Below are 288,358 nucleotides of genomic sequence, written 5' to 3'. Positions count from 1 at the left end.
CAAGTGTCAGAGCAGCCTTTTTTAAAGGAACACGTTGATCATCTCTTGGATGAGGTGTAGAAAGGTGTAGAAAAGGTACTGAAAAATTGTCTGCTTTATCTAATCCAACCTTGGCTTGCTTACTGGAGCAGGTAGGGATCCTACCCTGCGTTCACAGAAAAATGTACACAATTTTTTGCAAAGAGGATTCCAGTCACTGTTGGCATGTGGAATGTACACACACTTATGGACAATATGAAATCCAGTAGACCTGAAAGATAGTTCTGGTTTTGAGAGAACTCAGAATGTATCTCACCAAAGAGCAGAGAAGTATAGTCACTTGTCCTCTGGTCTGCTCCATGGTCTTTATGTAAGAAATACCTCTGCTCCCCTGCAGCCACACAAGCTAGTGGTTCTTTCTGCCCTAGAACTATGATTGGGTACCTTGCTTTCCTTCATCCATAAGTGTAAGTGTCCTCTCTGCCTTAGAACTGCAAATGGGACCCTGACTCCCTTGTGACTGTCCCATAAGCGCCTCTCTACTATGGAACTGCAATCCAGAACTGTAAGTGGGCAACAGAGATATCCGTTAGCACCAGTTACACCCAGTGCCAGCAATAAATGCCCTATAATCTCTTTCTGACCATCTCCTTGTCATCTCTGGGCGGAGAGCTCCCTACACTTTTACTAGTGCTGTCTCCTCCAAGGACTACCATTGGTGCTGCCACCACATGTGCTTTAGACAGGCCTCCAACAGAATCCTCTTGCTAATCCCACAAATTTTTTTTAAGCTGGAAAAAGTCTTACTTAGACCCTTTGTTGCTTCTGCTGCTCTAAAATTCCATTTGAGGCATTATTTGAAAGTTCTTTGCAGAAGAATCTTAAGACAATTAGGAGGGGTTACTACATCTAGTTTGACATCATGGCTCTCTCACCATCATACTTTAAATACCCCAATCGCCACCTCTCAACTGAATTTGTCCCAGGAGCCAATCCTTGCCTAATTATGAGCTATGAAACAAAGAACAGTCAGAGGTGAAAAATTCTGAATGACAAAACACTATATAGACAGAACAAGAAAGTCTAAGAGGCTTTACGTTCCAAGAAATAGACAGTAGATGGCACCATTGGCTTCCATATTGTGGTCTTGCTCAAACCAGATGGATTATTACATACAAGTTCAGTCTGGTTTATTCAAAAGCATCTAGAATAATACTAGGTAATTAATCAGTAGGGCATATATGAAGGAGTAAATTTTTTCATATCAAAAATAATTACTTTCATTTCTCTATTGCACACTATAGGTGCAATAGGAGGGGGCTGGTAGGAATTTGAAGACTGTGGAATCTCAAAATAGTTCATCAGAAAAAAGAGGACTTAATTCTCGATACCTGAAAGATAGACACTTAAACTTAAGATCTGAAGAATGTATAAACACTATCCACGTAGACTCTGTATTGAAGGGAGGGTGGGATTCTCTGTTGGAGCAGTTTAGAAGTGAGATGAGGAATAAGGGAATCTTTGTTAAAACTTTAGCTGAGGAGAGGGGCAGGGGGCAGTACAAAATGTTAACTTCAACCATGGAACACCTGATTTATTTCTTAGCATGGTTTATTAACTAAATTAGATAAGAATTCTCTTAGGGAATCACAGACCACAGGATGCTGACTCTTCTATAAAACCATGGTGATTTATTATCTAGATCATAATCTGTTAACAAGGAAATTATGTAATAGTGATAGCAGGATTGATTTTTTCTTAAACTCACAGGAAATGTCTCTAATACGTATTCTCTTTGCCATATGTTCAATAACTAGGAAATCTGTGGGTTTGTCACCTTTTCATCCTACTAAAATTCCATCATAATCATCCTGTAGAATTAATGGTTATTTTGGAAAGAGGTGCAATACAGATGTTCATACAATACAGTAATTTTATGAGACCTCTAGAAAACTCACTTGACCAGGAAAATTCAACATTAGGTGAATGGATGTGGTGGCACAGACCTGAAATTCCTGGAACTAGAGTAGGCAAAAGTTGGTTGATCACCTAAACTCAGGAGTTCTGAGCTATAAGAGGGCATAAAACAGCTTATGTCCACAATAAGTCTAGTACTAATATGGAGAGTCCCTGTGCCTAAGGAGCAGTGAACCAGCAGAATTTTGAAATGGAAGAGGTCAAACAGAGCTTATGTATCAATAAGCAGTGGGGTCAAACTATTAGTAGTCACTGCATTTCCAGCTTGGGTGAAATAGGGAGAGAAGGAAGGAAGGAAGGAAGGAAGGAAGGAAGGAAGGAAGGAAGGAAGGAAGGAAGGAAGGAAGGAAGGAAGGAAGGAAGGAAGGAAGGAAGGAAGGAAGGGGAGAAGAAGAGGAAGAGGAAAGAGGAGGAGGAGAAGAAAAGAAAACCCCTTGGAATATTCCTTTTAAATTCATTTCTCTTCCTCCTTTCCATTCCTCTCTTTCTTCCTTTCTTCCTTCTTTCCTCCCCCCCCACTCTTACTCTTGCTCTCTCTCTCTCTCTCTCTCTCTCTCTCTCTCTCTCTCTCTCTCTCTCTCTCTCTCTCTCTCTCTCTCTCTCTCTCTCTCTCTCTCTCTTTCTTTTTTTTTTTTCTCTCTCTCTCTTTCAGACTTTGATAAGGTTGAAAAAAACTTCTAATGGAAGAATTTTTAGAAGAGCAAATTTTATTGCCAAGGATTGTCTTTTCGTATTTTTAGAAAAGTCGTTTTATTTAGTCTCTAAACAGTTAGACTTATGCATTAAGGCTCTGAAACATGCAGCTGTAGTATTAATTACCATTACAGATGCCAATTCAACTGAAGCAGGACAGATATTGGATCACAAGATGTATATTAAGTGAATAACATGGGAAAGCAATTTATAAATAGTAAGAATATCCACTATCTGCCAAGAAACAAAAAATTCCATTTGTGACCACACAGGATGGAGGATGCATCCAATAAAATTTTTTGATGTGCTGGGTGAATCTTCATATAGTAATCATCAGGAAAAATATTGTACTCTATTAATTCACATTGTGGGACTATCTCTATTCTCAAAAGGACCATTGTTTCCAAGCTGTAAGGAACCCTAGAAATCATCTAGTCAAACTTTTTCATTTTATAGATAAGGAAATGAGGGCCAAGAGTGTTTTAGTGATTTCTCTAAAACCACACACATAGTAAGGGGAAGAATTAGGACTAAATACAGGGTTCTCTTCATCTTTTCATTAGATGACTTTCTCTAAGAGATGGAAAATCTTGGGAAAATCTTAGGTACCATCTGATCATATGTGAGTGTGATCAATTTACTGCGACTTACATCCTTAGTTAGATCCTTTTTCTAAAAGCAAATGTACTTGGAAATGGCAATATGGTTGACTGGTCATTTTCATTTGCAAGGGGGAGTTGTCATTTGAATCAGAATCCCCCATGTACCAAGGACCATTCATTTTCTTCTTGTTCTAGAGATGCAGGAGAGTAGCTGGAAAAAATTTCTTCTCCACATTCAGGTAGAAAGGCCAGCCTGATCTCATTCTATTTCCCCATCACATATAATCTTTGCAAACTCCATTTTTTCCATATTCAATTCATCCTTTAACATTTTAAAAACACACTCATGGTGAAGTGAAACAAATTTATACAATGGCCCCATCCAAAATTTAGCCTCATTCTGCATCTTGAGTCTATCTCCTATTTGTCAAGAGGTAAGCAGCATGCTCTGGAATCATGGTTGGTCATTGTTGATCAGAGTTCTTAATCTTTCAAATTTGTCTTTCCAATGTTGTTATTGTATAAATTGTTCTCTTTTTATTAGTTCTGCTCATTTTACTCCCTACACAAGTTTTCCCAGGTTTTTCTGAAACTTTTCCTTTTGTCATTTCCTATAGCAGAACAGTTTCACCTTATATTTATGAATCATCATTTATTCAACTGCATAACATCTAGGTGGTATAGTGGATAAAGAGCTGGTCCTGGAATCAGGGAGACTTGAATTCAAATCCAGTCTTAGATACATAAATGCTAGATGATTATAGACAGTTCACAACTTCTGTCTGTAAGGATAAAATGAGATAATATTTATAAAGTACTTTGGAAAACTTAAAGTGATATATAAATAAGTATAACTGTTATTATGCCCCTGTTGTAGGGACTTCCTTTAGTTTTCAGTTCTTTGCCACTATAAAAAAAAAAGCTTCATTTCCTTATTTCTTTGATTGCTTTGGGAGACTTAGGCCCAGTAGTGGGATTACTGAGTCAAAGGATATATGTGTATACAATTTAGTAATGTTGGGAACATAGTTCTAAATTGTCTGCACCAATTCACAGCTCCATTCACAGTGCTTAAAGTATGTCCATTCCCAACATTTGTTATTTCCTTTTTTGGTCAACTATGCCAATTTGACACCATTGTTTTACACTATAGACATATTCATGTACTAGTAATTGCCTGTGGCTGGTGACCTTTCGCCAAAATGATAAAGGCACAGTGGGTGCTTAATATTTATATTTTTAAATCCATATTAATTTCCTGTACTTACCCATATACTTCAGTGGATTTAAGACCTCACTGATATGAGTGTTTCAGACACTAGCATGGATCATAATCCATCACTGCCTCCATAGTATATGATTCTTAACCATGCTCTCCTATAGATATTCTAAATAAGGTCTAACCAATGGGTTTCTTCTGTTTTTTTTTTTAATTTTAATCTCATTTGGATTCACAATTCAAGCACTTGAAGTTCCCACCTGTGATCCTCACCTTTTCTAACCATACATTTTCTTCTTCCTTTAATATTTTATTTTTCCAAATACATGTAATAACAATTTTCCACGTACATTTTTTTGGAATTGTAAGATCCTATTATCTCCTTCCTTTCCTTTCCTCCCCTATCTTGGAGATAGTAAACAATATGACTTGGGTTATCCATTTATTATCATGCAGCACTTAGTTTCATATTGGTCATTATTGTAAGAAAATACTCACAAAACCCCCAAACCCCCAAATAAAAACACAAATAAACTAAAGTGAAAATAGCATGCTTTAATCTGCATTCTGACTCCAACAGTTCTTCCTCTGGAGGTGGAGAGCATTCTTTGTCATAAGTCCCTCAGAATTGCTCCCTACCCCTGTATTACTGAGAGTAACCAAGTCTTTCACAGTTGATCATTATAACAGGCGTCCAGCGACTGTTATAAAAAGAATTTTCCTTTGTGGGTTGGGGCTCGAGAAGGAGCAAGGAGTCTGAGAAAATGGGTGAGAATAAGGGACACAGACAAGTCAATATCTAGCAAGGGAAGGCGTGAATCCCTGAGGACATTTTCCTTGGAAAGATAATTAAAGGAAAATGTGAGAAATAATGCAGACACGTGGAAGTAAGGATTTGGAGATAGAAAGCATATGGCCAAGAGTGGCCTTAGTAAAGAGAAAGACAGTAGTGAGAACTTCAAGGTTGCAGGAAACAAGAGTTCCTAGATAGAAAATAGGATGAGAGTATCAAGTGTGAGAATGCAAAGTTCAAGAGAGAAAATCATGGGACCGCCTCCCAAATTTATTTCAGTGTGGCTTGGGAGGTGCTCAATAACAAAGCATAGATAATTCAGATTGGATGGGATGGCAATGATGACACCTTTTGGGCATGTTGACTTCATGCTTTTACAAAGGAATTTGACTCCAGGCAAAATGTTAATGAGTTTGCCTTGAACAAAGGCAGAATGGCTAGGTCAAGAGTCCACCCACAAATATCAGAGTTTAACCCTGTGTCTGAAGACACAATATCCATACATCATTTATATTTCTTAGATGTGAATATGCTTGGAATGCTACAATCATTGTACAATATTGCTGTTACTATGTACAATGTTCTCCTGGTTCTGCTTATTTCACTCTTCAGCAGTTCAATTAGGTCTTTCCAGTTTTTTTTTTTTTCTGAAATCATCCTGCTTAACATTTCTTATAGTATTCCATCACCAACATATGCCACAATTTGTTCAGTTATTCCCGAATTGATGGACATCCCTTCAATTTCCAATTCTTTGCTGCCACAAAAAGGATGCTATACATATTTTTGTATAAGTAGGTCATTCCCCCCTTTTAAAATCTCTTTGACATACAGACCTAGTAGTAGTATATCAGGATCCAAATTTCCCTCTAGAATGATTGGATCAGTTCACAACTCTACCAAAAATGCATTAGTGTCCCAATTTTGCCACATCCCCTCCAACATTTATCATTTTCCTTTATTGTCACATTGGCCAGCCTGATAGGTGTGAGATGGGGCCCAAGAGTTGTTTTAATTTTCATTTCTCTAATCAAGAGTGATTTAAAACATTTTTTCATATAATTGTTGATAGCTTTTATTTCTTCATCTGAAAACTGCTTGTTTATATCCTTTGAACTATTTGTCAACTGGAAAAATTTGACTTAGTTCTCTCTATATTTGGGAAATAAAACCTTTATCAGAGAAATCTGTTGCAAAATATTTCCCCAGTTTATTGTTTCCCTTCTCTTGGTTATATTGGTTTTATTTGTACAAAAATTTTAAAATTTAATATAATCAAAATGTTCCATTTTTTATCTCATAATGCTCTCTATTACTTTTTTGTTCATAACTTCTTTCCTTGTCCATAGATCTGACAGGTAAACTATTCTATGCCTCCCTAATTCCCTTATGGTAGCATCCTTTATTTCTAAATCATGTACTCATTTGGACCTTATCTTGGTATAGGACATGAGATATTGGTCTATACCTAGTTTCTGCCATACTATTTTCCAGTTTTCCCAGAAGTTTTTGCCAAATAGTGAGTTCTTATCCCCAAAGCTAGGATTTTTGCTTTTATTAAACACTAAATTACTAATGGTATTTACCCCTAAATATTATCTAACCACATATTTTCTTAATGAGATACCTTATGGTCTTCAAGTTATCATTAGATATACACTGCAGCTTACATGTTTCTACTATATCTCTAGTGATCCTTTGGGTGGAGCATAACTTTAATTCTATGACGATTGTGACATTCTGAGCATACGTTCTCCAAACTAGTGTTTCCCTGTTCCTTACTTCCCACAAAACCTCTTTTTGACACATAGATTCTTCCGAAAGTAATGTTGAATAGGGGTGAATCTTGAATGCTACAGGCTGGCTACACCTAGGCTCCCTGGTGATGCATATCTTGCTTTTAACATCACTTTGGTCATCTCACTTAGTATTTGGTTTAATGTGGAAATTTTGGAACCAAGGGTACCTCCAGTATGGTCTCCACTATAACCCAAGTATTTTGGAACTAAGAGTTCCTCCACTTTATGTGCCCCACCATGGTTCTCTCTTTAGTATGAGGTTGGGAACAGCAAAATTAGGTTTAGATTTTCAGTTATCACTGTGCTAACAGAATTACCTAAATTAATTGCATCATAGAATTATTAAAAGCATGTCATTGGAACAGAAAACATATTAAAAAATATTCTGAGTATGCATTCTTCAGATTTTTACTTTCTTCTTCCCCAACACAACCTGAAAAGTAAACATTCTTTTATCCAGGCTCCGTCTTTAGACTCTTTCTTCTTCCTGTGCAAAATGAATAAAGAAATTGGAGAATAATATACACAAAACTACAACAATGTAAATAGCAAGAAAAAAAATGACAACCAAATAAAGAAAGCAATGCTTTGAAATCATAGTGAACAAGATTTTCTTCAAAGAAGATATAGGATGATACACCTCCCTTCTAACTTTGAAGATTCTTGTGGGGGGGCAGTGAGGAGCACTGAAGATGGCAGATATTTTCAATGTATTAGCTAGTTTTGTTGAACTACTTGTATTCTTTGTTATAACGAATGGTACTTTGGGAGGGAGATACAGTGAGGAATGTGCGTGACAGAAAGACAAAAGATATAAAATATTTACTTAAATATTTTAAAGGAAAGTTATGTTATATAAAAGGTTATAGGATTGTACTGTGTAACTGTCATTTTTCAAAGTGGAGAAAGAATAGTCTGAAAACTAAAGGACAGTGAACTTGACTTAATTTTCTAGAAAAAAATAAGAATGTATTATTAAAGGTATGGTTAATGAATACTAAGAAAAGTAATTTAATCATTATTACCTCTGATGTGTTAATCTTCTGACTTCTCAGACTAAATTATCCCTCCCATAGCCACCATTCTCCTAAATACATTGTTTTCTCCTATTAGAACTAAACTCTTTGAAGTAACAAAAAGATAAAAAGCAGACAATATTTCCTATTGTTTATTTTCTTTCTGTTGATTCCTATATGCACCTGATTTACATAGATTTTAAGAAAAAGCATTTACAAAAACATTATTTAATTTTTCTACTATATTAGGGGCAAAAGTTTATTTTATAAAAGATGACATTCAAAACTGTATACATGAAGTTTTAATTTAAATAACATTTCTTCTTTCTCAGAATATAAACTAATTTAGTGTAGAGACTATATTGTTCCTTTTCTTTGTAGTAGGTAAATTGTTGAATTAATGAAATTCAATTTCTAAAAAAAATTTCTTTAGGGAGGGAAAAAAAGAATTCATGGACTCCTAGTGTGGTCAAAAGTTCCAAAACACTCATTTTCAGGTTCGTTGTAAATGAATGCATCTTCAGAAGACTGACAGAAGTTGTCAAACAATTTGATAAATCTAAAATCAATCTGAGTTTCTTTACAATACCATTTTCAAGTTAATTTGAGCATTACTGCCTATACATGCTATTTTGTTTCTCGGGGAATTCAAAAACTCTTTTTAAACACCTTCCTTGAAATATCTTAGTAGAAAAACAAACAATAAAATAAGCTCCTTGAAAACAAGGACTTAGTTCTGTTTTAGGGGAGCCTTTACTATAATGAGAAGGCATAGGCTCTCTCTTTTTTTATATCTTTAGCTTATATTTTCATCTGAGAACCCTGAGGAAAATTTGTTTAAAGCTTAGGTTTTCTCAATGTCTAGAGTTGTGTTGGTGAACCTATGGCATGCAAAGCAGAGGAGGCTTCTTCCCTTCCCTTCTTCACTATGCCTGTCTTTCTCTCATCACCTGCCCCTCTGCCCAGCAACCCAATGGGAATGTTTCTTTCCTCCCCTGTCTGGAGTAAGGGGGCAGCTCACATACGGTATAAGGATTGCATTTTGGGCACTCAGTCTGTAAAAGATTCACCATCATTGCTTGAGCGTATTCCTACAGTAAGGAGCAGAAAGGCACTCAGTATAAAATATGACTCAGGTATGAAACAGGTATTTCTTTCCTACATTCAAAACAAATATCAAGCACAAAAAAGCAAATATTGAGAGAAGAACTTAAAATAAGACTCAGTTATCTTAAATTATAACAACTATTATAATTTGTGGCATTGTGTTTTATTTCACCACAGCTCTAGACTGGCCTCTCAAAAATCCATGTCTAATGGCCAACCAGACCAGGACTGGAGCTCCTCTTCTAAGTCAGTGGTCTTCTCCTATGCAGAACTATCCCTTGAGGATATGATTGGGGATATAGACTCTAAATGATCACCCTAGTGCAAATATTAATAATAAGGAAATAGGTCTTGATCAATGACACTTGTAAAACCCAGTGGAATTGCACATTAGCTACGGGAGGGAATTGGGGGATGGGAGGGGAAAGAACAAGAGTCTTGTAATCATGGAAGAATATTCTTTTTTTTTTAAACATTATTTTATTTGGTCATTTCCAAACATTATTCACTGGAAACAAAGATCATTTTCTTTTCCTTCCCGCCCCCCCTCCCACCACCTTTCCCTCTCCCATAGCCGAAGCACAATTCCACTGGTTATCACATGTATTCTTGACTCAAACCCATTTCCCTGTTGTTGGTATTTGCATTAGAATGTTCATTTAGAGTCTCTCCTCAGTCATATCCCCTCAACCCCTGTAGTCAAGCAGTTGCTTTTCATCAGTGTTTTTACTCCCACAGTTTGCCCTCTGCTTGTGGATAGTGTTTTTTAGATCCCTGCAGATTGTTCAGGGACACTGCATTGCCACTAATGGAGAAGTCCATCACCTTCAATTGTACCACAATGTATCAGTCTCTGTGTACAATGTTTTCCTGGTTCTGCTTCTTTCGCTCTGCATCACTTCCTGGAGGTTGTTCCAGTCTCCATGGAATTCCTCTACTTTATTATTCCTTTTAGCACAATAGTATTCCATCACCAACATATACCACAATTTGTTCAGCCATTCCCCAATTAATGGGCATCCCCTCGTTTTCCAATTTTTGGCCACCACAAAGAGTGCAGCTATGAATATTCTTGTACAAGACTTTTTCCTTATTGTCTCTTTGGGGTACAAACCCAGCAGTGCTATAGCTGGATCAAAGGGCAGTCTTTTATCACCCTTTGGGCATAGTTCCAAATTGCCCTCCAGAATGGCTGGATCAGTTCACAACTCCACCAGCAATGAATTAGTGTCCCCACTTTGCCACATCCTCTCCAGCATTCATTACTTTCCATAGCTGTCATGTTAGCCAATCTGTTAGGTGTGAGGTGATACCTCAGAGTTGTTTTGATTTGCATCTCTCTGATTATAAGAGATGTAGAGCATTTTTTCATGTGCTTATTAATAGTTTTGATTTCTTTGGCTGAGAACTGCCTGTTCATATCCCTTGCCCATTTATCAATTGGAGAATGGCTTGATTTTTTGTACAATTGATTTAGTTCTTTGTAAATCTGAGTAATTAAACCTTTGTCAGAGGTTTTTATGAAGGTTGTTTCCCAATTTGTTGCTACCCTTCTGATTTTGGTTACATTGGTTTTGTTTGTACAAAAACTTTTTAATTTGATGTGTTCCAGATTATTTATTTTGCATTTTGTAACTCTTTCTAATTCTTGCTTGGTTTTGAAGTCTTTCCCTTCCCAAAGATCTGACATGTATGCTATTCTGTGTTCACCTAATTTTCTTATAGTTTCCTTCTTTATGTTCAAGTCGTTCACCCATTTTGAACTTATCTTGAGGTAGGGTGTGAGGTGTTGATCTAAACCTAATCTCTCCCACACTGTCTTCCAATTTTCCCAGCAGTTTTTATGAAATAGTGGATTTTTGTCCCAAAAGCTGGAATCTTTGGGTTCGTCATACATTGTCTTGCTGAGGTCACTTGCCCCAAGTCTATTCCACTGATCCTCCTTTCTGTCTCTTAGCCAGTACCAAATTGTTTTGATGACTGCTGCTTTGTAATATAGTTTGAGATCTGGGACTGCAAGGCCCCCTTCCTTTGTATTTTTTTTCATTATTTCCCTGGATATCCTTGATCCTTTGTTATTCCAAATGAACTTTGTTATGTTTTTTTTTAAATCAGTAAAGAAATTTTTTGGAAGTTCTATGGGTATGGCACTAAATAGATAGATGAGTTTGGGTAGCATGGTCATTTTTACTATATTGGCTTGTCCTACCCATGAGCAGTTAATGTTTTTCCAATTGCTCAAGTCTAGTTTTAGTTGTGTGGAGAGTGTTTTGTAGATGTGTTCATATAGTTCTTGTATTTGTCTCGGGAGATAGATTCCTAGGTATTTTATTTTGTTTAAGGTAATTTTGAATGGGATTTCTCTTTCTAGTTCTTGCTGCTGAACTGTGTTGGAATTATGTAGAAATGCTGATGACTTATGTGGGTTTATTTTGTATCCTGCAACTTTGCTAAAGTTGTTGATTATTTCGATTAGCTTTTTGGTTGAATCTCTAGGATTCTTTAAGTAGACCATCATGTCATCTGCAAAGAGTGATAATTTGGTCTCCTCCTTGCCTATTTTAATGCCTTCAATTTCTTTTTCTTCTCTAATTGCTACTGCTAGTGTTTCTAATACAATGTCAAATAATAGAGGTGATAATGGGCATCCTTGTTTCACTCCTGATCTTAATGGGAATGGATTTAGTTTATCCCCATTGCAGATGATATTAGTTGATGGTTTTATATATATACTGTTTATTATTTTTAGGAACGACCCTTCTATTCCTATGCTTTCTAGTGTTTTTAGTAGGAATGGGTGTTGTCTGCATCTATTGAGATAATCATGTGGTTCTTGTTGATTTGCTTGTTGATGTGGTCGATTATGTGGATGGTTTTCCTAATATTGAACCAGCCCTGCATCCCTGGTATAAATTCTACTTGATCATGGTGGATGACCCTTCTGATCACTTGCTGGAGTCTTTTTGCTAGTGTCCTATTTAAGATTTTTTCATCTATATTCATTAGGGAGATTGGTCTATAATTTTCTTTCTCTGTTTTTGGCCTGCCTGACTTTGGAATTAGTACCATGTTTGTGTCATAAAAGGAGTTTGGTAGAATTCTCTCTTTGCTTATTATGTCAAATAGTTTTATAGTATTGGAGTTAGCTGTTCTTTGAATGTTTGATAGAATTCACTGGTGAATCCGTCAGGCCCTGGGGATTTTTTCTTAGGAAGTTCTTTGATGGCCTGTTGGATTTCTTTTTCTGATATGGGATTATTTAAGAAATCTATTTCTTCTTCTGTTAGTCTAGACAATTTATATTTTTGTAAATATTCATCCATATCACCTAGGTTGGTATATTTATTGCCATATAGTTGGGCAAAGTAGTTTTTAATGATTGCTTTAATTTCCTCTTCATTGGAGGTGAGATCCCCCTTTTCATCCTTGATGCTGTTAATTTGCCTTTCTTCTTTCCTTTTTTTAATTAGATTGACCAGTACTTTGTCTATTTTGTCTGTTTTTTCAAAGTACCAGCTTCTAGTCTTGTTTATTAGCTCAATAGTTCTGTCACTTTCGATTTTATTAATTTCTCCCTTAATTTTTAGGATCTCTAGTTTGGTTTTCTTCTGGGGGCTTTTAATTTGTTTGTTCTCAAGTTTTTTGATTTGCATTTCCAATTCCTTGATCTCTGTCCTCCCTAATTTGTTAATATATGCACTCAGGGATATGAATTTTCCTCTAAGTACTGCCTTGGCTGCATCCCATAAGGTTTGAAAGGATGTCTCGCCATTGTCATTTTCTTCAACGAAATTATTAATTGTTTCTATGATTTCTTCTCTAATTATCCGATTTTGGAGTATCATATTATTTAATTTCCAATTAATTTTTGATTTGGCTCTCCATGTACCCTTACCAATCAATATTTTATTGCCTTGTGATCTGAAAAGGCTGCATTTATTATTTCTGCTTTTCTGCATTTGAGTGCCATGTTTCTGTGACCTAGTATATGATCTATTTTTGTGAATGTGCCATGTGGTGCTGAAAAGAAGGTGTATTCCTTTTTGTCCCTTTTAATTTTTCTCCATATGTCTATTAACTCTAATTTTTCTAAGATTTCATTCACATCTTTTACCTCTTTCTTGTTTGTTTTTTGGTTTGATTTATCTAAATTTGATAGTGGTTGGTTCAAGTCTCCCACTAATATGGTTTTACTGTCTATTTCTTCCTTCAATTCTCCTAGTTTCTCTATTAAAAATTTGGATGCTATACCATTTGGTGCATACATGTTGATTAGTGATATTTCCTCATTGTCTATACTCCCTTTTAACAGAATATATTTACCTTCCCTATCTCTTTTGATCAGGTCTATTTGTGCTTTGGCTTTGTCAGATATCATGATTGCAACCCCTGCCTTCTTTCTATCAGTTGAGGCCCAAAAGGTCTTACTCTAACCTTTAATTCTAACCTTGTGAGTGTCAACCCGCCTCATATGTGTTTCTTGAAGACAACAAATGGTAGGGTTTTGGGTTCTAATCCAATCTGCTATTTGTCTACGTTTTATGGGTGAGTTCATCCCATTCATGTTCAAAATTATGATTGTCATTTGTGTATTCGCTGGCATTTTGATATCTTCCCCTAGTTCTGACCTTTCTTCTTTTAGTTTGTAATTGGTAAGGAAGGGTTTTCAGAGGTCTGAACTTTTGCTGCCTCTACACCGCCATCTTGACTCCAACTCCTATTTGTCTCCTTTTTCGGAAAAATATTCTAAATTAACTAATTAAATAAAAATTTCAAAAAGAAAAAAAGAAAAGAAATTTCCCTTGATACTAGTTATAACCAATGGATCTAGGACCTCTAGACTTCTCAAATTCACAAGGTAATTCCCAAGCCTGGACATGTATATCTTGAGAATGATTTAGGAAAGAAAACACAAAGCAGAGAAGGTAGCCAAGTGCCCAGACCCAATTGAGTCCCCCATGTTCTATTGACCATTTGGGAGTGAAGGCCATGGGTATTAAGGTAGGGAAAAGGATATCTCTTCTTCTTTACTGTCCTTGTCAAGAAGGCATGTCCAGTGAAAAAGAGCTTTCTCTCCCTGTTCAATAGCTACAAAAGGATGATTTCTTGATCCCCAAAGCACCATGCCTTGAGTTGGTACACCCACAGAAGAAGTCCTAGTTAAGTAACTACATGCTTAGAAAAGGATGCTTACCCTCATAAAAGGACATCCCTCTTCCATGCCTTAATTATTTAAGGCCAGCCTGGGCATAGATGCTTTTAGATCTTTTGCCCCTATTTGAACCTGATTTTGAGTCCTAAGCAATGTTGACATTGCCACTTTATGTATATATTCAGATGTTAATCTGAACTGGCAAGTTTGGAACTCAAATGAGAAAGCAGATCCTTGCCCCATCCTCATAGCAACTTGGTAGGCAGGCCACAAGATTTAAAATGGCATCTCTGCCCCGCATCTATCCAAAAACCATAGCTGCAGCCCACAGTTCATGGTCAGCTTCCACATAGCACAATAAGTGGGCCACAAAAAAATCCTGGGCTGACGACAGATACCGTTACTTACCACCCAAGGAAATCTCAGCCACGGTGCCAAGCTGGTGGCCAGGACCTGGAATTAATAGTAAAATCCTTTGACCTATAAAATCATTTCTCTTATAAACAAAAGATAAATCAAAGAGAGAAAAACAACTTCCTTCACAAAGACATCAATGAAATGTGGGTCAGCTACCCTGGTGGCCCATCTCTTTCCAAGCGCTGTGTTCACAGCGAGGAGTCACTGAGCAGTCACCCTTCATTTAAGAAAGAAGCAGGGGGAAAAATTCTGCACGGCTTCGAAAGCTGCCTGGAGCAGAGTTTTCACAGAGGAATCCATGCAAACGTAGCCCGTCATGTTGAGAGCATTGTTTTTAAAGCCACATCGAAGGTCTGACATTTGCTGTCACTCCATAGCTCAGTCCCTGTAAAAGTTCTCCTCGCCCTTAGGTGTCATTCCTGTTTAACATGAAAGAACAAGGGGCTGGGACTCTGCTCTCACTCTATCTCCCCAGGGGCTTCCTCTGCTCCCCACCCAGCTACATCCTCTGGAATGTTTTAGGTACTGTGGAAGCCTGGCTTCTAATGAGAGGGGAGATGTGTTTGCAGTTCTCACATGTTGGGGCTCATTAAACCCCCCTCCTGTCACGTGGGTATATATTATTTAAAGCTAAGGTTCTGGCTCATGTCTATGTCTCCCCCAAACCAGGGAGAGTAGAAAGGTGATTGATATAAATTATTAATCAGGTTTTGTTGTTCAATTGTTTCCAATTCTTCATGACCCCATGTGGGGTGTTCTTGGCAAAGATACTGGAATGGTTTGCCATTTCCTTTTCCTGCTCGTTTTACAGATGAAGAAACCAAGGCAAATGAGGTTAAGTGACTTGCCTAGAGTCACAGTGTCTGAGGTCAGATTTGAATTCAGGTCTTCCTGGCTCCAGGCCCAGTGCTCCCTAGCTGCCCTTTTTAATCATCTATGGGAAATTATTTCTTTTTTGCACACAAAAGTAATGCTAACAGACACAAAAGACTCATGGCTTACATTGGCAGAGTAACTTGAAAAAAGAATCAGGAACATAAATATAGTCTCTCAAGAAGCTATGGAACTGTCAAAAGGTATGGCAAATTTCACTTAGCATCTGCACTGTCCAGAGAAGTGCTCGATATCTTCTTGCTGGTGGTCTCCTTCTCTAATGAAAAAACTCCCCTGGCCACCAGTTAAACTTTATGAAAAAATTAAAATAAAATAAAAAATAAGTTTCATGGATATGATTGAGCTCCAGACCTCTCATACCCATAAGGGTTACTTCCAAGCTTGAATATCTTCACCTCCAGGATGATGTTTGGTCAAAAAAGGAAATAGAAAATAGAAAAGGCAGCCATGAACCCAGGCAGAAGCAAGCTTTCCTGAGGTCCCTGATCTAGCTACCATGTGGGCATGGTCACCACATGGCCAGGATGGAGAAATATTAGTTCTCTACCCCCAGAAAAATGATGCCACGAGGGTTTTTAGTGAGAGCAGCTCCTTTGGCTCAGAATCCAAGGAGGGACTTAATTGTCACTTCAAAGTACCCAGGTCTTTCAGTCCTAAGACTCCACATGGCCAAAAGCAGAAAGCTTAATTTTACTCATGTTAGGGTAGACCTCACTAACTCTGGAACTGAGGTAAGCTGTCAGAAAATGGATTCCATAGTTCCATAGTTAGGACTTCATGCTTAGAAGAATTGGCTTTCTAAAATTGTAGTGAATGTTGAGTATGTCTCCAACGAACCATATTTTATTGGATTTGGAAGGGGCATTATGGCACAGGGTGTAGAGTCAGGAAATAATTGAATATGAATCTTGCCTCTGATCCTTCAATTATTAGCAATTCTGACCTTACAATATGAATGTGTGTTTGGTAGATAAACTAATTGGGTCTATGATATACCAAATGCTTATGACACAATATTTTATTGCTACAGTGCTTATAACATTCAAATATTCAATCTGGCCTATGAGGAAATTCCATCCAAACAAAACAAGCTCTAGTTCTTGATTGCCCAAGGTCTACTATCAGGAGTTATCACTTAAAGATCTATTGACTGAATAAAGATATTCTACAAATAGGATGAGTTCCAGTTTTTAAGGGGGGAAAATGGAAGAGAACAAATTCTGCAAACTGTAAGCCAGTGAGCTTGACTTTGAATCCTAAGAAGTCTCTAGAAAGGATCCTTAAAGATATTGTTGGTGAATATCTATAAAGGAAAGCAGTGATTTCAAAAAGCAAATTTGGTTTCATCAAGAACAGTTTGTGTCATATTAATCTCATTTCCATTTTTTTTGGCCAGGATTACTAAACTAATACATGAGGAGATCACTGTGAATATAGTGGACCTAGACTTTAGCAAAGCATTTTGATAAAGTATTTTATATTATTATTTTGGAAAATATGGAGAGGTTGGACTGGATGATAATACAAATCGTAGAGATAAAGAACTGGTTGGCTGTCTGAACTCAAAAGAGTTATTGGTAATAGTTCCATGTCAACATAATAGGAAGTTTCCAGTAGAGTATCCCAGTAATCTGTGATTAATTCCACACCTTTTAACATGTCTCTCAGTGATTTAAATGAAGTCCTAGGTGGTCTGCTTATTGTATATATAGAAGATCCAAAGCTAGGGATCAGTAACAGTGGATAAGAGAGTCAAGATGCAAACATTTATGAACTGAACTTTATTGTGGGCTTCTAGTTTGACATCTCTGGAGAGTGTAGAACTGGATCTATGATGATGAACTGCAGTAGAGACACATGTGAAGTCTTTCCCTTGGGTACAAAAATACCCAATATAATAAATATAAGATGAGGGGGGCACAGAGAGATAGCAGTTGTTCTGAAAAGGATCCAAAAGATCTATAGAAGATAAGCAAACTCAACATGAGTCAGCAGGGTCATGGGATAGGCAAAGAAGTTGATGCAATTTGGGGGAATATGAGGAAAGATACTTTTTAAGAATAGAGAGGTGATAATCTCACTGTAGTCTGACCTTGTCAAATTTCATTGGAATATTTTGTTCAGTTCTAGGCACCAAGATTTAAAAAGGATATAGATAGGGGCACTTAGGGGAGAGAGAGAGAGACAGACAGACAGACAGACAGACAGACAGACAGAGAAAGAGGGGTGGGGGAGAGGGAGAGAGAACACTGATAAGGAAGATTGTGGGCCTTGAGTTCATGACATATGAGGATCAGTTGAAAGAACTGAAGAAAAAAGATTCAAGGGGACATAATGACTATAATAAAGAAAAGGGATTAAACTAGTTCTACTTGGCTCTAGAGTATAGCCTCAAAAGCACTGAGTAGAAGGTGAAAAGAATCAAATTTAGGTTTGATATTAAGGAAAAACTTCCTAACAATTAAAGCTATCCAAAAGTGGAAGGCCAGGTGACCTCTTGGTGGGTGTCTTATAGTGGGGATTCCTTTCATGTGTGAGTTGAACTAGCTGGCTGCCAAAGTTTCCTTCTAACCAAAGGGGTGCTAGATGCAGAATAAACCCATTAGCAAGAGCCAATTGTTAAATTTATAGTAGTATTTATACCATTTAGAACTACAAACCAGGGCTTAATTTATTGTTCTGTCAACTGTCTAGGCTTAAAAAAGTGATGGAGAAAATATTAACAGTGCAAATTAAGCTTAAATTTATGTCATATGTGCTTTTTTTTCCACAGAGACCCAATCGTTAAATATTTACCAGCATACCCCCATCCATTCTTAGAAAAGGTCCATCAAGGAGCTCACTTTCACAATTATGCTAAATACTCCTATAACTGCTTTCTCTGATGCTCACAAATGGTCTTGGTCATCTTCCTTGTATGTCCTACCAGTCTCCTGAGAACTTTTGTTTCTTTTCCCTTCAACATTGAAAAGTGAAGCAAGAAAACTTGTTTCCCATATGAGTGTCCTTTTCTAATTAAATTCTTATTTTTCTCTATCTTCAATATATTTTTCATTTGTAAAATGGTTATCCCATTGGTGTATTTTATATATACCAAAATGCTCCAAAGCACTTTCACACCAATTTTCACAACCTTGAGAGCCAATCATGACAGCTATTTCCACTTTTCAGAGAATAAAAATGAGAAGTTGAGGGACTTCTTAAGAGTCATTAGATTTGGAAAAGGCCTTAGAGATTGTTCTCATCATTATATAAATTAAGAAACTGAATCTGAGAGAGGTGAGAAAAATGACTCAAAATCACCTAATTAGTAACAAAACTGGAATAGGAAACCAAGTCTCCTGATTTTCTTAGCCAGGATCCTGGTTAGTACACCATGGAGCTGACACTACAGTTTAATTTTTCTAATTTTTCACTCTTTTCCTTGATTCCTTGCTCTTCAGAGCCACAGGTTGTTGTTGGGCCTAGATTTAAAAACAATGCTCATGTTTATTCATTAACCTCTGAAGCTGTAATGAGAGTCTGACACCTAAAAGAGGCTGATCAGCTCACATGTTCATCTTAATCTCAATACATAGAATACAAGGTTTTTGAAACAGAGATAGAAATTTATATATCCACAGAATATGTGATTAAAAATGGTCTAAAGCATTCTTGGTTCCCACAAAGTCTTGCCATACCTGGCTCAGAATCCTAAAGCTCTGTGATCTATAACCAGGTATGGCAAGTCAGGAAAAATGTGACTAAAATATTAATCTATTAAAATATGTTTTGCTATTTTTTTAAAACTTGGTTTAACACTGTAATGCAGTGGCTCAAAGGGCTAGTTCTAAATCCAATCTATTTCAAGACTCCATATTAATGCCTTTGTTTTAAACAAACAAAACTGAATGTTGCAAAATTATAAAGACCAAGCATCCTGAAGAAGAGATGTGATCCTTTGTAGAGGTGAAGAAAGGAAAAGAAGCAATCACAGAGTGTGAAACATATTATATAATATTAAGCTTTTGATATGTATTCATTGGTATTGCTGAGTGATACACACTTTTCAGTTTTATCCATCAATAATTCAAAAGTTTTTGTTAAAACGTAGCTCCTAAATTTTTATCTTCATTGGGGCCAAATAGTTGTTCTTGAAATCAAAAGGCATTGTATTTTTATATTTTTAATCAATGGCTATAAAACCACTAAAACAATTTGTTGGAAAGTTTTTTGTTTTTTAAAATTATTTATTTTTGCAATATTAATTTTGTTGATTAAGAAAATTTTTCCATGGTTCCATGATTCATGTTCTTTCCCTCCCCTCCTCCTGTCCCCCTTCCATAGCCAATGCAGAATTCCACTGGGTTTTACATGTGTCACTGATCAAGACCTATTTCCATATTATTGATATTTGCACTAGGGAAATCATTTAGAGTCTACATCCCCACTCATATCCCCAATCAACTCATGTGATCAATCAGTTGTTTTCTTCTGTGTTTCTGCTTTATTGGGAAATTTTTAAAAGAGATTAGGAAAATCCTGTTTCTAACAGTAGACAGCCACCAATAGGGCAATGACTAAAAAAAAAGTTCATAAATGGAATGGAATATTATTTAGTTTTAAGAAATTCTTAAAAATGTGGTGAATACAGGGAAGCAAGGAAAGGCGTGTTAAATGAGTAATGCAAAATGAGGTGAACAGAATCAGGAAAACAATAGGCATAAAGACTAAAACATTACAAACACTGTAAAATAGAAATGATAGCATTTACACAGCAAGATTGTTGTGAGAATCCAATGAGATAATATTTGTAACATGCATGGCATATCAGTGCTACAGAAATACTTATTCTCTTCCCTTTCCTACTTATTTATAAAACAGCTATAGATGCTTCTGTATTAATTATTATGTATATTATAAAACATGTTAAAATTAAAAAGATTTAGATAAAATGAAATAGTCTTTAATCCTGGTATCAACAGGAAGCCACTGGAGTTTACTGAATAGTGGAGTGACATAGTCAAATCTGCCTTGAAAGTAAATAAAAGGAAAAGCTGTTAAAAGCAAGAAGCAATTGCATATAAAAACACAACAATATTCAAAAATAAGTACCATTGGAATATATATATATATATATATATATATATAACCCAATGGGCATCTTTTATATTATGAAAGTTGATTCTATAAGAAATGTTATAAAATAATTCTAAACCTGTATTTGTAGATTGATTGTACTATTGAAGAAAATACCATTATTTTTAAGTTGACTGACAAATCACATTGAACACATTGAACACATCTCTGACTGCTGTTTTTCCCCCCTTTGTAAGTCACTACCTAGTAATGCTGCTGCTTGTGAATATTTCTTGTGTCTTTGATCATTTTTATTAACTTCTAGTTTTTCATTATATTTCTCTTTCTTTTCAGTATAATTCAGATTTTCTCATTTTCTTGTATCTTTTAAAAGTTAATTACATGTGTTATCTTTTTGATAAGCATAATTATTTATGGTAAAATATACACATATGTATATTTGAATTTTTATTTTATCCCACAATAATCAGTTTGTCAAAAATATTGTTTTTAATTCAGCTATTGTGAAGATCTGAACAGAAGGGAGAGCAATTAATCAAAGTGGAAGAACTGGCCAACAGTATCTCCTAAAGCAGATGTAGATTTAAAATAATTGTTAGGATGTTAGGGAAAAATTCGGATTTAAAAATGTTAAAGGATAAGGTTTTTCTCTCTACCCTCTCTCCCACCACTCCCAAAGAATTTAGAACAAAAAAATTCAAACATTTTGTTCAAAAATTGTCCTTGTAGGCAGCAGCAGGTAGCTCAGTGGATTGAGAACCAGGACTGGAGATAAGAGGTCCTGGGTTCAAATCTGACCTCAGATACTGCCTACCTGTATGACCCTGGGCAAGTCACTTAACCCCCATTGCCTAGCCCTTACTACTCTTCTACCTTAGAACCAATACATAGTATTGATTCTAAGATGGAAGATAAGGATTATTTTTAAAAATTTTTCTTGTATTAGTTTTGGGGAAAAAAAGGCATTTTCCCATAGTATTTGCAACAAAATTCAAATCATTTGCTTAAAAAGGCAGTCTCTGGGAGGAAAAGGTATTTTTTGTCTTTTATAATTGTCATTAAAAAGTCTGTCAAACTTAAAAAGGGTTCTATATACAGAGGATATGGGGAGAATCATTTCTTAATCTCCTCCTCCTTGGACAAGGTCTTGGTGATCTTCTTAGCCTGTAGGTTCTCTTCCTGACCCCTGATCCTTTCTTGCTTCCTTTATCTTGGATCAGCTACCGTCAGCCTGGTCAGCCAGGAGCTTCTTTCCAGGCCTGGTCTGCCTTCAGTTTATTAATGCGCTCCATCAGGATCTGCTTGTTCTTGAACATATTTTCCTTCACCTTCAAATACGGGCTGCAGTACAAATGTCAGTCAATCTTCTTGGATTCACAATATTTTCGAAGAAGATAACACAGAATCTTCATTCTTCTTATCCAAGTGGATAATTTTCCCAGTGGTGGTATCTACAGCTGATATTGTGAATTCCTGGAAATAACTGAGGTAATAGGTTATAACTGCCTGGAGGGGCGAAGGTCTGGCTCAGAGAGGGAAAGGTTGAGAGCTCTCACAATGGAGGGAGAGGACAGTGAGGAGAAGTGTTGGGAAATAAGGAAGGGTTGCTGTGGGTATGTCAGAGACAAGCTCCATGATGGGCTACCAATGGGAGACTAAGATGCAATCCATCTTCCAACCCTCTGATGGATTGCATACACCTTCAAGTCAAGCCACAGCCACACCTGAGAGAACATTATTCTAACAGACCCTGAAACTAACTCTATACTCAGTGCTGATTTCCTAGGATAGCCCTCAGGTTTCCCAAAGTTATCAGAATCGTAATGTCGAGGGGCAGCCAAAGAATTGATGCTAAATTTGGCCAAGGGGACCCGAGTTCCATATGTACTAACTATGGGTTCACAGAGTGTTGCAGAAAGCTTATAGGACTTAACAGTTCCTCGTGGATATGTTGGGATAATTCTGTTTTACTCTTAAAGAGCATAAGATTGTAGGAGAAGGCATTTGAGGCAGTAGAGATTCCAAAGCCCCCAGTACATTACTGATATTCCCAGAACCAATCCAGAAACCAATCTAGTCAAACAACACATACATGTTCTGACTTGCTGTTATGCCACTGATATATATTTTTAAAAACAACACACCACACAGAGATCCACTGTTATTTATTTTTAGCTTTGATGAATTTGTTTTTCTAATAATAGGACAATAAACAGGACAATAGGAATAGAAATGTTCTGGGGATATGCCAAATAATTAGAAACATCATTTCTAGTAGAATGATAGAAGTAGTATAAGAATTGTTGGTATTTGAACTACAAATGACCACTGTGTAAGATCATTGATTTAGAGTTGAAATGGACCTTAATTAAACTCCCTCATTTTACAGATGGAGAAAATGAGACCCAGAGAAGTAGAAGTGAGAGGAAAAGAAGTCTCAAAGATCTGAAAGGGTTCAAAGCCAAAGGAATGAGGAATAAGCTAAATTCCCCATGCCACAGACAAGGAAGCTTTTGGTGCTGGGAGAGAGGTAATGCTCTTGGGGGGCTCTAGGTATTGATAAAGAATCTGTGAGTTTAGAAATAGAAGGCAAGAAGTTGTAATTAGGAACAGCTTAGAGGAGCAGATCTCAGGGCAAAATCCTAGGGCTGGGTAGTCTTTGGAGAGGGTACAGCAATAGGGTCTTAGAATCCTGAGTGTCTTGTGGTTGAGAAGAAGGATTTAGAAATGGGGGTGGGAGAACATCAAAAACATACTTCACCTAATTACAAAATTGTGCCTAGAGCCCCAGCCCTATTTTCACACATTTATGATTTAAATAGTCTTTGGTGAGTTAACCTAGGAACATAACTGCCTCATAAAATATTAGTTCTAGGGGAAAACTTGTCCCAGAAAAACTTTTGGAATATAGTCTGTTCATAAATTTAGAAACTACCTCAGTCTCCTGAGGCATAAAGTCTCAATTAGGGTAGTGTTTATGAGACTGTCCTCACTGCTAGGCACAGGGAATGAACTATTATTTTCCTCAATTTCTCTCTAACCACCAGAGGGAGAGTATGAGCAAAGACCAACAGTCCTCCAGATGCAAACTCCTTGATGGCATCCCAAATGCAGATTTGCTTAAGTTGGCACGCTTGATTGGAACTCCAGCTTCAAACGTGCAAGAAGTCACTACCCTTCACCCTTGGGTGTCATCTTCAGGCAGCAGCACCCCTAAAGAGGTCTCAGGATAAAAGTGACACTTTCCCCCACCATACATGTTAAATATAAACCTTCCTTTTTATATTTAGGATGTGATATAGAACTAATCCCACTGGAAGGGTTTTTAAAAGTTACAAATTCTCTCTTCAGTCCACTGCAACTCCCTATCAGCTTAATGACAACTTCCTGCTCTTTTTAGGGTTTTGACTCTGATTCCCCCTCGCTCTCCTTTCATTTAAAAACCATTTGTGGCACCTCCTCTGAGGATACCATTCCAATTCACATTCCCGTCATAGATGAAATAATCAGGGGACAATTCCCATATTCAAGGTGCTCTGTGGGTCCAAGCTCCTAAAACTATGGCTCATAAGTCTCCAGTGGGGTCTTGACTTTGAATAGTCAGTCAGCAGACATAATTAACTCAAAACTAAGGCATTTATTAACAGGACCCTAAATGAATAGCAATAATAAAACGTTTTCCCCACAAGTCTAGGGTGCTCTTATCCACAAATACACACTGTAACGTCAGTGGAGAAAATGCTCTTGCATATAGAATTCAAAGGTAAGGAGGACCCCCAGAGAAAGAACTGTTGGAGTTCTTTCCCATCAGTGTATCTTTGGTTTTATTTTTGGATTTTGGTTATGTATGAGTGTGCTTGTACAACAATGACCAACATGGAAGTGTGTTTTGCATGACAATAAAAAGTAAAAAAAAAAAGAAAAAAGACAAATGTAAGGAGGAATAAGCATAGGAAACATGTATGGTCAAGGTGGCTCATTTATATGGTTCTGCAAGTCCCCAATGTCCTTTCTCCCATCATGCTCCTGTTTACTGAATCCAGCAATATCTGGCCTGGGATCCTACTCAGCTGGGATTTCTGCAATTCAGCTTCTGACTGTCAGTGCTAGTGTAGCTTCCTGTCTCTGTTTCTCTCTCCTTTGCTTCTGGACTCTATATATGGAGTATTTTTTAAAAAATCATTATCTTTTGTCTTAGAATCCAAACCGAGTACCAGTTCCAAGGTAGAAGAACAGTAAAATCTTGGGGGTAAGTGGGGGTCACACAGCTAGGAAGGGTCAGAGGTCAGATTTGAAGGCAGAACCTCTAGACATGGTGCTCTATACACTGGACTATAGAGTATTCTAATTCTCCTGGTGCTGTGTGGTCTATGAGACAATTATCAATATTGGAAGGGATGAGGGAGGGAGAGATATCTCCTCTCCTCTTCTCCACTGCCAGAGCTCATATTCTTCAAAGTTTTTCCTGTCTTAACTGACTCCTAGGCTCTCAGTTGCACACTAGAGGCATGACTGATCCTTTGGTCAGCCAATGGCTATTTGATCAATAATGCCATCAAATTGATTGACACTTATTCACACTTCTCAATGGAATAAAATGTAAATACGTCTTATTAGTCAATAAATATTTACTAATTACCTATTATATGTAAGGCATTGTGCTAGGCACTAGGGTTACAAGGATACTGAATTGGGGCAGCTAGGCAGTTCAGCTGGATTTGGAGTCAAGAAGAGTTGAATTTAAATCTGGCCTTATATACTTACAAGCTGTTTGATCCTGGGCAAGTCACTTCACCCAGTTTGGCTTGGTTTGCTCATCTGTCAAATGAGTTGGACAAGGAAATGGCAAACCACTCCACTATATCTGTCAAGAAAATCCTAGAAGAGGTCACAAAGAGTTGAACACGACTGAAAAACGATTAAACAAAAACACAGCTTTCTCTGTTAGCAGCCATTTAAATCCTATAATTGCATCATTTGAGCCAAAGAGAAATCAGTTGATGTGTCTTTTGAATACACTCTTTCCTTTTATTCCACTCCCAACCAATGCACTATGCAAACAGTTAGGGTTGGTGGCCATTAAGTTTTTATAGCATCGACATGAAAGTAAATACAAAAATAAAACCAACCCCCATACCAATTGCTTTGTATAATAGCTAAGGAAGAGCAGGAAAAATAATGTGAAAAAGATTGATTTTCAGATTAAATAAACATGCTTTCTCCATGGATGTAGAGGGGGAGAGGAAAAATGATGCTCCTCATCAGCCCCAGAGCCTAAAAGTCATCATTTTTGCTTCTCAAGAGCTACAGTGGCCTGTGAACTGGTGCAGTAGCCTTGTGAGTGAAGAGAATGGGATGGACATAAGAGATCTGGAGAAAAAAATCAACAAGATTTGGCGATTGATTGACTCTGAGGTTTGGGGGAGAGTATTAGGATAATCTATGATTGTAAAGGTGGGTTGCTGAAAAGGTAGAGATGCCTTGATAGAAAAGAAAAGAAGTCAGAAAGATGAATGTGCTTTAAGGAAGTAGTAGCTTATATTTATAGTATTTTAAGGTCTGTGAAGCAACTTACATGTATATTCATGTTTTAGCATTTATTCCTCATAACAACTTTATGAAATAGGTACTATTATCCCCCTTTCATAGATGAGGAAACAGTCTGAGAGACCTTAAATGATTTGTCTTGAGTTACACAAGTAGTAAGGATTTGAGGATTAACCCAAATCTTCTCACTTCATTATGCCTATAGAACATCTTGTTTAGCAGAGGCAGTAATGTGAAAATATAAAGTGAAAGATGAGGGATATATATATATATGTATATATATACATATGTTTGGGAGTCATTTGTATAGGAGTGATAAATGAACCCATTGGAGATGATTAAATCAAAGGAGAAGAAGACCTTGGTCAGACATCCCTAGGGCAGAAGTTAGACATGGATCATGGATAATGATCCAACAAAAGATATTGAGAAGGCTAAGTTAAATAGACAAAAGGAGAAATAAGAGAAAGCAAAATCCGGAAGGTCAAAAATGGTTTTAAAAACTGAGAAAAGGCCACTGGGTTTAGCAATTAAGAGATCACTAGAGAGCAGTTTCAGATGAAGAGAGGGATTGGAAGCTAGATTGTAAGGATGGAAAGGTGAAAAGGTAGTGGAATGTGAGAAGAGGAAACAGTTTTAAAAAATTGTTTTGTGATAGCTGAAAAAAGACTGTGAAAGAAGAGAAAAAAGAACTAAGATAACATTTCTTTAAAGAAATGAATTTAAACCTCATCTTGTAAAGAAATATGAGAATTCTTTTTTCTTTCAAAGATATTTTATTTTCACTATTACATGTGATAACAATTTTCAATGTACATTTTCCAAAATTATAAAATACAAATTGTTTCCCTTCTTCCCTTCCCTCCCCCCTCACAGAGATGGTAAGTAATTTGATCTCAATTATACATGCATTAACATGTAAAACATACTTCCATATTGATTGTTGTTGTAAAATAATACTCATAAAATCAAAACTCCAAAATAAAACCATAAACGAATGTGGAAGATAGTATACTTTTATCTGCATCTGACTCTTAACAGTTCTTTCTCTGGAAGTGGACAGCATTCCCCATCATAAATCCATCAGAATTGTCCCAGATCATTGAGTAGCTGAGAGTAACTAATCTTACACAGTTGATCATTGTATAATATTGCTGTTACTATGTACATTGTTCTCTAGGTTCTGCTTATTTTGCTCTGCATCAGTTCATGTAGATCTTCCATTTTTTTCTGAAATCATCTTGCTTATCATTTCTTATAACACAATAGTATTCCATCACCAACACATACCATAATTTGTTCAGCCATTCCCCAATTGATGAACATTCCCTCAATTTCCAATTATTTGCCTCCAAAAAAAGCTGCTATGAATATTTTTTGTACAAGTAGGTCATTTCCCCTCTTTATTATTTCTTTGGAATACAGATCCAGTAGTGGCATTACAGGATCAAAGGGTATGCACAGTTTTATAACCTTTGGGTATAGTTCCAAATTATCTTATACCACAGTTATAATTTTTATTTTGTTTATTTGCTTTAGAACCTGGGAGCTAAGTATGCTAAGTTCTGTTCTAGGAGCTCACTGGATTGAAAGCCAGGTCTACAGATTCTGGCTTCAAATCTGATTTCAGACACTTTTTGGCTTTGTGACTTTGAGTAAGTCATTTAACCCCTATTGCCTACCTTGGAATAAATACACAGCATTGATTCTAAGATGGAAGGTAAAGGTTTAAAAAGAGGAGTTATGTTTTGAAAGTTCCATATTAATTACTAAAATTGCAATTATTTCATTAAATAATTAACTCTGAACATCTGACTCAATTTATTAAATATTTATTTTATGTACTTAAGGGTTTACTTCTCTCTCTCTCATGTGCACACATACACACACATACAAAAACTGGTGGCACAATTGGTTGTTGTAAGTTGTGAGTATGGAATTTAGATAATGTCTTCAAGGAGCTTGACTACAGCTTTATTTTCTAGAAAATTAGAACAAATTCTATGATTCTCCAATAGTAATAGAAGAGGTAGTAGTATGACTGCCCGTTCATAACATTATATAATATGCTCTCTTCACAATCATAGGGGATGCATTTAAAAGATGAGGAAGCTGACTCAAAGAGGTTAAGTAACTTTCCTTTTGTCTCCTAGTTGTAGCAAACTTGAACTGATGTGTCAAGTACTATTTCCAGTACCAGGATATTATAATAATGACTAAATACAAGTGAGTTTTGAACCATACTTTTGAGTTTTCTGGCTACTATGGAGTATAGAAATATATAACACATCAGATGCTTGAGAAAGAGAAAAAAACTAGGGGATGGACTATGAAGCAAAAAGTGCTGACAATGGGGTGACATCCTCACTCATAAGCACTTTATAGGAAATAACAAAATAGGAAAGAAGATTTTTTTCATAGGCAGACTTTTGAGGTGTCCTGGGGTGACCAGAATATAGCTGTCTGAGAGGAAAACATTCCTGTCCCTTCATTGACTGAACACATTTCCTTCCTGACAAGATGTGGATTTGTAAACTTTGCCCTTCCTTCCCAGAGATGAATGTCACTATTAGAAAGTCCATTAACAGCCAACTTAGAATTCACTTTGCAGTTTAACTTCATCTGCCCCCTAAATAAAGTCAATGAAGATTTATGAAGCATCTGCTACTTTCTCATTGACACCAAAGCATGAGAAATGGACCCTCCATCCTTAATGGATCCCACAACCTAGTTGGGGAGATATGAGTCACATAAGTGGAAAAAATAAGGTATAATTTCTGTGTCCTACTTGTCCTCCATAGAATCCAAGATAAGAGGAATAAGGACAGCAAATAATTAAATATCAGATATTGTGAAATGAAAAGCTAAAATCTCCCTAAAGTCTGTTTTCTGCCAAGTTGGCAAGGCCCCTTCTTCCATCAGAAGAGCATTTTCACTATGAATCCTATCTGCACCCCAGGGAATAGTGTCTGAATGTGTCACTTGGCCATATATAGGGGAATAAGCAATTTGCTGAAGTCATTTATGATGCAGGATATCCTGTGTTTACTGTCAAGGAAATACTCCATAAAAGTTTTGGATTCTTCCCTTTTTAATATTATTTCAAATTGAGATTTGTCAGCTAAATCAATGTTAATAATCAGAATGTCGCAAGAAAAGACAGGATAGTTATAGCATCTTTTAAATTGCGTGAAACAATTCCTTTTTCAGAGAGACAAATAATCACAGATTCCTTCAAAGGATTCCAGTCTTAAATACTATTTTTCTGCCCTATGAATATCTAACGGGACATGGTTGACAAAAACCAGAGAAACATATAGTCTCTTTTTCCTTGCGAGTTCAGGGCTGACCAATAAACAACTCCCTCCACCATCCCTTTCTCCAAGAGGGAGATAGGTTCCACTAGGCATCTAGGAATGAGAAAGAGGCTTTCTCACCAAGAAGATGAAAATCTAATAGAGGTCTCTGCTAGGGCTCATGACAACAAAGAAATCATAACCTGGGTGAGTGGCAGCATAAAGTCCATGTAACCTGGGAGTGTTCATTATTACTTTAGGCAAGGAGCTCCATTAGGAACCAGTCACTCAAGGACAAAGGGAAAAAACAAAGCAAAACAGCAGACATTATTGGTGGGAGTATTTTGAAAAGAGGCACCAAAGCTATCTGCCTTAAACATTTTATTGTTCAACACTTCTCCTTGCTTAGCACTGTTAGTATGTAGAACAAATTAGTAAGGAGGACCCAAATTATAGAAGAACCCAGTTTTCTGAATTGGGGGAAAGTGGGCCAGAGTGGGGGGTAAATCACCACTAAAAATTCCCATGAGCTGAACCAGAATACATGAAGGTCCATAGAGGGTGAAAACATAATAAACCATTGTTTATACTAATTTGGAAAGATACTGGGCCAAGTTGAGGAACTTGGAAGAGAATAATAGGAACTCAACCACTATAATCTAAAAGAATAAAGCTCATTAATATTCCATGGGATGTTAATCCCTAATAAAATACCACATTGAAAAATAGTCAAAATAAAAAATCTCATGCACTGCCATGCATGTAGTAGACAACGAATAAATCTTTTTTGAATTGCATATACTCCAAAGATAATTTCTAAAGTGCAAGATGAAAGCCAGAAGACTTTGGATCATAGATTTAGAGTTGGAAGGCAGTCCTTAAGTCCTTAAGCTGGGATTTCATAAATTTGTCTCATAAGTATATCTATACATATCTGTATTTCAATAGAATTGGCTTCCTTTACAACCCTCTATATTTTATTTCTACACTTAAAAATGTTAGCTACAGAAGGTATTCATAGGCTTCACTAGACTCACCAAAAGTTTCTGTGATGCACAAAAAAAGATTAACAGTCCCTAATCTTGTCTAATTCCTTATCCTATAGAAGGGGAAACTGAGTCAAAGAAGCTAAGTGACTTGTCAAAGGTCACCCAAGGAGCAAGTGGCAGGTCTAGGATTGGAACCCATTACCTTAGGATGGTCAATAGTACCAAGTCTCTTCAATGAGAAATATGAAATTATATATATTATATTATATGCCTACAATTCTGCAATGGTGACTTGTGAACAAGTCCCATAGGTGGGGTAGCAGAGTAACATTATAGGTTTAAAAAAATGTACCTGCATGAAAACATGTAACCCTGAGAGAGCAAGTATCTGAATAAGGAAAAAGAGAGACAGGAGTGATGATATTGTGAGTACACAGGACAGCCTCTCTGGCTAGACTGAGGATATAGATGACTCAAAAGGAGTGAAATTTTGATAACACCATTGTAAGTTCATAGGATCAGTTACTCAACAGCAAGCACTGATTCAGTTCCAAGGTGAGTACTAGAACTACAAAAACAGAAACAAAGGACTATCTACCCTCTCAGCTCTACTTTAAATGTGGCTTAGAAAAGTAGGTCAGGCTGTAAAGGACTTTAGCTGCCAAAGAGAGGGATTTTGCCTTTTATCCTACAGGGTAGAGGGATTCTCTGAGGCTTTCAGAGCAAGGAAGTGATGTATTCAGACTATCAACATTAGCAATTGTCAGTGGTGCAGTGGATAGAGTGCCAGGCCTGGAGTCAGGAAGACTCATTTTCCTGAGTTCAATCTGGTCCCAGACAATTCCTAGCTGTTTGACCCTGGGCAAGTCACTTAACCCTGATAGCCTCAGTTCCCTCATCTGTGGAATGAGTAGGAGAAGGAAATGTCAAATATTCTAGCATTTTTGCCAAGAAAACTCCAAATGGGGTCACTAAGGGCTATGCATAACTGAAAAACAATTAGCCTACAAATAGGAAAGAATGGAGAGGGGAGAGACTAGAGAAAGGGGGGGGGGTTCCATAGTCATCCAGCCAAAGCCTGAACAAGAGTGGTTGGTACCAAGATTTGGCAAATTATTAATTAAATAAAATTTTTCAATCAAAAAAATTAATTAATAATCTTTCGTTGAAAAAAAAATTGGCAATTTGTTAGAAATATCTATGAAGGAGTATAAAGAGTGGAGGATGATTCCAAGGTGGCAAACTATATTATTGGAAGAACGGCAGTGATCCAGACACAGAGAGAGGAGTTGGAAAGAAGGATGGGTTCTTGGAAAAGATGAGTTCTGTTTTAGACACAGTGGGTTTCAGATGCCTTCGATGGGAAATGACCCCTCAGATACTATCTTTTTCAAAGATACCATACCTTTTGGATATCCCTTCATAGAGAAAACAGAAATCTAGAAATTAAAATGTTTGGCAGAAGATCAAATTCTGTCCTTTTCCAACTTTGTTACACATTATTTCCCTTGTGCCTATCAGTTAGGGCAGTGCCAGGGAACCTTGTAGAACTTTCGAGGGACCTTGTGCCATGCCTGCCCATCCCCCAGACTGTGTGCTGCTTCAGAAGTCTAATAGGATCAAGGAAGGTGGGGGAAGGCACGGGTTGGGGGGGTAGGTGGCTCAGAGATGGAATGCCCCACTGGGCCCCACTGGCAGCTGGTGGGGAAGAAAGGAAGAAAGTGGAGATCTTTTAGGGGGTGGGGTTGGGCTGGGTGGTGGAAGACCTACCCTCCCAACCCCCCTGCAAACTCTAGTCTCAAATAGGGGTGGGAGAAAGGGAGGGGAGTGGCCTGAGTGATCGGCTCAGGGGAGGGAGTAAGTGCTAGGGGTGAGGGGGAATGGTTCTCAGAGGTAAGGGAACAACTCTACCAGCCCTGTGTGCATGCCCATAGAGAGGTCTCTGTGTGCTGTTTTTGGCATGTGTGCTATAGGTTTACCATAATGGAGTTAGGGGATGGCTGACCAAAGTATGGGATATAAATGTGATAGAATGCTATTGTGCTGTAAGAAATGATAAAGGGGGGGTAGTTTCAGGAAATAAACATTTTTAAAGCATTTACTCTTTCATTGGGCACTGTGCTAAGTGTTGAGGATAGAAGAAAGACAGCTAGGTGAGACAGTGGTGAACCTAGAATTAGGAAAACCTGAGTTCAAATGTGACCTCAGACACTTACTGGCTGTGTGATCTTGGGCAATTTACTTAACTGCTATCAACTTCAGTTTCCTCATCCTCAAAATGGGAACCTCCTAGGTTATTGTAAAGATCAAATTAAAAATCATAAAGTACTTAGCTGAGTTACTGGCACATAGTAGCCCTTTAAAAATGATTCCTTCCTCCCTTGCTTCCTTCCTTCCTCCTTCCCTCCCTCCCTCCCTTCCTTCCCTCTCTCCTTATGGTTCCAGTTACCATTCCTGCCACTTTCTAAACCAAAACACCTTTCCCTGGCCATGACTATCTTATGTGCTTATCCCTATTAGAACATAAATTCCTTGAGTGCAGGAGCTTTCTTGCTTTTGTATTTATATCCCCAGTACTTAGTGATTCATAAATAACTTAATTCTATTTGCTTATTTTAGTCTTTTCCATGTCTATGTTTTTATAAATAGCTATATCAAAAACAAAAAGAATAAAGCTTCACATGCCAATCAATCAGTAAACATTTATTAATCACTGACTATGTGGCAGGTACTTTGCTAGGTACTGGAGATATAAATATTTTTCTAAAATTGAGCAATTCCTACTCTCAAGGAACTTAGTATTCTAAGTCGAGACAAGGTACCTCCATTAGCAAATGCAAAACTACTCAGAATAAGGAAATTCCTGCTCCAGAACAATTAATACTGCCATATTAACATTTTCTCCAATCCAGTAACATCAACCTTTACCAGTGGCATCTGGGACAGCTCTTTAAGCTTAAAATAGTATTTACTTCAAGGATAGAAATATTTTCCTTATCTTGGGGAAAAGAGAAAGGAATGAGGAACTACATAGCTAATCCTCGGTTACTAAAGTTCTCCCTTTCTCCTGATCTCTATATAATTGTATTTCTGACAGCACAGGGCCTGACACATAGTAGGTGCTTAATAAATATTAGCAGAGTGCCAGACTTGAAGTTGGAAGGACCTGGGTTCAAATCGGACCTCAGACAATTCTTAGGTATGTGACCCTGGGCAAGTCACTTAACCCCAGTCACTTAGCCTTTGCTTCTCTTCTTTCTAATAACTGACACTAAGTCAGAAGTCAAGAGTTTATTTTAAAAAAAATTAATAATTAATACATAAAAATTAAATTAAATTAAAATAGTAGTAGACAACCAACTAATCCAGAAGTTCACGTGATGAGGATCCATAAGGTACAGTAACACAATTTCCAGATCTTCTGGCAGGACTAGGGGTGGGGTTGGATGTGTATGTGTGTGTTGGGGTGGGAGGGTGAGGTGCTTCCTTTACTGAGGCATTTTCAATCACATGACTGTAGAACTGGCATTGTTCTTATAAGCAAACAGGGATTCAACCGCTGATTCCTTATCTGGCTATCACTTCAGAGATAAGCACACCAGATAGCGTGCAGAATGAGTCTTAATAAGCAGCTTAGCCTTCAGACTGCCCCGCATCCACATGTGCTCCTTGAAACCTTGAGTTTTACTTCATGCCTTGCACAACAGAATTGAAACACACACTCTAAGAATGCTCTCAAAGCCTTTCCTAGGAAGGAGTAAGTATTCTCCAAAATCTGTTCGTATGGACAAAATCTAATATTAAAGTCGTCCCAGGTAACTAAGGCTTCCAACCTTCACTAATTAGTACCATGGATGTCCCAGAAAACTCCAAAGAACACAGAACATCTGTCTCAGAAAACTAAGTCTCTGGGGTGGGGTGGGGGGAGCGGAAGAACTTAAGGTCATGATGGAAAACTCATCCGATATGTTCTCACAGCTGCTCCTGAGGTCATCGGGAAGGGTTGCAGGAAAAAAGGAGTCATCCATGCTGTCAGTGAGACACATCCCAATCCCTTTGTGTTAATGGTATAACAGATGGTACCATATGGTGGTTCAGTTCAGTTCAACAAACATTTGGCAAATGCCTGTATAAAAGACGCTGTGCAAGGTAGCATATAAAGGCCAAAGCAAAAAACAAAACAACTCAGTCCCTGCCTTCAACAGGTTTATGTGTTTACAACATGGAAATAGATAATGAAACATAAAGTCATTGGGAAAAGGAGAAAGCACTAACCACTTGCCATAGTTTCCCTTGGAGGAAACTAAGAATTCTAAGAAAGAGTGAGTGCATTCCAGGAATGAGGAATAACTTGTACAAATGTACAGAGTCAGAAGATGGAATGTTGAATTTGGGGAATAGCTTCTACTCAAGTTTTACTGTGACTTAGAGTGTGTGAGATATGGGATATAAGGTTGAAAACATTCTATGGGAAGCTTTAAATGCCAGGATGAGATTGCGTATTATGCTGGAGGCAATAGGGAGCCAGGGAAACTTCTCAAGTAGGAATTACACAAATGAACCTTGGGAAGATTAGTTTAGCTGTGTGGAAAAGGAACTTCCTAAAAAAACAAAATTAAATAAAATAAAAATTAAAAAGAATTTCCTGTTTCAGGAAGCTAATTGCAATAGTCCAAGTGAGAGAAGTGATGAGAATCTGAATGAACATGTCAGCACTATGAGTACAGAAAAGGAGGTAGACCTGAGATGGGCTGTCAAGGTAGAATAGGTCAAAACTTGACAACAGATTGGAAATAAAGGTTGAGAGTGAAGAAAATAAGGATATTCCTGAGATTGCAAACATGTGTGACTTTCAGAATGGTGGCACTCTGAAAAAAACATAGGGAAGTTGGGAAGAGGAGATGAATTTCATGGAAAGAAAATGAGTTTGCTGAGTTTCAAATGCTGAGGAAACACTAAGGGGGAAATGTCCATCAGATCATTTGTTGGGGCAGGACTGGAGCTCGGGAGAAATACTAAGGCTCTGCATATAGATTTGAGAATTATCTGGTGAGATTACCAAGAGAGAAAGAGAATAAAGTGAAAAGAGGGCCCAATGAGGGGTACCCATTGTTAAGGTGTAAGAAATGGATGGTGAACCAGCAGATGAGGTTAAAAAGAAATGGTTAGATTGGCAGAAGAAGAACCAGAAGAAAATGGCCTGTGTCAAGGAAGCCAAGAGAAAAAAAATGTAGCTAGGACAGAGTAGTCAAGAGCTACAGACTTTAACTGATATGAAAGGCTGAGAAAAGACACTCAGATTTAATAATTTAGAAATTGTTGGGAACTCTGGAGTAACTTCTACTAAGTGGTGAGGTTTCTATATCTCCCTTGCTTGTCAGTCAGTCAACAATCATCTGGCTGATGGATAAATATAATATAGAATGAGAGTGAAGGGATGGTGGAGCCAAATGAAGATTTAATATGTATGGGGGAGATTGGGCATGTCTGTAGGCAGTGGAGGAGACAGACTGACTATAAGAATCAAGTTCTTAGAGCATAAAGGATGGGATGAGACCATGGATGGAAAGAGAAGTTATTCTTTATAAAGATGAAGACCACAGAGATTTAAGTAAAGGAGGAAGGCTAGGTGAGGACAGTTTATCTCTGTAAAGTAGGAAGTGAGGGTATCTGCTGAGACAGAAAAGGTAAGAAAGGAATAGAGTCTTTGAAGAAAAAAGAGGTCTAGCCAATTGGGGAAAAAGAAAAAGACTGCCATGAAACTTGCCTCTCAACCTGAGTCCCTGGAAACCAGGGCCTCTAAGGCCTTTGGTTCCTTTAGGCTCAGAATCTCTGATGGTTTTGAAAACCATTCTAACCAGATAACTTCCTTTAAAAGGCATAATACAATGTCATGAAAAGGAGGGCAAGTGAAACAGGGACATGGACCTATTGTCAATATATATCATAAAGAATTGAAATCTTAGCTATCAATTAGGATTTGTTTTGCAATGTATACTCACATATATAGAATGACCACAGAGAGCCTGGGTTGTGAAGTGGGACACAGGTTGTCATTTTTTAAATTTTTATTTATTTTTAAAACCCTTGTCTTTCATCTTAAATTCAATACTGTGTATTGCTTCCAAGGAAGAAGAGTGGTAAGGGCTAGCCAATGGAAGAGGGGGAGCGGTAAATGATTTGCCCAGGGTTATGCAGCTAGGAAGTATCTTGGGTAATATTTGAACCCAGGACCTCCCATCTTTAGGCTTGATACTCTATCCAATGAGCCATCTTGCTGCTCCCTTGTCATCCTTTTAAGCCTTTTTTTAAAAGCCCAATCCTTATCTCTGACAAAAAAAAAAAAGACAAATGTAAAGCATAGATCTGACAGTGTCATTTTCCTGTTAAAGAAGCTACAGTTGCTTCTTCTTGTCTCTTGGAGAAAATACAAATTTCTATAGCTGGTTTAAAAAAACAACAACCTTTACCTTCTGTCTTAGAACCAATAAGAGAGACAGGCTAGGCTGTGGGGTTAATTGGCTTACATGCATGGTGCAAATATGGGACCTTTCCATTTGACTTAGAGTGAGGACCTTCCATATAGGTTGTCTCCTTTTGAATTTGAGCTACTTGACAGCAGAATTAGTCTTGTTTTTCTGTATGTATTCTTAGCACAGTGTTTTGCACATAGCACTTAATTTTTTTTTATTCATTCATTCACGCACTATATATTCTAATCAGAACGGACATCACTCAAGTGGTGAAATTCTTAGACACTTCCTAGGGGAGTGACCTTGGGCAGTCTGGATTTTGCTCATGCTAAGCATTACAACTCTTCTCTGTCTTTGCCCAAACTGTCTCATGCCTGGAGTGCACTCCTTCATCTCTGCTCTTTTCTTCAAAGTTTAGTTCAAACACCACTTCCTACAGAAAGTCTGTCCTGATCCTACCAGTTGCTAGTGTCCTCCTTGTGGGGAAAATTACTTCATCAAAATTTTGCATTTAACTTTTTATGCTTGCTATTCCAATGGAATGTGAGCTCCATGTGGACAGGTATTGATTCCTTTTAGTCCATTAATCAAATCTGTAATTTCAGGAGACCTGGTAACTCACAGGACATATAAACATTCCTTTTCTTTTCAAATGTGTAGCTTACATCTTAGAGTCAATACAAATATGAATTCCAAGGCAGAAGAGCTAGTGTTACAAGTGAGAATTAATATATCTATTATTATTATTATATTATATATATTATATATTATATATATTATATTATATATTATATATATAATATATTATATATTATAATAATTAATATATTATTAATTTTATAAAGTTTATTAATAGAAAAGGTAGAGCAGCATAGTTTAAAATCTCTTTCTTACTCTAAGTCCTCTAACCGTATTTTCCCTATTCTCCATTAATCTTTCTCTCCCTCACCTGTCTCTTTAGCCCCGTGTCTGGTCAAGAAGCCCAGGTATGCCCCACCTACTTTCTTTTATTGACATTAGATCCTTCACTGATGCAATCTCTGATAAGTGGGGAATGTTGAGAAACTAGGCTGGTCCTCCAGGACAGGGAGGGGATAAGATCCCCTGGACATATTAGGTAACTGGGGTTCAGTGACTTGCTTCAGCCAGGTTCAAGTCTGGCCTCAGACACTTCCCAGCTGTGTGACCCTGGGCAACTCACTTAAACCTCATTGCCTAGCCCTTACCATTCTTCTGCCTTGGAGCCAATATACAATATTGATTCCAAGATGGAAGGTAAGGATTGAAAAAGAAGGGCTTTTTAATCACTATTTTTATTTGTAGGCAGTTAGCCCTACTGTAGGGCCTCAAGTCCAAAAGGCATGAGTCCAAATATAGCCTCAGACCCATAACAGCTTTGAGACCCTGGGCAAATAATTTAACCTATTTCCTCAACTGTAAAATTGGGAAAATAGTACCTACCTGTTGCTGTGAAGATCAAAGGACATAATAATTACAAAGCCCTTAGCACAGTAATTAGCCTATAATAAGAAAGAACTACTTAAATGCTAGCTATTATTATTTATCCTATGGGATAGGCTGGAATTGCTTTCAGTGACAAGCATTTATTATGTGCCAGCCACTGTGCTAAGTGCAATAGAGATACACATAAGAGCAGAAACAGCCCCTATCCTCGAGGAACTCCCATTCTAATGAAGAACACAACTTTGTACCTACCAGATATACCCAAGTGGAGATGGAGGTGATTTTAGAGGGAAGGCATTAGCAGTAAGCATGTACAGAGTGAGAGAAGAACCAAAAAGGTGGAGAAACAGAAGAACCTTATAAGCTTCTTGCAGAAGGTAGAATTTCAGTCTTCCTCCTTCAGACAGCTGGAGTTTATTCAAACTTAAGAGCAGAGTCCACAAATCCTCCACTCCCCATCCTGGCTCCTTCCCTTTTGGAAAGCACTAAGAAAAACGTCCTTATGTCTATATTTTACTAAAGCTCTGCTTGGAACAGACCCTGAACTCACTCAGATTGCTCTTAGCCCTAAAAATCAGGAAGTCTCTATTTAAAAGAAGAATGGAAATCAATGGGAGAAAGCCCATGACCTGAACGAACACACCAGATACATCACAGGCATGGACTGGATTCCCAAGAGCTATCGGATTGTAATTTATGGTGCAGACCATAATACTTGTGTCTGGAGTCAAAAAAGATGATATCTGGAAATCAACCCTTGGTGAGTCTGAAGATTAACCTTTGTGAAATGGTTTCCTCTGGAGAATAAATTTGTTAAGGGTAATAGAGCTCAGCTGGTTTCTGTGAGTTACTTTGAGTCTGGTGGTAAACACTTTAAAAAGCCAATTTATTGTACTTCCTTAGTTTGACCTGACACCCCAACAATGTCTTTCTAGCTGCTGGATCTTATGATTTCAAGGGCAAAGTTTTTTCTGCCTGTATTAAAGAAGTTGATGAAAAATCAGCCAGCACTCCTTGGGGGGAACCAAATTGCCTTTGAGCCAAATGATACCAGAGTTTGGTAGTATTGGAAGTGGTGGTTGGATCCACAGGGTCAGTTTCTCTGCCATTGGAATGATTATGGTCAGCCATGATAGTGTTCTATCAGTTGCTGATGCCTTCAAAATCAAGATGGTTTCAAAGCTGAAAAGAGAACTCCTCCCACTTTTTGTTTGTTTCTGAAAATAGCACGGTGGCTGTTGGCCATGACTGCTGCCCAATTCTGTTTAATTCTAACAATTGTGGCTCCAAATTAGACATTTCTGAACAGAGTATTAAAACAGAGGGCAACATCTTTGCCATGAAACACTACTGTGCCACAAATAAGAGGACAACTGAGGATCACAACACTGCTACATACTCTATTGAAATAGTATCTATTTCTGAAGCAGAAAAACAAGACTGTCACCAATTTTGCACCACTGGAATTGATGGAGCAATAAGAATTTGGAATTTCAACACTTCAGAGTCTTTCTTCAGTGCAAGAGATCATGTGAAGCTGCATTTCCATTCTCTGGCATGGTAGACACTTGACAAAATGCAGCTCCAGTATTTGCATGAAGGTGGGAAAGACCTTACCACAAGTCAGCACTGAGAAAATACTCCTTATGAACAGCAAGTGGATAGAGCACCAGACCTTGAGATGGGAGATCCTGTGTTCGAATTTGGCCTTAGTCACTTCCTTGTTGTGAGACCCATAGCAAGTCACTTAACTCCAATTGCCTAGCCCTTACCAATCTTCTATCTTAAAAGAGGGGTAAGGGCTAGGCAATTCTAAGACAGAAGGAAGGGGTTGTTTCTTTGTTTTTAAAGAAAGAAATAAAATAGCCCTTGCAGATTAAAAAAAAAAAACTACCATAATTAGTGAATGTGTTGGTTTTTAAAAAACCAGCAATGATTTCTTTTGAATCAGCTAATTTATTCTGTAATTGACCAAAGTGGCTCTTTATGTAGGTTCTTACGGGAAGTTATCACACAAAATTAAAGCTGGATTTCATGTAAATTGTTTGCTAGAAAAAAAAATTTAATACAGAAAAAGTCTGAATGCAGATTGAAATATGCCATTCCTCACTTTATTTTCTCCATGAACTTTTCATTAGTGTAAGTGATTTGTGTTTTCTTTTACAACATGAACAGGAAAATATACTTTATATGATAATTTATATACAACATATATCATATTACCTACCTTCTTGGGAAGAGGTAAAGGGTGGGAGGGAAGAGGGGGAAAAGAAACAATTTTGGACATAGTTAATGTGAGAAATTGTTTCTCTTGTGTTAAGTATATTTATTATAATTTATTACATATTTATAACAAATCATGTGTATTGTATATATTATGGTTATATATTACATATATATTTAAAATGATAACAAAAAAGAAAAAGGAAAAAAGAGCTTTCCAACCATATATGTGCATATATAATTGAAATATTACACAAAATAAATAAAAGTATAATGCCTCACAAAATAAAATACAGGGGAAAAAAGGTGAGAATTTAGCTAAATCTTGAAGGAAGCCAAGATAGTTAGGAGGTGGAGGTAAAGAGTAAATTTATGAATGAGCAAGTTAAAGTAGATTAAAGATTGGCTAGAGAGTGCACCATATGCAATATGGTGACCAAGACAGAATTAGAACTCATTGTCTTTGGAATCTTTGAGTTTTGCTGAGAAATTGGCTTGTAGGAATTGAACAGGCAGCTTGTAAAACAGAAAACAGCTTTCTAGCTCAAGCTGTTGGGGCTCATTTTATACTTCATTTCTTCTACTCAGCTTTACTTTTAAGAGGATGAACAGAGCAGGCAGAGAGGGGGATAAAAGCCAAAGAGACATAGAGCACATAGTCTGAGGTTCTTTATAAATCAAATTTACTCACAGACAATATGTTGTACAAAGACTGACCTTTACAAGATTTGGTGTCAGGTCATAAGTGATTGTTGCATTTGGGGGTTAAGCATCTGGTTTCAAAGCACCCCCCCCCCCAAATGTGGCTTACATCAAGATAGAAGCAACTTAATATAAGTATATGGAGAGACGATCTTGAAGCCTGGAAGGCTTGAATTCAAATCCTGTCTTTGGCACATATTGGCTGTGTGACTCTGCACATGTCCCTTAACCTCTTGCTGTTTTAGGCAATTCTCTAAGACTACTTTGCTCAGAAGGTTCCAGTTTGCAATGGTTGAGAAAGTTTTCTCACCCAGAAATTCCCTGTTACAACAAAATCAGTGGTCCAGTTTCCTCAAGATATGTATATATATATATACATATATATATATACACACACACACATAATATACACACACATATATGTAATTTTTAAAATTTTAATTTAAAAATTTTTTCCATGGTTTCATGATTCATGCTTTCTCCCCTTCCTTATCCATCCCCCTCTTGGAGTTAACAAGCAACTCCACTGGGTTATACATATATATATATGTACATATATATTATTAACATATAGTTTTTAAAGTTCATTTTAGAAATAAAAATCTTTCAAAATCAACCTAATTATGTAAATTCTAAGGAGAAAAAAAGGTTCTTTTTATGATAGAATAAAACTCTGCCCTTGTCATGCTCTTGTATGAACAATTCAGTAACTTTTGAGGTATAGTTATAAATGGCTTTCCAGAATGGTCATACCAATTCTGGAAATACCAAAAATGTGTTTATGTGTCTTTTTTCCCCAAAAGCCTTCCAACATTTGTCACTTTCCATGTTTTCCAACTTTGTCAGTCTGAGAGATGTCAAGTGGAACCTCAGAGTTGCCTTAATATGCTTTCCTCTAATTGTTAGTGATTTGGAACATCTTCTTATGTCTACTGATAGCTTAGGTTTCTTCCTTCCTTTACTCACCTCCTGACAGAGAGAAAGTTGACGATGGCGCAGAATGAGACAGAATTTTTGGTAATGGCCAATGTGGGAATATTCTTTATTTGACTATGCATATTTATTACAAGAGGTTCCCCCCCCCCCAAAAAAAAAAACCAACTTCTTGGCGATGGGGAAATGGGGAGACAAAATAGATTGTTGTCCATTTAAAGAAAACTATGTCTGCCTTTGTATTTTTTCAAGTAGAAAATTGAAATTCTCAAAGCTCTGTAACTTGAGTTGTTATGGTGTGATGGCCTGATTAACAGCCCCTTCCCTCTTTCTCTTCTACTTTCAAGAAACAAGAGCCAAGGATTGGGCCTGTCATGGAGACATTTGAAAATGTTTTCTCATGCTTCTTGCACATAACCACCTCTGTATCAAAGATAGCATGTTATAAGTTCTGGAGTGTTCCTTATGACACTGTTAGGAAGACTGAAATTGCCTTAGACACTAAGCCATTTGATTTTGGAAAAGTCACTTAAATTCTCTTAGCCTCAGTTTCAATATCTGTAAAATGGGGGTAATAATTGCACCTACATTGCACAACATTGTTGTAAGGGTCAAATGCCTAAGTGTGGGTAAAGTAAATCTTAACACTCCATACAAATGTGAGTGGCTGTCATTAGTGTCTTCAGCCAAGACTGTTTATATCTGAACTGTTTTGGAAAAGGGAATGAAAATATCAATAAAATGAAGTCAAAACCTGAATGACTAACATCTAGGACAGTAAGAAGGAGGAACAAAAGACAAGACCAAGGGTTTCATTTGGCAGGACAGGGGTACCTCACAGGCAGATCAAACCTTGGGACTTTTAAAAAATCTTCTTCCTTTTATTTATAATTTGGAGGAGTATCTCGTTCCAGTTGTTTGCTGGTGTCCTAGCAACACAGGGTTCAGGGTGACCCTCTTGCTTTGCTCTTTCCTAAGGAGGTCTCTGCACATAAGAGCTATATTGCATCAGGATTTGCTCACAAGTGATAAAGGCATGAATCCCTTCCATCCAGAGATATTAATGATCATAGCAAAAGCAGGGGGAAAGTGACCAGAGAGTAACATCATGAAGTTCTATTATGTAGATGTCATCAAGATTGCAGAAGGAAAAATTTTATTCTTCCAATTAGAATATAGTGAGAAATTATATGATAGTATGATAGAGATAATATAAAAGAAACTGGACAGCTAGAAGAAATAAAATGATCATTCTTCGAAAATGATATGATGGTATTCTTAGAGAATCCTAGACAACCATCTACAGAATTAGTTGAAATAGGATACAGGATATAATATAATACAGGATATAAAAATAAACCTACATAAATTATTAGCATTACAAAGCCCAGAAGAAAGAGATAGAAAAAGTAATTACATTTAAATTAATGGTAGATAAAATAAAAAGTTTGGGAGCCTACCTGATAAGACAAATCAAGGAACTCTATGAACCCAATTACAAAACACTTTTCATACAAATAAAATCAGATCTAAACAATTGGAAAAATATTAATTGCTCATGGGTAGGCTGAGTAAATATAATAAAAATGACAACACTATCTAACCTATTTATTCAATGCCATACCAAATTGTTCAAAAAGTTATTTTGTAGATTAGAAAAGAAACAAAATTCACCTGAAAGAACAAAAGGTCAAGAATATTAAGAGAATCAATGAAAAAAAATGTGATGGAAGGTGGTATAGGAGCACCAGATTTCAAACAAAGTAGTAATCATCAAAACAATCTGGTACTGGCTAAGAAACAGAGTGGTGGACAAGTGGAACAGATTTCACAAAATCTAGTAACAAATGCTCATAGTAATTTAGTATTTGATAAGTCAAAAGATCTGAGTTTTTGGGATAAGACACACTATTTCACAAAGACAATTGGGAAAATTGAAAATGCTATAGTAGAGCCTGGGAGTAGATCAACATCTCATACCTTATACTAAGACAAGGTCAACATGGGCACACGATCTAAACATAAAGGGTGGTACCATAAGCAGAGGAGTATGGAATAATTTACTTATCAGGTCTATGAATAAGGAATGAATTTATGACCAAAGAATTATAAAGTATAAAATGGATAATTTTGGTTATATTAATCTAAAAAGATTTTATACAAACAAAACCAATGCAACCAAGATTAGAAGGAAAGCAGAAAGCTGGGGGAAAGTTTTAGAGCAAATATTTCTGATATTTCTCAAATATATAGAGAATTGTCAAATTTATAAAAATATGTCATTCTCCAATTCTCTTGCTCCTCACCCATCCCTAAGACAGTAAGAAATCTGATATAGATTTTATGTACATAGTCATATATACATATATATATATATATATATAATTTTTCCATATTAGTCACTTTGTGGAAGATACCTAAAAAAAGGAGAAAGTGAAACAAAGTATGTTTCAGTCTGCATTCAGATTCTATCAGTTCTTTCTCTGAAGGGAGATGGCATTTTTCATCATGAGTCTTTGGAATTTTCTTGGATCACCATATTGCTGAGAATAACTAGGTCATTCACAGTTGTTCATCAAGAGTATTGCTGTCAGTGTCCAGTGTTCTCTTGCTTTTGCTCACATCACTTTGCATCAGTTCATGTAAATCTTTCCAGATTTCTCTGAAACCATCTTGCTTGTCATTATTTCTTATAGCACAATAACATTGTATTGCAAACATATGACACACCTCGTTCAGCAATTCAACCTCTCAATTTCCAGTTTTTTGCTATTACAAAAAGTTCTGCCACAAATATTTTCATCTAAACAGATCCTTTTCCCTTAAAAAAAGAATGTTGCTTTTATATGTAATTAGGGAAAAATAAAATATTATTAAGAAAAGAAACTGAAATTGAATGAGGATAAACAGAAAAGATGCAGAAAACCAACTTCACAAATGCTTATTTGTCAGGAAAAAATAAGAGGGCTTAAGTTGACTGTAAGCTCAATGGATCAGCTGTGTGATGTGGAAGGCAGCAATAGGAAGAACAAATGGAATGCTTCTTTAGACTGCACTGAATGGCACAGCTTCATGGAATTAAAAGATAGGATCCCCACTTTGCTCCAGTCAGATCACATTTGAAATATGGTGTTTACTTATGGGTTCCACATGTGAAGGAGGGCATGAACAAACTTGGAGCAGATACAAAGAAGTACAATCAAAATGGTGCAGTTTGAATGTAAACCATATGAAGGTTAGTTGAAAGAATTCATGTTTAATCTGAAGAAGAGAAAACTGAGGGGAGAAGGGAGGATACAAGAGCTATCTCTTTTTCAGAGTTCAGAATATATATATATTTTTTGCCAATTTCATGTAATAAATTTCCATACAAGTTTCATAGTTTTAAGTATTTGAAGAACTTAAAAGTAGGATTATATTTTCCCATTTGTATTTGGAAGACAGACCCAAGAAGCAGTGGGTGAAAATTACAAAGAAGCATATTTAGTCTTGATGTCCAGAAAAAAATTTTTAGACAGAGGTATCTCTAAGTGAAAAGGTTGAATCAGAAGGGAGTGGGCATTAGACGTTTCTAAGCATCAGCTAGACGATCACTGGTCAGTTTGTTACTTTGAGAGATTTCTTTGGGCACAGGTTGGATTAGATGGCCTTTGGGGCACGTTTCAACTCTGAAATTCTAAATTTTGTGCACTGGAGCAATGAAAACAAGGAACTCTTTTATTTTTTAAATCTTTACCTTTTGTCTTGGAATCAATACTGTGTATTGGTTCCAAGGCAGAAGAGTGGTAAGGGCTAGGCAATGGGGGTTAAGTGACTTGCCCAGGGTCATACAGCTAGGAAGTGTCTGAGACCAGATTTGACCCTAGGACCTCCCATCTCTAAAGGAGCTCTCTTTTAAAGGAGAATTCTATGAAGCAACAGGCCATTCTGGTCAGAGAGGACTTCAAAGCCAGGAAGAACCAACTAGCTTCAAGATTGACTTCTGCTATCTACTGTCAGTATGACGGACAAATCATGGAACCTGAGTAATCTAGGCAAGGGCCTAAGACAATAAATTGCAGATAAGAGGACGAACTGCACTGGGTAAGTGAGTTTCCTCATTCAGAAGTGTCCTATGCCATTGAAATCACAACTTTAAGTCCCTACACACACATACACACACACAAAGGTCCCAAAATCACTTCATAGGAAGCCACTCTTTTCCGTTATAATATAACCCTCTTTTATAATCATCTTGACAAACATCAAAAGTTTATTTCCATATACAAAGAAAAAAGAAGAGTGCATATGAAATTAAACAAAAATACAAATATGTACACAAATATATAATAGTGAACACTTATATAGCATTTACTTGTGCCGGGCAGTGTGCTGGGTGGTTTACAATTATGATCTCATTTCATCTTCACGACAACCCTGAAGGGTAGGTGCTATTATTGTCATTTTGCAGTTGAGGAAACTGAGGTAAAGAAGTTAAGTGACTTATCCAGGCTCACACAGCTAATAAATCTTCCTGATTCCAGGCTCTGTGCCACCTAGCTGCCCCTATACACACATATGCATATGTATATACATAGCAAATATAATAACTAATACTTTTAAAATATAATTTCATTTTATTTGTTTAAATTTCCATTGTTATAGATTTATGTTCTTTCCCTCCTCTCTTTCCTCCTTCCTCCCAGAGCTGATAAGCAATTCCACTGGATTATACATGTATTATCACTCAAAACCCATTTCCATATTATTCATTTTTGTAATAATGTAATAATTAACACCAAAATCCCAAATTATGTACCCACATAAACAAGTGATAGGTCCTATTTTTCTTCTGCATTTCTACTCCCACAGTTCTTTCTCTCGATGTGGATAACATTCTTTCTCTAAATCCTTTGGAATTGTCCTGGATCATTATTAGGAGCAAAGTCTATCACATTTAATCATCCCACAATGTTTTAATAGCTAGTATTTATATGCATAACAACTATAGCAGATAGAATTTAATATTGCTTGTAGCGTTTCTTCTTTGAATCAGGAGCTCTGGATTTGGCTGTTTTCAATTTGGGTAGAGACTTCCAAATTCAGGTGAACAGTGGATTTTTGCCTTCTGCTTCTAAGAGATCTGGGCAGCTTTTATTGATGATTTCTTGAAATACAGCACGTCATTTGGTCATTGTTTTCAGGTAGTCCAGTGATTCATATATGATCCTTCCTTGACCTATTTTTCCAATCTTTAGGATAGTAGATATCTATTTTTCTCCCAGTATTTTTACTTTGTTCTTATCTCCTGTATCACTGAACTATTTACTTATTTGTACTTTTCAGTCTGTAAATTGGGTGAAGTTTTCCACCATTTTCCCAAGCTATTTATTCTACTCTTGTTTTTTTTTTCTTTTAGAGGTCTTATTCATTTTTTTCCCCTCCAAGACTCTTGTTTGTAGTTATTGTGATTATTACCTTCTTCTGACTTTACCCCTTAGGCATCAGCATCGTCTGTTTCCAGAAGATGTTGTTGTCTTCATCCTTAATTTCTTGGTTGTGATTTTGGGTACTGGGTCTTCCTGCACTCTCAGATAGGGTAGGGAGGACCTGTTTGGTTTTATCCTCAGTTGCTGGTGCTCCTGTCATTGGCTTCTACTTTTACTGGCTTAACTGTGCTCAGAGTACTGGCAGACCTCAAAACATTTTGTTTTCTTCCCCCAATCCAGTATTCCTGCTACAGATTTCAGATCCTCCCCCCACCCCTTATTTTTACCCTTTAGCATTGTAGGGGTCAGATATACCTGGAATATTCCTGGTCAGAACACTGACAAGTTTCAAGGCTCTTTACTTGAGCTGGTATTGGCTTTGCTGGCAGAATTCTTCTCTCAGAGCCCACAGGCTTCTGGCTTTTGGGGCCATAGTGAGTTGGGTAGACCTTGTTCTTTTTCCTTTGGACCCCTTTAAACATTATTTGGTCAGATGCCCCTTTTTTAGTTTTGCTGCGAGATTTGAGCTTCTTCATCACCTTTCATGTTGCCCTTTAAACTAGAAGTCATGCTTCATTTCATTAATAAATACAAATCATATATTTAGCAAAGATAAAAATCCCATTTGAGAATAACCTTGCACATTCCTTATTTATGTGCATTTGCAATTTGATGACGACCACAATAACATAATTATGTGGCATACAACACACATTAGCAAAGAAACTAAAGAGAAATGGGGGATAAGAAATTCCAATTGGTTTCTGTAGTTTGAAACACTGGATTGCATCTAAAAAATACATTTGAAACCACTGGCTCTATATTGTGCAGGGCTGTTGTATAATAAAACTATTCCCCAAAAGGAAAAATTAGAAAGAATAAAAATAATTCATACTAGCTAATTTGATCCATTTCAGTAGGATTCTCTACTTTTAATAGGACTTGAGATTTAGAAAAAAATGATTTCTGACAGATTCTAAGATTCTGACAGTTTTTTCATAGGCAAAAAAAAAATGTAGTGAAAATATATGAGAAGAAATGAGATTCCATATAGTCCCAAGACAGGGCAATTTTCCATGCCCTGACCAATAGATATCAAATTAAAGAATTGCTATGTGCCAGGCACTGTGAAAACAAAGACAAAAATGAAATTCTAGTCTTCAGAAACCTACATAAGTATGTTAAAACAAACAAACAAAACACATTTTTCAGGGGAGGCAGGAGTGAGAGGAATCAGAAAATTCACCGAGGTTGTGTTTAAGTTATTTTAATGAAAAAGGGACTTCTATGAAGTAGAGATAAAGAGTAAATGCATTCTAGGTATGAGGAGCAGCCTATACATAGTAGAAGTAGGAGATGAAGTATTATATGTGAGGTATAGCAAAAGAGCCAGTCTGGTTGGACATTATAGTACATGAAGGAGAGTTATGCATAAGAAGGCTAGAAGGATGGATAGATAGTTTGGGGCCAGAGTGTGAAAGGCTCTAAAATGTGAAATATGCCTACAGGCAATAGGGAGCCATCTGAGATCACTGAGTAGGGGAATGATATGGTTAGACCTGTTCTTTAGTAAAATCACTTTGGGAGCTATGTGGAGGGTAGAGTAGAGAGGAAGGAAATTGAGGGCAAGGAGACCAAACAGGATTTGATAGTCCAGAAAAGAGGTGGTAAGGGCCTAAACCAGGCTGCTTGTTGTGTATGTTGAGAGTAGAAAACAAATATGAGAGATGTTATACAGCCACATTGGTGAACCTATGGCACATGTGCTGGAGGGGGTTGCTCCCTTCCGCCTCTCATTTGTGCCTGAGGACATTTCTCCCATCACCTTCCCCTTTGTCCAGCAGCCCGATGGGAGCACTTCCTCCCTCCCTTTCTGGGAGAAGGGGGAGGCTCACAGGCAGCGTAAGGGTTGTAGTTTGGGCACTTGGTCTCTAATTCTTATATCATTTACCAAGATACGATCAAAAGGGATACATGATCTAGGCATAAAGGGAGATATTGTAAGCAAATGAGAACAGTAGACATAGTACCTATCAGATTTATTGGAGAATTTTATGAATAAACAAGAGAAAGCATTATAAGATATAAAATGGGTAATTTTGAATACGTTAAATTTAAAAGGTTTTGTCCAAAGAAAGCTAATATAGCCAAGTTGAGAAGAAATCAAAAATAATCAATAATCACATGAAAAAATGTTCTAATCTCTTCTGATTAGAGAAATGCCAATTAAAAAAAAAAGATAGTCCTTTAAAGTAAACTATAGCTAAGTAACATTCTCCATCAAATCATTACCTTGTTGTGGTGGATCAAAGAAATCATGAGGTATGTGGTTCAGGGTTACCCAAGATGGATAGGTCATAATGGAGAATTATGACAAAAGGTGATCCACTGGAGGAGGAAATGGCAAACCACTCCAGCATCTTTGCCAAAAAAACCCCATGAACAGTGTTAAGTTTGGACAGGCTTCAGGAGATACTGAAAGACTGAAGGCCCTGGGGTCATGAAGAGTTGGGCATGACTTCACAACTGAAAAACAACCAACATTAAGTTCTAAAATTGGAGAAAAATATCCTTGAATCTGGGCCAACTCTGCCCTATTATCTTCTCTGCCCCTCACCCTCTAGTCTTTTCTCAGCTGCTCTTGTTGTTGTTTTAAACAATGTTTAGCTCTCAGTACAACTTGTAGGATTGCTTTACTTCCCAACATCTGATATAGGAACCCAGAAATCTGCTTACATTCCTACACTTCAATTCAACACATTGCTTTTTTAATTCATAATACAGTTTTATGACAGTCAATTTATTCATTTAAAAAAATTATCAAGCTATTTACCCCCTCCATCCCACTGGGTAAAAAAAGAGAAAGAAAAGCCCTTGTAACAAGCATTTATCTAGTCAAGAAAAATAAATTCTGATATTGGTCATATCCAAAAACTTATTCTACCAATTTTTCCAGAATCCGCCTCCTACTTTTCAATTAAGCACTAGCAATTCTAATCATTCATTTACTGGAATCATGATTCATTGAATTAATCAGACAAATCTTTAAAAACTTGTTTCTTCTCCCCCCCTCCAAATGTTGATACTATAGGAATTATTTTCCTGGTTCTGCTCACTTCCCTGTATCAGTTTGTACAAAATCTTCTCTCTGAAACCATTTCATCATTTCTTATAGCTCAAGAGCATTTCATTATAGTCATATCCCTTACTTTATTCATTTTCTTATTGATAGGCATCCCTCTTATCCCTCAAGTTCTTTGTCAATATAAAATGAGATGCTCTATTTTTGGACATGTCTTTTCTTCTTTGATTCCTTTGTTTAGAGGTTTAGTAGTAGAATTATAGGATCAAAGGGTATGCCCAATTTAGTCACTTTTAGGGTAAAGGTCCAAATTACTTTACAAAATGTCTGTACCAATTCACAGTTCTGCCAACAGTTCACCAATGTGCCTGAATTATTTTTGGAAGGGAAGAAATAGGACTAAATAAAACCATCAAATACAGTGTGTTACGTTTCCCTGAAGGAGGGATGTTTTAAAAAAAGCATATTCTAAAAATAATTGATTTTCTGCCAGTTTTTAAACTTTATCCTTCCAATGTCCTATATTAAGAAAAAGCTTCATTTGGAGATTTAAAAGAGAGACCATTAGATCATTCAGAAAAGATTATATTTGCTTGTATTTTGATGACCTGCAGTCTCGCCCATAGGGGTATTCCCTCCTCTGGTACAGTCTGGAGCTTATTCATGTTTTATTTTGTGCAATTCTTGCTCACACTCTCCCACAAATGCTCTAGAAATTCTTTATTCAGTACAATTTTTCTAAGCTTTATTTCATAGATCTCTATTAACCTACCATATATTTCAGAAAAATATTTTCATACATAGCACCATCAGGATTCATAAATACAATAATGGCTTCTAAAGTGAGTCTATAGAAGTAAGCTGAATATTCTACCATCATAGAAGGATGACTCCATGTCTTCAAGCCAAAAATTTGAGGGATCAAAGTATGAGTATGCCTAGATTTGATATCCTTGGCAATAAAGCTTTGTTGACATTGATGAAAGCAAACCAGACCCACGCTTTAACTTCTGTCGTAACAGTTTATCAACATGACATTTCTTCTCCATTATCAAGGTTGTTTAAATAGGCACAAATACAGATATGAAGGGTGTGAAATCAATCAGGATGCATATGAGAACTTGAAAATGCAAAAAAAGATTTTAAAAATTGCACTAAGGGGTAGCTGGGTGGCAGTGGGGGGATTGAGAGCCAGGCCTAGAGACAGTAGGTCCTGGGTTCAAATCTGACCCCAGACACTTCCTAGCTGTGTGACCCTGGGCAAGTCACTTAATTCCCATTGCCTAGCCTTTACCACTCTTCTGCCTTAGTATTGATTCCAAGATGGAAGGTAAGGATTTAAAAATAAAACTGCTTTATAACTAGGTTTCTTAGGACCACTGATGACTACCAATACCAGACACATAATTCATAGGATGCCAAGAAATATTTGTTTTGCAAACACTGGAATCCATAAGAACATTGCTTTACTATTATTTGTTGAAGAAAAGGTCCAGGAACAAAAAAGACTAGGAAAAGTGATTTTATTGCAGGGAGCTTCTTAAGTCATTTTCTTATTTCTATCAGATTATTTCCATCTTCCTTTCATCTTTGAATAGACTTTGAGAGAAGGTGGAAATGGTGTTACTTCTGTAATATATGTGTTTAAGAGAGAAGAGAAAAAATATATATCCACAACATACATCATTACACAACCTATCTGTGACAAATGGAAAACCAATTGTAAACTCTTATCCCTATATTTTTAAATGTATCTTCTTGAAGATCATTTGATCAAATTCATCAGCAGCTCACTTTATTTTTTTAAACCCTTACAAAAAAAACAAACAAACCCTTTCCTTTCATCTTAGAATCAATACTGTGTATTAGTTCCAAAGCAGAAAAGTGGTAAGAGCTAGGCAATGGAGTTAAGTGACTTGCCCAGGGTCACACAGCTAGGAAGTGTCTGAGGCCAAATTTGAACCCAATACTTCTCTCTGGATCTGGCTCTTAATCCAGTCTCCTAGCTGCCCTCTCCTTTACCTCCTCCCACGAGCAGCTTACTTTAAAAAGAAACCCTTTCCTGAGTCTTTCTGATCAGCAACAAAGTACCCCCCTCCCTTCAATGTATCAATTTCTTAAACTCAGTTTCTAAAGAGGAGAAGAGGAGCATACACAATTGGCTCACAATAGGAGAAGCACTGTATGGGGCATTGCAGTGAACAAACACCTTAATTGTTCTGCTTCTTAAGCATTTGCTCTCTGTTACCACTTTTCCCCTTTCCCTACTTCAGCAGCCAGGGCAAGATCTGTGCCTCAGCTACCACGAAGATAATTGTTTTTAGCTTGGCTATGAGCTAGGGAGGCTAGCAGATAATGGAAGCAAAGACTTACTGGGGAACTTCAGAATTTTCAGGGAAAATTGATCCAATTTATGTCTATTTAGAAATTCCATCAGGGTGAAATTCTACTTGCTGTAATACATTGCTTAAACAATTTTAATATTAGGATTCTCCCTTCCCCCCGCCCCCAAATTAAAAATCTATTTAAGTTTCCCAGATTATAGCAAAAAAAAATTCTTTTCTAAGTCTCAAGCAAATCATTTACTCTGGGAGAACACTTTATAAGATGAAAGGAAATGATAAATCTACTAGCATCTTAAAACAAAATATTACTGAATGCCGCCACAACTGAATACTGTGAACCATTGGGTTCTTTCTGTATGAATTAAAATGACCATACTTGGCTGCAAAATTGAGTTAGTAATGAGTTTGCAAGCATTAAAATCTGAGGTTCACAGTGACAGCAGGTTGGTATTTTAAAAAAATAACTCATGAAAAGCATATATGTAAAACCAATGGAAGTCATTTCTTTATTGTATTTTGCCATTTAAAAAAATGTACAATCTCATAACATATCCATCATTTGTTGCTTGCTGCACTAACAACAGCCTTGCACCTATGACAATTGTTCCGACTACTAAGCTTAAAAGACTAATGACATTTCAGTTTACAAATTATTACATTCTTTATTTTTTGGCATTAATTAAAAATCTTTAATACACACACAATGACATATACTTAAGTTTACAAATTATGCTCTTCCTTTTTTGGCATTAATAAAATCTTTAAAGTACTTACTTGAGAAAGAAAAGTGGCTACTTTCACCAGCACCAATCTAAAGGGAGCCTTTCTACAATGGCACAAGAAATTACCTGCACACAGACTTCTGGGGAAGAAACCATAAGAGAAATGGCAAATTCTGCCCAACAAGATGGTCACCCTAAAAAGAGAATGCTCTAAATGGCAAGAGGAACAAAGTACCACCAAACCCGCTCCTTTCAACATTATTTATACACATTTCCCCAACTTGATTCTATCGACACGTATCTATTTCTTAAGCTGTTAATTCATACACAGGCCATTTTAAAATGCTAGTTTCCTCAAACTGGTCAGACCAAATTGCTTCTGTCATAAATAAAAAATATAAATAGAGGCACTTTAGTTAAAGAAAAGACAAAACCATCTAAAAATGCATGCCCTCCCAATCCCCAACCTTCTGCCCCCCAAATCTTTAAGCAAAGTTTTTGAGTTGCACCTTTAAATAAGTATGTTTGCAGACTTTTGGAAACTAGGGATGTGGGTATGCTCAGTCTCTGCTTGGTATTTATTACTGTTTTATACCCTAGTCTGAGTTTTACTTACAGTGTGTAGAAAATTGCTAAGTTGCAATAAGGAAAACATGTATAAACCACAGCTCTTGATACCTCTCAAATTTTCACAGCTTTCACACAGCACAGATACCTCACTGTCTATGCGAATTATTTTTAAACAGCACGTTTGCTATACAGTACATGTGAGAAAATTTAGGAACCAAGAAAATTTAGTGCAACAGGACAAATTACTCTCTCCACAGGAAAACCAACCATAGCAGTACTGATGGAAAAACAACAAAATTTAACCACCGCCCCGCCCCAGACAAATAAATAAAACAAAAAAGTAGTAACAGTCCTCATATAATGCATAACTTAAGGATATTAAGGGTTGCTACATTAATGGTGAGCATCCATTTTTTTTTATTTTCCAATTTTCTTTGTTTTTATTCATTTCTCCCTGAGAGGTTTACTTTTTTGGACTGAAATTGTACAGGTAGCTTTACTTACAAAGAATTCAAAATGACAACATAAAACAGCAAACCACTTCAAATGAACACAGAGACAAATAGGTCTTGGCATCTCGGTCAGCAATGTTGACATTTTGTGCATTGGTTAAACAGGTCTTTCAGTTCTGACCTACATTTACAGAGGATGCAGTTCATCCCCTGAATATAACATGGAATATACAACAAAGCAAAAGAAAGCAACTTTAGGATCTCTGTCCCTTCAGAGAATTCCTCTTTTCCGGTCTCGGGTAGAAAATTTCTGTTTGGGGGTAGGAAACGTTTAAATGTATTTATGTGTCGTTGTAGCAATAAGCATGTTTTGGTGACCTCATTCTTCAACAAGAGCATAGGCTGCAGTTAGAGAAAATTAATTGTTTTCAAAAACAATTTAAAGGAATCATCACGTTGTAGAACTCAAAGGAACCAGCACAGGGGCATAGATGATGATATTCAAGTTTTGAATATTAAAAAAACAAAAACAAAAACGTTTTCCACTTGACGGTCTACACGATTCAGTTGTGTGCAAGGCATTCCTAACAAACCTTATTGTTCCTAACAAAGAGACTGTATCCCCACACAGACTCTGTCTGGATGCAGAAGACTGGTCCTCGCAGTCACCTGGGAAGATGTCCCAGCATCAAATTGTCCAAAACCCTTTTAAATCTAGATTCTTCAGCACTAGTTATACTAGTGTGAAGACTTTCAAAGAATATCAAATGTGGAAACTACAAAATGATTCTTAATACTTTTCTTTCTTTTTAAACTATAAGGAATGTCTCTGTCATTTTTCTCAGTAGACAATGTTGTGCTTCTGAACAGTCACCAGCATTTGAGAAAGAAAAGAAAGCTACACTCGATGTGAATGTACTTAAAGTACACAGGCCACACACATACTTGCCTCCAGCCATACCCACGATGAAGACGACTTTGTACATTTTATACATCATACATACATATATTACATACATACATACTTTCATTCAGATGGGGAAAAAAGGACAGCCAACATTGGATTACAAGGCAGTGTAATGAAAAGTTCTAGCCACTTCAAAAGACTGCTAATGAGCTTTCCAAAAAACGTAAAAGGAAAATTAGAAATTGAGCTTTGTGACTGGTCTCTCACGGCTGCTGTCCGTCACCGGGTTGGTAATGCGCTTGCGATTTCGTTTCAGTTTAGAAAGGTCTTTGTCAAAAACTTCGCCTGAGCGGAGAGCTGAAACAAGGTCATCAAACTCTCCTCCTTCTTCACAGTTCTCTTTTGTCTTTCTAGCTTTGCGTTCTTTTTCACGCTGTTCTTTGAGCTGTGAAAAGGAAGAAAATAAGTATTTATTAAGCACCTAATGTGGGCCAGGCACTGCATTGAACACTTTATAAATATTGATTTGCCCACAGTGAAACAATTAATAAAATATTTGAGGCTGAAGTAGAACTTGGATCTTCTTGACTCTAGGATCAGCACTATGCCACCTAATTACCCTCTAAAAAAAAATAGTATTTCAAAGGGTATGATTAAATAAATTATGTTTTCTGATTTCTTGTCTTTTTTTCTTAACTCTTATCTTCTTGTCTCAGACAGAAGAACAGCAAGGGCTAGACAAACAGGTTTAAGTGACTTGACCAGGGTCACACAGCTAGGAAATGTCTTGAGGTCAAATTTGAGTCCAAGTCCTCCTCCAATCTAGGTATGTTGTTTTAACCACTGTGCTGTGCAGCTAATGTTTTCTGTTTTTAATGGAGACGAGAATAAACAAAATCTTTCGAGGTATTAGATGCATCAGCTGTGGACAGCCATTGCTGCTAACTGTGTCTAGGCTAGGAAAAAGGAGTTAGTGATACACACAAGGACTTATGAGAAGTCTAGTAAATTCCTTCCCATTCTATGTGTGAGTTGGGTCTCATCAATAGGATTTAAGGAAAACCTTTTAGTACTCCTCTAAGCCTCAGAGAACTGTCTCAGAACAGAAGTAATTTTTAAAAATTACTAATTGGACAAAACCCAGTAACCTTTTTTTCTTTTAAGATGAAAGGTTGAGTCATATATGGACATCAAATGCTACCCAATGAAGTAGCTTTTTCAAAGCAAAGATCTTGGAATCCTCCCTGCATATTTTCCATTAGCTTTTTCCAGGTTATAGCACTGTTTTGTTTTAAGGTCTCCAAGGCCATACCGTAAGGTGATCTGGTGTAAGTGATGAAGGAGAGGGAGACAGAACAGAAAACTCCTCTTACCTGTGCTTCCATACGAGCTCGGCGCTCTTCTTCCTCCTTCCTTTTCCTCATATTTTCATTCTCTTGTTTTGCTTCTGAGACAGCTTGAAGAAACTGGTCAAAGATCCCAAAGAACTCATCGGGCTGTATTTTGCCTGCTTCTTCCCCAAAGTGCTTCACTGCCTTTGTAAACTGCAGGGAGGGAGGATTAAAGCATTAGGGAAGGTGGCAAGATAAACCAAACAACAATACCCCAGGGAGGAATGAACTTAAGGAGAGTCTTCACAAGCCTTTCCGCCCAATCAATCTGATGAATGAAGGGACTACAATTTCAAACTTCTGAAAAATGTGTTGGTCATAACTCTAACATTTAGACTCTCACTCATGTTCTGTCATTTCTGTACATTTTACTCCTGTTCTTGGTTTGTATTTGGAGGAGTGGTGGAGTACGCCCTTTTTCATCATTCAAACTCCAAGCTTCTAGCATTAGTAGCCTTCTTCATGGAATCTGACTCTGGAGTGGCTTGCTATTTCCTTCTCCAGTATGCCCTTACTTTTTATACACAAAAAACTGAGGCAAATAGGGGTTAATTAACTTTACTAGGGTCCTATAGCTTGTATGACTCAATCTACTGCACTATCTAGCCCCCTCCCCCAATTGGTAGCTTAGTAAGGACTTAATAGACATTTGTTAATTTCTGGCTAACATTTTTTAGACCGTTTTTATCTCTTTTTTTTCATTTTCAATTTTATTTATTTGTTTGTTTTTATGAAAATCCTTACCTTCTGTCCCAGAATCAATACTATGTATTGGCTCCAAGGCAGAAGAGTGGTAAGGGCTAGGCAATGGGGGTTAAGTGACTTGCCCAGGGTCACACAGCTGGGAAATGTCTGAGGTCATATTTGAACCCAGGACTTCCTGTCTCTAGGCCTGGCTCTCAATCCACTGAGCCACCCAGCTACCCCTTATATCTCTATTTCAGTTGAATATTGATTATTCAATTCAATGATGTTTAACTTAATTGGTTAACTCATTGGGTTATTATCTAAATATAAAATAAGGAAGCAAAATAGGGTGGGACAGAACACTAATGTATCATAAACAAATAGGAAAGGGAATAAGAGTTTATATAGTCTATCCTATGCTAACCACAGTGCTAAAAACTTTTTTTTCCCCAAAAACCAAACAACAAACAAATATCTCATTTGATCTTAGCAACAACTCTGAAAGACGGGTGCTATTATGAACCCCATTTTATAATTGAGAAAACTGAGGTAAACAGAGTAAGTGAATTACTCAGGGTCTGAGGCCATATTTGAACTCAGATATTCCTGACTCCAGACTCAGTGCTCTATCCACTATGCCACCTAGATGGCCATAGCAAAAACAGCAAAGGTCAGTGAAATTCTTAGAAGGAGTTTGTAATATTATTTGCTATCATTATATGGCTCAATATGGGAAACTAAGGAAACTCAGTTCTCTTTAGTTTTTTTCCCTAATCACAAAATGATAGTCTTATAGTTAATGCATTTGTTGGACCTATTCAAATGAGAAAAAAAAGAGAGAATTGGTTACAGTATCATTCATCTACTAGAATAGTTGCAGTTTAGAAAAACTTCCATTCTAGACTTTTGCAGTGTCAATACCAGTGACAACCTCTGACTATAACTGGGAAGTTGGAAAGGCTAAATAATGTTCCTGGAGGAGAGAAAAGAAGTTTTGCCGGAGATGTCTGTGAGACATTTGAAAATGTCTAACAGGCAATCTTTGATGATAACTGTATTAAAGGAAAGAAACTAAGATCAGTTCTACAGATCGGTGAATATATATGGAGATGAAAATTGAACCAATGGGGACCAATGAGATCAAGTAATAGAATATATAGAGAAAAGAGAAGATGGCCCAGGACAAAGTCTTGGGGGACCACCACAGTTAGTGGGCACAACTGACTGAAGATCCAATAAGAAACTGAGAAAGAGCAATTAGTCAAATAGGAGGGAAACCAAGGGAGAAAAGTGTCATGAAAATCTGAGGACAGAATAGTCAAGAGCAGAAAGTGTTCAGCATTAAATGCTATAGAAGAGTCATTTAATTAGAAAACAGAAACTTGGCCTTTGAAAAAAGTTGAGTTAATGTATCTTCCTCTGTTGCAGAAGATAGAGAATAAGAATAATTATATATGCTGTCAGCTACTTTTTTTCGTTCTTTCTTAAAATTTTTTCATCTTATGAAGGATGATGCCCTGGGAAGGGAGTCAGTCATCTATATATATCATATTTGGAAATGAATTAAATTTAAAAATAAAGACATGAGGAAAGTAATGAATGCTGGAGGGGATGTAGCAAAGTTAGGACATTAATGCACTGCTAATGGAGTTGTGAATTGATCCAACCATTCTGGAGGGCAATTTGGAACTATGCCCAAAGGGCAATAAACGACTGTCTGCCCTTTGATCCAGCCATAGCACTGCTGGGCTTGTACCCCAAAGACAAGAATGTTCATGGCTGTGCTCTTTGTGGTGGCCAAAAATTGGAAAATGAGGGGATGCCCTTCAATTGGGGAATGGCTGAACAAATTGTGTTATATGTTGGTGATTGAATACTATTGTGCTCAAAGGAATAATGAACTGGGTAATTCCATGTGAACTGGAACAACCTCCAGGAATTTATGCAGAGTGAAAGGAGCAGAGCCAGGAGAACATTGTACACAGAGACTGATACACTGTGGTACAATCGAAGGTAATGGACTTCTCCATTAGTGGCAATGCAGTGATCCTGAACCCGGAGGGATCTACAAGAAAGAATACTATCCACATTCAGGGGAAAAACTGTGGGAGCAGAAACACTGAAGAAAAACAACTGCTTGATTACATGGGTTGAAGGGGATATGATTGGTGATATAGACTAAATGATCATCCCAGTGCAAACATCAACAGCATGGAAATAGGTTCTGATCAAGGACACATGTAAAATCCAGTGGAATTGCGCATTGGCTATGGGAAGGGGTGGGGGAGGGGAGGGAGGGAAAGAATATGATTCTTGTAACCAAGGAATAATGTTCTAAATTGACTAAATAATTTTTAAAAAAAAATTAAGAAATGAATTCTATTTTTAAAACCATCACCAGAATAAAAAAAGAAAGAAAAAAACCCCCAGAGAGAAATGCCTTTGCTCACACATGAAACCCAGATTTCTACTTCCTAAAGTTCAAATAAGGACCAGGATTTGCAACAGGCAATCTATGACAATCATTACAGTATTAGGAACTTCTGATGGTCCTAAATAACCTCTTAATCCCACTTTTGGCAAATATATGTATGTTTCAGATACAGAATATTGAGGAAAATTGGGTCCAAACCCAAACTCACACACCCATTGTATTCAAAAGCTGGTCCTGTGGATTTGGTGTTATTTCTTTAAAGATTAACTATACCATTGCCTCCAGTATAGTTGCTTTTTTATTGTACTCCAAAGCAAGCAAGAATCAGTTGGACATGCTAAGTTGGCATTGGTACACACAGCCCTTGTGGGGGATATACAATAGAACTCGAAGCTGCAAGCATGGATGCTGACATCAGGTAATTTCAAACTGCATTGGAGGGGTCAATAGATGATATTTAGCCAGCTGGTGTCCACAGCAGTCATGTGATAAGAGTATAGTGTTGGGGTTTAGGACTGGACTTAATCTGAAGACCTAGATTCCAGTCCCTGCTCTGCCATTACCACTGGGGCAATTCTCTTTACTCTTTGGGTCTTTGTGTCTTTCTTCCAGGTCTAAAACCTTTGACTCTTTGAATTGTTAGTATTTTCGTATCTTATTAAAATTATGATGAATTATCATGAATATTAACCATAGATAACCGTACTCTAGTTCACCAGGCCCTAATATGAGTATTATCTTCCTTCTCTATTAATATCTACTCTGATTCCACATCATGGTATGAAGACAACTCTGGATCTGCCCACGGCGATAAAGTTCTGGAAGGTTCTACACCAATCTGAAAAAGCTTTAAGAATGAACCCAATGGAGGGAGTTGGGAGGAGGAAGAGAAAGAAAATGAATCATGTAACCATGGAAAATTTTCCTTAATTAATCAATAAAATGAAAAAAAAAAGAAAAAAGAATGAATCCAATGATAGTTGAGACCTTGTACAACTGACATAATTCAATAAGAAGTGATTATTATCACATATACCTTCACATTCCTCTCCAGGATGTGTTCTAGGTTTTCCCTATCATTCTCCAGCTCTTCAAAACTAAAATCCACACATCAGAAGTATCCTTGGTCTCTGTGGTTTCTCTTTATCTGACTGGATGGCTCTTTCTAGACCCTACTCTTAAGGAGAATGCTCAGGCCAGGTGCAGCTTGTTCCTATCCAGATGGCACTCTAGACTTCCATTACTATCCTGGTCTGCCAACCCACCCCATACTCCCATCTCCTGCCCAGGTACCTTTAAATCTTTTTTTTCAGCTTCCTTTTCTGTGTCTTCTTCCCTGATTAGAATACAAACTTCTTGTCTTTCTTTCTGCTATCTGGAAAGTCTTCCTAAAATTTTTTAGCCCTCCCTTCCTACCAGAGAAGAAGTCTGAATTTTTTCTTTTCTTTTATGGGGTGTTTGAAGCACCTTAAAGTACAGTTTGGGTTAAGTAATTGGTCAAAACCTATATGTAGGTCAATGTGAACATTTTTAGCCTTTGTATATAATCTACTGGTTTTCACATTCTTTTTGCAAATTTTAACTTTTTACTTATTTTAATTCAAAAAAATAAGTTATGCATATTTATGATAAGAAAAGATAAAATATATTATTTTATAATATTACCCATATATTTTATTCATTAAAAAAAAACTTACCTTTCGTCTTGGAATCAATACTGTGTGTTGGTTCCAAAGAAAAAGAGCAGAAAGGGCTAGGCAATGGGGGTTAAGTGACTTGCCAAGAGTCACACAGCTAGGAAGTGGCTAAGGACAGATTTGACCCTAGAATCTCCCATCTCTAGGCCTAGTATTCTATCCCCTGAGCCACTTGTTTCCCCTCATTTCATGTATTTCTGAGTTTCTAGATGTTGTCTACTGGCTTTTGTGAGCTGTCTGTGGCTGCTGAAACCTCCCCCCCTCACCCCTTTTCCCATTTTATTTCTTATGCTCACCCTCGATACTTTGAAACCATGATATAGAAAGTCGAGATGTAGAAAGAATCCCTGTGCTTGTACTTCTACCCTAAGCAGTTCTTGGGAAATAGTAAACCATAATAGATGCTAATTGACTGATGTGAGTTAAAGACTTTCCCTCCCTCTTCTCCCCAGTTTGGGAGGGTTTCCTGGAGTTTGGCTAAGGAAAGGAGAAGAGATTACTCTAGGGGATTCAAGGGGATGGCAGATTTTTTTAAGAATAGGAAGTTTCTCCATGCTTGAAAACAGCAGAGAGAGAATCATTAGATAGAGATTCAAAATTAGTTTCAATGGAGTCTTTTTTATTTTTTCTCTTCAAATTGATGAAGATTCAGTGAGGACAATTTGCTAGAGAAGATAGGAGAGGATGGGACTGACTATACTGATGGAGGGCTTGGCCTTTCAAGAAGAGTTATCTCTTTATCAGAATCAGGAGTATGTGAAAAAGGAATGGAGGATGATGCCAAACAGTTTTGAAATGTAGAAAAAGGTAAAAGAGAGCCTATGGTGAGAAGTCTGTATTTTCTCAGCAAAGTATAAGGCTAGATTCTTAGCTGAAAGGGTGAGAGAAGAGCATGGTATGGGAAGCTTGAGTAGAAAAAAGAGAAGACAATAGGGAGTGAGAAAGAGAATTAGTTAGAAAGGAGTACAATAATTGCCTAGTATTGAGGGTTCAGTTGAGATTAAATATTATAAATTCATACCATTATGAGTTTTTGTAATTTCCCCTAGTTCCTTTCAACAAAATGTGAGTAAAAGTAGGGAGAGAATATGGTTGGAATGACCCAGATTTGGGATTTGGCAAGATGTGAGCATAAGAAGGACAAAGGATCAAAGGATTTGAGAATAGAAGACAGAGAGGAGTTGAACGGGTTAACTATAAGGTCAAGATTGGGAAGGGAGAGAAGCTGTGTCAGCAGGGATGATGACTTAGGAGTATTGAGGGGTGGATATCTTAGATGTCATTGATTTTTTTTCTCTTTTAACTTTCTATTGGCTTCTTTAAGTTGTCTCCTAAGCTCCTCAACTAAATCACTTCTCTCTTCAGTTTTCTTATCTTTGTCTGCATCAAAATCATAACAGCTAAGATGAATGAGGTGAGGCTGAGATAATCTTGGTAGAAGTCAACAGGGGGCCCTTTGGGGATCTGAGGATTCTCATTGAGATTCATTTAAAGTGCTTTGGAGGAAAAGTTCTATAGAAATCAATTACATAAATGAAAATTAATCAGGATTGTTCAGCTATTTCTCAAGTTATTTCATTATTTATTTCAAACTAAACAAAATAATTCAAAACACTTCTGTGAATTATGAAACAAAATGCTATGTAAACATGAGCAATATTGGAGTTAGGAAGATCTAAGTCCAAAACCTGTTTCAGACATTTATTTTATTTATTTTGCTTTAGTTTTTTTCTTCTGTAAAATGGGGATAATAATAGTGGTACCAATTTCTTGGAATTGTTGTGAGGATCAAACAAGATAATATTTATAAAGCTCTTTCAAATTTAAACTGATAAATTTCATACACACATGCATATATACATGTATGTATATATATTTTTTCCATTAGTATTGTTAACAATTATATTGAAATATAGTTATGAAGATATAAAAAAAAAAACAAGTTTAGAGACCTCTGGTTAAAAGCACCTGCTCTAAAGTAACTGAGGGAGAAATGGTCAAAGCATTAAGGCTGTTTTAAGTGACTTAGAGCTTTCAATGTGCACACTTTTTTTTTTATGTCAGCGAAGTTCTTTCCTCTAATTCCTGACTTCATGTCTGAAAATGAAACCAATCAATGTTGTATAAATCTACTGAATTAGGGAAAAGAGTCAATTGGTACTTTCCTTCCTGCCTCAGGGTGTTTGGATCATATTCTTGTTCCCTGCTTAGATATTTGTCAACAGAATCAAGGTTGAGAATCTCTTCACATCTCATTACAGAAAAGGAGATCATGCTGGGTGGGACTTACCAGTTCTTTAGCTTCAGTTAGAAGGTCTTCAACATCAGAAAAACTGAAGCTGGCTACAGCGATGAACTGGCTGACGACAGAGACGAACTTGTCTCCAGGCTGAGACAGCTGAGATTTCTGGTACTCCAATTCCTTAAATACATATAAGTTTGTTCTCAATGTTAGTCTTCAAAGACACATAACTCTTTTATAGCCCAAATTTAAGGAAGCCTGTCCATGACCATTTATTCACTCTCACACTCTTCCCCACCTTCTCAAACCCAGATACTTTTATATTCTGCTCCTAATACTTTCATAGGTATTGCTGTGTCTTCTCCCTACTAAAAACCTTTAGTGCTTTCTTGCTGCTTAGAAGATACAATACAAACTGTTTGGCCTGGCATTTAAGGCTTTCTGCAGTCAAGCTACAAAGCATCTCTGTAGCTTTATTTCATACTATTTCCCCTTAATGTAATCTCTACATTCTAATCATCTTAGATGATTGTTCCCTTAATTTCATCTCTCTTTTTAATTAAACACTTCATTATTTTCAACAGGACTTTCTTTTTTAAATGTTTAGTTCTAAGTTCCTTCCCTTCCATTCTCCCCTTTACCCCTGAGGCAAAAAATATAGCAATTATATTTCTATATTAGCCATATTTTTTTAAAGTGAGAAAATTAGATTTCAATTTGTATGCAGTTCCTTGGCTCTCTCTCTAGAGGTGGATAGCAATTTTTCCATCATGAATCTTTTTTATTGTCTTGGATCATTGTATTGATCAGAGTAGCCAAGTCTTTCATGATTGATAATTACAATATTGCTTTACAGTGAACAATGACCTTCCTGTTCTTCTCATTTTAGTTCATATAGGTGTTGCCACAGCATATTTTCCCCTACACCCACCCTTACTTATAACAAAAAGAATTCCATCTTACTATTACAAAAGGAGTCCATCACAATTATAGGCTATTATTCATCCCCCTCCTATTCTCCTTCACTCAAGTCAGTTTGCTCAGGAAGTGATGCAAAACAATAGGATTATATCTTTAAGACTTGGCAAATGAATTGTTAAACTTTTGGTGACTAGTTGCCTGTTCTTAGCAATCATGTTGTTCAGTTGTGTCTGACTTGTCATGATCCCATTTTGAGGGTTTCTTGGCAAAAACCAAACCAAACACCAACAATAACCCAAAATGAGCAATGGTGGTTTCCTTCTGTCTCATTTTATAGATAAAGAACTTTAGTTTTAACAGGGGCTAAGTGACTTTTCCAGAGTTACACAGGTAATATGTATCTAAAACTAGATTTGAATTCAGATCCTCCTGACTCCAAGCTGGCCACTCTATTTATTAAATTGTGCCATCTAGCTACCCTCTAGGAATCCTAGACTCCTTACTCACTTTTCTATAGGTACTAAATTTCCCCCCATTTTTTAATAAATATATTCTATACATCTTTTTGAATAGTTAACTCTTAATTATGAGAGAGAAAGGGGGGGGGAGAGAGGGAGAGAGAGAGAGAGAGAGAGAGAGAGAGAGAGAGAGAGAGAGAGAGAGAGAGAGAGAGAGAGAGAGAGAGAGAGAGAACGAACACTAAGCAGGAATCTTTTTTTTTTCCCTACATCGATAATTTTTCACAACTACTCTTCACCTCCCATTTTTAGAGTTGTCTGAGAGGTTAAGTAAACTGCCCAAAGTCATAAAGTCAATTATGTGTCAGAAGATTCAAATCTAAGACTTCCTGACTTTGAGGCCAGTCATCTATCCACTAAATCATCCTCTTTCTCTCTGGGGCTAAGGGCAGAAGACAAATGAACAAAAATTCATTGATAATCCTAATTCTGGCCATTTATTTCAGCCCCATCTACCAAATATTTTAGCAAAGCAGAAAAGTTGGTACTGGGGTAGCTAGGTAACACAGTAAATAAGAGTGGCAGCCCTAGAGTTAAAGTAATATTTCCATTTTATAAAAGGGGGAAGGGGAGAAAACTATGGTAAAGAGGCATGTCTGTGGTCTTGTAGTTAGTAATTATTAGATGCCTCCTGATGCTGAGTTTGGGACTCTACATTTTAAGCCACATTGCATTATGACAAGCTAGAAGAGTCCCAGGGGACAAAAAATGGTTCTAATTAGATTTCATCATTAGAGTTTGGATAAGGAATTTATTTCATCAAAACTTCTTTCATCTCCTTTATAGGCCACATTGAATCAGCAGCTCAGATGCAAAGGACAGAATGTACTGTTCTTACACAGACTTTAGGGTTTTAGTTTACTTCAGTACTATTCCCATGAAAGCCTTTCACTAAAACAGAGATGAAATTGCAACAGAACAGGGCCATAAAAGCAAGATGATCTCCAAACTGACCCTTCTACAGAATGACCTAGAAGAAATTACAGAAATGCCTTATGTGCTCATTCCATGATGCCTGTGGCTACTGGGGCCAAAAGAAAAATATTTCACCAAATGAGATCATCACCTTTTGTTACTTAATTGAACAAAAAATAAAGATAATTTGGGGGTTATCCATACAATCTCCCCTTTCTCCTTTCAACACATTCCCCTAATGTTATAAGAAAATAAACAAAAAGTTTATTGTGGCATTTTATTTATAATTAGATGATAGGGAGAAGGACTGGTGCTGTGATTTAATCAGTGTGGGGAGCTCCCCAACAGGAACTTCCTTTACCAATGTAGGTCAACTTTTTTTTTTTTTGGCATGTTCTGGAGTATTACCTAGATCCCTGAGAAGTTAAACAATTTATCCAAGGTCACAAAATCAGTCTGTATCAGAAGTGAGACTTGGATCCAGGTCCTCTTGGTTCTGAGGTCAGTTCTTTATCCATGATACCACATGCTGTCTTTCTTAATTAGATAAGCATCTTCAAAAAGCTAACCTATTTTAAATAGCATGGTTTTATCCTTTCCTAAGATCTCCAGACTGAAGTGATTTCTTTTGCCTTCTAATTCCTATATTTTTAATTTTTATTTTAAAAATATATTTAGTGGGTTTTTTCCAACTACATACAAAAACAAATTTTAACATTTGTATTTTAAGTAATAGGAATTGAAGAGAAATCCAATTAGATCTCAGGCCACAGTTTCGTTCCAGATTTCTTTCCACAATTCCACACTGCTTTGCAAAAAGCTTGCTCTGACTCACCCTCCAGTCCTTCTATATAAATGTACTCTTTAAAAAAAAATCCATACTTTCTATCTTAGAATGGGTACTAAGTATGGGTTCCAAGGCAGAAAAGTGGTTAGGGCTAAACAATCTGGGGTTAAGTGACTTGCTCAGGGTCCCACAAATAGGAAGTATCTGAGGTCACATTTCTTTCTCCCATCTCTAGGTCTGGCTCTCAGCCACCACCTGCCCTTAAACATATACCCTTTATTTCATTGCCAGATAAAAAGGAATAGAACCCCAAATAGAAAATGGCTTAGGAATCTAACCAAGAAATACTCACGGCTTCCACAGCTTTCAAACCACTCCTCAAGGTGTTTATTTCTTTGTCCAGCTCAGTCAGGCTGTTTTAAATAGCAATACTTTAGTATGGAATACATTCATAAACAATAACATTCAATGTTCAGCCTTTTCAGTTTACTTTTCTTAATTTCCTTCTGTTTTAAGATTTATTTTTTCAGAAAAACCACTGGCAATCAAATAAAGTCTGGAAGTAACTCAATATTTGCTCTTCTTAAACCATTTTTGATATATATATATATATTTTAACAACCAGCAGGAATACTTTTGGATTAAAAAATCATGTATTAGACATAATCCCTATCCATATTATATCTAAAAGGGAGGCAAAAGACTAATTTATGCAAGCCACTCCATACTTAATGACAACCATGACCACATCTGGTCCTCTTCACATATCTAGGCAAAATGGGTCATTTATATTCTGTACCCCCAAAGCTTGAATATTGCTACTGTTCAAGAATTATAAATGCTACTATTTTAAATCACAACTAAAGTGAAATCCACAGAATTTTCATAAGTTTTGTATATAAACCAATTTTTTTGGACCTCTTGCCTACTGTTTTTGAGTCACCAGGATTAGAGTTTTTAGTATATTACATACTAAATAATTTATCCACAAGTTTGCTTTTTTCATGTCTCTATTCCATTTTTTGCTGTTTTACATTTAAAAACATTACCTGATAATAATTACTTGATAAATAGAAACACAAAATACAGCTTTTATATACTTTATTTTGTGAATTGATGCCTTTTTTAGCATGGGGGAGATAGGGAAGGAGAGAGATACCTGGGGATTTTAATGTAACAAAAAAAAATAAACTACAATAAAAACATTACTTAACAGAGAGCCAGTCTTGAAGCCAAATTCTGTTACAAATATTGACTATAAAACTCTACAAAAGTTGAAACTTCTGTATGCTCCCCCAGGTGACTCTCTATGACTACAAGTTATAGAAAAGGTATATAGACTGGCTTTGGTAAAGAATTTCCTTGCTTAGGAGTTCTCTACATCAATGATATCAAAGATTTAGACAACCCCCCCAAAAACATTTTATTTCTTGTTCTATCATTTTTCAGTCACATGCTACTCTGTTTCCTGGTTAGAGTTTTCTTGGCAGAGATATTGGAGTGGTTTGCTTTCTCCAGCTAATTTTACAGATGAAGAAATTGAGGTAAGCAGAGTTAAGTAACTTGCCTGGGGAGTGGGGGTTTGGGGTCACACTGCTAATAAATGTCTAAGACCAGATTTAAATTTGGGTAGAGCCCAATGCTCTATCCACTTCATCACCAAGCTGCCCAAATATTACACACTCAGAGAAGAAAATTATTTTACTCAGTATGTCAAAAATTATAGCTCACTTGTAAAGGAGATAAACACATGGTGACAATTTAATATAGAAGTATAATAAATTATAGCTATATTATATACAGAAGTAAATAAAAAAGCCCTAAAGCAAAAGATGAAGGTTTCAAGGAAGAAAATAAAGAATAGCCAATTCTGTGAATTTTCTGAAACTCTTTGCTATAAAAGTTGTTTTTCTTCAGTGTATATGCCCTTCTATCTTTTCTTTTTTCAGTTTTATTGCTACTTATCTCTAGAGTTTGTGTTGGTTTACAGGGAGGCATGGATGGTCATAAAAAACTAACCTTAAACATAGACCCTCTATTTACTTAACCTCTGATGCACTTCTGTAGGAGGATGCATAGGTCTGCTTTATTTTTCCATAATGTCCTATCTCCTCTGAGGCATGTCTTGACCTCCTTTTCCATGCAGCAGACTTAGCAGCTACACGGTGCCAAACAGAGTAATTTGTGCTACATTGTATGAGTGCCAAATATAAAAGTCTCAAAACCATCAAGCCTATTTGAGCAGAAGGGGCACAGCTTAGTCAATGTTTACAAAATGGCCTCAGGAAAGCAAATAGGAGGGACTTCAATAGGCAAAGCCAGTGATTGCTGAGAGTGTAAATATTTTACAAGTGGTGTGCAAAACTAGAGAAAAACAGTCATACCACTCCTGCTGAATGAGCCTGGCACTTACTTCACTTTTGCTGCTTGTGGAATATCACGTAATTCCTCATTCAGATTGAGTACCTTGGGATATTTCTTTTCCACAATAGTTATGAGATAGTGCAATAGGGTAATGTTCCTAGAATTAGAACAAGGAGAAAGTGTTAGGAATGATCGATAAGCACCTTTGACTTCACATAATTTAACTATCTTTAATAGATCACATATGAACATAATATTCTATATATTTCATATTTTGTGTAAATACAATATATATATTTATTTTATATATAACATAAATACATACTAAAAAACCACTTTAGATGGGGTGTCACAAAAGTCATGCGCAGTTTTAAGCTTTTAGAGGTTTTAAGAACTCTATAAATTCCACTCATTTTTTATTTTTTGAATTGAAAAATTTTATTTAATTCTACTGTTTTATAATGTGCACAATTATGCTTCTCTATCCAATAAACTTCTTGTGTTGTCTGAGCAGGGTTGATGAGAAAGGCAGGATGTCACAAAGGGAGCTCTGGTTATAACACTGTATATGTAATGTCATGGAAACTCTGTGACGTGGTTCAAATAATTCCTGAACTCGTTTTTCAGCTCCAAGACATTTCAATTGGATATGTAAGCATCTTCCATACTAACAGCTTGAGAAGTAACACAGCCTAGTGGATAGGTTACTGGATTGTGTGTTCAAATCCCACCTCAGACACTTACTAGGGGTGTGATGCTGGGCAAGTCACTTAACCCTGTTTGCCTCAGTTGCCTCATCTATATGATGATGGAGTTAGATTGAGTAGCCTCTGGGGTGTCTGCTGACTTTAAATCCATGATTCTATAAAGCTTATGCATATTAAAAAGATGATATGCTAGGTCAGGCACTTTATAGTGCTGTAAGAATTTAACTATACATTAAATTTCACTTTAGTTGTAATTCATCTGTGCGCCTGTTTGAATGACAACTAGCACCAGTCAGTTAGTTGCACAATGGTAGTGGTGGGCAGATGTTTAGATACTACTGGGTGATCATGAGCAAATCTTGACATCTCTAAGCTTCAGTTTTCTTAACTGTATAATGGGATAATATTCACAGTCTATCACGGTGTTTTGAGGTCTAAATGAGATGTAAAATGAAAATTTTACACTGAAAATTGAAGTGCTAAATAAATGCCAATGACTTTATTATTATAAGGGTTCTCTCTCTCTCTCTCTCTCTCTCTCTCTCTCTCTCTCTCTCTCTCTCTCTCTCCTCCCTCCCTCTCTCCTTTTTATAACAACCAGCTCAGATGGAATGTATTCTGATTTATGCTAGAAGCCAGAGTGTGATTATATGATGACTGCTTGATCCTGTAATTCTGACTGCCCCAGCCTTTCTTCACTCCACTTTTTTTGGGAGGAGTCCCAATAATCAGAGCAAAACAGATCAGCAAAGGATAATTAATATGTATGAGACACTTGGCTCCCCTGGCCAGATAGGCACCTAGTAAAGCACTTTGGATTTAATTTGAATTTTCTTATTTCAAAGCCCAAACACATTTGCTAATAACAAAAAGGAATGGAGTAAATAGTTACTTTACATATTTTCATCACAATTTTTGATGAAGGAGGGGTATATGTCTATAAACCTTGATTACATAAAATGTGGCCTACTTATTCACTTCAATTTCTATACAAATATAGGCTCATCCATCTAAACATTGATTCTTGAAGACTGGCAACAGAAGAAAAGTGAACAACAGATTGCCATAAATGTACAAAGAACGGAATAAGGGCATGCTTTAGTTAAGTTGCCTGGTAACCTGATTCTTTTCAAAGCTTTCTTTCACACAGCACAGTGACTATATCCACTGAGTACTGACTCCTACCTCTATCATAAACTTTAGGAGGCCACAAAAAGAGCAAAACATAAAGATTTGTTTTAACAGAATATTTTAAGCAAGCAAATACTACATAAATCTTGCTTTAGTCTCACCTTGACATCTCACAGCACCATATTTCATCTTTCTGCTATGTGCATATCATACTATATATTACAATCACTGGTACATATGTATTAATTTGCCCTCCCAGACTGCTACTTCACTGAGGGGAGAGAGAAAACCCATCTAATTTTCCTTTTCATTTTCCTCAAAACTTCCATCTCTCCAGACTGCCTATTCTTCACACCCTGTTATCCTACTTTATAAGTAGAAGATCCTTATTACAAATTTATGGAATAAAGGAATGGGCCCCCTAAACTAAGGAAAGATAGCATGGAATGGATGCCACTGCATAAAAGTGAGTTATCAGCAATATTGGACAATGGCCAACTGTGAAAACTTGGCTACTCTCAGCAATGCAGTGATCTGGGATGATCCTGAGATGGTTACTAAGATATATAGCAACTGTCTCTTCTGGAAAGATTTCCAGCTACTGGAGTTGACGGTCGTATACTCCATGCCATTAGAGCACATGGAGAAGAGTGCAAATATCTTAAAACCAAGTCTAATTTGGAAGAGAGACTGTGTTTCTCACAAGTCTGTTTAATTCAATAAGCACTTGGCATCCACTAGCTCAGGCCACTTAGGTGTCAAGAAAATGCATCCTCCTGGGTTCAAATCTGACCTCAGACACTTACTAGTTCTGTGACCCAGGACGAGTCACTCACACGTATTTGCCTCCGCTGTAAATGAGCTGGAGAAGAAAAATGGCAAACAACTCCAGTATCTTTGCCTAGAAAGTTCCAAATGGGGTCAAAAAGAGTTGGACATGATTGAAAAGACTGAATGATGACAAAAATCTATTAGGTACAAGACACTAGAAATACAAAGCATAATATATCCTTGTCACCAAAGAATTACAAAGTCACAGTTACAAAGGCAGAGATATGACCATCAAAAGTGCGTTAAGAGTAAGTCTATGTGGAACTCATTATTTTTAAAAACAAAAATGAACTTTTTAATTAAATGTAGATGCTACTATACTGATTTTGACAAACTAAAAATCACCTTGAAGTTTGGGGGTATCAAAGAACAATTCTAGCTCAGGGGATCTAGAATCAGTCAAATGACCATTACCTGTTAGACATTAAAAACATTCTTCAAATCCTGGTGTATGTAATAGGAGCCTGCTTGTCTGAAGTATAATGCTATTCATTCTACATTATGACTTAAAATACAAGGGACTTGGGATAATAAACTGCATACTAATTTGTAAAATGCATTATATATCAGTTATTTCAGAGATTTGCTAACCCCAAAATTGAAAAGAACCTTTTCTTTTCTGTAGAAAAGCCACTGGAGCCAACATACCCATGTTAATTTTTCTGTTTCTTTCCATTGAAATACCACATGGTACCCTTTCCTTATAGATTCTTTTAAGGCCCACAATAAAGAATGATGGCATTTATAGCAATCAGCTCATAGAAAGTAGCTGTTCAGGTTTTTAGAAAAAATAATTTAAAAATCCTTTATTAGTAAAGAATCAATGATTCAGAAAATTTTATAATGAATTGTTGGATATAGTCTATTCTAATAAACACTTATTTACCATATTCAAGGAACTTCACTAGGATTTGGGGAAACAAAGACAAAACACCAAATCTTAATCCCTATTCTTAAGGTCACTTACAACTATACAATTCTATTGAGATATGATATATATTATATATATATGTATATATATTTTTATCTGCAGATAAATATATACACAATAATTTAAAAAGGAAGAAAGTACCAACAACTAGGGGCATGTGGAAGGTAGCCCTACTTTTGTAGATGAGCCTTTCAGGAAGCTAGGGCTTATGATAGGCAGAAGTGAAGAGGTAGTGCATTTCAGGCACAGAGAATAGTTTGTTCAAAGGACTGGAGGTGGCAGATGGATCACTGAGCTGGAAGGGCTCTGGAAGCAATTTCTTTCAACTTCATTTTTCAGATGAGGAAACTGAGGCCTACAGAGGTTAAATGACTCATCAAAAGACATAGAGGTTGAGTAGCAGAGTTGGGCTTAGAACTCAGAGGTCTTTGTATTCCAAACTCAGTGCTCCTTCCACTGTACTATGTAGAAAATGAAATCTCCTATAATAGTATACTGTAAATATAGTATATAGATATCCTACCAATAAGTATTTATCAAGAACACAACCACCAGGAAAGGACTTTTCACATGTTTTCTGTTACTCCTGATGGTATCATGAAAAGATTATGTAATAAAATATTTGAATATTGTTTAAAATTTTTTTAAATCCCAGGAGTTAGCAGTATATTAGTTTCCTATTCAATCCTAGAGGTCAACCTCTCAAGATTCTAAAAACAAGCTTCTCCATCATATGATAGAAGAATTAAACTATCAGCTCCAAATGGGAACTATTAGGGACTTTGTATGATAGTAGGAAGTGATCAATTTTATTTTTAAGAAATGTCTGTCCTTCATATATATTCACATGTACATATATGGCTTCAAAAGAATAATCACCAGCTGCTGCCTTTATGACTAGATATAAGCAAAAGGAGTTCATCAAATGTAGGTTAAAAGACTAGTCAAATGTCCCAGTTCCATTATCATAATTATTAACATCCATCATGCCACAGAGAGACTCATTAATTGATGTCAATGAGATTGCCAAATATTTTTATGAGAATAGTTGGTTACTAACTCCATGAGGGGAGAGATAAATGAATGTGCTTCACTGAAGTTCCTGCACTTGGGCAAGACTCCTAAACCAAAATTTATAGATTGTCAAAAGAGTGCCGAGTATCATTAGAGTCCTATGGCAGAAGGAAGAGGAAGGGAGATATAAGAAAGGTGAAGCCATGGACCCAGTCCTAAAGCATCTCACAAACCCAGTTGAGGTTAAATAACATGCTCATTGGGGGCAGAGGGGGAGAATTTCTACACAATAATTAAAGTAATATAGTATAGGCATTGTTCATAAGGGCTGAGAGGATGCCAAGAGCATGGTCAAGTGAAAATGAAGTTTTCCTGAGGGAAGTGAGTTTTGAGTCAGGGTTTGCAACCAGGGAAGGAATGATGAGTGATATTCTGGACTGGGGAAAACTCAAACTCATTATGGGTCTGTGGCAGTCGTAAGCAGATTCTGAAGACACAGTGAATGTGTCAGAAGGATGTGTGAGTTAGTGTTAAGCCTGAAACACCAGGGAGAATTTGTTTTGGAGAAATTAGGCAACAGAGAGTGACTGAAGATCTTTGAGAACAAGAAAATAAAATAATGAAAAGAGTATTTCAGGAGAGAATATTCTACATAAAACAGGAAGAATAGAGAATTAAGAGCCAGAAGGCAAGGATTCTTTGTAGAAACTCATACACAATGTCAAGAAAATCTATATCAATGTGGTAACCATAAACAAGTTGTAAAACTGAAAGCAATGTGTTTAATTTAGTGGTAAACTGGGGGTAAAAGGTAGGGAGAGATTAAGCATAGGAAGGAGTCAAGGGCTTTGCTCCTGGAAAAAAAAAAGGAATCGTGTAAAATTAGGAACTGGGAATTGTTGAGAGGTGGTAGTAGTAAGGGGGACACATTTAGGTGGGAAGCTCAGTTTCTGTCACATAGAGTTTAAAAATGTCTCTGTAGAACTGACTCAGAGCTAGTGATATTGAACTAAATATAAGATGAGAGATGTCATGGCTATAGATTGAGAGTTGGGAATCATCTGCTTGTAAGTGGTAATTAAAACCATATGAACAGATGAGTTTAGAGAAAGTAGTAAGCTTGGAAAATAACAATTAGGTTAAAGGGTGAAGAAAAGCCAGACGGAAAAAAATGTTGGTGATAAAAGGAAAAGAATATAGGATCATGGAGGAGGAGGATGACCAAAAAAGGGTATGATGGTAAAAAACCTTGAACAAAATGTCAGAAAGTACTTACTTGTCAATGCTAGATTTTGTATCAGCGATCTTATTGAGGCTGGAGAGCTTGAATCCAAATGCATTGCCTCTCTGGCCTTTATTCATGTAATTTCCAAATGCCAGGACTACTTCTAACAATTGCCGCAAAGCCGTGCTTTTCAGCACCTCCTCTGAACCAATTCGAATAGCTTAAAAACAAAATACAAACTATGTAGTTTCAGTGCTCTCTCATTGTCCATATAAACAACCAAAGGTTGTTTTTTGTTTTGTTTTCAATCTAGACTATTATTGACTATTTTGGGGCATTTTTAAAAGCCAGTAGCAAAATGTGATGGGAGTAAAGGAAAGGAGATGACTGAAATCCTCTGTCAGTGCTGTTAAAGACAACACTGGAAATGCTCCAAAATTTCACATGGGTCTCCTACCCTAAACACTTAAAAATATGTATATTTTTAAAATTTCCCCCTTATTATATGTAAAAGCAATTTTTAAACTTTTTTTACCCTAAATTCTGAAAAATAAATGGAAGAATAACACTTACAGAGGTGGAGTCTTCTTTTTTGAAATTTATTAATAGTTTTCCCATCCTTCTGAATCAAATAATATTATCCCCATCCTAATGATGAAACTGGAAGCTTTGTCTCACATGACACTACTAGGTGTCAGGACTGAGAATGTCCAGAAGATTTTCAATTTCAAGCTTCCCTTTTACAGCTACACTATACGCAGGTGTCTTACACATATTTTATTTAAATTTTTATATAAAACTTATTTTTAAAATTATGCATAGATTTTCTTTGTCCACTAGCATTATGGAGACCACAATACCGTCCCTTAGATAAAACACAGGAACAGAATCCTGCTGACATAGCTCATTCCATAGTTTCATACATATGGTGGATCAAATCATGTCTTTTATGGCTTTCCCCCAAGCTCTCCAAAAAGCATACAAAGAGGCTACAACACTGTTGATTCATAGGGTGGATGCTAGTTCTGTCTCCTAGTGCCATCACAAAAAATCTTCTATTGTCTTTGCAAATAAGTCTATACGTGGTAGAAAAAGTCACAAGGTTTGTATCACTTTTACTGTTAATCAGTGAGTTCATGTTGAGTATTCACACTTAAAATGTGACACAAAATACCTGATTGCTAGGAAACTGATAATCACCATTGTTTGTTGCTAGGTCAGGCCCATTCATTTACCTTCAACTTTAGGTTTAACTTCAGCTACACGCTCTGCAAACTTCTTTTTGAAGTATAAGGATTGTAACCTTTGTTGATAATGATTTATTCTGTAAAAGCAAACACAGGCTAATTAACATTCATCTGATACGGGTGCAAGAATGTGGACAGGGAGAAAGCAGGGAAGGGTTGCCACCAGATGTCTACAATGGCTCTCAAGCACAGGTGCCAAAAGCAATTTGCCAAGTTTGCTTTGGGAGGATGTTTTTGGGGCTGGGGGAAATGGTACGCAAATCCCTCTGACCCAACATGACCGAGAACAGTAAATGGTCTTTGGAAGATATGTTGGCCATTGTCAACAAAGTCATTCTTACAAGAGGTTAGAAAGTGTTTGACATTTCTTTTACACACAGAGGGAACAAAAATGAATAATGCACTTTTGTAGTAAGATGGAAAAAAATTTAGAAATTTGTGAAAATAATCTGTTGTTTAATGCCACATAGGGTTTAGGTCTTGGCAAAACCATTTAGTGTCTTTAATAAACTCTCATTACATCTGCTTCTCCACACTTAGAATTCCATTAGCTGGGGTTATGTCTTAAATATACAGGGCTTCTCATTCTCTCTTCCCCCTTTGTAAAAATATGGTTGAAAAATTAATCTGTGCTAATGAGGTATCCTGGAAAGCCATTCAACACAATAATTTGTGTCCAGAGGGCTCCCATAGAAAACTTTGGTTGTCTATATTAGAGAACATTTAATGGGATTGATTTCAGGCCTAAGAGGAGCACAACATATCCTAAATCGTATTGTATATATGGCTATTGATTTTCCATAACTATTCATAGGGTTTTGACCTTTGTTGTACCATCTCTGAATTATTTGTCTTAACATAAAGTGGGATTCTATATTCTCTCATTCCCTTCAACAGCCTAAATCCAATACGAATATATAGACTATCACCATGGTGGTAAGGAATTTGAATGGGGACAAAATGAGAATTAAAGTTTCAGTTCTGCATTCTCCTTAGGTCTTTATGAGAAGAGTTTATTTTTAATCTAATCCAAATATTTAGCTACATGTGGTCCACTGGATTGACTTACTCTGATGTAGACTATTTCTCAAGCTGGAGTAGCCTTCTGGGGACCTCTGGGTTATCATGGACCTGAGTGAGTCTAGGGTCTACCTCCTGCTTGGTCTGAAAAATAAAATAACCTTCCAGGTCATCAACACTGTAAAATATAATCCCACATATTCGTGAAGGGCAGAGAGAGGAAAAACTATTTACATTAGCAAATGGGGGAGATTATTGGAACTGATTGACATGGGGGAAATTTTTTCAAATTCATCTCTAGCATGTAAGGAAGAGAAGAATTTATATGGCTTAAGAAAATAAGATCAATTGCAAATAATTCTGAATGAAGAAGATATAGAACAGTGGCAGGTTTTCAAATGGAAATTTCCCACTTAAATAGTCCTTTGGGCTATTCTCATAAAGACCTAAGGAGAGTGCAGAACTGAATCTAATTCTCATTTTTTCCCCATTCAAATTCCTTACTGCCATGGCTCAGTTATATATAACATAAATAGTTTTCTTCTGATTTGAACTTGTAAGATGATCTAGATCTGGCTACACAAATATGTCCCTGAACTAAAAGCAATTAATTATTCCTTTGTGACAACATCATACCCAGGGAGATAAATTGCAACTGAACTACTTGTAAGTATGCTCCAACATACCGGCTCATCTCAAAAAGGAACCTATCGGCTTTGGCCATCCGATCTAGTTCATGCTTGTGCTCTTCCAGTAGGTCAATATCACTTTTTTCAGGAACAAATTTCAGGAGCTAAAAGAAATATGTCAAAAGACATGTTTATCAATAGTGAATCTCCCCCTGCCTCCCACCCAACCATACTTTGCATTGTTTCATTTCTCATTTCCCTGAATTTCTGAGATTCTTATCCTCTGTTTATGGCAATAATAATAGCTAGCATTTATATAGGACTCAGATACTCACTGGATATGTGACCCTGGGCAAGTCATTTAACCCTATTTGTCTCAGCTTTTCATCTGTAAAACGGGCTAAAGAATTAAATTGCAAACCTCTCCAGAATCTTTACCAAAAAAACAAAACAAAAAACCCTAAATAGAATCACAAGGAGTCAGAAATGACTGAAACAACTTAACAACATATACTGTTTTAAAGTCTACAAAACACTTGACATGGTACTTCATTTGATACTCACAATAATTCTGTGAGATGGGTATTACTGAATGATTTATTTTATAGATGAAGAAACTGAAGCTAATGGAGTAATAGTTAATAGAGTTGGCCAGGGTCACACAAAGCTAATAAGTTTCTGAAAGATTTGAACTCAGGTCCTTCTGACTCGAAATCCAACACCATTTTTATCTACTGGCCCATTCATATATTTTCTTCTCAAGTTTCTGGAAGACAAGGACTAGATTTTTTCCTCTTTAATTTGACATGGTTCTAGGCCATTTATCAATGAAAATTATTTGATTCCTTGGAAAAACCAACAGTAAATTAAAAAAAGATCTCATTCATGGTAATCTCTAGTCATCTAACTCTGATTCTATGATTCTGAATAAACCTTTTGAGATATTACAAGTAAAAATGGGTATTCCCTCTCTGGGGCCATCTGCTTTGGAAAGAATTTCTAAGTAATTATCCATAAGTTTATATATCTATACAAAGTCTCTTTGGTAGGCAATCTAAAGAAAAAGAACAAGTTCTTCTGACATTTCTAGCTTTGGGAAACTATCATCATTCTAGGTCTAATGCCTACTACATGACAAGATAATGTCTTAGATTTTAGAAAAATAAAGATGAAAAACAATCCTAGTCCCATCACTCAAGAATCTAAAAGTCCAATCAAGGTAATATGGCATGTATAAAAACAAATATGATACATGGCAATATAAGGCAGGTGTGGAAGTTAAAGCACTCTAAGAAAACTTGAGGGAGAAAGATCACTTCTAGTTTTGGGAAAGGGAAGGTCACAGAAAGTTTCATGGAGCAAGGCCTTGAAGGAAAGAATTCAGTAAGCAGATTATGAAGAAGGAGCACTTTCTGGATACGAAGGTCTGTGCAAATGCTTTTGTCAGTAATTATAGATGAGGTAAAGGAATGAAAGCAGTATGAATTAAGTAAGGCTGGAAAGGTAAATTGGAGCCATACTGAAGAAGGCATAAAAGGCCATCATAGGAAGAAGCTCTTATATCACCATTCAACTGGAAATCTTCCTAGGAGTATTCTCTCTTTCACAAATAAAGGAAACATTAACATCCTCTAAAAGGGAGAATAAGTTGAGATCCTTTGCCACCACTCTTATTGCAGAGCGGCAGTGTTGGTTTCATACTACAAGTCCCATGGGCAGATTCACTGTCCTTTTCCTGTCTTATTATTCAAGGTTAAGTAAACTGCTGGTCTTTCTCCAACATTTCATACCTGATGCTTTCAGAAGAGCATTTGGCTGCTTCTCACATTCAACCCAAACATAAAACTAGCAAATCACTCTAGCAATCTTGATTTTTTTTTCTAGTTTTCTCTCTGTTGTGGTTGTTTAAACTGATTACCATTGTGTTAAATTTAATATACAGTAAAAAAACCTATTATAAAAGCTCCATTTCATAAAAAAATCCTTTATTCTTTGTGTGTTGAAATGTTCATGTTTGCTAAGTTTATGATAAAAAATTGTAATTTAAAATTTTAATTTTTAAAGGTTGTGAATTTTTATATATTCAATGAACTTGTACCACTAAACTCATTGAGAAAATAAATGGCCATGCATTAGGGCAATCTTATCTATTATAAGAAAGGTCTTGAGCCAGATTTGTCCCCCATCTTAGCAACGTTAAAGTTGAGATCTGTATAAGCGATATGGTAGTTGACTTCGTGATTCAAAGAAATTACTAGCTCAGAAGGCATCAGAGCAGCTAGGTGATGCAGTAGAAAGAGTACTGGGCTTGGAGTCAGGAAGTCTCATCTCCCTATTTGCTGTGTAGCTTTGGTCAAGTCACTTAACCCTGTTGGCTTCAGTTTCCTCATCAGTAAAAAAAAGCAGCTGGAGAAGTAAATTAATAAACAACTCCAGTATCTTTGCCAAGAAAGTCCCAAATGGGGTAACAGAGATGGACACAATTGTAACTGCTAAACAAACAAAAGGCATAGGAGTTTGGGAGATGCTAAAAATGAATTTTTTAATTATCTACGTGGCCTTGAGTCAGGAAGACCTGAGTTCAAATCCAGCCTTAAGATGCTAGTAGCTGTGTGATTCTGGGCAAGTCACTTAAGCTCTATTTACCTTAGTTTCTCCAACTGTAAAATAGGCTAATAGGGGCAACCTATCTCCCAGGGTTGTTGGATGGATTATATAGGATATTTGTAAAAGCATTTCTGACACATTCTAAATTCTTAGGAAATGCTCATTTCCTTCTTTTTTGGACCAATAATGATTACATGATTTCCAGGAAACGTGAATTTCCATGGCTCTTCATTTGCAAATTTCTTCACCATTAGAATGTGATAGGTGAAAGTGACTAGAAATCATTTTGCTCAACTCACTCATTTTACAGATGATGCATCTGAGGCTCAACAAAGAAGTGAATTCGTTTTACTCAAGGTCACATAGCTAATTAGTAGCAGGACAGTATCTGACCATAACTGCTTCTCAGCCTAGAGCTCTTCTCAGTAGATAACAGTGCAGTGATTTTATATGTGGGCATTCTACTGGGATTATCTGTTCTCTCTGCCTTCCCTTCCCATCTTTTTTGTGTTTTCCATACAGAGTTGACTACTACAGTCATAGTTGGACTTCAGATCCTCTAATCTACTTTTCCTTCTAAAGCAAAGCATGGGCTAGGAAAAGTAAAATAAATGGTGGCACCTTTGGGACTGAGACCCACCTATAAATAATCACTAGAAACCAAAAGCAGTTAAACCCTTAAGAGTTATGCTGGATCTCTCTTTATTACAAAAACTAAGTAGATAATGATTTTTGCTTTTTTTAGTGATGAATTTAACGATTTTTTGTGCCAATGGACCCAGGCTTCCAACGCCAAGAGAGTGGGATTGTCCCTGTGCATCGACTTTTCCACTTAAATCTCCTTCACGCACAAGTGTTTTTGTGCACACTCTTGTACATCACAGATGAAAGCGCACAAAGACAATCTTCATCCTCAGTTACTGAGAGACTACTACTAGTGATGAATTTATCCTTTGAAAAATGATGGGCAGATAAGTGTCTCAGTGGTTTGAGAGGCAAGCCTTGAGACTGGAGATCCTGGGTTTAAATCTGAACTCAGACACTTCCTAGCTGTGTGACTCTGGGCAAGTCATTTAACTCCCTATCTCTAGCCCTTACCACTCTTCTACCTTGGAACTAATACTTAGTATTGATTCTAAGATGGAAAGGGAGGGAGGGATGAAAAAAAGAAAGAGAGGAAAGAGATAAAGAGGAGAGAGAAAGAGAGGGGTGGGGAGATATGGATGCTGGGGACTCCAAGAAGATGAGAAGTAATAAAACATAGACAGAAGGTAGGAAGTCTTACAATTGGTAAGTAGGTAGTAGTAAGTAGCAAGAGTCATAGATAAATAACTAGCTCGGAAAGTTAGATTCGAGCCAGATTAAGAAGGGCTTTAAATGCCCAACAGAGGAATTTATATTTCATCATAGAGTGAGCACGTAGCCTTTGAAGCAGTGATATGGTCTGAACCATAAGAAAAGCAAAGGCAGCTGGGCGAAGGATGCATTAATATAGAAGATGCTGGAGAATAGGAGATCAATTAACCAATAACAACAGTCTGGGAGTTGTAGTATGTGTAGAAGAAGGAGAGAATATAAGAGATGGCATAAAGGTAGAATTGGTATTGGTTATGGAGGGTGAATGAAAACAAAAAGATGACTTGAAAAACTCCTTTCATCTCTCTAGACTTCAATTTCCTTATTTGTAAAATGTACTAAATGATCCATAAGTCTCTTCCAGCTCTAAGATGTTTTGAATGATACTAGAAGGAAGGGGATATGAGGTTGGGTTCTGCAAAGGAAAATGTACTGGAAAAGGTCATGAGAACCAGAAATAAATAATACATATTAATAATAGCCCACCACCAGAGAAAGACCTGACGAAATGTGAATGCAGATTAAAGCAGGTTATTTTTTGCTTTATTTTCTCCATTTTTTTTTTCATCAGGTTCTTCTGCAACGTGACCAATATGGAAACATGTTTTGTATGATCCCACATGAATAGCCTATATCGAATTGCTTATCATCAGAGGGAAGGAGAGGATGTGGAATTCAAAATTTAACAAAACTAATGTTAGAAACTGATTTTTACATGCAATTGGAAAAAATTAAATATTGAATGATTCTTTAAAAATTGCTATTTCAGCAAACATTCATATAATGCATCCTAAGTGCCAGGCACCAATTAAACATTTTACAATTATCTCATTCAGTCCTCATGACAACCTTAGGAGTTAGGTGCTATTATGCTTCTCCTTTGATAGATGAAGATGAGGACCAGAAATAATAATAATTATAACAATGGCTAACATTTATATAGTTCATACTATGTGCCAAGCATTATGCTAAGCACTTCACAATTATTAATTTATTTAGATCTCATAATAACCCTAGAGGTAGGTGCTATTATGGTCCCCATTTGATAGGTGAGAAAGAAGACCAAAAATTAATGATGATGATGATGATGATAGCAATTAATGCTTCTATAGCACATACTATGTGTCAGGTACAGTGAAAAGCACTTTGCAATTATTAATTACCTCATTTGGTCCTTACAAGAGCTCTTGGAGATAGACATTATTATACTCTCCATTTAATAGATGAAAAAGATGAGACAGACAGGTTCAATGACTTGATCATTCACAAAACTAGGAAGTAACTGAGGCCACATTTGAACCCAAGTCCTCTCAACTCTAGACCTGTTGCTCTATTCATTGTACTACCCAGCTGCCCCTGTTGCTTACTTTGAATAAGACTGATAAATAGATGACAAGAACTAAGGAGAATTAACTATATATCATATTTTTTGGGTATATGATACTTAACTGGCAGATAAGCAGAGTGAAAAGAAAAAGATGAGTTATGCCCTGAATACACAACCCAAGTAGACCTATGAGAAATCCTACTCTAGAAAGCAGGGGGTAAGAAAATCAGATACATGAGTAAGAATGGAAGCAGACACAGGTAAAAGAGAAGGAAAGAGTCAGGGAGATGACAGAACAAAGATAGAGAAAGATAATTCTTACCACAAATTATCACAAGGGAAGGCGTATAAATGTGTCACTTGGGTAGATTATATTTCGCTATATCGATATCCCGACAAGTGCCTTTTTGATGTGCATTCTATTTGCATTTTATGCTCTATTGGCAGAGTTTTGAAATACTTTCACTCAAGGAGGAATTTTGCTGGATGCAGTTTCACTGTAAATGGATCTTGTGGAATTTTAAATGGACTACCTTGTTCACAGTGACTAGAAGTCTTAGGACGAAAAGAGCTTTGTGCATGGTCATTTTCCCAGGATAAGTAGCTTTTGATCAAGGGACCAGAATATAGTGCCCTCTATAAAAGGAGGGTAGCCTCTTAAATCTATTTTTATTTGAAAAGATCAATTCATGTCTATCATGTCACAGCTCTATCTTTTGATTGGCACAGTTTGAAACCTACTTAGAATAAAAAACCATTTCAGATTCAGAAATATACTTTACCAGCAATTCACAAAAAGTCCAGTGAACTTGCAATTACTTTTAATCATTTGGCTAACCAACAAATAAGACTTGAAGTTGGAAGAGATCCTCAAGATTTAGTCTAATTCTGCCATTTTTTAAGTAAGAAAACCAGAGATGAGGTGACTAAGCTAGGGTCCCAAACTAATCTCTCCACCCCTCCCTTTTACTAAACCATTGTGCATGTTAAAATTTACCCAACTGATGGTTGTCAGAACTTTTCTTTCAGGTAATTTCAGCCAAGGTAAATGCAGGGAGTGGTGGTACGCTGAGACTCAATGGGACAGTGATACCCATCATTAAAGAATAGGTTAACTTTAGGTGTGGCGACTCCACACCTCATTACCTTTCCCTGCAGTCTTTTATGAAACATTTTATGATGCACAATGAAAAGAATATGGCATTTAAGCACGTATACACACATATATACATTCACATATGCATGCACCAGTCAATAAGGCCAATCCACTTTATTCAAATATTCCAAGTTTAGTATTAAGTAGCATAAAACTGTTTTAAGCTAAAAATATCTAAGGTGATAAACGTAAAGTGCTAATGAGCCAAGCATGACAGCCTTGACAAAAGTCTCACACATGTCAATATTCAGGACTGGGACAGGATAAGAGAACATAGTCAGAGAGGTCAAAATATCACCAGCTTATCACCCACTTCTGCTCCCCCATGCAAAATAACTAAAGATGGCAGCCCTATGACAACAAATCAACAGTTTCTGTTGCTACAACAACAATAACAAAAGATAATTTTCCCCTAAGGATTAAGTAATACATAAATCTGCTTATATAATGCAAATTTATTCCACTAATATTTTACTCTCGTGCATTAGACAGCATGGAAGAGACTCCAGGTTCTGAAATGCCACAACAGTGTCTTGAGCAATGGTATCCACAACAATCTGGAAGGTCTCAAATACAGGCTCAGTGATATTGTGTTTGAGAATCAGCCTAAGTTCCAAGAGGTTTGTTACCAAGAAGGTTGGCCACAAGATGATTTTTTTTTAAGGTATAACAATTCACAAAGACTGGCCCAATAAGGCATGGAAGGTTTGTGATCAGCATCAGGAATGAGAGAGCCTCATACCAATGAAATCATAGATCTTTTGAACCACATAGTTCAAGAGAACAAGACATGAGATACTTCTGTGAAACAGCAACATTCTTCCACTCAGTCAACACCTTCCACTCAGGTGTTAGGTGACCAGCGAAGGCTCCAGAGACTCTATGACAGCTTTAGGAATCCTTAGAAGTTCTGATTTGCAAATTGATTTTTACAAACTAATAAATTTCATAGGATCATAGATTTAGCATTAGAAGGAACCCCAGACATCTTCTAAATAACCTTTCCTTTTAATGAGAAAACTAAAGTCAAGAAGAGTGCAGGGACTTGACCCTGATGTCTTATAAAAGTACCGAATTAGCCCAAATATAATATGACCCCCAATATAGTGTGATTCCAAGTATTTTGAAGTGTAACTCAAAAAGAGGAAACACCCATTTTATTTTCTCCTTTTTCCCCCTCCTTTTAAATTACACTTAATTTACAACTTTCTCTTAACTCGTGAATAGTGCAGGCACTCTATATTCAAAGTTTTTTCAAGGTTCTGAAAACAAGTTAAGGAAGTTTTAATGCCAACATGTTTATTAAATATGTTTTGCTTTTATAGATATTTGTGAGAAACCACCTTTCAATATTTAATCATTGTTCTCCTTCCTCTTCTATTTCCTCATCTCCCCATGTGGAAACATCATTCGAGTCATCGCCATCACCCTCTTCGTCCCACAAAACACCATCTACACTCCCACCCATACTGTTTGATAGATGACATTTTAAAAATCCAATGGACTCATGGAGATTTTGCCCCAAGCGGTTTTGATCTAGTTCCCTAATACAGTGACTGATGGTTTATTTTTCCCAAAGGAGTAAATTCATGGTTTCTGGCCAACATCCACTCATTATATTATTTCCTCAAATGATCTTTGAATGACTTGTTAATGACTACATCTAACACTTGTAATTGTGACATCATTCCTCCCAGAATAACAACTATCTAGATCCTTGCATACTTCAGCAATTTTCTTCTTTACATTTCACTGTTGAATGTGTCAAGTATGGGCATTCCTCTCTGACTCAGTAATGCACCCAGATGCCGAGCTCAGACCACATTCAACCAATCTAACACAGGTTCTTCATTCATCCATTCTGTTTCCTGCACACGAAAGATTACTCCTGATGGTCACTTTTCCTTAGGGAATGTTTTACACATTAAAATTACGTAGGGAGTTGATTTTAGCCCATCATCTGTGACTGCATCATGGTCATTCTAGCTTTCTCATTTGCAGTAGTTTTGATCAACACTGATATGGCGCCTTTAGTATTAATGGTGACATTTGATGGAATATCAAAACAAACAGGCATTTGGTTGGCATTTCCCATCTGCTCCAGGAGATAGCTGTGCTTTTTACTATGCTGAGGTGCGCCATACACAACTTATAGTTTCAAAGCTGAAAGTGCTCAAATATAGTGCGAATGCAACTTTCAAAAGTACGTATTGGGAGAAAAATGTCACACTATATTTGGGGTAATATGGTACTAACAGGATTTGAAACCAAATCCATTGTCTTCAATTCCAGGACTTTTCTACTGAACCACATAATGTCTCTTTTTATAATTGTGAAGTTGATTTTTGAAACCAAGGGTAATTTAATGTTATATTATTTGGCCCAAAGTTTAGCCAGCTGGTGTCCTTTTGGAACATCAGTTTTTCCTTCTAGTTTTATGAAACCTGCAAATTGGATAAATATGCTATTCTAAGCTTTTTTAATTATACAGGTAATACTACTAGGGAGAAGAAAGGAAAATTTTATCCTTTTAAGAGATAAAATAGATTGAATTCCTTACCACCCATCATTTAAGAAATGATAATGAATATAATAACTAGCATTTCTAGAACACTGAGATTTGTAAAGTAACTTGCATGTTTTCTTTTGATTGTCAGAACTGGAGGATGTCAGTGCTATTACTATCCTCATTTTACAAATAGGGAAACTGAGGTACAGAATACTTACTTGACTTGCTCAGGGTCACATAGCTAGTGAATATCTGAAGCAAGATTTGAATTCAGATCTTCCTAACTCTAGGCCCAGCATTGTATATATTATGACAGCCAGCTGCCTCATCTAGTTTTGGATAATATAAAAAAAAATCATTTTTTCACATATCTGTACATCTTATACCTAATGAGGTGGAAATTCCTTTGAGTTACTAAGGGAACCATCATATTATCTTAACTATTGACTGTATTACCTAACAGTGCAATGAATATGCCAATGAAGTCTTTTATAAAAATTGGAATGCACATTGGTCCAAACTACTCATTTTAGAGATCAATCTTTTACTAGGAAAGGTCAAACTTTCTTTATTTCCCAGTCTCTGTTGGAAAGTCAGATTGGAACTGGTATTATGAACTGTCTATCTGTAACTCACTTGTTCTAGCATGTCCTTTGGTAGGTCCTCCTGTTCATCCATTGTTAAAATTGCCCGTTTGATTTCATCGTTGGATAATTTCAGCCTATGGAAGGAAGATTATAGATTTTTAAAACCACAAGAAAACTGATTTGACTATAAAAATATAATGAAAAAATATTTACTCTTGTGTTTGGCTACTGATTTTCAAGTAATGTTTTTCCTTAATAAATTCAGGTATTCTTGTACAAGGACATCTCCTGAAAATATTACATTTAAGATGGCAATTTGAAGTTGTTTTAATTTCATTTTAGGGCTTTGTCTTAGAATTCTGCCAATGAAGACCAAACTTTTATGTTCCATCCATTAAGCATACAGGACTCTTAATGTGTCCAATGAACTTAAAAAAATCTTTATAACCAGTGCAATACAATTGATTCCCTTTGTAACTCTTACATATTTTATTTTGTACATTCTGAGAATGGCTCCATAGACCTTTTGTGGACTAAAAAAAGATGTTTATTATACAACAACAAAAATAAGCAGTCAGGAGTCTCCTTGTTAGGCTTACCTATTAGATTTGAAGGTTTAAAAATACACACACACACACACACACACACACACACACAGACTTATTGTCCAAATTTACCAATTTGAGATTAGAATTAGAACAATATAATATTAGAATAGGGATTTGAATACTTACTAAAATGAGATTAGAATATCATTTCTACATATATACTTTTCATGAATCTGGTAATTTTTACTTGTTTTCATTTTGGGGAATATTTAAAATCTCCTAAAATGTCAAATACTATGAAAGGATTTTTTTTTTAAAGGCTATATCATCTTGTTAAAGACTGAGCATTGGCGAATCTTCCAAACAGGGAATAATACATGAATATAGCTTCTGTTTGCCTATTTCTGAATCATAAAGTTCTATTTTCATAGCTTGACTTAATCAAGGTGTTATGCTTCCATTACCAGGGAAGGAATATGAAAAAACTACCTGGTTAGGCACATGCTATGAAATGAAAAGTTCAAACATTTATGGAAATTAAAAAACACTTAAGTAGGACATCTCAGATGATTAGTTTCAACAATGCAAGCATTTACAGAATTCTTAAAGTTGTTAGCTGTTCTGCCCTGTTATAGACAAGGTAATATGACCTATTAAGTTATTGCAGTGGACTTGAAAAAAATAATCATCTATACCAAGAATCAAAGATTTGTCCTGCCACAGACTGCCACCCAAAAGATCATAATGAGAATTGGTTTTTATGAGAGAAAAGAAAGCAGAAATACAGAAACTCTAATAAGTCTGAGAGTCAAACAAAAAAAATTTTTCCCTCTTAAGAGAGGGGGAAAATCCTGTTATTTGCAATATTATCAAGGACAGTATATATACACATCCAGTTATATATCCATATATCCAGTCCATATATCCAAGTTGTCTGATACTGCCTCCATCAGTTAACAAAAAAAATCATTACTCTTTAGTTTAATAATTAGCACTAGTATAATTTATATTTTTCATTTTTTCAAAGCATTATTCCATTTGTTACCTCTTTACAAAATATTGTGATTTGCTCTAAAGGAACCACAAGTTTTTTTTTCCCCAGTCTTTCCCTCATTTCCTTATAAGCCATCAAATCAGTAATGAAATCCTAATCCTCATGATTCCACAAAGTATTTGACACTTGTCCTTTTATATAATGTAGCTGTCTGTGCATGCATACAGTACTGCCCTACAAATCAGTAAAAAGCTCCTTGAGATCAGACACTGTTTTTTGTTGGACTTTTTTTTTTGGGGGGGGGGTCTTTGTAGTCCTATCACTTAGCATAGTGCCTGGCATATGTTATTTAATTAAGTGCTTAATAAACACTAACTACCTCATCTAAACCTACTACTACACCATGCTCTATATGCTCTCTATATATTGTTGAGTCATTTCAGTCATGTCTAACTCTTCATGACCTCATTTGGGTTTTTTTTGTGTGAGAATTAAAATTAAGATACAATAACTCAAGTATTATATTTATAAGCTTTATTAAAATAAAAAAAAAACTAGAGTTAAAAGGAAGCTAACTTAAGCTGTGGTCTTGATGAAGGAGAGAGGGAGGAGTTTCAGAAAACTTATAACCAATCACATAACCAAGCAAAGGTGAGGATGCAGGGAAAGGGATGCTGGGAGATACAGAAGGAATTCTGGGAAACATAGTCCTGAGGTTCAAGATTTTCCAACTATACACTTGGCAAAAACATCAGAGTGGTTCATCATTTCCTTCTCCAGCTCATTTTACATATGAGGAAAACCAAGGCAAATAGGGTTAAGTGACTTGCCCATGGACATGCAATTAGTACATATATGAATCTGGATTTGAATTCAAGTCTTCCTGGGGCTCTTTCCACTTGGCCACTCAGATGTTCTAATAATATTTTTGTTATTATTCAATTGTTTTCATTCATATCCTAATTTTTTGCAACCCATTTGGTGTTTTCCTGGCAAAGATCCTGGGGTGACTTGCCATTTCCTTCTGTAGCTCATTTAACAGATGAGGAAACTGAGACAGAGTTAAATGACTTGCTCAGGGTCACATAGTAACTGTGTAAGGCTACTTTTTTTTTTAACCCTCATCTTCTGTCTTAGAATCAATACTAAATATTGGTTCCAAGGTAGAAGACTGGAAAGGAGGGCTAGGCAAATGGGGTTAAATGACTTGCCCAGTGTCTCACAGCTAAGAAATGTCTGAAGCCAGATTTGAACCCAGGAACTCATTTCCAGACTTGGCTCTCTATCCATTGAGCCACCTATTTGCCCCCAATATACTACATCTTATTGTAGTAATTGTTTTAACAAAAAAGGTGGCAATGACAAGTTCATAGTTCTGGACCAGGACCAAGTCCTCTGCTTAAAGTTTTCTAGAAATTCTTACCTCATCAACATGTTCATCAGATCATCATGCTAGAAAACCTTTAAACTAATTATTTTATTTTAAATTTAGTTATTTAAATAATTTAATAAATTTAATAAAACAATTTAAATGAATTATTTAAATGATTTGATTAAATTAATTTAAATTGAACTGCTGAAATTGAGCAGATTTGGTTTTGGCAAGGCATGACAGGAAAACAAACTAATATATGTCACTGAACCAGAGGGGCAAACCAAACCAAAACACTTTAGAGTTATACTGTTGTGTAGTACTAGCTAATAGTGCTAATCAAGTCAATGAACATTTATTTAGTGCTTAATTGATGCCTGGAACTTTTCTCATGTGGACAGAAAGCAAAAAGAAATATAATCACTTTTGAAGGGAGGTAGAAAAAGTGTGCTGGGTTTGTAGTGGGGGGGAGGGACTCCCTCTTTCTTTGTTTAAATCTAGCCTCAGATACTTACACTCAGACAGGTGTGTGACCCTGAGCAAGTCACTTAACTTCGTTTGCCTCAGTTTCCTCACCTGTAAAACGAGCTATAGAAGGAAATGACCAACAACTCTAGTATCTTTGCCAAGAAAACACCAAATAAAATCACAAAGTTGGACATGACTGAAACAACTGAACAATAGAAAAAGGAAAGAAATAGGAAATAATTACTTAAGGAGGATTTAATCTATCATTAAGGAGAATCAACTGCATATGGAAATATCTATAAATATTTTTCAGAAGTTTTTGCTTATAAGAAAATAAATGGATAGTTCTGCATCCATTTCACACAGAATTGGAGAAACCCTTTTATGGGTTAGCCCTGGAGAGATCTTCTGTTTTGCATTTAAAAGAAATGGAGTTAAAAATCAGAGTGAGAACAATAAAGTACCAAATTTGCATTTCATTCGTTCTCCATATGGACCACAGAATTTTTGCTTTTGAAATTGTATATATTTGACCTCCAGAGACTGTGTCTGGACTGAACTAAACCTGAGGAACAGGAACAGAAAACAATTTGAGCTTCTCTGAAAATGTGATATATAGAAACATAAGACCTCTGGAAAAGTGACCTGACTAGTTAGACTTATCACCACCCCCAAAGCCTGCTGAATGAATGTAAAGAAGCCAACTGGACAAGGAATGTCAAGTTGACATTACTCTGAATTACTCAGTTCAAAATATTAGAGAAGGAATTTGTGGGTGACAGCTTAAAACTTTTAAGTACCACTCTTTTCACTTCTTAATACATGGCAGAATTTTGAGAAGGTGGAAGATTATAACTTTGAAAGAGTCTTTCCCATTCCCCCTTCATGTATTATTTCTTTGATTCTATCCATCCACTGTACCATCTTGATGCTCCAATAATATTTTTGTCCTTGTTATGCTGTTGTTTAAAGTCACATCCAATTCTTTGTGAGCCCACTTGGGATTGGTTTTCTTGGCTAAGATACTAGAGTCCTTTGCCATTGTCTTCTCTAGCTCATTTTACAGATGAGGAAACTGAGGCAAACAGGGTTAAGTGACTTGTTTCAGACTTGTTAGTCTGAGAGATATGAACTCAGGAAGAAGAGTTCTAGCCTTGATATTCTATCTGTCTAGCTGCCTCTATCTGTGTGTATGTAAATAATACAGCTGCAAACAACTATATAGATAAGCTATATATAGATGCATATATGCACATACATGCATGTGTGTATATATAAATAATATTACCACAAACACCCACATATAGACAAAATATATAGAGATGCGTACACATGTTCGTAGATGTTGTATGTGGTTATGTGCATCGATATCTCTTTATATCTTGTCTGTTGTTTGCAGTTGTATTCCCTATTGGACTGTGAGTTCCTTGACAACAGAAATTGGTTTAGAAATTCTTTAGTCTCAGTGCCTGGCACATAGTAAATAAATAAATGTTTCTTGACTCGATGGCTTGCAATTCAACTTTAGTTATGAAGCAGAAAGATAAAAGAAACAGGCTTCCAATAGAATTTCATGTACCTAACAGTGCCAAATGTTTTAATAATTTACTATGAGGGTTGAAATATAAAAGTCTCATTAAATAAACTTTTAAAATATAGTCACTTCAGTGTTTTGGTCTTAGGTTTGCATTAGAGAGTTTAAGACTAAAGTCTGAAATTTAAAGTCACTTGATTCAGGTTTTCTTTTTTGGTTATGAAAATTTTCTTCACAGTCCCAGTATTGGAAGGGACCTCACAGGTCATCCAATCCAATTCTTTATTCACTGCATGAGACCTGTATAAAATCTCTGCAGGTAGGGGGCAGCTGGGTAGCTCAGTGGATTGAGAACCAGACCTAGAGATGGGAGGTCCAGGGTTCAAATCCGGCCTCAGCCACTTCCCAGCTGTGTGACCCTGGGCAAGCCACTTTGACCCCCATTGCCTAGCCCTTACCACTCTTCTGCCTTGGAGCCAATACACAGTATTGATTCCAAGAAGGAAGGTAAGGGTTTAAAAAAAAAATCTCTGCAGGTAAGGTAAAGACCTGTTCCCCACCCCTATAAAAAAGCGAAGGGAAAGAGAACAATGGGGCACTTTTATGGTTTATCGTACTCAAGTTGCAGACTTTAAGTTGTGCATCTGGAAAAAAAAATATGGCAGGACACTTCATAAAAATATATTTTATGTGGTTTCATTTTGTAACATAAACCTTGTTTCTAAATTTTTTTTGAAAGCTGTTTTAGAGAATAAAGCAGACTTGACTTTTATATACATGCAAGAAAAAGTTCTTGGTTTCTTTAGCAAAGGGCCAGACAAATAAGTACTTGTTATTTACCAACAGTTCTGTTAGTCATATCCTTTTTCCTCTCTCTGTTCAATTCTTTCCTAGTCCCTAATGGTATAGAGCTGTCATTTCAAATATATGCCACTCTCCTTCTGTATTCATGAATTATCTTCTTAGGGAGGCAATCTGCTTGGAATCTAGAATCTAGGTTCAAATTCCTTTCTGTCATTTATAGGTTGTTAGGACCCTAAGTCAATCATAGTATTTAAATTTGGCAGAACCTATAGGAATAATTTTTTATAGCTGTTCTTTCTATAGTTGAACAAGTATGGCCTAGAGGAAGTGACTTGCCCATGTTCAGTCAAGGAAGATAAGTGGCAAAATTTAGATTTGAATTCAAGTCCTCCAACACTGAACCTGGTTCTCTTTCAAATATTTCCACTACACTACAGGTCTTAGTTTTGACATCTCTAAAATGATGGATTGGAACAAACAGATGATCTCTGAGGTCTCTTCCAGCTCTAACACTTTATGATTTCATTTTCTCTCTTATAATAAACCATTAGCCCAAACATCGCTTCACTTTCATCATATTATTTTCCAGCTAAAGATACACATTCAATTTAGGAAGATGAAATTACTTGTGAATATAGATTTGGCTAATTGTTCTCTATGACTTTTCTAGGTAATGAACACCTTTAAATGGTTACCAAATATTAGAGGTACTTGAAAATTATACTGTGTGCTTAGCACAATGTTCTATACATAGTTTCTTGAATTGGTCCCATCATGAACATAACACTCATTTTTTTATTCTAGCAAAATCTCATTAGAAAAGTATATTGCAAGTACATATAAACATACTTTACAAGAAATCAAATTTCTAGGCCACTAGACAAAAAAAAGAGAGATGTTAAGCCTTTGGATAGCAACCAAATGAAAAGATATGATACAGTTTTACAGGTATATCAATCTCTTATGTTTCTAGCTTAAGAATCACCAAGTAATTTTTTAAAAAATTCCTCTTATCTGCACATTTTCTTTTAAGCTCCATTAATGTCAGTTCAGATTAGACTCTCATCATTTCTTACCTAGATTATTAACAATATAGCCTCTTACCTGCATCCTTGCCTTCAACTCTCCTTTCTTCATTTTGACCCAAGCTAATCAAAGTCTACCTAACTAATTCTTCTTAAGATACCACATAAGAAAGCAGTGAATTTATAATAAAGCTGATAATGCTACCTAAATCAATTTACAGATTTAGTGCTAAGCCAAACTACCAAAGAATGATTTCTAGAGCTGAATAAATTAATAATAAAACTAATTTTGAGAAACAAAAGATGTAGATGCTTGAGGGAAATGGGGAAGGGAGGGAATGAAGGAGGACAAACATTTCTAGGCTTCTAAATATGCTATATAATGGTGATAAAAATGGTAACTACTTTTAAAAAAAGTAGATTACTGGAAAGAATTAGATAAATCAGACTAAGAAATAAATGAATATTAATGGTCACATGAGTGAGGGGAAGTGAAGGGGAAAGGGAGTGGGGGGAGAGAGAAAGAAAGAGAGAATGAGCATGAGATGGGGGATGAGAGAGATGGAGAAAGAGAGAATTCATCATCATTATGATAAAGCATCTCTCTTAACAAGGAATATAGGCAATCACAATCACAGGCAAAAATAACATAGATAAGTTTGATTATGTTATGTTAAAAAGCTTTTGCATAAACAAAATCAATGCATTTAGACCAACAAGAGAAGTTGTTATCTCTGCCAATTTGCTTTGCATTTCTCTGATTACTGGTTATTTGGATCAGTCACCCACAGAAAGGATTGTTAATCATTTGCAATTCTTTTTAGAACTGTTTTTCCATATCCATTGGAGAATGATTTTTGCTTTACATATTTGCTTTAAGGAAATTGGCATGAAGAACTGGAAAAGACTTCAATAAAAAAAATTAAGCATCTATTAAATGCCAGGCAATAGGGGCTATAAATAAAAAGAAGCAATCCCTATTGTGAGCGAACTTCAAATTCAAAACCCTTTCAGTCTAGTCTCCATAATTTGGCTCCATCCTACATCTTATTCTTTACTACTTACAAACGCTGCTTAAATAAGATTGATGCTATTCTTCCTCTTTTTTTTTTGCTTTGCTCATACTTTTCTTGCCATTAATCTAATTTTTTCTGTTTCTTTAACATTTAGAAACCTCATCTGTTTTGAGGGCTTCTAAGATTCATAAGGTTGTATTCTACAGGTAACAGATAAACTTCCTCTATTTTCTAGAATCTTCCACGCTAGAAACTTACATACTCCATCTAGTTTTGATCATTGCTACCTTTCTGTCTTCATATGGTTGCATAAAATCTACTAAATGAATATGAATAAGACATTTTCCTCAAAATCTCACCCCACAATGCACTTCTTTCTATAAAACCCTTAGTTCTTGTCTGCATTAATGAGATGCCTTTCTATATGGAATACAACTTATGTATTCCTGAATCAAACTAAAGATCAATGAGGAGGGTCTGTGGTAATCTGAATATCAGGTTGGAAAAAGGCATTTTGTACTGTTAATAATTTCCTTTTCTTACTACTTATAGCCCAAAGCTTGCCTCTTTTCAGGTTCTAATGTCCCCACTTCTTTGGCCAAGCCACAGATGTAAGTAGTTTATCCTCATTAAAGACCTAAATGTATTCTTATCTTTTTGGTGACTATATGGATATATCCTTTGCCCTCAACTTGTCCTGCCCATCCTCCTCATTCTCTTCAGTGGTTCAAAGAAGCACGTCTTCTCATAGATAATAAACTAAAACATGTCTGTAAAAAAATGTTTATGCTTTTAACATTACTGACTTTTCTGACTCTTCTGTAGCAATCTCTAAGTCCTCTAAAAGAGGTAAGATGGAAATAGAAATCCCGAGTGCCCTTTGAGATTTCACTTAAGTTATTCCTCTTGTATAAAGGGACTTTTTCCCTTCCCAGAAACCCTATAGAAGCATTTAAGAGATATAACAATCATTTGATACTTAATCAGGGACTAATTTGTATTATTAAAAAAGAACTTAAATTTCTGTTTTATCTCTTCAATAAGATAAGCTCTTTGTCCTCTGCTTCACATCTTATTTAGAACCAAGCACGTAACAGGCACTCAATATGTGTTCTGTTTACATAAAGGAGTACATACTTTTAGCCTGATCTTTTCTATTCTGGTAAAATTTTGGATCACAGAATCATAGAATCTCAGAGTTGGAAGAGACTTTAAAAACCATCCAGTTCAACTAAAACCTAAACATTTATAATCCTTACAAAAATGAGTCATCCAACCTTAGCTTGAAAACTTCCACTGATCAGGAAACCACTCAATTTCCCAAGGTAAGCCCATTCCACTTTGGGGCTATTTCTCAAGGTTCAAAATTTCTTCCCTCACAAAAAGCCTCAAGCTGCCTTACTGGAACTCCCACCTATTGTTCTTTGTTCCCTCCAGACACAAAAGTCTGATTTGTCTCCTACTGACAGACTTCCAAAACACTTAAAAATAGGTACATCTCAACTATCCCCTTTTTTCCAGGCTATGCATTCAAGGCCTTCCATCATCCTTGTTGCCCTTTTCTGGATGAATTACATTTTATCAATGTTCTTCCTAAAATGTAGGGACCATAACTCTATACAATCAATCAAGCATTTACTGGGTATTATACCAAAAAACAAACAAAAAAACCTAGTTATACACAAAAATAAAACCTGATAATAAAGAATTATTACTATTGGGTCATCTAGAATATGGCCATGGTTTTGATATAAAGAACAAGTTGCTATAATCCTAGAACCTAAACATTAGAAAAGGCTTAAGAGATGATTGATTAGTCCAACCTGTATTTGAAGCAAGAATCCCATTTGCGTCTCCAGTTAATAATTATACGTTCCATTGTTTCTGTTTAGTCATTTTCAGTTGTGTCCAACTTGTTGTGAGCCCATTTGGGATTTTCTTGGCAAAGATAATAGAATGGTTTGCCATTACCTTCTCTAGCTAATTTTACAGATAAGGAAATCAAGCCAAATAGAGTTAAGTGACTTGCTCAGGGTCACACAAATAAGTATTTGAGGCCAGATTGGAACTTTCCAAGCTTTATCCACTGTGCCACCAGAAATTATATATAGCCTTTGCTTAAAGACCTCTACTGAAAGAGGCCTCACTATTTCTCTCAAAACAGCCCATTCCACTTTGGGGCAGCCCTAAAATGTCAGAAAAAGTTTCCCCCTGTATGTGAATAGATTTTAACTATAATAGAATTTTGCCTATATCAGGTACTGATGATTTCTGTCACAAACAGTATGAACCAGATTTTAACTCATCCCTTTAGAACTGACTAAGCTAGGTTTGATCACTTCAGAGGAATACTTATAGAGCCCTCCAATCCTAAATCTCTAATCTCAGATACTTTTAGAAAAAATGAGTTTTACAGCATTGAAATAAGACAACTTCTCCAAAAATTGGATAGGAAGACAGTCAGGAAAAGCTATGAGTTTATCTCTAAAGCTCAGTAACTGTCACCATCAGCAGCCCCTACTGAGTACAATCTGGCTGTGAGGAATTAGGTCAATGCATTTACTCCCTTAGGAATTCTGATCCTTTGGTATAGAAATAAAAAATGACAGTAACCTTTGGGAAAAAGAATTTCAAATAGTTTCTTCTGCACTCTAATCATATAAAAAAATATAGTGGATATGATATAGAGAAAAAGAATGAAAAGATTTAAAATTTTCAAAAATCTTCATTTAATTCAGCATTTATATAAGAACACATTGTTCTTTGGAGGAGCTAGGTGGTATAGCGGCTAGAACACAGGGCTCAAAGTTAGCAAGATATGAGTTCAAATCCAGCCTTAGACACACTCACTTGCTGTGTGACCCTGGGAAACTCACTTAACCACTATTTGCCTCAATGTCTCAAAGAAACAAATCTTCCTTTGAATACACTGAAACATGCAGTTCTTTGTTAGTAAAATGGGGACACAAAGGAGAAGAAAATGGCAAAACTCTCCCTTATCTTTGCCAAGAAAACCCCATGTCCATGAGTCCATGTAGAATCAGACACAACTGAATGACTGAATAGTAACAACAACATTATTTATCAAATGGGAAGGAGAACCTTGAATGTATCCCATCATGCATGTACATAAATTGTCTTTAAATTATTTTCAGTGGTGACTTCCTGAGGAAAATATACATTCTTCTTTAGCACAATAGAGACTGTGAAATAACCTCATGGGAGTGTTGAGAGGAAAAAAGTGGGAATATTTAAGTTGAATGAATGAGTCTCAGGCAAGCCAAGAAATGCGCTTTTCAGTTAAAAAAGTAAAATGTTCGCATCAATTTTTCATGCGTTACCAGATTAAAATTTAGTGATCTCACTCACTTCTCCCACCCAAAGAGATATTTTCTCTCTAAAGTAACATGTTATAACAATCTGGCTTTGGTGTTACAAGATAGAACATAAAATTACCTCTACATGTTATTGAAGTCTTCTCTCAAAAGGCGCTTTAAAAGGCCAGATTAAAAAAATGTTCCATTGTTTGCATTCCTGAAAAAAGTCACCTTATGACAATGCCAACATGATTTCTTTAATACATTTAAAAACATTTGAATTCTGTAGATTCTTTAAAAAAATCTTATATTCAGTCTTAGAATCAATACTTCTTATTGATTCCAAAGCAGAAGAGTGGTAAAGGCTAGGCCACAGAGGTTAAGTGACTTGCCCAGGAGTAGATAAGTATATACAGAAGTATCTGAGACCAGATCTGAACACAAGACCTCTCATCACTAGATCTGGTCTCAATCCACTGAGCCACCTTGCTGTCCCTTATTTTGTAGGTTTCTGAAAACATTTCCATTACTCCTCACAATCACCATAACTGTCATTAATATGATTTTCCTCTTTTGAGGAAAGAAATAAGACCAAGTTGCAAAATGTGAAGGTATAAGCCCAAGCAACTGTGGCTGAAGAAGAATTTGTAATTGGTATTTTCTGCTTTCCTTTCGGATGATGCATGTGCCCCTGAAGACTGAACTTTGAAAACTAAAATTTTATTTTGGTTTGAGCTTTGTCTTTAGTAAAAAAAAAAAATAGCAAGAGAAGAAAAGGTTAAAAAAAAAAGCAGGTCAGTAAGGAACTAATGCTTGAAGGAATAAGGAAGGGAGTGGCATTTAAATGGTTAGCCTTCCAATATTTGTTAAGAGTACAGTGATACCATGAGCTGCCCCACAGATGAACCATCTATACACCAAGAGGATAAAAAGGTCAATGAAAATGAAACAAAAACTTAGTTTTGTCATGCACATAATCTATAGAAAAAAACACTTTTTGATCATCAGGATGAAAAGAAATTTCTAACTTAAGATTTTAAGTAATTTTATATTTTTGTAAATGTATAGAGATTATAATCGAAGAAGTTTCCAACTCATCCCTGTTGTTTCAAAGGGAGGCATAAGTATTGTTTACCTTATTACAACACAGAAACAGATTTCCCAGCAGGCTTACAATTTTAAAGGTTTACAAACATACACAGTTATGAGTCACACACCAAAATCATTCACTGCACCGTACTTCTTAAAACACTGGTTATATTACAAATGCTCAATACTCAACATTAACAATACCTTGAGAGCAGAATGTTGCAGTTCTGGGCCCTCCGGCCATCAATCACTGAAAGTTCTTTCACTTTGTGTCTGGAACTCAGTGTGTCATCAATGGCATCTGTTTCTTTCTATAAAAAGCATGATAGGAATCCATGAAAGTCAAACAATGACATTCTGACCACACACACACACACACACACACACACACACACACACACACACACACACACATTTTAATAAGGTTTCCTGATTATGCAAAAAAAAAAAAAGAATTCAGAAACAAAAGCTAAAATCTAGTCTTCAAATGGAAATAAAAAAGAATGATACACTTTTAAAACTATTGTTTGGAGGTTCTGATAGTTTGTGATGACAAAACAATCAAGCATAAATTATTAATGAGCATCTCCCCTCTATATATTTGTGCTGTCTCCCCAAGTTCCCTCCCTGAGAGAACTGTCACAATGAATCAAGCTCAGTTTGGGTCTTCCATTGGTCACTTGAGACATGTGCAGTCAGTATTCATTCATTCATTCACAGGAGAATTATTTGCATCACAAACACCCAAAAGATTGAACAATAAAGCTTTGCAGACTATTTTACATGCACCAGGAGGCTACCGGATACAGCTGGCACCTTATCATTCTGGAGCAGGACAGGCTGTTCAAGAGATCAGTTCAAACTTTTGATTTCCATAAAACATTTTTTGCCTACCCTTTCTGCACAGGTAGCTAAAAACATCGGGAATGGATGAGACGATAGACGCAAGAAACACAGCTTTTTATTTATTTTGCCACAGTTAAATAAAGAGGTGTTAGAGGAATTGGTAGGAAAAACTCATTGTGAAGATGTTATGATAACACGCAAATTTTACATCATTTAATTACAGGATTCATAAAGGCATTCTAGGACAATTCAAAGAAATACCAAAAAACAATTTAGCTTTATTACTAAATATCAGTTTAAAGGAAAAATGGAAATTGGGCTTCAATTGTCTGCCTGGTAATTCTGAGATTTGGAGCACACATGCAATGCCTGAAAGAACTCTGCTAGAGTTAAGCATACAATGTGATTTTCACCAGGCACTGTATTTTGTATTGTCTACAGACAAACATGACCAAGAATTTTCAATCTGGCCATGATCCAATTACATAAAACAAGAATTTTTTAGCAATAATTCCCTTACCTGCTTGGAGTTACTGTTGATAAAGAAATCCTACAGCCATAGCAGAAGCATGGAAAAGGCAATCAAAAACATGCAATTTAGAAGTCATAGCAAAAATCCTTCCTGGTCATCAAGTAGTCCCCCAAACTGGTAAGACTTACTTGATGTAAAGGCATTTCCCATCTTCTTTACCCTTTATACCTATGATTCAGTTTTACTTTGTTGAAACACAAGCCTTCCTCCCTAGCTTCATCCCTAGAGAACTTCCTGTTCTCTCAACATCAAGCTATCTCTTAATTTTTTTTCACCTCTACTTTTCCTTAGTTATTTGGAAATCCCATTCTTTGTTAATAAACTCCCTTTCATCCTAGACTTCTTCCTCTTTTTGTTCCATCTTTTTGCTCTTCTGAAAGCCTAGCTTCCCCTCTGGAAGACTACATCACAGACAATCTTTCTAATTAGTTCTGAGTGTGTCTATTCTCATCTTCCATGACACACTGGTCCAAGAGAAGAAACAGGCATACATATTCTTTCCTTCTCCTCATTGCCATCACTCAGTGACTTCTGCACTTTGGGCTTTGCTCCATTTGTTAATATCACCATGTCCAGATCTATGTTAGAGTCATCAATTAGCTTTCATTCATAAATAAACAAAAACTCATTCTTTCGCCACTTTCAGTGAGCTCACAGTCTTCCTCTCTATTCCATGCAGCTTTTCAATTGATAACTGCACTAAGGATTGATTTCTTCTTCAATACTCTGTTTGATCACTTCTTCAAATCTCATGACTTATATTTTAATTCCATCTCAGTATCCTCAAAGATGTTCATACTGTAACTCAACAAAGCTGAAGCATCTTCATTTCAATGAACTTTGAGATCCCCCTGTCTTATAATCAACTATGACTCAATGAACTAAGAAAAATGTGAATGGGACAGGAATTAAGCAGATCTAGTTCAACAACTCAATCAAAAAAAAGGGTCAATCTGATGCTTTTCTGGGAAAACTTGGCTATTCTCAGCAATACAATGATCTGGGACAATCCTGAAAGATGTATGATGGGAAATGCTACCCACCTCCAGAAATAGAACCGTGGGAGTCATCTTTCACATTAGTGTATTTAGGGTTTTATTTTGGGGGTTTGGTTGTTTATGAATTTGCTGTTTCAACAATGACCAATATGGAAGTGTGTTTTGCATGACCATAAAAATAAAATTTGATTAAAAATAAAGCAAAGGAGTAAATGCTACCCAGAAAAGGGTCAATCAATCGTTAGTATCAACATGGAGAAGGTCTCTAGAGGACTAGTCCTTTTCCTCATTCAGTTCAACATTTTTATCAAAAGAATATTTATCAAATTAGAAGATAGTGTGAAGCTATATACTAAGTAACAAAATTAAGACGTTAAAGGTTCTCAACAAGGCTAGACCGGTATGTTTTCCACACATTATTCAATTACATTCAACTAGCATTTATTAATAAAGGTAATTAATGGACAGAGATGTGAAGTCCTTAATTTAGGTCAAATAGTCACAGTCACATGTGATTACAACTATATAATCATAACATTAAGGATAACACTTAATAAATAGCTACCATTTATATAGTGCTTTAAAGTTTGCAAAACACTTTATTGATCTCATGTTATCATCTCAACAAGCCCAGGAGGTGCTATTATGCCCTTTATTTTACTAGTGAGGAAACTGAGGCAGACAGAGTTTAAGTGGTTTGCTCAGCATCACATAGCTATCAATTGTCTAAGGCCAGATTTTAACTCAAGGTTTCTTGACTCCAAGTCCAATGTCTATCCATTGTATCATCTAGTTGCCTGGACAGCTATTCAAATTAAAAATAAAAATCTGAGGCCAGCAATCTCTAAGAGTCCTAGGACAACTAACAGGGATAAATGAGGACTGTATTAATGAGACAATGAAAATAAAGAAAAGGAGAACATATAAAATGAAGGAAAGTTTCCAAAAGTAAGCGGTATCAGTGGCATTGTTGGAGCCCATTTGCCTCAAATATTATTTACAGAGGATGATACTAATTCGTAACCTAACATACAGAAAATATTTGGAACGAGGGAAAAGGAAAATAAAGCAGTATCTCACATGAGAAAATACTCTTGTTACATAATTTTTCAAAGCTGGAAAGACTAAAACTTGGTTGTAAAAAGTCCATCTCAATTTTCAGGCCAAAAACTTGCATAAGGAATATTTGCTCAATGTATCCCTTAAGGTCTCATTGGTCCTGGCAGGACTGCCAGGGTCAATGAGCTGTTTCATAAAATTCCTCTAGTGGGAAGCAAAAAGTTTATCCTCTTCCAATCCCACGCATCCAAGCAAAGATTGCTTTCCTAGAATAGCATTTTAAAATAAGTTAATAACCAACAAACAAACTTTTCTCCCTCAATGATGTCAGTTTTCTTTTGTCTCTGGAGGAATAGCAGTTTTCCTCCACATCCCCAAGACTCCCCCCCCCTTCCCTTTCTCTAAGAGTGCATTCCTTTCAAAGGCAGAGAAAGCTCCAAATTGGAATGGGCCCCAATAGTTCCTCTTAAACTATTCCTTCACCTTCAGGGAGGACCACACCTACAGCATTGCAGCCAGATGTAAATAGATCCTTTGTTTTTTAAAGGCCTCCAAAAGAAAAGCTTCTAAAGATTTCTAATAATTTATTCTCTGATGTAAAAAATTTCAGAGCTGAGAAGAAATTGGGATTCTAGCCTGTGTTCTTCATGTGAAAATTTAAGCCCACTTCCTGAGCATTTAGCAGTGTTCAGTACATAGTATGTGCTTAACAAAGGTCTGCTGATTGATTTTGTTCAGCTTTCAATGAAATTATAAATTAGCAAGTCATTATTTATCCTTAACCATCAGTTGTGAATTAAAAAAAAATTCTGTAACCATAGCTAAAAAATCTACCCTCTTATCTTCTCAGAGGACAGGATGATGTACTAAGAGTGGGTACAGATTATTTAGTACCCTTTCCTTTGGAGATTGTGATATCATCATATAATATAATCTTTCAAACTCTTAACCATTTCCATTTGATAGCTAATATTAAAAAGAGTATTTTGATGCAGATTTTTAGGATAAAAAATTTTAACTCTTCAATTATTCACTCTAAAACCAGAAGTTATTTTCAATATTCAAATGTTTCCTCAACATCTCTCTCTCTCTCTCTCTTCCATAACGAGTCTCTCTGCCTCTTCTCTCTCCCTTTTTCAAATGGTTCTCATACCACTACAAGAATAGTCTTTCTTTCTTATATATAACACATATCCCTGCTCTGCTCAGAGACCTCTGGGAACTTTCTGAGGGCAAACAAGTGGCCTTTAAACACCTTTGCTTGACATTCAAGGTCATTTACAGTCTAACACCCTACCCAACTCATAACCTTTCCAACTATCTTATTATTTCCTTCTAATTCTTCCAAACACTTCAGCTAACAAACTATTCTTTGCCCCAATTTAAAGGTACCTTCCCACTCCATGAAGTTTCTCTTGGTCTATCCCATTGGAAACTCATATAGCATTGCCTATAACTCTAGGATCAATCAATCAGCATTTATTAAGCTCCTACCATGTGCCAAGCATCAAAGCATTTAGTTGATATTTGGAAGAGAACTTAGGGATAATCCAATCCAACTCTTCATTTATTTTTACAGATGAAGAAACTGAGAACCACAAAGGCTATGTGACTTGTCTCAAGTCATTAAAAAATAAATTGAGTTTCTAACCCAGGTCTTAGGTTTCCAAGATCCAATGTTCTTTCCATTGATGAAATTCACTTATTTGTAATGCCATGTTATAATTAGTTATGTCTTATTGACTCATGGGTCAACTAGGAGGCACAGTGGATGAGTGCTAAACCTAAAATCAATAAGATTCTTTTTCCTGAGTTCAAATCTGGCTTTGGACACTGACCCTGGGCAATTCACTCCCCATTTGCCTCCATTTCCTTGTCTATAAAATGAGTGAGAGAAGGAAATAGCAAACTACTTCAGGATCTTTTCCAGCATACTGAAACGACTGAACAAAATATCACCTTACAATAGTTATAAACTCCATGAGGATAGGCTCATGTCTTATCTCAATGTTGTCTCTCCCTTAGAATCTAGCAGTGTTTTCCACACAGCTGGCACTAGATAAATGTTGCTGCTAAATTCTGAACTAATGATAACAAAATGACATTGAATGTACTATATTTGCCATCATTTAGTGTTTAAGTGGGACACAAAATGATAGTTCAAGAGTAGATTTAAATCACTTTTCTCTTAATTTGAATAGACTAGCAGTGAGGAGTTTTTATTTAAAGTCCTATTTTAGATTTTGATACTGTTTTAACACTTTGATCACTCAGAATTGTCGACATTCTTCAACAGAAGAAATCAAAAGATAAAATGCTATTTTCAAAGGCCCTTCTTAAAGACATCTGATGAAATAATACATAAAGTCATTGGACCCTCTTTTGGTTCTCCAACTGAGAGTACATTCTCCTAAATCCCACCTCCTAGTATTGATTGCAATTCTGAGATCTTGTAAGATTTTTCCAACTCTGAAGATTTCATCCTGATATAATACAGTAAAACATTTACAGAACAAAACCAGGGTCAGAGAGATTAAATGACATCCCTAGTCACACAGTATGTCAAAAGTGGGATTTGAATCCATGTGTTCTTAACATCATCATCATGAACCTGCTTTCAGAGGCAACAGTACCAAAGTGCTTCTCTCTCTCTCTCTCTCTCTCTGGAAGAAGCTAACTTCTGGCAACAGAGCAAAGAGTACGTGATCTGCTCATCCCAAATATATGAGCAACTATTCCACAGGAAACTATACTTTAAAGATGAAAAAATGGAGTTCTAAAGGGTGATAATGATTAAGTGCTACTTGGCAAAGCCTGAAGGGCAAATGAATTCTGCCTTTGGTGTTGCTATTAACCAGAAGGCTAAGTCACTCGGTCTTGAGGAGGATGATCCCATTAATGGGCATCCTTTAGAATATCTTAAATATTCTGTCACAGAAATCACTATTTATTTCTATTCCTCCTGCAACAAATACATTTATTCAAGTGGCTTATTTAACTACCTTCTGGGATGTTAAAAAGTAGCATTAAAAAAAAAATCATCCCTTCTCAAAAACAGTTTCCGTTTCATTGCTCATCAGTTTTAAAAGGAAAATCAGATTTTAATTACTTAAGCTGAGCAGCTGTGTTGAAACTTTCCTCCAGGAAGTCCTATATCGAAATGCGGCAATGTCTCATGCTTGGAAGCATTACTAAGTAGCAAGACTTTCTCCCTCTTTCCAAGCTACCTTAATGTTTAAACACATCAGGAGTTTTCTTATCTAGTCTAGTCTGGGACTATTACTGATTACTTAAACAGCAATTAGTTGCTATGGCAATTACCCAATTATAACACTTTCCCCACCCTTTCTTTCTACCAGATCTCACATACTGTCTGTGTACTCGTCCCAGAGCTTTTTGGCACAGAGAGACATCATCCTACACCTTCTGCTGAAAGCCAGTTAATTATGAGTCTTGTAAACTTGGGCCTTTTAACCAACTGCTATTAAAATAAATGCAGCCCACATGCTCAGACATGAGGAAAACCACTCTAAGTGCCCAGTACTTCTGGTTTTTTAGAAATTCTCTTCTCAAAATTCCCAAGTAGTTGTTCATGCTATTTGATCAAAACAACCAATTATTATAGGAGTTAGAAATCAAGATAGTACTCAGTCTGTCTAACTAGGACTCCCTGAATTGTCCTGAGTGGTACAGCCACATCTTGCTTCATTCCATGAGATTGTCTTTAATATAAAATGGCCTTTTACATTAAACCATCTTTTAATGAGATGGCCTGGTAATGGGAAAAAAAATGTCATACTGGATAGATAACTGGCCTTTCAGCTGGGAAGACCTAAATTCAAGTCTAGCCTCTGACACATACTATATATTGCCTCCTCTGGTAATTGAATCCACCTCTAAATCTGTACAGGGTTCTAGGCAGAACTTTAAGATTATAGGTTGCAGAGAACATCCAACTTAAAGGGATAGAAGAAGACTTCCTGTATCAATGACCTTGTCCTTTTACCTTGGTAATTAAAATCATTTGGATGGGGTCTGAGACATTGCATTGTATTGAATTGCCTTTTGTAGTTACAAGTATTACATAGTGGCATAGCATATTCAGCATCTGCCACTGATTATTAATTAACACTTATTAATCATAAACACATATTTAGTAATCATAGTATTTATTAATCATAAATAGCATCTGGATAAAACTTTTTAAAGAATACAATTCCGTCTCATCTAAATTCTAGTCCTTTCTTGGCTGCCAAAGCTGCAAAGTTATCTTTTATAGTACATCAAAGAAATTGCTAATGAAGCATTCTGAGCTCCAAGAGAGTTGAAACATTTTTAGAATCAGCACCCTTTGAGAATTCATTTCCTTTTCCATCATCACTTCTCTGCTTACTATAGAACTCTTGATTTGAAAAGAAGCAACACCATGTATTACAAGTCATTTAATAATTTTAAGTTTTATCTTGCATTTTCACAATAAAAATTAAATAGTATAAATCTGGATTAAAGAGAAGCCTTCTATTTCTAAACTGGAAGGTAATTCTTTGCAAAATAATTCAAGGCATTTGATCTTTGGAGAATGGAAAGCAATACTTAAAATGATAAGTCTAAAGGAGAACTTTAACTTATCTTCTGCCTTGGTGATTAGTTTCCCTCCTTTTAGCTTCCCAGATACCTTCATCACTTTTACTGGGGAATTAAAATAGACCTAATCAAAAGAAGAGGTCCATTGCTCTCTTGAAGTATTAAAATTGATCACTTTGAAGAATCATGGGGCCAGCAACCTACATGTAATTTGCCAGGATAGCAATATGCTCTTAAATGCAGAGGGCCCATAACCTTTGTAATTACATTTAGCTCCTCATTGTGTAAATATTCCACAAGTTCATTCCTTCTTTAAAAATACCACAACTCTCCATAACAGGTCCTTCATTATTTGTTAATTTCACTTGTTAGTTATTCTCAAACTGATTGATTTTCCTTTTCTGATATTTTATAATTTTATTGTTCTATTTTGTTTTCTTATTGCTAAATATCCACTCAACATTTTATCTCTTTCTTTTTTCTCATTTTTTAAAAATTTTCTTTATCTTGCTCAATCTTTGCAACTACTTTATTCCTACAACAAATAAACAAATTCTGCTAAAACATATTTGAGAAAAAGTAGAAATTTCAAAATTTGAGTCTGAGGTGCTTGGTGACCATGATCACATAGGTTTGGTGCAGTTTAAATATAAGGTTTTAAACCAAGATCATTTTTGTCCTGTTGCTGTGACCATAGTACTCGTTTCTCCCCTAACATTTGCTCTGGCTTCTCTTCCTCTGCACACTGAGGATCTTCTGACTTTTCAGACTCTTCTCAGCTCTGTTTGTCATTTGTCAGCCTTGATGACAAAAACTCCTTTCTCCATCTTTTCTCCTCCATCTGTCTGGTAATAAATCTTCACCAAAATCCTCTTCCTTGATTTCCCACACATTTCTAAAAGGCTCCATCTGTTCTACCAACCATCCCAGCTAGGATAGTCATTTGCTACACACACAAATCAACTTTGAGCCATGCAAACTAAGACTTTCAAAAACTATGTTTAGTCATCATGGATCAGCAGCATGACAAAACACTCCTGACTCTCCCCTCAATCTACTGCCATATGTCTCCTACCTTTCCTAGCCAAAGTCATATAAAAAGCCCTCTATTCTCACAGCCTCCACTTTTCCCTCCTCTCATTCAGTTGTCAATCCCTTACAATTTCATTTCCAGTCTCATTGCAATTTTTTTTTGTTTTTGCTTTTTGCATGTCCTTTATCTCCACCATTTAGTCCAGTGTCTAAAATAATGTTTGTTGATAACTGCCTTGTTGTTCATTATACAAGTGAAATTGCTCTCTCCAAAATTACCAAATTTACAAAATCTAATGGTCTCTTCTCAGTTCTCCTCCTTCTTAATTTGCCCATCCTCTCCAACAAATTGCCTTGTATTTATTTTATACAAAACAGTATTATACAAGGCGTTCTAGGAAAACTAGTACCTCCTGTATGATGGCTTGCTGAGTACTTTTCAGGGCTGCTCATTTGCCTTTGATGTCCACTTGTCACCCAGCTCTCATGAGTGGCTCCAAGAAGCTGTAGCATATGCAGCAACCACAGCTTAGTAAACTGTATTGGCATGGGGGGTTAAAGCAGGTTGTGAGTGACTGACAAGACCTCAAAGCCATTGGTAAATTAGGGGTTGGTGTCTACTCCAGACATGTGAACACTTCTGGCAGAATGAGGGGATGAGAACAAGTTGTTCTAATGGCCGTGAAGGTTGAGGGTTTGGTTAGACATTGAAGAAGTCACAGTCACCCATTAAATCCCGAAACATTCACCAGCTGTCTTGACTTCTGTCTTGCCACTGGACTTCAATGCCTTTGGGAGAGTGAAGCTGATGACTTTGTGCAACTCTGTCTCATTTAAAACCAATTCACTGAGAGCCATCACCCAGTGATATCATTGGTCCTCTTCAAAACGAAGGATGAACAACAAAACAATGTTTAGCTGTATATGTTGTCTCCCTTTATAGAATTTAAGTCCCTGCAAGGCTTTTTTCTCCTGTATGACCAGTCATTGCAATACTTGACAATGCTTCACCTTTCTCTTCCTGGATATTTCCCTCTGGGTGTTAATAGTACCATTCTCTTTCTTGGATCACTCCTTCCCAGGAAATTTTGCTAGGATCATGACCCACTCTCTCCCCAATCATGAGTATACCTGCAAATCTCTCTTTCTTGGGCCCTTTCCCATTTGCTCTCATGGGTTCAATTACCTCCATGCTGGTAATTCCCAGATGTATATATCCAGCCCTCATCTTTCTGATGAGCTCAGTTCCTTACCATGAGCTATCTATTAAACATTTCCAATTGCAGTCCCCCAGACATCTCAAACTCACATCCAAAAAAAGCCATCTTCCTCAAACCTACACTACCATCTTTTCATTCATGCATTCACGGTTAGAATCTTCATTCCTCATTTTCACTCACCTCACATGTCCATCAGCTGCCATATCTTGCTTATTACACTTTAATAGCACTTTTTGCAATCATCCTCTTCTTGTTACTCCCAAAGCCACCCCTCCCTCCCTTAGTTCAGATACACATCAGCTATCAGATCATAAGCACCTTGAGGTCATTGAATGTGTTTCTTTTATTTGCATTTGTAGCCATAATGCTCAGTGCAGTGCCTGTTAAATAGTAGGTACTTAAAAAGTATTTACTGATTGATTGATCACCTCTCACCTGTACTATTTTGGTAGCCTCCTAAGTGTTCTCTCTACCTTAAGTTCTCTCCTTTTTCTAGTACATCTTCCGTGGCAAAATGACATACCTAAAGCAGAGATCTAATGATATTAACTCTGTTCAATAAACTGCCAGTGGTTTCCTATTACTTCTAGGATCAAATAAACAATTGATTGTGTAGGGCATTTCAAGTGCTTCATAACATGTCTCCAATCCACTTTTCCAGCCTCATTTTTTATTACTCACCTTCATGTATTCTACTGGTCTAGCTAAACCACCCATCCTGAAATCTATCTTTCTTTCTTTTTTCCCCAAGTAGTAATTCTAAGGCAGAAGAGTGGTAAGGACTAGGCAAATAGGGTTAAGTGATTTTCCCCAGAGTCACATAGCTTGGAAGTGTCGGAGGCCAGATTTGAACCCAGGTACTCCTGACCCCAGAACTGGCTCTCTATCCACTGAGTCACCTGGCTGCCTTGATTCTGATGTCTTTCCTACATGACATTCCATCTTCCATCTCTATATCTTTGCACAGACTGTCCTTCTCCCCATGCTTGCCATGAGTTTCTTCCTCTCCGCTGCCTCTCAGAATCCCTAATTTCCTTCCAAGTTCAAAACAAATGTCACCTCTTACACAAGGTCTTTCCTGATTCCCACCTCAATGGCTTTGTATTTATTTTGTATACACTTTATGCATGGCACATAATCAATCACAGAGTCCTGGGGGAAAGGACAATTTCATTTGTCTTTGTATCTTTGACACCTAACATAGTGCCTGGAATATTAGAGTGTTTAATAAATGCTTGTTGATGGATTAATTACTAATTAGTAATAATTAATTACTAATAAAATACAACATATGTTCCTTTTACCATTAATACTTTCCTTTAGGTCGCCCACCTTCACAAGCCACAAATGCTCATAGATGCTTGGCTTGTACACACAGGCTTCTCCATGCATTTGTATACAAAGCCACATAAGAAGTAAATAGTTTGCAGATCTAAAGATGCCCAGGAATGAAGCTGTAGTCATAGTGGGACTGAATCCATCCAATGTTCCTTTAATTTCAGGTCATGATGACAGCATACGGTACATACACTGGCCACATGAGAAAATGCATTCCAGCTAATTCAATGTCCTCAGGGAATACACAGTACTGTTTACCTGTTGTCTCTGGTAAGCTGAGAAAGTCCTTTCTAGGTCTTCAAGATCAAGGTTTTTAAATACTTTCAAATCATCGATTTCGTTCCATATGGTTCCATCCAGTTTGTTCTGAAAATATCAAGATGATAAAATGCTATTTTTTTGTAATTAATCTCCCCTCAAAAAATTGCATTTTAAAGGTTGCTGATGCATCAAATGATTCATTCTACTGAATGCTGAAAGTGTACTATTGGTCCAGATTAACCAGGTGTCATTCATTTCAGAGTTTTTTTATCCCCTGCATTTCTGTGCAAGTGAGGCCATTCAATTCATACTGAGAAAATGAAACCATTTAATAGCTGGGATCACTTTCCTTTACAGCGAGTGAATTGGTCATGCTGCTAATGCTGCCCATTAAGCCCCAAATGACAGGAAATAAATGGCTTACCTCAGGGAGCTTTGACCAGTTGAAGGATTTCAGGGCATTTGTGGGTTGGGGAATGTTTTTCTTCTTGAGAGCCAGACCAAGGGGAGCTCCTGGAGGAGGCATTATTCCTCCTAAAGAAGGAGGTCCTGGTGGGGGAGGAGGACCCCCTGGAGGAAGAGGAGGAGGTGGTGGGGGTGGAAGATGAAGTCCACTTGGCAGAGGAGGTGGTGGTGGTGGAGCTAGAATAGATCCTGGGGTAGGGGGAGGAAAGGGACTGCCTGGAGCTCCAGGTGAAGGGCCACCTGGAACTGATGCACAAACGGCCCTCTGCAAATGAAAGAGCAAAAGAAAGGTGATCAAAAGTCTTTCAAGAGAGTCTGTTTTAAGTTCCTTTAATAAAATGGCATAGTGGATAGTATCTGACTTGGAAGACCGGGATTCAAATGCTATCTCTGACACATTAGCTCTGCAATATTGAGGAAGTCATTTAACCTCTGTCAAATAGTTTCCTCATCTGTAAAATGAGCACAATTATAGCACTTCACTCTGTTGCTATGAGGCAACCTCTGTGAAGTATTTTGCAAATCTGATATCCTAGCTGTTATATTAGACTTTGAGAGCAAAAATGGAGATTCTGTCATTACTTACAAAGTGTTAGTAAATAAGGATTTAATACTTCCAAAGATAAGGATAGAGTCACTTGGCTTGGACTTGGCCCCTCATGACAGGGATATCATTTATCTTAGGGTCCATTATTCAGTCAAACTGCTAGTCTGAGATTCCCTTCAGGGTGGATTCTCATGGGAACAGAGAGCAAGTACAAGATTTGGGGTCTCCAACTTACAAGCCAGTCTTAAAACTTGGGGTTCATCAGATCTTACTAGGCTACAAGTTGGATGTTTCTAAATTCCATGTTGACAAATGCTAGCAGATAAAGTATGTGAAAATACGAATGATTTGTGATTTTTTCGTATTTGAAACAGGGGAGATACGATTCCTTTTACTAACAGCAGACACTCAAAGCTGTGAAAGGAATTCTCTGGAGTCACATAGCTAATAAAAATCCTAGGGAAAGTAGTTGAATTCTGATATTTTTGAAGTCAAACCTAAGCAGAGCATCTACTGCACCAACCTTTCAATTTTCAAGGTGTCTAATAAAAGTAATCACTGTGATTTTCCTGTGTTGCTTCCAGAATTATTCATTATGTTTTTTCACACCTTATATTTAATGTTGTAACTATAGTCCCTGGTCTAAGTACTAGTTTCTTTGCCATCCTCATAACATTCTTCATAAATTTAGCTGTTGTGGTGAGAAAAAAGGAGCTCAAGCCTCATTAAACTTACATTATTTTTAAAACTCAAGTGGGAACACCATCACCATCCTCTTCAGCCCCCCATTAAATTAACTCGCCTTTCCCATTATATAGCTCTATCTTAAAGGCAGGGAGGGTCCACTCCAGAGTTTCATAGATATTCTGGCAGTAAATAAGATGACACGACTCATTTTGTTTCCTCAACCAAAAATCTAGTTAGGTATAGACGAAGAACTCTGGATACCTACTGGATCAAAATGAGACCTCCACATTTAACCATAAATGGAAAATTCCACAAAGTTCCCTCACCCTGCTGAGTTCCTGGAGCTGTGCTGTGAGGTCAGCCACCTGTTGCTTGACTTGCTTATGTTCAGAGGATTCTTTTTCAAGCTTTTCTTTCATTTTATTTAAGGTCTGCATCATCTCTTCTTTCTCTTGAGTCTTGGCATCACACTCTCTTTCTTTCTTTTCCAATTTCTGCTGCAGATCACTATGTTCTACAAAAATAGGGCATGAGATCATTTTGCCAAAGGAATTCTTCAAAATTACAGGACTTTATCTAAAAAATAGTCACATGAGGAAGATCAAAAAAGAGCATTTTTTTGTTTGCTGGTTTACTTTCCCAATGAACATGAATCAGTCAATAAACATTTATTGAGTGCCAGCTATATGCCAGGCATTGTGCTAAACCATGGGGATACAAGGAAGGTAAAAGACAGTTCCTGTTCTCAAGGAGCTCATAATCTAATAAGGAAAAACTTTTTCACCTTTGATCAAAAGCATTAATATAGTTTAATTAATATAGTAGGACCATAGAGAAGAAGAATGGCATATGGTTAAAGATTAGATTTGGGGAATTAGGAAGATCTGGGTTGACAGTCTTACTGGTTGTGAGACACTGGGAAAAGTCATCTGACTTCTTAATGTCCCTAAGCATTAAGGCTGCAAGGGAAGTAATAAAGTGTGGTGCTTGCAGTCAGGAAAACCTAAGTTCAAATCTGGCGTGAAACAATCAAGCTGTATAACCCTGGACAAATTACTTAACCCTTTCTTGCCTCAGTTTCCTCAACTATAAAACAGATATAAAAATAGCCACCTACCTCACAGGGTTGCTGGGAGAGATAATATTTGTAAAGTGTTTATCACAGTGTCTGGCACATAGTAGGGCCTTCATAAACACTTGTTCCTCCCCGATTAAGCAAAGTAGGACCAGAAATTGCAAAGCCAGTACCAATTTGCATTTTCTCATATGGAGTTCCCATTATCTTCCACCATTGAAATCCCAAGGTCAATTGATAAAAGCAACAAGACACTTTGATGTACATCCCATTTCAAGGAAGGCCAAGGTTCAATTATCTATAAATAGTAACAGTATTCGACATATTGAAGGTAAGCAAAGCACTTTTCATGTATCACCTCATTGTACTTATGAGATAGGTTCCATGACTATTGTCTCCCATCTTAGAAGATGATGATGACACCCAGAGAGAACTTTGTGCCAAGTGTCACATGCCAGGGAAATCCATGTCTTTTGGATTTCATGGCCAGCTTTTTTTGCCACTGCACCACCTCTAGATCTCTTTGTCTCATCAGATAAATTCTCAAAAAAAAAAAAAAGAAACACTTGGAAAACAATGGGTGGGTGACCACAAATTAAGCACTTCTTTCAGAATTTGAACTCATCAAGGCCTGAGGAACTCTTGAGGAAAACTTGAAGAAAAATAAATGCTTTATTTTGCAATGCAAAAGTAGAAACCAGAGAAGACCAACTCTTGTAAAGTGACAGGCCAAAGGGCACTCAGAAAGGTTTTTGCAATGTGGGAAAGGATTGTTACTGCCAAATGTAGTGTTTATTCATTAAAATATCATCTTTTCTACCACTGAGTCATCTGTTTCAATCACCCTAAAAGGGTCTTTAAGATGTTAAGTATCTTATACTGCAGGACGACAATTGAAATGACAGAAAATGGTTGCTATATGTTGATATTTCAAAATCTTCTCAGGTGAGGATACATTGGTAGATTTTAGAAAATGTTCATTATGATTCAGGGTGAAATAATTGATCTCAGCCAATCCATATTTTCCTGGCCTTAGACCTTTGGTCAATAGACCTCTGAATTTAGAATAAGCCTTATTCAAGTTACTTTGGCACCAAAGGAATGTTGAACTTTGGAAGGGTGATAGTTTTACTATACTCAATACTCTGATCAATGCAGGTCTGATGTAGAACATTCAGTTAGACCCTTTGCATTTTAAGAAAGACTGAAAAAAAAATGCATGTGCAGAGGTGGGTGACCTGGATGATGAAAGGATTCAATTTCATGCCATACAAGAATTGGTTGAATGAACTGGGGAAGTTTGGTCTAGAGAAGACTCAAACAAGGCAATAGTTATGCTCTCAAGGATTGTCATGTGGAAGAATTAAGACTTATTCTGAAAAAAGAAAAAAAAAGGACTTATTCTGGGTGGCCCCAGGGAACAAAATGAGAACCAATGGGCATAAGTTACAAAGAGATCCTCTAGCATATTCCTAGGATCTATTTCAAAGGTTAAAATATAGCATTTTCCATCATTTTATTGTTGTCTTTCTGCAGAGTATAATACTCAATCCCACATAAGGAAAACTCCTAATAATCAAAGATGTCCATAAATGGAATGAGCCACCATGAGAAGTTGCAGGATCTCTTCTCTACAAGCTTTCAAGCAAGATCTGAATGGTTATTGGTGAGATATACTGTATAAGAGATTCATACTTTGGTTAGAATAGATGACTTCTGATGACCACCTTTTCAGCTCCATGATTCTATGAGGTTAATAATAGTTCATGATCACAAATCACTAAGATTTATAAAGGATTTTACATTTTGTCCCCACAACAACCCTGTGGAGTACTATTGTCATTCCTAGTCAAAAATGAGGCACATAGAAATCTTGAGATGCTTTAAGAGAAGCAAAGTTTTTAGGGATAAATTTATACTAATATTCCTGCTAGAATTTTGCTCTGTCAGATATTATTTGGAACATTGTGTGCCGTTCTGGAAGCCATAGTGCAAGGAGGACACTGATAGCTGGAAGAAGATCCAAAGAAGAACAGAGTAAATGATCCTAAATCCACACCAGTTAGAGCAACTTAAAGAAAATGGGAATACTCAGTCCAGAAAAGAGAAAAGTCAGGAAAGAACTAATAGTTATTTTGAATTCTCTGAAAAGTTGTCACATAAAAGAGGAATTGGGCTGGTACTGTTTGGCCAAAAGACAGAACCAGGAGCAACTGAGTGGACTACAAAAAGGTCAATTTAGCCACAATGCCAGGAAAAATATCCTAGCAATTTGTTGTTGCTCAGTTGTTTTTCCATCATATCTGACTCTTCATGACCCCATTGGGAATTTTCTTGGCAAATAATGGAACAGTTTGCCATTTACTTTTCCATCTCATTTGACTGATGAGGAAACTGAGGCAAACAGGGCTAAGTGACTTGCCCCAGGGTTACATAGCTAGTGAGTGTCTGGAACAGATGAGTCTTCCTGACATTGGACCCATCGATATAACCACTGCACCACATAGTTGGCTCTCTTGACAATTAAGAGATGCTCAAAAGTAGAATGGGCTGCCTATAGAGTGGGTGGATTCCTCTCAGTGGAGATTATCAAGCTGAGGCTAGATGCACATTATAGCATGTTGTATTAAAAAAGCACATACTTAATTTGGTAATAAATTATAATGGGAGAAGCATAATGGTATATTGGAGAGAAAGCTCCTGAATTGGCAAGATTTAGATTATAGTATTGCCTCTGACACAAGCATACATGTCATCAATTTAACTTCCCAGAACCCCCCCACAACAAATACTGAGCTCCAAAACAGTGGCTCATCTGCTACAGAAATGAAAACACAGGTCTAGACAAAAATGAAAGGTAAGAATGTGAGAACTGTCAGGAAGGAGAAGAGATAAATGCTGTGATAATAGGTTATAGATGTAGATATGGAGAACAATGCCACGTGCATTGGAGGAATGTTTATTAAAGTCATTTGGAGAATAGAATTGCCCTGTGGTTTGGCTTCCTTAACCCTGCAAGACCGATGGAGAGCTGTGGGATTTTAGGAGATTAGGGTGTCTTCAGAGGAGGGGTGGAAGAGAATTGAATAGAGAGGACAGAGAAGATAAAAGCAGAAATCAGATATGAAGAATGGATCCAATTTTTCAACCAAATAAAGTAATTCAAACCTGGTCTGGATTCACCCAATGGTTTATATCTTGGTCAGTTAATTTAAAGAATCCCAGAATTTGAGAGCTGGAAGATTCCTCAGTAGCCATCTAATCTATTGCATACCCCAAAGGAATCCCCATTATGACATAATGAACAAGGGCTCCATCCAGCCTGAGCATCTTCAGACTTCCTACTTATGGCTGAGATTTACCATGTATTCATTAAATCATAATTTGATGAGGTCATATTGTTACCTTTCTCCTCCTCTGACCTCACTACACTCATTGTTTTTTTGAACCCTTACCTTCCATCTTAGAACAATACTCTGGATTGGTTCTAAAGCAAAAGAACAGTAAAAGGCTAGACTACTGGGGTGAAATGACTTGTCCAGAGTCACATAGCTAGGAAATGTCTGAGGCCAGATTTGAATCCAGGACTATTGACCTACCTAGTTTCCCACTACGTCAATAGTTTTTCATGTATATACATCATATCATAACTTTTTTCCCCCCTAAACACTTAGCTTCTGTCTTAGAATTAATATTAAGTATTGGTTCTGAGGCAAAAGCTCAGTAAGAGGTAGGCAACTGGGGTTAAGTGACTTGCCCAGGGTCACACAGTGAGGAAGTATCTAAGGCCAGATTTGAACCTGAGACCTCTTGTCTCCAGGCCTGGCTCTCTACCTACTGAGCCATCTAGCTGCTCTTACTGTAAATATTACAGTTCCTTGAGAGAGACTCTACTACTATGTAAGCTAAGAGAACAATATAATTCACTCTATTGTATACCTCATATGGTACATTTTCCCTACTCGGGTACTTTTCCATTGAATATTGTATTCAGAGTACTAGAGGGTTCTTCCCTGTACCACCCAGGGACCACAAAAAGCTATTTGCTTCCTATTTCCCCATTACCAACTATCCTTTCAATTCTTTTCTTCTCCCTATCTGCAAGAATGTCCCATGTTCCCTTCCATCATTTATTTAATCAAAACCACTTCTGCCGCCATTTATACTGTTCTCAAAGGCAACATCTCACACTATTTCTTCTCTCACTTTGACATCTACCATTCCTTTTCTTTATCATTCTCATTCCCTTCTATTATATCTCAATCATTTTATATTTTATCCTTTTATGTACCCCAAGTTCTCTCACTTGTGGTCCTAAAATAGTCATTGATATTAAAACTTTTCTCCTAGGTATATGATCTCTTCCCTTTTTCCTTAGGCAATTCTTCTATCCCCTTAAAAAAGATTGTCTGATTTTCTGGAAAAGTCTGCCATTAAAAAATTGAACAGGAGGCAGCTGGGTATCTCAGTGGTTTGAGAGCCAGGCCTAGAGATGGGAGGTCCTAGGTTCAAATCTGGCCTCAGACACTTCCCAGCTGTGTGACCCTGGGCAAGTCACTTGACCCCCATTGCCTAGCCCTTACCACTCTTCTGCCTTGGAGCCAATACACAGTATTGACTCCAAGATGGAAGGTAAGGGTTTAAAAAAAAAATTGAACAAAGAAAAATAAGATCAACATCTATTTATATACATGCGTGCACGTGTACTTGTGCCTCCCCTCTTTCCAATCTGAAGATAACTGTGACAATAGTACTTTTCATTTCATAACTATTCAGAACCCTAGTAGCTCTACTTTTTGGATTTAATGGAATTAAGTGCAATATGATAGAGAGAAAGCTAGGTCCTCTTGGAACAAGCTTGTCAACCACCAATTTAATTTGAGACAGCTAATAATCTTGATAAGAGATGACTCATGATGAAAAAGTAGACTACTGAAAATGATTTTTCATTTTGTATCCCCAGGGTTTAGAAGAAAACTCGGTACATGGTTAAGTGCTTAATCCTTCCTTCCTTCCTTCCTTCCTTCCTTCCTTCCTTCTTTCTTCTATCTCTCCTTTTATGAAGAGGCAGGGGGGAGAGTCAACATTTATAAAATCAACAAAATGTTGGCTTCCACTTTTAAGTGGCTGGCACAGAATTAGTCCAGACAAAGTTAGCACCTCCTTAACTGTTCATCTTAAAATTTACTTGAATTATCAATAATAACAGAAATACATTCAAAAGACCAAAAGCTTGCCCACCAACTTTTTATGGCACCAAAATGTACCAAAGTTAGGGAATTTCTGTACTTAAAACAATTATTTAAAGCTGATCACAGACAAAAGTGTCTATGTGGAAATTCTGAGACTGCTAAGGCCAACAAGAGGCACTTTTACTGTCTCGTTTGAAATATCACAGACAAGTCTGCATACTCCTCAAGTGCCAAATTGCCTTTTATTTTAACAAACAAAAAAAAAATCCTATCTAGAGGGACTTAGTGTATGAGAGGCCCTGGGGGAAAAGAGAAGGAAGCAAAGATAAATTTGAATTATTGAGTTCTGAAAGGCAAATGCTAGACTGCTTTTCAAAAGAACCCATATGAAATCTAGAGGAAAAAAAAACAAAACAAAAAAGGGGTCAGAGACATGTCAGTTATAACAGCAGATTTATTTTCTGAAAAGCCAAGGCAAGCACCCTAAAATCCCACAGGAATAAAAGTCATTTGACGTATGAATGTCAACATGTAACAACATTGCAAATTTACAAATGATGTAATTTGTAGCATTTAGAAATACCTAGTTATCTTTCAAATGCTTTATTACCTTTTCTCATCCTTTCTGCTTGTTCTTTCCATTGCTTAACTTCATTTTCATTAACCAACCTATACAATATAACATAGCAAGATGTGAATGTAGAATTCATTATGAAATAAAAACTTACAAAAGTTCCCTTATTAAATAGGTAAGGCAAAGATAGTTTTTAAAATCCAAGGAAAGAAATCCATTTTAGATGGTTAAATTAAAATAAAAAATTAAAACTAAATTAAATTGCTTTAAATTAAAATGAATATATAAAAAGTCTTTCAAAATCATCTTTAGTAAAGAGTCAGTGTGGTATAGTAGATAAAGAACTCTCCCTTGCTTAGGCCTAGGCTTGGGTTCAAATTTGTCCTCACATACTTTCTAGCAATGTGACTGTACAAGTCATTTAACCCCCATTGCCTAGCTTTTACCACTCTTCTGCCTTGGAACCAATACAGGATATTGATTCTAAGACAGAAGGTAAGAGTTTTTTAAAAAAAGAACTATCTTTGAAGCCAGGAAAGACCTGGGTTCAAATCCTAACAGATACATACATACACACATATATAATGTCTGTATGATCTTAGACAAATCATTTAACCTCTAAGTGCTCAGCAACTCTTAGGATGTAAGTTTCAGAGATGGTGTCAATTTACATTAATCAAGAGGAGTTTTCTCACCTAGAAGTTCCCCATACCATTCAAATCACAAGTTAAATCCCTGCTCTTTTTTCTTTATTAAAATAAAATCTATACAAAATATAGACTTTGTTAATTTTTTAGAATAAGGTATAGTGTTTCGGTGTGTTTGTTAAGAGAATATAGTATATGCTAAGTATAGTATGTTAAAAAAAAAGGAAGAAACTTACATTCGTACAACATTTTTAACATTAAAATTTTCTAAAGGAGTGGAATCAGGATCCTGCCCTTTGTCATTCTGTATAACAATCTGTTGTACAACTCTATCTAGGAGCAGCCAGTACTGAACTGTGTTTCCACTTCTCTTGTCTAAAAAAGGGAGAAAAAGAACATAAAAGAAAAATTAAATGTACAATTATGCTAGCTTCCCACTACATAATTAAAAAAACCAAAAAACTATTATCACGAAAAAGAATCTAGGTATAACTAGATGGCCTGGTAGATAACCTGGAGAAGGGAGGTCCTGGCTTCAAATCTGGCCTCAGACACTTCCTAGTTGTGTGACCCTGGGGAAATCACTTAAACCCTTAAAGACCTTTATTCCTTGGAACCAATGAGGGAGAGAGGGGAAGGGGGGGAAGAGAAGGGAAGGGGGAAAGAGGGGGAGGGAGAGAAAAAGAGGGAGAGAGGGGAAGAGGGAGGGGGGAAGAGAGAAGGGGAGGGGAAAAGAAGGGGAGGGAGAGAAAAAGAGGGAGAAAGGGGGAGAGGAAGAGGGAGAAGGGAGAGAATCTGGCATAGGGTATAGAGTGCTGGCTTTGAAGACAAAAGACCTGAGTTCAGTTCTTCCTCCTAACAAGCATTCTATGCTAGAAGTGGCTGAAAAAACATAATTGTATTATCTGTACCAACAGCTTTTAAAGTTCTTAGAATTGAGGATTACTAATTTAAATCTTGAAGGAACCCAAGATTTACTTAGTTCAACCACTCCACTGACCAAATGGAAACCAAAGTCTAGAAAAATTGATTTGCTTAAGATGGTAATATCTGTGGTGATATATTCTCTACCTTCTTCTAAAAGGGTTATGAGGTATATATATTCACATTAAACTCAATTATTATTCATTTTGTTCTGAAATTTTTACCGTGCTTCTTCTTAGACCAGGGAGTCAGTAAACTATAACCTTGGGGCCAAATTCCACCCCCCTCCATCCAGCTAAGAATAAGTTTTTACATTTAAAATACAACTTTATTTTTTTTAATGTAAACAAGAAAAAAACACTCAACTCAGCAGACCATACAAAAAAATAAGTGGTGGCTTTGAATTAAATTATCATTGAGCCAAGATTAGAATTTCTAGTCTATATCCAAAAAAATCAGTGCTCTTTTGGATAAGTATTCCCCTCTGATTACATCCAAACATTAACCAATATACATTTTCTCTTAGTTCACACTAAAGTAGTCTCTACTTACAAGGCATTTGGAGACAGTGGTACAAGATAGACATGAAGTGAGGGTAAGCTTCACTATGGGTCAATCTCTTCCTTGTCAGTTCAAACATTTGTGTTGCACTTTTTGTGTCTATGTGTACCTATTTCACATAAAAAGCAAATCTAAGTCAACATTCAGGTCCTCTGAGGCCATCTGGCATTTTTATAGGATTCCCTTAATGCAAAGTAAGCAAATTTACATGGAACAACTTAATTCAAACATCTCAGGACTATGGTATAACAAAAGTTGGGACAGGGAGCAATAAGAGAGAAAAGGGAAGATAGAAGACAAAGGAAAAGGAAAAGAGGAAGAATACATACAGACTTTTACCATATATTATACTATAGCTGATATTTCAGATATCAACTAACATATCAGAATTGTCAGACGTACATATGTGCAAATGAGGATTCTAAAACATTTTTCTCTAAAATGCCATTTACAATAATCAAAATAGTCATGCATATACGTACCAATTCAAATCTTTTGGCAAATTCCAGCTCATCTTCATTTCTGAGCATTTCAAAAAAGTCTAAATGCCTGACAAAATTAAAAAAAAAATCAAAGGAATGCAATTGAAAGCCAAAACATTCTGGGAACGTCTACAATTAATTACAAGGGGTCAGACTGAGAACTTAAGAGAAGGTCTAAAGTATTAAAAGGAAGCAAAAAAATAATTATGAGGAATATGGACAGCATACAAACGAGATGACTTTTCATAATTTGGAAGTCCAGATGCCTCAAAGAATCCCTAATTTTAAAGATTACAAATTGAGGAAGGAAACATATTACTTATCATTGGCATACAATTAGAGGAATTGGGAATTCTCATGGCCCTGTTACAGTCTGGCTACTACGCATATCTTAGAAACACCAATAAGATTTTAAGAGAGAAAAAACAAGAGTTGTAAAAATGAGAACGATCAGAACTTAAAAGAGTTTGACTTGCCTGTCTAATGTCAAGTTTTCATGTTCCCTTAATTTATCTATTACAGGCTGAATTCCTAACATCAAAAATTCATATCGAAGATGAAGTCTAAAGTCCAAACTTTCCTAAAAAGAAACACAATTAACTGCATTTAGTTTTCCAACTATGAACATTAAATAGATTTTGATAAAATTTTTATTTAAATATCATAGCACAAAATGTTCACACCACTCCAGCTCCTTGGCTTAGTACAGCATTAATGAAGGACATGATGGCTGTCTTGAGGTTCACTTCATCCCGATACCGGCCTGTGCTTTTATCCAGTTCATTGGTTAGCGTCTATCAAGTACACAAACAGATAGTGAAAAGGATTGAATGAGAATTTTGTTAAATTTTCCAGTTCATAGAAAATAAAAAAATCTAATTATCTTGAGATTCCTATAAGCTATTTCATGTTCCTAAAAATGCTACTCCATTCAAAACCATATGGAAAATGCATGTGGTATGCAGCATACATACATTTGGTTCCTCAATTTTTGTTCTTTATGACCAGTAAAATATGGTCACATATTACCAAACTTGTCCCCCTAAAATCAAGTGAGTAGTTGGGAATTCTTAAGGAAGATTTCCCCTTTCGAAGAGACAGACAATATGCAATATAAATCCATTTAAAAAAGCAATATTGCAGTTCATTAGGCCCCATAGCTTTGATTTGGTCAATAAAAACATTCATCTTCTCCTGAGATCAAGGCAGAAATGGTGGAGAGAATAAGACTAGATAGACTCTTAAGTGACATGATGTATAATCATCTTCAAAATGGAAAGGGATAATTTATAGTTTTATTTCAAAAAACTCATCTATTTTGCAAGTTTTGACTTATAGGTAAATGAGAGACCACATACCTGAAAACGAGTTCTTTCACTGGCATACTTCTGGTAATGCAGCATGGCCTGCAGAACTTTTTTGTGACCTCCAGGAACCAGGCACACAGCGCCCATGATTTCCAGCACTGCCACCTTTGTCTTAATATTCTCAGTGCTCAGACTCTGAGCAATTACATTAATACTCTCTGAATGGGCCATAACATGAGCCCGGCCTTGAGAGTTATTCATTAGTGCTTTTATACATCCAATGAGTGAGGTATGTATTTGAGACTCTGATGTCTCATAGTCCATGGTTTTTAGAAAGTTCAGAATACATGATAAGCCATCTAAATCAATAAATCTGGTTACAAACCTGTCAGGAAAATAAATGGATTAAAGCTAAGTCAATCGAAAGTTCTTTCTGTCTACCCACTCTCCCAACTCCAACCATCAACACAGACAATTTTCAAGCAGAAAATATGCATAATTCTTAAGATTTGACCAATATTGGAATTTTTCTCTGATATTTTTTCATTATAGAGCTTATATTTCTGACCTCACCATCATCCACAAGTGCTTCATTTTCAAAATTAGAAATTTAGATTTTCCTTTATATGACGGTAACCTTTTATTATGCTCTCTTCCTGTGTCTCACTCCTCCAAAATATAATCTTTGCCTTCACTGAAACTTATTCTCAATACTGTCTTAGACTATTAAATCCTCTTCTGACTTTACTCTTCCCTTGCCAAAATATATTGCCCATATATAACCAATTTAATTTAAATTGTTTTCTATTCTTCCTCCTTACCCCCTCCCTCTTTCCTTGTCCTTTTGCCACTCATGTCACTCTTACCCAATCCCAGCCTTAGATGACTCCCTACTATCGGTCTCCTTTGCTTCTACTAAGGAACTGCTGAACATATCTCAAGTAATACAACTGTGCTGATTTGGTGCACTAGAAAGTCATGTTATTCAACTTTGGCTGGGTTCTTGCTGCTGCAAGGCAATCCTTTTATTCATCCTTAATTTCCAAGCTTTTCCAAGAACTTCCCATGCTTCACCCACTCCCAACTCTTTCAGCTGAGAATCTCCACTCTTACTTTACTGTGGAAACTGAAGTCATTCACAATGTTCCTTCTATTCCCCTTCAAAATATCTTAATATCACCCTGCCCAGTCTCTCCTCCCACCTCCCTCCAGTACATCACAATGAGGTGGCTCTTGACCTTGCCAAAGCAAACCCTTCTACATGTGCTCTTAATCTCATTTTTACCTTTCTTCCGCCACCATTATTAATTCAGCTCTCATCACAATTTGCCTAATGTACTGGCTTCCTTATTTATTTTCCTGTTTCAAGGTCATCCCACTCCAATCTATTCTCCAAAAGATTTACACTTTAGGAAAATCATTACCATATCATTGTCCTTCTCATCCAGTTCTAATGGCTCCCTATTACCTCTAGAGGCAAACAGAACTGTCTCTGTTGAGCTTTTAAAGCCCTTCACCACCTGGTCCTGGCCTAACTTTCTAGACTCATTGTACTTTATATTCTTTCCTGTACTCCATAATCCATTCAAACTGCTTTTCCTTTTGTGTTTCACATAGACACAGAACCCCATCCTTCACTTCTGCTCTTTTATGCCCGCCATTTTCCATGCCTAGACTAGACCTCCTCACTTCTGGCTCACAGAAATGTTCTCTTCAAAATGAAGCTCAAAAACTGCATTATATATGAAACTTTTCTTGATAACCCAAACTTCCAGTACACTTCCTCTCTTATATTCTCCTTATATTTTTTCTGCATTTGTTTTTGTTATTTTCCCCATAAAAATATAAGGCACTGGAGGGCAATGATTGCTTCATCCTTTGCATCTTGTCCTTAACTTCTAGCACAATGATTATTACAAAGCAGATGATTAATAATATTGACTGATTGTTGTTTATTGATTGAGAATAGAATTGAGGCAACTCTACATTAGGTTTCATCCAAAGAGGATTGGGTTAATGAAATGGCAAAAGAAGCCTATTAAAATATCAATTAAAAGACTTTCCTGTGGCATGGACCCCATGGAATCTTTATAGTGAGGCAATAATGGGTTAATTATGGAAAAATCTCAACTGATGTACCTTTTCTATTAAAGCCACTCACAAATAACTATAAGTACACAAAAATAAAGAGTAATAAGAAGTAACTAATTCTTTTCTCAGACTCATACTTTTCTCTACTTACTACCCCTATCAACCATATAAATGGTAGAATAAGAATATATATAAATGTCAGGTCATTTTATCATGAAATATGTGGAGTCTAGATGATTAATTTATAGATATTCAAAGACGAGGGTACCTTAATGGACCTGCATTTCTTCCTGAAAGCCCTAAATCATGGTTGTAAAAGTCTTGTGTCCAAAGTATTCTATAACCCTCTCAACTAAGACACTCATTCTTCAAAAAGTATACATGAAGACAGTTTCTAAGAGGCAGTAGAGAAGGCATAAATTTTTATTTATAGATTTACTATATACAATCTAACAAAATTTATGTAATTTATAGAGGTTTAAATTTTATTCATATTGTATACATTTTATATTACTTACATAATTTTATGTATAATTCATATATATGTAATTTATAGAGAAGAGGTATGAATTTTTAGTGCTCTTTCACAACACATAGGTCTCATTATGGTTAAAAAAAGGTTCAGACTTCTGATCTGGAGATTACATGAGAGAACTTGCAAATACATTTCCCTTGTCCACATCTCATCAACAGTGAAAACCACTTACAGAACTGTGTACAATAGTTCTAAGCAGAGAACATCCCAGTATTTTTAAAAAGAAGGTTTTTTTTTTAACACAGAGATCAAGGTTTTATCCTTATAAATGAGTATAATTCACATTATTGAGAAAAAGAGAAAGGAAGAGTACAGATGGACTTTCTATCTTGTACTTAAATTGCATTTTTTTGCATTATATTTATTTAAGTATACATCATATACCCCCAAAAGAGATTAAACTCAAAGAGAACAGTGACCACAACTTACTTATATTATATTAGCATATTTGCCTGAGCCTAATGTTCTGCACAGGAGTTTGATAAATGTCTAGTGAATGGAAAGGGATGTAAATGGATAGGAGGTATCTGAAGAACAGGGAGAATAGCATTCCCCTACAGGACTTGTTAAATCATTTGCGATCTTACATCAATATCCTTATATGTCTGACTTTTCCTTAAGACTGTCTTTAGAAACTCTGAAGAAATACAAAGCTGGTTTAAGTCACTTGGTTTTGTTTTTTAAAGATTCATTTAATCTTGTTCATAGTTGCTTACATGTTGTCTTCCCCATAGATTATAAACTCTTTGAATGAAGAGATCATGTTTTGACTTTCTTTGTATCCCCAGAAGTTGGTAAAATGCCTGCTACATTATTTAGGTACTAAATAAGTGCTTGTTGATTTGACTTTAAAAAAAATAAGACTCATTTTTCATAATGTCTTCCTTTGGAGCATGAACATGGGATCAAACAAGTTTCTTCCAGACAACTAATTGACTGAAGGCAAGTTAGATCCTACCTAATTTATATTTCATTGTCAGGTTCTTCATCTTACCAACAGACAATAATAATGCCTCATCTAACTACCCATACAGGGTAGTTGGAGGGATCAAAGGAGATAATTTGTGTGAAAGTGCTTTGTAATCATAAAACACTCCAACAACATAAACTATCTGATAATGGGAGAACATTTTTTATTTGTCAGTCCTCTGATGTAGACCACAAGGCAAAGATCTAACCAAACTGGAGTCTGAGCACCTGTGCTCATGAAATGCACCTGGGTAACCCTCGGCCACTATGAAACCCCACAGGAACTCTGGGAAAATGGTGGATGAGGCAGCTTTGCAGTTCAAGGTGGGCAGAAGAAATGAATTTCCATACTAGAGAACCTCCTGCTAAGAGCTGACCAGAGAAAGATGGAAAAAAAGAAGTACCTCATTGGTTTTGTCCTTAATGCAGTCTTCAAACTTTCTATTGTTTTACTTCTTTCCTCTTCCTCTTCTTTTTCTAAAACTAGTAGGGACTTTCTCTATGGGAAGAGAGTAGAACATAATCACAAGCTATTTTTCCTTATAGGTAAATAAAATCATGTTACAGTCACAAGTCCATAGAAGAGATAACCATTCTGCTATTGCACAGTTAATGAAATTAAGCCATGTGAAAAAATGTATATGATTTAAATCTATATCAAATTGATACTCCTGTTATATTAAGCCTAAATTGTTTTAAGAACTCTGTTTGATATACAAACTGAAAATGAAGCGAAGTACCCATCTCCTGCCAGAGGCAAGGGTTTTAAGATGCAGATTAAGACATACATTTTTTTAACATTATATTTTAACATTAACATTTAACATTATATTTTAACAATATAAGAATTTGTTTTTCTTGATTATATAGCTACCCTACAAAAGTGTTCTCTCTGTTCCCCCTTTCCTTTTCTTTTGTTTCTTTTTCCTCTTCCATTGGTGAATTTCTTTGGCTTCCATTTTGAGGAACACACTTTACTACCATGCCTGGTATACCTCTTCTAGTCTGCATTTATATATATATATATATATTTTTTAAATCCTTATCTTTCATCATAGGATCAATATTGTATATTGGTTCCAATGTAGAACACTGGTAATGGCTAGGCAATGGGGATTAAGTGACTTGCCCAAGCTTACACAGCTAGGCAGTATCTAAGGTAAGCTTTGAACTCAGGATCTCCCACCTTTGGGCTTGGCTCTCAATCCATTGAACTACCTAGCAGCTTGCAAGGAGAAACTTAAAAGGAAACTTAAGCAAAAATCAAAAAGAGATCAAAAGGGTACCTGAAATCAGAAGGATTTTGTTACAAAAGTTCACAGAGTTTCTTCTACAGTTTTCCCTGACTCTTAAGATCACTGAGCCACAGGAAAGCTAGGAAAGTGAAAATACATAAGTTCCAATGTTCTTGTTCTCCCAGGAATAAGCTCTTTGGGAAAAGGTAAGAAGCCTCATTCAATCTTTGTAGAGGCTCTAATGCCGTACATAAAGATTTTTTAAAACTGAAAAGAATAGTTAAATCTGAGCTCATTCTATGCTGGAAGACCACTCTGAGAATCAATTTCTTCACTTTAAGATATTATTTAGGGGTAGCTAGTGCCATAGTGGATAGAGAGCCAGGCCTGGAGATGTGAGGTCCTAGGTTCAAATCTGACACCAGACACTTCCTATCTGTGTGACTTGGGGCGAGTCACTCAACCGCATTGCCTAGCCTTCACTTCTCTTTGTTCTAAAAATTTAAAAAGTTATTTAAGCAATCAGGGTACTTCTGGCATTACTTTCTAGGAGTTCTTTTGAGACCTAACTCAAATAAAAGAACTAATAAATTACTCTAAGAATATAATTAAATATGCAAATCTATTATTAATGCTCATAGGTTTACAGACTTATTGAAAGTTATTTTTCTTTCCCCTCCACTTTTTTAAAACCCTTACCTTCAGTCTTGGAGTCAATACTGTGTATTGGTTCCAAGGTAGAAGAGTGGTAAGGGCTAGGCAATGGGGGTTAAGTGACTTCTCCAGGTCATACAGCTGGTAAGTGTCTGAGGTCAGATTTGAACCTAGGACCTCCTGTCTCTAGGCCTGGCTCTCAATCCACTGAGTTACCCTACTGTCCCCTTTCCATTTTATGGGATCAACTTTTTGTTTTTAGAAATGTTCCTACTTCTAATTCTCTCATGAGCTCTTACTGATGCAATATAAATCAGTTATTTAAAGACTATGAAGTTACTAACTACTGTTTTTTATGCTTCAACTCAATGATGGACTAAATTCAATTGCACTACTTTTATTAGTATTCTGAGAAAATGTTTACTAGGAGAAGAAAGAGGTAAGGATAGAGAGAGCTCTGCTTAATTTATGTAGTTTCCATATTCCATACCCCTTTTTCTTCTCCATTTCTATAGATCACTTAACAAGTGACTATAGTAATGTTTTTAGTACATCTATATGATTGACTTTATGTATATATACATATACAAATATACCTGTAAGTAGTGGTAGTGTTAGATTTTTAAAAACTCAAAAGTCAAGGATCATACTTTTCTTACTTCTCTAATACAAATATTTAACTTTGAAAAAATTTAACTTTAAAAGCAACACAAAAAATTTAACCTCATGATAGATGAGATTAAAGGAAATGATTGTACTATTACAATCCACAAAAAAAGGCAAACTATAACAGTAGGTTTAGAAGACACAATGCTCTGTTATGTTATAATTTCTGCTACTATTGTCTTCTTTCTAGTGATGCTTTTGGACAGCGAACTGTCAATATACTACAGAAAATGAAGTTGCCCTGAAGAAACAACCACTGAATTCACAGTTCCTTGAAGTTCATTCACTGGAAAATTCAGCACAAATCTAGCGAAGAACATTTAATCTCCCCCATGGCAGAGGTAGTTTTAGATATGTAAGCAACAACTTGAAATTTTCTGTGTATTTAATAACATGATTTACCTGTTGCTAAGACTGAACTGAACCCACAGAGCTTTTAAACAAAAACAGTTCAGTGTTTTTTATAACACATTTGATAATCAAATAGCACAACAAACACTTTGCATTGTTGGCCATGAACATTGAATTTTAAAAATGTAATCATTCATTCTTTTCAGTAGCGTTAAGTCAAAATGGCTGAAAAAGAAATTTGCTTTTGCCTTGGTGGAATTAGGGAATTTAAGAAATTATTTTCATTGAAAGGAATTTTGAACCAAGCATTACTGACTTTCTCTTAACCCAGGATAATCTGTGTCCTTCTCTGACTGACATTTTAGGACAGGAAACTGACATTTTAGACAGGACCTTCTATGTATAAACACTTGGGGATAGAAAGGGGCAAAAGATGAATAGCATATCTTCAGAATTAAAAAGACCCCAAAAAATCAATAATTTCCAAAGTTGGCAAGCTTCATGTTAAGAACTGGGTTTAAAATATAATTTTCTATGGTGTAGGAATGTGGGGACAAGTACCAAAGACACTGAGATCCTTTAATGCATGTGAGATACTCATTTCCCAATATGAGCTGTTATGATAAGCAAATATTAATCTATCCATGCAGCCAGATTTATGGCTTATTGTTCTGTGTAAAACAATATATCTGTTTTCATAAGCAATGAGGTATACCTGGCAGTCAGATTAAAGGAACTTGGCAAGACAATTTTGTAGTCAATGAAGGCATATGTGTGAGCTATGGGCAACCAAGGCACTACATAACTCTCAAGTTACTACTCTAATAACTACTCTTAGATTATGAAATGAGCCTGAGCTCCTTCGAAAATTAGCTACAAGTTAAGCAGTATTTTCGCAGTTTGAAATAAACCATTCCTTAAACATTCTTGTACTTGATATCATCATTTCTTCTCTCATGAGATCATAACAAGAATCTAGATTAAATGCCATAGGTACCCATCAAACCTATGCAGTAGCATTTATTATACAGCTATTCATTCTTGAAAAGGACTCCTTAATGGTAAGTTGGTTTATAAAAGATAAAACCTGCTTGTTACAAAGTTTGCATAAAATAACCGCATCAAGTATACACAGAATCCTCCTTGGAAACACTCACTTGCCCAATCCAGGAGATAAATGAATGGGACAGAAAAAGCAACCATTACCAATAACAGATCTGACATCAAACTCCAGAGGTGTAGCATCCTGAGACTTCTCTGGACTTAGAATATGCTCTTATTATAAAAATCGGTTTTATGTCTTTTTTTCCTAAATCCTCACTATGTATTCAATGTGAATCCCATGTATTCAATGTGAAATCAGAGATTCAACCAGTTTTTGGTGTTTTGGGTAATCTGCTTCTTGTATAAAAATTAAAAAAAAAGATACCTTGTATCCTCTGCTTACATGAATGTTTTATATTTGGTTTAACAACATGGCAGAGTGGAAAGTAGACTGGATTAGGTGAGAATCCAATGCACAAGCTTTGCCTCTGCCACTGGAGAAGGTAACAATATTCTAATGCCTTAGTTTCTTCATGTATAAAATAGGAAATGGAGAGCTGAACTAGATTACCCCCAAAACTCCTCCCCAACAATACTTTTATTATATAACACAAAGTTCTAGGATTCATCAGTTCATGAACTACTTATATCCTTTGTTCTTTGGTTATCAGATGGAGCTGACACTAACTTTAAAAAGGCAATGTGGTATTCTTTCGGCATGATAAGAAAGAAGAAAATAGCAGAGTAAATAAAATGCTGAACTACCAGCTTAATACCTCTGATATGTCCTTTGCAACATCCATAGCATCTAATTCCATGATTTTTGAATAAAGCACAATGATACTGAATTCATAAAAGTATAAGAGGAACCCAAGAAAAATGTTAAGAAGCACATTTCACTATACAGCAGACTGCCTAATATAGGAATCAGCATTCACTTATGTCAGACAGGGATAAAATGTCATTTTAAATTTTATTTTGCCTAAATTTTTCTATATTCTAAACTATGATATTTAGTGCTTTTAAAAATGACTAATTAAATTTAATATCAAGTTTTAAATTACTAAATCAAAAAGAAGGTAAGAAATTTTAAATTCTTACTCATCAAGTAAAAATTTTCACTGCCTATTATATACTGTTGTCTTAATTAGAATGACATTCTATCCATTTCTTTTGCTGACAGCCAAGTTTAAGAATTGTGAGAATTTTTTTATATACATGAACTATACATGGCAGCACTTCACTAGAACTGCCTGGACAAAACTGCAGAGGCATTTCTGATAATCACTAAGAAACTTTCATGCTGTTGGGGTTATCACTAACATGCGGAAAAGCACCCCTTCCTGAGGTCCTTCCCTCACCCCTTTTCTTTTTTAAAGCATAATATGGCAGGAATAATTAGTGACAATTGGAAAGGAAGAAATGTTAAGTCTTCACTTTTAGTTTTACTATCCTTTAATTTTTAGACTGGAAACACTCAAGTCAGAGAGTTACTCCATTACTTTTCCTGGCACTGCTCACATCTGCCAGACTAATGTTTTGGGTTTTTTTTTTTTTAACTCTTACCTTCTGCCTTAGAATTGATATTATTGGTTCCAAGATATTGGTTCCAAGGCAAAGGAGGGGCAGGGGCTGGGCAATTGGGTAAGTGACTTCCTCAGGATCATACAGTGAAAAAGAGTCTGAGCTTACATTTGAACCCAAGATCTCTAGCTTCCAGGCCTCACTTTCTTTCACTGAGCCACCTAGCTGTACCAGTTTGTTTACTATAAAATAGTAGAAAGAGCATCCACAAAGGGGAAAGCAGAGCATAAAAATTTAAGTCTTCTAAAGTCAAGCAAAAATGTGATTGGCTCACCTATCATAAACCTATCTGTTTTAAACTTTTGCAACAGTACGGTATTGAATCTTTCAAAATAATGAAGATGAGGATTTGGTGAACATTATGTTCAGGGCTTCAAACAAATATATATATATATATATACACATATGTATATGTATATATATATATATATATAATTATATACTTATATATAGGAAAATGAGATCAAGATTATATTTTAATGATAGAGAACATTTTTTTCCTCCAGAGGAAATTTCCTTTCAAAGATACAGGAGAGAAATGGGAAAAGTGACTTCTATGTAAACTGGACATATTATGAAGTATAAATTGTCTGATGGGTAGCCACTGACAAGTTGGGTGGGCCAGGAACAGGAAAAATTATTCCACAATTAGCACCCAAAACATTTATTAGTGATACATTAATTTAAGCTACTGAATAGAAAAAGTTTGGACAGCTGATTTCTGTTGAATGTTTTGCATTTGTTTAATAATGATTGTTCAGCTACTATAAACCCAGAAAGATATGCATGTTCAAAATACCTATTTTGGGAGAAGTGCAGTGTTCTGAGAGAATTCCCAAGGACATCTCAAAGCTATTCAGCTGCCTTTTAATTTTGTCAGTCATTCTGATATTTCCTTGTATTTCATAATCCTGAAAGAATACGTTGACATGCTTGAAAGAAAATTCTGTCTGCTTCTTTAGAAAGTGGGGTAAAAGGATCACCAATCTATGAACTGATGAGACCTTGGAACTCATTCCAAGGAAATATGAAGCATTAGCAGAAGAATTCAACCTAACTACATTAAAATCGTGTTAATTTCCAAGATGTCATGTATCCAGATCTCTGGATGTGTAATCATAGGGACGAAAGCTAAAGATGAATGTAAATAAGATTTCAGAAGATTAAATTTCCTGTTGTAATAATAAACTACTATTTTATTGCATGTTTTTACTTAGAACATATTAGAAAAATATTTTCTAAGACTTTTTTTAAAAAGAGGATCCCAACATGGGTTCTAGAAAGATATTAGTATAGAATATATTATCCAAATGAAAAATCTTCATATTTGATTCTAGGTTATTTACTATGTAACTGACTTGTTCCCCCCCCTCCTCATGTGTCATAATACATAAAATATACCTACAGCAGCCATAGAGTTTAGCTGATCAATATAGAACTCGGGCCAGCTTGTAGCTCCCTTGTTTTCCTCCTGATCCTAAAAGGAGAAAAATAAAAAGATACCAAGAATTAGGTAACTGAATAAACATTTCATCAATGTCTATATGCCCATAATTCCAGCACACTGCTATAAGTTTATGAGACGGCATTCCATTTTCTAAATATCCAGGTTATTTACAGCAAAGCATTGAGTGCATTTTACTATATTTAAGTATATTTATACTATAGCACATAGTACAGTTATCCCTTCCACATCATGGGAGTTAGGAATGTAATGCCCATCACGATCTGGAAAAATCTGGAAAAAATGTTTTGGGTCTCCTTTCATACCAGAGAAGAATTCTAATTTTTTTCTTTTTCTTTTTTGTGGTATTTATGGTACCTTATTGCATTTTATTAGGTATGCATTTCTGAATTTCTAAACTTTTTCCATCATCTGCTGGCCTTCACATATCATCTGCAATTTCCACAAAATTCCCCCCAAATTCCCATTTAATTTTGTATGTCAACCCAGGATATATTGAAACCATGATGGGTAAAGTTGTGATATGAAAGGAATAATTATTTTACTAGATTTACATAAAATATTCTTTATATTTATAATAAAGCATAGGCTACTGAGAGACAACCAAAATGCCCATCTGATGAGGAACATGTTCCTGATGCAGTTCCCTCAGAGAAATCCACAGATTTGAATACTATGGACTTTGAAGAACACTTTCTGGTTCAAGTAGCACATTGAAATACCACAAATACATTTTAGAAAATCAATCAATCAAATCATGTGACAAAGCTATATCTTCAAGGATGCTTTTCAAATGACAATTCTCTTAAGAGAATGAGTTTTATTGAAAGGTCAAGTAGTCTCTAGGTCCTGCACTATACCAAGGACCAACTGTACCTATAAAGTAGGATGCATAAATATATAAAAAAACTGGAAACAGAAAACTTATCCTAACCTCACTTTAGGGTTCTTCATCATCACCATGATCATAATTTACATTTTAATAGTACTTTAATGGTTTTCAAAACACTTACATATGATTTTTAGTCTATTCTATGATGTAGGAAAGACAGGCATTGTCACCATTTTACAAACAAGAAAATTGAGAATATAAATTAAAGCAATAAGCTCAAGGTCACTTGGATAGAAAGTTGGAAAGCTGGGAACAGAGTACACTTTTTGTTATACAAGGTATTACCTACTTGCCCTCTTGCAACAAAGCATTCTTATAATGGATATGGAGGTTCTAGGAGTTGGTTTAAAAAAAAAAAGATTCATTTGGAGATGGCTAACTCTTCTGCAATAGATGAAAATAAGGTATTAAAAAAAGATAGGATTTAGCTAACTTTTTGAAGGAAAGTAGTGAATGCATTATTTTAGGGAGATAGTATTGGATTGACTAAAGTATAAAAGATAGTAGACCTGGGGTTAGAAGTTACAAGTCTAGAGCTATCTGATCCTAATACTGGCAATAAACCCAAAATCTGCTTCCCAGAGACTAACGAACAAGAGATAGTCTAAAGCCTACCAAAGTCCCTAGTGCTAATATGGATCACTAGGACTCAATTGGAATAGAACCTAAATGGGGAGGGTTACTATTCATCCTTCATTTCAAAGAGGATCAATATTGATATTACAGGGTGACGTCTTGACTTGCTCATGAATTAGATTTAATGAGGCAGAGTTGTACAAAGTTGTAAACCCCACTCTCTATTCCAGTCATTGGGAGTCTAGTGGCAAAGACAAAAGTAGGATGACTGCAGATGGCCTGAGAAGTGTGTCTGATCAAGCTCTAGGAACTCCATAGCTTCTGCTTCAATAGCCTTCCTAGCCCTTGCAACCAGTTGTTCTCATCCACCCATTCCACAGGGTGAAGTCTTCACATGCTTGGAGTAGACATCCCCCTAAATCACTGATGGGTTTGATGCCTCTTAGTTACTCTCAACCTGGCTTAGCCATCTGCCAAGATGGTGTTTCTGGTATATGGCTTCTGCACATACTACACCTTCTTGGAGCCACAAGGAAGAGTTGGGTGATAAGACACCAAAGGTGGATGAACAGTTTTAAAAGGCTAAGAAACAATGTAGGGGTAGGGGTGCCCTGAGATGGAAATTAAATGCATTGTCTCCAGTTTCAAATATTCCAACAAACATTTGTATTATAGAAGCCTACTTATACATGTGTGCAAATGACATACATCAAATTAGCCTTTCATATTAGAAAATAATAATAATACTGCTGGGGATTCCTAAGCAATGGTACAAATGTGACTAAAACTCAGATGTGTGACTAGAGGTACTTTCTAGACTCAAAAGAACCATTAAAACTACCTTATGGCTTAGAAAAATAGAACTTAGACATTCCTTTAGTTTGGTAGTCCTTTATTTTCTGTTTTAAATATGTTTTATTTATTTTTATCATTCTTTTAAACATTTTGTGTTCCAAATTTTCTCTCTCCTTCTAGCCCTTCCTGCACCCACTGGGAAGGCAAGCAATATGATATCAATTATATATGTGAAACCATGCAAAACAGAGTCCTAAATTTTCTTTTATAGTATTTTAAATTTTATTTTAAAAAATTTTCCATGGTTACATGATTCTTGTCTCCCTCCCCCTTCCTGGAGTTGATGAGCAATTCCACTGAGTTATACAAACATTATCAGAGAGTCCTAAATTTTAAAAGAATAATTTAACGATTTCTATTGCACATTTCTGGGTGGAAATCTGGAATTGTGCCATTTATTTACTATTTGATAATACAGTAATAACTTTATAGCATTTGATTTAATGGCTGAAAATTAAGGGTAAGGCTATGAAGTAATATACCTAGGAATATATTACTCTTATCATCATTATTAGAATCCAACTACCACGGGTAGATGTTTCAAATTGAAGCACTTAACAACTAGCTTTTATAAAGTGTCTACTAATGCCTGGCATACTTTACCAATAAAATAATTTACTGTAAATAAATCTTTTGGACAGATCCATTCTAAAGGAGGAAAATAAATTTGAAATTGAACTATTATGCAGTCTCAAGAAAAAAGGGTAAACATACAGGTAACACATCATTGCATTAAGTTGGTTAGTATATTTGTATTCAGTAAGGTCCCTGAACTTAGAAAGTAGGCCCTAGATGATTGATCAAACACTAAAGAAATGGCTTTGATGTTGGACTCTATTACATTTCACAGTAGTACTGGACACAAATTTAACATAAGTAAATAAAATGGTTGAGTTTGTGACCTAGATACCAATCCCTAGCCCCAGTCCCTTTGTATTTTTTGTCTTCTCCCTAAAGGATTGCTAGCTAAACTCCAATGTTAAAAGAATATTTAAGAAGCCTGAATTCATGGCTATTCAATGGAGTTTGGAGATATAAAAAAGACAAAATGGTGCTGAGGCAAATTTCCAAGTCAACCAAAATCATGTGTACATCAGAGATCATGTGAAGGCCTGCCCAGTTAAGCTCCACTAGTCACTGTTACAGGAGAGAGGTTCTAAACCAGATAAGCAAGGTTAGTGTCAGCACCAAGAGATTCCTGTACATGCTGTAAGCATACAGTGATCTCAACAGATAATCAAACATCAACCTAGATACCGTAGTCAAAATAGAAAAGAGAATCCTCTGGAGCAGAATTTCAGGTTGTCATACCAAAAAAAAAAAATAATAATAATAATAATTCAGATGGAAACCTTAACCTATCTTTCCCAATAACTTGCTTTGTTAAATATGTTATATACAAATTCTTCACAAGTCTATGAGTTCTAAACTGTTCACAAATGGCAAAGATTCCAATAACTAATGCCCTCTTAGAAATGGCAAAAGTTCTTTCTATCCCTTGTTAGCTAGATTCCCCCCCCCCCTAAATCTATCTTCCAAATCATCAGCCCTCTCCAAACATCCATCCACTTTCATCTCTTACAACTAAGGCGAGCAAATAAAGGAAAGAGGAAAAAAGACCGTGTTTTGCTACTTAAATATGAAAATATTCTGTGGCTGAGTCCATATATATCCTCTATTTCTTGATTCAGAGAAAAGGGATTTATCCTTTGGTTAGGTTTAGAGGTCAGCTCTCTGCAGAAGCATATTTATTTATATTTGTCTAAAGAAATCACATAGTTGGTAAAGGCTGCCCCAGGGCTTGGATGATCAGATATACCATTTTTTATAGGGTTATGCTGTTCTTGCTTACTTTTGCTTAATGAATGGAAAAGTTCCGGCATCTTAACGACCATCTCTCTAGTTCAAAAGTTTTATTGATGCCTTTTCTTTTGGTTTGGGAATATGCCTTTCTTTATTTCTACCCAAAGAGACTTCTTTTGTATCTAAGGAGTGGGGAAAGTTATGCAAAAGTATCATATTCACTCCATCTGACAATATAGTTAACTACTTTTCTAAGGAAAAGGAGATATGTTTCTTTGTGATTTCTGCTGAGAAAAGCTAAGTCATTATAATTGAAATTTTTTTATTGTTTTTTCCATTTATATTATGTATTTTTTTTCTTGCTTCTGCTTACTCTTTATGAATTCATACAAGTCTTCCTACATTTCTCTAAACTTCTTATAGTAAGCATTATCCGATGGTGCGATAAAATTCCATTATATTTAAGTACTACAATTTGTTTAGCTATTCTTTAACCAATGGGTACATACATGAAATAAGTGAAAGCACTAATATTTAATGAATACTAATTGAAGTCATTTTAAAAATTCTTTTAGATGATATTTAATAATATTGGGGTGGGGGCAACATTTTTAACAGTATTGAGAACAGAGTTAGGACCCTTTATCAATACAACTCAGTAACTGTTCTTAGTCTTTGGAGAGTCCCTTGTGGCACTGAGTTTACATGACTTAGCTGTAATGAACCAGCATAGACTGGCTTTATCTATTTTTCTTTGTTAAAAGAAAAGGGTTTGGGTTTTTGTTGTTGTGGTGGTGGTGGTTGTTTGGGGGTTTTAAGGAGGGAAGAGAAATATCATGGAAAAACACTGGACTGCCACAGCTGACACATTTAGTGTTACAGTTGCTCAAATTAGCAGAATCATGTCCCTCAAAAACTTCTTCTAAGACAGAGTGTGAAACACTATAAAACAAAATAGTTCACACAGAGCCAATATGTGTAAGAAGAAGAGGTTGAATCCAGGTCTTCCTGGCTCCATGGACAGTTTTCTATTCACTATGTTATATTACCTCTTGTATGTTTTATGGAAATAGAATTCTATATATGATATATCTCAGAAATATCAATTATGCTCAAAGAATTACAAAACCTTCTAACCCAGCAATATTATTATTAGATTTATTTCCAGGTGATTAAGGAAAATGGAAAAAAATAGGTTCTAAAATATTTATAGCAGTTCTCTTTGTGGTGGCAAAGAACTGGAAATTGAAGGGATGTCCATCAATTGGGTAATGGCTAAACAAGCTGATGTATATGACTGTGATGGAATACTATATCTCATCATATGAAATGATGAACAGGTTAATTTTGGAAAAACACAGAAAAACCTACATGAAATTATGAAGAGTAAAATGAGCAAAACCAAGAGAACATTATATACAGCAACAAAAATACTGTTTGAATATTGACATGCATATGTCTACCTGCAGAGGAAGAACTGATAAATAGAAATAAGACATAGTTTTATCCTCTCTAATGGGGGGAGGGGAGAGAGGGAGTTAACTGAATATTTAAAAATAACAAATAAATTGGGAAAAAAATCCTTTTTTATCATGTGATTCAATGAACAAACTTTAAAACCAAATGTCTTCCTATATACTGTTAAGAATTCTACCATATCAACTGATTTAGAATTAAGAAAAAAACAAACTCAGAAGAATCTAACACCACAGTTTAAGACTTTTATAATGACTACATTCCTGCAAATAAAGACATTAAAATGCAGTTGAACTCAGATGAAAGGCAATGAACAATATAGGTTCAAAAAAACTGATGATGCAGCACAACTTTCTCTTTTCAAAAAAGAGGTGGCAGGATGGTGGTGGCAAATAGGTGCTGAATATTATACATGCTGTCAGGTATGATCCATATTGATTTGGTTTTTCTTAACTATTTTTCTTTGCTACATACTAGGAAGCATCTGGAGGGTTTGGGGTGGGGTTGGGATTTCAGGTTTCCCCCACCCCCCCAGTAGGAACGTCCTATTGGACTGACAAAGCTTACAGAGTTAGCACTTTGCTGGCTTAGTCAAACAAGCAAAACCACATACCCAGCAATTACTTTATAGGACACAGAAATGTACAACAATGTAAAAGAAATTACTTCATCATACCTCATATCATGTTTTGTCCAGTCTTTGACATGTTTGCAATTTTTAGCCTAGATGGTTAGTAAATTAACACATTTTAACATATCAATAAACTCTTACACCATATGGAAAAATAATCAATGGTGTCAATGACCTTGGCTGCCTCACATCTTGCTCCCAGATTTGCTACCAGACCAGTTGGTCAGAATGCTAAAAAGCAGGTTTTAATATAACCTGCTCTTGGGAAAACAATCAAAGTGTGTTTATGATTTGCAATATAATGTTTAATGTGAGACTATAAAGGAAACCTCTGCTAGAAATTAGTATTTACAATGTGGAGAGAATCAAGTGAAGTGATAGGCAGATTCTGGGATTTCAGTCAGGAAAATATTCTTAAGACATATATTTCAGTCAGGAAAATATTCTTAAGACATATAGGAAATATACTAATGAGAATGGTATTCATTTTCTTCTAGAAGAAAATTATTCTGTTTTTTCCTTGCTCATAGAAAGAACTACCAGCCATTTTTTATTATTCAGTCATGTCCAGTTCTTTGTGACTCCATTTGGAGTTTTCTTGGTAAAGACAGCAATGGTAAAAATGGTTTGCCATTTCCTTCTCCAGATCATTTTACAGATGAGGAAAGTAAGGCAAGCAGGGTTAAGTGACTTAGCCAGTGTCAAACAGCAAGTATATGAGACCAGATTTGAACTTAAGATGTTTTCCTAATTCTAGGCCCATGTTCTATCCACTGCACCACATAGTTATCCTGGCCAAATAGATTAAAATAAAATTAAATTACATCAAAATTATAGGTTTGAAGAAGCTGACTACTGTCCAGTACTGAGTTAAGAGACTTGCAAAGAATATCTATGACTGTCAAATTAGCATGAAATCCTTCAATAAACTATGATCTACTTCATGAACTAAAAGTTCTGGAAGGATTATATCTTTGGAATGAGTCAATGTGGAAGTGCTGATGTTACTCTAATCTGTTGACTAAATTCCAAACTCTCCTGGGGTCAACTGAACATAAGCATCTTCCTTCCCCATTATGTAGAACTGTCAAACCTCCAGGCCCATTGACTCATGCTCAATATATTTGATATGTATGTAGATAAAATATAGATTATCATAATTCAGACACCAACATATTTACAGGCAAGTGTTCCCAGATCTATGGGGGCCCTACATTACCATATATAAAGAGTCTGTTGGTCAAAAGAACGTTCTGTGTTAAAGTTAAGAGTTTTATAACAATCATGGTTGTGGACTTGGACCAGCAAATGTTCAAGGAAATTCACTTGAGTTCATAGCTGTTGGAGACAATCTTTGTAACCAGTGCAAGCTACGAGGATGAGCTTCTGGCAGCTGTGAGCTTCCTAGGTTAACTCCATCCCAAACCCATTGCTCTAGGTCGTCCCATGGTTTTGAGATACAAGATGCTGCCTATAAAATATAGCCTTAGAGGTGTTTTGTTAAACTAAGGTGATGTCACTACTCTAAATCTCCCCCTGCTGCCCACCCCCACACACATACCAAGGCAAGGCAGACCAAAGGAATTCCAAATACTAGACTGATTTCTAGCTTCAGTAATATTAATGAAATTACCCAAAGCCTTATTGTAATTTTACCATCTTTCAACCTAGTGTTCTCAATTTTAGGGAAAGAAAGAGAAGGGAAGGAAATAAATGGTATGTTATTTTATAGGAGCAAAAATACTGTAAAACACCTTAGAGAAATGATATTCAAAAATTAAAAGTCTCATTTCTTTAACAATGTTAATTTCTTATTTATCCTATCTATAGCTTGTGTATCCATTTGCTCCTTTGTTGCCTCCCTCTCCTTCATTAGATTATAAGCTGTTTCAGGGCAGGTACTGTCTTTAAACAAAACACAACTTTGTTATATTAAAATTCCCAGGAATCTCCCACCCTTCACCTTTCCATACTAGAGAAAGTATCATGTGACCTCCTCCTCCAATTTTTATATATATATATATATATATATATATAATGTTCTTCCTTGTTTTTATTTATCATTTCTTTCTCTGGAGGTGGACATATACAAGTTATTCTTCATACAATATTTTTGCTGCTGTCTACAAAGTTCTTTTGGTTCTACTCATTTCATTCTTCATAATTTAAGTCTTTCCATGATTTTGTAAAAATGCACTTGCTCATCATTTCTTACATGTCTTTTTTTTGGGGGGGGGTATTCCCAGTGCTATTTCTGGTGCAGAGTAGGCACTTAATAAATGTTTACCAATTAATTATAAGAAGACTATAGGACAACATGCACAAAAAGAGATGTCAGGCTTGAAGTATCCTCAATGCTAAAATATCAGTGAATTAATAATATAAGAATGTGGGGCTGCTAGAACTTCTTTAGCTACATTTGTATTTAGGAGTCAAAGACAGAGAGGAGGGAGGCCAGGATATGTTGCCAGGAAAATGTGCACTTCAGTCTGATGCCCACTGCTTCTCTGTGTGACCATAGGAAAGTCATTTAACCTTTTGTTTTTCTCATCTGTAATACCCACAAGTGTCTACCCCACAGCGTTGCTGTGAGACTCAAATAAGAACTTTTCAAACCTTGCATGCCAATAATTACCACCTATACAAAAAGAGAAAGAGTTTTACAATTTCACAAGGAGATACTGATCAAAGAAAAAGAAGGGAAAGAGAACTGCGAGTTAAATAAAGAAGACTGATCAACCTGAAATTATTAGTCCCACAAACATGGCTTATTTATGCAGATGTAACATTTTGTACTTTGCACCTGTAATTTAGTCATGTATGGAAATGGTGAATGGTCCAGATCAGTCTTGGTGTATTCATCAGTCAAGGAAACATAATTTTACTTTAGTTGGCATGGAAATCAGAGAGCAATGAGGTTTAAGAGTGCAGACAGTGTTACAGATTAAACCATGGTTGTACTTTGTCATCAAAACAAATAGTGATAAAGTGAACTTATCATTATGTCCATATTTACATAGTCAGCACTTTTGGTAGATTTTTTTTCTCTTTCTGGTAAATAAGAATATTTTTTATTTTCCAAAATCCATTTTTGTTTCTCTAAAAATTTTAGTGCAACATCTTTCTTCCAAGAAGCTCTTCACAAGATCTTCAACAGGACAGTCAGGTAGTGTAGGCAGAAAAGCATGCTGGACCTGGAGTCAGGAAGTCCCAAATTCAAATCTAACCTCAAATACTTCCTAGAATGTGTGATCATAGACAAATCACTTAACCTCTGTCTTTATTCCATCATTTGTAAAATGGGGATAATATTAGCTTCCACATTCAAAGGCTATTACTGAGGATACAGTGAGATATTACAAATAACTTTGCAAACCTTAAAGTTTTATATGGTAATTATTATATTCCCCCTGTACTTTAGGCATTAGAAGTGGTCATTAGCTGGATAGATCAGAAAAAAAGAAGCTATTCCAAAACCTTTGAAGGGAAAAGTACCAAAAGTTCTAAACCTTTCCTTTTTTGGTGTACTTTGTAGGGGAAATATACATGTAAAAATGTCAACTTTCTGGATTTAGAGCAAGTCCATGGATTATTCTGGAATTTAGGTCTGGGTTTTCTGCCTGAGTCAGAAGCAACAGAGGCTAAAGGAGATAATACGATTTGTACTTTGATTCTTGACCTGTCAGAAATTCACAGCAGTGCTTAGATCAACATAATTCTCCACTGTAGAAAGACAAGCATATTAGGATATAAGGATATAATTTAAATAGATGAAAATCCCAAAAGAGAAGTTAAAATCCTACTGGACTAAGATATAGTACCTAGTTTTTATATAGAGCCTTGAGTTTTGCAAAATACTTTAAAATATATTTCTTTTGATCTTCACAACAACTCCTGTTTTCCAAATGAGGAAGTGGAGGCAGAGAGAATTTAAGCTCCTAACACAGAGAGAACACAGCTCCTAAGTTTCTGGGACAGCATTCAAATTCAGGTCTTCCTTAGTCCATGTCCAGATTTTGATCCACTATACCAACTCGTTGCCTCATTTATTTTTGTGATATTTATTTCCTAAAAACTACTATCATTAACACTTCCTTCCCATTCTCATCTACCCCCAAACATCTAGTATTCTGCTTTAAAAAAAATAGGTATAAAACTAAACCACATGCCATTTAAAGTTTACATTGTTTAAAGTTGGTAGATTTGAATGCTGCTTTTGGATATGTTGTCATCAAATTGAGGTGGCATTCTTCAGTGAATTTTTGGTATCTGCTGGTAAGAGTTAAAGCTTCCTTTTTTTTCCCCTTTATCTTTATTTAAGGCTTCCTTTATGACTCAGATCTTTCTTATGAAATGTATTGATATTACCACTAATGACCTAGGGAAACTAGTTATTGCTTAAGTACTGGCAATGTGTTGAGTAAATAATATCTAAAAATAGGATCCCAACAGGTACCACCATCCTGAAACAGGGCTTTGTATCTTCTCAACAGGCATCCCTATAATCTCCAGTGTCTTGCTGGCATTTGTTATCACTGAGAAATACTAAATGTCCCTCAGGACTTTCTTCCAGATTTACTTAAGGAAAATATTTTCATAGAGCACACTGCTGAAGTTAAAAATAGATGGAAGAATGAGGGAAATACATGAATCTTGTGCATGCTCTACACTAAACTGACATGATTTCTGGAGGTGATTCTCACTGCTGTGTACTCTTGGGAGGGATGCAGGGTATATGTCAGAGAGAGGGAGGATGATGACATCATAGAAACTAAAACAAAAAAAAAAGAACCAGAATTTTTTTCCAGGCTGCCTAGTTTCTTCAGGTTGCCATCAAGTATATAAAAGAGACATAATTACAGTTAACCAATTAAAGACAACTAGGTGGGAGGCAGCTAGGTGGTTCAGTAGATTGAGAGCCAGTTCCAGAGATAAGAACTTAGAGATGGGTTCAAATCTGGCTTCAGGCACTTCTGAGCTATGTGACCCTGGACAAGTCACTTAATCTCTATTCCCTATCCCTTATAGCTCTTCTGCATTGGAACCAATATGTAGTATTGATTCTAAGATGGAAGGTAAGGATTTTATTAAAATTAATATACTTTTTAAAAAGACAACTACATAGAGAACTGGTCCTGGAGTGAGGAAGAGCTGAGTTCAAATCCAGTTTGAGGCATTATATCTGACCCCTAAACACAGTCATTTGATTTCTTTCTTAGTTTCCTTATCTGTAAAATGGTAATAGAATCTAGCACCTCCATTTAAAGGTTGTTGTGAGGTACAAATGAGATAGTATTAGTAAAGCACTTTACAAACCTTATAATACTATATAATTGTTAGCTATCATTATTACTGGTATTTACAATGATAATAATAATAGAAAACCTATTTTAAGTTCCCTGTAGGCAAATTAGGAATTAAGAAGCATGCCTGATAGTCAAGTAGACATTTATAATGCCCAAATCTTCTTAGGAGTCTACTACTACTTATATGTTTGTAGCCACCAAGCAGCTTAGGGGCTTAAGTTTCACTATGGGAGAAACAAGTTAATACAAATAGCCATGAAGTACAAAAGATAGACAGATAGATTTGAAGTCAGAGGGACTAAGGATGAATCTTATCACTGTGACATTAGGAAAGTAATTTCACTGGTCTTCAGGTTTCTTTCTTATGTTCAAGATCAAGGGGTTTGAAGAGAAGGAATCTTAGAGATTATCCAAATGTAAATCCTAGGACCTAGTATACACAGCAATCAGAAAAGGAAAATTCAACACAAACACTGGGATTTTTTTTTCTAATTTATTTTTCCAACCCTGGCCTTTGAAATAAAGTTAGAGAATCATGAGTCACCCGAGTTTATTCCACTCATGGCAATGAGAGAAAGAGATGAAGTGAAAGCTGGAATAAGGTTTTAATATGCTTCTGTAAAAAGTTTGCAGGATATACTGGAACATTCACTGGGTCTGAGATCAGAACAATCACACATTTACTGCCAAAATAATTGATAAATGGTATTACATAGCTTCACAAACTAGTCTTTATCAGGAATTTCACCAAAGCAGGAAATGAGGTATTTTTGCTCATTTGGAAGGACAGAGATTGGGTGCTGATTTAAACAAGAAGTAGTTTTATATTTAACCTCTTAATTCAATCACTAGCTGATTTTTAAAACTAACCTACTACCCAATAGTTCTTTCATTCCAAACTAATAACAATTTTTTAAAATTGACCTGAAAAATGTACTTTTAATTTCCTTGTTCTCTCCATCTCAATGCCCCTCAACCCCCAGGTTGGGAATAAATATCATTCCACAATTGAACTGTGGGAAAATGGAAACACTAATGCATTGTTGATGGAACTGTGAACTGATCTAACAATTCTGGAGGGCAATTTGGAACTATGCCTAAAAAGCTACAAAACTCTGCAAACCCTTTGGTCTACTACTACTACTACTACTACTACTACTACTACTACTAGGTCTATATCCCAAAGACATTTAAAAAAAGGGGGGGGGGACTTATTCATACAAATATATTTATAGCAGCTCTTTTGTGATAGCAAAGAATTGGAAATTGAGGGGATACCCATCAATTGGGGAATGGCTGAACAAATTGTAATATATGACTGTGATAGAAAGCTATTGGTATATAGGAAATGATTAGCAAGATAGCAACAGAAAAAACTGGAAAGACCTGATGCAGAGTGAAGTAAGCAGAACCAGGAGAACATTGAATATAATAACAGCAATATTGTACAATGTTTAACTGAGAATGAATTAGTATTATGAGCAATATAATAATCCGATACAATTCTGAAGGGCTAATGACAAAGAATGGTATCTGCCCCTAGAGAAAGAAATGATGGAGTCTGAATAGAGATCAAAACATAGTATTTTTCACTTTATTTTATTTGTGTTTTTATTTTGGGGTTTTGGTTTTATATGAATATTCCCTCACAAGATGACCAACATGGAAATAGTTTTGTATAATTATATGTCTTTAACCCAAATGAAATTGAAGGAGAAAAGAAAGACAATTTGGATAATTTTGGGAAATGTATATAAAAATTATTAGGAAAATAACATACTTTTTATAAAGTTAGTACTACTGTCATTTGCATGATAGATAAATTGAATGATTTAGATAGCCACATTCTCTAACATGAAAATAAAAATAAATTATATCTATCTATATGTATATATATGTAATGTATATTTTTATTGATATGCATCCAATCACTCCTTAAAACTTTATAAGTTTTTTAATTCTCTGACAGTAGAGACATAATTCATTTATCTACTTCCCCTAGAGCCTATCCTAACATGCTGGCATTTAATATATACTGAATTCATAAATACAACAAAAGCTGTAAAGACTTTCTATTAATAAGAACATAATTTTATTTGGAGGTGTGGGGTGAAAGGGGGAAGATGGGAATGAGATGAAAGACTTTGTTAACCTATTTCTATACTTAAAGAGTCAGGAAATTCTCCTTGTTCGGTAATTTAAAACTGACTCTTATTCTAGAAGTAAAGACGGGGAACAGCTGTTTACTATTCTCAATCATCTGCATATAAACTTGAAAACTTAAGTCAATGACCTCTTAACCTCCTTTCCCTAAAGAGGAATAGTTCCCACTCAGCTGACCTTTCCTCAGTTTTCTCTCTCAAATGCCTTTAACCCTGTTTACAGCTTGCCCAACAAAGCCTCTGTATATTAGTGAGAATTGTAGCCAAGATCAGTCATAGAGATTGATCATTAATACAGAGCAGGGAAAGACATTAGAAGTCATCTGATCCAACCTCTTTATTGCAGATGAGGAAACTGAGCCAGAGACACACAGTGGTGATTGATTTGTATCCTCTTTGCTGCTTCTTTTTCTGGGTTTAGAGGACAACATCTGGTCTTGAAGGCAGGAAGAAACCAAGAGGGATTGCAGAAACTGAAGGAGTCTATGCATTGTCTTACACTTGGTCTTGGGAAGCAGTAGAATTCAGTGCCTGGCTCTACTCCTAACTCTCCATGTAATTTTGGGTAATTATTTTATGTTTCTGGGCCTTCATTTTCTCATCTATAAAATGAAAGGTGATTTCTTCAGGGTCCTTCCAGCTCTAACATTTTATGATTCTAATTTAGACAATTCTAGGGGTTTGGGGAAAGGGGCAAAAAAGAAAGCAAAAATCTTACTGCTCAGCATTATTTCTCCTATTACCAACTCATTTTCTTAGCTGCTTAAAAATTCAAATTTAAGCTTTCTGTTTTGGTTTATAAAACCTTAGCAATAACACTAGTCTGGTTCTAGCATTTAAGTCGCTGATCAACTTTATCTTTCAAAGATCTCTTTTCTTGCATTAAGCCAGGCAATCTTCTCCCCAAATCTTCCTATGGATAGTCTCTAACTTGGATGCTACAAACAACTATAATATAGGATTTACATCTCTCCCATTCCCACCATCCAGTTAGTCTGTTTGGCAATGGTGTAGAAAATAAGATTGGTTCTTTTGTCTTAATTCCAAAACTTTCACATATATTCCTTTCACATTTATGGTTCTGACAAAACTGCTTCCCTTTTCTCTTTACCTCCTTTTCTCCCCTCTTCTAACAATAGTGCCTCTTGACTCCAGCCACTGAAAAGAACAACATCCTGATGGCTATTTAGGACACGGTTTTAATCTCTCTCCCAAACTGACAGAAAGAAGTCTTCCTTTTTAGAAAGATTTAATTTAGGGGGATAAAAGAAACAACAACAACAAAAAAGAAGAGGCAGCAGATCGCAAAACTGAATGAACTTAAGTCTCCCTGGATATCTCTCACTACCACTGTTGCCTGACTGTGGCACCCAAAGCCAACATCCCCAGAAATACAAATGTCCTCAGGCTGCAAGCACTTTCTGAAAATCAGGACAGCTAATCTGTGGAAATGGCTGGAAAGGATTCTTGAATATAGTTTAATTTAGCTGAGACCAAACATTGACTTGGTAGCCCAGAGAAGGGAAAAAAAATTTTATTTTTTGAAAGCAAGCTCAAAGTTGAGTGGAGCATTAAGAGCCACTTAACAGTCATGCAGGTAGTTAGACCAGAGGAAAGTGCAATGGTTGGACTTGGAATCAGAAAGACTTGAGTTCAGATTTGACTTCAGGCACTAACTAGCTATCTGGCCCTGGACAAATCATTTAATCTCTGTCTGCTTCAGTTTCTGAACTCAACTGTAAGATGGAGATAATCGTACCCTTCTTCACAGGGATATTGTGAGACTCAAATGAAACAGTATTTATAAAATGCTTAATACAGTGCTTGGCACTAGTAAACATTTCTGTTGTCCAATCTTCATTTTGAAAAGGACCAATGACATCATCATCTTTAAGTGAGGCAGAGCTGTACAAAGTCATCAGTCTTACTCTCCCATAGACATAGAAATTTTGGCCAGTGAAGTCCAGTGGCCAGGCAAAAGTCAGGATGACTGTCGATGGTCTGGGATAGAGTGGATGACCTTGGTATCTTCAATATCTGATCAAGCTCTAAGTGTCCCACAGTGCCTGCTTCAGTAGCCTTCATTGCCATTGGAACAAAGTGTTCTCATCCATCCATTTCACCAAGGGAAGTCTTCACACACCCCCATACCCCATGAACAGTTTTTAAGGCTTGTCCATTACCCTCAACCTAGTTTAGCAGTCTCCCCTCTTCTTTCTCTACCCTACCTCCTCCCTCCCTCTCTTTCCCCCTTCACACACACACACACACACACACACACACACACACACACACACACACACACACACACACACACACACACACACCTTATCTTCTTAAGAGTCAATATTGTATAGGGGCTTCATATCATAAGATCAATAATGACAAGGCAATAGGGGGCAAGCACATAGCTAGGAAGTGTCTGAGGTCAGAGTTGAACCTAGGACCTCCTGTCTCCAGACTTGGCTCTCAATCCACTGAGCCACTGTTTAGCAGTCTCCAGCATGGGATTGTTTGGTCTTATCACTCTGCAGTGTAGCTGCTTTTTCCATGGCTAATTCCAATGAGGTGGCTGGATCCTACTTTCTTTTATAGTGTCCAGGGGATCCTCTACTGGTCTCTGACCTCAGAGGGATTTTATTGTCATCTCTTTCCATGATCCCCAATCTAGAGTTGGTTCCATTTTCTGATGAAGTCTTTGCAAGTCCCCCAACAGGAAGCTAGTCTCATGCCTCTTCCATTATTCTTCTAGGCTCCCACCTGCTTCAGAACTGGCCACCAGTGTTGAGTTTGCCCTATGTCTTCCTGTGACTGAATCTCAGCACTCTAAGTAGCACACACTTGTGCCTATTTCTCTATACAATGCTTTTTTAGGGGGCTAGTTCTGTCCCTGCTTCTGTTTTGACAGGTCAAAGTCAGGATCTATCTTCAGGTTCCCCGCATCAGTGGCGCTCATAATGACTAGCAACTCAAAGCATTTCCTAATTCATCTCAGGTCTTTTATAGGAACTCATTCAAATTTCCCTGGTTCACATCTTAATCCTACTTTGATCAACCCATGTTGATCCACAGATCCATGCTGTTTTCGCTGGTGGCTTCTCTTCCCACTTCTGCCTAGTTTACTTCATGCTCCCTTCACTGGCTTGACTCTTTAGCCCAGCTCTGCTAGCTTCTGGATTTCTTTTTGTGCACATCTGAACTGGACAAAAGTTTATTTCCGATCTTTTGAATTTTCTTTTTCGTTGGCCTTTCCAGGGTCAATTTGAGATATCTGCTGGGCTTTATATGGGAGGGTTTCTCTATGACCCTTTGCATCACCATCTTAACTAAAAACCACATTGCTAATAAGCAAAAGAACTCAAGATATCTTTCATTGTTAGGCAGTTCCTTGTTTAAAAAGCTACAGTTTAAAATCCAAAAGATTGTTAACAGATGCAGTTTCTGGCTTCAGAGTGGGAAAAAGCTCCCTTAAACAAAGAAATATGTTGTGATTGGAAATTTTAAAAAAGTGAATTACTTTTAAAGATAAGAACCACAAATATTTCCTTTTTTGAAAACAACCATAGTCACACAGACAGAACAGTTTCTGGGCCTTTCAAATAAGTTATAATACTGTTAATAGAACTATGACAGACATCAGTAACCTATACTAGCAAAATTGGCAGATTTGTTGAGCTTTAAAATCACAAAAATTTTCTCTCTCTCCTGATTACTAAATAAGGCAAAACTCCAGAAATTCATATCATCCTAGCCTCAGAAATAGTTCCCTCTGCTTTAATTTTGGCATGTACAATGGAGAGCTAGTTAGTTAAGCCTCAGAGACAAAACCAATCAATAAACATTTATTAAACATCTACTTTATGCTAGCTCTGCTACTATGCTAGGCACTGGTGACATAAATCTAATGATAGAGTCAACAAGCAAACAGATATCTACAAACAAGCTACATACAATAAAAATAGGAAATAATTAAGAGATAAAGCACTGGAATTAAGAGAAATTGGAAAAAGCTTCCTGTACAAAATGGGATATGAGCATAACACAGTTTTCTAGGGAAATAGTCACAGATCAGATCATAAGTTATTGTTAGCAAGAAGGGAAAAGATTTGATTAGAAAAAACAAATAGCTGGCCAGCCTAGAGCAGTTTTACTTACCCATGTAATTTCCATTCACTTTTTCTTGCCTTAGCTTTTCTGCCCAACACCCATACATGTTGTGTGTTTTCATTGGTTTTAGCTAGGAACTTATTTTACATGTTTAGTATGTATGAGAATTTCCATAATTCTCCAGTTCTTAATCTTAAAAGATTAAAAGTTTGTGATTTCATAAGTTTACACACAATAAGAATTATTTAATTCAACTTGCATGTGATAAACCTGTTTTGAAGGGCCTCTAAATTCCATATTTTCCATTTGAGGTTCTCTTTTTAGTATATGACAGATGTAAGACTAGTAATTCTCCCTGATCATAGAAATGGAACCACACAAATATCACAAACTCAATGAGGAGCTAAAATCAAACATTCTCTATGCTTACTGGTTTGCTTCAAATCCATTCAAACTTCTTACTTAATATTATAAGGCATATTTTATTTATATTAATCTAAATGCTTTTAGCCATAAATATCCTTTCAGTCAGTCAACTATCATCCATTTTTAAATGAGGCAGATCCATGAACCCCATGTGACTCCCCAAAGGACTTGAGTGACCTCTTTTTTGTCTTCCAAGTCACATATCAAATCTAAGTTGATGGAATAAGAAGGAGTCATTGGATAGTAGGAGTCTCTGCATTCCAAGATATCTGGTGAAAACTGGCCTCTTACCAGTAAGACTGGGCTCATTTATCAAGAGGTGGAACTCTGTAACTAGTGTCCAGATCCATTCTCTTTCTAAAAGGCATCCCCCATCACCACACATGAGATGGACTACTACAATGGGAAACTGTAAACTGGCAAGTTGAAAAATGGGCAGCAGCTGTTGGTCTGAGGTCATTATCCTCCAGAGGCTGATTTTTCCTCATGTGAAGGTCAGTAGTTTCCATGATTAACTTTCAATTATTGTCACGGGTGTAATAAAAAATGAAGGAAGAAGGAAACTTTCCCCTCTCTCGGTAACCTGCTCCCATTTTCTGCCCTTTTCTATTCCCTTGCTAAAGCTTGACCTCAAACTTCACTCTATATTGCCTTAAGTGTAAGAAAAAAAAATCCATAGCATAGCAAAAAGGAGGCAATATCATCTGCATACAATATAATTCAACAAGCATTATTAAGTTTATAAGGCACAAAGTTTTAATAATGAGGGTCTGCTCAAATAAAGCTGCATGTCTTTAAAGACAATCTGTATTGGTTCCAAAATCAACACAACCTGATTATATATAAATTTATCACTGAATATTTATTGAAAATATCATATACCTCCCTTTCATTCTTAAAATTTATTTTTCATAATGCTCATAGAATGTCAGATTCATAATTTACGGCAATCAGGTCATGAAAGAACTTGTTCAGAGGTTTGAAATGATAAGAAGATGGAGAAATTCTCACACAGTTAATCAATATAAAGGAAGGAAATGACCAGATTGAAATTTTATTGATCATAAATTAGTCTGGCAATTTAAAGCTTCAAATGGTCTAATAATGTTTAAGTATTAATCAGAGAAGGAATGAACAATATACTTTCCATTTATTATTGCTCCAAGTTCTCAAATACACACAGCTTCTTAATTTATTTCCATTAAATTAAAAAATTGTGCTTTTTAATTTTTTTACACTGTGCAAAAGTATAAGGATATATAACAACATAGGCTTTATATAGTTTAAATATTACATCTGGACATATAATGTCCAAGCAGAGTTTCTAAAATTCAGTCTATTTTTTTGTCACAATTTTCCTGTTTTGATTTCTCTCAAGCTCATTTTCCTAGCTCAGGTCTCGGAAAAATTGGGAGATGGAAATGGTAGCTGAAGAGAGCTGGTACCCATGTATAGGAGTAATGCCAGGAATAGGGAAATGGTTGATGGGGAGGAGAGAAATATAGTGAGGGAAGAGTAAGGAGAAGGAAAAGAGAGATTCTAAAAATTGGCAGTGTGTAGATTTGCGAACTAAAGACAAATCTATGGTGTTCATCAGAATTTTTAAAATAGACTTCCGGGTAAGCATGATGGCAGTCTAGACATGGGACCCTTCCTGTCCCCAGCACCCACTGATATTGACTACGTCAAAAGATAAAAAAAAAAATTCTCATAAGAATGGAGGGAATCTACATTAGAGCTCAGCATTGAAAGTACGTGGGATTTGGGCATTTCCATACTATAAGGGGGTGAAAAAGCTCCCACCTAAACGTGAGCTGATCTACCCACACCCACCCCACCTAAGGAGCCAGAGTCAGAGCCAGCTCATGCCAGAAACAGCGAGTGAGTGAGGGGCACTTCTAGGTCCTTGGGAGCTAACTAAGACCACCAAAGACCTACCCCTGAAACCAGCTACACCTGAAATCTCGGCAGGCAGAGGAGCGCAGACCATGAACACTCCTGTGCAGAGAAGACCTGTGAACAGCAGGGCTAGGGAGATTCCAGAGCTTTCCTCAGGCAAAATCCTTGCTCCTAGATTCCATAAACAGAGAACCAGCCCAGTTCAATCAGATTCCTAACTAAAAAGGGAACCTAAACCTCCAGTGATGGCAAATTCTACCCAGGGGCAAACATCCTCCAAGAACACACAAAAAAGGCAGTGACCATCGAAAATTTTTATGGAGGAAAAACCCAGGCTAAAGAGGAAATACAGGAGGAAATTCAAATAAACCCAACTCTTCCCCCCAAAATGGAAATTGTCCACAAGCTCTGAAAAAATTTAAATTGGAGCTTATCAAAATGATGGAGGCCTTCTGGAAAAAAGAAGTAGGGAATGGTTCAAAGAGAAAACCAAAATATTATAGCAGAAAATCAAAAAATTAAAACAGAAAAACAAAAAATAAAAGCAGAAAACCAAGCCTTAAGGACCAGAATTGAGAAATTGGAAACCAATGATCCTGCAAAATAATAAGAATTAACAAAGCAAGTCAAAAGACTGACAAAATAGAAGAAAACATAAAATATCTCACTAACAAGGTGACAAATCAGGAAAACAGATCATGACAAGACAATTTGAGAATCATTGGTGTACCTGAAAAGCCAGAAATAAACAGAAATCTTGACATCATACTACAAGAAATCATCCAAGAAAACTGCCCTGATGTTCTTGAACAATGGGGCAAAATAGACATTGAAAGAGTTCATAAAACACCCTCTACACTAAATCCTCAAAAGACAACTCCTAGGAATATAATGGCCAAATTCCAGAGCTTTTAAGCTAAGGAGAAAATCCTACAAGAAGCCAAAGAGACAATTCAGATACCAAGGAGCACCAATCAGGATCACACAAGACCTGGCATCCTCCACACTAAAGGACTGCAAGGCCTGGAGCAGGATATTCAGAACGGCAAGAGAACTGGGTCTTCAACCAAGAATCACCTATCCATCAAAACTGACTATATACTTCAGGGGGAAAGTATGGACATTCAACAAAATAAAAGATTTCCAAGTATTCCTAAAGAAAAGACCAGAACTAAGTGGAAAGTTTGATATCCAAACAAAAAGATCAAGAGAAACATGAAAAGGTAAATAAGAAAGAGAGGGAAGGGGAAAAATGTTTTTTCTTATTCAAATTCTCTTAAGGGCTACAATTATATATATATATATATATATAAACATAAGGGGAACATGTTATTTATAACTCTCAAAAATTGCATTCATCATTGTAGTAATTAGAAGAATCACTCAAAGAAAAAGATTGGGGCATTAAGGGCTCTAAGATGATATGCAAAAAATAAAAATAAAAGGGGGGAGAATCAAAGATAGTACCAAGAGATACTTGAAGAAATAAAACAAATAGGATAATCTGCTTCACAAAAAGATATACATGAGAAGGGGAGGGGAAGAATACTCTTATAAGAAGGAGAGGAAGAGAATGTTAATAGGTAATACTTAAACCTTACTCTCAGTGAAATCAATTCTGAGATGGAAGAGCATCTAGATCCATTGGGATCTTGAATTCTATCTTATCCTACAGGGTAAGTGAGAAGGGAAAACTAAGGCAGGTGGGGGGAGGGAATACTAAAAGGGAGAGAAGGAGAGGGGGGAGGGAACTTAACAGACCCTAAATTAAAAAAAATACAAACAAACCAAGAAGGGAACAAAAAGGGAGGGACTAGAAAGGGAAGCATATCAAGGGAGGGGATAGGGGGATTGATTAAAAGTAAACCACTGGTTTTAAAGGATATAGCAAAAGAAGAAAGGACAGAACTAGGAGAAGATTTCAAAATGCTAGGGAATTCACAAGTGACAATCATAACGTTGAATGTGAGTAGGATAAACTCACCCATAAAATGTAGATGAATAGAAGAGTGGGTTACAATCCAAAATCCTACCATATGTTCTCTACAGGAAACACAACGGAGGTGGGTAGATACTCACAAGGTCAGAATTAAAGGTTGAAGCAAGACCTATTGTGCCTCAACTGATAGAAAGAAGGCAGGAATTGCAATCATGATATCAGACAAAGCCAAAGTAAAAATAGACCTGATTAAAAGGGATAGGGAAGGTAAATACATCCTGATAAAAGAGAGTATAGGTAATGAGGAAATAACACTAATCAACATGTATGCACCAAATGGTATAACATCCAAATTTCTAAAGGAGAAACTAGTGGAATTTAAAGAAGAAATAGAAAGTAAAACTATACTAGTGGGAGACCTGAACCTACCACTATCAAATTTAGATAAATCAAATAAAAAAAAAGAAAGAGGTAAAAGAGGTGAATGAAATCTCAGAAATATTAGAGTTAATAGATATATGGAGAAAAATAAATAGGGACAAAAAGGAATACATCTTCTTTTCAGCAGTACATGGTACATTCACAAAGACTGACCATACACTAAGTCATAAAAACATGGCATACAATAGCAGAAAAGCAGAAATAATGCATGCACCTTTTCAGATCATAAGGCAATAAAAATAATGATCAGTAAGGGTATACGGAGAGGCAAATTAAAAAATTAATTGGAATAATATGATTCTCCAAAACCAGTTATTTAGAGAAAAATCATAGAAACAATTAATGATTTCATTGAAGAAAATGACAATGATGAGACATCCTTTCAAACTCTATGGGATGCAGCCAAAGCAGTACTCGGGAAAATTTATATCCTTGAGTTCATATATTAACAAATTAGGGAGGGCAGATGTCAATGAATTGGACATGCAAATCAAAAAACTTGAAAGCGAACAACCCCCCCCCCCAGAAGAAAACCAAATAAGAGATCCTAAAAATTAAGGGAGAAATTGATAAAGTTGAAAGTGAAAGAATTATTGAACTTATAAATGAGACTAGAAACTGGTATTTCTAAAAAAACAAACAAAATAGACAAAGTATACGTCAATCTAATAAAAAAAGGAAAGAAAACCAAATAAATAGTATCATAGATGGAAAGGGAGAACTCACCTCCAATGAAGAGGAAATTAAGGCAATCATTTAAAACTATTTTGCCCAATTCAATGCAATCTAGGTGATATAGATGAATATTTACAGAAATATAAACTGCCTAGATTAACAGAAGAAGAAATAGAATTCTTAAATAATCCCATATCAGAAAATGAAATGGAACAGGCTATCAAAGAACTCCCTAAGAAAAAATCCCCATGGCCTGATAGATTCACAAGTGAATTCTATCAAACATTCAAAGAATAGCTAATCCCAATACTATACAAACTATTTGACATAATAAGCAAAGAGGGAGTTCTACCAAATTTACTTTTATGACACAAATATGGTACTGATTTCAAAGCCAGGAGGCGGGTCAAAAACAGAGAGAGCAAACTACAGACCAATCTCCCTAATGAATATAGATGCAAAAATCTTAAATAGGACACTAGCAAAAAGACTCCAGCAAGTGATCAGGAGGGTTATTCACTATGATTAGGTGGGATTTATAACAGGAATGCAAGGATGGTTCAATATTAAGAAAACCAATGACATAACTGACCATATCAACAAGCAAACCAACAAAAATCACATGATTATCTCAATAGACACAGAAAAGGCCTTTGACAAAATACAACACTCATTATTATTGAAAACACTAGAAATCATAGGAATAGAAGAGTCTTTCCTAAAAATAATAAACAGTATATATCTAAAACCATCAGCAAACATCATCTGCAATGGGGATAAACTAGATGGATTCCCAATGAGATTAGGAATGAAACAAGGATGCCCATTATCACCTCTATTATTTAACATTGTACTAGAAACACTAGCAGTAGCAATTAGAGAAGAAAAAGAAATTGAAGGTATTAAAATTGGCAATGAAGAGACAAAGCTATCACTCTGTGGATGATATGATCGTCTACTTAAAGAATCCTAGAAAATCAACTAAAAAGCTAGTGGAAATAATCAACAACTTTAGCAAAGTTTCAGGATATAAATTAAACCCACATAAGTCATCAGCATTTCTATATATCTCCAACACATATCAGCAGCAAGGCTTAGAAAGAGAAATTCCATTCAAAATCACCCTAGACAATATAAAATACTTAGGAATCTATCTCCGGAGACAAACACGGGAACTATGTGAACACAACTACAAAACACTTTCCACACAACTAAAATTACATCTGAGCAATTGGAAAAATATTAACTGCTCATGGGTAGGATGAGCTAACATAATAAAAATGACCATCCTACCCAAACTTATCTATTTATTTAATGCTATACCAATTGAACTACCAAAAAACTTTTTTTCTGAATTAGAAAAAACATAACAAAGTTCATTTGGGAAATAATGAAAAAAAATGCAAAGGAAGGTGGCCTTGAAATACCAGATCTAAAACTATACTATAAAGCAGTGGTCATCAAAACAATTTGGTATGGGCTAAGAGACAGAAAGGAGGATCAGTGGAATAGACTTGGGGGAAGTGACCTCAGCAAGACAGTCTATGACAAGCCCAAAGATCCCAGATTTTGGGACCGAATTGGAATATCAAATGGTCCCAACTTGGGACCATTTGATAAAAACTGCTGGGAAAATTGGTCGACAGTATGGGAGAGATTAGGTTTGGATCAACATCTCACACCCTACACCAAGATGAACTCAGAATGGGTGAATGACTTGAACATAAAGAAGGAAACTATAAGCAAATTAGGTGAACACAGAATAATATACATGTCAGACCTTTGGGATGGGAAACACTTCAAAACCAAGCAAGACTTAGAAAGAGCTACAAAATATAAAATAAATAATTTTGACTACATCAAATTAAAAAGTTTTGTACAAACAATGCCAATGTAACCAAAATTAGAAGGGAAATAAACTGGGAAACAATCTTCATAACAAAAACTTCTGACAAAGGCCTACTCAAATTTACAAAGAGCTAAATCAATTGTACAAAAAAATCAAGCCATTCTCCAATTGATAAATGGGCAAGGGACATGAACAGGCTATTTTCAGTCAAAGAAATCAAAACCATTAATAAGCACATGAAAAAGTGTTCTAAATCTCTTATAATCAGAGAGATGCACATCAAAACAAATCTTAGGTATCACCTCACACCTAGCAGATTGGCTAACATGCAAAGGAAAGTAATGAATGCTGGAGGGGATGTGGCAAAGTCAGGATATTAATGCATTGCTGGTGGAGTTGTGAATTGATCCAACCATTCTGGAGGGCAATTTGGAACTATGCCCAAAGGGCACTAAAAGACTGCCTATCTTTTGACCCAGTCATAGCACTTCTGGGTTTATACCCCAAAGATATAATAAGGAAAAATACATGTAGAAGAATATTCATAGCTGCGCTCTTTGTGGTGGCCAAAAATTGGGAAATGAGGGGATGCCCTTCAATTGGGGAATGGCTGAACATATTGTGGTATATGTTGATGATGGAATACTATTGTGCTCAAAGGAATAATAAATTGGAGGAATTCCATGGAAACTGGAACAACCTCCAGGAAGTTATGCAGAGCGAAAGGAGCAGAACCAGGAGAACATTGTACACAGAGACTGATACACTGTGGTACAATTGAATGTAATGGACTTCTCCATTCATCTCCAATCATCCTGAACAACTTGGAGGGATCTATGAGAAAGAACACTATTCAGATTCAGAGGAAAAACTGTGGGAGTAAAAACACCAAAGAAAAACAACTGCTTGATTACATGAGTCGAGGGGCATATGATTGGGGATGTAGACTCTAAATGATCATCCTAGTGGAAACATCAACAACATGGAAATAGGTTCTGGTCAAGGTCACATGTAATACCCAGTGGAATTGTGTGTTGGTTATGGGAACGGTGGGTGGAGGGGAGGGAGGAATAGAAAATGATTTTTGTAACCAAGGAATAATGTTTGAAATTGACCAAATAAAACAAGAATGTAAAAAAAAATAATTTTTAAAAATAGGAACATAGAAGCTGGAAGGGACCATAAAGATCATCTAATTCAAGGTTCATTAACCTGAGATCTCCAAGGATAGATTTCAGAGGATCTATGTATTCATGAGGGGAAAAAATTACTTCTTCATTTTCACTAACCTCTAAGTAAATACTCCCTCCAATCAGAAATAAAAAACAGCATTACTTTGAGGAATCTTCCAGATAGCCTATTGGGTCCATTACAGAAAAAACTTAAAAATCTCTGATCTCTTTTAACCCATTCATTTTAAAAGATTAGAACTGAGGCCCACAGTATTGAAATGATTTCCCCCAGGCCTATACTTAAGAGGTAAGGAGGAGATTTAGCCATAAGTTTGAGATCATTAAAAGGTACCTTCAAAGACAGAACACTGTTATGAAGGGTATATTCATATAATTAAAATATAAGTAGGTGGTATGTTGGGTACTTTCATTGGATTTTTAATTGAAGAACTGCTTCCTGTAAAGTGCTAAATGGGCCAGGTTTAAGAGTACTAACTCATGTTAAAAAGACACATTCATCTCTTACCTTTTTCTTACTGCAATATATTTGCCATTTCTTCTCTGCTGGAAGTGCAAACATTGCTTCTCTGTGTTTGTCTGTGAGATCAAGTTCATCCTAAGAAGAAAAGAGATTTCAAATAGTTAAAAATATTAAAATTCCAAATAAAAAAAATTTAACCATCAATAATTTCACATAAAAGCAGAAATTAATAAGTCATTTAAATCTTGCAAAGAAATTTAGGTAAATTATATCACTTGATCCTCATAACAATTCCTTCAAGTTCATAATTATAATATATAATAATAGTTACTAATTCATCCTATTAATCATTAAGAATGTAAGAATTGGACTTTACATGGCTTATCCAAGGCAAACAATAAGTGTCAGATTTGGGTTTTGAACTCAGCTCTCTACCAAGTACAAGAGTCATCCATTTAATTTTTTTTACTTTTTATTTTTATTTTAAAAATATTTATAATTTTGTAATACTCCTAAGAACAAAGAACTTTTTAGTAAACATTTAAACATTTTTATTAAGCACATATTATTTACAAGACACCAAGGATACAAAGACAAAAATGAAATAGTCCCTGCTCACATGGGGATTCTGTTCTACTCAGGGAATGTAAACACACAAAAATTAAAATATATACAAATGAAACATTTCAACAGGTGTTAACAGCTTGGTGGACTGTGGGAAGATGGAATTGGAAAGGCATATTCCAATGGAATATGGCATTTGATTTGTACTTAAGATTCCAGTAGAATGTAAGCTCCTTGAGGGCAAGGACTGTTTAGTTGTCATATCATCTACAGGACCTAACAAAATGATTTCCACATAGTAGGCACTTAATAAATGTTTGTTAAATATCCAATAAATGCTTTGAAGGAAGCTAAGGATTCTGCAAAGCAGAGATGAAGAAGGACTACATTCAGCCAAATGGGACAATTTGAGCAAAAGGCAAAGAAATCAGATAGAATGATATATCAGGGGAAGCAGCTAGAGTCAGCTTGACTGGAATGAAGAGTTCATAAAAGGGTTCCTCAAATTTCTCTGCATTTACTTAAATGAGAACATGGTGACTTTCAGGTGCCTGTCACAACTCTCCAATTATTATCCCCTATAAAAGTGATAGTTCTTTGTAAATCATAACCTTAGTCTCCAAACATTTGTCCCATTTCTTTTTTTTAATTCATTTTGTCCTCTTAGGGCATGAACAGTCATATACAAATGAGCTGAAATATCCATACTGCTTCCAACTCTAAAAGCTTCATCTTAGAACACTATCTCTTTGGTTTCTTTATAACTGTTTCTTTATATTCATTTCTCCAGTTTTCAATAAATAAAAGCTAATTCTCTGCCTCTTAATAACACTGAATTATTCCCACATAACCAAATTCACAAAATTCATTCACAAAGGAATATGAGTCTTCATATTGTACATATGCCCCCTTCCCTCCCCACAAGTGTGCCAAAGAATACTAAAAGGCTGGTCCTGGAATCAGGAAGACCTAAGTTTAAATCTAGCCAGAAATGCTTAATACAAGTGGGACCCTGGTCACAACCCGTTTGCCTCAATTTTCTCATCTGAAAAATGAGGATAACAATAACACCTACCTCTAGGATTATTGTGAGGATCAAATGAGGTAATAATTGTAAAGTGCCTAGAACAGTGACTGGCATGTAATAAGCACAGTATAAATATTAACTATTATTTTTAGTATTATCTGTAGCCTGGACTGTTCAAATTTTCTCCAAAAAGCTACATGTACACATTCTATCTGAAAGCAGAATATATACATATATTTCAGCACTTTCTTTTCTAAAAATGTTTTTTCTATGCTTGTTATGTATCAAAGCATTCACTTACAACAGTAACAAGAGCTTTTATCTTTTGACAATATAGTTTTATATAAAAACAGCTCTTCAAACCCTTTCATCACTAAACAGCATCTCCATATAAAAAGGCCTTTAAAATGACCATGTACCTTCCGACTAAACCCAAACACAAATGCTATAAATACCAAAATCCTATAATCATTATTTATTCTCAATAACCTAATTGGCAACACAGTGTCTACACACACTAAGCAGTTAACAAATGCTTACCGACAGACTATAGCAGTAATTATAGTCTTCCCTTGATATATCATGGTTCATTTATTGAGGCTTCACTGTATAACAGCTTCTTAAAAAATATCTAATTCTGTATCATGGAGTTTTCACAATATCACAGGATTTTGAGAATGAATACCGTACTGTGCACAAAGGAAATGCAGTATGCCACTACCACTTGCACAAGTTTGCGAGATTGTACACACACACTATGGACTGATTGAATGAAAGGCAACCAATCACAGTGCTGTGTTCTGTATTCTAGACACTGATTGGCTCAGTGACTATAGCATTGGTCTGCTTGGTTTCCTGCACTGTGCCCATACATTCAACATCTCTCCTTGTCCACATCACATTCAGATCTGATCACTGTGCATAGTTTTGCTCTGCGGTGCTGTGTTTTTGTGAAGTTTTCGTTAAAGTTTGAATTTATTTCAAGCCCCATGCCACCCAAACATTCTACACCTTCTAAGGCTTCTGGCAGTGAACCTGAGCACCAGAAGATGCTTACCATCAAAGAATAATAAAATAAATGTAATGCCACTACTTCACAGACTTTCACATATCACGGGGGTCTCTGGAACATAACTCCTGAAATAGGTGAGGAATAATGGTACTCTGGCTTTTTCCATGTCTCCTCCATTAGACCATAAGCCTAAGAAATCCCAGAATTCTGAGTTCAAAAGCCATTTCAGAAGCTATCTAATTCAATTCATATCTAAATAAGACTACCCTTTGCAACATACCTAGCAAATAATAGCTCGATCCCTGCTGGAAGATTTCTAGTATGTGGGAATTCCCCACTTCCTGAGGCAACCCATTCCATTTTTGTAGATAGCTCTGATGGTTGGGAAGCCTTTCTTCATATCAAGCCTAAATCTACCTCCAAGAAAAATGGAGATCTCTGGAGATCCTAGTTTTCTCCTTTAGGGACAAACAAGTCTAAACTTCTTCCACAGAACAGACCTTCATGCTCTTTTAGTCTTGAAAACCTTCATATTCTTGAAAACAACTCTGATGTATGTCTCTGTGCCTACTTAAGTCTTATGCAGGCTAAGTACCCTCAGTTCCTTCAACTAAATATTTTCAATGATTTATTTAATGATATAATATTTAATTATTAATTCAATTAAGTAATTTGATCCATGATTAATTAAATTAATTAGGGTAATTAATTAAATGACATTTAATTATTTAAATTCAATATCCTTCACTATTCTGGCCATGGGATCATAAAAGTCTTTAGACAGCAGTAATTCTAACCTTTTTATGTTAACTATGAGACAAATAAGACACCAAATCTGCTCAGTGCTACACAGATAGCAAAATGGGAAATGAAAACAGATCCAGCACTCATTTGTCACTCACCACTCACCTATCTAGCCACCTATCTTCTGGGTGCTCTCCAGGGTACAGATGTCTTTTCCAAGATCAGTAGTACGCTGAACTAAATATAATTCTCCAAATGTGTTTTATCAAGGGCTGGGGACAATGGTATTACCATCTCCTATGTTCTATACACTATACCTCTCAATGTGTTCAAACTTGCATTAGCTTATTTTGACTGATATGTGGAAAATTAGTGTTGGATTATTAATAAATTTTATGTGAAACCTTCCTTAAACCTTATGTTTTGAAGGACTTTCAAGCTAACATAATTTGCTGCTAGGCTTCGAGGTATCTTATTTGGTTGGTTTAGAGGTAGGATAGAGATCTGTTCCTTATTTATCTGTAAATAAGAATTCTCTTAGATAAGAAAAGTCAGCTAACTCTAGTTACTCTGTTGGACTACAGTGGCCCAGCTACATGTTGAGGAGAAAAGGATTTGTTGGTGTCCACAGGGAGATCCACCTCTTCCTTTGATTAAGTAATGAGGGAAGAGATGGGGTATCCAAGTCTATTCTCTGGGGCTATTTATCAAACAAAGATGTCTTGGGATGTTCAGGGGACAGACTGAATAGTGATGACACCAAGGGGTAAATATTGGCCTGCAGAGGAACTCTGTCTTTTTTCTGCTCTTTTGCCCCACTCTTTTGACCTACTCACACTCTTGGTTCCTATTTGGATTGTGGAGGGTGTCAACTGGTTAGTCTAGGAATGTCTTGAGCAGTCAATTAATACATTACTTTAAAATTATGAAATGCTACCTTTTGAGAATTCCAATCATTACAACTATTATATCCACTTAAGACCCTCAGGTCTTTTTCAGCTAAACTATTTGATTGTGACTCTCCTTAAACTTGTAAAGTTGATTTTTTTTCAAACCATTACCTTAGATTCAATACTGTGTATTGGTTCCAAGGTAGAAGAGTGGTAAGAGCTAGGCAATGGGGATCAAGTGACTTGCCCAGGGTCACACAGCTGGGAAGTGTCTGAGGCCATATTTGAACCTAGGACCTTTCATCTCTAGGCCTGGCTCTCAATTCACTGAGCACCCCAGATGCCCCTAAAGTTGATTTTTTAACTTAATTATGAGAATGTTTTGAACCAATCATTTATTTGTAGGTTATTCTATATCAGATTCCTTGCCATCTCAGAGAGGTATGAGGGGAGGAAGAGAATTTGGGTGGCAAAATGTCAGAAAGCAACTGTTAACTATTCCTCACAGAATTAATATTTGAAGAATAACTTGTAATCTCCACCTCTAAAAAAATGAACTGATAAATAGAAACATAAAACACATTCATAGAGAATTTCTACATGTAATTAGGAATAAAAAATAAAAAATTAGAAAACAATTGGGGTTATTAGTATTGGCTCAACATTCTCCTGTCAGAATTTTCTGGTATCGTTATCCAAAGCTAGTTTGAATTGGGTTAGTCTTCATGTATAAGAAAACCACTTTACAAATGTATGTGAATATACAATATTAAATACTGAAAGATTTAATGTTGATTTCTGCCTTTCAATGACTATAAGAGGATAAAAGAAAGGAAAAAATAATTAAGCATCTACTGTGTGTCAGACAATGTGCTAAGCACGTAGTAAATACTTTCTCATTTGATCTTCACAATAACCTTGAGAGATAGGTGTTATTATTATCTCCATTTTACAGTTGAGGAAACTGAATTAGATATGTTAAATATACACTTACTTGTATAAGACTTTCTTTGAACTTGTGTCTTCTTGACTTTAGATTCAGGGCTCTATCTACTCCTCCAAGTACAATTTAGTGTTGGCACAGTAGTAATTCTGTTTCACAGTGGCCTGACTTGCTCATTTTGTACCTCTCATGGGTTCTTAATAATTATGTGAAGACATATGGAGTAGAGGTAATTAGGTGGCTTAGTGGTTTGAGCCAGACCTAGAGATGAAAAGTCCTGGGTTCAAAGCATACTCAGATACTTCCTAGCTGTGAGACCCTGGGCAAGTCACAACCTCCATTACTTAGCCCTTTCTACTCCTTTTCCTTAGAACCAAACACAGTATTGATTCAAAGACAGAAAGTAAGAGTTTAAAAAAAAAACAACATGGTGGGACTGAGATTACCTCCATTATCAAAGGAGACATGTGAAAAAAATTAAATATTAGTAATCTGAAGTTAACTCTAAAGAAATGTACTTTCTCTCTGAAATAATTCCAAAAGAACATAAAAGATTTGTATTCCTCAGTAAGAGATAATTGTATCCTCTTTGCTTATTTGTTTGGTTGCTGTGCAGACTAATTTTTATAGAAATGAGAATAAAAAATCAACTAGGATTTCCAGTATTTGAAAAGAAAACTGAGATCTGTTTTGGAGGTCCAGCAAAAAGAAATGAAAAAAAAAATCAAGTTCAAAGAGTGACCACCACATTAGTGGGCTCCACTTCCACATAGCCTGCATGGCCTTCCCTGAGAAACAACTCAGCCCTGAGGCCAACTGAATAATTGGTCAGTGCTTGCCTGAACCTGCCATATTTTGGAAAAGTCCAGTCAAAATGCTACTCTCTACTTTCAGCTTAATTCTCCAACTTTTCGAACTCCATCTTCACATAGTTTCCATCCCCTCCACCCTTTCTAGGTCCACTTTCTACTCTGTCTTCCTTCTTCAGAATTTAAGTTCACCGGGAGCAGAAACTTTCTTCTTATATTTCTCCAGTGCTTAGCATAGTGCCAGGCAAAGAGTAATAAATGTGTTCCCTTTTTACAGTTTAGAAGAAGGGAGAATAAGATAAAGAATTCAGTCTGTGATCTGTTAAAAACTTAAAATGTCTTCTCAGAGGTGGAAATCTTGCTCAGTGGAGAAAAGAGTACTGAAAGGGAATGTACTGGGGGAGTACTGAAAGGGAAAAGGATAGCTATAACTATGTTGGGAACAAGTCTCTCTATTGACTACCTTAGGGTGATGTGATCTCGCAAGCTACCCTGAGTTCAAATTCAGTCTCAGACACTTCCTTACTGTGTGACCCAGGTTGAGTCACTTAATCACTGATTGTCTGATCAAAGGATCCTTTCAATCCATAGTAGATGAAAAGAGCAAACCATTCCAATATCCCTGCCAAGAAGACTCCATGAATAGCTAAGTTTCAGGGGATCATGAAGAATCTAACAAAACGGATTGACAAAAGAGTGTGTTAGGAACAGATATTGCTATTGGTTTCTATAGGAAAATTTTATATCTCAAAAAGCTAGTTAGGATAGAAAAGTGAATCCTGATTTCAATGCTGGGCAACAAAATCCTCAGGACACTATAAAAAGGACACAAGAGTTAACTAAATTTCTCTACATTCACTTCAACAGTTAAGTCCTTGAATAACCTTTTTATCCCTTAATTTGCTTCTGTGTTGTAGCTGACTAAAAGGTACAGCCTCCTCTGTAAAAGAACTTCTATATTATGCTTAATAACTACGTTCAAACATCTTAATCTTGGGAGGCATTGTGTCTGCTTCCTGGAGTTCTCTTTATATTTTCAGTTTTGCTGAAGTAACCCCACATTTATTTGGGGGAGAAGTATTCATTTTACCTTTCCTGAAATATCTTTTCAAAACCAATTTAAGGAGAAACGATTTGTGGTATGAAAATAAAGCAGGAAACTGCTCTCTACCTAGACATTCCTCTTATCTGAATTTGAGACTTTTAAAGTTTATTTTTTTCCCCATAAAGGTCTTTTTAAAATTAAAAAAAACATTCTTTAAGTTTTAAATTATATTTATATATTTATATTATATATATTTATATATAAAAATATTTATAATAAATATTCCATTTATTCCATTAAAGACCTTTGATATCACGTCATGCCATGGAGATGATCCTGGATTCTTGAAGACTATTTCAATGAAGGGGATGGTTTCAGAACAGCTTGAAGACCTGAATAAACTATTGAAAAGTATAATGTACAGAACCAAGAGAGCAATCTACCAGTAATAGCAACATGGTAGAGATAACCAGCTGTGAAAAGCTTAGTAACTCTGATCAATTCAATAAGTCACCGTAACTCCAAAGGACTTATGATATAAAATGTTATCCATCTCCAGATAAAGAACTAATGAACTTAGAGTATTGATTGCAGCATTTTTTTCCTTTTTCTTTTCCAGAACATAGCTAATCCTGAAATATGTTTTGCATGACATTATATGTATAATGAACATCAAAGAGGCTAGAGGGAGATATGAATTTGAAACTGAAAATAATAGCTGGGGGAAAAAACACTTTGCCAGCTGAACAAAGACTCTAGAAGGACCTATACCAATCTAGAATGGTTTTTAAGTACCAACCTGAGAGATAATCATTCTATCTGACATACAAGGCCAAACCTAGCTAAGTTTGGAGAGTTTATCAGCGGACGGCAATGAATTTTTAAAACCATAATAATTGAAGATTAATACATGAGTGATAGGATCATTTACTGGGGTTACCCAACTTGGGGTGAGCTAGATTTTCCTTAAAAGGTGACAAAGCTAGGTAAGAGGAAAGTGTAATTGAATCAAAGCTCAAGCTAAATCTACCTTGATAAAGCATCCTGGGAGTCTCTGGCTGAATTGATTTGGCTTCCTAGTCTCAAACAGGTACAAAAAAAGCCCACCCACTAGAGTCTGTACCCTTCAGACTTGATACAAATCCTAAGACCAGAGTCACCTTGCTGACCAGACTCTTTTTCATATGGAGGTGGGATAGAAGTTAACCTAAGTGTTGCTGTCTCCTTATTTTATATCCTTTCTTAGGGCTAAGTAAGCATCCCTATTTTATTAATGACCTTCATTCAAGTATCTCATTTCACCCCAACATCAAGCATGAACTAACAGTGTACCAGTCTGAGACAGACTTACCCCTAATAGCATAAAAAAATTATGATCCACACTGAGACAGGGCATCAGGTTCTAAACATAAAGTCGTGCACCCTAATCAGTTTTAAAAATCTTTTACCTCTCCCAATATTTGCTTCTTTCTAAATTTGTACACATATGCTGCTGTGCTAATAACTAGGTACATTTCAAAATTCATAGAAAAGTAGAAATTTTAAAAAGAATGCAATAAACATGAATTGGGATCTGGTCCTGGAGTCAATAGGGAGTCAGAGGAATTTACAGAATAGGGGATGATATAGTCATCAAGTTTTAGGAAAACCATTTATTAGGCAACTATGTGGAAGATGGATCAAAGGACAGAGAACCTTGAAGTAGAGAAAACAATTAGGCTATTTTAATAGTCTAGATGAGAGTTTTTAAAGTATGAACTAGGGTAGAAGCTGGTAAAGAGAGAGAAGGGGACAGATGGGAGAAATGTGAAGATAGAAAACAAGATTTAGCAATGGATTGGAATTATGGAGTGAGGAAAAGCAGAAAGTAGAGGATAATGACAGGTTATAAACCTGGGTGACCAGAAAGATGATAGTGTCCTCAATATTAATAGGGAAGTTTGGAATAAGAGAAAGTTGGCAATGGGGGCAGGTGAAAAAAAAATGAAACTTAATACCTACCTGTGCCTGCTTATCCTGTGTGACTAATTCACTCCTACCCAAAACAAAAAGGGAGTTTCCAGGGATCTTGCTCTAGAGAGCAAACCTAGCTATGTGATCAGCACCTGCTGCTGACACAAGGTTATTCTGGAAGCATAATTACAAAATTGACAAAGACACCCAAGGAGCAACTGCTTGTGTTACCCAGGTGGCAGTTTAAAATCAATCAAAAAGCAAGTATTTATTAAACATCTCTATGCCAGATATAGATGCAAGGTGTTGTAGATGCAAGTACAAAGATTGAAATGATTCCTAGTTGAAGTTACATTGCATTTTAATGGGAAAGTAAATATATATGCATATATAAAAATATTAAAAATGTATTATAAACAAATATATAATTATTGTATGTTATAGGCATATAATATATTACAAGTGTATGTTTTATTATTATAAATATATATTTTAAAATATACAAATACCAAACATACAAAAAAAATACAAAGTAGTTTGGGGAAAAAAGGCACTACTGGTTAGGAAACTAAGTAAAGGCTTCATGAAGATGATGTTGCCTGACCAGTCTTAAAGGAAGAGAGGTAGAAATAAGAATGGAGTATATTTCAAGAAATGTGGAATGGTTTATACAAAGGTCTAACAATGGAAGGTGGACTAGAGCATAAACAAACAAACAACAACAACAAAAAAAAAAACAGAGAAAAGGCCAGGTTGGCTAGAAGGAAGAAGGCTCAGTATGCTAAAGTTATTTCCAATTGAGTCTAAAAAAGATAGACTGAAGCTAGGTGATGTAGGTGTCATAGTGGAGAGAGTACTTGGTCTTGGCTTTGAAAACTCATCTTTTTGAGTTAAAAAATGGCTTCAAACATTTCCTAGCTATGTGATACTGGACAAGTCACTTATCCCTATTTGCCTCAGTTTTCTCATCTGTAAAATGAACTGTAGAAGGAAAGGGCAAACCAGTATCTTTGCCAAGAAAACCCCAAATGGGACCATGATATACCTGAACAGCAAAAGGTAATGTAGGGTTTAAAAAATAAAATTTATATTTTATCATATATTTTATCCTAAAGGCAATAGGAAGCCATTGGAATTTACTGAGAAGTAAAGGAACATGGTCATATATACACTTTAGGAAAATTACTTTGGTATCACTGTGGAGGACATACAGAGAGACTTGAGGCAGAGAGAAAAGTTAAGAAGATTTTGCAACAACCTAAGCAAGAGGTGATGAGAGTGATCAAGATAGTAACTGTGTGAACTGAGACAGGATCAGATATGAGAGATGTAATGAGTAGGAATAGCAAGATTTGTCAACCGACTGGACATATAGCTTGAAGGAGTTGAAGAAGTTCAAGATAATTCTGCTGTTAAGAATCTGAGAAACTAGAAGTGTGGTGGTGCCTTTGACAGAAATAAGGAAGTTCTGGAAGTGAGGAAGCTTGAGGAAGGAAGGGGAAAGATGAGAATGAATTCAGTTTGGGGCATGTGTCTTCTTAAAGCATCATCACAGAAGTAGAGAGTTTGCTCAATGGAGAGTGGGGAGGGAATGAGGGAGTGCCAGAGGGATAAGAGTAATTATGTTGGGAATGTTTCATTCACTACTGACAACAATTAAGAAAGATGAGAATCCATCTAGCTTCAAGTTGATTGATGGGATGCAGTCAATATTCCTACTATTGAAGAGCATGATGCTAAGGGTGCAAAAAGAGGCAAAAGACAATACCTACCCTGAAGGAGTTCACAATCTAATGGGGGAAGCAAGAAACATTGCAAGAAAGGTGTGTGTGTGTACATATATATGGAAAATAAGAAATAATTGACATAGGAAAGGTACTAGAATTAAAAAGCATTGGAAAAGGCTTCCTGTAGAAGCTTCCACTTTGGAGGAAACTGGTATAGAAAATATGCACAATGATAAAATTATGGCTGCTTTTACTCAACTAAATTTACTCAGGTAAATATATTTGAGGGCAGTCAGACACAGGGGATAGACTGATGGGCCTGTACTCATCCTTGTGTTTTCAAATCTGACTTTGACTACTATTTTACTATATAATTTGAAATCTGTTAATTCCAAAACATCTTCAAACCCCTCCCTGTTTTTTCTTTAATTCCCTTGAACTCTACTGATAATTGGATTATTTGAAAAAGCCACTAAGCTCTATAAAATAATCTCTTGGTAGCACTAAATATCTAGGTTAATTTTTTCCCACTGATACACTAAACCATGAAAAATTATTCTCTCCAACTATTTAAGTCTTTCTTATTTCTGTAAAGTGTTTTGTAGCTGAATCTATTGGGTTTGTTTTAGGAAGTTAACATGGACATTTTATCTGCATTTTGTAGTTACCTTGAATGAAATTTTTTACTATTCTATTCTGTTTATTTCTTTTTTTTTTACACCTTTTAAATTAGCCCTCAATCCCTCTGGGTTTGTTTCAATTAAACTAGTTGATCTTAGTTTCCTTCCGCTAGTTCTTCTCCCCCTCCCCTCCAATTATTTTTTCCCAGCCCAAATTCTTTATTCTTACCTAGGCACTTTTTTTTTAACCTTTTCCTTTCTCAGCATAGATAAGAATATGGTTAGAATTACTCTCTATCCTCCACCCCCAATCTTAATTTGTATCCCAATTCTTTCCAAGAAATATTAATTTAATTCATTATTCTCATTACTCTTCCCCAGTTCTATGATACTTTAAAATCTAATATCCCATTTCACTGGCTTCTCATTTACTTGTTCTTTATTTTATGCTAACCTTCACATAAAGAAGAGACTTCTGAAAGCCAAAAAATCCCCAACTCAAAACCAAAAAAATCCAATAGCCTTTAGTCCCTTCTCTTTGTGTCACAACTATAAGTACAATTACAAATCTCTATGTCTCACCTATAGTTTAATGGATCAGTTTTTTGAGAAATCTCCTCCTAGAAATATCAAATCATGATGGAGACAGACTGAAGTAAAGAGAGAAAGCTAAGACCTAACATGAAGAATTGCTTCCAAGACTTTTAAGTTATTACTTGCCCATGCTGAAAATAGGATATAATTTCTCTAAAATTCCTTCTTTTCTTTCTTTCTCCTCTAAAATACATATGGGTGAGAAAGTCATATGTGGAGTGAAGGTGAGATTTGCCTTCTGAGGAGGAAGAACATAGCTTAGAAAAGATCTCCTGGATGACCTGTTCTTCCTCCAAACAACCAATTTTTAAATCCACTTTGCACTGCCCCCTCCCTCTAGAGAAAACAAGTATCTGACTTCCATATCATAACTCAATTCCCACTCTAATAACAAGCTTGGTTTCTTAGTGCTCTTTCCCTTCTCTCTTGAACATAAAACCGTACATGTCCCTCTCTCTCCTCTTAAGACAAGATCCTATTTTTCCTCCTGCTTCCCCAAGACATTCCTCTAGGTTTTCCTTATTCCTGTAAAAATTAGTCAATCAGGAAATATGGGTTCTAATCTAAGAAGTATTAATTCAGTTTAATTCAGTACTTTCCCTTCCTATTCTCCCAATTCTTCTGACCTCCTCCCTATTAAAGTTTAACCATATTCTCTTGTTCCTTCAAAAATGAGTTAAATACTTTGTCTAGCTTTATAAATATGAAAATATTGCTTCAATTGATTAGTATTTTGCTTGGAAAAACCAAGTTAAACTAGGGAGGTTTAAATCTCAATCTCACAATATTAGGTAAAAATTGTGAGCAAGGGAGTTGTGTAGAACTGGAGCGGTATGAGTTAACTTGCCCTCGAGTAGATTCATCTGGGATCCAACTGCAGGGCCTTTTGGCAAGAATATATATATATATATATATATATATATATATATATATATATATATATATATATATATATATAATAGCAGATTTTATCATGATGCCCCAGGGAAAAGCCTTGATAACTTTTAAAAATGTCCTGCCCCTTTCCTTTTATTGGTTTGTATCTTCCTGAACTGCTTTTGACTACCTTGGAAATTGCTTTTACCTAGGATACTGACTACATTTTAGAAAAAAAAGAATTTAAATTTTAATCCTTAGGCCACATAATCCATTGAACCAGATGCAGAACCAAGAGCCAGACAATTTTTCTTCTACCTCTGCAACTGAGTTCTAGGTCTGCCTTTCTAGTCTTCTGGGGATCTATTGCTTTGGGGAGATCACTTACCCCAAAAGCCCTGATCTCCTTTTCTTTTTTTACTTCTTTTGAGAAGAATTTCCATCTTTATATCTTTTTAAAATTTTTAAAAAAATTGATCTTTGGAGCAGTGTAGAAGTTATTATAACATTCAGCCATTTCAAGTGATTAAGTAGAAGAAAATAGGTTTAGACCAGCATATTTAACCATATACCATAATTAAAACAGCTAAGACCTTTGACTCGTATAGCATACCTGTGTTCTTTTAAGGCCGAAGGCTTTTGCTTCTCCTTTGCCAACACTTCCCCCTCTTCTAAATTTTTGGTTTCCAAATCTGTTATTATCTCTCAGAACCTATTTACGAGAGAATCTCTACTGTATGTCCTAAATTCTATATATTGTTGTTTTGCATTTTTAAAAATTCTGTCAAAGGCTTTGATTTCTGGCCTAATTTTTTTTTCTTAAAACCTTCTCTTTATATTTTGTTTCACTTCAAACCATTCTGAAATTATTGTTATTTCTTATCTGCTGGGTCTACAAACTTTCCTCTTCCATTGAGTAATTTTGTATCACATCTCTTTATAATAGTTCATTTTGCTTAGGTCTCTTTTTGCATGCTTGAGAAGAGGGCAGAAAGAAAAGAGAAGAAAAAGAAAGCAGGGGAAAGAGAAAGGGATAAGAATTTAAACATAATTATCACAAAAAAGGGGGAGTGGGTAAGATCTACAAAAACAATAATAATGAAATGGGATAAAGCAAGGAAATGAAATGTGCCACACAAGAAACTCTACTTTTAGAGGGACATGGAGAGGGGGGAAAAAGAATTAAAGAATAAAAGAAAATGAAAGAAAAAGGGTATCTCAATATGGTACTGAAACTAGGACATAGGAGGGGAGGTTAGTACAGGAAATTTTTATAAAAAATGTCTAACTGAAAAGGGAAAGAGAAATTAAAAGAGGAGGAGCAGATAAGAGGAAATGAAATGAACAATTAAAGTAAATTCAAGGAATTTATGAGAATGGGTATATGGTTGTCCTTCCTACTTGAAGAGGACCAAAATGGCACTGTTAGTGCTCTCTTTTGACTTGCATATAAATTGGATTTAAGGAAAGCAGAGTTTCACAAAGTTATGAGTCTCACTCTCTCTTCCAGAATCACTCAAATCTAGGTGATTGCTGATGGCTTAGGATGCTGGGGACAATGAGGTGAAATAATGGATAGAGCACTGGGCTTGGAATGAAGACTTGTTTTCATTTGTGACTCTGGATAAGAAAAGAAGTAAATGGAAAAGGAATGGTGTCTACAGAGATAGGATCGTATTAAAGTACTATAAGAAAAACTAATGTGGAGCTAAGTAATGACTTAAGATAAAGGGTAGAAAAAGTTAATATATAAAAGGAATAAAGGAAAGCACAAGTCTACTGATCCTAATTTTAAGTGTGATAATGGAATTAATAATCCTATAAGTGAAAGAATCAATAAATAATCCACTGTTCCAGTCACCATGGAACGCACTAGAGATACAAAAAGAGGCAGAAAACAGCCCTTGCCCTCAATGAGCTCACTATCTAATTAATTAGACTAATAGTAGATTTCATATCAAAACACATCTCCATAATTTGTTGTATACAAAAAAAAAACCCTAAAAAATAGACAACCAAAATGAAAATGAAGTCAGAACAAAATGTTCTAGGCATCAGGAAATTCCCAAAAAGCAGGAGATGCCATCGTTAATTAGACAAAGCAAATGTACATTGAGATAAACAAGGAAACTATATTACATTTAAAATGTACCACAAATAATTAACCATTATTTATATTAAACATACTAAATTAATAAAGAAAGGGTAACTGAGTTACAAACTACTACAATAATTGCAGAAGATTTTATTGTTATCCTCTCAGCAAGGGTGATTAAAAAAGAAAATAGAATTAAATAAAACTTTGTCGTCAGAGTTAAAATATTTCATGGCCTCTTTTTAAAGAAATTGATAAAGAAGCTATTTTTTGACAGTTACCTTCAAACGTATAATGAACTTTGAGGGCCCTTCTCTTTAGAAAAGTGGATTAAACAAAAATTTAATTGTTTGGTCCAGGATTGCATATGAATTCAAAAGCACAAAATATTGACAAAAAAAAACAAACAAACAACAACCTTGAAAGGCTATCTAAAGGTTTTAAAAGTTCTTAAAAGCCTACTGCAATTCCCTATTGCCTCCAGGATAAAATATAACCTCCTGAGTCTGGCATTTATTATCAGTCACAGTCTGACTTTAGCCTTTCTTTTCAGGTTTACTTCAAACATCCATAGGAATAGGAAATGAACCTGAGATTTCATTTTCAATTCTCTTTCTCAGTTAAAGAAACTCCTTGTGCTGATTCATGTCACTCCTTCTCCAAAATTTTTATAGCAATATCAGGTACTAAAAGTTGAAGGAGCTAGGCCAGGGTGGGCAAGCAGTCAGTTTGTGCCAGAGACAGAACCTGAACTCAAGTCTTTTAAAGCCAATTTTCTATCCACTACAGCAGAGGTAGCAACAAACATATGATATACTCCCTAATGCTGTCCAAGTCAGATGAAATGCAATTGGGAAATATTGAACAAAATAAATTAAAACATAACAAAACATTGATGTTATTTATATATAGATTTTTTTCCTTATCATAAACCCTTACCTTCCATCTTAGAATTAATACTGTGTATTATCTTCAAGACAGAAGAGAGGAAAGAGCTAGGCAATAGGGGTTAAGTGACTTGGACACAGTCACATAGCTAGGTAGTATCTGAGGTCAGATTTGAATCCAGAACCTCCCATCTCTAGTCCTGGCTCTCTATTCAATGAGCTACCAACCTGTCCCCCTATATCATTTCCTTAGTCAATATGTAGCTGGCACATAAGAGATCCTGCTGTAAGGTTTAGTGGTCTGCATTTCCATCTATACTACATCATACTGCCTGATAGAGGATTGTGGTTGTAGAACTGGAATTTATGGCATCTTTCAAATTTGAACAATAAAGACTATAGATATTTCTCAACTCCACAAGGTACTTTTAAAAAAAGATGTGTTACAGCACAAAGGAATTATATTTTAAAATTTAACAGAAATATTAAGTATAATTTTTAAAGAAAATGTTTACCTATTAGATAAGCCTTCTAACATATGATTCTAAGAATTAAAGTAATAGTAATTAATGCAGCAAACAAAAGCAAAGATAGGAAACAAAAGAAATATAAAAATGGTAAATAAAATTATAGACTAGTTCTTTTGAAAAGACTAACAAAATGGGTAGGCCTCTCCCATTGATAAAAAGGAAGTTAAGGGACCAAAATAAGGAATGAAGATTCAAAAAGACATATCCAAATGAATAAATCTCTAAATAAATATCTTAATCCAATCTCAGAAAGAAAGAAAAAAAATTGAACCAGCCATAAAATAACTATCAAAGTCAGAATAGGGAAGAATCTTGGTCGAAATGGATTTACAAGTAGATTTCATCAAGTTTAAAAAGCAGTAACTACCCATGATGTACAAATTATTCTCAAAAATTAAGGCAACACTACCAACCTCTGTTTGTGAACCTAGTGAGGTCTCAAAAGCTAAACTTGGAAGAGACCAAAGGGGAAAAAAAATCACTCAATAAAATCACTACCTAAAGAACAAATGTATCACTAATTAATATTGATGCAAAAATTTTAAAATAAAAACCTAACAAAAACTATGGTGTCATACCCAAAAGTTTTCACAAGGACTTTAGCTCAAAAAAAATATTTATTACATGTCTACTATCTGTCAGGTACTATGTTAAGCACTGGAGATATAATTTTCAAAAAGATGGTCCCTGCTTTCAAGAATCTTACAATTTAATGTGGGAAGATAATATTCAAAAGGAAGGTAAAAAGAAAAGGGGAGCACTGGGTGGTAGCCAAGCATGGGGGCATGACACTCAAGTGAATTAACCAAGCACAGCTGCTGTTGGAAAGTGAAGAGATTCCTGCAATGTTCTGAGTCCTCTGCAAAGGAAGGCCTTGAGAGGAGTGTATTGATGTACTCTCCAAGTCCTTCAGAGGCAAAAGGCAAATGAGGATCAAGAGAAGGTGTTGAATTAAAACATAACTAACCAAGTCTTCATGGTAATGAAATTTCAGGTGATCCTGAGTAAGAACTAGAAAGGTAAAAAGGATTCAACACTGGGAAATCAACTCATATGAACGTCTTAAAAGATAAAAATATTTCAAACCACATAGTCAATAGATACAGAAATGTTCTGACATAGTACTCCACTGATTTCTGCTTTAAAATACTGATAATTTTTTGTGGATTCATTATGTAATTTATTATTTCTGAGACTTTCTAACTGCCTAGATTGGTTTCTTTGATGAGACTTTTTCCCCAAAGTAAATCATCACATTAACTATGGAGATGATCTTGTCATCTCTTTGTGCCTTTGTCTCTTGTCTTATCATTAGGATGTTTCTAAATATAAAACAACAGTATGGAGAAGGGCAATCCTTGTTTTATCCCTTTATTTCTTTAGAATATGGGGATTCTCTCACTACAATAATGTTAGCCTTTGGGTTTAGATATTCATTATAATATTAAATAATGTTCTATGTTCAGGCTTTTTAAACCAGTGGTTCTCTACCTCTCATTTTGTAGCAATGAGAATACATAATGCATATCAGGTATTTACATTCTGAATCATAACTGTAGCAAAATTACAGTTTTGAAGTAGCCGCCAAAATAATTTTTTGGTTTGGGGTCACCGCAACATGAGGAACTGTATTGCTGGATCACAGCATTAGAAAGGTTGAGAACCATTGTTTTAAAGTTTTTATATAACAAAGGACTTTGCACTAAATTCCCCACTGATAGAACACAAATCATGTCAGGATGATGCAAAGTCCATTAGTTAAAATCCATTAGTTAAAAATGCAATGACCCCATTGTGAAATCTGTAAACATTATAGACTTCACATCATTTGTATCAAGAAACATAAATGAGGAGCTATATGGAGTTTTCAAGTTTTCATAATCTTTCAATAGTCAAAATCAAACAGAAATGGGCACTACTAAACTGTATTTAAGGATCCCTGTGGACCATGTATTTTGTTTTAAAATACAGCACAGCTTATGGTATACTGTATTTACATTTATTTTTGTTAATATTCCCCAATTACATTTTAATATGGTTCAGGCTGCACTCAGGCATGTTGTGGGTCACATATTTGACACTTCTATTTTAGAATTCTAAATCTAATTAAAATTTATATTTAAAAAAACTAAAAAAGAGAGAAGGTTGTTTGCAAAGCAGTTTGGTGATACAAGGGCAGAACATAAGACTCCTTTTATTAGTGCCAAATATGCTGAAATTTTTATGCCAAAGAATTTCAAAAAGAGTGTTTGTGCTAGAAAAAGGTATCATTGTTCTTAGTTTTTAAATGAAGCAAGTTCGTTTTAGCAAAAAATTCTTCCCTAAACTTTAAAATTTGTTGGTTATTTTTGAAAATCTGAGTATGTTAAACCAGTGGTCTCTAAACTTTCAATGATAAATCCCTAACATTAGAGAAATTTTAAGTATGTACCTCTAGCCTATGTGTGTATATATATATATATATATATATATATATATACGTACAATTAGCCAAGAGGCAGCTATGGGTATAGATAGACAACAGGTCTCAAAACCAGCAGACCTTGAATCCCAAATCACATAATGGTTGGGAAAGTCCCATATCACATCATCCAGGGCAAGTCACTTAACCCATTAAATCTAAGCAATTCAAGAGTCTAAGACTGTAAAGTTGCACATAAGAAGCCACCTGTACTGGCAGAAATAGTTTTCCCATTTGGAGGTGCCAAAGTCAGTGCAATGTTAGGTCCAACTCCTATCCCTATCTTGCTACTAATATTAATATATTATGTATATTATAAAACATATTCCCAAAAAGAAATTTTAAAAGGATCAGATTAATATGAAATAAACAGTATTTAAAATATTCTTAATTTATTAGTGATACAAAGACTTTTTTTTCCTTTTTTTTGCTCTTAAGAACAATTTAATTGAATATGCTTCATTCTGGTTAAAGAGAAACCTGAGGGATAAGGAAGACTTGTCAACATTGTTAGTAATTAATTATTCAATTATTTTGATTAATTGGCTAGCCAAGCATAATTTTTTTAAACATACAACCAAACAATAGGCAACAACCATCAGTGAATATGTAGGATTTTTTAAAGGAATTATTTCTCTATAAGAATGTATTGACCACACAGCAAAAACAGTAAGCCAAAGTCATTCTCTGATTTCAATATAGGAGAGTTTTTATTACAAATCTATTCCTTTTACCTGGCTCTGCTTAATGGATGGTTTCATATCTTAATTTTCCATTCATGCTTCGATGCATTAGCTATGTTTTTTTATGACTGTGAGAAACAAGCAAGGCCAGTTTAGCTGGAATACAAGTAACAGGAAGGAAAGTAATATAAGGCTGTAAAGCTAGGCTGGGGACATGCTGCGAAGGGATTTAAGAGTCAGATGGAGAAGTTTATATTTGATGTTCCAAGTAAGAGAAAACTAATGAAATTTATTGAGTAGCAAAGAGACATTGAGATAACCATGCTTTATTTTGGTTATACATCTCCTACCATGGGGTCATGCACTTTACAGACCTCCTTCCCTAAACAAATCAATGAAATGTTCTCAGATATATACTCAGAACAAGAAATAACATGATAATTTATGAAAAGTAGAACTAGGGATAATAAATTTTTTAAATTATATATTGGATAATTCCTGATTTTGAAAAATTTAACCTTATAAGTAAAACAGAAGGGAAGATCTGCTTATTAATCATTTCAACAAGTTACAGAAAAAAAAATTCTCATCTAATTTTTGAAGACCTAGATTATTATAATACCAGCTATGTATAAGGCATTGTGCTAGACTCTAGAGATACAAAGCCAGAATAAATACAGTTCTTCCCTTCAAGAAGCTCATTTTCCATCAAACAATCCTTGCTCTCATAATATTGATTCAAATGAGGATACAACTAAATCACTTTGAAAATCACTGAGCATTATAAAAATGCCAGGTTTTCTGTTTATTATTATTATTGGACATCCACATCATCTCCCTGTGATAGAACAGTAGCTGTATTAGCATGAGCAATCTCAGGGGACTTTAATACCTTGAGTATAATAACCTTAAGCATTGGAAAAAATGAGGTGATGGATATGGAAGAAAAAATATTGTTTAGATATGAAAAGCAGGAATACAAGATATATGACTGAAAAGCATGGGGATAAAGTTCTAAACAGTAAGGTATTGTTGAAATGTTTTATGGAATTGACAAACATCTTCCTATACAATGGTGAAATAAGACTATTCATTCATACAAAGAGGTCATGAATAACTAAAACATTGACTGGGTCTAGGCAAAATGACCTTTAGAGCATTTTATTTTCAGAGCAGATTGTTAGAAAGCTGAAAATGTTATCTATTGAAGACTTCTAAGCTTAACAGAGTAAAATGAGAATTAAGTGGATAAGCTGTTCTTGAAGCCAGAAAAAAACAAAATTAAAATGCAGATAGTTTTGTGTATAGAGAGCTTTATTTGTATGTGAAGCAAGTCTTATATTCTTGGTGTCAATACAAAACAAGACTAACCTTTTCTTCCAACATCCTTAGTCACCAGGCAAAAAATGCCAAAGTATCACTAACCACGAACTCTGTAGCAATATGTAGGCAGACAGGAAGCAACGTACATAGAGTACTGGGAGTTAGGAAGATTTTAATTCAAATCTAACCTCAGATACATACCAGCTACATGACTCTAGGCAAGTCACTTAACTTCTTTTTTGTCCCAGTTTCCTCAACTGTAAAATGTGGATAATAACAGTACCTATCTCTAAGGCTTGCTGTATGGATCAAATAAGATAATATTTGTAAAGTACTTGGCATAGTCCCTGACACATAGTAAATATTATATGAATGTTATTTTTGTTACATGGTAATATTCGCTATTATACTGGATAAATCACATTTTAGTCTGTTTTTGTTAGAGAATTGGGTCTCCCTGCCTTATCCAGGCTGCAAAATGCTATGACCACACTCACAGACCCATAACTGATTGGCTCAGAACCATTGGCCTGCTCCATTTTTTATATCAGTCATTTTGTAGTTCCTAAAGTAGCCTCTTGGCTCCCAAGAGCTCTCAGTGGCTCCCCATATTGGTAATTAACTTAGTGTTGACCGCCACTCCAGTTATCTTAGCTCATTGAGCTAAGCTCTATCAATTCAGCAGCCTCAGCCTCCCCAGTGGAAATAATCACAAGCATTCACCACCATTCCTGCCCTATGTGTTTCCAACAAAACCAAAATTAATGAGAATTTCCAGAAGTACTAATGGAAATTATTTTTCATTACTACCAATAAGAGGAAATGGAATACAGTGAAATGATATCTACATTTGAAGTCATATGACTTTCTCAGCCTAGTTATATCTCTTGATATTGTTAAAAACAAAAGGTCACAGATTGTGAGTTTGCAAGGACTTCAGAGGCCAACTAGTCCAACCCCTTCATTTTACTGATGAGCAAACTTTCCTCATTAGTAACATGAGGGTGTTGGATTAGATTGTCTTTAAAGTCCTCTCCACCTTTAAATAAGTAGATGATCCTATGTTTTGAATACTTAGATGTCTTATCCCCAGCTAGCCAGCAGGAAACAAAAGCTATATCTAGTTGGCACAGTCAATTATAAAACTTGTAGGCTTTGGATTGAGCTTTGTTTTCTTCTTCAGTTTGGACTGATACCTTGTTCCTTTGATCCTTACCTTACTAGTATATCAAATCTATTTACTATGTATTCACAAAAGCTATTTCCCATGCCTGGAACTTGTTCCTTTGTCTTTTTTTGTTGTTTTTGATTCTTCATGATCTTTTACTTCAAGGTATAGCTCGGGAACTACGTTTAGAGGGAAGGCTTCACTGAACCATCACTAAAGGGATCATAGAATCAGGTCACTTCCTTCTCCAAAGAGCATTATTTCCCTTTGCCTCTAACACTATCTTGCATTCCCACTCATCTGTATAATCTGTATATTTATCATCGATATTGGATTTTAAACTTCTTGAAGGTAGAGATTGTGCTCTTTAAAAAAGAATCTGTTATTTACAGTGTCTAAAAGTACATAATGTTCTAACATTAAGTACATAGAAGGTATTGAATACTATTAGCTAGAAGGTATGAGTAGAACCAAGAGAACATTATACCCTGCTGCAGATTTAATACTTGAAAAATAAATTGTGAATGTTACCTCCATAGAATGAACTGAAAAATGGAAATCTGAAAGGCATAATTTACATATACAAATTTGTCTCCTGGATAATACCCTCAATGGTGTGGGGAGGGGAGAGAGGGACTGAAACACTTGTAAATAAATTCTATTAATAAAACTAGGAAAAAAAGAATATTCCCCAATGTAATTTATTTATTTATTTTTAGCAAGAGGCCAGGCTACACTTTTCTAAGGACCAGAGAATTTTAGACTTGCCATGGACTTTAGAGCTTTATCTATCCCCTCTTTTAACTGTGTTTTGCCGATAAGAAAAGTAAAGCCCAGGCAGGAAAAATGAACTGCTCAGGGAGTAAAGAAGTAAAGCTAGTGTTTGACTTGTCATTATTTTCCATGTGTATCAGGGTGTTGGGGGTCAATGGCTGCTAGCCGGTAGGAAATCACTATCACACTCTTCTCAGTCCCCCAAGGAGCTGCTCTAGCTTTTTGACCGACAGCCAAACTTTGACTTGTTAGCTATCCCTCATAATCTAATGGAGAGGAAGAGCAGAAGCCCTAATCATCACCTAGAAGAAAAGAGGGCAACCTTAGAGCAGCTGTGCTGGAGCCTGTAGTTTCCCAGGAACTGTGGATGGAGCATGCCAGCCATGTGCCCTACAGACCTGGGCTATGGAATCGTGACTGTGGGAACAAGCCATGTTGTTAGAATTACAGGTGAGTTTGGTGAAGATGTTTGAACTAAGGCTAGGAAGTCTTTGTATATCTTCTTCCTCTTATACCTTTTATTCTCATGAACATCTAAGAGTTTGTTCACTTTTTTGTTTGTCTTTTATTTTAAAACAGATACACTAAGGCAAATGTTATTAACTATTGCACTACTCAGTCAAGTCAATAAAAGATTTAATAAATATTTACCCTATGCTAGACAGTATTTTTGCTATATGCTGAAGATAGAAAAGTAAGAACATTCCCAACTAGGAAGAAACTCAAATTATAATGGAGGATATAACATATAAATAACTATGTATATGTAAGATATTGGGTGGGGGCAGCTCAGTGGTGCAGTAAGTAGAGCACCAGGTCTGGAGTCAGGAAGATCTGAGTTCAAATCCAGCCTCACTTACTAGCTGTATAATCCTGGGCAAGCCACTTCATCCCTATTTGCCTCAGCTTCTCGTCTGCAAAATAGGGGCACGAGAAAGAAATGGAAACCACTTCAGTGTCTTGGCCAAGAAAACCCCATGGGGATAAAGTCCATGGGGTCACATAGTCAGGCTTGACTGAGCAACAAAATATATGATATATACAAAATATCAGAGGAGACAGGAATAAGAAGAGACTAGGAAGAGCCTTTTGGGGGAAAAAAAAAGGAACAATTATCAACTCTCAACCAAAGGAAAATGTAAAAAAAAAAAGGAGCAGGGGAACAACTAGGTGGCTCAATGGATTGAGAACCAGACCTAGAAACTGGAGATCCTGGGTATGGATTCGACCCCCAGACACTTCCTAACTGGGTGAACCAAGCAAATCACTTAATCCTAAATGCCTAGCCCTTACTGCTCTTCTCCTTTGGATACTCAGTAACAGAAGGTGAGAGAGAAAGAAAAGGAAAGGGGAAGGGAAGGGCTGATTTGTTTATCTTGACTTATACTTAACTTTCCACTAGGAAGGGTTTCTCTAAGAAAGGATAGAATTGGTGGGAAAAATCTCATCAACAAAGATATATTTTAAAATACATAAAAGAAAAAGAAGGGTCAGAAAAGAATACAAAAAAAGTGATACATAATAAGTGATGATACATAAAAATGTGATGATAAATATGATGATAAATGATACATAAAAAGTTTACTATTTCATATACAATCAATGCCCTTTTCTTCTTATAGTGCAATGCTTTCTTTATTGATGTTTAAGTTCAGAAAAAAAAACCCCATGTAAATAAAATCCTCCATTGGAGGTAGTGAATAGGGGGATAGGCCTACTCAGGAAGGCTGATCTTCCTGAGTTCAAATCTCACTTAAGGCACTTAATATAGGTGTGTGACCCTGGGCAAGTCACTTAACACGTTCTACATCAATTTCTTCATCTGTCAAATAGCTGCAAAAGGAAATGGCAAACTATTCCAATATCTTTGCCAAGAAATACCAAATGGGGTCATGAGGAATCAGACATCACTAAAAAACCAGATTGGAGGAGGGAAGGAGATACTTTTAAGCCTAGGCACAATGGGTCATCTCTCTCTTTTTTGTTTGCTAATACAACTAAAAATCTACTTGAAAAGAAAAAAAGTCAAAAAAAGTTTTTGGAGAGAAGACAAAAATCTTGAAATGTACTGCTCATCATTCATTAGTTAATCTTTATACTTGGCCATTTTTATTTTCTCACTGTAAATGATATCTTTATACTTGGCCATTTTTATTTTCTCACTGTAAATGATATATAAGGGGACCCAGGCAACCTTGGATTAGGACAAATTCATGACCATTTATTAGAAAGCAACTCAAAATACATGTTCTTCAGAGAGGAGAGGCAGAAGGACCATCATCCTTTTGAAAGCCAACAATGCATCAGTACAGATTGTCAGAGTAATGAAAGGGACTCATTTCTGATGATTGCATTTAAAATCTTAGTGTTTATGAAACTTCGTGTCCAAGTACTTTCAAACCTTTTCCCAAACTGAGAAATGCCTTCCCTCTTCAGAAAACAATGAACCGATTTGTCTTTAAGTTAGCTTTTGGACATATGGTTTCATTTATTGTTTAAGTACCGCATTTTGTGAAGAAACAAACAGCTAGCAGCTGTAGGCTAATCAAGTGGACTTACTGAAAACTGACCAGGAGGAAAACCAGCATGGTTATTCCACAAAAGAACAAAGTGCTCCCACAATAAGACAACAGACCAAAATGAACTGTAGCTGGACACAGGATTCATAACACACTGAACAATATATTTTAATTATTTTTAAAATGAAATTACATTATTAGGGCTTGGCAGTAGGGGGTAGGGTGGGGAGATTTAATGAGAGAAATGCACTAGGGCAGTTTATAGCCTAATTAATCACTTGGATATTTGGATGCATTGTAAAATCCCATTGGTGAGGCTGTACCCAACACTATGTTAATTACAGGACAGGGATTGGACCTATGATTTTACTGGTAATGAGATGAGGAAACTGCCAATGTAGTTGGTATATCCTCTGTAACTTCCAGTCTGAGAGAGTTTCATAGAGCACTGACAAGTGACTAGTCCAAGGTCACACAGTCAGGGTATGGTAGAGGCAAGACTTGAACTTGGTCAACTCAAAATGCTTTTGTTTCTAAACCCTTTCCAACTCTTAAGACAGAAGGGTAAGGGCTAGGCAAACAGGGTTAAGTGATTTGTCCAGGATCACACAGGCTAGATGTGCCTAAAGGCAGATGTGAACTTGGGTCTTCTGGACTCTAGGCTTGCTTCTCTATCCATTATACCACCTGGCTTCTTCTAAAATGATTTTATTTGTCAAAATAATAATAGCTAACATGTATAAAGTACTTTAAAATTTGCAAGGCACTTTACATGTTAATTCATTTTAAAACACATAAGAGTACTGGAGGTAGGTATTATTATCCTCATTTTACAGCTAGGAAAACCACTGTTATTATTCAGTTGTTTCAGTCACATTCTGAAACCCTCTTCATGACTCTGTTTCTTGGCAAAGTTATTGGAGGGGTTTGCCATTTCCAGCTCATTTTCATATAGGGGAAACTGAAGCAAATAGAATTAAGTAACTTGCCCAGGGCCACAAAGCTAATAAGCATCTGAGGTTGCATTTGAACTCAAGTCTTGCTGATTCGAGGCCCAGTGCTCTAACCACTGTGCAACCTAATCTAGCTGCCTCAACTAGGTTGAGATACAGTGAATTGCTCAGGATCACACAGGAGAATTTGAAATCAGAGCTTCCTCATTTCTAATCCAATACTCTATCAACCACCACAACTTATATTAAATTATTTAAAAGGTTGGGGTTTTTGGAAGAGTCATGCATGTGAAGATTTTTCCAAACCTCATTAAACATTTATAGCCATTAAAAACTTCTTAAATTAGTGTGGTTTAGAAAAACCCTGGTGAAGTTATAGAAATCAAGTCACATAGGTCTTTTAATACCTCTATTGGCCTAATTTATATGAAAAAGTCTAGCAAATTCCTGTAGAGTGTTATATTTGGGCAGTTTGTGGCATTTTTTGAAAGACAAAAAATCAAATTAGAACTCAGTTGGATAGGCCAGATAAAAACTAGAAAAGGTAGAGCAAAATCATACTTGGAAATTTATATTAAGTTGCAAGTGACTGCTTTTTCATATCTCTGGGCAACATCTGAATGTTTTTAAAGCACACATTTATGATGAGGTTGCCAAAGGCATAATTCCTATTAAACAAATGGAATTAATATGCTTATATTCAAGCTGCATTCTGTCTGGGTATCCTCTCTAGATTGTCATTGGAATGCTAAAGAGATTACCAAGAAAGTTTTAACTGATATATAAAAATTACCTTCATGAGGGAGTCATGATTTCTTATCACCATAATCATTTCACAGTTGACATTATGGTAATTCTAGATTCGGAATATTTTATATCACTTTTCCTCCTCCACTTCAACTCTCTTAATTTAATAAGGAGGTGCACACTCAAGCTTTCAAGGCTCAAATGTATTGTAAAAAAGCAGCTGTTGCAGAGTAGTAACAAAGGTCAGTAGTTCATAAACCAAGAAAAAAGTCAACTCATCCATAGAGAGCTCTGTGTTTCCATGGATCTGAGAAACATAGGAGTACTTCCACAGGTCATTTGGTCCAACTCCTGGCTCTGTTTTGTTTTTGTTTTTTTAAAATATACAAATACCCTAAATATGCCTCTTAGTCATTTTCAGCTATTGCTCTTTATTCACACACACACACTCACACACACACACTCACACACACACACACTCACACACACACACTCACACACACACTCACACACACACACACTCACACACACACATACTCACACACTCACTCACACACTCACTCACACACTCACTCACACACTCACTCACACACTCACTCACACACTCACTCACACACTCACTCACACACTCACTCACACACTCACTCACACACTCACTCACACACTCACTCACACACTCACACACAAGAATACTTTTAATCCCTTTTTTCCCATGTGACACCCTTTTAAATGTTTAAAAACAGCTACCAAGTTACCCTCTCAATCTTCTCTTGTTCTAGCTATCTCACCCTCAGTTTTTTAAAACTGTTTTCATATGATATAGATTCAAGGCCCTTCAGCTTATCATCTTCATGCTTAATACCTTTCATTATTACCACCTTCATCTTTATTACAGTTGTTCTCTCATTTCAGTTGTGTCTGATGCTATTTGGGATTTTCTGGGCAAAAGATACTGGAGAGGTTTGCCATTCCTTTCTCCAGCTCATTTTCCAGATAAGGAAACTGAGGCAAACACACTTGGTTGTTGAGCTATAAATACACTGAAAATTTAACAATGTGGCCTCCAGGAGAAGCTACTTCTGACACATCCTTCTCCATGATGCCCAGAGCAGAACACATTTATCTAGATCTGATCTGAACAGGACATAAAAAATTATTAAATTATTCCTGAAAGTTCTGCATCTCCTAATGTAGCCCAAGATGTTAAATGTTAATGTGAAAAACATTAATTTGTTTTAATGTTTGCTTCTTTGTAACCAACCATAAGTAGCAGGTGATAAAAATCAAGAAATGCCCTCAGTTTCTGGGCAGCCACCTTCTTCAGGCACTGTGATAATGATGAAATGACAGAAAAGAAAAGAGAGGCTACTCTAAGACTCTCAGAGTTCTTAAGACTATAATAATAATAAATTTTGTTTTGTATTCTGAAATTATGATTTCATCTTTTTAGAGAACTTCTGGTGTGGAAATACCACCTCATGTGCAAATTACACATTTTGAGTTGCCTGGAGTAACAAAAGGTGAGTTGGCTGGTGATTTGACTGGGGTCACATAACTTTTATTTTTCAGTGGCAGGAATTATGTCCAAAAGGAAAAAAAAAATTTAAATAGACTGTCAGGGCAGCTAGAAGACTCATAGACTGAGAGGCAGGCCTAGAGATGGGAGGTCCTGGGTTTAAATCTGGCCTCAGACACTTCCTAGCTGTGTGACCCTGGGCAAGTCACTTAACCCCCATTGATTGGAGTCAGGAAGACCTGGATTCAAATATGATCTCAGATATTTCCTAGCTGCATGATCTTGGGCAAGTCACTTAATCTTCATTGCCTAACCTTTACTGTTTGCCTACCTTAGAACCAATGAGTCCAAGACAGAAGATAAGGGTTAAAAAAAAAAATATATATATATATATGTATATCTCCTTTATGATCTTCCCTGTCTAATTATCATATCTGGTCATTTTGAAATATCAGAGTAATTTTTGTAGTTCAGAAGGAAACATTCCAATTTCAGAATATTTGAAATTAATAAATAATTTATGATTGGAAAGTTTAAATTTTTTTTTCCATGAAATACATTTAAATAGAAACTAAAGCAGAGGGCCAGTTAAAATTAGTCTTATTTAACCCATAATCCCATATCTTAAGACTGTCAATGGGCCTTATCATTTCTAAAGAGGTCATATAATTATTGTACATGACTTTTCTGTGCTACCTCAGATAAATGATTATTTTTCAAAACTTTTCATCCATAAGGAAATCCTGCCTGAGCAGTAAAGTTGTACAAAGAAAATATAGCTTTTAACAACATTGAATTGTACTATCTGTACGTGGATGCCAGGGGGATTAGATAACTTCTAAGGTATCTATAGAATGATGTATCTATAGAATGATGGTCTTATGATTTTTTTTAGTTCTTACTTTCTGTCTCAGAATTAATCCTAAGTATAGATTTTTAAAGCAGAAGAGTGATAAGGGTTAGGCTCTGTGGGTTAAGTGATTTGCCCAGGGTCACACAGCTTCATGTAAATTACAAAATTTAATCCTATTCATATCTAATTTGTTAGTATTTTACATGAATTGAATCTATAATTATTTTGCCTACACATTTTATATTATACAGATAAAAATATTTGCAAAATTGATCATTTTTCATTATCAATAAATCAATAAAATGATCATTCCTATTTGGGGTGGAACTGGTCAGATGTATGCTTAGGATTACACAGAATTAAACAAGGCACATGATAAATTAGCAATAAAATTACTGTCTAACCATGCCTCTATTTACCATCAATTTGAGAAGTTTTTTTTTCTAATCCAAGTATAAAACATAAGTATAAAGCATTTATTATCACTGAATGTCATCTTTTTATACTGTGACAAATGCTCTAGGTTATCAAGTCTTCTTGGATTCTATGTCATCCATGTCTTGTCTGCCCCTTCCAACTTTTGTCATCTATACCTTTTCCAGGTTATTGACAAAAGCATTAAGCAGCACAGAGCTAAGCATAGTGGAGACTACGTGACAACAAACTATTAATGACAAGGTATAGATATTCAACCAAGTCCAAATCACCTAATTATATTATTATCTAGCCCACATCTTTCCATCTTTTTCCTCTGAAATGGTATGAAATACTTTATCAAATGCTTTGCTGGCCAACCCAGACAAATATAGTCTCCAGGGGATGAAGGCTTAGTGCCAAAACTAATTGATTTACTGAAACACATTGTAACAATAAGATTAAAAGTGCAAGCAGATGCTTTTGCCCCAACCTCCATCCCCACCCAGAAAAGCAAAGAAGATAATCTGAATGTCAGCCTACATTATCCAACTATCAATTGCTCTTAAGGTCAAAACAACTCTGCTTAAAAAGTCTCAGTCTTAAGATATTTTTGCTCTCTTGATATTTGTCATTTATTGGCAATGTTTCACATTTATAGCATAAAAATGTACAAATACTTTCATTCAAGCCCAAATCTCAAATTATCTACTTCCTTTCGTGGTGTACTTGCATATTTTCACTCCTTTCCAAGTCTTTTCTATGAATTCATCAGTTTGATTTATAAACGAGCGTCCAAGGACAATTCAGTCTACATTTTTTCCCTTCAACTAATACACTTTAATTCAACCAAGTTTCCTTGTGACTTTTTGAGGACTAAGCTTAAGGTAAAGTTGTTATTGTTTTTAATTAATGTAAATGGAGTTACTTTCTAAAAGAATCATCATCCACTCTATAAAATCCCAATATCACTATCTGTGTCAAAAAGTGCTTTCAGACAACTGAAGTGGCACAGTGAACAGATATAGTGCTGGCCTAGCGTCAGGAAGATCAGAGTTCAAATCCAGCCTCAATTATCTACTAGGCCTGGGCAAGTCACTTAAACTATTTGCTTCAGTTTCCTCAACTATAAAATAGGCATAATAATGGGACTCACTTCCTAAGATTGATGTGAGGATCAAATAAAACAATTTATAAAGCACTTAGAACAATATATAGATGCTTATTCCATTCCATTATTCCAACTGGAAATAAAATTGATCGAGTTCAAGGGTTCATAACCTGAGGTCTAAAGTCTCTGCTTTATCTCAGAATTCTAAGAAATCCATAAACTTGGATGGGAAAAAATTACAACTTTATTATTTTCCTTGGTAATTCTAAATACTTTGTTTTCTGCATTTAAAGATATTCTGAAAAGGGGTCCAGACTGCCAGCATGATGTTAGAAAAAGTTAACTCCTATCTAGAGTCTTACTGTAATTATAATAGCCTAATTTTCCCTATTTAATAATTTGGAACGCATTAACATTTAATTTGAAGAATACCACATTCAAATTCTATAGTTTTCTCAGAGGGCAGGTTCACATCCAACTTTCCATTACTCATGCCCTTTGTGAAGGAGTGCCCCAGGTTTTAGTCTTGGTCATGGTTTTAGTTTAAAAGTAAAGGATTTTGGGGGGCAGCTGGGTAGCTCAGGAAATTGAGAGCCAGGCCTAGAGATTGGAAGTCCTAGGTTCAAATCTGGCCTCAGCCACTTCCTAGCTATGTGACCCTGGGCAAGTCACTTGACCCCCATTGCCTAGCCCTTACCACTCTTCTGCCTTGGAGCCAATACACAGTATTGGCTCCAAGACAGAAGGTAAGGGTTTTGTTTTGTTTTTTTAAATAAAAAAAAAAATAAAAGGATTTTTTTAGAGCATGAGACTAAAAAAAAAAGGAACCTGATAGAAACAAAAGGGGGAAAGTCCAGTTCACCTAAAAAAAAAAAATCAGATTCTAAAGGAATGCAGATAAAATAAATGAAGCCAGCATTCCATATTACTTGCTTGCATACATCATGATTTGCCCTGAGAGTGTGAGTGAATAAGTATGATGCTAGTACGAGGAATGAATAAAACTGTGCCGTGTTAGATAGTGAAGACTGATTTCCTCTAGCTCCTTTCATTCCAAAGGGTTCACAGTACACTCTGAGTAATGAGGAGGTTACTGATGTAGTTTCCCAAGTGAATTAATTTGGTACTGCTTATCTTCAGTGTGAATTCTTTTCCCTGACTCTGATCAGCTGAATTCCTTCATTCATATTGAATTCCTTCCTTGGCTTCTCCTCTCCAGCATTAAAAATCTAGACTTGGTCTGTCACTTAAACTATAGTATTTTGTGAAACAATTAATTTGCATGTGGTGATTGTAGCCTACGTGAAATGTATTTCTCCCAACAACCATTCCTGCCTCCCTGTTTCTATTTTAATTATTAATATTTCATTGGAAATTGGCAGTAACAGACATGGTCATTTCTTAGTACTTAAAATCTCATTAATGAACAAGAAGCTTGAAAAAATACAATTATGAGGAAAAACAGAATTTTTTTCTTAGCATACCAAAGCAGTAAGTACTCTATAGGCCAAACATTTTGTTGTTGCTGTCATTTCAGTCACACTCTTCATGATTTGACAAAGAGACTAGAGTGGTTTGCCATTTCCTTTACCAGCTCAGTTTACAGATGAAGAAACTGAAGCAAAAAGGGTTAAATAACTTCCCCAGTGTCAAATAGCTAACAAAAATATGAGGCTGGATTTTAACTCAGGTCTTCCTGACTTCAGGGGAGATGTCCTACCTATGGTGTCACCTAGATGCCAAATATGCTGAATGACTAAATATGGCAGCTGGGAGAAGGGAGTTTTAGATTCCCAACAGAAGTAGTGAAATGGATTCACATAGCACACTTTGAATAGTCACATGGAGATGCTAAGTAGTATATCACAAAGAATAAAATGACCATAAATTCCCCATTAAATAATACCTTTTACAATAACCCTTAAGGAGTAAAGATCACAGGATCATGGATAGACCAATGGGAAGGACCTCAGAAACCATCTAGTCTATCCCCATTGTTTAATGAATAAAATAACTTGCCCAAGGTCACACAGGCAATAATTATCAGAAGAAGGATTTGAATCCAGGTTCTCAGATACTGCTATCTAAAATACAAACTACAAACCTTAAAGTATTTCATAAATCAAAGGTTTTCCTTACTACATCTTATGAAAGAACAGTATCTTAAATAGTAGTCACTGGGCAATGAGGGAAGACAGGAAGGGTCCAAAGCTTTTTTTTTTTTTGTTCAGTCATTTCAGACCTTTCATGACCTCATTTGAGGTTTACTTGTCAAAGACACTAGAGTGGTTTGCCATTTCCTTCTCCAGTTCATTTTACAGTTGAGGAAACTGAGGCAAATAAGGTTAAGTGACTTGTCCAGGGACGATCATGCAGCTAGTGTCTGAGGCTGTATTTGACTCGTCTTCCTGACTCCAGGATGAGTGCTTTATCCATTATGCCACCTTGCTTCCTAAAACTTTTTAGTGAACTATGACTTGAAGTAGGAAATTTTCAGATGCCATAGTCAACATCAGATGAGTACACTAGAAAGCAGGGAATTCCTATTTTATTTAATTCAATATATATTGCTTGATTATTTAGGTGGCTAAGTGAATGCTACCCTACTCGATATTATTTAAGGGGAGATAAAACTGCTATAAGTAAATTCTCAAACAAACTTGATGCCATTTAAAACATATAATCACATATTCTCCATGAACACATGTACACACACAACACTCATCTAACAAAGCAGAGCTATTGGCTGATAACATCAGGCTCCCATAGAATGAGCCCCAGTTTCATGGGTGGTTGGGAGGCGGAAATCAGATCTCCACATCAGTTACTTCATATGCACATGTGACTTTTCCTAAGGAGGAAAAAACAAGGGCATTGGCTCAGGGTTTTATAAATTGATGATTCCCCAATTAAAGAGGTAAAGTACACGGGAACTCGGGAGGTCCAAATTCAAATCATAGATTCCAAACCATACTAACTATATAGACAAACAGTTATCTCTTAGCTTCCTCCTCTTTAAAATTCAATCAATTAACATTAAGCATTAAGGCACTGTTCTAGGTACTTGGGATACACCAAGCCTTATTTATATTATGCACATGTATCAAATAATAGGGGGTAAATTGAGAAGAAAGAGCACTGATGACTGAGTCGAGAGGGAATCAAAGATGGTTTTTTGGAGGTGCACTGCAGTGAACCTTGAAGGAAGTTAAAAGATTTGGGAGACAGATATGAGAAAGGTATTTTCAGTATAAAAGACAGACTGGACAAAAGGAAGTAGGTAAGAAATGAAATGCTAGTAGGTTATTTTTCTTAGAACAGACAAATTTTACAGAAATAATTATGGAATTCTATGTAATTGGAATTATGGGATTCTATATAATAAATAGGGAATAATTAAGAAATAGTATGAAATAAAGGCTGGAACAGTGAATGGAAACCTGACTCTAGAGATCCTTAAACTGTCAGGTGGAAGAATTGGCATTTTACTCCAGGAAGAGACAGAAGAGATTCACAAAAACTACTGAGCAGGGGAATGTCAAGGTCAACCCTGTGCCTTAGGAAAATCCCTTCACCAGCTATGCTGAGGATGGATCATAGAGGTGAAAGGCAATAAAGATGTGCAAAGAATCTAGTGAAAGAAGAGATGAGATGAGCGCCAGAATTAAGAAGGTAGTTTTATCAGTGAAGAGAAGAGGGCGGATTTGAGATGCAAAAAAAAAATATGATTATATTTGCACTACCTGCCTGACAAATTTATTATACAGAAATCATGTTATGCACTATAAACAGCAATGTATTTTTATGCCACGACGGTGTCACTTCTGCTGACCACAGGTTCATTTAAGAGAGATGATAGGAATATTAAGGAACTTTCCCCCTTGCTTCTGTAACTTAGTATCCCATAAAAAAGCTGAATCTTGTGGCTCTAAAAAGACATTTCTCCACCCCAGGCTCCCACATGAAAGCCAGGCAGTTTGTAGAAGAGCTTGTGGTTGGTTCTGAGTGAACTCAAGCAGTAGTCAAAAGTCAGTTACTCACCAGGAAAGTTACAAATTTCAAAACAGTTTCTTTTCAATGGTTTAAGCCTAAGGCCATGGTTTGGCACCCACTTTCTAACAACTAACAGCTGCAGGCAATATTCTCCTAGAATAAAGACATCAAAAATCTAGAGCTCACAGGATTTCACTTTCACTGTCTGAGATTCACTTATCTACCACCACTTCTCCCAATCTCATCTTGGTTGGCAGGTCTATTACAGTAACAGTAGTCTGTGGGTACAATAAGTATGAGGCAGGTATATGGCTCAAGGGACAGAGTTAGGGTTAGAATCAGGAAGTTCTAAGTTTAAACCCCACCTCAGACACTTAGTAGCAGTATGAATCCCTTTACCTGTTTGCCTTAATCCACTGGAGAAAGAAATGGGAAAACACTTCAGTATCTTTGCCAAGAAAATCCACTGTGAGGGGGCAGCTGGGTAGCTCAGTGGATTGAGAGTCAGGCCTAGAGATGGGAGGTCCTAGGTTCAAATCTGGCCTCAGGCACTTCCCAGCTGTGTGACTCTGGGCAAGTCACTTGACCCCCATTGCCTAGCCCTTACCACTCTTCTGCCTTGGAGCCAAAACACAGTATTGACTCCAAGATGGAAGGGTTTAAAAAAAATTCACTGTGGGGTCACAAAGAGTCAAATACAAATGAACCACTGAATAGCACTTTGGGAGGTACTACAAGAGTCCTGGTCCTGCTCTTTGCTCAAAGGACTCTAATGTTCAGAAAGGTGGCTCCTGTACTGATAGAAAAGTCCCCCCAAAAAACCATTTATGGAGCCTGAGTCAACAACATCTGATTCAACTTGTGTTTGGTTTTAAAACTCATTAAATAGGGGGGGAAATGGTACTTTGGCTTAGGTTTATTTCCTTCCTTTAAAGGTCTGACATTTTAACTATCACCACTTCCTTCCTCAACTTGAAAACACTATTCAAAAGTACCCCCCCCTTCCTTCTTGTTCTTCAAGGCCACCACACCCATGGCTTATACTATATTAATATGCAATACTATATCTACACTGCTGATTAAATGGTCATCTCTTTTAGGCAAGGATTATTTATGCACACATACACAAACATACGCACACCTATACTGTTCCTCTGAAAGAATCAGCAAAAAAATGTTTAATTTGGAGACAGAAGACCTTATATTACTTATTTCTACCACTGTGGGTTCTGTGGGACCTTAGGCAAGTTAGAATTCTTTTTGATAATCAGTTTTCTCATCTGAAAAATGAGGATATTAGACTACAAAACGTCTGTTTCCCAACTTAAGGTCTTTCCCTTCTACAGGGATGATCCATTCCCCTCTCCTCATCCTCATCAAAGCTAACCACAGTAGTACTCAATCTATGAGCCTGTGGGTCTCATAACACTAGGAATAGTACTTTGCATATGATTGCTGAGGATCATGTTTCTAGATTAATCAACACAAAATAAAAATGAAGTACTAATTTACCACCCTTGCTGCTCTCTACCAAAAGCCAAATAAGAACAGGAAACAAAACTTTACTTGGATAACACTGAAAATAACCTGTAAATCTTAGCATTATTCGTGATTCCTTCACACTGGCATAGCTCTATTATTAACAGATTGACTGCAATGTCTATGTCTAAATCTGAAGACAGAACTGTAACTTTCTATTTTCTTTCTATTTCCTATATTCTACCTGCTCAATGCCATTTGAATAATATTTGTTAATGACAATATTAAGAACCAAGTTCTTTAGAGAAAGCATAATTTAAACAAGTAAGGGCAGCTTTAGATCAAAACCACTTTTCCTAACATCATACACACTGGGGCTTTAATGCCTACTTTTTCCCTATACTTGAATTTTTTTCAACCAGAATAGAAACATGTCAAAGGCATTCTTGAAATGAAATTGAGCAATATTCTTTTAGGATGGGACCTAGATAGATATCACTAAATGTCACTTATTTCAACCTATTTCTTCTGAAATAAGATAGTACCTAGAAAACGATTAACCTCAGCTATTACTACTCAGAACCTATCATTACAAAATAGTAAACTACTAAAGTTATAGCTTTCAAAGAGTCTTAAAAATAAGTATCATTTTTCTATTAAAGGAAAAAAGAAAAGGAATGTTATGTTTGAACTGCCCAAAAAGTCAAAGTACATGGGAGAAAAAGGCCTGGGGCAATTCCCTAGAATGGAAGAACATTGTGAGGTATCACACTTAGTACTTTTAAGTCTCAAAGGTCGGATGGGCAAAAAGGACAATAAGGATGCATGTGATATGGCTTCTGTAAGGGCTTAAATCCATCCTACCATTTTAAAGCTACTCCAGAACATATGATTACATCTAATCTAACCTCCCTCTTCCTACTTTTTTGATTCAGTGATGAGGGGAGGGGTAGTTGGGTGGCACTGTGGATTGAACACAGGGCCTGGACTTTGGAAGATTCATCTTTCTGAGTTCAAATCCGGCCTCAGACACTTACTAGTTGTGTAACCCTGGGCAAGTCACTTAATCCTGTTTGCCTCAGGTTCTTCATGTGTAAAATGAGTTGGAGAAGAAAATGGCAAACCACTTCAATATCTTTGCCAAGGAAACCCCAAATGGGGTCATGAAGAATCAGACATTGACTGAAAAAATGACTAAACAACAAAAATGAGAGAAGAAAAAAAGAATGAAAGGAAGATTAGTCAAGGTTGTACAGTGAGGAAAAATAAGCCAATAGGTCTTTGTTCAGGTTCCTTCTCGAGATCTCCCCATTTTACTAAGAGAATTGATTCATATCCAATACTCACCACAAGCTCACTGAACATAACATCCAGTTCTTCCACTGGGGGCATGGGGAATGCAGGTTCCATCATCTGAAGAGCAAAATTGCTGTCATTGCGAAGTCGATATGTGATCTCTGGGGGATCATTACTTTGGAAACAGCAAAAGACGAATGAAAACCGTCCACTTCTTTTCCTTGGGGTCATGGTGAAAATACTCTATACTTCTCCCGTGGCTAAACTCTGAAAGAAAAGATCAGGGAGTTGAGCATTTATATTCAAATGAGAAGATCAATCAAACTAATTTACAGATGTGTAGTGTAAGCAAATGAGTGCATCCAGTTACACAAAAGAAAAAAATGGAACTTTATTAACTATTTTTAGGACAAACTCAAGTCAATCAATTTCTTCAACTCTTCAACTCTACTTTGTCAAACATGAATGTCATATTAATCTTCCTATGGCAGGGCTTGAATAATGTTATTTCCTGTTGAAAAACATCCAAGGGCTCCCCATTACCTAAATATTATATATTCAGAATCTGTAATCTTATTTTCAAGGTCTTCTAAGTTCTAGCCTCAACATACCTTCCTGCCTGATCTACCATATCTATTGGCAGATAGATGGCATAGTAGACAGAGTACTGGGGATCCTCCCTCCCTTTTCCCACTTTTTTGATTCAGTGATGAGGGAAGGGGTAGCTAGGTGACATAATGGATAGAGCAATGGATAGACAGGACTTAAGTTCTGGAAGATTCATCTTCTAAGTTAAAAGCTGACCTCAGATCCTTACTAGCTACATGACACTGGGCAAGCTGCTAAACCCAGTTTGCTTCAATTTCCTCATCTGTAAAACTAGTTGGAGAAGAAAATGGCAAACCACTCCTGTATATTTGCCAAGAAAATCCCAAATGGCATCATGAAGAGTTGGGCATGACTGAAAAACAACCAAACAATAATATATATACCCAGTGTTCAATTGGATCACACACTATTATTCACTGTTCATGATTGTGACTTCCTATTTTGAAGACTTTATTTACATTATTGACTCTATTTGTAATGTTCTCACTCATTTCTACTTGCAAAATCCAGCTCAAATGTCATAAGTCTCATATAGACTTCCCTGATATTTCCAGCAGAGGCTTTTTTCCCTTCTTCCAAATTTCTGTAGTTTTTTTTTTAATTGTCTTTATTTTTATAGCTCATGTGGCATTTTTTTTGTGTGTGTGTTTAGGGGGCTACTCAAATTTAGCTATGAGAAAAAAAGACAAATGTACACACAATGCATTGTTTAAGTTTAGTTTCCATTAATAATATTTTCTCCATTACTTTCTTAAATCTAGACCAATGATATGAAATTCAACTAGAAATAGGGGCCAAAAATCCTTAGATAAGGATTCCTGTAGACCATATTGACTACCAAAACCACTTAACATTATATTCTATTATATTTTTATTTATTTTGTTAAATTTCCCAATTACATTTTTAATCTATTTTTCAGCTGGGCTACTCAACCTGCCTTTGACACCTTTGAGTTAGATAATCGATGAAACAATAAATCAAACCTTGCTTTGTGACATTTGCCCTTTTCCAAGTCATAAATGCTCACATAGAAAATCTAACAGCTTGTGCAAGCATTCCAGCACACCTGCTTGTATTCTAGCTCTGTGTCTATAAATTTCTTTCCTACTAGACTGTAAAACTTAAAGACAGTGCCCATGATATTCTTCATATTTGTGTTCCTCTGTCTACCCAGCATTGATTCTTTTAGTATATGTTCAATAAATATTAAATGAGAATAAAAGGAACACAATCCAAAACTATAGTATAATGACAATAAAAGACACTTCTGAACTGGTTAAGAAAAATAATTGTGAAAAACTGAGGTTTAAAAACCAGTCCATAGTATTTTTTCAGTAAAAGACCATTCAAATAATAGTTCAACAAAAGAAGAATATGTGTATCTTAGTTTGGTTTATTAGATTGGTAATGATAGAATAAGGTTTCACTCAAATAATGGATTCAAATCACATTAATAAAAACCAAAATGATGGCTCTGACAAGGTGTTTTGTTTTTTTTTAAGTTAAATTATTCTTCACAAATTTTTAATTGAATTCAAAGCAATTTTAACAAGGCCATTTATACCATTCATCAAATGTCCAGTCTCCAAACTGCAGCCTATTCTAAAAAGCACTAGGGACATAAACAAGGAAGTAGATGACTGGAAAACACACATTGTTTGGACAAGATAGTATTCCTCTAACTCACAGGTGTCAAACTCAAATAAAAAGAGATCCCCTGAGATCTGCTGGCCATGCATAGACTTAGAAAGCCATAAATTTACATATTGTATTTTTTATTCATTTTGTTAAATGTTTCTTATTTATATTTTAATCAGACCCTGGCCCACTCTGGGAATTTAGCAGGAGTTTATAACCCTATGGGCAGCAAACAGAACAGGAAGGTTGCTGGGTTTTTTTGTTGTTTTTTAAGTGCATTGAAAACCCAGCTAAACAAATCTGAACTTTAAGAACCTGAGATTGGTGCACTATTCCCACAAAGACCTTGCTTTTGTATTCTGGAGAGATAATGAACCAAATGGGTAACATATTACTTCTACTTGATTAGATAATACTATGGTTTTATGAACAAAAGGCTATCATCCTCAGAGGTAAGTTTCACTAGACCTATGTATTCTCTGAACCAAACCAGCTAGGATCATGGTTTTTATATTCTCTCTCCCAAACAATTAGGGATACGGATGGGTCTCCTCCTTATCCACAGTCTCAAAAGTGATGAATTGTTGATGAAGTCATGGGGCCTGCATTGGAACATCTTGAATCTTTTTTACTCAGATCAGGTCAATTTCAACATGGCAACTGGGCTTCCAACCAATGGAGTTCTTCTGCTCATCTCAGCTTCTGGCATTTGTTCAGAAGCAAAAAGGAAGTCTCTGGGGTATCTAAAATGCAGTTCATCTGAAATACTGCAGATAACTACTATTGCTGCACAAGGAAATAATTAAGTAGTTACTTTGGATTCTAGAACAGGTGCATTTTGCTTAGCAAAGAATCAGACATTCTATCAATACTGTTCTTCCAGTTAGTCAGAATAGCTTACAGTGCTCTTATTTTGGGAGGGGAGTGGGGGGAGGAGGAACTCTTAAAATGGCACTTACTCAAAAAGAGAGCCCCATAGAGATTTTACAGGTGCCCTATAAAAAGGATGCTACCTAGGGGACACAGGAAAAACAGCCCATGCATTTTCCATTATTAGTGCTATATCACAACACAAATAATTCTATTTTTAATCTTTGTTTTTCCTCACCAGAGGTGAAATGATTACCCTTCAAGAAGCATGTAGTGACCTTTTCAAGGTACTGATAACAAAATGGGTTTTCAATCTAACCAATCCAGTCCTTCAACCAAATCTCCACACCAAGCAATACAATCCAACCTTAAGATGACCAGCTAAGGATATGGTCTAAAGTTATGCACCCAAGGTAGACTGTCTCCATCCAGACTTAATTTACCCACCAAGGGAACAAGACTATACATTGGCTACATGAGTACCATGTTCTAACATGAACTTGAAGTTTCAACACCATTCCTTCTAGGCTGCCAAGAAGAGTGCTGTTGATCATCCTTGAGACTCTGACTTGCAAAGTCTTGTCAAACTTCCACTCTCTGGTCAATGAAAATTGCTACATGTGCCATCTTCTGATAGAAGAGCTTTGGTACAGCATTGCTTAGCCCTGGTTAACAGAACTGATTTCCTAATGAGAGTCTGAGCAATCTAAGTGTTTCCATTGTAAGATCACTGTGCTGATGACTACTGCAAATTGGCTTCAATAGTTTCAAATTAGGGTGACAAAACATTCTCTAAATAAGGGTTATGTGTGTCATCTATTCCAGTTGAGAAGAGCTGAATGTGCCAAATATCAGTAAGAAACTACATGTGATGGGCTTGCCTGTATTTGCAAGCTATGTTAAGAACTAGATTTGTGTGTCTACTTGCATTTCAATCATGATAATCTTTCATGTTTAATTCTGAAAAAATACTCCAATAAAAGGCTGACATCTTAACAATGAAATTAGGCCATTTTTTTTTCTGTTTCCCAAATGTCAGAAGGAATTTGTCTGAGCTCTAGGCTTCCTGAAGAAATGCAGAATTATCAAAGTGGTTGTGGATTATGACAATTTTTCAAAAATTTACAAAATGAGGGGAAGCTAGATGGCTCAGTAGAGAGCCAGGCCTGTAAAGGAGAGATCCTGGGTTCAAATCTGGCCTCAAATACTTCCTACCTGTGTGATCTTGAGCAAGTCACTTAATCCCCCATTGCCTAGCCCTTACTGCTCTTCTGAATCAATACAGATTATTGACTCTCAGACAAAAGATAAAGGTTAAAAATTGTTTTTTATAAAATGCTTTTCCATACATGGTCTTATTTGGACCTCACAACAACCGAAATGAGGTAATGGAAAAGACAAGATGAAGCCTTTTCATAAAAGGCAGATATAAATAAAAAGGAATGAAATTTCAAACAAATCTGAATTGATGCTGATATCTTAAAGCTTTCTCTAAAAGATCAATATTCCTTGCTATCCACCTCCAGAGAAAGAATTGTTGGAATAGGAATGCAGATGAAAGCAGATGATTTTTCACTTGTTTATTTTGGGTATATGTTTTAGGGGCTTGGGGGTATATGTTTCGGGGTATATGTTTATAAGATTATTCACTTACAAAAATGAACAATATGGAAATATGTTTTGTGTGATAATACATGTATAACCAAGATTGAATTACTTGCCAGTCCTGAAATGAGCAAGACAACTTGGTTCATATACCTTCAGAAAACTTATGTGGAAATTTTTTATGTTTAATTGGTAAAAATTTAAGTTAAATTAAAAAAAGGTCAATATTCTTAAGATATGTTTCTCTTTCAGAGAAAACACACTAGAAGACACATAACAATTGCTGTCCTCTTCCTTTGCTAGAGACAAACTAAAAGAAGTCAGTGATGCTAATGAGTGGAAAAAAAACAGGTAGTGAACTTGTGGGGCAGCTAGGTGGCACAGAGGATAATCCCCAGCTTGGAGTCAGGAAGACTCATGGCCTCAGATACTTAACTAGCTAGGTGACCCTAGTCAAGTCACTTGCCCATGTCTGCCTCAGTTTCCTCAGCTGTAAAATGAGTTAGAGAAAGAAACAGGAACTACTCCAATATCTTTGTCAATAAAACCTTAAATGGTATTTGAACAATTGAAGTGGACTTGAAAGTGATGGGACAACTTTCCCCAGACACCATTAATTCTCAAAAATCTCTCAAAAAAATTATGTGCCACATATAAAATGAATTCAGTTGAATTCACAGAACAAGGAGAATCCAGCAAATTAAAATCTCTACTCATTAAGCCTGCAAAATGCTAGTCCTCGAATATTAGTCCTCTCCCATCCACACTCACCCTCCAGGCTCCTGGCAATGAGACACAATCAAGTGGTTGGATTATGTCTGGAGCCTATACGGGGATCTCCACTTGCGGCAGAAACTTTGATGAAACATCTCAGCTGCCCTGGACTCCCCATTCCCATGTCTCAATGAATGGCAAATACTGATTCTGTTCAGCCACATGAGGAGAATGGGATGGAGAAAAATGAAATCTGCTACCTTCTACCTGAGAACACCCCTAATTTTGGGACCTCTCCCCACACAAGGCTGCAGAGAATTTACTCAAAATACTCTTTCACCCACTTCAAGCCCTGAAAAAAAAAAATAGATGCTCATTCAACCCAGCCAAGAAAGGAAGGAGAAGAAAAAGGGAGGAATTGGGGTCAAAGAGTCAGTATGCATGGCTACACTGGCCTGTAGGGAAATAAAATCTGGGGTTCCCAGGCCTGTCCCCTAACTAATCACTCAGGATAGGGAACTAGGCCAGCAAACCCTAAATATTTTAGCAAGGAAGGAGTCAGAGATAGCTTTGAAGTCCAACATAGCGTTGTATCTACTGGCAAAGTGGAAAGAGTCAGAGTAGTACCAAAATATTTATAGCAACCCTTTATATATTAGCAAATGACTAGAAACAAAATAGATGCTGTAACTATGGCATTACCTTCCATTACGTTCTATTTTCCAAGGCTTTTTTTCTCCCATAAACTTTACTATACTGTATGAAATTATGAATTTCACAAATACAAAGAACAATACTAATGAAATTAAAGAATACAGATGAAGATATATGAATTGAATCAAAGTGAAGTGAGCAAATCTAGGAAAAATATATATCATGCCTACAACTACGTAAATGGAAAAAACAAAGACAAATGTAATACTGACAAATTATAATGATCAAGTTTGTCACCCAAAAAGGAGATATGAAAAGAGACTTTGTCATGATTCTATGGAGAGGTAAGGACTATATATGGATTACGATCATTGCACATGTCACACTTTTGATACATTGGTTAGTTTTGCTGAACTTTTTTGCCCCCCTTGTTTTCCTTTCAGTTATCTTGGATGACTTGCTGGAAAGAGATAAAAAGTGGGAAATGTAAATGATATGAAAACAAAAGCTAAGAATAAAATTTTAAATATCAAAAATGTGTTTAAAGTTGTGCAAAGAGGACACAACAGAATCTTAAAAAGTGAGTTTTGCCCATCCTAAAATATAATTGATGTGCATTTTGTATTGTGATGATAATGCAATGGTAACCAAAATTATCTTATCAAGAAGAATTTAGGAAAAATGCTTTGCTTCTTTCCTAGCTCTTTCTATTCTCTTACACATTCCACATGTCTGGGTTTGTTTCCCAAGAACACCAGATGCCAAACAAGATTTGGAAACAAAATAATAGAACACAGTCTAAATAAGCCAGGGATAGTATAACAAGTACCCCCTAGGAACACAAAGGGAATTTTGTTTTCCTCTGAAATATCCATATCCTCTCAGTTAGGAAACTGTGAAAAGGCATTTCATAGCCATCATAGACAATGGGGGCAGCCCTTCCCACAACATTTGGTCTCAAAAGTATATTAAGGCATTTTTTGGAGTAGATTCTGGAAACTCCACTTAGCCAGAAGACAATTCTCCCAACCCAATGACTTCTACAACACAACTGAAAGTGTTATTACCCTTTCATCTTAAGAAAAAGAAAAATCTCATGAAAGAAGTTTCCAGATTGTTGCTTCAAAAGTCCAATTTCAACTTTGTAGCCACACATAAACAGAACTAATGATGATCAAAACCTTTCTACTTCCTTTGGTATTTAGTCCTAGGTAAGTAAAGGACTCATCTAATGTTTCTGTATGCTCTCAAATCCAAATGAGCCTTGGCTAAAGAAAATATTTATTGATGGTATCTTTTTAAGCCTAGCATATTCTGTTAATACACACACATTAAGAAAAAAAAATCTTAAGATATTACTGTACAAATTCAAACTATCAACGTACCATCATTCCAAGTTGCCATCTCAAAGACTGCCAACAATTCTTCTGTTTAGCAATCTAGGACTTTGACCAAGAGCTTAGGCTATAAATCCCCCAAATCCACCATAATAAGGTTCACATATTAGGAAACGTGTTGATCACAAAGAGAAACTGGAAATGGGAAGCCAAGTCATGCACTGAATTATCCAAAAAGAGCCAACAGTGACCACTTAATAAGCTGATTCAATGGGGGGTAGGGGGGAGGAAGTAAGTCCTTTCAAGTGTTTTATAGTATGCTACCCTGCCTTACAGCTGGACCCTGAATGAAAACGTGTTCATTCAAAAATCCTTAAAACAGTTACACATTCTGGTACAGGTTGGTAAGGAATACTATTATGCTATAGATAAGAAATGATAATCAAGATGATTTCAAAAAAAGCTGGAAAGATTGGTGGGAACTGATGCAGAGTGAAATTAGCAGAACTGGGAGAACACTGTACACAATAACAGCAGTATTGGGCAATGGTCATATGAGAAAACTTGGCTACTCTCAGCAGTGTAATGATCTGGACAATCCTGAAAGACTTAAGACAAGGAATGGGGTCCACCTCCAGAGAAAGAACTGTTAGAGTCATCTTTTACATCAGTGTATTGTTGGTTTTATTTGGAGGTTTTGGTTTTGTATGAATGTACTCTCATAAAAATGATCAATATGGAAGTGTGTTTTGCATGACTGTTTATAAAAATGAAAAAAATAAAAACATTTACACACATTCAATAAGTACCTACTATGTGCAGAGTATTAAGCTTGTCCCTGGGAGTGGTACAAAGAGCAAATAAATCTCTATTATCGTGGAGCTCATTACCTAATAACCCTTCACAACACTTAAAAATAACTAATCCAAAATCATAGCATCTTAGCGTTTAGAACTGAACGTATCCCTAGATGCAACCCTAGAGTGTTTACCTAATACAAACTCGTTTTCCATACAAGGAAACCGAGGCCAATGACACTCAGATAAGTAAGGGTGGTCAGAATCCATACAAGTCCTTTGAGTCAAAATCTAGTGTCCTTTCCCATTATAGCTTTGGAACAATACTATAACATGGTACCTAAAAACGCAAGATAAGTTACAAACCAAATACCTTTCAGTGTCTTAGGAGCTTAGAAATTTTATTAATTCAAGGGAAGGAATCAAGGAAGACTTCATGGAAGAATCTTACATTTCAGATTGGTCTTACTACAGCAAAAGGAAGTAGATAGAAAGAAAATACATCTCAGGCAATGATATGAGCAAAGCCACAGAAGAACAGGACTGAACACATTTAAAGAATGGCAAGTAGTCTGCTTTACATGCAGATACCACATGTTTATTAGTAGCATGAGGTTTTAAAAAAAAAGCAATGTGTTCTCTTGAATAGCAGGAAAAAGCAATTACTAGTCCAAATAGCTTTTACTAGAACCTGTAAGGACAGTGAAGCAGAGAACAGAAGATAAGATATGACAAGACAAAATGTGGCAGACAGTATTTGACCATCAGGTAGAGAGTAGAGAGAGAAGTCAAACATTAAAGTTTCAGATACTGGTGACTCGACGGTTTGGTTCCACTAAGAGAAATAAACAAGAAAGAAAGGAGCCCATTTAAGCCCAAAATCTACCTGGGAGGTTAGAAGGGCTTGGGAGGGGGCAGATTGAAAAAGAGCTCTGAAACAAAAGTGCAAATCCACCTTTCCTTTCAGGTTGAAGTTTTCATCTGACCTCAGGGACCTCAAATACAGATTTCAACCAAATATTCACATCAAGCAGGTTAGGTGGCTCTGTGGATAGGGTTAGTTGCTTAACCCTCATTGCCCAGTCCTTATCACTCTTCTTCTTTAGAACCAGTACACAGTATTGATTCTATGATGGAAGGTGAGAGTTTAAAAAACTATAAAAGAAAAAAGTTCCTGTCAAGGAGCAGAAATAAAGAAAATGTGGTTTTGTTCTATAAGAACTAGAGTCAAGAAGATCCAAGTTCAAATCTAGCCTCAGAAACTTCTTGGCTATGTGATCCTGGGCATGTTACTTAATGTCTATTTGCCTCACTTTCCTCTTCCACAAAATGATAATAATAATATTACCTACTTCCTAGGGTGGGTGTGAGGATTAGGTGAGTTAATATTTAACCTCTCTCTGCCTAGGTTTTCTCATCTATAAAAAGGGGATAGTAATAGCAACTATACCTCCCAAGGATGTTGTGAAAATAAAATGAAGTATTTATAGTCTATAAAATTTAAAGTGCTAGCTATTATTAATGGACTATATGCATAATCACATGAGCAAGAAGAGGTCTCAAAGAGGTCTAGTTACAATTTTAGTTTTCTTTAAATAATCTTCAATTTGTGTTTGTTTTTCCAAAAAGAGTTATCCTTTATAATAGAAACCATTCATAAGGCACTTGAAAACTCATAATATTCCTTCCTTATAAATACCTGTATGAAATGGAGAATGAACGAGAAACTCAGAAAGGAAAAGAAAATAAGACGGTTTCATGTTCACAGGAAAAGAATGCTTATGAATGAATGATAAAGCATTTAGTAAGCATTTTACAACATGTCCCATACTAATAACCAATGCAGACACAAAGACAAGTAATCAAGCTCTTAAGGAACTCACATTCCAATGTGGGAAAACATAAAGAGAAGCAACAATGTGGGGAACACATATAGTAGTAGGGTTTGGAACTATCTAAGAAGTGGCATGCAGGGCTAGCTGTGGGAAAGATTAGGAGAAAGCTCATCAATCAGAGCCTAGGATTCTTGGGGCAGTTTCCTGAATCCAATGAGAGGGTGAGGCAGCTGGTGGCAGTAAATTGAGAGCCAGGCCCAGAGATCAAAGATCCTGGGTTAAGATCTAGCCTCAAATACTTCCTAGCTGTGTCACCCTGGGCAAGTCACTTGGCCTCTCCATTGCCTGGTCCTTACCACTCTTCTGTCTTAGAATCAATAAAACTCATTGGTTCTAAGACAGAAGGTATGGATTAAAAAAAAAAGAATCCAATGGGAGGAGGATAAAGAAGATATAAGGAGAATAACTAGAGTTCAAGAAGTAAAGTTTGCAACTACCTGGTAAGTTATGTGGAGACCTAGGACCCAGTGGGAAGGGAGTGAAGAAGAAACAAGAATGGCCAGAGGGCAGACATCACTTAATTGATCTGTCCTCTTATGGACCATCCAGTTCAGCCAGTTTTCCAAGGATACAAGCACCTATCATGATTTTCCCTAGGTTCTTTTGAAACCTTCCCTCTCCTTGAAATAGCTAAAGATCTAATGTCTATATGCTTGTAAAATGGTACTGCTTCTAGCACAGATTTCTTCTGAGAGTACTTAGTCAGATTCAATTTTATTCTCTTAAGCACCATTACATTTAACTACGTGCGGATACAGCCCTGTTGGACCAGGTTTCCTCATCACTGCACACATTATTTTTGAGAGAATTGAGTGACAAGCCACCCCTTGGTGACTTCCCTGCTTAAGAGAACAGAACTGTATCCTACAGGAGATTTTGAGGATCTGAAAAAGACAACTGAAGCAGTCACAGCCTATAAGTCTTGATACCATTTATGTTTGGAAAAACTCTGACCTACTTCTAGGGGATGAGGAACCAGGTTATATTCTTCAACTCACAGAACATTAAAACTTAAAGGCAGTGGAGAGATAAGCCCTCTCATTTTACAGATGAGCAAACTGATACCCAGAGGGGTTAAGTGATTCTCCTCAAGATCACATAGCAGAGCCAGCACTAGCCACTAAGGTCACTAATTCTCCAAATATAGCATTCTTCCTTTATTTCTGCTCCTTGACAGGAACTTTCTGGCTTGCCTAGTTATTGGGGTAAAAAAGAATGATTTGCCTATTGGCATTCAAGAAAAAGTTCCTGGGCGAAGCTAGGTGGCTCAGTGGATTGAGAGCCAATCCTAGAGACAGGAGGTGCTGGGTTCAAATCTGAAATCAGATAATTCTTAGTTGTATGACCCTGGGCAAGTTACTTAACCCCCATTGCCTAGCCCTTATCAATCTTCTATTTTAGAACCAGTACAGAGTATTGATTCTATGATGGAAGGTAAGAGTTAAAAAAAAAAAGTTCCTGCCAAGAGGCAGAAATAAAGAAAATGTAGTTTTGTTCTGCAAGAGCCAGAGTCAAGAAGGTTCAAGTTCAAATCTAGTCTCAGAAATTCCTTGGCTATGTGATCCTGGGAGTATTACTTAATGTCTGTTTGCCTCACTTTCCTCTTCTACAAAATGAGGATAATAACATTACCTACTTCCTAGGGTGGGTGTGAGGATTAGGTTAGTTAATATGTTTAAATTACCTTGCAAATCTTGAAGCACTATAGAAATGCTAGTTAATAAAAGAAATGAGTATTATTATTACTGTTAATTATTATATGATCAGGGCTTTCACACTTGAACCATAACAACTGTAAGTTCTCATTATCAACAGATTTCTAGGTACAAATAGTAAATAGCATCCTTATCACACGAACATAAAAGTATGTAATATTTCTGGAATAGAGTCATTAAAATCCTAATTGGCACATGGACCTTGTATAGACATTACAATTTAAGTTACTTAGTAAACAAGAATCTTTGGCAAATTTGCTTTTAGAGAAAGAATAAGATTATGCTCAATATGGAGATGTCTATGAGGGAAGATAGCAATAATGAAAAAAAAATTATTACAATAAGAATTCCTCATTTTGACACACAAAGACCTTCACAATATAACCTTAATCTATCTTTCCAACCTTATTGTACACAACTGCCCAGTCAAAGTGATCTTCTTGCTCTTGTGCCTCAAACCCAATACTCTCACCATGATGCTATACTAGATTCCCTTCATGCTTGAAATACATTTCCTCCCCACCTGTGCCTCCTGGAATCTGTTGTTTCAGCCTTCATGTCGAGGACTCCCTTCTCCATGCAGTCTTATCTGATTCACCTTCTTTCCCCACCCCAGTTCCTAGTATTCTCTTCCCAAATTATGTTGTATTTGTATCATATATATTTCATGTTATTCTTAGGTACACATCCTCTAATTCATTAAAATGTAAGCTCCTTGAGGGGAAGGAGTTTCATTGTTGTCTTTTTATTCTCAGTATCTGGTACATGGTTGTTGCTGTTCAGTCATTTCAGTAGTGACTGACTCTTCACAACCCCATTTATTTTCTTGGCAAAGATAATGGAATGGCTTGCCATTTTCTTCTCAGCTAGTTTTACAGATGAAAAAACTGAGGCACAGGGTTGCCCAGCATCACAAAGCTAGCATCCGGTATCTAGCATCTGGTAGATAGGAGGTAAAGTTTTAGTGGCTCATCAGGTTTCACAATTGCTACCTTCCCTCCTAGGCTATGTTAGATTGAACACGGAGAAGAGATCTCTCTCTAAAAAATATGAAACAAGATCACCAAACAGTCTTATTAGTAAATAGGTTTGATTTTTGACTCAGACACAAAATTCATTGTGTAAACTTGGGATTACAATGGCACTCTGCATTCGTTCCAAGAAAAATTACAATTCTATGCAAACAGAAAAGAAATGGAGACTAGTCCAGATGGCCTTATAGTCTCATGTTTATTCAAAACAAATAAAAGATTCACTAATTGCCTTTTTTCTTTCATGTTTTACACTACTTTTATGCCAAGGCTATTTTAATATAATTGCAAAAGAAGAAAAGGAATCACTATGTAGAACAAAGATGCTTGGTTAAAATTAAATTCAATCTCTGGTAACTATTAACAGACTTCTACCCTTTGTCTCATAGCAGATGTCAGCACTTTTCAATGAGAGAAAATTGATTGATGGGCAAAACCTTATAAGACAAGACAAGTCACTTAACCTTTCTGGGTCTCAGGTTCTTCATCTATAAAATGATGAGGTTCCAATGACCACAAGATCTCTTCTAGCTCTATAATCTAACACTCTAGAAAACTCTTCAACTGGCTATCATGAGGTTGTGGTAAGGAGCAAGGGAAAGGAGAACAGGTTCAAATTTAAGGGTTGGTGTTGGTGGAAATATTTCAACCAGATTCCTTTGCAGTGACATTCCTATGTATATCAGCAGAGCAAATTCCTGAAAGGAAGGCTGGTCTAGACTCCACAGCCCAGTTGTCATCATTAAATCAAGCACTTTGTAAGGTTATTCAGCTTATCTACAATGGATAGGAAATTCTCAGTGGATTATGGGGGAGGAGGAGAAACATTACTTTAAAAAAGAAAAAAAGAATCTTTAGTTTCTCTGCATTTTGAAACACCCAAGAGATTTAATATTCTAAGCTTACCACTTCTACAAAAAATTCTCATTGTGTATCTTACTTAGCAAGATTAGTTGTTGCCAGGAAGACAACATTTGGGATGAAGTGATTTTCGCTCCCTTCCTCTCACATTTTTCTCAGTCACTGACTTCATTTACTTTTTTCATTCTTTGGGCCTGAAGGCATCTTGTCTGTCTAGGCAATTTGTTAAACTATCACCAAAAATAGAAAAAAGGACAAAACACTAACATGGCATGGTACAATGAGGGACCCCCTGACTCTCTAATATTTTTCATTTCAGACATAAAACATGCTGGACATTCTCACATGTACACTGACATTGCTTGTAGTTGTAAGTGCTACACATGTTTATAGAAACCGAAGGGCATGGTAATTTGGGGGTTTAAAATTATAGCTGTGGCAAGTTGTTTACCAGATTCAAAAACCCTGGTGCATTCCTCAAAAAGGGATAGACTATACTAGTTCCTCTGTTTCCTTTCTTCCAACAGGCCACTGGAGAAAGAATCCCACCTTAACACATTTTGATCACTGGAAGGTGATCCTCAAAACACATTAGAGAGCAACTAACACTACAAGAACATAAAATTTCACTGGGCTTTGTCAAATCCTTCCCTATCATCTCTCCTCCATCAATTCCATTAAATGGAAAGAAGCTAATAAAAAGACAGATCATAATGCAAACTAATTGAATAAATGAAGGTTAAGTTCACTATATGGTCATTTGTGAATTCTCTTCCTTCTTACCTAAAACAAAGATCACTGAATCAAATTTTTTTTGAGCATGTAAATCCAAGAAACTCTTTATGGAATGTGCAAATCTCTTTATTTGTGGTATCTATTTGATAAATTTTTAATGCCAGCCTGTGAAATTAATTCCAAATGAATTTTTAAAACCATTAATGAATGAATGTGGTGATGTTTTCTCTAATTGCCCTTCATATAGTTTCCCTTTATATTAGACAGCACCTTACCTCTTTCAACATTAACTTCACTTTTTAACCACTCTGTGAGGCAGACAATTTGAGTATTCTCCTAACTTTATAGACTCTGAGTTCAAGAACACAGTGAGGTAGAATTGGAATCTAGGTAGGTGTTCTGAACCCAAGATGAGTCTTCAGTAAAGGTTTCTTGTCATAGAATATAGCTGAAGTCAAAAGCTTTCCCACATGTGGTAGGATCAATATTTACCAGGATCTTTATCATCCAGACTAGGCTAGTTTTTTCCCTCAAAGTCAAGGAGGCTGTTCCTGAGCTGCCTCTGGCAGCTACTTATTTACAAAAGGGCATAAAATAAGCCAGCCAATGAAAAGTCAGTGATGAAGGTCCCACTTTTGTTCAAGTTACCACACACTGCTGATTTGGTACATTTCTATAATCTATTATATCCTCATTAAGTATCATTTCTAGACTGTGGCTAATTCCACACAAAGGTCTTTATAAGACATGACTGGTTCTTCCTCTCCATCTAAAATAGTTTATCCAAGTTCTCATCCCAGTTCTCTTGTAGCAAGTCATTTAACTTTTCTGGGTCTCTGCTTACTTATTAGTAAAACCAAGCTTTGGGACTCTTGGGTTAGGTCCTAACAATCTTTCTTTCTGTACTCCCTGGAGCCCTCTCAAGAGTGTGACTAACACTTAAAGTCCCATGTATATATTTTATAATTATATCATCTTGTTCTATCTCAACATGCATATGCCATATAAAGATTTATCCTATGTTTTCTGTCATCAACCTAAATACACTTACCATTGACTAGAAAAATTAACAAATGTTAAACCTCTACTAAGTAGACAAAAACAAAATTAAGGCTGACCTTTATAGATTAGTAAATATAGGGCAATCTGAGGAAATAGAGAATATTAACACAATGGAGGAGTGGGGCAGTAAATGAGGGAAAATTTCAAAGAGGTAACACTCGTGGCTCAAATAGACTTGAGCTTGGAAGGAATCTAGGAATGATTATACCAAGATTTAAAAAAAGTGAAATCGGGGGCAGCTGGGTAGCTCAGTGGATTGAGAACCAGGCCTAGAGATGGGAGGTTCTAGGTTCAAATCCGGCCTCAGACACTTCCCAGCTGTGTGACCCTGGGCAAGTCACTTGACCCCCATTGCCTAGCCCTTACCACTCTTCTGCCTTGGAGCCAATACACAGTATTGACTCTAAGACAGAAGGTAAGGGTTTAAAAAAAAAAAGAGTGAAATCTAGGCAGGAGATAATAACATATGAAAGCAGAATGTACACAGAATTATGCATACATAGAGTGCATTCATAATTTAATGGACTAATTTGGCTAGAATTAAAAATACCTCATGGGAAACATAGCTATAGTCTCTCTTTCCAGACTGATTAAAAGGAAGGCTTTAAATGTAACAATGAGGAGTTTATATTTTCCCCTACAAGTGAGAGGGGCACACTAAGGATTTTTTGAGCAGGGGACTGACTTGATCAGACACCTGAAAAGATTTTTGGCAGCCCTTTGAAAGGTATATTGGAAGAAGGAAGAATCTGGAAACAGGAAGACCAATTAGGAGGTTATTGTAATAGCCCTGGGGAGATGTAATGTTCCTGAACTAGGTGGTAACTAAGGGAGTAGAGATAAGAGTATAGATGTAAGTAAGCAATGTTGGAAAGGTAGCATCAGCCAAAGTTGGCAACTTTGTGGTGATGGCAGGGAGAATATATTAAGTGGGATAGAGAAGAATCAGGGGTGACTCAGAGGTTGTTAAGATACAGAATTTGAGATCCCTACAGAGATATCTTTTAGGTAGGCAGTTGATAACAAGTATGTAAGACAGAGATTAGGGATGAATATATAGATTTGGGAGTTACTTGTATAATGACTAAAATTTTGGAAGCTGCTGAGATAAAAATGGCTCAGAACGAAGCCCTGTTGGGGAGGTAGAGATGGATCGTGAATGAACTTGCAAGAAGGAAAGGAGGAAAAACTCCTCTCCACTCCTCCCATGGGTTCTAAGAATTGTTCTACCTTGAAATAGTTGGGAATTTTTTCTTTTAGAATAGGGGTTCTTAATCTGGTATCTGTAAACTTGTTTGTGTTTTTAAAATATTTTGATAAATATATTTCAACATAAAAAAAGATAAGAGGAAAAACCCAGAAAGCATCCTATAAACCAAGGAAAGTAAGAAAAATAGACTGTAGGAATAGATTATTCATTTTAAAGAGCTGAAAAATTCAAGGAGACCAAGAACTGAGTAAAATCATTATCATTAAGATAGCATGGGAGGGGGCAGCTGGGTAGCTCAGTGGATTAAGAGCCAGGCCTAGAGACGGGAGGTCCTAGGTTCAAATCTGACCTCAGACACTTCCTAGCTGTGTGACCCTGGGCAAGTCACTTGACCCCCATTGCCTAGCCCTTACCACTCTTCTGCCTTGGAGCCAATACACAGTATTGACTCCAGGACGGAAGGTAAGGGTTTAAAAAAAAAAAGATAGCATGGGAAACCTTAGGAAAAGCATTTTAGTAGATTAAATGGTTTAGAAATATGATAAAGGATTAGGAAGTGAAGAAATAGTGCCAATCTTATGGATTTCAGGAGAAAGAAGAATTAGTGATTTCCAAGAGGTTTCGGATAAATTGTGGGGCAACTGAGCCATTGTGTGACATCACTGATGGCCCAAACTTGTAGTAGATCAAGCTGTCATACACAGTAGGGTAACTTTCTCCAGGGGTATTCAGAAGTATATAAAAAGGAATGAAAATGGATGTCAGGGTGGCTCTGGGTTTTAGTTTTGGAAAGGTATGAATCATAATAGCATAGAGGTCAGAGATAAAAGATAGTATAAGGCTACATTAATTAGTTACAGAGTAAAGACTCTATAGGGTGAAAAGATATATATTTGGGCTAGTGGTAAGAAATCAGACTGGAAAGAGTAGGAATATTGTAAAAGATTTATGCTGAAGTTTCTGAGTTTAGGGTCATCTAGAAGGTATAGTGGACAGTGTCAGGCATGGAGCCAAGAAGACTTGATCTTTTGTGAGTTCAAACTTGGCCTCTAACAATTATTAGCTGTGTGACCCTGAGCAAGCCATTTAACCCTATTTGCCTCAGTTTTCTCATCTATAAAATGAAATACCAAACAACTCAAGTGTCCTTACCAAGAAAACCCCAGATGGGGTCATGAAGAGTCATACAGGACTGAAACTAAACAACAACAAATTTGTAATAAAAATCTATTAAATTAAATCTCTAACATCCCTTACAACTTTAAATCTAGGGTCATAGAATATATCAAAAACTATAAACAGGCAATTCTGGACACAGAGAAGTTAAAAAAAATGATTACTATGGGTGAATACTATTTTTGTAGAGTCACATTTAGAGCAGGAAGGGATGGTCAAAGCCATCTAATTTAATCCTCTCATTCTGCACATAATTAGATAACTATGGTCCAGAAATATTATACAATTTGCCTAAGATCACATAGCTAAAGAACCAAAGTCAGAATTTGAACCCAAGGCATCTGTCTCAACATCCTATACTCTAACTACATCATATCACTTTATAATTCTGGATGTAGTAAAAGGCAAATGTAAAATGAGAGCTGAATTAAATGCTCTTAAAGGTCATTTCCAGTTCAAATTTATCAATGCATGGTCCACACTGTATCCCTTACTATTTAGAAGTTTAAATGATCACATCAATATTTAGGAAGAAAAGGTATTTTTTTAAAAAATATTGGTTTGCCAATTGACTCATTTGTTCTCAATCATGTTACACTATAACAGGAATTATATGGTTCAAGGATACCTATTCAGCCACAAAAAATATCTAAGTCTAGGAGGTTTCACTAATTCATAAATGAATTTATTTGAATACTTATATTTTTAGCAGCCCATGAAGCACATCCTTACAATCTTATATTTTCTGTTTTGTTTTAAGTCCTTACCTTTTGTTTTAGTACTTATGCCAAGGCAGAAGATTGATAAGGGATAGGCAATGGGGGGGTAAGTGACTTACCCAGGGTCATATAGCTAGGAATTGTCTGAGGTCAGATTTGAACCTAAGACCTCCTGACTCTAGGCCTGGCTCTCAATTCACCAAGCTACATAGCTGCCCCTGCAGCCTTATATCTTCAAACAAACCATTGTGCATTTGCTTCTGGAGTTCAACTAGCAATTTAAAGGCTTTCCTCTACTATGAGGTTCCTTTATAAAAGGAATAGTTTTTGCCATGGGATTTATGGTCATTACCTGTTTTCAAAGTAATGATTAATATCTGATAATCACAGAATCTTTTAAATTATTTCCCAAAATATTTCCCTCGAATGTATGTGCTTGACTTTTTCCTTACTTAATGAGCAAGATAACAAATTAGCCACTTTCTCCAAGCCACGTTAAACCTCCATCTGCCTCCCCAAAGGAATTATGTACCAAATATAGTATAAATCTGCAAAAGATGACAGCTAAATCCACAAAAGATGACAGAATCCGACAATGAAAAATCCTCGGTGAATTTATAATAAACTCCCAATGCCCCTCCCTCCACTAGCCTCTGAGTGCCAGTGGCAGGAGCACAAGCAAATTTCCAGGATTATACCATTTTGGATCCAAGGATAAGTGTGCCCCAGATGCTTTGGTGAATCTACAGAGACAACCTCCCCACTCCCTTGCAAGTTTCCTCTTTCCATAAATAACAGATTATGAGTGTGCCCAGTCAAAGAGAGGTGAAAAAGGGATCAGAGAATTAAATGTATTACCTTTTGTCTAATCCTGGCCTAAGGCTAGGGAACCCTCCAAGGTTGAAGGGACTACCAAAACATGCCAAGAAGCTAATTCTGTCCTGCAAATATTAAGCAAAGCAGACTGAAGCTCAAGGGAAAGTCCCAGACCAGTGAGTGTTACATCCTCTCCCCACTGCAAGAAGCTTTAAGTTGCCTATCAGCAAAGATTCACTGTCAATGGAGGCAGCTGGGTAGCTCAGTGGATTGAGAGCCAGCCCTAAAGACAGGAGGTCCTAGGTTCAAATATGACCTCAGCCAATCACTAGCTATGTGAACCTGGGCAAGTAACTTGACCCCCATTGCCTAGCCCTTACCACTCTTCTGCCTGGGAACAATACACAGTATTGATTCCAAGAGGGGAGGGAAGGGTTTAAAAAAAAGATTCAGGATTAAGAAAATGAAGGATGGGGGATTTTTTTTTTTAAATATGAAACCCCAAGGGTTGAGTGAACACTACAACTATGATCCATCGCTTTTCTTTTCAAGGTAGGGGAAAGGAGAAAGCTTCCTACGTAATATTTAATTTCACTGAGCAAAGCCCAACCAGACAAAGCTAGAAAGTCTAAGGAAGACTAAAAGTATTTCCAAGTAATACTTTTAAAGTTACTTAGATATCTAAGAAAAAATTTTTTTAATTCCAACAATAATAATGCTCAGTGAGAACATTGTGAAAGACCTTTGTTAGATTTTAATTACTAGATGTTTTATTGCCACAATCTTAATGTGTTTTAAAAGCCAACATCTTTAGTCATCAAAAGGGAAGCAAAAAGGAAGCAGATTTGATGCTCAACACCTATTCCACCCTTCTATGTCATTTTCTACATAATTAGTCATGCGTGATAATTGCTTTATTGGGTAATAGGGTAGATATTTAGAGTCCAATAACAGGGGCCACCTCCCATGAAAAATATGCTCAGGAGTTCCAGAGGAGGAAAAAAAATCTACATTGAAATTTCACACCCAACTTTTGGAAAAAGTCCAGGAATATTCCACTTAAAAGTCTGTATTTAGGCTTGTTACTCTTAAGATGTTGAATATAAATTATTTGACAAGCAATTTTTTTTTTGCATTTTCTGGAAATCTTGGAAAATAATCTCTTTTGCTGTTTATCTATTACTATAAAGGTAGAAAAGATAGATGAAAAATTGTATCAATATGCAATAAAAAAACCCTAAAGGGTTTCCCATCAATTGGGGAAATTATGGTATACAACTGTAATGGAACAATATTGTGTCATAAGAGATGCTTTCAAAGAAACTGGGAAGATTTGTATAAACTGATTCAGAGTGATGTGAACAGACTCTGGAGAATAATTTGTACAACAACAATAATACTGTATAGACAAGCCACTTTTGAAAGCCTTAAGAAGTCTGGTCAATGCAATGGCCAACATTCCAAAGGATCAGTAATGAAGTTTTCTACCTACCTTTTGAGAGACAGAAGTAATGGATTCAAATTGCAAAGATATATTTTTGGACAATAAATAATGAGGATTTTTTTTTCGTTACTATGCAGATCATTCACAAAGGTTGTTTTGTTTGTTTTTCCAAAGAGAAGAATATGAGAGAAATGTTTGTTTAAATGAAAAGAAATTAAACATTAAAAAAAAAGAGACAGAAATTCATGAGCCTCTTATAGACAGAGGGCCAGTCTTGCTTTAAGAAAAAATTTGGATTCATGTCCTGCCTTGTATCCTGACAATTGCACATGATTTATTGAGATCCAGAACCCCTCTTCCCCCTAAAAAATTACATAAATATGCAGGCGTGCACACACACACACAAACACACAATATTGAAAAGGAGATATAGAGTCAGAGGCAAGAGTTGAATCTAGGTTTTTCTAATTCCAGTGGTAGAATCCAATTCATTACACTATCTCAGTCATATATGTGTGTGTGTAAATATACACACACGTACATATGTGCATATGACGTACAGTCATTTAGAAACATGTACATGTGTGTAAACATACATGCATATGTATGTATGTATGTGTATATATACATATAATAGAATCACAAGTTTAGAGCTGAAAAAAACCTCCATCTAATTCAGCTCTCATTTTGCAGATAAGAAAACTAAGACCCAAAGACATTAAATGACTTTCCTAAGGTCACATTGGTGACAAAAGATAAAGTTGGAATGCAGTCAAGATTCTGACTGCCAATATAGAATTTTGTACCAAGTGCATGCATGCATTCTCATATATAAGCATTCACACACAATTATTAGTATTCGGGGAGGAATTAAAAGGAGGTTGTCAAAATTCTTTAGTTAGGTAAAATCTATTTTCTCAAAGCAAATGTTTCCTTTCATGGTAGCTTTCTTTTTTTAGAACTCTTTCTTTCTTAGTAGCAATTCTAAGACAGAAGAGCAAGGACTAGACCAACAGCATTAAAGGACTTGCCCAGGGTCACACAGCCAGGAAATGTCTTGAGGCCACATTTAAACCCAGGACCTCTCAACTTCACACCTGGGGCTTTATCCACTGTTCTACCTAGCTGCCCCTCACTGTAGCTTTCAAATAAGGATACTCTCCCTGAGGTATAGCAGAAAGCTGGATTCAGTCAGAAAGACCTGGGTTCAAGTCCCAGCTCTGATACGTAGTAGCTACATAACTATGGGCAAGTCACTTAACTTCCCAGTGATCCAGACAACTTACTAAGAACATATAAGCTGAAAAGAACAAACTGACTTCATTTGATAGAAAGCATTTCCACATCTGGGAATTCCCAATCCCAATAATAAATTCATAGGTCCAGTCCTCTATCCCTAGACCTTTTCTTATTATACTCACAAGTTATAATTTTATTCAAATAAGCAAATACATTAAATATAAATTACTGTGTGACCCAGAGCAATGGAGTTCACTTCTCAGAGCCCTCTGGCATTCGTTCTCTTAAATTAAAGCTTGTAGAACAGTTACTTATATGTATTAGTAATGATAACTTCTTTAACGGACGTTTCTTAAAAGTCACAGATGAAAAGCTATCCACTTCCAGAGAACTTTTGGAGTCACCTTTCACATCAATGTATTTATGGTTTTATTTTAGGATTTGGGTTGTATATGATTTTGCTCTTACAAATGACCAATATGGAAGCATTTTGCATGACAATAAAAAATTTAGTAGGGAGGAGAAAAGTAAGAGGCTCAATGGATAGAGAGCCAGGTCTGGAGGCAAGATATCTAGATTTAAATCTTGCCTCAAACACTTCTAGCTGTGTGGCTCTGGACAAGTCACTTTACCCCAATTGCCTAACCCTTACCACTCTTCTGTCTTAGAATCAATAAGTAGCATAAATTCTAAGACGGAAGGTAAGGGTTTAAAAAAAAAAGTAAATTATAAAAGATCCTCAAATTCACAGAGGTTTTGAGACTGGGTGACTGGAAAGGATGGAAAGACTGGAAAGGGTGACTGCTTTCCTTTAGCAGAAAGGAAAGTTTGAAAGGCATATTGGCTTGAAGGAAAGGATAATGTGCTCAGTTTTGAATGCTTAGTCCAAGATGCTTATGAGAAATTCAGTTTGAAATATTTTGGAGTCATCTATATAGAAATTATAATTAAACCCCTAAGAGCTGATGAAATTCCTAAATGAAAGAGATTAAAAGGGGTCAGGATTGAAACTTGGACCCAATAGATAAGGGCTGCAATCCTGAAAATGGGCCAGTAAAAAAGACTTTGTTGAGAAGGAATGGTCATATAGTAAAGAAGAAAACCAGGAGAAAGCAGTGCCACAAAACCTCAAAGATAAGAAAGCACCCAAGAAGAGAAGGTTATAGCAATGTAAATGCTACAAAGAGTCCAAGAAGGATGAGGATTGAGTAAAGGCATTTGGAAATTAAGAGATCATTGGCAACAATGAAGTCATTTTAATTAAGTGATAAGTTTGGAAGCAAGAGTACAGAAGGTTGAGAAGTGAGAGTAGAGAATAGAAGCAACAGGCTTTTTCTAGTAATTTGGGGCATGATATAGTTTATGTTGAATTTTCAATTACATTGAATGTGTGTAGTTGGGAAAGTCAGTTCAATTCGTCTGGCCTCAGTTTTCTCATCTATGAAATGAAACCAGGGGAATAGGGTTGACTAGATTTCTGAGGTCCCTTTCAGCTCTAAATCTATGATCTCTGGTTCATGGTATGCAATTTAGTACTTGCCAAAATGTGTCAGTGGATTGTTGCCCAGCCATAGTTGGAATTCTGCTCTGTATAAAAATAGTCTCAAAACTTATCAGTGACAGCCAATGTTGAACTTCATAAGAACTCCAACTTGTGTGTGTGTGTGTGTGTGTGTGTGTGTGTGTGTGTGTGTGTGTGTGTATGATGGGTCTCAATGAAGATTCTGTTGGAGAATAATAAAATTGGCCAGAAGGTATATAAAAATGTTTTACTACCCAACTAGGCTAATGGTTTCCAAAGTGGGGAATAAAAGGCCATGTCCTTAACCCCTCCTTTTCCCCTCTTTGCCCCATCCTTCTGAACACCCCTAAGTCCCATCCTTCTGAACATCCCTAAGACTGTCAGTGGTGCCTCCATTATCCTAGTCACCAAAGCTCATAATATAAGTGGCACCCTCAACTCCTGACTCTCTCTCATCCTCATGTCCAATTTGTTGCCAAGTCCTAATGATGTGGCATTCATGATCTCTTTCATAGATGACATTCCCTCTCCTTTTACAGTGAAGCTACTCTTCTCACATCTGGACCAATGCAATAGCTTCAGCTTCCAGTCCCCACTTCAGTCTAACTCCACTCAGGTACAAATTAATCTTCCTTTTTAAAAGCACAGATCTGACCATGTTACCAACCCATTCAATAAACTCCAGTGCTGTTACCTATAGGATCAAATATAAAAACCTGTTTCACATTCAAAGTCCTCCACAACTTGCCCTCATTTGCCTTCCCCATCTTTTTTACCCCTTACTTCATCCCCATAATTCTGTGACCCAGTAACACTAGATTCTTTGCTGTCCCTAAAACAAGACAAGAGAGACTCCAGATTCTGTGCATTTTTATTAGCTATCCCTTATATGTAGAAAATTATTCCTCCTCATTTCTACCTTCTGTTTTCTCTGGCTTCCTTCAAGTCTTAGCTTAAATCCCACCTTCTACCTTTCCCTATTTCACTCAATTCTGGGATCTTTCTTCTGTTTATTATTTCCAATTTGTCCTGTATGTTTGTTTATACAGTTGTTTCCATGTTGTCTTCCTCATTGACTGTGAGCACTTTGAGAGCAAGGACTATCTTTTGCCTTTCTTTGTACCCCCAGTGCTTAATGCAGCACCTAGAATATGGAAGGTACTTGATAAATGTTCATTGACCTGCTGATCAATCAACTCAATAGCAGGAAGATAGGTACCCTCTTACCCATGCTGTAATAACCAACTGTAGGCTCAGCCAACAAAATAATTTTATCTGCCTTTATCCATTAACATTCTGACATTCTCCCTCAACTCCCTAGCCATCTGAGCTCATCATCTATCTCTCAGGGTTCCCAGTCACCCAAAACAAAAACTGTGCATGTTTGTGCCAATGGAGAAATTCTGCCCCACTATCCAGTTCATCTCAAGGCTGAGAGGGTCTGGTCTGCTCTACACTTGGGGACAGGAGTAAGTTCTAAGTAAGAGCCCTACCTTGCTATTCATTTTGGGTACCACAGAATTACACAGGATGAAAAGTCATTTTTCTTGGCAGATGTCATTAAATTGTCTTCTCCCTCCCCATCCCCCCAAATCCTCCTTCCAAACTTTCTTAATAGTGTTGAGTATCTCACTACCCTTCCAATGACCAAAGCTCTCACAACTTTGGCTTTAAATCCTATACTTCACATTCCCTCAATAATTGCCAACACTTGCTGGTTCTCCCTCCACATCTCCCACCACTGTCCCATTCTCTCTCTCCTCAACCAAACACCCTAGTTCAATCCTCCATTGCCATTCACATGTACTATATTTCAAGAACCTAACTGGACTGATGCTTCAAGTCTCTTTTCTCTAATCCATTTTCTATACCATGTCATTATTCTATTTAATCAGCTCCAGTAGCTTCTTACTGACCTTAGGGTCATATATTTCATCTTTTTAAATGTCTGTTTTTATCTACTGCATAATATGTAAAATTACTACATGTGCATCATTTACAAATCAGTAAATATACACATTGGAGGCATAACTCAAAACTATTTTTTTAGTTTTATCTTTTATAAACCCTTACCTCCCATCTTAGAATTAATACTGTTTATTGGTTCTAAGACAGAAGAGTGGTAAGGGCAAAGGAGGTTAAGTGACTTGCTGAGGGTCATACAACTAGGAAATGTCTGAGGCTAGATTTGAACCCCCAAAACTATTTTTACTGATAAGAATTCATAACCAAAAAAAGTTTGTGCCTTAGCTTGATCATTGTGTAATGAAGGGCATACTTACATGCACTAACAACAGTTCAGTAAATGTGAAGCAGCTGACATTGCTCTCTTGCTCCATAATGTCTGCACAATGTAATTCCATTTTTATCACTAGATAGCTTACACATGCAAAACTTTACATTACTAAGTGTCATTCTTAATGACAGGTATTTCCATAAGCTTATGTTTTAAATAATGTAAAGATATACTCCATATAAAACAGAAAGCTAAATGATCTGCTGGTCTTGTAAAGGATTTCTCCATACATAATGGAAAAAATAAATTACAAAAAGCACCATTAGCTCAAGAGAGGCACAGATTCTTTTTGGAAGATACTCTGAATCAATACCTTTCAATACTTTCTATAGAAGTCAGGCAGAAGTGACTGCCCTGGAGTAGTTACTTGAGGAAGAGGCTCCAAATACTTCCATTAAGTTCTATTATTCTACAAAAGTTCCTGACTAATCTCTTGTGAGCAATATAAGTAAAGTTCTTTTTAAAACTTGAAAGCCAACCACATCAAAGTTAGCCAATTGTACTTTAGTTTAGGTCAGTACAGATGCACAGAAAATGTTCAAAATCCCTGAAATACATGCCAAGTATGCATGAGGATTTATCTATGCATCCCCAGTCAAATCATAAAAACGAGGATCTTATCAGACTATTTGGAAGTTTTATATATTCCAATAAATATGCAATTTTGTGAGTACTTTGCCAATAGTCATAGTTCACAAGTTCTCCATGTACCAATAGTATAGGGATTCTCCTAATCTGGGACTCTGTGTGTGCATGTATGTGTATCAAATCATCGATTAATGTCAAGGTGTCTATGAACTTGTGAAGAAAAAAAAAATACATCATATTTTTTAACCTCTAACTTGAAATATGGTACTTCCTTCAACAATGAATATAAATAGCAAATATTGTTCTGAGAAGGGGTTCATAGTGTAGGGATTAAATTTATGGTTGGACCAAATATGAGAATGTGGTTGCTGACTTTAAAAAATTAATACAGCTCAAGTCAAAATAATATTTTTTGCAGCTTTATTTACAAAAAAGGAGGGAAAGAGTGAAAATAGAGAAATGTGAAAGGAGGTAAAGAAAATATCTAACATAATACTAAATATTTGCTCCAGTGACTGGCTCCACTCCAGTAGGGCTACAGGAACCCCAGCCGGAGGACCCAGTGGTGAATTAAGCAAGGGTTTAACCCATGCTACCTCCTCTAAGGGAGGCCTCTCCAGGTGCTAATATCTCCAGAAGCCAGGAAGGAGGGTCAGCTTTTTTTATTCACCAGGAGAAGATCCAAGAACAGTCTTATCAGAAAGCAGTCCAAGAGTCAGAATCCCAGTCTAAGAAAAAGTCCCAAGTCAGATCTCCTCCAAGGTGAAGTCCGAAGGAGAAAGTGTGTTTGGACAGGAAGTTCAGGACTTTTATAATCCTTTTTTCATGTCACTTCCTATCCCTTCCTCCATTTTAAAGGGACCAATTGCACTCTTTTAATTTGTTTAGCACTGCCCAAGGGGCAGTCAGTAGCTCCTGGAGGTGTAAACCACTTTAGCAGGTGGTATGTCCACTTTTGGTTGATTAAATTTAAAAGTAGACAAGGGGAGAGTCAATCCTATCTTCACAATAGGTTTCACTGACTTCCAAAGAGGTCCAGGACACCAAAAAGAGTAAGAACCTTTATACTAGTGGGTGATTTTATGAGTTTTCAGTACCAAAAACTGTCCATTACAAATATGGCCAAACAAAGTTCAGGAATGCCCATCAACTGGGGAATGACTAAAGAAGTTGTGGTATATGATTGCAACAGTAAAAATACTGTTGTACTATAAGAAATTATATGCAGGAGGATTTCAGAAAAAAACTTGGAAAGACCTGCCTGAACTAATGCAAAATGACATGAGCACAACCAAGAGAACATTATACATGGTAACAGCAATAACATACAGTTAGCAACTGTGAATGACTTAGCTATTCTCAAAATACTATGATTGAAGACAATCCCAAAGGGTTTAAGATGAACAATGCTACCCACTTCCAGAGAAAGAACTGATAGATCTGAATGCAGACTGAAGTAAACCATTCCACTTTATTTTTTCATGTCTTTTAAATTTTGTCTTTTTCTACAACATGACTAATATGGAAATATGTTTAGCATATGAACATTAGAACCTTGTTTTATTCAACCAATATGTTCCAAGACCCTTCAAGAATGCTGAAAATCACACATAACAGTAATAAGCAATAATAAGTATTTCTTATATGAACAAATCTAGGTACTTTATGACTTTTTGAGGGGCTTAGTAGAGCTTCCAGGATCCATATTTTTGTACTTTGGGGCCATTATTTAAAACAGAATAGCATTAATTTAATAAAGAGAAGCATTACTCTGATGTGGACACAACTTGTTACAAGCAAAAGCTCTGGACAAAGACTCACGCAAGAGCTAATGTTTGGCTCAAAACAATGTAATAACTTACACTAATCCTTCTCAGAGAGAGAATGAGTGTGACTAGGTGAACTGTGGAAGAGACTTTAGATATGGCCTCTTGGAAAAATGGTGCAAATTTAATGGGTAATTAAAATTGTTTTACATTTTTTATGACTTCATTTTTTTATTACAAATCAAGTATATCCTGAATTCTCATGTGTTGAGTTCTTGTAAAACAAGGTCCTATTGTATAACCAATAGCAAATTGCTTACTGTCTCAGGGAGGGAAGAAAAAGAGAAAAAATATGAAACTAAAAATGTTGGAAAATTAACATTAAAAATTACATTTATGTATAAGTTAGAAAAAATACCATGTTATCCCCCAAGCTCCACAAAACAAAAAAACAAGAGTAGTGGTGCTGGTAGTGAGGTTGAGCCCTCTATATTCAGAAATTCAGTAATCCAATGATTCACTTACCAGAGGTTAACAGTAGTTGTTTGATTATTCCCCTGATTTCAGCCATACACAATAGGTCTTGGAACATATCCTTAGGGGTCCTACTATATGTGTATGTGTGTGTGTGCATATATATGTATACATATATATGCACACACACACACACATATATGGAGAATGGTAGGGCTGTGTGCCTTAAAAGAAACCTGAGAGTTGTTCTTATCTGAATTAAATACAAAAGACAAGGAAGCAGGGCACAGATACTTCTAAGCAGATAAAATTATTAAGTAGGTGGATAATAATTCAAAATAGAGTTCAAAACATTTACTCTTTGCTGTGGCTTTTATTCCACCTTGAGGCAAAGGTAGATGAGGAAGACATATCTCTTCAGATTTTAAATTAAATAAATATGTATACCACAAGGTAGATCCAAGGTAAGGCAGAACAAAAATAGAGGGAGAAATAAAAATCCAATCACTACATCAGTTGTTTTTATAACTTTAAAAAAGGGTTCTCAACCCAGGAGAGTACTCAGAGAAATGAATCCCAAATATAGAACTTGAAGTTAAAAATAACCTTTTACTGGCACAAAGGTCTTTCCTTATTTGTATTAAAAAATGTGTGGAAAACCAGAATGATTAGGATTAAATGGATTTCCAGATTTAATTGAAGGTTTGTTTAAAAATGCAAATGGAAGAATAGTAAGAAGCAGATTTCCTAAACTCTGTTTCTAGCTTTTGCACAAAGAATAAAGGACAAGCACCCACATAGCAATAAAGTTCTGTTCCTGGTTTTGTAAGGAAATGGATGGTAGATATGGTCTTAAAAAAATTTTTTTAAATCAACAAACCTGTGACTTCTTTGGGAAGTTCAAGTGAGAAAACTAGTGTGTGTGTGTGTGTGTGTGTGTGTGTGTGTGTGTGTGTGTGTGTGTGTGTGTATAACCAGCAAGGCACTGAGAAGTCATTTGCCAGGAGTGATACAGCTAGTTTATGTCAGAGGCAGAGTTCAAATTCCAATTTTCTTGAATCCTAGGCCATCTCTTTATCCATTGTGTCATGCCAATTTAAGTAGCTATAAACATTTTTTCTTTAACTGATGAAATTCCAAATTTATAAATCACGGTCACAGAAAGATAACATGTCATAGTAGAGAAAAGAAAGAAGGAAGAGAGACAAGCATTCATTAAGTGTGTCAGGTATGTGTCAGGTACTATATTAAGTAGTTTCCAAATATTGGCTCATTTGATCCTTATAACAACTCTGGGAAGTAAAACCTATTATGATCCTATTTTATGGTTTAGTGAACTGAGGCAGAGGTCAAGTAACTTTCCCAGTGTCATACCACTTGTAAAGTCCTGAGTCCACATTTGAATTTAGCTCTCTCTCACTCTGGTCTCAGCATTCTATCTATTCAATCACCTCTCTGGTCTAGAATTCAGGAAGACATGGGTTCCTCATCCCTTTATTCTGGCTGTGTGACCCTGAGGAAGTCACTTACCTCCCAATGGCCAAGGCAACTTTCTAAGATGGATGAATGGTGAGTGAAAGTGATTATTTGAAAATAATTCTAATATTTCAAACTTGGATAACTGAAAGGATGGTAGCACACTCAGCAGAAATGGAGTTATTAGTAAGAAGAGAGTGTTTGAGGAAGAAAGAGCTGTGTTTTAGATATATTGAGTTCAAGGTGTCTACAGAAAATCCATTTATCCAGAAGGCAGGTGATATAAAAACAAATATTTCTTGGTATTATCTGAATAGTATTTCTTGGTATTGTCTGAATAGAAGTAACAGTTAAAACCAAAGGAGTTGATGAGATCAGAGATAACAGAGAAAAGGTCCTGGGACCCAAGGGATAGAAGATGGGTGGATGACTCTATAAGGAAGGCTGAAAAGGGCTACAGTGTTAGGAAAATTAGAGAGAGGAAATAGAAGCATTTAATGTTAAAAATTTCAGAGAGGTCAAGGACATGTACTAAGAAAAGCTCATTGAATTCATGAATAGAGATCACTGGAGACTTTGAACAGACCAGTTTAATTCCAGTGGTAATGATGGAATCCAGATTTAAGGGAAACAGAAGCAAAGGAGAAAATAAAAGCAATGTAGACTGCATGCTGTCTCCAGGAGTCTATGAATGGGAAGAGAAATATCAAAAGATAGTTTTTAAAAAATGTTAAGACCAAATATTCTCTTAAGAGAAGCAGGAAATGAGTCCATAAAGAAGCAGATTAAAAATAAGTCTAGGGGGCAGCTGGGTGGCTCAATGGATTGGGAGCCAGACCTAGAGACAGGAGGTCCTAGGTAGCCTTAGACACTTCCTAACTGCTAACTGTTTGACCCTGGGCCAACCAGTTCACAATCCCCATTGCCTAACCCTTACCACTCTTCTGCCTTAGAACCAATTGCTTCTAAGATGGAAGGTAAAGGTTAAAAAAAAGAAAAGAAGTCTCAAGGTTCAAAATAGTCATCTTTGTAAAGAATAATATAGCACAATTTCCTCCTTAACACTAAAAACCTGTAGTTTTAAGAAGTTTAGTAATGATAGGTTTATTGCATTGATAAAATATTACATTAAAACATTCGCCATGTTAACAACTAGGAATTTCAATGATTAAAAAGACAAATTTCTCGATTTCCTGAGAATAAAATTTATCAGAAAAATGACTTGCATATCTATGCTATACATATGCCCACACTCATTAATTTGATGGTTACGAATTCTAATTTTTCAAATAGCATATTACAGGAATGGGAAAAACCTGACAAGGGAAGAAAAATTTCTTTAGATTTTTCTTTCTTTAATAAAAAGGGGAGGAAGTAGAACTGGGAATCAAAAGAGGAAAAAGCTATTGGACTTTAGGATAATGAGCCTGAAGGATCAACAAAAGTGTACAAGATTTGAAGGTTCCAAAGTACATGGTAGCAGAAAGTTTGCGAAACACAAAACCAAAATGTGACAAAGATTGATTTCAAATATCAGTTGTCCCTTGTTTGGCAACATCAGAGTGAGAGGCTCACGACAAGACAATAGATTGTTTTGGTTTTTTTTGTCCTACTTCAGGCTTAGCTACAACCACACATGCTGCTGTTTTGAACAGTCATACATGCAGAACACTTGGGAAAAAATCACCAACTACTTATTAGAAAAATGTTACTAGATTATGAAATGCTGTCATCAGCATCTGATGTACTGAATTGGGGTTTAGGAAGATTTGAGTATGAATTTCATTCTAATTGTTTAGGTAGAGAGCTGTGTCTAAATATCATCCTTATTGCTTACTAGCCTTAGACAACCTACTTAATTTCTAAGCATGATTTTTCTTCAACAAAATTAAGACAGTAATACTTAATTCACAGAACTGTTGTGAAAATCAAATGAGAGTGTACTTAAATACTTTAAAAATATCTGTCATTATTACCGGGAATCGTTATGGTTATCACATATCTAATGGCAAAAACATTAGCAGTAAGAAAAATATATTGCACTAATGGCATAAGCCGTTTTCTTTTTTGATGAAAATACTTCCTCCAATCTGATGTGTTTTGCCTCCTTTCTAATTTATTATTTGCCAAAAATCCCTACCAGTATTGAACATTGCCAGAAACTTGGAACTAAAATTTCCTTCTTAAAATGTAGTTGGAAGAAAAGTGAATGTTCTGTAAATAAGTCAAGAAACTCATGTCTTAAGTATTTTTATCATGTATAGAAAGACAACAAGATAGCATTAATCTAGAAACAAATCAAAGCTACATCTATCATCTCCTGTTTAGTTAAAATAACTACTATTAAAAATAATACATTTAATCTGATAAACATCTTGAGAATCTATGTAGCACATTGCACTTATTTTCAGACTTCTTGAATCTTTTCAAAATATAGTGCCCTATTTGGAACTATGCCCAAAGGGTGCTAAAAGACTGACTGCCCTTTGATCCAACCATAGCACTGCTGGGTTTATACCCAAAAGAGATAAGGAAAAAGACTTGTACAAAAATATGTATAGCTGCGCTCTTTGTGGTATCAAAAATTGGAAAATGAGGGGATGCCCTTCGATTGGAGAATGGCTGAACAAATTGTGGTATATGTTGGTGAGGGAATACTATTGTGCTCAAAGGAATAATGAACTGGAGGACTTCCATGTGAACTGGAACAACCTCCAGGAATTGATGCAGAGTGAAAGCAGAAGAACCAGGAGAACATTGTATACAGAGACTGATACATTGTGGTAGAATTGAATGTAATGCACTTCTCCATTAGTGGCAATGCAGTGATCCTGAACAACTTGGAGGGATCTGAGAAAGAGTATTATCTACATTCAGAGGAAAAACTGTGGGAGTAGAAACACAGAAGAAAAACAACTGCGGGAGTAGAAACACAGAAGAAAAACAACTGCTTGATTACATGGGTTGAAGGGATATGCTTGGGGAGGTAGACTATAAATGATCATCCTAGTGCAAACATCAACAACATGGAAATAGGTTCTGATCAAGGACACATGTAATACCCAGTGGAATTGCATGTCAGCTATGAGAAGGGGTGGAGAGGAGGGGAAGGGAGGGAAAGAATATGATTCTTGTAACCAAGGAATAATGTTCTAAATTGAATAAATTAAAAAAAATTCAAAAAAAATATAGTGCCCTTCTTCTCAAACTATCTTATATCTAACTACTTTGTAATTATTCTCTTTATATTCATCATATGCACAAGTATACACATATTTCCCATGTTAGTAGTGGAGCTGGGGCACAGAGACAAACTTTTGCTCTAGAAAGGGAAAAAAAGTGTCTCAACTTCTTGAAGAGTCTCTTAATTTTCCAAAACTGCCATTTCTAAGAAAGAATGATGACTTTTCAAATCCAAAGTACTACTTCATGGCCACCATTCCCCTTTACATGTCCTCTCCTACAATCAAAATGTAAGTTCTTGGAGTGCAAAGACTCTTTCCATATCTATCTCCATTCCTCAACATAGTGGTTAGAACCTATTAGGCACTCAATATTTTTTCACATATTCTTTTCTCAAGGACTTAATACTAAACTTGTCTACTTGACCCCTTATTCTATCATGCTTGAAGACGAACTCCAATGTTGTTGTGTGTGTGTTTTTTTTTTACCTCACTTCAGCAACTCACTTAAATGATCTTACCTTAGAACTCACCATTTGGTGATAAGCAAGATGATTTCAGAAAAAAACTGGAAAGATCTACATGAATGAATGCAGAACAAAATATGCAGAATCAAGAGAACATTGCACACAGTAAGAGCAATATTATATAATTATCAACTGTGAAAGACTTAGCTCATCTCAGTGATACAATGATCTGGGACAATTCTGAGGGACTTATGAAAAAGAATGCTCTCCAGAGTCAGATGTAGATCAAAAAAATAAAATTATTTGATGAATAAGTACAAATGACCTAGCTATTACAGTGATCCAAGACCATACCAAATGTTCATGATAAAAAATGCCATCTGCCTCCAGGAGAAAGAACTGATCACATCTGAATGCAGACAGGAACATACTATATTTCAATTTCTTTATTTTTTTCTAGTTTTCTTCTATAAAATGACTAATAGAAAAACTGTTCCACATAATTATATATGTAAAATCAATATCAGATTGTTTCCTATGTTAGAGAGGGGAGAAGAGAGGTAGGAAGGGAGAGAGTTTTTAAAAAATTTTTTTTGAATTCTGAATTGTCAAATTGTTTTTACCTGTAATTGGTGAAGGAGAGGGGGAATAAAATATTATTTTTTAAAAACTCATCATTTCTCAGTACTATACCATCTGCAATCAAAAACTTTAAAATGCTACTCTGAATAGAGGAATTGGTGCTACTTTTCACAACTTTTTTTCTATAAAAATATCTTTTGCTTTGTTCTCATCCTTTATTCTCTTCCTTCTAGTGTATTCTGAAATTTTATTTGGATTCATAGTCTATAACTTGATTTTTTTCTTCCTTTAAATCTTTGTATTCCTCATGGGGTCAAAATGTTAAGTTTGAGCTCTCTTTTCTAACAAATTTCTATGTAATTGACTTTATAGATCTTCTATCTCCCTTTCTTCTGCTGTACCTCACTCTTAGAAGTATTGATTTGTTTGGAAAATAATATTGTTAAGGACTACTAGTATATGCCACTGTAGAAATTATTGTGTTCAATATTGTACATCTCTAGCCCCTGCTCTCTCTCCAATGAATTCAATTTTTATAATCTATGTGATTTTTTTATGCTGTAAGATATTTTAACTTATATTCACTTCTACTTTTTCTTATGCATTTCATTTCTTTTTGGAACAATTCTTATTGTAACTTCTTCCCCCTTCCCCATCCCCCTTCTCCAAAACACTTACCTTCTGTTTTAGAATCAATACTAAGTATCAGTTCCAAAACAGAAGAGGGGTAAGGGCTAGGTTAAGTGAGCTGCCAAGGGTCACACATCTAGGAAGTGTCTGAGGTCACATTTGAACACAGGACCTCCCATCTCCGGTCCTGACTCTCTAGCCACCGAGTCACCCTTAGTGTAATTTCTTGTTGTTGTTCCATGCTCTCTTGAAAAAATGGAAGAGTCTCTACACCACTCAGAATTGGTTCACTTTATTTTATCTCAAAATATTTCTTTTTTAAACCCTTATCTTCTGTCTTAGAATTAATACTCTGCATAGGTTCCAAGGCAGAAAAGCAGTAAGGGCTAAGCAATGGGGGTAAAGTGACTTGCCCAGGGTAATAAAGCTAGGAAATATCCTCCCATCTCTATGCCTGATTCAATCCACTGAGCTTTCTAGCTGCCCTCTCATATTTCTTGAAAGCTATAGAATGTCTTCAAGGATTTAATACTGATCCTTCTTTCTAATTTTAGAGTCCTGTAGATTTATATACTTGGTGTTCTAAGTTTGTATTGAGTTTTCTTCCTCTTGAAACCATTGTTGTTTCAGCATTTTTCCCCTTTGTATTCACCTATTTTTCTTTTGTGTATCAATTCTCATGGTAGGGTTGCTTTTTCAGAATTTCTCTCACAAGAGTCCTTTTTTTCTGTCCCTTGTCCTTAAACTATACACATCTGAAAGCAGCGCCTTCTTACACTTCTCTGGCTAAGCTCAAAAAGTATCTGCCACCTTTTTTAGGATTGGAAGAGGATGGGAAGGGTTTTTTGTTGATTGAGTGCCCCAGTCCCACCTTACCACACCTTTACCTTCTCATTTTTATCCATCAAAATGTATGAATCCCAAATGGTCCAAAGAAAAAGAACATCTCACAGTATGGTTTCAACCACCATTTGGATGTAGATGACTTCATTTTTTTCTAGTGCTGACCTTTCTTCAGAGCTGTAGTATTCTTTTTTCCAAGGGCCTGTCACACATTTTCCCCAAACAAGTACCACCAGAATCTTAATTCTATACATCTAAAACTGAGCCTATTAATTCCCTAAATCTTTCACTTTCATTTTACTATTCTTGAATACTGAATATAACATCATAATTCACCTTATCTCATCAAGTTCAAAACACGGAAATTCTTTGATTATTTCTGTCATATATAACCTCTCTTACATCTATCTAATCTCTTTACTCCTATTCTCTATAACACAGACCCTCATTACAACTTGTCAAAATTATTTCAATAGTCTTCTAAATAGCCTTTCTGCCTCCAACACTCTTCTCCCTTTAATCTATCCTTTATGCCATGGTGAGAATAATTTTCTTTGTACATGGAATTAGTTATATTATTATTCTGCTTTGAAAGAAATATTCAGTGACTTCCTATTGTCATTCAAATAGAAATAGAAATACACACATATATTTGAATGTATATAACCTAGAATTCAAGGCCATGTACAATCTAGCACTGCTACTTTTCTAGTCTTTCAAAATAAATATAACCAAAACAGAAATCTCTGTTCCATGCCTCCAACTCCCACAAAAAAAAAAAGTCATTCCATTCTATATTTCCATATTTTTGTTGAGGATACCACCATTCTTCTAGTCATCTAAGTTCCAAATAAGGTGCCACTCTCAACTCCTCATTCTTCCTCACCCTGCATATCATATCCAGTTAATCATCAGATCTGATTTCTTCATCTCTCTCTCTCAAATCTGTCCTTTTCTCCTGAACTCATACAACCCCTATTTTCAGTTCAGGCCCTCATAGCTACCACACAACTCATGAACTATCACACTTTTTATAGTAGCATCCCCATTGATCTCTCTACCTCAAGTCTCTCCTGCTCTAATCTATTTTCCACACAAATGCCAAAAAGTTTTACTTAAAGCACAGGTACATCACCCCTGTACTCAAAAAGTGTGGTTCTATTACTTAAAAAAAAAAAAAAGCAAACTTTCATTTTAAAGCCTTTCAAAACTAGCCCCAAACTACATTTCTAGTGTGGTGAAGTTAATATTAAAATGTAACTCCTTACCTGCACATTTGTATTGTCAGGATGCTGACAAGTCACACAATTAAAGTGCCACATAGGCACTAGGAGTACTGACTTCTGAAGAGGTTGTAAGAAGTTCCCTCATCATGGGTGCCATATCTGAAGTCAGGACTCAGGACCCAGACTGACCAATCAGCCAGCCCCAGTAGGAGTTACATTATAAGGTCACTGACCTTTTAAAGAGAGGGGCTCAGGCAGTAACATAGTGTCTTTGTCAAGGAACTCTTACTGAACAGGAGTTGGAGCTCCAGAGTTCTTTCCCTTCTCTGTAGTACTGAATGTTCCCCTTGAACCTAGGCTGGGTACTGGATCCAGGGAAGTAGGGTTTGTGTCTCTGGCCCTCTGTCTCCAACTTTTACTAATAAATAATTATAACTTAATATTGTCTCCAAGAAAATTTTTATCATTACACTAACCTTATTATATATTTCTCTCTAACACACACTACAGTTTAAACAAACTGGTCTTATAGTCCCTCATATGTGTTGTTGCTCTATCTCCTTTCTCTGTGTCTTTGTAACTAGGATTCCCCCATCCCTAACATGCATTATGTTCTCACTTCTATTTCTTGGAATCGCTGGTTTCCCACAGTGCTCAGTTGGAGTGCTATCATTTTCATGACATCTTTTGCAGTTCCCCTATCTGTAATTGATTCCCCTTTCTTACTGAAGATTAACTTGTACCCCTTTTATACATATTTACACATGTGAATATGAATTCTTCCATTTAAGGAAAGGGTCCATCTCAGATATCTTCTTATTCTCACCTACCTCTACAACCTTAGTCTCTGACTAACTTTTCTTCCATAACCCAGGAAGTTTATTGATTGGGATAACTTCATCAGCCTTGGCACACTACCTTATCACTACTCTGTCTCTCTGATTGAAGGATGGAGTCATGGTCTCCCAACCTCCATTTTAGAAGAATTTTGCTTAACCATCTCATTTCTTACCTGGTTCTTTCTCAAATACCAGCACAAAGTGCATGTTGAACTAGTCAAACTTTTTCTTGCTCAGTCCCCAAGGAAGCCTTTTTACTCTTCTGAACTTCAGGATCTTTTGTATATTGTTATTCAATCATGTCTGACTCTTCATGACCCCATTTGGGGTTTGCTTGACAAAGATACTGGAGTGGTTTGCCATTTTCTCCTCCAACTCATTTTACATATGAGGAACTGAGGCAAACAAGGTTATGTGATTTGTCTGTGATCACACAGCTAGTGTCTGAGACAGTATTTGAACTCATGAAGATGGAGTCTTCCTGATTGTAAGCCTAGTAAGTGCTTTAATCACTGTACTACTTAGCTGCCTAATACCTCCCTCTAAATTCCCTCCTCTCCATCCTTTTAAAGTTAATCAAATGCTAGCTCTTCAAGTTATAAAAGGCAATAAACATTGATTTTATTGCTCAACACCGTCCCCATCCACAATCTATCAATCTGTAGGTTTCCCCTTCAAACTTCACACCTATCAACATCATAATTTTTGTGTCTTATATCATCCTGTATTATGAGTTCCTGGATGGCAAGCATTTTATCTAAAATTGGTACTTCCCCTAATAATTAAGCACAGTATCCTGCAAACCAGTAGATACTTTAAATGTTGAGAGAATTCTCAGATGATAAAGTTCAATTTCAGGGGCTGAGGTTGAAAGAAGCCGGTGATATTGTGCCTTCTGAGAAACTCTTCCTCTTTAACCCTCAGTTATCTCCAAGGAATAGGTTTCAAGCAGCTGTATCCAAGCTCCATGCTCCTGGGACCTTTACTAATGCCTGACAGCAAGGAATTTTTAGCTCTTTCCCTCTGGATTTCTCAGGGTCAGGCTTCCAAATAAGTGTAGTGGACAACAAACAAGTATATGGAAAGGTTTAAACTTTGTGTCCTCATGAAACTTTAAAGAATACTTAGTAATGTTATATTTGTTTCATTAAGAAAAAATATATATAGTATCTAGAAGTTTTATGCTATTGTTGTTTGATTCATTGTTTAAATAAAATGGAAGATTTCTTCATACCTTACAATTAATAAACAAGTATTTATTAAAATGCCTATTCTGTGTGCCTATTCTAACAATGACCAATATGGAAGTTTTGCATAATACAGGTATGGCCCAGATCAAATTATTCACCATCTCCAAATGGGTGGAAGGAAGAGAGGGAGGGAGGGAGATGGTTTGGATCTTATAATTTTGGAAAACATGTTGAAAATTATTATTATATGTAATTGAAAAGATAAAATATCTTTGAAAAAACTAAACTAAATAAATGTCTACTTAGTTCCAAGTACAGTGCTTTGTATCCACTTTTAAAATGCTATAGGTGCTTCAGTGTATAAAGAGCCAGGCCTGGAGATGGGAGGTCCTGGATTCAAATCCTGTGTGACTCTGGGCAAGTCATGTAATCCTAGTCACCTTGCCCTTATAGCTCTTCTCCTTTGGGATTGATATTTAGAACTGATTCTAAGACAGAAATAAGAGTTTAAAAATGTTTTATAAATACTAGCTATTATTATTATTTTTTGTTACTTGCCCTAGGAGCAAATAGTGTAGTCAAGAGAAACAGTGTATATCTATACTTAAGTAAACAAAATAGCTAAAAGGGAAAAGGCCCTAGTAGAAGAGAAAGAGCATAAAAGGAATCTTCCAGGTGAGGCTTGAGCTAAGCCTTGAAGAAAACTAGAGATGATTCTGAGAGATAGCACTGAGGATGGAGTTCATTACCAAAGGCATGACAAAAGATAGTAAGTTCTACTTAAGGAATTATAAGAAGGTCAGTTTGGTCTGAAGTGTCCACAAAGGAGAATGATAAATACTAAGGCTGGAAAAGTAGGTTTGGAACAGGTTGGGAGAGTTTTAAAATGCCACACAGAAGAGTTTATATTTGTCTCTAGAGGTAATAAGAAACCACTGGAATTTAATTGAGTAGAGGTCTGACATTGCACTTGAGGAAAATCACTCTGGCAGTACTATGAAAAATAGACTAGAGAAGGAAAAGTCTTCAAGGCAAAAAGACAAATTAGGAAGCTACTGAAATAATCCATGTGAGAATTAATGAGGACCTGATCTAAGGCAGATGCAAGATGTTTTGGAAGTGGAGGGAAAGGGAAGGGAACAAACATTTATACAGCACCCACTATGTGCTAGACACCATATTAAAAACTTTTTAACAAATATTACTTCATTTGAGATAGAAATGAGATTTAGATATGTGGGTAAGGTAGCGAGTACGGAATTAAGATGACACTGAGATGACTGTAAGGATGGTGGTACTCTCAATAGAAACAGAAAATTTGGAAGGAGAATACGTTTGAGAGAAAAGATGAGTTCAGTTTTGGACATATAAAATTTGAAATATCTTTGGTATATCAAACAGTGTGAACTGTGTAATAGGCAGCTATTAACATGGCAGTGGAGATTAAGAGAAAGAGTAAAGCTGAAGGCAAGATCACAAAGAATTAGAGAAGGCTAGACAATGCATTAGGATATACGTCTAGTTAGGGAGCATGAGATGGATAATGATATAGCAATGGAGAAAAAAGAGTAATCAGTAAGAAAGGAGAACTAAGATAGAATAGGGTAAAAAAAAAACAGATCATGCAGTAGAAAAAGGTAAAAGGATGATTGGAGGGATAATATTCTAGAAAAGATAGAAGACAATGGGATTAAAAGTGAGCAGAGAAGGGCTGACCTCAGTGAGAAGGGCGATCTCCTTTTCACAGAGGGGAATAAAAAAGGAAATAGTGAATATGATTACAATGGGTTTTGCAATAGAGAAAAAAGGGGAAATGATGACAATAGAAATACCTATCAGGTGTGCCAGGCATTGTGCTAAGCAATGGGAATGAGGCAGAAAATAGTTGATGATATTGAGGAGTTTACTAAGAAGACAACTAGATACAAAGCAAGCTTTATATAATATAAATGGGAACTACTTGAGGCAGTGAGATGGCACAGTGGATATAGGGGTGTGCCTAGAGTAAGGGAGACATGAGTTCAAATCTAGCCCCTTACTCACTAGCTGTGTGTCAGGACAAATTACTTAACTTCTGTTTACCTTAATCCACTGGAGAACGAAATGGGGACCTACTCTAGTATCTTTGCCAAGATAAAAAACATTTGGGATAAAGAATAGTCAGACTGATCAAACAAAAACAAATTAACAGATAGAAAGCACAGAATTAAGAAGGGTAAGGAAGGCTTCCATTAAAAGATGGGGTTTTATTTGGAATTTCAAGGAAGTCAAGAGGTGAAGATAAGGAGGGAGAGCTTTCCAGGCATGGGGGATATCCAAGGAAAATGCCAGGAGCCAATAATGGAGTAACTTATTCATGGAATAAGCAGAAAGCAAGGGTGTCTGGAGAGAAGGGTATGTGTTCAGTCAAGAAGACTGAAAAAGAAAGAGTGGGCTAAGTTATAATGGGTTTTGAATAGCCAATAAAGCACTTTGTACTTGATCCTAAAGGAAACAGGGAGTCACTAAAGTTTGTGGAGGGGTGGTGGAGTTTGACATGCTCTTCAGGAAAATCCTTTTAGTGATTGAATGGAGATGAACTAGAGCATGGTGGCACTTGAGATAGGCAGACCCATCAGCAGGCTATTACCAGGCATAAGGTAATGAGGGCCTGTGCTAGAATGGTGACACTGTCAGAGGAGAGAAGAGTCTATATTTGAGATACTGCAAAAGTAAAAATCTGCAGGACTTGACAGATTTGATATGGAGGGTGAAAGATAATGAGGAGTCCAGGATGACTCCCAGATTTCAAACCCGAAGTACAGGACTGGGAGGTTAGTGTTGTTCTCTACAGTAATAGGGAAGGTAGGAGGAGTGAGGGTTTAGAGAGAAAGAAAATGAGTTCAGTTTTGGATATGTTGAGTTTAAAATATCTACTGGATATCCAGTTATAGCTATCTGAAAGGCAGATGGAGATGTAAAATTGGAGGTCAGCAGAGAGTTTGAAGTTGAATAGGAAAAATCTGAGATTCATCACCATAAGAAATGGTAGTTAAATGTATGGGAGGGAATGAGGTTAGCAAGTGAAGTACAGGCAAGTCTCTCTACTTAAATTATCATTAGCAACCTCGACTTATGCAAAGAATTCTGAAATCTGCATTATAAGAAAACATCTATGTTAACTTGTACATTACTGTGTTATCTCCCTCTCTCCACTCTTGTCGCTTGGCTGGGTGCTTCTCAATCTCCCACATCCCTTTCTCAATCCCGAAAAAGCAAACAAAACAAAAAAAAAAAAAACACCCTAAAACTTAAAAAAAAAAATCTCCCAGTGAAAGCGGACAAGCAACCACTACTCCAGTCCAAGTCATACCACCTCCCTTCCACTCAAAGTCACTGAAGCCCAGTGGGGATTTGGTATGAGACCTCAGGGGCAGAGAGATTTTTGTCCTTCTCTTTCCATCAGCCTTCCCTCCAACCACTCAGCACTCTGATTAAGAATGGGACAAGAAGAAAAAGTAAAGGCAGAACAAGAGTAATAGTATGAGAAAGTACTGAAGGGTGAAAGGAATGGGGGTCCTAATGAGGATAAATGATAGGTTGGAAAGAGTAACAAATAAGGAAAGATGGGATGATAAAAAAAAGTTTATGGCCAGATAAAGGAAAGTCAGAGTTCTTAAGTTAAGGGAAAGGAGGTGTTATGTTGAGGGAATAAAAAGTTAGGGTACTTGAGTGAAAAATCAACATGTATGATGAAGTATTCTACTGTAAGAGCAGGAAGGCTGTGATACAGATACTGAACTACCCGAGAAAGTATCTAGAGGCTGGCAGAATCTAGACTGAGAGATAAATTTGGATCAAGTGACCCTTAAAGGAGGAAATGTTGCTGAAATGGTGGTAGGAAAGTTTGGAAGTGACAGCGTGAAACAAGGAATCCTTCAACTCTACTTCCAAGACCATAAGGAAAGGCCTTAGGAAATAAATCCAATTCAACAGAGACAGTTTCCCTACAGTGACTTGACTTGGGAATAATGGGAAAACAACTGGTTTCTTATGGTGGGTGTACTTAGGGGTACTTTTATACATAGTATCACTTCGTGAATGCGTCTGAGAAAATAAGATGTCAGTTTGAAGATACTAATGGGAATAAAAATAAGAATGAGAATGTTTCATGAGAAGATTGTCTTTTGTGACAATACCTCTTCCTTTTAGCACTTGGGAGTCAGCCTCTTGACTGTAGGATAATAGCATGGTGACTGTGATGTCTTGACTTTAGATTTTAGCCTAGGCTTCTATGAAGAACTTCATCCTGGATGTCACATCATATTTGACTAATACTTTACTCTCTACTCTAAATATCTCTTTTCAAAAAATAATCCAGAATTCTTGGATGGTTAGATGGCTGAAAATACCTCAACAAATGTCACACTGTTCAGCCAGAAAACCATCTGTCATGTGTGTATTTTTTTTTTCCTCTTAAAGATGCACAACTCAGGGACTGAGTTCTCAAAGACATTGAATTAGGAGAACATGCCCTACATAGCAAGACTGAGTGCTAGGGACTGAGGGCTTTCTGAAAGCAGGCACTCAAGACAAAGGGGAGGAGGCTGTAGATTAGGTGGGAAGTGAGAAAAAGGATGAAAATCAAACCATACCTTCTGGAAATGCATGCAAATCAACTTCTGTACAACAAGAATGCTTTCTGAAAGCCCAACAGGAAATTTTTTGAAAGCATAACTGTACCCTTAAGGGGATACAGTCACTGAAATCAGCAGCTAAAAGATCCTAACTGGAGTACATAGAAAAGAGATAGCATATTCATTGGGCTCCTAAGAAGAAAAAGATTACAAGAGAGTACAATGGCACTTTTAATTAAGGGGGGGCGGGGTAAAAAAAAAAGCTGAACAAATACTTCCAAACAACTTGGTGACAACATTTGTACAACTGAGTGGAATTGCTAGTGGGTTCTGGGAGGGGGGAGGGAAGAGGGGAATCATGTAAACACAGAAAAATCTCTTAAAAAGTAAAATAAAACAACAAACCACTTGGAAAGGTAGCTTTCTCATTGCTTTACAGAGATGAGGTATAAGAATTTTGACAAGGAACATTCTTCCATAAGTTCACAGACTACAGACATAAGATCCAGACTGATATATACAGAATATGAAATGTCATTAGAATTAGAAAGGAAAACAATTTAATTTTTTAAAAAAGAAAGGAAATCACTTAGGTGGAAAAAAAATCTTTGTGGCAAATTTCTCTTTAAAAGGTATAACAGCTAGGAAATTGATATGAATACAAAAAAAAAATTCCCCAATAGATTAATTATCAAGCAAAAACGACAATTATTACTACCTTGCTAAGTTAATGATATACTTAAAAAAAAAACAAAAAACCCTTACCCTCTGTCTTAAAAGTAATACTAAGTATCCATTCCAAGGCAAAAGAACAGCAAATGGAGTTAGGTGACTTGCCCAGGGTTACACAGTTAAGAAATGTATGAGGCTACCTTTGAACTCTGCTACTCCCAATTCCAAACCTGGCACTCTATCTACTGTGCTACCTTCCTGTCCCTATTAATTATAGAAGAAAATAGTACATAAATTCATAGCTTTTTATATCATCTCTAGTTTGTTGATGATTAAATTCATAATAAGAAAGAAAAAAATATCAAAAATTTGTCATAGCTTTGTCTCCTAGTCTCTTTTTCCAACTATCTCTTAACCACTAAACTTTTGTTTTTTCCTCTGTAGTATATAAGTATTTGAAGAAGAAGAATGCTTAACCTCAAAGACGAATGTCTATCATTGCCATGGTGTTATGGGGAAAAAGGAAAGGGAAGCATGGGGGTTAGCTGTATCTTTAGCTGTTTAGTGCTGGAGGGTTAGATCAATTATCAAAGATCTCAAGAAGGGGGAAGAAAAAGTAGCCCCATTCTTTTATCATCACATGGCACTTTTTACTGTAAATTTTTACTCATTTTGTTAACCACACACATCAATTTACCAGGCACCATATGCTGGTGAGAAAGATAATGTATCCACTCTACATATCAAGTGATAATCTTGCAAGCAATTATTCCCCTCTCAGAGGAGGGAATTACTATTTGGTATTTAAACTTCTAATGCCATCTTCTCCTCTGAGGTCCTTCCTATATCTTTTTAAGATTAGTGTGCTATCAGGTTGGCAATTCACTGCTGAAAGGATATCAGGTAAACAATGCATGTTCAGCATAAGACCTTGAAAACTTCATTTCCCCCTTTGAAATTAAGGGTACCTATCTTTTGTGTTGAGTTGTTTTTCAGGTGTGTCTGACTCTTCATGACCCCATTGGGCATTTTTGGGGGGTAAAAGATATTGACATGGTTTGCCACTTCCTTCTCCAGTTCATTTTACAGATAAGCAAACTCAGTCAAACAGGGATGAATGTTTAAGTGTCTGAGGCTGAATGTGAGCTCCTGGCTCCAGGTACTCTATCCACTAGCCACCCCAGAAACTTCTAAGACCTTAACATAAAATGGTCATTGACCATGGATATAATAATAAATACCCAGGTACAAGGTACTGTGGAAATAAAAAAAAAATTACATCATATTCCCTTTAGTAAAGAAACTTACTCTAGCTAAGAGTCTTGAAAGTTGGAAAGCATTCTTCTTCTGAAGAGTTTCCTGTTCCTTGTCAGAATCCTGGATTAGAAATCTAGGAAAAGGCATATAATCTGTGTCTAAGTAAAGAATTTTAGCCAGAATATCTCTTTTCCTGAGGAACCAGAGGTGGAGAAATTTATGACAGCATGAAAAGTCAGTGTATTTGTGATGAATAGCTGCTTCCACATTAGAGGTCATGATAATCAAATATAGCCAAAGTAGGGCCTCATCTTAGAGGAAAGCTCTGAGTCTGTGCCACTCTTATTAAATGAATCAGAAGAAAAGAACAGTCCTGGGACCTGAAATAGTGATAAATCACTAAGGAAAGAACAATTCATTCAGAACATTTCTGTGCATCTGAACTGAGCTATACAAAGAATGCAATCTCCAATGTCTTTCCTACATTAGTGATTCATTTCTGAACAGTTGTAACTCCCACGCTACACTACAGCTGCCAAGCCTTAGCATAGAACAGATTTAAAAGTTAGAGGAAAGGGAAATCTCATTCTCCCGATTAAACAGCTAGAGGAAAAGGTAGTATAGTTTCTTGGGAGAATGTGCTCCCAAGACAAGGAAGATAAACATTGTCAAATCAACAAGCATTTCAAGTCACTGTACTGAACTTTAGGGCTATGAAGAGACAACATGAAATAAACCAAATTCTCAAGAATATTATATGCCCTTGAGGAATGAAAGCCACCTGGCCCAATGAACTACTTTACTTTCTTGGACCCTGAAAGAAATGGAAAATGCAACTGGTAAGCCACTGTCAATGAAAAACAGAAAAATCATAGGAAATGAAAATAGTACCCAAAGGTGAGAAGCATTTCCATTTACAAAAACAAGGTTAAAGAATCTATAAAACTAAAGGCATATATGTATATGTGGCATGCTTCGATTACTGGGACAATGCTAGAACTAAGGATCATTTTAAAATGCCCCCCCCCAACTCTCTAGAAAGAGAAGTGGTGATTTTATAGAACCAGAATTGGTTTCATCAATAACAAATTATTCCAGATTCACCTCATTTCTTTTTTTGATAGGATTACTAAACTAATAGGTAGAAAGAAATACTATGGTTAGCTTTTATACAGTTTTGCTTAGCTTTTAGATAAAGCATCAATAGATGGAGAGATATGGATTAGAAAATAATATATTCCGAAGGATCCAGAACTAGTAGTAGTTAATGGTTCAATATGAACGTGGCACGTGAAAGTATGCTGATACTGTTTTCAATTTTTTTCATTTTTTATCACTGAACTGTATTTATTCATCTGTGTATATGCATATACACACAGAAGCTAAAGCATGTGTAAAACCATCCTAGTAGACAGGCTAAATCAAGTTGAGGGTAACTGACAAAACTCAAACATGTACATGAGTTAGAGGGATGTCTACTCCCAAGCATATGAAGACTTCCCTTAGTGAAATGAGAAGAATTTGTTCCAATGGCCATGAAGGGGGATGAAGCAGGCTCTATGGAACACCTAGATTTGAGCAGGCACTGAAGACACCAAGGTTATCTATTTCATCTCTGGACATCACTAGTCATCCTGACTTTTGTCTTGCCACTGAATTTCAATGAATCTAGAAAAGGTAATGAGGCTGACAAAATGTGTGCAACTCTACCTAATGTAAATCTAATTCAATAGGGAGTTAAAATATCACCTCCTGATGTCAGTGGCACCCTTTGAAATGATGAACAATGAATATGTATATATTAACAGATATGCTATAGACAGAATATTTTAAAAGCACGAGGTAGTTAAGGATAGAGGGAACTTACAGTAATGGGGGAGGGCTTTGTGGTGTTTGAGGTGCATTTTGAAGGAAGAGATGTTTCTCATGAGGCCAAGGTGAGAGAAGAATACAGGTAGAAGGGACAGACAATATGAAGATATGGAGGTGGGAGATGGAGTGCCATGTGTGAAGGGATGACAGAAGGTCATTTTGGCTAGCCTGTTGAATGATGGAGGTAGAATAATGCACAAGCCTGGAAAGCTGGAATGAGGCCAGAGGTAGAAAGGCAAAAAGAGGAATTCATATTTTAGTCTAGACCAGGTGCTCTTTACCTGGGGTCAAGGATGGGAAAACAATTAAATCTTTATTTTTACTAACCACTATCTGAAATTTAGCATTTCCTTTCATTTTTGTATGTGGGCAACCAACTACAGTACTATTAAGCATCACCACACTACCAAAGAACAAAAGAAAAGTTTAAAGAAATCCCATTCTTGAGCAATAAGGAACCCATGGAGCTTACAGAGTAGGGCAGTTAGTTGTATAGCCAGTCAGGCAATTAAGGAAGAGCCTAAAGAAGGATGGACTGCAGCATGGAGAGATTTGAAGTAGGGAGACCAGTTAGGACGCCACTGCAATTGTCCAGGACAGAGGAGAGTTTTAACTAATATGATGGTTATAGGAGTGTAGAAAATGTGAGAAAACTGAGGGAATTGAGGGGATTGGGATAAAAAGTGGTTAATTGTGGGAAATGAGTGAACCACACTAACTCCATCTTCTGACTCAATTCTGGAGCTAGCTTAATTCCTTTTCTATTCAAATATGGGCCTAGTCCAAATTCTGTCTTGTGAGAAGTTTATTCAATTGTGGGAACTGGATGAAAATGTCCTTGCATTGTTTGAACCTAGCTCTGGGTGGCTGGGAAACTGGACCACCTGTACCTACAGTATAGAGATTGCCTCAAATCACATGTTGAAATAACAAAGCTGCAATGATGTAATTAAAAGGCACCCTGAACAAAGTTGTATGTTGAACTTTCAAGATTTTGGAAAAAGGATTTTGAAATGTCTTCTTCCTCTTGGGACCAGAAAAGCAGTCAGATCCTAAGATTGATATAAGGAGTTTTCTCATTATTATACATCTCAAGCAAACTATATGCCTTATCTGAAAACTGGCCCTATATTGATCAGTTATTGTTTCCATGCTTCTTTGAGTGTTCACAAATATTAGGGAAAGGATGGGACATTTCTTTTTCTTGAATTAAGGGAATTGCACCACTCTTCCCCTCTGAATGTGGAAAGACTATCATTCCTATAATTAGAAATCATTTTACCTAATGTTGTATTGTTCTCTTTTATACAAAATTAATTTAATATACAAAAGTCTGCCTCTCCCTATATTTGGGATCCAACCCTAAATTGAAGAAGGGGCCTGGTCTGGATTGGTTAGGCAACTGGCATGCATTGCTTTATAAATTGCTATGCTCAGAAGAACAAAACTTTGTTTCCTCGGTCATTTTGTCTTTTGCTCCTTACAACATGCAAGAGATATTGTGGAAGCAGACAAAACTAGATTTGGTAACAGAAGGGATACAAGGAATGAAGGAGAGTAAGGAAGCTAGGACAGAACCAAGGTAGCAAGCATAGGAGAATAGAAGAATGGTGGTGCCTTTGACAGAAATAGAGAAATCTGGAGAGAAGAAGGAGGTGTGAATGGACATAAGTTTTAGATATATCCATAACAACCAGTTTGAAATGTCCAATGGATAGTTGGTGATTTGAGATTGGATCTCAGGGAAGAAAATCAGTGCTAGAAGCAAAGAGTAAATTCTCATGGGGTCACTTAATTGGTAGAAACTTAACACTATAAGAAAAGGAAAAAACAACAAAGAAATTGAGCTGAGCAAGGAAGGAAAGGGAAAAATAGTTCTTTCTGGTTGCCATGACAAGGGGAAAAAAGTATTCTTGTTTTTCTAAGGCACTAAGGAAATGGGGCATAAAGGAAAGGATGGGGAATTTAAATTTTCATCATGGCATTTCTTTGGTTTACAAAAGATTTCAAACCAAAGGATAATTGCAATAAAGGATAATTTTCCAGCCCTTCAGATAGTAATGGTTCACCCTCTCCAGCACCTAACAAAGCTTTTGTAAATGAGAAACTGAATCCCTTCTCAGAGTGCCAGGTTTAGCCCTATGCTTTGACAAGATGGTATGCTTTAGGCTGTGTATGTACACTATCACAACCAATATTTATCAATGTCAACATCATCCAGGGCATAGAAACATCCTCCTTGCCCACTGGGCTTAACTGAAGCCAACTTATATTTGGTGCAGACACATAGTTGAAGAATACAATGTCTTAATCTTGTATCCATGAAAAAATATTCTAAATTAATTAATTAAATAAATTTTCTAAATTTAAAAAAAGAACACATCTTATTTCAGCCAATTGCAAAGAACTGCATCTATACTATATGGTCTACATTTAGTTCCAAAAACTAGATACCAATTGTATACATCTATGAATTACAAATGTAGGAGTAGGTTAAGAAAGAAGGGGGAGAGGGGTCTTAATAAAAAATCTGTCACTACTAACTGCAAACTGCAAGATGTTATCCCTTTTTACAAGACCAATAAGGCTGTTAGAAGACTTACAAGGACTAATAGGTTTAAACCAAAATTAAGTTTAGAAACAAAGAAAATAGAATCCATTGAACAAGTTAAAATTCAAGAACAAACCATGTAGTCTTTGGAAAAATATCAAATGCAATTAGAACAAAAGCTGATCTCAGGAAGTTTTTGATTAATACAGAAGTTATATATATATATATATATGTACACATATATATGTCTAATATATATAATATGAAGATAGACTGAACTTTCTTTTGAATGTGTGTGATGGAGGCAGGGTGGCAGAGATAACAGAGGGTCAGATATAGTCACAGAGACCTGGGATTAGACCCATCTCTGATATATCAGTGCCCTCAGTGACTTGCAATAAATGAAGTATTGAACTTGGGAAGACTTGAGTTCAAATTGTGCCTCAGATAATTAGCTTTGTGATCCTGAGCAAATCATAATTTCTCTCAGCCTCTATTTCCTCATCTGAAAAAATAGATAATAACACCTTCCTCCAGGGGTATTGTGAGTATTAAATAAGATATAGAACTTTGCAAATCTTTTTTTTAATAATATTTTATTTGATCATTTCCAAGCATTATTCATTAAAAACAAAGATCATTTTCTTTTCCTCCCCCCTACCCCCCATAGCCGATGCGTGATTCCACTGGGTGTCACATGTATTCTTGATTCAAACCCATCTCCATGTTGTTAATATTTGTATTAGAGTTTCGTTTAGAGTCTCTCCTCTGTCATGTCCCCTCAACCGCTGTAGTCAGGCAGTTGCTTTTCCTCGGTGTTTCTATTCCCATAGTTTATCCTTTGCTTATGAATAGTGTTTTTTCTCCTAGATCCCTGCAGATTGTTCAGGGACATTACACTGCCACTAATGGAGAAGTCCATTACGTTCAATTATACCACAGTGTATTAGTCTCTGTGTACAATGTTCTCCTGGTTCTGCTCCTCTCGCTCTGCATCACTTCCTGGAGGTTGTTCTAGTCTCCATGGAATTCCTCCACTTTATTATTCCTTTTAGCACAATAGTATTCCATCACCAACATATACCACAATTTGCTCAGCCATTCTCCAATTGATGGGCATCCCCTCGTTTTCCAGTTTTTGGCCACCACAAAGAGCGCAGCTATGAATATTTTTGTACAAGTCTTTTTGTCCATTATCTCTTTGGGGTACAGACCCAGCAGTGCTATGGCTGGATCAAAGGGTAGACATTCTTTTGTTGCCCTTTGGGCATAAGAACTTTGCAAATCTTAAGTGCCATATAAAAGCTAGCTATTATTAATTAAAAATGGATTACCATCTTCATGGATGGAAGGAGTTTCCAAATTAGAAGACTCTCCTACTCAAATCAGAGATATTTAAATAACAACCAAAAAGTCTCATTATGTAGGAATTCAAAATACTTTAAGCAACATGTTAAAAGCAGGCCAGAGAATCTTCTCATTATTATAAAACTATCTAGTTCATGGATATCCAAAAGAGGATTGAATAGCGCTATCAATATTATGTGAATTCTAAAAACATTTCTTTTTTAAAAAGAGTCTTGCTCAAAACCAGTCTGCTATAACAACAGAGCAACAGATATCCTATGCCTCTGAGGATCCCACAGTCTTCTAACTAAAAGGCCTAACAACATCTAACACGGTATCAAGAATGGTTTATGTCTTGGGAAAGAAATACTTTCAACCTCTCACTCAATGCCAAAATCCTTTCTACAATATTTTCACTATTTCAATAGAAAAATAGCTTTCTTTTATATAAAATGATACAAAGTGAAGTAAGCAAAACCAGAACAGTGTATACAGTAACAGAAATATTGGAAAACAAGGTTCTAAGATGATTCCAAAGGTCTCATGATTTAAAAACAAAACACAACACAACAAAACAAAAAACCCCACTATCTATATAGCCAAAGAAACTGTTGAAATTTGATTGCAGATAAAAGTATACCATCCATCACTATATTTCCTTCTTGATTTTTTTTATTGTAGAGGTGATATGTATCTTTAGACATGTCATGGAGAATATGGAAATACATATTACATGAAAGCACTAATATAGCCTATATTTACTTCTTGGAGGAAGTGCCAAATCTGAATTGCAAAATGTCAGAAAACAGTTGTCAAAAATTGTTTCCACTCATAATTGAAAAAAATAAAATTTAATAAAAAAAGAAAAATAGCTATCTTCTTCACATTTTGGATCAAGAAGAAACCTTCTAAATTCTTTATATTCATTCCATAAATTCATGCTGAGTTTCTGGCACTGGTCTTTCATAGCCTTTACTCTTGATTATTCTTTTTCTTTCAGCTATGTTCTTCCCTTCTTTTATAATCCCTCTGATTCACCTCTCTTGTATAGCAGAATTACATCATGATGGAAGGGCTTAGTTTTTTGCTCAGTTTTCAGTTGCTGTCAATACTTTTCTCCTGAAAACAGGGATCTTATATGAATTCTCCTATCAGTAGTGATGCATAGAATTCTGTTCTTAGGAGGATCCTTCCCAGATAGGAATATCTAAGAGTATTGACTAAGAGTATTATTACTCTGAGGCCAACAGGTCAATCTGTTTGAAAGGATTCTTTCTTTAGTGACAGATCATAGAAATGCTGCCATTTGCCACTGAGGATCAAATTAATTTTGATTACATGTTCTCCCTTGGAGAGGGAGAGGTCTCCCCTGGATCATTTCCATGTCTACTGGTATTTCCTATCTTCTGTTACTGAAGCAAAGAAAATATTGGGACAATTTTTTCTTTAATTTGCAAATGTAGTTCCCATATTGTTGCTTGAATCAGTACAAATAAACTATATAGTAGATAGAATTATGTGATTTAGAGCTGGAAGCCACCTTTGAAATTATACCAACTCCCTCATTTTACAAATGAGGAAACTGACATAGACTGCCCCAAATCATATACTTGTTAAATAACAAGAGTTGAGATAATGTAATTAAAAGTCATCCAGGACAATGTTGTATCTTGACCTTTCCAAGATTTTATTGGAGGATTTCCAGCTGTAATTATCCTTTTGAGGTTAGCTTTTCCTCTTCTCCAGCACATTCACCAACAACTTTGAACATTTTCATTCCAAGCAATTTTAACAATTCTGATTCTAGGCAAAAGAAATTCACACGTTTTTATCAACATTTACTGGCTGCAGCTTTGTGCAGCTCCCATAGCTATGCCTGCTGCTTCTCGGCTCTTCTTGATGCAATTTCTAAATTAATGAACCTTCCTTATTCTCCTGATGTATGAGAAGTTAGCAGAGAAGAACTCCAATGGGGAAGCAAGCAGTTCATATCTTTGAGAAATGTTTCCCCTCTCCTAGGCTAGCCTGACCACCTGGACCTATGAAGAGCCTTTGTTCTGGGATTTCTTCCAGTTGTGAGCTCAGGCCTTTCCAACTTGTAAGTATATTATCATTTGGCCCATATCATCATCTTTTCTACAAAAATAGTATGGAATAGAAAATGTCTCACCAAATCTAACCTATTAAAACAAAAGAATAAAGCTTAGTCCAGCATGACCTATGAAACCATGTTGGCTATATCTAATCTCCTTCCAATTTCCTATGCCATTTTAGAATTTTCCTAGCAATAAGTTAAGCTCACTGGCCAACAATTGGCCTGTTTTTTCTCTTATTTAAAAAAATGGGACTTTTGCTCTTTTTCTGGCTCTGAATTATCCCTTTTGTTCTATGGTCTTTTAAATATCTCTCAAATATCTAACTATGGCTCAGTGGTTCCCCCATCTTTATCCAAGAACATGCTTCTTCTGAATCAGGTAACTTGACATCCTCAAAGGCTACTTACTAGGTGTTCTTACTACTTCTTTGTTTATCTTAGGGAGTTAAACTGCTGCCCATTTGTCATTTTTTTGTTCTGCTGTTTCCAAGTTCAAAGGTCATCTTGGCCATGAAAACATAAGCAAAGTATGAACTGTGCAGTTCTGTATTCTGTTCATTATCATCAAAGCACTCTTGCGGAAAGCACTGAATCTGGAGTTAAGATTCCTGGCTTAAGGAAATTCCACATAACCCTGTTATATGATGATAGCCCTGACACCATCTAGCATAACTTCAGGCTCCTCATCAGTAAAACAGAAGTGATTCTTGGATTACTTTACCCCAAGATTATTATAAAGAAAATGATTTCTGTATATCTTCTTGTTATTGTTGTTCAGTTGTGTCTGACTCTCTTGACCTCATGGACCATAGCTATCTGTGGGGTTTTCTTAAAAGCAAGGAAGGATGTTAGAGAGGTTTGTCATTTCCTTCTTCAGCTGATCCTTTAAGAAGTCAGACCATCAGAGTAAACACTTGCCTAGTCTGAGACTAGATTTGAACTCAAGTCCTCCTAAATACAGGCCCAATGCTCTAACCAGTTAGCCATAGCTGCCTCTATACATTTGTACATCTTTATATTTTATAAAACTCATAGATGAGTAATCCCTTCCTTGAAATATTATTGGGATTGGAATGATTAGCAGTTTATCTAAATAAAAAGTCCTATAGATCTGTAAATAAAGAAGGGCTCACTATGCTCTTAGAAACAAAAGGATTAACTTGGGGTGCTGGCCATCAATAAAATAAAAGCACAATACAACATAGCCAGTGTTAATACATAATTTTCTCAGTCAATAGGTGGCCCATTTTTCTATTTGATTTTTGGCACCATTGAATTGCACCAAAGGATTCACAGAGGTTCCTTCCGTCACTAAAATTCTGAGGTCTTTGTGAGGCTAAACACATTTTCCACCACAGAATATAAAATACAGGATAAGTTTCCAGAACTCTACCAAGAGCAAAAAATATGTCAATTACTATTCTAATTAGTCTTGAAGAGCCCAAACTGCTCAAGGGTAATACTAGACCAGGAAGTCAGCACTTTAAAATGATGTATTCAAGCTTTATGACTTCTTCCTTTCCCTGCCAACTCCTTGTAAAGAGCCTAATGAGAGGCTGAGTAGTAACATAAGGGAATGATGCAGGCTGGCCAGGCTCAGTAGGCAGCTACCCACCTGTCTGAAATGTTCAGCAGGAACTGGGAATAACTTTCTTCTATTGCACAGGAAGAAGCAAATGGGAAGGAGGCCATTGACTGGTGGGCAGGGACCCTTCCAGGAACATTTTTTGGCCCCTCCTGCCCAACTCCCCAATCACAAGAGCCCTAGTTATCCTAAGCTCAGGAACACCAAATACAAACAATCGCATCCTGTGCATGAGGCTGTTAAGGAACAGTCCAGAGAGAGTATGGACTCTTGCAATACTGCCAGCTGCCTGGAGCCAGCTGACCAACATCCAGCTATAGTCTTTCAAACACTGACTGAACTGATCTTGATTCAGCTCTAAAGTTACAATGCAGTGAGCCACAAGGCTGAAGAAACACCAAGAGAAGGATTTGGGGAGAGACCTAGGGACATTTGGCGATACCCAACAGAAGGTGGAATTTTCATAGTGTAAAGGCAAGACTTTAGCCAAACCCAAAAACAAATAGTGAGAAACTCTCCAACCACAGCAGCTGGAAAAAGTCTCCTCCAAGAGATGACAACAATGAAAATGAAAATTCAACAGATGTTCCTTAAATGGTGACTCCATATCAAATGCTATGTGCTAGGCTTGAGGGGGAAAAGACCATGAAAATAATTAAGACATGCCTCCTTACTATATGGAACTTAATCTAGTGGGTATGTTTAGAAATGGGACTCATAGACAAATAAGTAGGACCCTATAACCTAAGTTAAATCCAAACTACCTTCAGAAGTACAACGTCTTACAAATGTAAAAATTAAATTAGTATCTAGTAATAAAAATATTATATTGTATGAGATTTATTAAGGATTATTAGAAATCAAGGGTACAAAATAAAACCACACGCCCATGGCTGATTAGCCCATTCAAAATCCACTCGGACGAGAACTTTTCAATTTTTTTTTTTAAGATAGCCTAGATAATTTTTTTTAAGTCACATTTCTCCTGCCAAGACTCTCTTGATTCAACTTACTCCTGCTGCCTGCTCCCGCCTCCTGCTATCCATGCTTGCCTCCAGTCATCCACTCAACCTTCTTGACCCAGATCCGCTGTCCTGCCCAGTCCCAACCCCAGTCCCAGCTAATCTCTGGCTTCCCAACCCAGACAGCCCCAGGCCCATTCCCAGGACCCAGGCTGCTAGTAGCTTCCCCCTGTCTTTGGGATCACAAACTGGGGTGTTCTTTCCTGAGGCTACAATTAGCCTCCACATGGTTGGGGACCTCAGGGGGGGAAATGAGGAGAAGGAAGAGACTTTTCCAAACAGGAAGTTGATTACAAGTATGGCATATTCTTTGAGAGAGCAGTGCATTTCCTATTTCAAAGGATATTTTTTGAGTGCACTGATCCTTTTACTTATCTCACCTGAGATTCAGGAGAGAAATTCATCTCCCTGCAACTCTGCCATTTGGGCCTGCCCAGTTTGGGATTCCTAAAACTGGTGTTCTTTCTTGATATGAGGAATTCCATAGTACTGACAAAAGGAATCTCAATGGATTAAAAAAAAAACAAAAAAAAAACGAACTTTAAAGAGACTGGAGGTTATATTTTTAAGGATTTTCAGACTCCAATGTTTTATAAAAATCTGTATTTTATTGCATTTTGTTGATTGTTTTAAGATTTAATTTTGTTGGTTTTAAGTTCATATATTAATGTATTCAATACTATTCTGTTACACTGAATCATTTTAATGTACTGGGTTTTAACTACTGTCATAATCTGTTGCTTTTCCCCTATAACTATACTGAACAAATATCATTGAATAAGCCCATATATAAAAACAGCCTTTTTTCTATTTTGACTTTGTAAATTGTCACATAAAGGATGGATAGACTTCATCAAAACTGGTTACAATTGTATAATAACCTTTGGAAAATTTAATGGGCTAAATATCTCAAATTGATTTTAAGGGGTCTTTTAGACGTGATTTGTAGTTTTTTTTTCAACAAATCTGATCATTTTGCCTGCCTCTAACAGGAGGTAAGGTACATTCTAGTAGCTGAAGTGAAATACAATTACAATCCCCACCTCCCATGTTTATAAAAATGTGAGTGGATAGGACATCACAGTCTCATACCAAAGGAATTGAGAAGTTGATCCTAGGGCATGGTACCCCTGGATGACTCTCAAAAGAGGAGCATCTCTCTCATTTATAACTCTTCAGCTCACTTTACTTCCACCAAGACAATCTAGATTTCTTGATGATGTTCTAGACCCAAATAAGTTTTACTTTGTTTAAAAATGTATTTGCCAAGGTTGAAAGATTTGCTACATCTGTAAAACTTGTGACAAGTACCCATTTTCTTTAATGTCATACAGCAACTTATGTGAAATATGATAGTAGGTTTGTTTGCTATTGTAATTAATTGGGCTATTGAGAATTTTGGGGATATTGATACTTTTTGAATATGCATTACATGTTGTACTACTGTTCTTTATAAAAAACTGTTACTTTGTGAAAATCATTTGCTTTGCACTCACAGTGGATCATGGCCAGGTATGAAAAGGAAATAGATCTCATTTTTTATGAGAAACTTTGTATTCTACATTTCTTTAGCTGACACAGTGTGTCAATGATTATAAGCTATATTTTTGAATTTAAAACTCTTATTATATTTTTCTTGCATGTGCAATATACTATTTCAGTTTATTTTTTCTTTCCTTTTTATATATGAAGCACATGTCACCAGTATTGAGATTTTCTTTAATTTTTTTTATTTACCAGTAATAAGTTTAAAATATATTTGCTATAATGTCAATGCATACCCAAAAAGCTTGAGACTATAAAAAATGATGCCATTGATTGTTCAAAATATTTATGGGACGTTGCTTAATGATTCTGTCTGATTCCAGGACAAGAGAATACAGAAAGAGCCATTGAACAGTGCCAAAGAAGCACAAAGCTAAACTGCATAGTGCCAATCAAGCACAAGGTCAAGAAACCAACCAATCCCAATGGGGTTGATAATAATTTTGAGCCATGACAAGAGGACTTGAACATGTTTGGGGTTCAAGGTTGCGGCTGTTTAACCTGTGTTAAAGGCAGGTCTTCCTTGTTCCATATTCTACCAAGTATCTCAAATTTGGCTCCTAAAATCTAGTCCCTATTCTGTCTTTCATAGTGTGGCAAACTTTCTGTAGTCCTGGCTACTGACTGGGTAAATGCTTAATGCTTATATCATTTTAATTGGGCCCTGATTCAAGGACCTGTTATAGATTTATTTTTCCTTTACTTGGAATTTTTACACATAAGACTTTGATAGTCTATATTTCATCCAGAAATTATCTTTTTTACTTGAATTTTTTTTAATTTTTGATTTCTCTTTCAATTGATTCATATACCCCATAACTCAGCCATGCATCCCTGAGTGATCCCTGTGTTTTTCAATCACCCTCTTCAGGGGGGTATGTATAATTATTATTATTTTAAATTACAAAAAAATAAATAAATAAATTACAAAATTTAAATTCCTTTTGAGAGTAATTTTAGGTTAAGAGGCATGCTACCTCTCCAAATCCAGAAAGTGAACTGTTTGGAGAAGTCACCATGAAGATGCCTCCACAGACAACATGCTATACCAGAAGATGATTTGAACTGTGTGGGGTTTGTATGTATACTCTTATATCGAAGGGGACTGCCCCCTAACTGGCTTTTTGTCAATGTGCCTAGCAATTATTGGTTGTTCTCTTTTCCTCTTATTCTCAAATTATTGTAATTTCAAAGATGGTTTGTTTACAAGACCCATTGGAGAGACTAGTCTGCCTCAGAGGGAATGTAAAAATGGAGATTTTGAACCCCAGACATCAATCCCCAGAAGTCCTTGGTATTTTGCAAAATTCCCTATAATCTCACCTGAGTCTCCACATTGGCGAAATCACAATTGGTATTTAACTGGCAGTAATGCTTCCCTCTTCCATTGCAATGATGTAGCAAGTAAGCTAAGCGCAGGGATTTGGGGCTAATCAGTCATGGGCACATGGTTTTTATTTTGTGTCCTTGATTTCTAATAATCTTTAATAAACCTCAAAATATAATATTTTTATTAGTAGAGAACTAATTTAATTTTTACACAAAGGGTAGGCAGGGAAGGAACAATTAAGAAAGATTTCATCTAAATCTTAAATGAAGTTTTTCTAAGTAAATATTGAAGTTATACTCTGGCTCTTTCCATGCATGATACTGGCCTTCTGGTTGTTCCACAAACAGGACTCTTCTTCTCTTAGCTCTGGGTATTTTATTTGACTGTCCTCTATGCCTTGAATGCTGTCCCTCCTCTGATCTGACTACTCGACTCTCTGGCTTTCCTTAAAAGTCCTAACCAAAATCTTACCTTCCCTAACTCTCCCTAATTAAAATGCCTTACTGCTTTTAATTATTTCCTATTTATCCTGTGTACAGCTTGCTTTGTATATATGTTTGCATAGTGCCTCCATTAGATTCTAAGCTCCTTAAGGGTAAGGAAAGTCTTTTGCTTCTTTTTGTATCTTCAGCACTTAGCACAGTGCCTGGCAAATAGTAGATACTTTATAAATTCTTATTGACTGAATGAGAAGCAAAGTTGAGATTATAATAAACCAATAAATGACAAGAATGGTTGTCTACCTCCTTCCTTTTCACTTCAACACTCAGACCCCAAAACTAAATTATCTTTTAGTTTTCTGGAAACTGTCTATAAATTTAATAATGGTAAGAACTGTTAAAACAAGATTATTTGCCTAGAGTAGGTCCAGTGTTGGTAACATGCTTTGGGGACTGAAAGTACTAGAAAAGCAAAATCTTGTTAAATCTCTGAATTCATCCCTTGCATTTGTTTTTAAAGAGAATTTTTTCATCTTTATAACACCTTTTTTCCCTTCTAGCTGACAAATGTGAAGGATAAAAAAAAAACTTCTTTAGATTTGTTGACAGAGCCCTTTTCTTCTTATCTGTATTGCCCTTAGTCATTTGAGTTGATTCTTCATTATTAAATTGGAGGAGAGTTGCAATGAAAAATAATCACCCAAACTTGAGATTAATGAGTCAAATCTCATTACTAGTCCGGCAGAAATTTATGGAAGAATAACAAGGTTGTATCTGGTAACTAAAATTAAATCTTTTGTCTTACAACTTCAACTGCCTATATTCTTCCTTCCAAACATAAATCAGAAAATTTTAAACTACCTTTCATCCAAGGGAATCAATGTTGGCTCTCCCACTTACTACCAAAGGCAAAGCAAAATCTCTCTGGGCCCAAGTTTCTTTATCTATAAAATGAGACCGAGTAAATGATCTTAGAGGTCCTCCTTCTAGCTCTAAAATCATGATCACAAAAGATATTTGTCGAGAAGACAAAGATACTGAAAGAAAAGAAAAGCAACCTGAAAGATACTTTTAGCAAATTTCACCATCTTGCTCAGTTATTCAAATCAATTAAATCAGTGTTTAGTTTTCCAAAATTGTGAAAGGAAAAAAAAAGAGTCCCACTTAAGTTAACAGAGAAGCTTTTCAGTCTTCCTATCATCAGACATGAAGTTCTAGCTTTCCTGTGTCAACTACATCCCCAATCATCAGAACAGATGAACTGGCATAAAGACATCCTTAAGATCAAAGTGTGCTTCCCTTCTGTGAAGATCCCAGTGAGTCTGGAGTTGCCAAACTAGAACAAGATTTAGTTTAAATATCATGCTCAGCAGACACCTTGACACCATGTTGATTTAATAATGATGATAAGGGACCATTGGAGAGGAATAATCACAGATGTTTCCTTCTGGTAAATTACAGTTCCCAAGCTAGGAGACCAAGGACTTCCTAAAATTGGGACAAATTGAAGTATGCTACAAATATAACTTTATGTTCCAGCTCTAGTGTAAAAACATTTATATGTGATTATATTTGTTATCAAGGAAAGTTGGAGATGGGTAGAATGAATGGGAAAGGATATTAATGAAAACACAAAGAGAGATAACAAGGAACAAAGAGATAGGAAGAGCAATGTCAATGAAATTTTTAAAGAGAGTAAAAGGAAGTTAGAAAAAGGCCACAAAACATGGTGGTTTTATTTAATATATATAATTTAATATATACTTAAAGATCTATATGTAATAAAAGTTCAGAGTTACATATTTTTACACTTGCATTTCTTTTTTTTTTTACATAGTGAACTCATCTTGGCTGTTTTTTTTTAAAGTTAATAAAAAAGACAATTTTTAAAAAAGGAAGTGCAACTTGCTTCTATAACATTCAAGCCAGCTTTGTAACACTGTATTGTCTTAAAAAGTTTAATGAAATTCTGCAGATCAAAAACAAACAAAAAGGTCACTTATACCCTATAACAATTTATCTAAGAATGAAAATAAATTTCCCTTAAATGAGAACAAGTTTCTCATCACACAAGGATACCATCTTCTCATAGTCACATGAAGTTGTCTTGTTAGCAGATCCATTTCAGACCATGCAAAGAAATATGGTTTATGAGAAAGACCACTAAAGGGGAGTCAAAGAAGTCTGTTCCAATTTTTACTCTTCCACTAATTGTGTAAGTAAACTTGGCCCAGAAGTCTGGCGTTTTGTTTTTATAGTCAAGATAACTTCTTAAGTCCCTTACAACTCTAAAATGTTGATTTTCCAGTCAGACTGTGTGAAATACTATTGAGTGCCATTCTTCTACAAAATATTCTCACCTCCAGTCATTTCCTCTCTTTCTGGAGATTTCTGTATATACATATAAATAAGCTCACACTGTATACTGCTGTTAAGTGTATTTTGTACTTCCTTCTAAGAAAGAAGAGTTCATGCTTTAAAGAGATGTTGAATTTGATGACCACTAAAGTCCCTTTCTTACTACACCTTCTTCACCTCACCTGGCCCCTAGTCCCAACCCTTGAATCCAGTGAAACTGGGCTCTTTGTTGCTCCTCAAACATGATACTCCATCTCCCTACTACAACTGCTTTCCCTGGCAGTCCCCCATATCTGTAACCCTCTCACTCACTTATCTCCATCTCCTAATTTCTCTTGCTTCCCTCAGGTCTCAGATAAAGTCCATTTTATGCAAGAATACTAATGCTTCAATACTGGTGCATTCTTTCTGTTGATTATTTCCAATTTATTCCATAGTTTCTCTGTCCAAGTTGCTTGTATGATATCTCCCTATTAAACTGTAAACTGGAGGCAGCTAGATAGCACAGTGGATAGAGTACCAGCCCTGGAGTAGGGAGGATCTGGATTCAAATGTGAATGCCAACATTTCCTAACTCTATGACCTATGGGCATGTCACTTAATCCCATTTGCCTAATCCTTATGGTTCTTCTGCCTTGGAATCAATACTTAGACAAAAACTAAAACAAACCTGTAAACTCCTTGAAAGCAGGGCCTATCATATGCCTTTTTTTCTTGTCTCCAGGACTGACACATATAGAGTGCTGACTAAAGCAAATTGTCAAATATTTATTTATAAAGATATACTAGCTTTTTCAGCTACCACATCACACTGCTGACTCATATTAAGCTTGCAATCCATTAAAACTCCCAGATCTTTTTTTCACATAAATTACTGTCTAACCATAATTCCATCATCTTGTATTTTTTTTTAATTTTAAACATTATTTTTTTTGGTCATTTCCAAACATTATTCACTGGAAACAAAGATCATTTTCTTTTCCTCCCCGCCCCCCCCTCCCACCACCTTTCCCTTCCCCATAGCCGACGCATGATTCCACTGGTTATCACATGTGTTCTTGACTCAAACCCATTTCCCTATTGTTGGTATTTGCATTAGAGTGTTCATTTAGAGTCTCTCCTCAGTCATATCCCCTCCACCTCTGTAGTCAAGCAGTTGCTTTTCATTGGTGTTTTTACTCCCACAGTTTATCCTCTGCTTGTGGATAGTATTTTTTAGATCCCTGCAGATTGTTCAGGGACATTGCATTGACACTAATGGAGAAGTCCATTACCTTCTATTGTACCACAGTGTATCAGTCTCTGTATTTTTGTACTCATCTTGTATTTTTGCAGGTGATTTTTTTTTAACTTGAGCAAAAGACACTTTTCCCCAATCAAAATCATCTTAAAGACTATTAGTTCTCTAGCCTATGAGTTGGTAAACTACAGCCAGTGAGTCAAGTCTCCACTACTGCCTGTTTTGCCAGTGAGTCAACACTGGTTTTTATGTGTTGAAATAAAGTTTTATATTTTAAAATATAAAAACCAGCCTTAGCTCTTGAATTGTATCAAAAAGGTAGACTGGATTTGCCCCTTGGGCCATAGTTTGCTGACCCCAGCTCTAGACTATAAACATTTTTTTGGACACTGTCTCTAGCATCCAGTGATAGCTATGCCTCCCCAAATTGGTGTCACTTGCAAATTTCATAAACATGGAATCTATTTTTTTTAGACATGTTTAACTCTTCCATGATGCTATGATGGGATTTTCTTGGCAAAGAAATTGGAATGGTTTGCCACTTCTTTCTTCAGTTCATTTTACAAATGAGGAAACTGAGGCAAATAGAGGTTAAATCACTAGCTGACTTGCACAAGTCACACAGCTAGCAAATATCTGATGCTGAATTTGAGCTCGAGAAGATGATTCTAAGCCCAGTGATCTATTCACTGTATCACCTAGCTGTCCCCTATGCCATCTATAGCTTTATTTTTTGTTTTAACCTTTGAAAAGAATACTGAACTACACAGAGCCAACCATAGCTATTTTGGCTCCTGCTATCATCAGTGCTTCCTTTCCTAGATATGTACTAACCATTTCTTAAAATGAGTCATTCTAAAATTTCCCCAGGAATCAGTCAAACTTATTGACCTGTAGTTTGCTTACTCTTTTCTTCCTTTTTGGAAAAATAAAAAATGGAATAACATTTACCCTTCCCCTAGTCCTACAGTATCTCTTCTATTCTCCATTATGTCTCATATGCCCCTGGTAGTAGCTCCACAGTCATATCTGTCTGTATCCTAATACCTAAGGAACCTGGACCAGGAAACCTAAACTCAAAGGCCAGTAGGTATTCTGTTACTACTTCATGATTTAAATGCCATTTTTGGTCTGTTATTTCCAGTGCATATTTATATAGTCATAAATCTGATTTAGCCAAAGTAAACAGTTTCTCTACACAATTAATAATACTGAAACAAATTTCATCAATAGCTACCACTTTTCAAAGGTTTTAGTAGGAACTTATCAGTCCTGTCAGTAGAACTTCTAATCCACAACCCTACAACCATCTGTAATAGCCAAAAGAATATTATCATAATTTCATACCATGAGATTATCCACTATTACATTTCTATACTAGTGATTTCTGTGACTTAGATATCTGCATTAAATGAAGATGGACTTCAGTCATGTAATAGCTAGCATTTATATAGTACTTAAATATTTTTAAATTATTATACACACATGTGTGTGTATGGATATGTGTGTGTGTATACACACACCATTTTATTCATTCTTCACTATAAGCTGGGGAGGTGAGTGCTGTTATTATTCACATTTTTGCAGATGAAGAAACTGAAGTCAGAGAGGTTAAGTGATTTGCCCAGGGTGAATTTGAACTCAGATCTTCCAGATTGAATCAAGTTGTTTCATAGACTAGTCCTTTTATTTCTTCTAATTTAAATAACAAAAAGCTCTAAAATGTAATATTTTTATCTCTGAAACAAGATAACTTAAACATTGTTTGATGCTATAGGAGAGCTTGTCTTGGAATAACAGAAGTTTCTTCTTCAAGGGTGCTGTTGAAGTTAGATTTTGCATTTATGTGCTCTGCTTAATGCTAGATTTAAAGCAGTGTTTCTTCAGTAGAAAAAAATCAGGGGAAAGAAACCCCATCTATAACTAATTTTAGAATCCCCTTAAACATCAAACATTAGAAAATGTACTTCTATATATTTTTCAAGATTAGAACTTCAACATCCAAAATCTCAAGCAAATGTTTCATGCAAAGTTTTTTTTGTTTTTTTTTTTAAGGGAGGGGGAACAAAGGTAGTGGTCTCTGATTTAATTTAGTTTTTTACCAATTACATGTAATAAATTTCCATTTAAGTTTTCCAACATATGACACAAATTGTCTCCCTCCCTTCCCTGTCCCAGATCTGGTAAGCAAATCAATCTAGAATATACATGTATTATCACACAAAACAGATTTCTATATCATTCATTTTTGTAAGTGAATAACTTTATAAAACCAATATCCCACAACATATACTCAAACAAGTGAAAAATCTTATGCTTTCATCTGTATTCCTACTCCAACAGTTCCTTCTCTGGAGGTGAATAGCATTCTTCATCTATAGATAAGCTTTTTGAAAAGTTTGTTGAAATATTTATCCATTGAAGAACAGATTTTTTTAAAATTAAGGTTTTTTATTTCATAGACATTATTTGTTCATCTAAACAGAACATCCTTTAAACTTCCACAATAAAAGCTGATAGGGTAGGGACATAAATAAGGAATGGCTGAATATATACATATATACATTTCATAAACATTTTTAATTATGTCTATAAATGAGCAGAAAAAAAAACTAGAATTAACTTGTAGCCCTGGATATAACACACAACCTGTTTCCTTCTTTTCTGTTTCACATTAAAGCTATTTCTGAAAATTTAGGTATTGGAAGCTTTGAGTAGATTCAAGGTAAACATTTTGTGGTCAAGTTCACACCTTCCTCTAGAACCCTGTTGTCAAACCAATGGAACAAATGCCAGAGGGGGCTACACCTCTCCCCATTCCAACTTGCCTAAGGGTATTTCTCCTAGACTCTCCCCTCTGCCCAGCAGCCCAATGGGAGCTTTTCCTACTTCTGTCTGAAGTAAGGATCACATGAAGTATGAATGTTGCATTTTGGGCACTTGGTCTCTAAATAGTTCACCATTACTTCCTAGAAGATACAGTGAGTACCTTTGTTCTATATGCACAAGTATTCTCTTCAGTACTTTGTTTTAGTTCTTAAATCAATTTTATAATGAGTTGCATCATTCTCAGATTTGAATGACTCAAAAGTATAGGTATTTATTTATGGAAGACTATGAGTCAATTAATTAAGATGTCCTCATAGCTGAAGTGACTTTTTGCCCTTTCTAAACCTTTCCAGAAATTATACCAATGAATTCTTTTAGGACATACTTTGTCAGTAATAACAGCTGCTCTCTATATGGACTCAAAAGATTTGCAAAGCAATTTACTTGCACTATATCATATGAACTGCATGATAACATGGAGGGGAGAGGGAAATAGTTCAAGTATTATGTTTATTTTATAAGTGGGAAAACTGAGGTTAACAGACTAAGTAATTTCCATGGTCACATAGTAGAAACTGATGTTTTACCCAACTCTAGTCCAGCACTCTATCTACCATGTAGCACTATGCTTATTAACTAATTCTGAAATGCATATAATTATATCTTGAATATAATTAAGCATAGTAAAATCCCAATAAATAGCTTATGAGGCATGCGTTAAACCTGAGACTTCTTAATGTTAACATCATAATAAGAGGATTTCATTGTGTAGAATTTCCTTCAAAAAATTAGGAAACAACAGAAACTAAGAGGTCAGCCATTGGTTTTAACTAAGCATCGACATTCATGGAGTAAGTTACTCTTTCCCTGCCCCCACTGAAAGGACACAAAAATGCCAAACAATATTGGACTGACTCACTCTCAAGGTCACAAGGCTATCAGCCCTTTCTTCCAGAGCTACCTTTCCAAATTACTCAAAACTCCCCATTTAACTAAATATGCCCTAGGTCTTAGATTTCCTAGTTATAGCTCTCCTAAGGACTATACTTTCAATACCATAAAAAAAAAAAGGTATGATCAAATAGAGACAGTGCTTATGATGATAAATGGATTTCCTGGGTTTTCCTCCAAAATATTCTGGGAATGTAACATTCTGTTCTAGTAGAATTATGATTGCATCTGGTTAAGGAGAGAGAAAAAGCTACATATATTTCTGGAGGTAGACTCAAAACAAGAAAATCTCTGGTGATCCAGGAACGTATGTCTACACATTATACTTTATTTTAAGCACTATACAATTCTATTTGCATAAAAAGAAAAACCCACCAAAAAAGCCCCTAGCAAACACAATCTATGATTCCAACTAATATAACATCCTAAGGGAAATTAAAAAGCAATGTTTTTAAACATATTAGAAGCTTCATGCATTTACTGTTTTTATAACATTTTCACAATAAACACATAATAAAGAGAATATAGTTCTTCCTCACATAAACTTTGGTTATTGTTATTGTTTGGTTGTTTAGTCCTATGTCTTTGTGACCCCACTGGGGTTTTCTTGGCAAAGATACCATACCAGAGTAGTTAGTCATTTTCTTTTCCAGCTCATTTTACAAATGAGGAAAACTGAGACAAATAGAGTTAAGTAACTTGCTTTGGGTCATTGGCTAGTAAATGCCTGGGGCTGGATTTGAACTCAGAGAGAGGAATCTTCCTGATTCCAGGCTCTACACTCTATTCACCAGGCCACCTTAGCTGCCCCATTCACATAAAGTGCTCTGATATTACATCCCAAAAATATTATTGTAATGAGTAGTTTTCTGAAAAAATAAAAAATATTGAATGGGAAGGTAATGAGTTTATATGACTATTCTTATGGAAATTTCTGCATCTCTATACTTCAAAATATTTGGAGTATTATACCCCCTCATCCTCCCAACTACAAGTATATTTGAAAGGAAATAGTGAATCTTATTAACTTCTCACTCAGCATTTTTTATTCCTTCAGAAAACTCCTCTTTACAATAATTTTAAGATTGACAAGGCGTAGTATTAAAAGTTAGGCCGCAATAATTCAGAATTTCTACTAATATTACTTGTTCTGACTTATAGTGGGCCATATTTGACTTATGAGTTTTAGTTTGCCAACCCTCACTCTAGAACATTTTAATGAGGTTCCTTATTTTATTTTATTGTACTTACAAAAGATATAAATAAATTCACTACTAAAGTATAAAACAGAGTATAGTAAGACTCGAATTCCATCTTGGCCACTTGTTAATTGTGAGACTATTTTCTTTTAGGTCTCAATTTCCTCATATCTGCAAAATGGGAAAGGAACCAAGAGGAGCTAGACTAAAATAATTTTCCTCTAAGGTCCTTTCCAAATCTGATTTCATAGAATCATAGAACATTAATAAGCCATCTACAATTTTCAATGAATTTTGAATGGTCTTTAATCATTTCTTTATCAAAACTATATATTAGAATATTGTAGTTAGTAAAGTTAAATAAAGCATATCTACTAAGTTTTCAATTGGTTCAAAGTAACCAATATTTCTTGATGTAAATGATCTACTTTTGTTTTTATTATGTTTATCTGAACATGATTTCATCCATCAACAGACTTTAATAGTGGTAAAGGTGAAAAATAGGATAAATCTCTAAATTTTTGTGTTATTTTCCCCAAATGGGGAGCCACATGAAATGAGGTTCCAATTTTAACAGGATGGTAGATTTAGAGTTGAAAGGACCTTAGTGGATAGAATGCCAGGCTTGAAGTTATAAAGACATCTTCTGAGTTCAAATCTGTCCTCATATATCTACTGTCTGACCCTGGGGAAGTCCCTTATCCCTGTTTGCCTCAGTTCCTCATCTATAAAATGAGCTGGAGAAGGAAATGGCAAACCACTCCAGTATTTTTGCCAAGAAAACCCCCCAAATGCTCATGAAGAATCAGACACAACTGAAAAGACTGAACAAGGGACTTTAGAGGTCATCTAGTCAATTCTTCGTCCAAATTCACGGTATGGTACTACATACATACATACATATATATATACATATATACATACATATATATATACATATATATATATATACACACACTGTGAAGATAGGATTAACTCTCCCTTTGCCAACTCTTACTTAGTGTCAAGTAGGGATTAGCTAAAAATAGGCAAGGGAAGAGATCAAGAACTTAAACTACCCCTACTTGACACTAAGTAAGAGTTGGCAAGGGGAGAGTTAATCCTATCTTCATAGTGCTTGCATGTATATGTACATATGTATGTGCATATTTATTTATAATTAATTCTTTACAATTAAGGGACCTATTTATATGGAATATCCAGTACCATAAAGTTATTCTACTTTGGGGGGGGGAGGAAAACTAAATATCTACCCTGAAACTATCTTATTATACAGGATATGTTTCATTAAATTCAATTCTTAAAAATTTTAATTTAAAATTTTATATTACATTTTAATGAAAAATGTAATTTAAAAATTAAAAAATTAAAAACATATAATTTATTCTTAAAGGAAATCTTCAAGAGCGGATTGTTAAACTTTCAGTATGAGCATTTACATCTCAAAGATAAATCAGGGTTTGATTTGTTAAAATCTAGACTTATAAGAAGGAATTGGAGAAAATGCTAATAATGTAGACTGGGCTGAAAACTGTATTGAATATATGTGGGTTGCCACTACCGCCCACTCAGCTGTTAAACATTTAACAGCACACCTTTGCTTAAGCCCTTTCTGAACACTTTTCTCCTCCAGTGTTGGGTGTAGAATTAGAGAAACAGAAAATAAAAAATGCATATTAAATTTGACAACAGAAAAGCTTAGCAAGAATATCAATTCCCACAAAATATTGCGTTTATGTTTAACAATAGCATGTGTATACAGATAAGTATTCAAAGGGTGAAAAAACAGGAATTGAAATTTTTTTTTTTAATAAAAGAGGTAAGAGTTCTGGATATAATAGTAAAAATGAAGCAGGAGCAACTAGGTGCCTCAGTGGCTAAAGAGCCAAGCTTAAAGACAGAAGGTCTCAGGTTCAAATTTGGCCTCAGACACTTTATAGCTGTGTGACCCTAAGTAATTCACTTAACCCCAATTACCTAGCCCTTACCTCTCTTCTGCCTTGCAACTAATACTTAGTAATGATTTCAAGATGGGAGGTAAGGGTTTAAAACAATTTCAGCAACACTGGTTTCTAGTAATAGTAGGGGTGTGGAGAGGAGAAGGGAGAGAAAGATTGAATGACAGAGACAAGGACAAGAGAAAAACAGAGAGAAAAATCATTAAGAGAAAAAGAAGAGAAAGGAAATAAGCTTTTAATTTGTATTTTTTTTTCTTTGTCTCTTCTCTCTTGGATATATCATGTGGATATGCTCTTCTGTTTGAAAACTTTATCTAAACAAGTCCTAAAGTCAGCCCTTTAGGCCAAGAAAAGATGATTTGACCTTTAGGCCTAAGAACATCTAATATTAGATAAGACAGAGAATTGGGGTTACAAACTACTGTTTACTATTTTGACAGTACTCTATGCATTCCTTTAAGGCACGTATGATGTGTAGATGTAAAACATGAAATAACTTGCCTGTCAAAGTAAATAACATTTAATTGTTAAGTTCTTATTCATCTATTACATAATTGTGTGTGTGTGTGTGTGTGTGTGTGTGTGTGTGTGTTTTCCCCCAGAAACAAACACGCTAACTAGAGTGAAAAACCAAGAACTGGGAAGCATCTGGCACTTTACGAACTTCTATCAGATGTGTGTGGTGTTACTGAATACCACCTTTTAATCAACCAAGCACCAAGTGCCTGACATTGGGCTCACTCCTGGTGATAGAACAAAAGAATAAAACAATCTCTGCCTTCAAGGGAAAAAAAGGGAATTCTATAAGGGAAGAAAACACATACATAAAAATACACAAAAAGTAATTTGGGGAAAAGGAAAGTGATCTTTGAACAAAGATCTGAAGGAACTGAAGCAAAGTTATAGTGAAAAGGAAATATATTCCAGGTAAGGGAGATAGCCAGGGGAGTGGCATGGAAATGGGGGAGGGAGGGAGAATGTCATGTATTGGAAGGGCAAGAAAACAAGTAAGGTTGGATCATAGAGCAGGGAAGGGGAAGGAAAAGGAATAAACATTTATATAGGTCCTATAGAGTACCAGGCACTGTGCTAAGTGCTTTACAGGTATTAACTCATTTGACCATGGAATGTAGGAAGGAGAGTGACATATCATAAGACTGAAAAGGTAGGCTGGGGCCAGGTTTCGAAAGATTTTAAAAGTTACACAGAGTTCCATTGGATCCTAGGGACAACAGGAGTTTCCCAAGATTGATGTAGTTAAGATTACAGAAATCACTTTGGCTACTGAGAAGAGGAGGAGTTGGAGAAGGGAAAGACTTGAGGCAGAAAGACAAATAGAGGCTTTTGCAGTAGTCCAGATGAGACTCCAAGAGGTTGATGTCTTGTTGAGAAAAAGAGAACAAAATAAAGGTGGAAAAAATGAGGATTAACGTCAAAGGGGTTTGAGATGTGGAGAAAGAGAAGAAATTCACAGTCAAACTTTCTATAAAATACTCTCCCCTTCTAGTGATTTTACTTATCTGAAAGCCTTTGTGTGTATAAACCAGTTAATGTTTACTACCCCATTTTAAATGTATTTTGTATTCACACAAGGCTAGGACAAGCAGACAGCTCAGAAAGCTCAGAAGAACCCAAAGTACAAGTGAGGCTCCCAAAATGGAATTAAGCACTCAGGATTAGGTGAAATCAGTCCATTAGGTCCTGGCCATGCCCCATCTAAGTATAAACAACACACAAAACGCAATGGAGCCCATGGAAGCTGCAGGCCTCACCCTTCCTGACACTTTGGGAACCTGGTCCCTGAAGAAAGGCATGTAGGGAAAACAATTCATGTGAATTTGACAAGAAGACAGGCTCTGAGCTATCCAACCCATCGAAGGAAGGAATTACATAAAAGATACATCTGGTCTGAAGACACTTGACCCCCAATTCCCTAGCCCTTACAGTGGTTTAGAAACAATTCTAAGACAGAAGATGATGGAGGGAGGGAGGAGGGAGGGAGAAGGGAGAGAAAGGAGGGGAGAGAGAGAAGGGAGGGGAGGGAGAGAAGGGAGGGGAGGGAGAGAAGGGAGGGAATGAGGGATGAAGGGAGAGAAGGAGGAAGGAAGGGAAGGAATGAGGGAAAAAGGAAGGAAGGAAGGTCAGTCAGAGTTTGGCTCTATCCCTATATTCTCTGGATCTTTATGCCCCCACACTAGAACTCTCAGGAGAATCACTTAAATCTTTGTTTTGGCTCATACCCAGAGTCTCCACAAAAGGAAATGGAAAAGGTACTCAGTGTACAATGTAGAGTGAAGATAGGTCAACTATTTCTTTCCTCTACACAAAAGAAACAGTCAACATAAAAGCTTAATAAGAGCATACTGGGCACAGACATTTTAAAAATCAGCCATAACATAGCTCTCCTAGGAGTTTGAGACTTAAAGCACAAAAAAACTGAGGCATGTTTTCAGAACTACTGAATTGGTGTTTCACCTTCAATTGTGTTAAACACAGTCTCCTTTAAGGTCCACATCCTCTACCTAGACAGGACATGTGATAGGCTCTTCCTCCTCCCATTGGTAGTTGTCTTCTCCCAAAACCAGGATATTAGCTGTAGATCAATGCATCCATATTTCTGCCAGTTTTGAGGAACCTAATAACTTGTAAACTCAAGAGGTTGCTCCCAGTGCTGGCAATATTCATCTTGGGATCATTCTTGCTCACTTATCCTCAAGGAAGGGAACAAAGCAGAAGAGCTGGCCAGAGATTCATCTAGTCCAGTAGGTAAGTTTTAACTACCACATGTGGGCACTTGTCATTTCTGCTGGGGTATGGGAAGCTCCCTGGGGCCCTGCTAGAACTCATACTACTGGCAACAATTCAAGGATGTTGTACTAATAGTCAAATAAGCATAGTATATAGGTCGGTATTTATTGATGTTATCTTGGCCACTTTTTTTTCTAAGTTTTAATAAAATTCATGATTTTCAAAAGCCTTTGATATCTTCCCCTCCCCTCATTCAGATAGTTCATAGACATCTTCAAAACTGTATTGCCTTAAGTACATATTTCATATATATATATATATATATATATGTCAAATCCAATAGCTTTCCCAAACTTGGTTTTCTTTACTACTAATTCTATCTAGAGAGGAGATAAACCTGGAACTGTGATGCATGGGGTCAAAAGTGTGGTAGTTTCCCAATTTCTGAAGGAAAAAAAATTGTTTGTCAAAATACTGTTTTTTTTGCAAATTTTTTACATTTTTTTCTCTTCTGTTTATAATCCTCCTTTCTTTATCATTATTAAATGCCCACAGGATAAGTTCCTGTGAGGGATACCTTGCCAAACTTTCTTTAAACTAGTACGCTCCTCTACTGCTCTAATCTTCCTCATAATCATCAATTATCATTCACAAAATTTTATATTCCAATTTGTTGATATCTTGGTAGCCATTTCTTTTTGTCTGGGCAAGTAAGTCAAACATTTGCCAACTAACAAGCTTTTGGGGGTCTTCTAATCTCCTTATGGCAACTAATTTACATTGCTTTAATTTCTAGAAGATCCTATTAGTCAGTGTTGATGTCGCTTCTGTTGTCCATTTTCTACTTTTGATTTTCAATTACCTGAATAATTCAGTGACAAGTCATTTCCAATGTATACTACATTAACATTTTAAAATTATTTCCTACTTTCTTTTAAAACAAATTTTTATCTTAGCTATGACAAATCAATAATCTGGCTTTAAAGACAGTTGATTCAAATAAATATCCCACATTGAAAACAAGTCTGTTAAAAAATAATCTATTTTGGGGGCAGCTGGGTAGCTCTGTGATTGAGAGCCAGTCCTAGAGACAGGAGGTCCTAGGTTCAAATTTGGTCTCAGACACTTCCCATCTGTATGACCCTGGGCAAGTCACTTAACCCCCATTGCCTAGTCCTTACCACTCTTCTGCCTTGGAACTAATACACAGTATTGATTCCAAGACAAAAGGTAAGGGTTTGAAAAAAAATAATAATCTATTTCACTGAAATTGTTATATGGCACACACCATATGCAGCATTTACTAATTATTTTTTTAAGTATTCATGACATTTATGAGGCTACTGTGTAGTCTTCGATGTCTTAATTTCTTCATTCTGAGCCATGCTTTCTCCCTATCCATATCTTTTACCACCTTTACATAGGTCATCAAGCATTGGAATATTTGCTGATTTTGATCTGAGGAGTCTCATGAAGTTCTTCATTGAACTTTTCTACCACTAGCAACCATTGTTCTTGCATAAATTACAAATATTTCATGATGGTCTTTTAGCAAATATTTATCATTAATCTTGTAATACATGATGACTAATTACACTGTGAAATAATGTCTCACTGCCTCTCAGTGTAGGACAAACTCCATTTTCTCTACTTCTTTCCATGACTCTCCAAGGAGTCTTCTAAGTCCTCCTTCAATTTAGCTACAACTCCTTTCTTCCAGTTTCATTTATAGCAAAAATAGAAAAACTGATATGATCCAGCTTCTCCAATAACATGCTGGTCACTGGACAACAATTTCACATTTAGATTACCCAACAGTCAGTCAGTCAATAAGCATTTATTAAGCATCTACTATGTGTCAGGCATTATTCTAAACATTGGGGATACAAGGAAAGGGATAAAAAAAAAGTCCCTGTGCCAGAGGAACTCACAATCTAAAATTCTCAACAGTCAGACTGAATTTTACTGATGGTCTAAAAATCAGGTTCTTTTTATATCCTAAGTCCTTTGCACAGTATCTGGCACATAGTAGGTGCCTAATGAATATTTATTAATTGCTTGATTTCTTGCCATATGTTGTAGAAAGGAATTGCACAGGACCCAAGTGACATTTTTAAAAGAATTTCCCTCATTTCTTGTATTCTCTTCACCAAAAAAAAATTAATCCCCAGGTGGCCAGCCTTCTGGTGAAATTTAATATGTACTTTTCCCCTAAAAAAAAACAAAAAACAGCTGAACAGAGATTCATAGTTTCATTTAAAATCCTTTCTTTTTTTCTTTGTATATGAAAATGTTTGCTGTTTGTTACAATCATAATAAAAGGAATTTAAATAGAAACAGAAAAAATACCCTGATTCTTAAATAAGATAGACAAGGAGCAGAGTAGTCATTACCTACCTTGTCAAATTTTTCTTCTAACCTTTACTATATATATAATGAAAAAATGTGTGACCAAAGAGCAAATTGAAGGAAGAGGGCAGAAAGCAGGGACAATGATGATTATGTAATATTCTAGTCACTCTAAATTCCATCTTCTAAAACAATAGAAAATTCTGAGATTCATCTATCAGTGAATACCTCTATTTAAAAAACCATCTTTAGTTTTTTCATTTAAATACTAAAGCACTCCTGGTAAAACTGCTCACTAAGTTTTAATAAATTACATATTTGCCATTGAGTCATTTTAGTAGTAACCAACTCTTCATGACCTCATTTGGAGTTTCCTTGGCAAAGAATCTAGAACAGTTTGCCATTTTCTTCTCTAGTTCATGTTACAGATAAGAGCTGAGGCAAACCAGGGTTAAATGACTTGTCTAGGGTCAGACAGCTAGTGTTTGAAGTCAGATTTGAACTCAGGTAGATGACTTTAGTTTCAGCACTCTCTCCACTGTGCTACCTACCAGTCCCTATATCATGAATAGAAGAAATAATTAAATTTTACTCCTCACTATACTTAATCTTAAAGAAAATTAACACATTTTTCCAAGTTAACTTTTGCTACACATTTTTAGCAGAAACCATCTAAAATTATTTTTATATTCAAATAAGAATTCAGGGCTGAAGTATCTATGTACTTAACACTGAATCATTTGAGCAAACTCTTTCTTGAATTAGAAACTTCTCTACAACATTCAGAACCCAGTCACCAAGTCTTAATGTAAAGGCCACCAGGATGCAACTACCTTCAGAAGCACAGAGAAAGGGTATGTGAAATTCTTCACCTTTACCCCCAATATAATCAAATTTGGAAGATATTGACAACACATTGGAAAGCTCGTACATTACTTTAAGTCCTTCATCATCATAGAATCAAATAGTTTCAGAATCTAGTTAACAAGAATTTGTTAAAATAGTAAAATAGCAAATGATAAACTTATAAACTTGTCCTATCTATCCCCTGCTCCTCTTCTGGGTTCGCACATTAGTAATGGGATACTTTCCTTCCCTCTCCCCATCTCATGGTGTTTCTGTGAAGACAGAGAGGCATCCCAAGCTTTTTCCTCATGCTCAATTAAAAAACCAGTCTTTAGGGGGCAGCTGGGTAGCTCAGTGGATTAAGAGCCAGGCCTAGAGACGGGAGGTCCTAGGTTCAAATCTGATCTCAGCCACTTCCTAGCTGTGTGACCCTGGGCAAGTCACTTGACCCCCATTGCCTAGCCCTTACCACTCTTCTGCCTTGAAGCCAATACACAGTACTGACTCCAAGACGGAAGGTAAGGGTTTAAAAAAAACAACAGTCTTTAAAAACTGATTTAGGTAGTGTTTGGTCCAGCTACAAAAATTGCCAATTACATTTCTGCTCCACTTTTGGACAGCACTAATGGTCTAAAGAGATTTTCTTTATATTAAGCCTAGATCTCTCTCTCTATTTCTCTGCCTCTCTCTTCACAATTTCAACTGGTGACAGCAAATATGTGAAGATGGTTATAATGCTGGCCAATCACCACACCTCTTCTCTAGACTAAAAGCCACCCCTAATTTCTTCAATCATTCCTTGATAAGGCAGGAACTCAAGGCCTTTCATCAACCTAATCAACTTCATCTTGATGCTCCCTAGCATTTCAATGGCCTTCCTAAAATGGGGTACTCAGAACTATCCAAATGTGATTCCCTTGGAGGACTGTACAATTAGACCATTGTCTCCTGTTTTTAACATTCTCTTTTAATGTACTATGACAGAAGTATTTTCCCCCATTGCTACATCTGGCTGCTGAGGAAGTATTGCATAGTGGTTAGAGCAAGAGAACCAATTTCAAAATCTAATCAAGTTCCACCTTTGACCCACTGATGGTATGACCTTGAGAAGTCACCCCTGGCAACTCACTATGATTAGAAATTGAAGAGCAGGTGTTTGAATTATTAAAGGGAGTTTCCTAATGGGAAGTTCCATATACCAACAAAATCACAAATCTAGTAATGGGGGGAAAAAAAACCTCACTGCTGACTCAACTTGAGCTTGCTATGTAGTCATCTCCTCAACCCTTCTTCAGATGAAATTCCACCTAGACATATCTTCTCTATTTTGTACTTGGAAATTTAATTTTTTAACCCATTTGTAGGACTTTTACTTCTATGGTATTTCATTTTATTCAATTTGGTCCTTCATTCCAACCCAGGAATATTGCTTTTTGGCTCCTGATACATCTAACATGTTAACCCTTCCCCTCAGCTCCATGTCCTCTGAAAATCTGTAATATGACATTTCTGTCATCTGAGTCATCAACAAAAATGTTAAACAGTTTGAGATGAAGGACAATTGGAAGTGAGGCTGTAGAGATTAAAGTCTCAATCTGCAAGTACAGCCACAAGAAGAAAGACAAGATATTAGTATCTTTATACCTCAAGCATGTTTTCAGTTAAAGAGATTCCTGGGCTGTGGAGACAGTATAAACAATAACAACCCAGAGGGAACCAAGTGATAAGATATAAGTGTAACCTAATAACTCTCTCTCCATACTTTTCTAACTTGTTCCACATGGAGAACTTGGAGAATTCTAATACAAGAAGTTCCCTCTATGCTTTGGTGTCATCCTCTTGTTAACTAAAAGGCAAAAAGGGGGCTAGGTTTTTATTTGTATGCTTGGTATTTAGAAGTGTGCAAATGTGAATACTAGCTGTCTACATTGTCTAAGTAGATTATGTGAAAGTAATTTTTTTTTAAAAGCCTGACAATAAAGCAGTTCACTGATACCTTGAGCTGAAATTACATTCTGAGGGCAGAAATGAGTAGGGATGAGACATGGGAGAAAGGATGCTGAAATGAAATTAGGTCAAACTAAGAGCATATATTGTCTAAAATAAAAGTCCATCTCTCACTGGGAGTTGGCAAAGAAAGGCAGTCGGTACTAACCACAAAGAACTGTTATCTATTCCTCCATCCCTGGAGGTCTGCTCCCCATCAAATAGAGGCAGGATGACCACTCCTCATCATTACTACTTGTTAGGGATATTAGAAAGAATTCCTGGTTAGCTATGAATTGGACATCTAATGGCCATTCCAACTTTCTTTGAAGAAAAGACAAATATAAGGATTTTTAAAAATCTTTTTTAAGACATTAAAGCCAACTTAACTATGGCCTACTATGCACACCACCCCCCTCTTTTAGTCTGCTACACAAATAAATGCTGAATAAGGAGAGAAGTTTTATATACATACATTATATATATATATATATATATGTGTATATATATATATATATATATATAAACATATATAAACCAAATACTATCTTCCCATGAGAAGGGAGGGATGGAGGAGACATGCACCAAGACACACAGTGAACTGACCTACTCTAAGAAAAAAAAAGAGTATTTTCAACATTACACCCAAACTTATCTATCAGTCAAAAAAATTCAATTAATGGCCACTTGTTAAAAATTTTTCATATGTTGCTGTGATAGAATAATTATCAGTATTATGGCATGGAACTGATCAGTAGTTACTTTTGGCAACTCTCCCTCTCAGCAGGGCTTTCAGACTTCATCATCTTCCAAATCATTGAACTCACTAACTCCAAAAATTAATTAAAAAGTAGCAAAACCATAGGATTTTTTATCTAGTTAAGACTTCTTATTTTACTGATGGGAAAACTGAGGTACAGGGAGATTAAGAGACTTGAGTTACATAGGCATGCAGTCACAGGGCTAGGATTCACACCTCACACCTGGACTCCAAATTCAGTAGCTCTTTCCATCATATCTTTCTTCTTCTACTTCCTACCAGTTGATTTAAATCTTTCTTTTCTGTGGCAAAGCTCAACTTTTTTTCTTTTTCTTTTTTCCAGTTCAAGTCTTTACTTCCTAGCATTTTTCTATGACTTTTAAACCAGATGTCTCTGGATCTGGTACTGCCCTGATGGCATTTAGTATTCTATCTCAATATAACCTCTACCAGTCTACCTGGTTTCTTATCATTTCTCAATTTGCCAGGAGCCATTAAAGACAAGGCTGTTTGACCTGGTCCATGCTGGAAAAGTAAAAATGATTCCTTCTAATGAAAAAAAAAATTAAAGCTAAAGGCATGAGTGCCTAGTATATAAACAATTAATAAATATTTGTTGATAATAAAATTCTTAGTAAAGAGAGGATCAACCCTTTGTCCTAACCCAAACTTTACTAGAGAACTTATTCAGCTCTCTCCTATACTTTATCATCAGTATTTGCTTCTGATGACAAATATTTAGCACCTGCCTGAACTAAGGTTAATATGAGAGGAATCATATTAAAGGCTATTCTTCATCATAAGGTATCATACTTTGAGTTTCTACCTACCCAAAATACAAATGAGAGATTTGTACCCATCAAACTATACACTCTACAAACTACACATCAGCCAGTCTCCTCTCTAAAGGATTTGATCAGTCTTTGCCCAAGAAGAATGCACAATTCTGACCTCATTAACATGGAACTCTAATCAGTCCAAATAAAATTTTTTTTAAAAAGTACTTCTCAAATTAGGTCTAAAAAGTCCCTAAGTGGAAGAAGTTCCCAGACCACTGAAGTCATAGATCTTTAATGGAAAATACACAACTCCTTATTGTGAAGCAACACTTTCCATTTTTTTAAGCCCTTATCTTCAGTCTTAGAGTCAATACTATGTATTGGTTCCAAGGCAAAAGAGTGGTAAGAGTTAGGCAATGGGGTTTAAGTGACTTGCCCAGCATCACACAGCTAGGAAGTGAGGTCAGATTTGAACCTAGGACCTCCCAGAGTCATTCTCAATCCACTGAGCTACCCAGTTGCTCCGTATTTCTTTTGAATTTATAAATAAATCTGAAGTATGAAGGAACAAATTTTTGATCTAGAATAGTGTGCTATTAACTGCCAAGAGCTTGTGGTGTAGTATGTAGATTATCAAAGTCTTCTTTGATTCTCATCCTCACATTGGATCACTTAAAGAATGATTTCTTATCTTTCCCCACAGGATCGGGTTCTTAATCTGAGATTCAAGAACTTTATTTTTTATTTATTTAATATTGAGACAATTGTCTTCCAATATCGGCTTCATTTGTAATCTTATATATATATATATATACATAGATATGTGTATATATATTTGATGTATCTAAAAACATTGTTTTGAGCAAAGGTCAACAGGTTTTGCCAGACTGCCAAAGGTATGGATGATACAAAAAAGGGCAAGTACCTCTGCCATATAAAAGTCCATTTTATATTGTTTTCACATCTAGGAAAATAATTAATGGTATGTTAAGTTTGTGTAGAGATTTTGAACATTTAGTTTCTTTAAATCTCTGTCTTGCAACTTTGAAGTATTATAAAATAATTTTTTTTTTAAATGGCTTAGAATGCCTGGTCCAAAGAAAAATATCCTCCCAAACTCAAAATGAAAGAATTTTAGCTTGTGGTTACTGGCCCATATTGAGAGAAAAAGTTTACTGAACTGAGTTGGTTGTTTCCCACTATGTAAGGTCAAACTTAACACGTGGAAATATGACAAGCAAGATAAAAACCAGAGGAGGTCTCAGTAGAAGTTACAAGCACTGGTGATTACTTCACAAACCAAACACCTAAGGCTCCCAGTGGTTACCAGCTTTTGGGGTAAGCTTGTGTTTATGCTGATCCAAGCAGCTGCAACCTTTTAAAAATGATTTAACAGAAGGCCAAGATTCTTCAAGCCAAAGCCACTAAATCTTTATGCCACCACAAAAAATATTTACAAAAGGTAACACTTTCCTATATTTTGATGGCTATAATTCCAACCATAAAAAGCAATTTGATAAACAGTAGCTCAAATAAAAACCACATTCACCCCAAAAATTCTCAGCACACTAGATTATTGCAGAAAGACAAGAATTTAAATTCTTTGGCACACCTCCATTCAACTCTTTTAAATTATCAGCCAACTACATAACCAAAGGAACAATCTTCATCAACATACCTCTCTGGTTCTACTTGGCAAGTTATATTGAGAATCATAGTTCACCATTTTGAACAAAAAAATGTAATATCAAGTATCAAATAAATGATACTTTAATTCTTTAGCACACCTTCTAATCATCAAACTATAGGAGACGATTTTTTGACTGCAAACAAAAATGAAATACGTTCACTCATACCCCTAGACACTGTTTAGGAGCTATTCCTGGCAAAGGTGTCTATCTGGTAGATTCTGCCATCTTGTCAGCTTTCCATTGATATTCTCGATCTTCTGCTGTACAATTCTTATCTGTGAAAACTGATTAATTTCAGGGGGAAAAAAGGTCTCACATACACTTTTAGAACAGCATTTTTATGAGAGTAAAGAACTAGAAACCAAGTAGGTACCCAATAATATGGAACTGGCTAAATACACTAGTACATGCTTGCTTGTCATGGAATATTGCACATTCAGTAATGACAAACATAAGAAATTCAGAGAAGCAAGGGAAGACTTCTATTCACTAAGGCAGAAAGAATTAAACTGAACCAAGACGACAATGTATTGCTATGCAATTATAACGAACAACTTGGCCAGAACTTGAGAAAATGTCCCTACCTTCTTTCTTTGGGGGGTGGGGCAACCGGAGGAGAGAAAGAGATCATCCTGCAGATATACAATATTGTATATTGTCAAACATAGTGGATGTATTGTTTAATCTTGCTAAACTGTTTTTCTTTCCCTCCCAATTTCTTCTTAAATTTTTATTTTAAGGAATGGCTCATTGACTGAAGGGATAATAATGCAGAAAATGAATATGAGGTAAAAAACAAAGATTAACAAAAAGGTTTTTTTAAATGCTCTTTTAAAGCTAGAACACTGATGAAGTAATAAAAAAAGTTTATGAAAACCTAGAACTGTCAAACTTAGAGCATCAGTCATGAAAGTCCAAATTAGGGAAACTGCCTAAAACAACATTTTCTGTATAGCTGGGAAAGTTACACAAAGCTGGGTGGCTCAGTGGATAGAATGCAGGCCTGGGGCTGGGAAGATTTGAGTTCAAATATGACCTCAGATACTTCCTGACTATGTGACATGGGGCAAGTCACAACCCCATTTCCCTAGTATTTGCCTTCTGTCTAGAGTTGTTATTAAGATGGAAGGTAAGGGTTAAAAAAAAAAAAAGTTATACAAAAATCACAATACACACTTGGTTATACACTTCACACATATAGTAGTAGTCAGCCCAGAACAAAGTAGAGATGCCCGCTAGTCATGTACCATTTCAATTTAACTTGGAAACATGGAATGTTAAAAGGTGGAAGGGATCATAAGGCCTCCTGGCAATGTCATTCATTAGGATCAGTAACCTAGGAAGGAAAATAATTCTTTCAGTAAGCACATTTATAAATAAAAAGGGGTGAGGAAAACACCCACCTTCTTTCCTATTAAATGAAGAAACTATTATGCCTTAAATGAAAAGGATTCTGGAATTCTGGAATTGACTAAAAGGCATAAATTTAGAGCTAGAAGGGTCCCCAAACATTATCTAGTCGAAGTCCTTCATATCTCAGAAGAAGAAACCAGTGCTTAAAGAGGCTAAGTGGGTTCACTCAGGATCAGGCAGGTAGGATTTGGATCCAGATCCTCTGCTGACAAATCATGTTCCCTTTCTGTACTGTACTGTACCAAGCTCCTTTATCAATAAATTGAAATCAGTTTTACCTAATACATAGGATAGCTCAATTGATCCTGATTAATCATGATTCTGTATGTTCTGCCAAAAGAAACATGAGAAAATTGAATTTGGTGAGAGAAGTGAAATGCCATGTTTTCAAATCCAGCATTTACTTAGATATTCACACATATCTAGCCCAGGCAAGTCCCTTAACTTCTCAGGGACCCAGGCAACACCAAAGACCATAAGGCATAGAAATTTTCTCATCTAGGAATGTCTTACATTGATGAAATTACAGGTTGACTTATTAAAATAAATGAGCACATGCATGTAGACACATGTACAATAAGTGAGTTGATGAATTTCTCTTCCTTTCTGTGACCTTTTATATGTTGTGTATATCAACATGTATATATAAGTATTTAATATATGAAAGGTGAATAAAGTTAGGAAATGGCTATTTCATGACCATGTGGCTTAGTGGATAAAGTGATAGAATTTAGTGTCAAGAAAACAATCAAGGAACATGCTAAGCCCTGAGCTATGTATTTAGGAATGCAAAGAAAAAAAGACTAAACTATCCTGCTCTCAAGGAGCTTATATTCAGATAAAAGAGGAAATACGTATGTAAACAGGTATATGTAAGACACCGTATAATACTAGATAAAAGGTTTTCTGGACCTTTTTTTTACTGGACCTTTTTTTCTGGAAGCCAGCTCAGTGATTCAAGATCCATATTGGACCTCAACGTGACATACTTATGCAGCATAAAGGGTTGTAGCCCAAATCATACAGCCCAAACAAATCCTGAGGACAGTCTCCTAGCTCCTTTAAAAGAGAAATCAGCCTCACCTGTGCAAAACAGGTGCTCCTCCTCCAAGGTAACCTTAGATACTAAAGCACTAGCTAGCAGCTGGCCTTCTAGTGGGGGCTGGGGAAGGACTAGACAAGGCCTCAGGCAAAAGGTGGCATCAGAACTGAATCCTGAAGGATGCCAAGGATTCTAAGAGGTGGAGGTCAGGAGAGACAGCATTTTAAGACATGGAAGACAGTCAGTGCAGCAGCAGAGAAAGAGTAGGGAAGCCACATATGAGAAATAGCAGGTAGGCCACTCTTCTCAGTTAAGGAACTTTTAAATAAACTGTCGCCCCAATAGACATAAGATGAATTTTGCTTTTTGGGAGAACATGAAATTTGAACAATTTAAAAACCCAGACAATCTCAATTTACCAAAGGCAAAAACTCAGCAAGTAGCTTTAGGATGGAAGAATAAAGAGAAGCACAATTAAATGGATTTGTTATGCAGGTCAACACAAGCCAGTTTCAAAGGAATAGGAGGCAAGTAGAATCCTTTTGGACCCTATTTAGTTTGTTCTATTTGCAATCACAGCTATTGTTTTAGAAATGCTTTTCTATTAGGCTCAGGAACTGTGGCTGAAGGAGATAGAAGTAGTTGATTGTTTTAAGATTTAACTAAGCAGTCCTCTTACATACCATTTTGAATTTTAAAAACTGAAGGGCATACAGAAGAAATTAAGTTGTTTTTTGTGTGTGTGGTTTTTTTTTAATAGTGCTAGGGGATCACAACCCACTGCAGTGGATTTAAAACCCAGTTGCTTCCTATAGTGTCTTCGAAGTTTCCCTTCTCCAAATTTATCTGTTCTCTGTCAGACCTCAGATATCCTTTTTCTAATTTTGAGTGAACTGCATAGTAAGATAGGCTATGTCCCCTTGTTCCACAAAAGAATAAAGTCTTAGAAGTTACAATAAGCCCGTAGTGGTAAAGCTGGATTTGAACCACTTTTAATGTTGTCTACTGGAAGAAAACATTTTAAAGGTTGTCGATGTGGTTGTCATTTTAAATAAACAATTCTACTGCATTAAAATAGTTCATTTCTATAGCACTTTGAAATTTATTAAACACAAAATGGGAGAGGTGGGTAGTACAAATAACATCTGCATTTTACAGATGAGGAAGCAATTTGACCACGATCAAAATTGGGATTGGAATCCAGATTTTCTGATTCCCAAACCTAGCATTTTTCAGATAGGAGATTTTTTTTTATTTATTAATTGGGGCCTACTCTTTTCCCTAATCGACTTCACAACTGACAGATGAAGGATACTGAATTTTTCTTCAGTCTCAGAAAAGACATAGGCTCTCAAAGGGCGACCTCCAACATTCTTTCCTTATTTAGGTTATTGTCTTGAAAAATACAGCTGTTATCAAGGCAGGGAGTAGATTATTGTCTAATGTAATTTATAAATGAGAAGGAGGGCACAGGCTTCAGGTGACACACACAGGTACAAACAAAGACGAATAAAGGACTTTCAAATACAATTCTCAAATTCTCTCTTTAAAGGACAGTGGAGAAAATTTTCCTCAGGCAGATGGGGGAACCCGGGCAATTAAAAGACCAGCTCGGCAGGGGACAAGCATTTGACCACGCCCACGAAGTCATGCCTTCCCAAGGGCTAGCAAGCCTGATATGAAGAAAACCGGGAGAGATATTAAGACTCTCTCAACAGAGGTTACCATAGCAACGGAATTCATCCTCCCCCTCCTTCTGCAAGGAAATTTCGCTTCAATTCACAGTCCTGCATCGTTTTCCTAGAAACTACCGATATCCAATTAACAGAGCAAACCAGTTGACGGGTAAAGGCATCATAAATACTGGCAGGGTAAGCGGGGAGAGGAAGGAAGAAAGACAGCAAAAATGAGGGGAATGATACTCTATTCGGGAAAGATCAGAGTGAAGAAACAACGTACCTAGGAGTGAAAGCCTTTTTAGTATTAGTCCCTAAACCTCCAACACTGATCCAGAAGGGTGGGAAACCTAGCCAGCTCAACACCACTTCCTCCTCAGAACATTCTGAGAAAACCAGATTATTCAGCTTTCCTTCCGACCAAAAAATATCAACAGATCACCCCCGCTAAGCTGGTGCAAGCATGGTCTGGGTGCCCTTCACCTCGGAAAACGTGGTGAAGGCAAGGGCGGAGATGCGCACCGCCTTGGGGATGGGGACGGGAACAACCAGCTAGACAACCAGTGGCTGGCACCACAACCCACTGCGGTGGCTTTCACCACCATTCGTTTCCTGCACTGTCTCCCGCCCTCCCAGCTGTAGAGCTCTGTTGCCAGACCTATTTCCACAACACCCTGCCGTCCCTCCTCCACGTACATTGCCCCGACTTTCGGCTTCAAACTTTGCTTGAATAGCGGACACCTTCAGCCCTTTCTATTGGGGCAAGAAATGGTGATTTCTTTTTGGAGATGTAAAGCGTCGGGAGAGTGTTAAGCATTCCACCTTCTCCACAACCACTCCTCTGCAGCTAAAAGCTGGAGTTCAGAACAGCCAAGTGAGAGGAACCCCCTTTTCTCCTAACCTACGCTTTGTTAACCCAGCTCCCGGACCACAGGTAGCTCAAGCGCCCCCGAGGTGAAAGGGCATTAGGTGAAAGGAAGCGAGTCGTTCGGTAGTAGCGTAGCCCAGAAGCACCAAATTGGGGCCAAAATTTCGTTTGCCTCCCTCTCTCCAGCTTTCAAGGGATCCCCGAGGTGGAGAGGTGCACTGGACAGTCAGTTTACCTCTTGTAAAAACACATGAAAGAAAAGGGGGGCGTGGAGGGAGATGGGGAACAACCTAAGTCCTTTCCCCTAAATACCCTTCTTCCCGGCTCGCCTCAGTTTTGCATTGAGGTGCAGCCATTTTTCCAACCCCCACCCCAGCCCAGGGGCAGTCAGACTTTACTCAGTCCAAACCCGAAAGCCCAGAGCTGTCCTGTTTCCAGTACCCACCCATACCCAACCTGAACGACGGGTTTAAAATTTACCTACTTCCTCCCGCAGCTCAAGGAAAAGGAGAGGGAGAAAGACGGAGAGGGAGTAGAGAGGGAAAGGCAGGGAGGAAGAGAAAACCCCGCAAACCTACCGCCCTTCCCGAGATGAACACGCAGCCCGCTCGCTTCCTCACCGTGCCTTCAGTGCCACTTAATGAATGAGAAGGAGCTGCGTCCCCCAGAGCAAGAGGGAGGGACAGACGCGTAGCGCGCCGCTCTCTCCTCACCTGGGCAGCCTCCGAACGCCGTGAAAGGCAGCTCAGAATACAATGGGATCCTTTTAAAGAGTTTCCCCCGTAGTGGCTAGTTTGTTACAAGCTCGCAGGTGACATCACTTCTAGCCTAATAGGATACAATGTAGCTCTAACTGCGCATGGACTTCCCGGCTGGGGCCCCAGAGAGCGCTGGGAATTGTAGTTGTTTCCTGGGGATTCAGTCCCTGGGCAGCTCCCCAACGCCTGGATGCCTAGGACTACAGTTCCCAATGCAGTCCTCTGGAGCCTCCGCCTCCTCCTCCCAGATCCTCCCTCCCTTTGACACGCCTCCTTCCCTCCCCGAGTCCCTCTCAGATCCTGGCTTTCCCCCTGGCTATAGAGATAAGGAAGGAGGTCCTAGCGAAAGGGAGAGTATTTCTAATGACCTGAATACCCTTTTACTAGACCTATACTGTACCCAAGTCATGATCTTTGGACCTCCCACTTAGGTTTTGCTCCCTAGTTTGTCTGTGGATTTCTTTGAAGCAGAGGAGTTACATTTACTCGTTCCAGAGAGGTGGCATTGTGCACTCGAGAATCTTTTGGCCCCAGCCGAGAGACGAAATTAGACTCGTTCTTTTTTCAGTCGTTGGGAAATCCAAGGGCTCAATAGTACCTTCTCTAAAACAGCTTCATAGAAATGTGTGGATTCGACGTTAATTTAAATGACCCCACCTAATGCTGACTTCTCCCCTCTCTTTTCTCCCTGACCCCCTATCTCCTTGTCCCTACAAGCAAGAGAGCAGGATCGAGCAGAACTCGGTGCACAGTTCAGCAAGCTTATCAGGAAAAAATTAGTAAAAACAATCAATAAAATAAAAAAAATAAATAAAATAAAATATGGTGAAGCAGCCCCATTACTATTCCTCGGGTAGAAGGGACACCCCCATCTGCTGCAGTACCAGCACTTCCCATAGTAATTTGCAGCCAGGCTTTGTTCAATTCTGGAGGTATTCTTGCTGCTCTAGCTCAGAATTCCATTAAAAAAAATTTTTTTTAATGAAAAAATATTCCAATACATATTCCTTTCCTCTCTTTTTTCTATAACTTTTTTTAAAAAAGCAAATTCCTAATCCAATCAACAAAATCAGGGTGAGGAAGTGCTAGAGTGTGATGGGGCTAAATGGCACATTTGCAATGTTTATTTTTTCAATAAAATCTAGACTAACCAAAAGTCTTGGAGCAAAGCCTATTTATTATACTATAAGATTTCTATATCATTTCATAAATATGATCTCATTAGATCCCATCTCACTTAGGAGAAAAAATGCTATTATCACTTTTTTACAGATGAGAAAATTGAGGCAGACAGAAGTTAAATGAGCTGGGAAATGTGTGAGATCAGATTGGAGTTTGTCTTCTTGACTCCATGTTCAGCACTATCTATTGTCTGACCTAGCTGCCCCTACTTCCATAGTTGGTTTTTAAGTTTTTAGTTTTTCAGGCTTAGTTTCACTGCCAAGCATTTGGCTGGAAGTTAATGGAAAATCATACTCAAAATTAACAAGCTGTTGTCAAAATATTTTCAATTAAAAATAATATATCACTTGAAGAGGTGTTTATTTACTGAAATATAAATAGGTTGAACTGCATGGCCAGTGTGGTCCTTCTAGTTATAATGATCTATGATCCTGGTTTAAAAATTTTTTTTTCAACATGTGCTTTAGTCTAAAGCAATCTTAGATTAATCTGTGTCCCAAAAGTCTTAGAGCAAGTTTACATACTATACCAAGACTGGGATATGAGCCCTGTGTGTTCTTGAGAAGTCTGATGAGAGCTGACCTTAGCCAAAGGAAAAGGTTCCAATGGTAACCTTGGCATTATCAAGAGAAATTACTGAAGGCCTCCATCATCACTATGGGG

The 288,358-nt window shown here is 36.2% G+C and overlaps 1 protein-coding gene, 2 long non-coding RNA genes and 1 pseudogene across 8 annotated transcripts; 3 read left to right on the top strand and 1 right to left on the bottom strand.

Moving 5' to 3' along the window:
- Positions 1-14,895: 14,895 nt before the first annotated feature.
- LOC100026531 (actin-related protein 2/3 complex subunit 1A-like) lies at positions 14,896-40,060 on the top strand (annotated as a pseudogene).
- Positions 40,061-53,730: 13,670 nt separating this feature from the next.
- Positions 53,731-286,717, bottom strand: DAAM1 (dishevelled associated activator of morphogenesis 1). Of its 6 annotated transcripts, XM_007472959.3 has the most exons (26): positions 286,334-286,612; positions 199,573-199,788; positions 161,961-162,050; positions 135,166-135,237; positions 128,631-128,725; positions 124,683-125,016; positions 124,008-124,118; positions 123,801-123,904; positions 123,325-123,391; positions 122,834-122,951; positions 121,594-121,732; positions 120,747-120,805; positions 114,196-114,383; positions 112,595-112,900; positions 112,168-112,275; positions 101,667-101,696; positions 100,505-100,611; positions 88,183-88,267; positions 78,649-78,755; positions 76,931-77,019; positions 75,747-75,915; positions 69,906-70,013; positions 67,845-67,905; positions 64,400-64,531; positions 57,274-57,444; positions 53,731-56,345 (listed from the first exon to the last, which is right to left on the bottom strand). In XM_007472959.3, the coding sequence occupies exons 2-26, from the start codon at positions 199,750-199,752 to the stop codon at positions 56,136-56,138; spliced, it is 3,240 nt and encodes a 1,079-aa protein (XP_007473021.1). In that variant the 5' UTR covers positions 199,753-199,788; positions 286,334-286,612; the 3' UTR covers positions 53,731-56,135. The 6 variants fall into 6 exon arrangements, with proteins under 6 accessions (XP_007473021.1, XP_007473025.1, XP_056666805.1 ...); XM_007472963.3 differs by lacking the exon at positions 101,667-101,696 and having other exon boundaries at positions 286,334-286,717; XM_056810827.1 differs by lacking the exon at positions 101,667-101,696 and having other exon boundaries at positions 286,376-286,620.
- Positions 141,020-169,523, top strand: LOC103105403 (uncharacterized). Its single transcript, XR_001623423.2, has 3 exons — positions 141,020-141,249; positions 149,348-149,491; positions 169,252-169,523. It is a non-coding gene; the product is annotated as an uncharacterized LOC103105403 (long non-coding RNA).
- On the top strand, positions 184,893-192,495 carry LOC130456318 (uncharacterized). Its single transcript, XR_008914989.1, has 3 exons — positions 184,893-185,090; positions 190,310-190,379; positions 191,831-192,495. It is a non-coding gene; the product is annotated as an uncharacterized LOC130456318 (long non-coding RNA).
- Positions 286,718-288,358: the final 1,641 nt, after the last annotated feature.

Source organism: Monodelphis domestica, chromosome 1 (genome assembly GCF_027887165.1).
Source record: "Monodelphis domestica isolate mMonDom1 chromosome 1, mMonDom1.pri, whole genome shotgun sequence".
Lineage (NCBI taxonomy): Eukaryota > Metazoa > Chordata > Mammalia > Didelphimorphia > Didelphidae > Monodelphis > Monodelphis domestica.
The sequence above is the reverse complement of the archived record's forward strand: the minus strand, read 5'-3'. Positions and strand labels throughout refer to the sequence as shown.

Coding starts and splice junctions, on each gene's coding strand:
- DAAM1 (XM_007472959.3), bottom strand. CDS start 199,752: ATGACCCCAAGGAAAAGAAGTGGACGGTTTTCATTCGTCTTTTGCTGT. Junction 123,905..124,007: donor TAAGCCAAGGAGCTGGAGTG/GTGTGAACATTT, acceptor GTTTCTTTTTAG/GAAAGTTTGGACTTTAGACT. Junction 70,014..75,746: donor ACAAAATCTAGCATTGACAA/GTAAGTACTTTC, acceptor TTCTAATTCTAG/GAACATTACCCTATTGCACT.